The sequence below is a fragment of the Mytilus edulis genome, chromosome 4 (genome assembly GCF_963676685.1).
Source record: "Mytilus edulis chromosome 4, xbMytEdul2.2, whole genome shotgun sequence".
NCBI lineage: Eukaryota > Metazoa > Mollusca > Bivalvia > Mytilida > Mytilidae > Mytilus > Mytilus edulis.
Genome location: NC_092347.1, coordinates 24,472,290 through 24,686,093, shown reverse-complemented (window position 1 = coordinate 24,686,093; position 213,804 = coordinate 24,472,290). Strand labels below are relative to the sequence as shown.

The following is a 213,804-nucleotide window of genomic DNA, read 5'->3' as shown; positions in this document are numbered from 1 at the left end:
CCTGTAATTTTTAGAATACTAACTTTAAATTCAGTGCTACAAAATCGTCAAAGACTGAGAAGAAGAAGAAGAAGAAGAAAATATAACAAAATTGTGTCGAAAACGAATACAAAGAATAGAAAGTTTGGTACGCAAAGGATATGACTTGCAAAAAAAGTAAAATCACAATAATACTGAACTCCGAGGATAATTCAAAACGGAAAGTTTCTAATCAAATGGCAAAATCAAATGATAAAACACATCAAACGAATGGTTGGAGAGTCAGTTGTCTCATTGGCACAAAATCTTCTTATATCCAGTTGTTGATAGCATGCAAGGATTTGTATACGGTCTATATATATAACTATACATGCTATTAATACAAATCATGCCTTGTTGATGGTATTTGGGACTATCATATACTTACTTAATATAATAATCCCAGAAAGTATGACCGAACAGTTTGGACTGTGCAGTCAGTGCAATTAGTTTTGTAACAACATTTTATCATGAATTCAATTGTTTCAATGTATTTTCATGTTTTGTATTTAAATTAATTTAGTATTCTAGACTTTGTCGTAAATTTAGGTCAAAGTGTTTTACACGGATTATGTGTCATAATCTTGGACAAAGGACTTAAATTCAATGACTCTATTTATTAAGTTATTTATTCTCTGTGACAGTTTGGACATAACTTACAAATACGTGTCGGACATTAATTTATTGTTATTTCTAGTTGGCATCTGTTAATCTGCTTAATCCTTTAATTACTTATGCTTATATATATGTATGTGACATTAAATTTAGTTTTGGAGTTTGTTGTTCGGTTTTGCCGGACTGCTAAAAAAAAGTTAAAGGAGGGAAATAATCCTTCTTGATTTCGATATACAAAATGTAGTCGGGAAGCCATTTTACCCGGCTATAATAGGATATTTTCCTATTTTATGTATACACTTAGGCTTGATGGTATAATCGGTAAAGATGCACGTTTGTACAAACTGTCATGTGACTGATTTGGCATATTAAACTCTTATTATGAATGGGTGATATAGGCATATTACACGCAAAATTGAAACTGAACACTGGAAAAACACAATGATTCATCGGCTGTCTTTCTGAATCATATTGTGACACTTCAAGCTACCACAAGTAACTTCAGATTTTTTGTATTTATTATATGTTTTGCTCATGCCTGTTCCTTTGCCAGCAAGAGAAAAGCTTGCCTACACATAATTTTTTCACAAATATTTTTTTTTGTTAAAAAAAATAATAAACAACGTTATATGTAAATGAACTTCAGTGAAGTTGTCACAACTCTAATTATCGAATGTCATGTGTACACTAGTTTCTCGTACTTAGTGAATGAATCATTGGATACAATTGAATGTTTTTATGTGTGTACCTTATATAGAAACTATAAACTAGAACTTTGGTTCAGATCATTTCAATTCTATCAACAAAAACTTGAATGAACCTCAACTTAGATACATGAATTTTTAATTAGTTGTTGTTAGTTTTCAACTAGCTTTCCACTTTGTCTTCACCCGACTTGCAAATGTTGGTCGTCCGTTTGCAGTCGAAAACCCGGTTGAAACAGAACAAAAGAATCGAAGCTCTTTGTTAGAGAAGGCGATAAATGTGTACTGTATTGTTTACTATAGTGACAAAAATTTCAAAAGTTAATAGAAACAAAGAAAATTACAATTTTCTTCTCAATTACGAGGTGTTTTATTTTAAAAACACCATTTGCATAAGTTTTCAATTTATCTAGTACATAGTTAAGCAGAAAAATTAGATTTCAAGTCGACGACATGGGTATCTTTCAAGTTGGATGAAGAAAATGCATAACCTCCGATTTTTTGAAAAAATTACCACGGACCTATAACATATCAATCTATTAGTTCAAAAATTTTCGTGTCTGCCCTTCCATCATGTTACTCAAGAAAAATTCCTAAAAATGGGTAACAATTGTATCGAAAAGAGAAAATCGAGTGCACCTTTTTATGTTAGGGCGTGTTTGAATTGAATATTTTGTCTTGATATCGTACAAAGTAAGATTATTTCATACATCGTCTCGCTTCAGATTCTATTATTTTTATATATCAAAGCTACAGATTGACTTTATAACACAAAAACATAACAGTACTACAAGATGAAATATATGGGTCAAGTGAAATACCTATTTAATGAGTCACAAAAACAGAGAAGGTGTGTTCGAATAGCTATTTCTTAATGAAAGTACTTGACGACAGTCTTTCAAGTTGAATGATGAAAATGCATATCTTTGAAAAAATATAATTTTTTGTGTGTGAAAACTAGGGTTTATAGTCTTTATACACTAAAAAAATCTAGTCTGCCCTTCCACGAAATTTTTTATTAGAATTTTTTTAAATGTTTATGAATTTTCGAAAATTCCACCTGACAACCGATCAGACAATAGTTTTAAGTTGAATCAATGCAGACAAGATCATTAACTGATGCTCATTAGCTAGTTGATACATTTGTCTTTTAAAATACAACTGATATATAAGGATCGTAATGGTGCAATGTGGATACATTTATCGTTTCCATGAGAAAAATTGGTAGCGCGTCATCCCTACAATGGCTTCCATTTCTGCGATTGTAAAAAAAGAACTGGCGTAATGGGGAGATAATTCTGACGAAGTAGGATCCTGACTGTTTGGCTGTGCAGGATGTATAAATACGTAGTCACGTTTAGTCAGAATGGGGACATTTAATCTGTTATGCCTAGTTGTAGAGAGAATGCCACTCTTTGAGGAGTTCGTGTTGGTCTACTAAAAGGCAAAGTTTCTGCTCCTATCCAATAATCCCTCATTTTCCAATACATGGCATTTTCAAATTTCCAGACCTTTGTCCTGTACAACACCTATTACAGAACTAAGTTCCCTGTTGTGTTTATTGTAAATAATCAATTTGGTTTTTTTTGTTCTAAACTTGCATAAATATTTTACACTGGATGTTTAAAAATCAATCTATCAACTAGATTCCAGTAGTTTTGAGTATTCTCAGATCTAAGGGTAATGGCCATAATTATTCAAATTCCTAAGCAGGTAGGGATTTTACAGTAGAGCGGGATATAAAGAAATACGAATTTCTTGAATTTTGTTACGTTAGTATGAACAGAACAAAACTTTTGCATTAGGCATCGACTATGTGTGTATGTGTTTGTGTGGCTAGGGTGAAGCTTTAAGAATCAAAATATTGATGGTTGATGTCTTTCTAGCCAAAAGGATAGTGTTATTATATAATATAATATCAGTGTTTACGTGCACATGCCTTTTTTTAAATGAGGGATCGTCAATATGTACTATACTTTAAGTTAAACGTATATATCGATCATAACATAATAGATTTGAAAATACCAAACAGGGTGTACTGCTTAATTAAAGGGATACGCGGATCTATGATGGGCAGTACATATTGTAAATATTTTTTTTAATATTTGATTTTCCAATTGTACTGCGTTATTTAATTCACCATTCAGATGTTATGGTAAATTATTTATAATTCTTCGAACTTTTCATCATGTATTATTATAATTTTCATGATTAAATGACCAGAAAATTTAATATTTTTGTGCATAAAATTTTGGGGGCATTAAGCGGCCCCAGACCCCCTGCCGATTTGTGCCTACATTTGAATGAATGCCTAGCTACGCCCCTGGATGAAAATCCTTCTGTTTTTCCAATGTGCAGTTTCAATATATCTTGACTTAAATCTACAAGTTATAACATGAATGGTAAATTTTCCTTTCATCTTCTGGTGAGTTAACTCGGTTATTTTTAGTAGAGTGCGTTAACTGAATGATTTTTTTTAGTTGTTTCACTCTCCAATCCCGTCGTAGAGAACTTCTCGTTTGAAAAGCAAATAATGGGAGGAGCTTAAACCAGTGCATTAACTTCCATCTCAAAGTTGTTAATGCACAGTCTAGTCCGCCTCCTTGGGTAGTAATTAGGGAGCAACCATTTTAACTTCAAGGGGGCTATGTTTTTTTTTGTCTCAGTCGGAAATTTGTTTTCGCACCGGCAAAGCGCGATCAATCTTATTTAGTTTGTCAACGCTATGAAGCAAATTTTTTTTCAATATTTAACACTATAAGGTATGGGGAAAATCTGGATTCAGAATTTATTATTTTGTCATCTGCTTGACCAGAATAAAAAAATAAAAAATTTCATCAAATTGCCCAATGGGGATCAGAATATCTTTTTAGAAGAATAGAAAACATACCCCCCACACACATTAAGTTCTATTTTCATGAATTGAACAAGCTTCAAACATTTGTCCCTGGACCACTTACATGAATTCAACACGCAATCAACTAACCGATCTTCCCCAGTTTTGGGGAACGAAAGAAAATTTTGATTTACATTCATAATTGGTTTGTCTTTGTAATTTCATATAAAAATAGGTATATGTAGTATGACTGCAAATGAGACAACTATCCATCAAAGTTAAATTGAAGTGGATGCAAGCATTACCCGGCAACCGTACGGCCTTCAACAATGAACTAAACCCCATACAATATAGTCGGCGCTCATATGTTTAATACATTTCTGAGAATATAGACAGTGCAATTTCCCATAGAAACTCCCTTTACGGCTAAAAGTGTGACACTTTTACTATGAAGTTTCGTAAAAAGTTATATCTCAGATTGGAAAGTTGATATATGAGTTTAAACTTATACTAAAATTCTGAACTACCCCTACCTAAACTTTATGCCTACTTCAGAATTCAAATATCAATATCACCGCAACACTATTTTTATACCGGTAACAGTCCCAAGTTATGTCTCTTTGAGATGGAACATTGAGGTCATATTTAGGAACAAGTTTTTTTTAACAAATCTGTTAAAAGTATCTTTAAATATCATATATCTCCTCAAAATAGGCGTGTTTTGAGAAAAATCTGTATTTACAAAGTGCAACCTTACAAAGTGCATGTATATGCTACTTGACGGATGGTATCCAGGGGGCGAAAATATGTCTTCGAACAGTCTAATTGATCAAAGGGTAGTAAAAATAAGGAGATACCAAGGGGCACAAGTCAGGAATCTGATTTCAGTAGTTGTCGTTTGTTGATGTGGTTCATAAGGGTTTCTCGTTTCTTGTTCTTGATATAGATTAGACCGTTGATTTCCCCGTTTGAATTGCTTTACACTAGTAATTTTGGGGCCCTTTATGATCCTTTATAGCTTGCTGATGTGAGTCAAGGCTCCGTATTGAAGACCGTACTTTGACCAATAATGGTTTACTTAACAAACGTCTATGGTTTATGGATAACATCACGATCAAAATAAGAAAAAGAAACTATAAACAATCCAAACACATAAATAACAAGAATGTGTCCAAAGTACCCGGATGCCCCACTCGCACTATCAATTCCATGTTCAATAGACCGTGAAATTGGGTAAAAAATCTAATTTGGTTTAAAATTAGAAAAATCATACCATAGGGAACATGTGTACTAAGTTTCAAGTTGATCGGACTTCAACTTCATCAAAAACTACCATGACCAAATACTTTAACCTGAAACTCGCACTTTCATTTTCTATGTTCAGTGGACCATGAAATTGGGATCAAAAGTCTAATTTGGTTTAAAATTATAAAGATCATATCATAAGGAACATGTGTACTAAGTTTCAAGTTGATCGGACTTCAACTTCATCAAAAACTACCATGATCAAATACTTTAACCTGAAACTCGCACTTTCATTTTCTATGTTTAGTGGACCATGAAATTGGGGTCAAAAGTCTAATTTGGTTTTGAAATTAGAAAGAACATATCATAAGGTACACGTGTACAAAGTTTCAAGTTGATTGGACTTCAACTTCATCAAAAACTACCTTGACCAAAAACTTTAACCTGAAGCGGGACAGACGGACGGACGAACGAACGAACAGACGAACGGACGCACAGACCAGAAAACGTAATGCCCCTCTACTATCGTAGGTGGGGCATAAAAATTACTAGGAATCAAGCTTGATGAATATCATTGGAAAACTTGAATGAAAGCAGGTTATCCGATAGGGTTTCTGCCCACTTGTGGCACCTACCATGTTACTTATGCGGACACATAACAATATGGTAGAAAACAGCAGAAGGCCACCAACGGGTCTTCAACATATATATCTTTATTCAGATAAATCTTCGTCAATACAACACTATTTACAAATCTAAATTGAATTTGGCCAGGGGAACACACACATGCATCAATATGGCGTATAAGATCTTTATAATTGTAGATAATTTATTAAATATTATTTATGACTGTTATGTCATATTCATAACTTCCTTTAATTTAATTATGTTTGGATAAAATCAATATATTTTTATCAATATACTTTTGTCTTTTTAGTGAATCATTTCAGCAATTTTTATTTTTACTTGAAAAAATCTTTATTTAAGAGGGAAATACTAAAATATTCAAAATATTTAAATTAGGAAAGACCTTGTATGAAATGGCCCTGCCGATGAAACGAATGTTGTAAAATTTGACTTCTTCTATATTTATTGATAAATATTCTTACTTTATATCCCCATTAGTACATTTTTCTTCAATTATCAAATAGAGTTTAATTTACACAAGAGACGAAATTTTCTGTTACCTTCCAGGTTGCAAAAGAAAGGAAAAATCTTTAATACTAGTATACGACAATAGTCTGTACGATCACCAATTGACAGGCAGAGACTAATGCAGTAGCACGCTAGCACATGTTGTGATAAAACTATTTTTTTAAGTACTCATGCAACCTTCCTTTTTTGTGTCTGAGTCACTGGAATAAAAAAAGGTTCAAAATAGAATAACATAACAACATTGAAATGACATTTACGTCATTTGGTATCTGGATTGTCTGATTTGCAATTATACCAGATCTTATTTTTATATAATATTGCTTTATAGTAGTTATACATATTAATATGACTATCAGCTCTGTGAATCTTAGATAGATAATTAATTCAATGACAAATGTAAATGTTTTGTTTTGTAATTATGTTTTTTGGAGATAGTGATCAAAACAGATGATTTTATTGCAGATTACTGGTCAATCAGTATCAGACTAATACTTTGGCATATCAGTAGAAATTCATTCTAGTTCAAGGCTATGTAATCAGGCATGTTTCAATGAATAACATTCTGATGTTTAGCCTCCAGTTGGCCTTTTTTTCGGACATTGATGAGATAAGTTGATGTAGACAGGATAAAGCAGTATTTCAGATTCTGGTGGATTTCAATCACTACCTTACATATTTAAGCTTTTATATAGCGTTAAGAAGTTGTTTCTATCATTGAATACCATTGCAAAACTAATGTAATTGATTGATTGGTGTTAAAATAGCGCACATGTAGGCTGAGAACAAATGAAAAATAAATGTTCTATAGGTATATTTTGCAAAGTTGTTTGATCGGGTTGTAGAAAAAACAATTTGACCTGTCACTAAAAAGCAGAGAACGTGGCATTATCCCATGATCACGAGGCGTTTGATCTAATTCACTTTTACGACCGTTCGTGTCTGCGTATCCATACATCAAGCTCAGCCAACCAACAACAGACGCATCACCGGCGTGGGTTATGCTGTCGAACGGGTGAAGTCCAGGTTACCATATTTCTATAATTTCGAACTAACAATATCTATTAAGGCAGTTTGCAACGTTTTAATGGGCAATTATAACTACAATCAACTCTTATGTCATCTTTAAGATATAATTTTCCATCATAATGTCGATGTATACATAACCTCAAACATTGAAAATGGTAACTCAAAGCAAAAAGACAAATCACCAAAAAAGATCTGCGTTGACTGTGTATCGTGAGCGTTTATCCAAAGTCCTTAGTTAAAAAAAATATCTTTGCTCTTTGTTCCTTTAAATCTTTCATTGTCTTGCTAAAAAAGAAATCGTGTCACTGAAAAAGGTTATTTGTTAAGCCGAAATATTTGTCAACACGATTTAATAAAAACATTTTCATATATTTACATCTTATATCAGTACCGTTGTGCAAATTTTTAGACTGATATATATATACAACTCGTCTAAATATCAGCCTAACAATGTTAGATCTGTAAATTTGCTTTCGCAAATTTTTTGTTCTTCCCTCGCCGGGATTCGAACTCATGCTACTGAGATATCGTGACACCAAATCGCCTGCACTGTATCCGGCGCGCTAGACCACTCGACCACCTTGGCTTCAAAATAGTGCTTTCGGCGGGGGCCGGGTGTTACCTTTCATCGTCAGTTTACATCTAGCGCCGTAATACAGTACATGATATATAAGGCATGAAGATGGTATTCTTACAAATAAACTGAATTATCTATTATAAAGGATCCTTCAAATTAATGCAAGATACAGTCACAGAAACAATTATATTTATAAGTACGTCTGAACTAGTGACAACTCTACAACATATTTATCCACCGGATCACCAGCAGGGATGGTGATACATGGTTGTGTACATTCTGTATATACAACTCGTCTAAACATCAGCCCAACAATGATAGATCTTTAAATTTGCTTTCGCAAATTTTTTGTTCTTCCCTCGCCGGGATTCGAACTCATGCTACTGAGATATCGTGACACCAAATCGCCTACACTGAATCCGGCGCGCTAGACCACTCGATCACCTTGGCCGGGTGTTACCTTTCCTCGTCATTTTTAATCTAGCGTCGTAATACGTACAGTACATGATATATAAGGCATGAAGATGGTATTGTTACAGATCAGCTGAATTATATATTGTAAAGGATCCTTAGACCTACAAATTAATGCAAGATACAGTCACAGAAATAATTATATCTATATATACGATAAAAAGAAAAGAATAGAAAAACAAACTGAATTTCAAAATTATAAAATGTTTATTATTGATACACATACAATCCATAATATTTAATGTAAGAGTGATTTTTTCCGTGAGGTTAAAAAGCATATTTTAAGGTTAGAGTATGAAGACCTGTTATGTTATTATAAAGATACAAAGTGCATTGTTACAGATAACACAGACGAATCTGGACAAAGGATATAATGATTAACTGTCTATATTTGTATAAGACGTGATTTGTCATCTTCTGTGATGTATTTGTTTTATAGAAAAAAATCATCATAGAGAATAAGACATGACTTTGAATAATAGAAATCAAACGTTTTATGCATAACGAATTTGACCATGTGGTTACAAGAAGTACTAACCAAATATATTGTATTTATTCCAATACAATGGAACTTTCATTACAAAAATTGTTCTAATTGTTCAAGAAGTGAAACATCGTTTGACATTCCAAGAAATGAGCAAACGTTTTGCATTTATAAAAAAGGAGAAAATGCGAAAATGAAATATTTTACGAAAATTTTTAACAACCTTTTGATGTGTAAATTTATTATAGCGAATCGCTCTTTGGTTATTAAAATTGTGCTCCCTTCAATTTATATAACAGACATTTTACAGGCGCTGTGACGTAGAAGCAGGTGCTTGGTTCGTCTGAGTTAACGTAAATCACAACAAAGGTAGAACTTGCTTTGTTCTCCAAAAGACTCCCCATAAAAACAACATTGTTAAACGTAGAAACAGTGTGGTGCTTATGGTATGTGCTTCTATAATTAAAGTCAGCTCTAAAATAACATAAAAATGTAGTCAAAAGATAAGATTTATCTAAGTTCGGATTAAGAAAAAAGTACTGTTAAAATGTAAAAGTACACAAAATACATAGAAAAAAGAAGAAAACAATTCAACCAACGTAGGAGATTTTGTATGATTGCCAATAAAACAATTATCATTAGATACAAAATGATAAAGCTCTAGACTATAACTGGTTACCGAACGGTTTCCAAAAACGAGCCAAACACATACTGTAAAATAAGCTAGCCTATAAAACACCAGTATGAAAAAATCTAACTTGTGACAATGTCCACAGAGAAAACATGCCGCCCGATTTATACTTGAAAAAATAACGAAAATCAAATCTACAAAATACAACCGACGACAACCAACTGGATAACAGTTTTCTGGATTGGGATATTGACTGGGTTCAACATGTTTGTGGGCGCTAGACCCTCCTATAACCTAGGGCAGTGGTGTAATAACACAACATGAAAACAAACTGTAACAAATAGTTGAAAAAACCCTCATCAGATCAGTTTTAAAAACTAAGAACAAACAGACAAAAGACACAAGGTACCGATCTAAGAGTACACGGAATTACTGAAATATTGATATGTGTTTGTATTGTCCATAAGAGAGGATTATCAGACTTGCGTAAGAAACATTTTGTCTTTCCAATAAATTAACAACTAGTTCGTTTTTCACAGATGCCCAGTGATGCATCTTTTACATTTAATCAATCATGACCTATGACCGCGATGTCGGTTCACTTCAATCAAGATTACACTCAACGTTAACAAATTCAGCACTGATGCATGGTGAATATTGGTTCGATTCATACGTTTTGATTTTATAAACTCTTCACTTTTTGTAGTAGGTTTTGAATTTTCAAATAGATTTTCCCCAACCATCACCGAAGAAACATAAATTATCGAAAACTTATTCGGTGGACAGCAAAATCTGTACTTTAAATTTGATTCAATATATCATCTATAACAGAAGAACAAATTATGAGTGCACTATCTGCAAGCTATAAATATTTATACGGAAGATTCATCAATCAAATCCAGTCCATAATACCCTAGTAATATAAAAAGATTACCAACTTTTTCTATTGCAAAGACGGCCTGAAGTAATAAGATGTCTCGGTTTGCCTGACACAGTTATTCATTTAAAACAGGGAATAAAACAGATTAGGGTTGAGGTCAACATTATAGTCTGAAAATATTTGTGATTACATGTTAAACACATTAATTTTGTAACGGATCTATTTTGGTAAAGAGTTTGGACTTGTTACCCATGTATTTTTTTTCACTCACCTGGTTAAAAAAACCTCACTTTGGTTTGATTGAGAATTTTCTGGGTATACATTTAGGGGATAAAACGTGTCAAAGTTTGCAGTTTATATCCATCTATTTCTTATTAGATAACGTGTTCTAAAGTACACCAAAACGCTCTTAACACTAAAACCTTTAAATACACATTTGAATCTATGGTATTTATCAATTTTGCACGGAGAAAATTGTAGGACTTTTATAAAATGGCCCTGGTGTAAAACAAATTCAAGAGAAACAAACCCAAACTATAAAAACACGCCTTTTAAATGAAAAAATTGAAAACAAACCGGCCATTCGTGATACTAAAGCTATATTTGTGTATTTCATTCATAGTTTTACTAAAATGATACTTTAACTTTACAAACATATTTGTATACTCAATTTGAATTAGATTACTGAACAAAGCCTATCGTGGATAAAAGCTTGTCAAATTATCAACAAATAACCAAAATTTTAAAACAAAACTATCGAAAATCAAACTATGAAAACGTTTATGATTTTATTTCAATACTTTATTCATTCTGTCCATGCATCGATCTATAAAATAAAAGGTTTAATTCATCGTTATCGAATAAGTGGCTAATAATGAGACGTACAACGTAATTGTTTTGAAGTGACTATTTTCCGTGACGAGCGTATAACTTTATAAACATGCACTATCAATTAATTGTAATTACATGATGACCAAAACATATGGTGAACAAATTGCACTTTGCACATTTGCATTATCAAAAGTAAATTGAAAAAGCAGATGTTTTATTCATGAATTGATCAGATTAAATTTATTTGAAATTAAACTAAAAGCCAAAATAGATTTTGTTCATATCAACGGATTTTTTACTCTAACAGGTAAGTTTCAGAGTAGAATTGAGTTTCTTAGGTAAATTCATACATACATGTATATTGAATTAATACATAATCATAATTAAAAACATATGTATTAGTGTTGATACTAAGAAATTTCAACCCCCCAAATAGATTACCTGAGCTGTATTTTGCAAAAACTTTCGGTATACTTTTTGGTTTTCAATGCTCTTCAACTTCTTACTGCATTTGGCCTTTAAATGTTTTTTTTTATATGAGTGTCACTGGCGATTCCTTTTTTTAAGAAACACGCGTTTGGCGTTCAAAAGTATAAGCCTTGTCTTTAAGATGAGTTTTATTTGAAAGTCTCTGTACTAAATTTATTTAAAACCATTTTGGACCACAGCGATTTTAAGCTTTAAAACAGGGATCTATTGTTGCAGATATAACATATCTGTCCAGTACAAAGAACTTGTATCTATGATGACAGTAAATGCTTTTAATAAGGCTGTTTCTAACTTTTTAGAAACGTCAAAATTCATTTCTAATTAATGATGTAAACCACTATTCGTTTTTTAAAAACTACGAATATGAAACATGATTCTTTTTTAATACATATTTTTTTTCTTGTAATTAATTTTTTAAACGTATGTAATATTCAGCTTATTTTATCAATTAGAGTTTTTTTTATACACAGTTGGAGACTAGCTAATATTTTGGAAATGTATATTTCCTTTTTCATGCTATAGATCTTCAACCTATAAAAATAAGAAGATGTGGCATGATTGCCAATGAGACAATTTTCGACAGAATTTAACAACTATGGGCCACCGTACGCCTCATACAATGAATAATAAGTAAAATAACAAAAGTACTGAACTCCGAGTAAAATTCATTAAGGTAAGTCTAATCCAATGACAAAATCAAAAGCGCATACACATCAAACGAACGGATAACGACTGTAATATTCCTGATTTGGTACAGGCATTTTCTTATGAAGGAAATGGTAGACTGGTTTCATAGCTAGCTAAACCTCTTACTTGTATGCCAGTCGCATCAAATTTCATTATATTGACAACGATGTTTTAACTACACTATATCTTGTTGATATATTTTTTCTGATAATCGCTCACCTTTATCTAATTAAGTTTCCAAAATAACTTTTGAAAAATAATTTTTGGTAAATTTGATGAGAGCATTTTAAGCTTATAGCCTTCAAATGACTTCTAATAGTAATGAAAATTCAGTTTATAGATCTTACTTTGCCTGTTCATGATTTTTACACTGCCAGTATTTATATCCATCTGGTTTAGGTTTTTGAGATATGAACAAAAGCTGCGATTTTATTCTTAAACCTATATATCTATAGCTAAAACTCCAAAGAAAATCCACAGCGGAAAGTCCCTTTATCAAATAGCAAAAGCTCAAACACATAAAAGAATTGAAAACAATGTTCATCTACTAATTTGGTGCATGAATTAACAGCTAAATTCTGATGGTCGAGGAACGAAATATTAGAATATTGTAAATTGACGGGTATGGATTTCATGATTTCAGTTGTCAGACCATCAATTACTCTTTCCAATTTAGAACGTGAAAGAAGGACTACTCGGACAAAAAAAAGTGCGTTTGATGTCATTGTTTACTTAGTTTACTTAAACTAACCAACAAACTGGTAGCAATGAAACTTTTGGTAAAAGTGAAATATATTAAGACCATTTTCGGTGTTGACATGAATATCAATTATGTGGTCAGTTTTATAAATTTTCTGAATATAAAACTTTAAATATTTGTAAAACCTAAGGATTTTCTTATCCCAGGAATAGATTACCTTAGCCGTATTTGGCACAACTTTTTGGAATTTATGATCCTCAATGCTCTTCAACTTCGTACTTGTTTGGCTTTATAATTATTTTGATATGAGCGTCACTGATGAGTCTTATGTAGACGAAACGCGCGTCTGGCGTACTAAATTATAATCCTGGTACCTTTGATAACTAATTGAGCCAAAATTTACTTGTCTATGAGTTTGCATTCAATATTGAGGATTAATGCACTCCATAATATTCTAATTTAAGATTTCCAGAAAAACCAGGGGTTATTTTTAGTGGTACCTCTATACGGGAGACCTCTTTTTTCATATAAGATTTTAAAAGTATGTTGAAAATTGGCATTAAGAAAGCTGATACATGTACAATTCAGGATATACCTGGTTTATATGAAATTAAACTTATAGTAAAATATTAAGAAAGCTGTGAAAATTGGAAAATATGGTTGAACAGATAGGTACTTTTAATTGGGGGTCTGACACCTAAAGTCAACTACGAACAGGTGAGGTTTTCCTGATGACCTATGCAAGTCAATATTTTCAAGATACATTCATATTGCTAACTTTTTAAAGGTAACTAACAAACAGCCATACAAGAATTCAAGAGATATTGTTCTGTATATGGTTGTGAATAAAAATAAAAAAAAACCAAACACATTTTGTACATATAAAGTTTGGTTGAAGTGAAGAAGCTTCATACGATCAAAGAAACTAAGAGTACATTCATACAGAGTTAAATATAAAACAATCTAAAAAGTGTTACTATATGTAGAATTTTTGATTAATTGGATTTACACATGGCATAACTCATCACTGATTTCAAATATTTTTTCCAGAACATTGAATCTTGTGGAAAATTTATACGATTCAAAAGAAAAATGCTTTTGATTTCAACATGATATGGCACACAAATTTAATAATCTACCAAATAGTTTTATCAGAATTTCACAATATTGACATAAATGTGATAAAGTTGAATGTAATTTTTAATGAAGATGTATTGGGCTTTTATATTTATGATACTCGCGTCATTTAAAGACATAAACAGTTATGAAATCTGAAGAAGCTTTAGTCGTAAAATCATTTACGTAGAAGTGTAATCATTTATCAGCAAAACGGTTTTGGTTTTTGCAATACAACTAGAAAAAACACCAAAGTACAGTTATACAAAAGCAGTAATAATGTTTCAATTTGATGACAGAAAAAAAGACGCGTTAAAGATTACATTTAAAAAATCTAAAAAGTATCTTCTGCAAGTGTTACAGCATCAGGAAAATTTGAGACAATGACAATACTCCTGTTTCATCAAAACCAAACCATCTTTATAGAACAAAATACATATTTCTTTATAACCTCTATGTTAATAGTTATCCAACGTACCAGGGTTAAAATTTGATACGCCAGACGCGCGTTTCGTCTACATAAGACTTATCAGTCACGCTCAGATCAAAATAATTTGAATGCCAAACAATACAAAATTAAAGAGCATTGAGGACCCGAAATTCCAAAAATTGTACCCCATACAGCTAAGGTAATCTATGCCTGGGATAAGAAAATCAGTCGTATTTCGAACGATTCATACTTTTGCAAACAGTAAATTTATAAAAATTACCATATAATTGATAATCATGTCAACACCGAAGTGTTGACTACTGGGCTAGTGATACCATCGGGGACGGAAAGCCCATAAGCAGTGGCATTGACCTAGTGGTGTAAATAGTTTTCAAAGATACCAGCTAGGCTTATAATTTGATATGCCAGACGCACATTTTGTCTACATAAGACTCATCAGTGACGCTTAGATCAAAATAACTTGAAAGCCAAACAATACAAAATTGAAGAGCCATGAGGACCCAAAATTCCAAAACGTTGTGCAAAATACATATAAGGTAATCTATGCCTGGGATAAGAAAATCCTAAGTTTTTCGAATAATTAAAAAAAAAGTTTTGTAAACAGGAAATTTATAAAAATGCCCATATAGTTGATATTCATGCCAACACCGAAGTGCTAACTACTGGGCTGGTGATACACTCAGAAACGTGTAAAACAGAAGCAGTCGTCTAATATGTTCGTGGCTGAAGCAACCCTGAAATGAGGATACTACATCTAAAATTTACTGCTAGAATATTAAAATAAGATGCTTTGGTATGGTGACCAACAAAGTCATGTTTTTCTCTGACGGTTAATGACGTCTTTACATTAAATCTATTGGATGTTTGTACTGATTAAAAATAGTTTTATTCTTGATGCATGTTTTTTTTTATAAGTTGATATTTGCTTTGAACTAGCTGTCAGTAACTGTGAGTACTCCCAGATCAGTACTTGGTGTATTTCTATAATGGGGATGTATAAGTACTCTGCCACGTCCATTCTGATTTTGTTAGATGTATTTTTATGTGTTTCCATCTGCTAAGTTAAAACTTTTAAAACTATTTGTATAGGTTATTCTTATGTTGCACTGTTATACCACTGTCAAATTTTAGAGGGTGGATGCTATCATACTAGTTTAACCCCGCCACATTTTGTATGTACCTGTCTTAAGTCAGGAACCTATAATTCAGTGGTTGTCGTTTGTTGCTATGAAACATATTTGTTTTTCGTTCATTATACTGTACATAAATCAGGCCGTTAGTTTTCTTGTTTGAACTATTTAACATTTGTAACTTTGGGGCATATCATAGCTGACTGCGGTATGGATTTTGCTATTTGTTGGATGCTGTTAGGGTTACCTGTAGTTACAAAGTTAATTTCTGTGTCATTTTGTCATCTTCTTATTCTTATAATCAGACAACTATTCAGCAATGACTATATGACTAACTATAGGTAATCTTAGTACCTCAATTCTGAGTTGAAACCCATTCCGTACAGTTTACTATATTAAAGAGGGACGAAAGATACCAGAGGGATAGTCAAATTCATAGATTGAAAATAAACCGACAACGCCATGGCTAAAAATAAAAAGATAAACAGACAAATTATAGTACAGAAGACACAACAAAGAAAACTAAAGACTAAGCAACACGAACCCCACCAAAAACTGATCCTGCTTCACATGTGACACCCATCGTGTTGCTTATGGTATATAAATCCGGTAAATAGTCTAATTCGGTAGGTCAAATTCGTGCAAAGGGATGGGTATTGTTGTTACGACACAAGTAACATATCCGATATCATCTGTGAAACTGTTATTCCATTATGGTCAACCAACTCCCTTAAATTTTACGAAGGGATGATTTCAACTTCACCACTTATGACAGGTCCACATATGACAAAAATTGAAGAAAAATTTCCAATGAGAAAATCAACAACCAAGCCTGATTTGTATAAAGTAATATAATTCTGGCAGAAAGCAAGGACAACCACAAGACATCAAGCTCCTGCCTTGGAATATCCACCTAAAAATATTGACGTGGTGAAACATGCATGTGAGAACGATATCACCAGACTATGTCAGTGGCTTAAACGCTAAATAATCAAAGAAAGTGTTATAGTAAAGGGATTAGACTCATCAGTTCGGTACAAACACAAGGAATACTAGATGCACTTATGTTCATTACAATTTTGTAATGTTTTGTTTACTTGTTTTGCAATGTCTTATCAAACCAACTTGCTTTTATATCGGAAAAAAATAATTAGAAACTGTACAAATTTTATTAATTACTTTACGTAAATTGAATACATTGGTTTTCTTATCTATCATTAGATATTTAGATATCAAAACTTTGATATTCACATAGAAGTGTTATTATTGTAACATTTATCAATTGAATTGTATCATTTTCATATTACACGTTTTGGCAATTAAACCATAAAAATTATTGAATAGCGGTTCATGTACACGATGAAGTCTTCAAACATATGAGTGGCGTCAGCCCCGAATATATTAGTCTTCTTCTTATGGTTTACATAGAAGTAATAGATAATGAGTTTATCTTTTTCACTTGTTCTAAAAAGGGCAATTAGTTTCGACAAAACAGCAAGGGTGTCATTATCTCAAATTCCAGATGCAGTTACACTTTCAAAAGATGTTTTATAGCTATAGATTTGGAATGAAACATCAAATACGTCTATTTGACAGTCATCAACAAAACCACCTTATCACTGCTTTTATACAGAGCTTTTAGATATCAATCGCTACATTAATGTATTGTCTTTTCTTGTGTAATTCTAAAAACCTGAACTTTTTCTTTTTAATAGCCATATCGTATAATGTGACGAGGTACCAGAAACATGTAAACCCTTTCTACATATTTAGCTATAACAATCAATAGTAGTATTTACACGAGGGAAACTTTAGTTTGCGTTACATACGCCAAGATTCTTCGATGTTTACTAACAGAACTATTGAAAATGGATCGGTTGAAACTTTCTATCATTTTCACTAATTGATTTGGATGTATACACGATAATACAGGAGAATTAATGGTCATAATGTTCCATTATGTATCAAATAGTTAGAAAGAAATATTTTTTTTATTAAAGTTATAAATGTGTTTAATGTAATTTAGTTGTCTTAATATAGGAAAAAATTGTATATGATTGTTCATTTATTGCTTTTTATTGATACAAAATACTTTGACAAATGTAATTATTGTCACTTATAAGTATAATGTTTTCAATTCTGTAGTTTTAGCTAATAGTTTATCAATTTCTGCGTTAAAACTAATAACAACGTCTGTTTCATTACACTCAAGATAAAAACAAATTGTGTCCACTTGGAATTAATTGCTTGCAGTTTAAATATTTTCTTGTCACAGACAAAAAATAAATTATTACTTCTTTATTGATCGAATACATTGCCTTGGAGTTCTGTATTTTGTTCTTTACGTGGATCACTAACGGGGCTTGGATACATTACAATGTGACCTACCGAATTAGACTATTTACCGGATTTGTTATCACATAAGCAACACGACGGGTGCTGCATGTAGAGCAGGATCTGCTTACGCTTTCGGAGCACCTGAGATCACCCCTAGTTTTTTTGGTGGGGTTCGTGTTGTTTATTCTTTAGTTTTCTATGTTGTGTCGTGTGTGCTGTTGTTTGTTTGTCTTTTTCATTTTTAGCCATGGCGTTGTCAGTTTGTTTTAGATTTATGAGTTTGACTGTCCCTTTGGTATCTTTCGTCCCTCTTTTACATTAGAGAAACGATTAAACATGTTCCATTAACGTCATTTATTAATATGATAAGTATCATCTTTTTCAAACTTATAATAGATGCATTTATTAAAGTAATAGTCCACAACAAGAGGCGTTTGTATCACAATTTGTAATTAATTGCACTATTGGTGTAGACAGTTTAAAAAAGTTTTGTTTCTCAGAATTATTTGTATTCTGAATTTTCTCTAGAGAATTTTCTTATCTTTGAAACTTAAAATGATGAATTTCGAACCGACTAATGTGCTCTTTTCAATCAAAGTTGATGTATTTATTAACAGAATAACATTATATATTATATCAATCATGATAGTATCGGAAATAATACATTCACTTCAAGAAATAATTTACAAAAATACAAAATTTATGATTTATCTCGTTTATATTGGTTATCTAAAAAAAGCATCAAAAGAACTTGATTATGGAATAAAATAGAAATAAATAGAAAAATAGTTAAAACAAAACAACTTTGTTTTTGGTTTCACACATGTAACTAATTACCACTGAAAATAATTTGGAAACCATTTGAAGTCCTAGGTTCACTAGCTTCCTTGTAAGCAGCAATTCCCTCTATATATACATGGAATAGACTGTCTCTTAAAATATTGGGTATTATATATTTGAATGATTATGGCGAAGAATACCAAATAAACTGATGTCATCACTACCTTTGTTGGAAAGGTTTAGAACTTATGATCGTTTCTCCCTCATGATTTTTAATACCAACTGATAAGTCGAAAATAGATAACATCAGAGACGAAAGCGGTTAAAATGGGTATTTGTAACACCGGTGTGCAAATATAAATTTTACAAGGAATTACATTTTGACAGTGGTAGTGAATATAGTTTCGTCAGTATGTGATGCACAATCAAGGGTTTCTGTATGAATGGAAGTTCATTTATATACATCCATTTCATTCCCAATTTTATCACTGAGAGTAGGTGATGTTAATGCTCCAACAGAGTTAGGAGGAGACAAGATTTAAAATGATACTCCGTAAATTTTAAAGACGCAATCACGATTTGGTTGATCTATACGATGTGTCTTTGTGTAAACTAACTAAAGTCTTAGATTGTGGTTTATGATCGACGTCGAATCGGTATTTATACATCCAACATTCATGTATTTAATTATGATGTCTTGTATTGCTTGTTGGATATTGTGTTATATCTTATCGTTTGTTGTTTGAATTCTATTTTCTTTCCCTATATGTCTGTAAAAGTAAAAATTAGCTTGTTCATATATGATATTTTTAGTTTATAGCATCTTTATGACCAGGACTTATTTGTTTTTACGCAGTTTGATTTAGAAGAAAAACCGACATGGTTAGAAGATACAAATTATTACACCATTCTATATTGATACTTTTAAATGGTTAGAAATACACAAAATAACAGCATTCAAACTGAATCCCAATTTTATGTTCTATTTCTAGAAATTTAACTGTGACGTCACTTTTTGTGCCGTTGATACATTCGTGTGACGCACAGTTCATGGTTCATGGTTCTATTGTACGTACTTGTGTACTGTCGTAAATAAATTTTTGGTGTTTGTTGTTATTCAGTGAAAATATGCGTACGGTCCTCTTGTGCCTAAAAAGTAAAAACTAATATGGTGAACTTACTACGTTGAATAGTATTTGAATAATTAACTAGTAACTACTTGTTTGTTTATGGTGAATCTATGTTATTTGGACACGTCTTTTACCCCGTCGATCCCAGTTTCATGATTGAACAAAACAAAAAAAAAACCCATACATAACAGGTTCAATAACATTCATGTTTTTGCTGCAGTTCAGTGTTACTGTTGTTCCGGTTTTCCTGTTATTTTTAGTGAGTTTCTCTCTGTTTGAGATTGTAACCTGGATTAGTTAATCGATTTATGATGTTTGAACAGCGGTATACTACTGTTGTATTTATTAAATTTGTAACCCGGATTAGTTTTCTTTTTAATGATTCATGACTTTTAAAGGGGCACTAGCTGTCAAATTCATGTTCACCAATTTTAATCAAATTCTCGTATTTTATTTATAACAATGTAAAACATTTATCCAAACTATTAAAAGTCTAAAATAAACAACTAACATGGCACGGGCACGAAAAGACGTAGATTCGTTTCGACTGTAATTTAGTCAAGACGCCATCTCATTATTTATCGAGTTATATAAATATATTTAGCAAACTCGTGCTGTTAGATTATTCTAGGTCAATTTAATTTCATATTATAGATGGAAAATTAATGTTTATCACCGTTATTACCTGTATAAGAATGATATTTTGTGGATCGAATCAGTCAATCAAATGTTTTACCTTTGTTTCACTTTTAATGTTGACATTCTCTTCCTTTAAATAACTTTACACATACAATTCACGTGTTATTTATCTCAAGCTAAGGGGTTAAGTTGAAGTTCACATGAATACGGATTCAATGAGGTCGAATTATTCACTTGCAAGTGAATAATTCATAATCACTGGTTTTTTTTTAGAATATTTTGTCAAAATTGAACCATACTGGCTGCTTAAAGCGAATTATTATTTCACTATTTGCATTTCATTTATGATTTAGCAAAACAAATAATATATTTAACTTTTTATATATCCCGTAGCTAGTGCTACTTTAAATAGCGGTTAACTACTGTTGCCTTACTTCACCACATTATCTACTGAACTAGTAAAAACTGTTATATCCCAATTAATGACGACTAGACAAACACTAAAATTTGCATATGTTACTGTTGAAAAGCAGGGAATGTAATAAAAAATTAACGAGCAATTTCAAGGTTGAAGAAACTACATTTTAATAAAATATTGATATTAATATATAAGATAAAACGTGTAAAGATATCCAGTGTCGGCTTTTGGGGGTAATAAACAGTAGGTTTAGTACGATTGCACTGGAGATTTTTTTGATTTATTAAAACTTGCGATGATTTTTCAAAAGTGATAATCACTTTGACCCTGAAATGCGATTTTCTGATAATTTGTTTCATTTTTGTAGGATTTAAAACAATTGACTGATATGAACAGGGAAATCTCAGTTGTAGGATTCACGTAAGTCACTATTTTTGTTTTATTTCATAGAAAATATATTGTCATATCTGGTTTGTTTTTTATTTCAGATCATTGACCCTTTCATTAACATAATAAATTGTGTGTCCAACTATGTAAATGTACTTTATTGTTAACATTGCTGTTGAAACAGACATACTATCAAAATGATTCCAATCACAGTCAATACACAGATAAGATAAAATATGTTTTATAAAAAATATTAAATTCCAAGCTAAATTTAAATAGGGAGAAGTCCATAAAACCTAACTAAACCAAACATATAAGCCGACGAAAAGGAAAGCTTGACCGAAAACACTGGTAATATAACACTGGTTTTATAGCTATCTGAATATCTGACTTCATTATATTTTATCATTAATCTCTCCTCCAATGCAATTGATGGTGCTCTTTGTTTGTATTTTGAATTTTTCTTTAACTTCGTTCAACTTAGATGTTTTGGTGCATGATTAGCTTATAGTCTTTGTTCATTTGATTTGTATTTTAATATTTCCATTAATAGCGTGAATCCAAGTTTCAGGAAGTTTTTCATTATACACTTAATGTTCTAGTTTTACAGATGTCCTTAATTAAAAGACCGTAATGGAATATCATATGTCCAATAGGCGTATTCCAAATTCTGTCCTTCTTACAAATGTACCTCTTTCGTGATATCATATTGCGATATGCCAATGAATTTTCTTGTCATGAGCAACTTGATGGATGCTGCTTGTGGTACAACAGTTGCTCACTCTTATGCAGCACTTAAGATTATCCCTTATTTGGATTTTTTTTTTCAATTGTTATTTACCATTGTTGAAGCTGCACATAGCGTCTAGATGTATCCTCCACAACATTTCTAATTCAGAAACATAGTAATCATCGGATGTTATGGGTTTAATCGGTTTTTTTTATCAATTTTAAGAGAAAACTGATAAAACATCCTACAATAATGCTTAGGTATGTCAATGTCTAAGAAGAAAATCTCTTACATGTGAAACTTTCATTTGTCCCTATGGGTTGGTTTATAATTAGACAAAGACAAACAGATATGCCAATGCATATATATATATATATATATATCATGAATTGACTTTGATTGGGAATTAAACAGAGTGTGCTGCAAGTGTTTCGAAATCGTGTAGTTATCTTCGCCTTCGGTATTAATCAAATGTTTAAGCGTTATTTAAGATGTTGGAAAATAAGAAATCGTTAATTTGTTTTATTTTAAATGCCTTGTGCTTCAATCTTTGTGTGAGAATAACAATATATCAGTTCAAATAACATTGATAGCTTCTTAGTGGAAAACGTTTGGAAAAATGAGAAAAATCAAAGGTTATTTTGGAAGAGTCCTGGGATAAAAGGCCTTTTAAACTACTTAAGGTGGCTCGTGGGTACAAAAATTTTAGCAAAAAATTAAACCTCTATTTTTTCATTACAAATTTTATTTATTACACTATTAGTTGTTACTTTATGATATGGTACAAAAAACAACCCAAAAAAAATGATTTGGTTTGGCCCCAGATGACTTTAAAAATTGAAAAAGCTCCAAATTATCTCCCTTTGGTGCAAAAATGCCATTTTTTGGCCTTAAATTTGAAATATCTTTTGTTTTCAAATAAGCTGTACATAAACTAAATAATTGTAAAATTTAAGCGATTTCTACGGAAGCCGATAAGGGCCATTCAAAAAAAAAATAATTATGTCGTAATTACGACATAGCATGTCGTAATTTCGACATAACATGTCGTTATTACGACATCGCTATGTCGTAATTTCGACATAACATGTCGTTATAACGACATCGCTATGTCGTTATTTCGACATAACATGTCGTAATAACGACATCACTATGTCGTTTTAACGACATAACATGTCGTAATAACGACATCACTATGTCGTTTTAACGACATAGCTATGTCGTAATAACGACATCACTATATATATTAAAGAATATGTAGTATGATTGCCAAGAGACTAAATGACACAGAAATTAACAACTATATGTTATCATAATGCCCCCAATAATTAGAAAAGCCCCCGCATAGTCAGCTATAAAAGAGGGACGAAAGATACCAGAGGGAGAGACCCCGAAATGCTGTGTGGCAGACAGTTTTAACATTAATTAATTATTAGCTCCCTTGGTAAAACTCCAAATTTCATATTAAAAGTATTTTTAATTTACACGATGCTTAATAAGTATATATTTGTTAATTGCATAGCTTTTGCTATTTGAATTCATTGGTTAAAGATATTTATTCATATTGTAAAGTTTAATATTTGTATCGTTGCAAAATCTTTGGTCACCTTCTTTGGTTACCTTCTGTGAGAAACTTATATGATTTATAGATCCTATTTAAGAAGTTACCGACCGAGGAAGGCATGCAGAGTCAGTCAAGGTTGTATAAACCTTCTACTTGTTCCAACAAATATGTGTGGAATTATATGAGGACTGACATATAGTCCTACCTATAATCAAGTGCTAACTACATGCCTTCGTGTAATAAGAGTGAATTGAAATATTGATTGCTCTCTTTCTACTTTCAAACGTTGGACACGATGTTCCTACAACCTCTAGGATTTAAAACAGAATCTTCGAAATTTCATCCACAAAACAAAATAAAAATGTTAGAAAACACGAACCAATATTAAAACAAATTCAATATATGTTTGAAATTATGTTTTTACAGCTCTTGATCATATACTAAGTAATATCTAGTATATTTGATGATTAGATTAGCAAAGCTATGTGAAAAAAACCGGATGTCCAACGTTACATTTATGAAAAACTGTTTTAAATCTTATGTATAGTGATCCTATTTCTTATTCTCTGATCTTCTTGATACTTGGCAGGAACACCGACAAGTGTCGGTTCTTTGTGGCGTTAAAGCCGTTATTTTTGCCAAATTTTATTTGACTCGGTGGCTTCATATTAAGCGGGAATAAGAAAAATGTCCAACGACGTTTTTCGTTATCTCAACGACTGAAAGTGAATTTTGTAAGTAACAGAAAATGAATAAAAAGAGTAAGACAATAATAATATCTAACAAAAGTACAAATATTTGCCTCATTGTTCGTGAGTTCAAATATTGCTGATTCAATAAAATCTTCTCTACACAGTCGTTTTTCAAACGGTAGCCATTTTGTCCAAGTTGATATTTCATTTTTCAAAGCAGTTAACGCGTATTTTTTATAATTAATCAAAACAAAAGTTAGCTACACAAAGAGTAAAAAATGCCAAGATTCTTTTCTTATTAGCTACATGTTTGGGTCTTAAAGGAATAAAATGCTTCCACACATTACAAAACAGTAGCCAATTTGTCCAAACGTCGAAAGTTCGAAAGACGCTAATTTCCGTCGTTACATGTGCTAAAGTTTCAATTAAATGTTCATGATAATTAAAACAAATCGTGTTATGAAATTTGGGAAAACAGGTTGATGATTGTTGCCGAAAAAAAAAAGAATAACGCATGTTGCTATAGACTCCACCCGTGGACATAGGTTCGACACAGGTTAAATTTTGCAATTTTTATTAATCGTTTATAGCTATTAACGATTTATTTAAAAGAATGGGGAAAAACATCTCATTACATGAACTTCGTCCAACTTTTGCAAAGACAAATTTTAGACACCAAGACAGTCCTCTAAATGTAAAATTCGAATTGAAATTTATATTGTGGAAGTACTCCATAGATCATTTAAAGTCGTCACTTCAGTAAGGTGCAATCACCAATATTACAAGACTTATACCAGTTCACGGAGTGTTTTACTTCGCGATTTGTCCTGCTATTCATGTTATAACTGTCGTGATGAAATTAATTCCTGTACTAGCGAAGCCGGAACTTTTCGTCAATATAAACTTGTGCATGAAATGGAGGTACTAGTAATTGAAAGACAAATCCCAAACAGCGACGAAAAGCGTTTCATCGAATTTTAAAAACCCGGGATTATTTAAGCCGTTTTCGCGGACGATCCAGGAGTAGATTACTATATTTTAAAATGTATATCAGAAATTAAACACTATAGATGACTTGCGGAAATAATTCTCAAGCCAAGGTTCAAGTAATTGAAGGGGTGTATTTCGACAACTTATGTACAAGGGAAAATACAATTCTATTCAAATTTAACCAAGGGTAAAAATGTTCGATTTACTTGCAGAGTGTCAGATATATTTGTATTGGGGTTGAGTTATTATAAGATATAGAAATTTTACAATGACAGATGATATGCACCTTGAAAGTTAAACATCATATGATAAAAGTTCCGTACATCTAAAAAAAATATCTTTTTTATGGAAAACTGTACCACATCTTCCTATATCTACTTCCGTCCCATCTTTCTTTCCCACATTACTTGCGACAGTAATGCATTTTTAGTTGAAATAACTTAAAGGGTAAACATTATTAAATAGATTTCCACAACTTGAGGTAATTTATGATAAAATGACATCACAAAACGAACAGAACCAGAATCAGAAATTTTAAAAATTTTGTAATATAATAATATATATCACCAACATATAAAAAAACGAATAAAACTTGCAAAAATTAATCAAAAACCCTCTTCGACGCCGCTTTTTATGTGTAACGTCGTTTTTTAGGAACATCGTGCCCATCGTTTGACAGTAAGGCAGCAACCATTTGATTTTCTGGGGGGGGGGGGGGCTATGTTTTTTTTTCTGGACAATTTTTCAACTTTTTCAAGTCGAAAACATTTTTTTTCTTTCAATTTTAGCATTAAATATAGTGGCAGCTGAGGGTGAAACAAACAATTTTTTTTTTCTCAGAATCAAAAACAAATTATTTTTTTCTCCAAAAACTGGAAACAAACTTTCTTTTCCAAAAAAAACCATAGTTTCTCACAGAAGGTAACCAAAGAAGGTGACCAAAGATTTTGCGACGATACAAATATTAAACTTTACAATATAAATAAATATCTTTAATCAATGAATTCAAATAGCAAAAGCTATGCAATTAACAGATATATACTTATTCAGCTTCATGCAAATTATTTAACAATGAAATACATTAAATATGAAATTTAGAGTTTTACCAAGGGAGCTAATAATTAATTAATAACACTGTCTGCCACACAGCATTTCGGGGGCTCTCCCTCTGGTATCTTTCGTCCCTCTTTTATAGCTGATTATGCGGGGGCTTTTCTAGTTATTGGGGGCATTATGATATGACCTATAGTTGTTAATTTCTGTGTCATTTAGTGTCTTGGCAATCATAATACATATTCTTTAATATATATAGTGATGTCGTTATTACGACATAGCTATGTCGTTATTACGACATGTTATGTCGAAATTACGACATAGCGATGTCGTTATAACGACATATTATGTCGAAATTACGACATAGCGATGTCGTTATAACGACATGTTATGTCGAAATTACGACATGCTATGTCGTAATTACGACATAACATTTTTTTTTGAATGGCCCTTATCGGCTTCCGTAGATTTCTTATATTAGGTTATTTTTTTATTTCGATATTTCCTCTTTTTCTTCTATTAGTTCAACAGAAAAAAAGGACATTAACAAAAATGTATGCTTCTTCCAGAGGCAGATTTTAGCTTATATGAACGGTGACCCTATTTTTTATTTCATTTTTCTTTTAAGTATATGATAAAGTTCATTCATGAAAAAATATAGCGAAATCCTATATTAGAAAAAAAAAAGATTTATACCCAGGAGCCCCCTTAAAATGAAACGGGAATTCCCCACAAATGTATTTGACACAGAAAAATAAAGACTATGTAAACACATTTATAACATGAAAATGTCTGGTGCACACCTGCATTTCGGAATTTTAAGGGTAAGCAGTTATTTTTTTTTTTATCTGATATCGAATTCAAATATACTTAGGTATATGGAAAATCTCAAAAAATGTCGTACGACTCTAAAAACTTATATTACCAAGTTGAAATCTTCCTATTTTACTTTACATTGTTTGTTATGTATTGAACATTGGGTAAACATCCTTTATTACGCACGTGACATTTGTTTTTTTGCTACTCTAAAATTATTTTTATACATGCATGTATTTTTAGATAAATTTGCGTCATTGTTTTGTTTTGTTTGTGTTTCTTTTTCTGTCTCCTTATCACTATTACACTTTGAAAAAAATCTGTAACTGTTATAGGATATTTTTAAAATATTTGTTCAAATTTAATATGTTTATTTTTCTGTTGTCCAAAAGTTTGATTTCATGAGTAAGTCCAATATTGAGAAAGTTTCTTTGGTATTTGACACTTTCGTTATATATTATTTATAACTAAATCGCTAATATTTTCAATACAAATTAGAGTATGATATACCGAAAGCAAAACGACAAAGTATCGGGTTTCTTACAAACTAATTACTTTCTCTTAACGATAAAGGAATGGTAAAATTCAATGTCCGCATCTATAATAGCCTGCAGCATATCACATAGATTCTCCGTCTCATTCATGTTCTACAATTTAATTAAATAAAAAACATTCCGTCGGAAACCTTATTTGATCTCGTTTGTCACAATCCAAGCCAATGACACGGCATGGTGTTTTGAATATGTTTTTTTCTTGATCCGAAATACAAACTACTGTCATTGACTGACTCCTATCTAAATATTGTATATGTAAATCACCATCTGAACTTCAAGTGATTACAACAAATATTCCTGGGTCTCAATTGACCTTTGTTTTGATATCTGCCAATTTAATCATCCGTTGCTTATAGAGATCAAGTCGTTCATGTGGACTAAAAGTAGAAAGATTTGATTACTCTTGTAAGTGTATTGAAGACAAAAAAATTATATTATCGATAAAATATTGCACATCAATGATAAGAAGAGGAATTTTACTGCAGCAATAAGGTTTGTCTTCATATATTCTTTTCTTAAATCATGTTTTATTTAAATTAGTTTTTTCACATCTCAATATTCTTTATTTGTTTACAGCTGAGATTATTTTTAAACGGTTCATTTATTAAAAAAAATATTTTATTTTCCAACCAATATGTCTAATTGAAATCATTTTATGCTACATATAAATAGAAATGGATAAGAATAATACATCAATGAGTAGCAACCCAAATTTACATTATGTTATTAATATAAGTATTTAAAATAAAAAAAATGTGAGATAAAGAAAAAAACGTGTGCAGAACTGACATAATAAGAACAACAGAATAATATGACAACTAATTAAAATGTTGTAATAACTGATTATGAATTGTATAAAAAAGAAAGCGAATTGAGGACAAAGAAGCAAAAGTGTCAAAATGTCACCGTCTTAAACCAATAATACGAAGTAGTATTTTTGTACTTTGAATTTCATTTTTTTTCTGTTTTGGTCTAAAAATTGGAAATATGAGTTGTGAATTAATATGACAATAGTGTTGAAGAGGGAAATGCGCATGGTTAATCAGAGATTAAATGGAAGTATGGGTGTTTATTCATTGCTATTGATTTGTCTAGAGAGCAACGTTCAAGATAGGCAGCAGTTCTTTCATACATATTCTTTTGCCTATGGATTTTTTGTCATGTGATTTGCGTTTGTATTGAAATGGCCATTGTATACCTATATCAAGATCAGCCTGACTTTAACTTTATTGGGAATAGGATGATTCTGCTCAAGGTAACGTCTAGAAGCCATTGTCAGTTCAAAGTTCAAAATGTAAAATGCATTTCTTGCGCGAATTTGAAACGAGAATTGATCACTGCTAGTTGAGTTTTATTCCCCGAGGGTATCACCAGCCCAGTAATCAGCACTTATGTGTTGACATGGATAATCTTTGATATGGTCATAGTTAGAAATTAATTGTTTAAAAAACTTTGAATTTTTAAAATACCAAGGCTTTTCTACCTCAGGAATAGATAACCTAAGCTGTATTTTGCCAAACTTTGAGGATTTGTTTGGCCCTCTATTGTTCTTCAACTTCGTACTTTATTTGACCTTTTTAACCTTTTTTCAAGTCTTTTGTAAACGAAACGCGCTTTTGGTGTGAATAATTTTGTATTAAGGTGTCTGTTATTCAGTTTGACATCTTCAGACCTACTATTTTTTTAACATTTCAATTTTGATCAAATCACTACTTTACCTAACAGTTCATGCCCAATTTTGTTTTACATGTAATCCCCTTACTAACTAATGTATGCATAAAATGTAAAAAAATAATTTGGAAGTTGTATGATATAAAATAGCAAGCTATACACTGACCACACTAGGGACTATTTAGGTGCTTTATACTACGTTAACTGCATCTTTCAAATTGAGAAAGAAGGTACCAAGGGGCAATGAAAATACATATGTATAATAAAACAAATAACACCAGGGTCAAAAATAAAAGTTAAATGAAAAGATAAGAAAGAATTATTTTGACGATATTTTCGATTTAGAAATTATGTAGTTAAATAGAAAACAATTGTGACTGCTCTACCCTAGTTTTTAACATTTTTACTTATAATGTCTGATCATGTTTTTTAGCTCCCACATTGTTGTCAATATAATGGAGTTCTATGCGATTGTCATACAAATGAGAGCTTTAGCTAGCTTATAAAACAAGGTATAATAAACCACGTTTTACCACATAAGGAAATAGATATTACAGTTGTTTCCCATTCGTCTAATGTGTTTGAGCTTTTTACTTTGCCATTTGGACTTTCCTATTTGAATTTTCTTTGAGTTCCATATTTTTTTAAAACTTTTTTCTTCAGTCGAAGATCCACCAATACTAATATCTCGAGAATTGCTGATGATTATAAAACACTTGCCGTGCGTACTAAAATCTAATAAAAAATATCTCTGAATTAATCAAATTAATAAATAAACTGAAATACACATTTTTAAGGTTACTTCACGACTAATCAACAATTATGGAATATCTGTTTCACAAATGTTGACGGGCATGTTCAAAATTTTGTAAATCACAACCCTGTCATCTCTTACCTCGAATGAGACCTACCGAATCAATGCACCACCGGATTTGTATTAACATGACCAACACGACAGGTGCCACATGGGAAAAGGGGGGGGGGGCAGGTTCAGTTTACCCTTTTTGGGCTTTCGAGACCACCCTTCAGATAAATGCGGGGTTCGTGTTACTCAGTCTTTAGTTTTCCATGTTGTGTTTTGAGTACTGTTGTTTGCTGTATTGTCCTTTTTCGTTTTTTGCCATGACATTGTCAATTCTTTTTGTTTGAATGTCCCTTTGCATCATGTGTATCTCTTTTAAAGTACAAATCCTTTTTTTCTTTTTATTAAAGCAGCTTTTGTTCAATTACAAAGATCAATATTTTATTAATTAAAAAGAGAGGGGTGTTATAGCAGAAATAAATATATAGAAATAATGTGAATGTTTAATATAATTACTGTTTTTAGTATAAGAGATACTAGTAGTCTTGACTTCAACCGATATAAACATCTCAGACATTAAAAAGTATTAACTAAATACAGCTATGAATACAAAAGGAAAAGCATCATTAGCCCCTGTTGATAGTTGGAATGTGTAATTATTACATTTTGTATCTGTACCCAGTCAATCTATTTTGATTATATTTTGTTTTTGAGTCTTATTTTCTGGCAGATTATATTGTTGTTGAGTGCTGTGGTCTGTTGGGTTGTTTAATATTGTTTTTAAGTAATTCCTATTTATTGGGAAATTGTTATATTTGAGTTATCGCCCGTTATAAAGTAAAAATCTCAGCTGAAAAGAACATGTTCTATATTGTATATCAAAAGCACTAAATACAACTTCATATGTCCGTATATTATATATTAGAATGTTTCAGACTAGGTGTGTGAGAGATCAATTCCACTCTTTGTTGAGTGGAAGAACAAAAGATATAGCAAAATGAATTTTAGAGTCTCAGTACATCTATCTTCATAAAATACTGAACTCAAGTATATCGATATTACAATCATGTTAATAAATTTGCACCTGTCCTAAGTCAGGAATCTGATGTACAGTAGTTGTCGTTTGTTTATGTAATATATACGTGTTTCTCGTTTCTCGTTTTGTTTATATAGATTAGACCGTTGGTTTTCCTGTTTGAATGGTTTTACACTAGTAATTTTGGGGCCCTTTATAGCTTGTTGTTCGGTGTGAGCCAAGGCTCCGTGTTGAAGGCCGTACTTTAACCTATAATACTTTTTAAATTGTTATTTGTATGGAGAGTTGTCTCATTGGCACTCACACCACATCTTCCTATATCTATCTAATAAAGATCTGCAGCTTATTGAAGACTTTACTGAAAGGAATTTTCGATAGTCAAAATATCAATATAATAAAAACATTCTGTTTTCATTGAAACGCAAGAAATAATATGGTGTTCGGTAGATTGGATCAGGTCAAATCCATTAACTATGATAAGCTTCTTTATCAATAACAGAATTCAATTAACCTTTCAAAATCAAATACAAATGTTAATCGTCCATTGTTTTATGTATTTAAAATTATCAGGTGCTATATTTATTGTTAGTGAATTCAGGTGTAAATTAGAAATAGATGTGAAATAAATCAAGAAAGCTTTATAAAAGTAATTCATTTGTAGTATTCCTGGCAGGAAAGTATGTTACACACATTAAATCAAATACTACTTAATCTTACGTCTTTGGGCAGAAATGATAAAATATTTAATTAACGTTTTCTTTTCTAAATCTTTTACACAATTACATAGCAAACATTTGTGTCATTATCACGTACTTTTAAAAGCATAGTATGAAATCATCTTAAAAAAGTAATAAATCTCTTAATAAATATATATATATGTTTTTCTGTTTAGTATTAAATTTATATTAAGATCCATTTTGTTACATCTTGTGATCAATTTTATTTGGCAATCGCCAATGACAGTCAGCAGGGTTAAAGAACATCAGTTGTTCGACCTGTTAGTCAAATGCGTTTTGTTTAAATATACTTTTTCACTTTTTTGGTCTTTTGGAAAATGTTGTTTGTGCTGTTTTTAGACCCTTCTACAACGAATTTTTTTATTTCATGCACACGTATAAAAATTGCGGTATTTATCCAACGCAATCATAGGTTTGAACGTAGTTTTCAATTTAGACTCGTGTAATATATTGATTGGTTTGATAAATTGATATATTGATCGAAAGATCGATAGATCAATGTAGAGAGAGGTATTATATGATCCACAATTATAACTTTCGGTGTGCGTATTTCAGAATATGCTGAACTAATGCATTTGAAAATAGCTCGGTGGAAAAATGAAACTATTATATCTTATTGTTGCATTCCCTGAACGGTACAAAGTCTTAATGGATTTTTAACTATTTTTAACTGAAAATTGAAAGATTATATTTTTATATGTTGAATTGCAAAGATAAGTTTTTAACTAAAAACTTGTTTTTCTATTAGTCGAAATTTGGTTCTCAACTAGCTTTAAAAAGAAGTGAATACTCTTAGATCGGTACTTTGTGTCAACTCCTTTTATGTAATTTTTGTCTAAAGTAATATTGAGCCCATTCAAAAAGATTTTAAATCTTTTATTGTGTTGTGTTTTTACATCATTGTCCAAGGTAAGATAACTCTGAAGAAAATTTGATCTTTTTATTTACATCCTTATTTCAAAGTTGTTTTTACATAATCGTATTTTATTTCTCTGTTTAACTAGTAACTGATTTTGGTCTCTTCATATTATAAAAGTCGATTGGAGAGTTTTAAATGTCAAAAATAAACTCCTCTCCAATGTTGCTTTAATATAACTTGGATTTTTGTGTGTCAAAAAAAAAGTAAAATCACAAAAATACTGAACTTAGAGGAAAATCTAATCGGAAAGTCCATAATCACATGGCAAAATCAAATAACAAAACACATCAAAAACGAATGTGACTTGGTACAGGCATTTTCAAATGTAGAAAATGGTGGATTGAACCGGGTTTTATAGCGCTAAACCTCTCAATTGTACGACAGTCGCATCAAATTTAATAATATTGATAATGATGCGTGACCAAAACAAACAGACACAATAGGTAAAAATGTCACAAATAAAGGTACACAGTCTTAATTTGGTAGGTCACATTCGTGAAAAGGGAACGTGATTGAAGGGATATGACAGATGTTATCCAGTTGTTTCTATTTGTTCGGATGTTTTTAAGCTTTTGATTTTCCGGTTTGATAGAAGACGTTCCGTTTTGAGTTTTCCTTGAAGTTTGATATTTTATTAGAATGAAATTCAAAACAGTGTAGCTGTGGCCATTGATTGACACATTAAATTCATCCATTGACTGGGACAATTTACGTGAACGTTTGTCTGTAACGACCACTGTTCACGACGTACCTACGATAGACATTTAAACTGTGGGGTCACCAAAGGTTTCTTAACGTCTTTAATTATAAAATAATTCGAAAAATTAATCAGAAATAACCTTTGTGTTTTGATTTATATAATTGGTATAAATCAAAATATCGTGTTATTTCTGAATATTTTTTCGAATTACTTTATTTAGGTGTTGAGAACCTTTGGTGACCCCATAGTTTAAGTGTCTTTAAAAAGTACATAATGAGCATTGGTCGTTTCATACAAACGTTCACCTAAATTGTCCCAGTCAATGAATGATTTTAATGTGTCAATCAATGGCCACAGCTACACTGTTTTGAATTTCATTCTATTTCGCTTTTACGTTGAGTAAGCGAGTTAAAATTTAATTTAAATCAAATAGACCAATCACAAATCTTTCCTTCCTTGCGTTGTATAATACTAATATATTCGTGAGTCACACATTTTTATCCCTTAATGATTTAAAATATTATGATTGTCTAAGATAGACTTTTCAATTTAAATAACAACATAACAAGTAATTTGAATTTTCAACAATTTTGATTAGATTACGGAATAAGCCACACAATTCGATTGACAGGTCTGTATCGGAATATGTTTGGAAAATTCAACAGTCAGACAAAAAGAAGCTACGGCATTCTTTGTAATAACGTTTGTCTATTGAATATTCCATGTTTTGAATATAACAGCGTAAGCATACTTCTAATTGCTGTCGATTACGTAATGGTTTTGAGAAGAAATATGACAACTGTTTATAAATATCCTTATACTGTACACATATATCACAAAAGTCGGTGAGTCAGAACATAAGAAAACTATCATGACATAACAAAATTTTAGGTTTTCCCTTTTGAGTTTTAGCAAATAATCTGCTTTAGCTGATGACATTGATGTATCGCCATGTACTGTTACAATACAGTTCAGCCTACAGTCTATTAATTACTTATAATGTTGTTTATCAGTTATATTCATGTCGATAAAATGTATTTTTCATATGAAACCTTGTTGGGTACAAGTACACGGCCGACACTCGGCTAACCGAGAGATTGGTCGGTTAATCTATATTGAGTATGCGGCTATATCGGCGGTTGGTCTGTTAATCGGGTTGGCTAAAGTCTGTTAATCAGGTGTTATCGAGAAAATCATTGAAAACTCAGCATGTTTCATTGTATAACCTTTTAAATGTATGTTTATCATAAAAAATATTTATGTCAAACAAAACTATTCAATGTACTGAATCCAGTGGTGTAACTATTATTTTTCTAGCTTTTATGTACGATTTATAAAATGAAAAGGCAAGTTACTCATCAATAAATTTATACACATTTTACACACACAAAATGTACACAAAATGACACATGAGTTGAATTTACTTGCATGCAATATTTTGAACATCGAAAAAAGACAGGCATTATGTGTGTTAACCAAATTGATATCATTGTGTGAAAAATCTACACGAAAATCTGTATTTTGGTGACATAAATCAATCTTTATTTAAAACCTGGTCTGTTATTGGGTCGGATGTATAAAACTCGGTCTGTTAATTGGTCTGTTAAGAGTTATGAATGACAATGAAAGTATAATTTTATTACTTTATAAAGTTTAATTTGGTAGGCCCAAGACGAGCGGCTAAAATATACGGAAACAACACTTGAGCAATGGAACATAAAATATATACGGAAACAAAACATGAGCAATGGAATATAAAATATACGGAAACAAAACACATGAACAATTAACAATTTAGGCAATGGATATCGAAAATTGATAAAAATGGTTTCAAAAAGTGTTAAATCAGTAAAGTAAAATTGATTTTATCCGAGAATGGTCGCACATATCATGTGAATTCTGTTTAATTGTCATGAATGACACCAATTTGTCATCAACATGTACATTGGTAACCAGTATAATATAAATCAGAGATTAACGTCGTAATGTAACTAAACATCAGTAAGTAAAATATATTGGGATGCCTAAATATAAAGCATAGAGAAAGAATAACGAGTAAGATAAATAAAATGTATAGAAAAGTAACATATCAATTTAAAGAATACAGAAATAAACAACACCCCCAATCCGGACCCTCATGGTATACACGAGAATCTGGATGGAGATACGGAATATAAATAAAAGATAAGGACAGTAGAGAGTGATGCATTACTAAAAAAGAGAGAAAAAAAAACAATAATTGTTTACGAATAAAGACATGAAACCCCCCTGAGTGTTGAAACAGTAACGGATTGCGATGTAATCATCTATAATACTAAAATTACGAGGTCAAATTTGTCAGCCGTCATCGGGTAAAAACGACAAATCAAAGAATTCAACTCTATATATAACTAATATAGAACAATAGTGTAGATTAAAAATTACACCACTCCAGACCCTTTTGTTTTCCACATAATTAATATTGCCAATAATTAACAAGTTCCGGGTCGAATCCGATACCGATACCAATAGTATATTCACCTGTTAGCTATTACCTTATCTGTACGTTCCGCATTTGACAGGCGCACCACCAAACGGTGTATTTAGGATTTTGCTATATACACAGGTCATAATCAAAGGGCTGACACTACTAAATTCAATCATTGTCAAATTGTTCCCTATTGTAGTTTTATTCAGCAATCAGCAAGACTTTCTAAGATAACTAATATAGGACAATGCTGTTGATTAAAAAATACTCCATTCCTGGATAGCCAGGACCTTTTGTTTTCCAAATAATTAATGTTACCAATAATTGATAAGTTCCAGGTCGACGGGTTCAAACATAAAGATTTGAAAGCAGAGAAAACTTTATATCTTATAATCGACATGACTTTATCAGATGACAATACTAATTACTAAAATAAGGCTTAGGCATAGTTATATACTTTAAATTCAGTCACGGACCCGCGATATCACGGGTGTGTACTTGTATTGGTGACAAATGCTTGAAGTTTACATGTGGACAACTGCAGTTCTCCTTCTACACATATGTAGAAAAGGAAATAAACGGAATAAAATGAATTAAAACTTAATACAACCAAATGTAGCTGCATTTGCTCCTTTCCATTTACTTCTTTAGAATGATTTGTAAACAACAGATGATTAAGTAATAAAAGAAAAGAACAAATTGGATGATGCTGACGAATTAAGGTTAAACGTCCAGTGACAAATATCATGTGTATATGAGAACGACAACACGTTATATGTACCCTGTGTTGTATTAGAAAGACACGTTTAGTCGGATTTGAGAACATGCTACTTTGAGCAGAGACAAAATTAAGATTGATTGAAATCGTTAATAATAAATTCATGCATATTCCAGCGGCCAACCCAGAGCACGCTATATTGAAGTGACACACTCTTCAATACAATGCAAAGAAAGTTAAAATGAAAATGCTTTTACTGGAAGGATAGTGTTGCACCGTATTATCTTTTTTTTTTACTCAAGAACATCTCATTCTTTACTTTTTCAATGGGAAAATATAAAGGTAGCAAAACTATTTTCGTGGCTAAATAACTCTTAACTGACGCAATTTCAATTGTCCAACCCATTAACAGACTTTATTCCCATAATTTTCACTAAAACGTGGTATTACTCATGTTATATTATAATTATGAAATATTTACTAATGTCAATTTATATTTAAGAACCAAAGTAGTATTTTGTGTCTTTTAAATGATATCTAAAATTGTTTGTTTCGCCTTTTATTAAAAAAATTGCTATGCGTGTAATCATAAATACTACATACTTGCGCGACGCCTTTTACTTTTACTGAAAACTGCGCAGACTATGAAATGTTTTTAAAGGTGGAAATTGTTCTATGATAGATATCATTTTGTCAAACACTTTTCTTTTTTTGATTTGATTCTTATAATATACCAAAAATCTGTATATTTGATAGAGTTTAACATTAAATTGCGCGTTTTACTCTTAACAGACGTATAGCCAACCCGATTAACAGACCAATCGCCCATATAGCCGCATACTCAATATAGATTAACCGACCAATCTCTCGGTTAGCCGAGTGTCGGCCGTGAAGTATGGAACACTGAATTTTAAAGTGTTATGTACTAGTATTAACGCTCCAGTTTGTAACATAGAAGAACATCCGAAAGGTATTTTCTCTTGTTTATACATGGTGCATGCCTGACAAAGGAGTAGCGAACAACAAAAGAATTAAGAATTGTAATGAGAAATGTGTCAAAGCGACAACAACCCGACCAAAGAGTAGAAAACTGCTAAAGGCAACCAATAGGTCTTTAACACAGCGAGAAAATCCCGCACCCGGAGCGTGCTTCATCTGGCTCCTAAACAAAAATCAACTGTACTAGTTCAGTGAAAATAAACGTCATCACACACTCCAAAACATAAAATGAACTCAAATTAAAAATCATACAAGGCTAACAAAGGCCAAAGTCTCATGGACAGACCAAAAAATAGGACGGGATCAATCTTGTTTAGTGAGATCTCAAACCACCCATATACCTCTAGCCAATTGAGAAAAATCAAACAGCAATAAGCACAGTAAAACTCAGTTTAAAAGAAGTCCAAGTCGATGTCAGAATAGGTAACAAAAGAAATTAAGTAAAACGATAATAATACATAAATCAACAAAAGACTACCAGCAGTTACTGACATGCAATCTCCAGACCTCGATTAAACTAATTGAAAGATTATCTCTTCAGTACATATGTATAAATGTATATTTTCGATGATCGAACGTATCAAAGACACAATTGAAGTTTGTAGTACGCTACACTAAAACCACTTAAGGTTTATGATTAAAACAAATGATCGATTTTACTCATCCCCCTTAAAAAAATCATAGCGACTTCTTTAAATGGGAACGAAGTACCCAATGGTACATGTTGTGTGCATGAAAACTTATTGATTTTCCAACCATTTGTCTTCAATAATAGACAGGTCTTCCGGTCAAAATATTGAAGCAACAATCCCACCATTTTTCTCATATTTGACATCACCATACGAAACTCGTCACCAAATGTGAACAAACCTGAGTAACTCGACGCCAGATATGGAAAGGAGCACCTGTTGGGTTGTGTGGTGTTCAGTCGTTAGTTTTCTATAAAGTGCTTTGTAGGTAGTTTTTATGGCACATAATGAGTTTTCCTTACGAATTTCACGTCAATCATACATTATAAATTTTACTTATATTTTAATTGTCTAACTAACAGTAAATTTTGACTGAGGTCTTAAATTCGTCAAAGTTTAATGTTCAGGGATCCTGTTTCATAATTTCGAATTTTTAATGATATAATTTATGTATTTACATTCAATTTAACTTGTTTTGAGACGTGACAACACATAAAAATAGACTTGCAGCAATTACTCATTACTTTCTTTTACATGGATAGTTAATAGATCATACAAGGCTTCATTGGCAATTATCCTACGTTCATATACCATAATACCAATTTTCTGTAAAATTCATCGTTTTGATTCAAAGTTGAAACATCTCCTTTTCTTATAATTGACTGGAAAAAACATCTGTCTTCGAAAGTAACGATGATATAAACTATTTTTAGTATTGCCAAATATATTTTCATATCTAACAATTTCATCAATTTAAACCAATAGTCAGGGAATCTAAATGTCAAAAAGGACAGTTTCAGTCAATTTAGATAATTCCACAAAATGCTCACATCATTATTTTTTAAAATATCAGTTTTATTGTATTAGTATCAGATAACTTTTGAAATTAGTTTACAAAATAGTATTTATACCTTGAATAAATGGAAGCAATAAAATAAACAAAATGTTATGTCTATTTTTCATCAATTAAAGTGGGTTGTATCTATTTGTCATATCATAATTCAGTTACACGTTGGTTTTTTCCCTATATTTGCAGTTATCCACAAAAAAAAAGATCAAAGATATGGAAAACTATTTCTGACAACACAGTTGCAAGATATTGTGTAGAATTGATATTCAGTTTTACCTTTAAGTGATCGTTTAGGTAAATATTTAGTAAATGACAGATTTCCTTGCAGCTGCTTTCAGTGAGGTGAAGAAAGTCCAATCACAAAAAATACTGAACTCCGAGGAAAATTCAAAACGGAAAGTTCCCAATTGAATGGCAAAATAAAAAGCTCAAACACATCAAACGAATGGATAACAATGGTCATATTTCTGACATGGTACATGCATTTTCTTATGTAGAAAATACAGGTTTAAAACTTGTTTGAAAGCTAGCTAAACCTCTCACTTATATGACAGTCGTATCAAATTCGTAAGGGACGTTTTTAATGCCACTCTTCACTGCATTTTAAAGAACCCTTGCAACAATAATTTATGGGTTCGATTTGAGTTGTTGCAAGGAAAAGGTTCCTCTTAACCCATATAACATTATCTTAATCTAAAATAGGGGATAATGAATTTAATTCGTGATCATCTTTCACAAAAACCAGTAATAACAAATTCCTTTGATTTTATATCACCTTATTAAAATCTGGACAGGCACATTACCAATTTTGGTATTGAAGACAGACCTTTGAGTGTATCTATTTGTTCAATTGATTTCACTTGTTTTTTTACTCGAGGGCGATAAAGAGCAGAACTTGTTGTGTAGACACATGTTCATTAATGAAGACTTTATATTATATTGACAATAGATGTTTTCTGTTGTCATTTGTGTCGTTGTGACCACATCTTCTTTTATTCATATGAAGTTTATATTTATTAAACTGTCATCAAATAACGTCCGTTACTTGATACAAATCAATTAAAGGATCATAAATATCTTTTATCCGCAGTTTCAAGTGAATATTGAAGTTGTTGAAATACGTTTGTTCTGTAGCTTATATTGTTGATCTTGTTATGTTTGAAATGCCATCAGTGTATCATATCAGTTTAAACTAATGATCAAACCGAATGTTTTATCGCGAAAGCAGTTTATAATATTGTGATGGAAAAATGATAAATAAACATGATATTTACATTGCGTTTGGTGTGAAGGTTAATTGATCCCACTAATATTTGAAGATAAGAAATATAAAAAAAATAGTTGAAATTTTTATCTGATTTGTTAGAGCAAACACTTTTGTCTTATCTAACGATTTTGAGAGGTTGAATAAACTCGTATAATTTCGAATTAATCTAATCTGGAACAAAATCTCAATTTGAGAAATTATAGAAGGAATGTTACAACATCATTCAAATATTACACGTCCTGATACTTACGTCTGATTTCAATCTTGTACAAAGATCTGGACCAGTATCTGTTTTCCTTTTTAGAATAAGGAATAGTTACAGTTTTGACTGCTGAATTGAATGTCCACAAATATGTATTTAAACGATATTACGATTTGTATGAAAAAGGGGATTTCAAGGAGGTCCCAGGACGCACTTTTTCTTTCTTTCTTTCTTGCTTACTTGTCTTTTCGATGAATACCGGCATCCACAAAACTTATTATTATTTTTTTTACATATTTCTATAAAAAAAAACCTTTTCGATCTTACGTTGGATTTCAGTTATGCCCACACATATCTTCCAGCATGTAGACAACATACCATGATACCCATTGTGATACTATGTATATTCCACCAGACCAATCATTATTATTTTCCTATCGAAAAGTAAAATCACAAAAATACTGAACTTAGAGGAAGATCAATTGGGAAAGTCCATAATCACATGGCAAAATCAAATAACAAAACGCATCAACAACGAATGGACAAGAACTGTCATACTGCTTCAAGTGTTCACACGCACAAGGTATCCCAAAATTACCTGTTTGCACCATATTAAGCAGCTTCCCATAACTAAGATACCGATAATACTTTCTACTACCGCGCAATAAACCCGTAACAATTCGTTTAAGAAAACACTTTTTCCAGTTGTATTAGGAAATTGTAGGAAATTGACCAAAAACATCGGCTGCATCAACAATTTCAAAAGCAAGAAATCAAATGTTCAGTAGTTGTCGTTGATTGATGTGTTTCATAAGTGTTTCTCGTTTCTCTTTTATAAATTGATCGTTGGTTTTCCCGTTTGAATGGTTATACACTAGTCATTTTGGAGCCCTTTATAGCTTGCTGTTCGGTTTAAGCCAAGGCTCCGTGTTAAACCGTACTTTGGCCTATAAATGGTTTACTTTTACAAATTGGTACTTTGATGGAGAGTTGTCTCATTGGCACTCATACCACATCTTCTTTTATCTATAAATCAATAATTAAAATTTTGGTACTTTTCCTTCACATAACAGAAATATCTAAACCAAAGGGTTTTGTTGAACACAAGTTATCCCCTTGTTGTCCAACTTAGACTGTTCCTTCCATATTGGAGTATATATGATCTTTATATATTTTATTATACGCAATTTAATTTCCGGTAATGTTACAAGCAGAAGTACACCGAGCAGTAATCATGATAAGATCAACATAAACAAAGAAATAACCAGAATTGTATGAATTTATAAAAAGAGAAGATGTTGTGTGATTGCCAATGAGACAACTCTCAACAAAATGAGACCAAATGACACAAAAGTTGACAATGAAAGGACATCGTACGATTATCAGGGAAACTAGAATGCCCTTTATTCCAGCCATTATTGTCGTATTTTAGAAAGAAGTTTAGTAAGGATTCAAAAATCTCTTCAAAGAAGCCAAAAATGTAACGATAGTTTAATACCACAACATAGAATAGATATAATTTTTTTAAATTGTTATAATGTTTTACTTTATCAATAATAAGTTTAGTATATTTATTCATACATACAAAAAAGTCATGTTTATGTCAAAAATTTTGTTAACAGGTTAATTGAAGAATATGCATTACAATACGTTTTACAAGGGTAATAATAATATTCAAATTGTATCGTCTTGCTCTTATTTTATCCCCTTCTAAATTATTAAATGTATTAACAATACTATTTCGGTGTGAATTATATTCGTTCTTTCAAACAAACACCCATCATTGGTGTACGTCATATATTAGTTTGAAACCAGTTATAAGTCTTTGATAAAAGTATTATGCAGTTTTATCTTACTTGTCGACTTCTATAACAACATTATTACGTCAACTGCTTTTATGAATAGATTTCTTATATGCTATCTGATTATATTAATTTGATCTAAATAAAAATAGCTTAACCCGCTGTAAACTAAGAAACTTTTTTTTTATATTTTGTTTTATTATTTGAGAAATCAATTGCTAATGATAAAAATTATCTGGATTTAGAATAAAAATCGGTTTTAAATTAAGGACTATTGATATATGGAACAGACATTTTTCTTTTGATTACTTCAATTACAGGTAAGTTTTCGTGTTGTTCCTTTCATTTAACTTAAAACCTATTGCGTTTTCACCAGTATATCAGTATAAAAGATGCTTTCGAGTTCACTTGTTCTTGAAATGTTGAAATGCAATCATGAGTTGGTTAAGGTTGTACCTAACACCTTGACTAACATTAATTTGGCTCGTTTAATTTTCTAAAAATTTTGATAAAATATTTACTTTGACCCTTTGACAAAAATGTAAAAATTTCATAAAACTTGTACCAATCACTTTCTCAGAAACATTTGATTCTATATCGAGCAGTTTGAAAAACACTAATTTTGATCATCGAGAAGCTTAATATTTCCTTAACTATACCACGTAAATAAAACGTTAAGCTGATTTTACTCCCTGTATTGTTAGGTACCACCTTAATGGTGAGGTCGTATGGATGCTGTCGTCCATATGACCCGTCAAAAACGAAAAGGATATAAAAAAGAATTACAAAAAGATAGAATTAAAAGAAAACGATTACGTACAATCATCTTGAACAAGAATAATGTGCAGTAATAAATCACCAATACTAACATATAAAAAGTAAACTATAATAGCTCACAAAAGGCTGAATCGCTCAACTGGTATAGAAATATGCTATTTGATATTCATTTTTTACTTTTATTGCAAACACTTATATACAAATAAGAAAATGTAGTAGGGATGCAAATGAGAAAACTGTCTACAAGAATCCGAACGACACAGTAACTAGTTTTATAGGTCACCGGATCGCCTTCAATAATGAGCAAAGCTCATACCGCATAGACAGCTATAAAAGGCCCCAATATGTTTGATTGTTTGTATATCTGATTAAGAGCTAGTATTGTAGGTCTTGAACTGACGATTTACAGTATTATAATACAAAAACAAAGGAAACTTTACATTAACGTATTGAGATCAAAAGTTTTAAAATTCACAAAACACTGACATTTTAGGCCAGGTGAGTCTGAGAAGCAAAAAAGAGCAAAAACATAGGAAAAGAGCATATGCTCTAATTTATACAATTAATCATTTAACGATACTTTTCTCTTAAAATCTGTAAGTATTTCTTCTTTATGTCATTTCTAAAAAAGTTAATCATATATAAATTGTCGGAAAGAATGATTTCGAACGTAGTCTCAAATTAATAAAAACTATTCATCAATTTAACTATAATTAACCTACAAGGAATCTAACGTAATAAATATAAGTACCTCTAGTCGATAAACGCGCAGTTGTTTAATGATTTTAATACTAAAGCACATAGACAGTTTACTTCATCGAGTATTAAAAAAAATTATAAAAGAAAAAATGTTTAATTTTCGTGAAAACTTGACTATAATGTTTGTTTTCTCTGATGAGGAGTATAAAATACTAATAAGGTCTTTAAATAACATATTGAAGATTGTCTAATCACTTGTTTATGCGTTTTCTTTGAAATTTTATGATATTTCATAACAAGCTTTACAACAAAGTTCACAGGGCTTTAAGAACATGATTACAATTTGATGGAATAACAACTTCTTAGTAATTACAGCCTCTCTGAAAGACACTTGACATGACAATTGCAGAGAGCTGAATTAAAGTTAAGATCTATGTGTGAGTGCCTCTACCTCTGATTAATCTACCACACACTTTTTTAAGACATGAATTCTTCTGCTTTAATATCTATATGCTGTTCAGTCAAATGTTTATACTTTTGCCTTTATGAAAGAAGAAATGTACAATGAACAGTTAAAATGATGATCACACAAGAACAGGGGAAACGAATGAATTACATATATACTGCGTTTTGCCTTAGTCAAATTACACTCAAACTCGTGCAAGTGTTAACCAGTGTTCTTTTAGTCAGTTTCAGAATTATGTCGATACTTGGTAATGTATCAGAAGCATTCACTTTTATATTGTTGTCCTTGTCACTGTGCTTTTGTTGTATATCATACAGGTATTATAAAACTAAGTGACATATCTGAACTGATTTTTATTATATGTTTTTTTTTATGAGTCATTGGAGTTCTGTTAAGTAAGATAAACGTAAATTATAAAAGATGAACTGAATTAACTTTGACACATGTCCTGTCCGTAGTCAGGCAACTTATTTATGGTTGTTGCTTTGCTGTCTAATTGATAATATATCTCTTATAAAAAGCGTGAAATGTTTTACCCTTTGGAGTACAATGAAATTACCTACGGTCCTTAATATTCTGAAAAGACCAATTTGTATTGAATATACGCATTTTTAACATTTGATTCTGTATTTTAACAGGTTTAACAGCTAGCTTAGGATGACTTAACAATTAATGTACCCTAATTACATATATATATACCTTCCTTTAAAAACGGCTTTATATTCTAATTTAATACAATTTACCCTCTCAAGAAAACTAGTGAATAGTCAAACGAATTCCGTTATAAACATCATCATTAGATTTTTTAATTACATTTTGTAAGCTAAGGTCATAGTCTTATTGTAACAAGTCAATGTTCTTACAGAACCCAATACTGTTTTTCCAATAAAATAGTTAAATTCTAAATAATAGATTTAATACAATTGTGTCTTGGCGACTTACTGGTATTACAAATATATTACATTAGTGCAAAGGGACTTCTGTTGCTGATCTTCAAAGACAAGAATTGTTTAGACTAGTTCCCTCAAACCAATAATTGTTTCTGTTTGTTATCACAATGACAAAGTCTTCAATTTGTAAGCTAATACAAGATGTAAATTAAACTATAGGACTGTATAGCCCAATTCTTATTTTTAAATGTTTCGAGAAGCAACTCTTTATATGGAATATTGATTTGCATATATGATAATTGCTAGTGCAAAAAAGTTAAAAAGGCTATTTGTTAGATCTACAACAACTATTGTAACATCGATAGTCGTAAAGTAAATGCTATTAGATAAAGACGGTACTATATACGCATATTAGTGAAAAATAAGGAAATATAACCAGAAGGGGTTTGAAAACGCTTTAATAAACGATTCTTGCAATTGAGATATTGGGATTTTTGATCCGCCTAGCCTTTTGTCTTACACTTAGAGTATTTCAGAAGAAAAGGTCAAAATCGAAATGAAATCAGAAATAAAAAAAACCATTTACATACTAACAGAATGCAAATTTGTACTTTTATATTTCAGACACTTTAACACACATGCATAACCAAAGTATTAACCAATAAACACGAAAACAAAAAAGCTGCAATGAAACCTAGAATCAGAAAACTTGAAGTTAAATATAATAACAATGAAACTATACCATTAATCTAGATTTAAAACTGGCCACCTAGAGAATTATCTAAAAGTTACTTCTCCAAGACAGCTTAATATTAAAAAAACATACCAGAACCTGATGATGGAAATAAACACTAAAATTAAAAGGTAAAAAATATAAAACACACCAAGTCATAGCCAGCAGATATAAAACCTGACAGTGTTTATCAAGGGATATGTTGACAAATAGAATAAAATAAAAGCATTGTGACAAAATGTTTGGGGAAAGGCATCAATGATACCAAATATGTTAAAAACACACTGCGATAAAAAGGAAAACGAATTTGCTCGAAAATCATTTGAAATAGATAAACCAGGTATAAAATACAAGTTGGACAATTAAAATCATTATTCAAAGAGATAACAGTAATAATGGCAAAACAATAACACGAAGAGAAAAAAACTTAAGAAAAAAACAAAAATAAAACAAAAAATAAGATTGAAATACACAAACCCTCTTAAACTGATTTTTGGGGTGTGGTAACTTAAGGACCCCGGAACTGAGAGAGAAAAAGTTCATGTTCCATCAGCAGGAACCGCCGTCCTTGTTGCTCTTGAGAATTAGATAATATCTGTTGATTTGATTGCGTAGGTTAGTAAGACAAGTTTAACATATCAATTATCATCTGTGACAAAATATTATACCAAAACGTTAAATCGCGTCCGTATAACTAAGACAGACGAATTCACTTTTACCGTTAAGACTCTTATAATAATAATAATAATAATAATAATAATAATAATAATAATAATAATAATAATAATAATAATAATAATAATAATAATAATAATAATAATAATAATAATAATAATAATAATAATAATAATAATAATAATAATAATAATAATAATAATAATAATTAAAAACCAATTCTTCAGAGAACAATTGAAGGTCTTTCCACCTCGATAATAAGAATGAAATTTAAAAAACGATGTTAGAAAATGTCACTCCTTGTTGATGTTATTTGGTTCTTCAAATTGATATACAAAAATAAGACTAATAGGTATATGCAGAAGACTTGAAATTATTTTTAGCAAAGGTCAAAATCTAGAATGTCAAATTGACCTTTGACCTTGACCTCAATTTCAAGGTCATAGGTCAGGGATCTCAAATCAAAAGACCCCAGGTCAATCATTTGTATGGTTGTGGAGAAATACTGATTTCAAATACATAAGGGAAGAAAACTCCTATAAGGGTTAACCAAAACACTTCGACTGAATAGATTGAAGTTGCGCCTTTTTGTAAACAGCAATTTGGCAAACAAATCATATCATTTACTGTAACAGTTTCTTTTGAATAACGATAACAAGCAAAATTCAAAATTTATAACATGACCTTAACCTTTGACCTTGATCTCAATTTCAAGGTCATAGGTCAGTGAACACAAAACGGAAGACCGGAGGTCAATCACTTGTATGGTTGTGGAGAAAAACTGATTTGAAATACATAAGGGGAGAAAACTCCTATAAGGGTTAACCAAAACACTTTGACTGAAATAGGTTGAAGTTGCGCCTTATTGTAAACAGTTATTTAGCAAACACATCATATCATTTACTGTCACAGTTTCTGTGGTATAACGATAACAAGCAAAATTCAAAATTTAGAACATGACCTTGACCTTTGACCTTGACCTCAATTTCCTTCAAATGGACCAAGGACTTCATATCAAAAGACTGTAGGCCTCTACGACTTATAACGTATGAATTGATCCAACAAATCGCCTATCTTAAATTTTCAAAGGGAAATAACTCCCATAAGATGTCTTCCGATCACTAAAGTCAAAATAAACCAAATCATTCTCAAGAGTAGACGAACAATTTGGTGAAAACAGTTTGCTAAAATCTTTTACGGTTTTAGAGATATAGCGATAACAAGAAAAAGGGGACACGGGGAGATAACTCCTATAAGAATAAGTGTTCGGTCACACAGGGTGAGTTTCGAAACCCCCATTACTGTACAACATCATTGGCCAAAAAATCCATTCGATATGTTGTAAGACAAAAAAGCATCTCACACGGCAGAAGAAAAAAAAAAAAAAAAAAAAAATAATCAGAAGAAAAACAAAAGGTCTTTCCACGAAAAGTGGAAAGACCTAATAATATAATTAATTCTTTATTTAAAGAGTGTAAATCAATTAGAACTAGTCTAATTTTCATTGAGGCCCTCAAACAAAATACATGCATACCTCTTCGATCACATTGTGTCCTGCTCCTTTATGAAATTAATTTTAAAGGTAGTAGACAGACAACTCTTAAATGTTGTTCCATATAAAGTGTTCTCAAATTGATGGTACATGAAAATGAAAAGTTGAAGATAGACAAATTCAAGTCTTTTCGATAGTTCTGGTATCAAATTCTAGACGTGAGTCAAGACGTGAAGCAATGCCTTTTTTTCGATGCATATTGTGATCAACATTCATCGTAAGTTATTATGGAACGTTCATAATTTTAGAATATTTTTACTCCTGAGATTTTTTTTTGTTACTAATCTACATTATATCTGTGACATCCTTTATTTTAAGTTCATTTTGATGCGTCCCACTAATCTTTTTGTGTATTAAATTCAATTAAGAAATATATGTATACTTGTCATTAAATAAAGTTAAAATCTATCATGCAGAACTAATTTTATTGGATATTTAAATTTTTCAAATTCACTACAACATGCATGAGCTACATACTGCCTTGATTAACCAAATCTATCTTGCCGGAAAAAAATGTTTTAACACCAATGTATTATACAATGAATCATTGGACCTCAAATGCATTGTGATAATTCATTAAAGAAAGCAGGCTTATTAGTTGTCCAAATTAACCTATTATGTCTGTTTGGGTTCTTTAACATTTTTTTTGTCAATATAACGGAACTGTAAAAATATTTCACACAAGTTGGAGGTTACACTAGCTATAAAATCAGTTATCCTCATTGTTTCTTCGAAAAATACCTGTACTATCGCAAGATTATTGCAGTTGTTTTCCACTTGTTGACAGCGTTTTATTTTTGATTTTGTTTTTTTAATTTTCCAGGGAGTTCAGTATTTTTGTAATGCCCGCGTCACACTGTCCCGATTTTTACGCCGATGGCAACACGATTATGAAAATTTTCAAAATCGGGACTGATCGTATCCAGATCGGGCTATTCGTAGTGCCATCTTTAACCATCGTAGAACCATCGGCCACTTTTTCTAGCCTTCGGGGACAACTTCGGGAAGGGTTCTAAATTTTTTAACATGTTAAAAAATCCCCGAAGGTGCGTCCGATGTTGAGGGTTCGTATTGAGTTCGTATCACCATCCTCACCATCGTAATATCACCGGGAATGCATCTTTGAACATCGTATTGCATTCGTGTTTCCATCGTTTCCATCGGGCAGTTTTGACATTACGATGTCTACACGAATGAATCACGAAGTTACCCGAAGGTCTTACGATGACAACACGAATTCGTGAAGACCTCGTAATCCTGTCGTGTTGCCATCGAATAAAAGTACGAAGGCGACAAGATGGAACTACGACGGCAATAAATCCAGGTAAATGTAAGTTAATTTTCGCGCTAAAATACATTTAAAGTGTCATGCGCGATATGCACTGGTCAGTCTAATACGACAGTTACTTTAAACATATTTTATTTCAAAAAATCATGTACATGACATACACATATAAATACAGTGATACAATGTTACTAAAGGATTTGGAAACAAGGTTTCCCTTATATTAATCCGTCTCCCTGTAGAAAAAAAGATAAAGGGAAATAACTGCAAATAAAGAAATTGATTTTTTTTTTTGGTCAAATCTTTCCTATATATATATATGTACCGGCGGCGGAGTGTGTTTACAGGCTAGGACTTTGTCAAGACTGTCTCACCCAATTACGATCCTAATCATGCATGAAGGACGCCATATATCAAAACGCTTTGAATCTACCAAAAATTGTTGCACTTGTTTAAACACGAGTAGATTTTCCTCTTGATTGAGGTTATTGCAGCCAAATAGGAGTGTTTCTATATTGTATGGGAACGGATTTTTTTCTATCGTACGTTTTCGGACAAGGGAGTAATTATTACACTCGAGAAGAAAATGCTTACTGCTCTCGATTCTACCACAGGTACAGTTTTTACTTTCTACAAGATTTCTCTTAAATAAATGTTCGTTCAGATTACTACAATCCATCCGAAGTCTGGCATGAAGTATTTGTCCTTTCCTGTTTCCATAAAAATAATAATTTGGTATTTTACTTACATTTTGATTAAGGTAACGTTTAAGTGTAAACTTAGATGGACTTAGTCTGATATCGTCCGGAATAGCATTCCAGGATCGAATAACTGAGGGAAGAAAAAGATTTCTGGTAAAATGCAGTTCTACACTTTATATGTTGCGTGTCATTCGTTCGTCTTGTGTCATAATTATGAATATTAAACAATTGTTGAGGGATAATATCGCTTAAATAATACGACAGTTAAGAAAGACGTTCACAAAACATGGAGCTCATATCATATGATTCTATGAGAACAAGAAAGGCGACAGCGTTGTTTCTATTAATTCAAATGGAACAAGAAGAGCAGCTATTACAGGCTCAGGATTTACTTTTACAAGTAAAATATTATTTTTTGTCAATTTTTCATATCAAGTAACATAATGAAAATCATAAACGCGCCTCGTACACCAACACTGCAGGTACACGTATATAGGGAAACCAACTTTTTCTTCATTATTTTGATTTTTTATGTATCGTCTGAGTTTAGACATCGTATGGCCATCGCGCCATCATCGTAATCCATCGTAAGCCTTCGTAATCCATCGTGTAGCGTTCGTGATCCATCGTGTAGGCTTCGGCTGAGAGATGAAGCTTAAATACCCGTCTTCGGTTAACCTTCGTATGTCCATCTTTTGCTATCGTATATAATTTCGGAACCATCGTATAGACTTCGTTAATCATCGTACTTGCTTCGGTCACTTTTTGGTATTTTAACGAGATCGGGATCAACTTCGTACGAACTTACAATTTTCGCATTCGGGTGTCCACCGTATATAAAAATCGGGACAGTGTGACGCGGGCATTATACTTTGTACACCAGACGTTGAGTCTGCATTATACTCATCATTAAATATTTGTATAGCTTTCATTAAATAAAGTAAAAGTCTATCATGCAAAATATTTTTTTATTCTTGAAATTTTTCAGAAGCACCACAATTTGCATGAGCTATATACTGCCTTTCTTAACCTAATATACCTTGCAGGGTAAAAGATGTTCTAAAACCAATGTATTATACAATGGACCATTGGATCTCAAATGCTTGTGAAATTTTATCAAAGATAGCAAGCTTCTAAACTGGCCATATTAAACTATTATATCTGTTTGGGTTACCCAAATTTGTTAATATAACGGAACCATAAACAACTTTCACATAAGTGGGAGTTTAAACTAGCTATGCAACCAGTTTAAACCCATCATTTCTTTGGAAAATACCTGTACCACCTCAGGATTATGACAGTTGTTTTCAAATTGTTCTGTTGATTTACAGCGTTTAAATTTTGATTTTGTTTTTAATTTGCTTGAGAGTTCAGTTTGTTTGTTATACTTTTTTGTAGACACACGAGTGTATTCTACATTAGACTCATCATGACACATTTGTGAACACTGCCTGTCTTATTCACTCAAGTTTATATTATTATAGTTGTTCTGTTTGGTCTGTTTTTCGATTAAAAAAAGCAAAAGAAGACACTACAAAAAGGAATGTGTCAATTTGTGTTGTCTACTTTTTATTTTCCACCCCTTCACCGCATAGATGCGTATTATCAGGTGGTGTAAAGATAACCAATTTCTATGCTTATTCCCTGGGAGACAAACGGATTTTGTGATAATTGGAAAATTATCAATAAGGAAGTATGCTTAATAATCTTGAACATAGCTATAATATCAATTGAATATCATCCTATTTATTGACTTGTCAGCACAATTTATCTGCTTTTATTAACGTTATTAAAGAGGATATGGTTTAATGGCTTTATCAATTCTCTGTCGAATAAAATGCACCGAAGGTTACATAATAGAACAACGGAAAGCCTTGAAACCCTATCTATTTTTGACTTTTTATTGATATGGATAAAGCTTTACGAATAATTGAAGATAACTAAGAAGCTAACAAGGATGTAATATAAGATGAATACTTCAGGAGTCACAAGAAAAGATACAATAATGATCTACTGAAAAAAAGACCCCAAAAAAAATAATAACAATTAATATTAAAAAAAGGATTAAGCAAGATTTAAGTGGTAGGCAAATGTTTAAAATAAAGCAACAACAGTTACTTAAGGTAAGTAATGCATTTATGGAGTAAACCAATGAACCAAAAGAAACAAAAAAAAAAACTCTGTACGGCCATATTATTTTATTTGAACGATTTCGGACAATCTGTTTTACAGTTGTGACAAAAAAGAGAAAGCAATCAAAAGCAATGTGTTAACGATGATAGTTATCAAAGTTACCAGGATTATAATTTAATACGCTATACGCGCGGTTTGTCTGCATTAGACTCATCAGAGACACTCAGATCTAAATTGTTATTAAGTCAAACAAGTACAAAATTGAAGAGCATTGAGTACCCACAAGTCCTAAAAGTTGTGCCAGAAAATCCTAGTATAACATAACCCTGATAAAAAAAATCACATAAAAAGGAAGATTGGTCAACAGTAATCTAACCAAAAAGACAAGATTTGACTCGTCTGCTCAGGAAGAGACAGCAGTTTTTGCTCCACTTTTTACAATCTTTAGTTTATACAATCTTGTATATTAATTCAGCGAGCTACAATACAGTAATATAATCAGCACAGAATTATGAAAATAAGGCTTGTTTGATATACTGCTTTCATTAGGTCTTCATAGTTTTGGTGATTACCTGTTCTATATTTACAATTTTTTTTTGGTGTTTTAATACCACACACGTCAATCAAAGGTTTATTGCTAACCTTTGAAAGAAAAGGTTATATGTTCAAATTAATAAATGAAGCACTGATTCATTACAAGATTTCATCATGTAAAATAATATGGTGCAAAAATCTTAGGACAATATCCAGTGCTCGGTAATGCAATTCTTGGAGAAAAATCATGGAACAAAGTAACACATTTTTTTTGCCTTTTTTCCTTAATTTTATTTTATTATTTTCTGCATCTTTAGTTGCGTAATGTCTTTTTGTACTTCAACCAGATTTAAAGACGGTTTGCCTTTGGTGCTCAATCAGGGTTTCCCCTGGGTCAATTATTTGTTTCGCCACCTCTTTCGCCAAAACATTATATTTTTCGCCACTTTATAATTTTTTTCGCCAAGTAACATAAAAATATTTTTCGTTTAAAAGTTGTTTTTTTTTCTACCCCCCCCCCCCCCACCCCCCCCCCCCCCCCCTTTGCTTCCCTTAAATAAGATGAAGTTCGCCCTTTTGTACTAAGAAGTGGTTTTTACAACAAACAAAAGCCTTTATCACAAGAAATTGATCCCTCATTTCATGTGTAGTCATTACATTGAAGGGTTACTCTCATTCGACATGTTCGAGGGGTTGTTCCAACCTTTTGAATATCACGGTGGGTATGGTTGTCCTGCGAGAGAACGTACTGTGCTGGTGATTTGGTCCTGACGGGTGCTGGTGGGTCCTGATTCTGTGCTGGTGGGTTTGTTTACATTGTATCAGAACGGCAATAAAACGACTGTTTTGTTGCTTAATTTTTCTCTGATGTGTCATAAGTACCATGCAAAGTATATTACAACAATATTATATTGCAAAAGTCGTGCAAGTTCGTTAAACGGAATTGTCCTGACGCTGTGCTGGTGATAAGAAAAAACGGTCCTGGTTCTGTGCTCCTATGTCCTGGTTCTGTGCTTTTATATTTTAGTTAAAAGTGGCATATATTCAAGATCATTGATGCTGTACTGTTATTGACTTATTAGCTGTTGTCTGCTTTCTTGAAATTGACATTGTTGTGAATGTGTTTACTGTTATTATGAGAGAAAAAATACCCCTATTTTTTTATTTTTTTTTTAAAACTAACTGTAATCTTATTTATTGGCCTGTTAAAGGAACCCTTCTTGCCTCTTTTAAGATAAGAAAATATGTTTACGATTTTCGGGATTACGATCATTTTGCAAGATCACCAAAATACGTTGTAATTTATACAATACTTATATAAAGTAGATGATGTGGTATGTTGTTGTCAATGGACAAATTTCCATAAGAAACCAAAGGAAGTATGTGTTAACAACCATACGTCATCGTACGACCTTCAACAATAACCCATAAAATAAAAATGTAAAAGGTTTTGCATAAAAATGGAGAGCAAAAATATAGAACAAAGGACTTTCTGAGCGTTTGAAACATGTCTTTAGCAGCTTAAAACACATTTGTTTGTGAACAATTGAGTGCTGACTATAAGAATGACAATAGTATTGCGGGTTTGTTTGTTTGGTGTGTTATTTTTTTTTGGGGGGGGGGGGGGTAGGGATGGGGATAAGTTAGAGCGAGGTTACAGTGAAAGCATGGAATAGTTTCCCGTAAGATTTAAATGTTGTATTGTAAAAGAAAAATGTATCTTATAGCTATTAAGAATCACTTGCTGTAAGATTTTTCCAACAATTTTTTTTTGTCTAAACGGTTATCAGGTATTTTTTTTTCGAAAGTTCGATAGAACACTAAAAAAATCACTATTTTATGAAAAGGCAGGCTAGAATATGTCAGATAATTAAGACGAGATAACCTAGAACACTAATAAAATTAAGATTTCTTAGCTTTTTTATTTGAAAATAAATATTTTTGATAAAGAATTACGGGGGAGGAAGTGAACAATGTGTCCTTCTTTTCTATATATAAATATTTTTCATGAATAAAAATAAAATGTGCCTTGATTATAATTGAAAATGAGTAAATGGAAAAAATAACCAACTAAAATACACTTTTATTTTAATATTGGAAATATCACTAAGCTTTTAAGTTTTGTGTGTCAAACACACCATCTCTGTAGTAATGACTCCTTATTCAAGATATTTCACTTCATTCATTTTTTTTTCTGCATTTTTTTATATTGTGAATTCATAGAATTATTATATTAAAATGTAGCCTTAATTTATATTTAAACACAACCGAATCTAAAGCCAGATATATCAAACATTTTTGGTTCCATCTATCCGTTTTCAGGACTTTAACAATCAACAATAACACGCCTGGAAAGTAAAATGCGTACTCGGCTGTCTGTAATCGACCATTTTTAGACACCCCAGGCTCCTAAAAAAACAAGCCGGGGTGGGGGTTCAAAGATGCAAATAAGTACTTATATCAATATTTTATCTTTTCGTGTACGGTTTATGACCCCTCCTGTGGCCTGTCAATTCCGAAATGTGCAAACTGCAATAGTATCAAAACAGCACAGACAATGAATAATAGAGATATAATTTTGTACATATATCAAGGGGGAACTTCTTGCAAAGCATTATTATTTATAGTTTATTATTGTATTTAGTAGAAAAAGAGAATTTAGTGAAAATAAAATCACTATTTTTGTAGAAAATTCACAGACCTTTGTACAGAGATTTTTGTTATGTTTAGCATGGGATCAACACAATGGTTCATTACCGAGTAAAAAAAATCAAAATGTCTATCTATCTTGCACATTTCAGAAAATTTAAGATCAGATAACGAAACTGGTTCCAGCAACATTTATAAGCAATTGAAGATTGTGACCCTCACAGTTTCCATTCACCACAAATATTCTCGTTACAATTACAACGAATCATTTTAAATACAAAAACAAAAATACGTGTTGAATGCAGTCTTTTGTTTATCTATTAATATATGTATACGGATACAGTTATGAAAGGCAGCAGGGTCATCAGGGTGAGGAGTCCATGTCATCTGAAATAAATGCTAAGCATAGATCTAGAAAGCGACATATAATCATGACATTACAAAAAGTCTCTTCTTTTCGACTTTTTTCGAACAAATTGACACATAAAATGAATTATACAGTATTGTGGAATTTTTAACTTATTTTAGTTACTATATATTGTTATCTGATATTGGACGAAAGATGTTGCCCTTTTATGTTATTATGTAACACAAGTTCAGATCATTTGAAAACACATATTAAACAGCCAAATGGATGCACAAGAGCTAACATAGGAGTCATAGATCCTGTTGGCAACAATTATCTGGCTAATTTTATTGATTTTGTAACATTTGTTTCAAATATGACCAACTTCTTATCCAAAATCACCAGCACCGTATCAGGACCCACCAGCACAATGACAGGACCCACCAGCACAGTATCAGGACATGAATAAATTGAGAAAATGCTAAATTTTAATAAATTGCAATGTTTTTTCACAAAATTGTTTTGTTGTGTGGATTGCGGTATAGAAAGCGGACTCTATGAGCATTTTTGTTTTATTTTTTCAGTTCGAGATTTTCTGAAAATGAGCATTTTTGTGTTACGCTTACTGAAACAGTTTAGAGGGTCATTTTTTTAATGGTTTATATAAGAACCCATAAGAAACGAAATTGAAAAATCTCAACTGTTTTCTTCCATTTTTTATGAGTGAAAACGTCAAAAATCATCATTTTCGTCTTTGTTTACATTTTTTCATTGATCACCAGCACCCGTCAGGACCGAATCACCAGCACAGTACGTTCTCTCGCAGGACAACCATACCCACCGTGAATATATTTCTTCATAACGACAGTTTTCTTTTCTTGACCGTCATAAATGAAAAAGTTGAGACGTAAAACTTTGCTTGAAACCGTGACGTGTGTCACTCAAACGACTTTAAAGTAGTCTCCCTAATCAATTACCTATATTAAGTAAATGGATAATTAAAGTTTTAAATCGGAGATTTTTCTTGGTTTTGAACAATTTTCGTCACAACAACAGCTTTCTTTTCTAAACTATCTTTAAAAGTAGAGGAGACGTCAAAAGTTTGCTTCAAACACGTGCGTCACAAAGTGGTAAATAAATTCTGTATGTGACATTTAGTGGAAGCCATTTAACCATATCATTTTGTCAAACAATTTAATCAACACCTTTATTAATTAGTCTTTTGTTGTCGATAGCTATGAAATGCAATCAGCTGATTATTGATTTTCTGTTCAAATCTTAATGAGGTCAAGGTAAATTCCGAGTATTGTCTGATCCGGAAAAGTTCGAGAAACTCGAAACTAGAGGCTCTAAAGAGCCTGTGTCGCTCACCTTGGTCTATGTGCATATTTAACAAAGGACACAAATGGATTCATGACAAAATTGTATTTTGGTGATGGTGATGTGTTTGAAGTTCTTACTTTACTGAACATTCTTGCTTCTTACAATTATATCTATAATGAACTTTGCCCATTAGTAACAGAGAAAAATATTTGGTAAAAATTTACATAAATTTACCAAATTAATGAAAATTGTTAAAAATTGACTATAAAGGGCATTAACTCCTTAAGGGGTCAATTGACCATTTAGGTCATGTGGACTTATTTGTAGATCTTACTTTGATGAACATTATCGCTGTTTACAGTTTATCGCTATCTATAATAGTATTCAAGATAATAACCAAAAACAGCAAAATTTCTTTAAAAATTACCAATTGGAGGGCAGCAACCCAACAACAGGTTGTCCAATTCATTTGAATATTTCAGGGCAGATATATATTGACTTGATTAACAATTAAACTCCTTGTCAGATTTCCTCTAAATGATTTGGTTTCAGAGTTGTAAGCAAAAAACTACATTTTACCCCTGTTCTATTTTTAGCCGTGGTGGCCATCTTGGTTGGTTGGCCAGGTCATCGGACACATTTTTCAAACAAGGTACCTCAAAGATGATTGTGGCCAAGTTTGAATTAATTTGGCCCAGTAGTTTCAGAGGAGAAGATTTTTGTAAAAGATAACTAAGATTTACGAAAAATGGTTAAAAATTGACTATAAAGGGCAATAACTCCTAAAGGGGTCAACTGACCATTTCCGTCATGTTGACTTATTTGTAAATCTTACTTTGCTGAACATTATTGCTGTTTACAGTTTATCTCTATCTATAATAATATTCAAGATAATAACCAAAAACGGCAAAATTTCCTCAAAATTACCAATTCAGGGGCAGCAACCCAACAACAGGTTGACCGATTCATCTGAAAATTTCAGGGCAGATAGATCTTGACCTGATAAACATTTTTACCCCACATCAGATTTGCTCTAAATGCTTTGGTTTTTGAGTTATAAGCCAAAAACTGCATTTTACCCCTATGTTCTATTTTTAGCCGTGGCGGCCATCTTGGTTGGTTGACCGGGTCACGCCACACATTTTTTAAACTAGATACCCCAAAGATGATTGTGGCGAAGTTTGAATTAATTTGGCCCAGTAGTTTCAGAGGAGAAGATTTTTGTAAAAGATTACTTAGATTTATGAAAAATGGTTAAAAATTGACTATAAAGGGCAATAACTCCTAAAGGGGTCAACTGACCATTTGGGTCAGGTTGACTTATTTGTAAATCTTACTTTGCTGAACATTATTGCTGTTTACAGTTTATCTCTATCTATAATAATATTCAAGATAATAACCAAAAACAGTAAAATTTCCTTAAAATTACCAATTCAGGGGCAGCAACCCAACAACGGGTTGTCCGATTCATCTGAAAATTTCAGGGCAGATAGATCTTGACCTGATGAACAATTTTACCCCATGTCAGATTTGCTCTAAATGCTTTGGTTTTTGAGTTATAAGCCAAAAACTGCATTTTACCCCTATGTTCTATTTTTAGCCATGGCGGCCATCTTGGTTGGTTGACCGGGTCACCAGACACATTTTTTAAACTAGATACCCCAATGATGATTGTGGCCAAGTTTGGTTAAATTTGGCCCAGTAGTTTCAGAGGAGAAGATTTTTGTAAAAGTTAACGACGCCAGACGACGGACGACAGACGACGGACGACGGACGCCGGACGCCAAGTGCTGAGAAAAGCTCACTTGGCCCTTTGGGCCAGGTGAGCTAAAAAAGTAAATAAACAGGAGAAAAATAAATCGTTATATATATATTTCTTTCTCCAAATTCCTTCGCAAATGACGAATTTTTATCGCCACAATTATTATTTTTTCGCAAATTGCGAAAATGGCGACCGACAGCGGAAACCCTGCTCAATACAATGAGAGTCAATCATGAAAACACTGCTACATCCAAGAGAAATCTTACAATGAAAATGTCAAATGTTTATAGGAATGCTTTAATTGAAATAAATACCCAACCTCCTCGAAAAATACAGTCGAAATGAAAGTGACAACGTCATAGCAAAAAAAAAAACAGAGAAGAAGACAAACAACAGCTACACAACCATATATAGAAAAACAGAACAATAAAGACTGAGCACACACAAACATAACAAAGAAACCGGATGTGATTTCAATTACTTCAAAATTTATATGTAGATCCTGTTAAACATGTGACACCTGTCGTGTTGCTCGTAGTGAGTACACATTTGAATATGCCCAAAATCGAGGAAAATAACATGGAACTGTGTTTTTGACAATTCGAACATATCGTGGTTATGACCATCGGAATATATATTGTGGTTTCGACATTTGGACAATATCCGTGGTCATATGGGAAACAGTTATTCATTATCAATCAACTAATTCGCGAAACACTTCCGAAGGGATGATTTCAATTTTATCTCTTGGAGCCTTAAACACAGCATCAACAATTAAAAAACACAGTTGTTGTTTTGAACTGTATTAGGACAGACACAACTGTTGTGCAGGAATTAAAGTACTTTAAAGGGTCCAAATATATAGTATTGCTCATGATACAAATTAAAACATGTTAAACGTTAACCTGGTTTTGTAATAGATTGAGTCAATATTTAGGTTTAAATCATAGACATATTTCTACGACGTTCAAATAAATTATTTTAGGTCTGATGTTTCCACTATTTAAATTGAATATATGTCAAAATATTTTCAAAGTAGAAAAACAAGAAATGAATGAAAACGTCCGTTCAAATCATTAACATGTGTTCCAAATTACCATGTCAATACACACTTCTATAATTATTACATGAGATTTACAAGATAAAATACTCACTATTAAACATTCTATAATTTGTATTCAGGTTTTTTTCCAGAATATTACAACTATGACTGAAACACTCGCTCTCGTTTTTTTCTTACAGTAAATCATGAATAAGAAGATATGGGAAACGGAGAGTTATTTTGGATTTTGATAATTATATTCGTTAGAGAAGGTAAGCATATGTTTCAACAAAATTTCAGTTTTCATATTTCTTTATGATATATATGTATGCCTCTGTCACCAAGAATACGGATCAAAAAGCGATTTCCATCGGTTGTCCAGTTAAAGATATAAGAAGATGTGGTATGAGTGCAAATGATACAACTCTAGTCACAATTTTTAAAAGTAACTATTATAGGTCAAAGTACGGTCTTCAACATAATAGTTATCAAAGGTACCAGGATTCTAATTTAGTACGCCAGACGAGCGTTTCGTCTACATAAGACTCATCAGTGACGCTCATATCAAAATATTTATCAAGCCAAACAAGAACAAAGTTGAAGAGCATTGAGGATCCAAAATTCCAAAAAGTTGTGCTAAATATGGCTAAGGTAATCTATACCTGGGATAAGAAAATCCTTAGTTTTTCGAAAATTTTTAAAGTTTTGTAAACAGGAAATTTATAAAAATGGCCACCTTATTGATATTCATGTCAACACCGAAGTGTTGACTACTGCGCTGGTGATACCCTCGGGAACGAAACGTCCACCAGCAGTGGCACCGACCCAGTGGTGTAAATAGTTATCAAAGGTACCGTTTCGTCTACATAAGACTCATCAGTGTATCATATTTATCAAGCCAAACAAGTACAAAGTTGAAGCTTTGGACCACACCAAACAGCAAGCTATAAAGGGCCCAAACAATGACCAGTGTAAAACCATTCAAACAGGAAAACCAACAAATCTATATAAAAAAACCCATGAGGAACAAGAAACACTTATGAACCACAACAACAAACGACAACCACCGAAGATCCGCCGAACATCATCATTCATGTCCAGTGAAGGATGTTTATTCAATATTGTCGACATCGCGATATCTACAATGTTAACACAATATAGTGTCAACATTGTTTACATTGTTTGAACCCTTATATAATGTATACATCGTTGACATCGCTATGTATACAATGTTAAAACGATGTTGTGTTAACATCGTTTACATTGTTTGAACCCTTATATATTGTTTACATCGTTGACATCGTTAACATTGCGATGTATACAATGTAAACACGATGTCGTGTCAACAACGTTGACATTGTTTGAACTCTTATATATTGTTTACATCGTTGACATCGTTAACATCGCGATGTTTACAATGTAACCACGATGTCGTGTCAACATCGTTTACATTGTTTGATCCCTTATATAGTTTATATCGTTGACATCGTTAACATTGCGATGTATACAATGTAAACACGATGTCGTGTCAACATTGTTGACATTGTTTGAACTTTTATATATTGTTTACATCGTTGACATCGTTAACATCGTGATGTTTACAAGGTTAAAACGATGTCGTGTGAACATCGTTGACATTTTTAAACTCTTATATATTGTTTACATCGTTGACATCGTTAACATCGCGATGTACACAATATTAAACCGATATCTAGTCAACTTTGTTAACATTGTTTGAACTCTTATATACTGTTAACATCGTTGACATCGTTAACATAGCGATGTATACATATAAGAAGATGTGGTATGAGTTCAAATGAGACAACTTTTTATTTAAGTTACATCTTTTATAAGTATACCCCTATATGTTTGACATAAATACGGAGTTTTTGGTTTTTATCGAGTAGCAAGCTATGAAAGGCACAAAAAAACACTAGTGTAAAACTATTTGAACAGGAAAAATAAAGGTCTAATGTAAAACAAGAATGTGTCCCCAGTACACGAATGCCCCACTCGCACTATCATTTTCTATGTTCAGTGGACCGTGAAATTGGGGTACAACCTCTAATTTGGCATTAAAATTTAAAAGATCATATCATAGGGAACATGTATACTAAGTTTAAAGTCGATTGGACTTCAACTTCATCAAAAACTACCTCGACCAAAAACTTTAACCTGAAGCGGGACAGACGGACGAACGAACGAACGGACGAACGAACGGACAAACGAACAAACGGACGAACGGACGCACAGACCAGAAAACGTAATGCCCCTCTACTATCGAAGGTGGGGCATAAAAACATGAAACCAGAAACACGTATGAACAATTCAACAAACGACAACTACTGAACGACAGATTCCTGACTAAGGACAGGTGCAAACAAATGCAGTTAGTTTAACGTTTATATACGTACCATAGACTCAATATAAAATATAAACACGATTTTGACACAATATTGTTAGCATTGTTATGTGAACAATTTAAACAGAAAGGTATTTATTAAAAAATAAGTGGTATGATTGCAAAAAAGTAAAATTTCCATTACATACATACTAACTGGCACATCTATACATAACCGTATGGCCTTTAACATTGAGAAAAGTTTATATGGTATAGTTTACAATAAAAGACGCCGACATGAAAAATGGAAAACAATTTTAACTATATAACTAACTGCTTAACCATGTTAACTTATTTTTAAAAAAATAACGAAAAAAAATGTATATACAACAACAACAAGATGTTGACACTAATTTGTAAACATTACGATGTATACGATGTGAACGATGTAAACAGAAAGGTATAGACTCTATATATACACGATGTTGACACAATATTGTAAACATCGCGATGTATACGATGTGAACGATGTAAACAGAAAGGTATAGACCTTATATATATAAATACAATATAAACACGATGTTGACACGATATTGTCAACATCGCGATGTATACGATGTGAACGATGTAAACAGAAAGGTATATACTTTATATATACACGATGTTGACACAATATTGTAAACATCGCGATGTATACGATGTGAACGATGTAAACAGAAAGGTATAGACTTTATATATATAAATACAATATAAATACGATGTTGACACGATATTGTCAACATCGCGATGTAAACGATGTGAACGATGTAAACAGAAAGGTATAGACTTTATATCTATAAATACAATATAAACACGATGTTGACACAATATTGTCAACATCGCGATGTATACGATGTGAACGATGTAAACAGAAAGGTATAGACTCTATATATACACGATGTTGACACAATATTGTAAACATCTCGATGTATACTATGTGAACGATGTAAACAGAAAGGTATAGACTTTATATATATAAATACAATATAAACACGATGTTTTCACGATATTGTCAACATCGCGATGTATACGATGTGAACGATGTAAACAGAAAGGTATAGACTCTATATATACAATATAAACACGATGTTGACACAATATTGTCAACATCGCGATGTATACGATGTGAACGATGTAAACAGAAAGGTATAGACTTTATATATATAAATACAATATAAACACGATGTTGACACAATATTGTCAACATCGCAATGTATACGATGTGAACGATGTAAACAGAAAGGTATAGACTCTATATATACACGATGTTGACACAATATTGTCAACATCGCGATGTATACGATGTGAACGATGTAAACAGAAAGGTATAGACTCTATATATATACAATATAAACACGATGTTTTCACGATATTGTCAACATTGCGATGTATACGATGTGAACGATGTAAACAGAAAGGTATAGAACATATTGATAAGATACAATGTAAACACAATAACGACACTATAAAGTTGACATTGCGATGTTGACAATATCGACAAAACATCGTGCACTGGACATAGTTCAACATCATACGGTATGTCTGTATGTATTGAACTGTTAATCTATTCAATAGTATATGAAGTGTTTTACAGATTGGTTGTGTTTCGGTCGTGATCGAATGACTTACTCGAGAAATAACGCACTTGGGACATGAAAAAATGTTCTTATTATTTCTCATTATTCTCGTAGATTTTGATCTGATTTTTTAGTTCTTCAATGAATATTGGTGCCTTTTATAATCGAGTTCACGTTACCTTCCTTGATGACTCACATGTTTGTATTTTTCATAGGATTACACCCTAATCATACGTGTCGTTCGTATACACCTCGTTTTGACTTATTTTTTCAAGACTTACACATGTGATATTGTATTTAAACTTTCCATGGACACTCCACCAACTCGAAAGAGAGATAAAGTTTTTCATCTACATCGTACCATTGAAAGACAAAACATGATATCATTCACTATATTGTTGCGGCAGGGCTAATTCTGGATTCAGTACCATTTTGCAGAAATCTCTTTCACTAACCTTCGACAACATCATATTCCAACTTTACGATTAAGGACAAATAAAGACTTCGCTTTTATCACAGTGACTGCGCTACAACCAAATCAAATCAATGGTGTTTATAGTTCATAAATAAACTCATCATAGATACCAGGACTAAATTTGTATATACGCCAGACGCGCGTTTCGTCTACAAAGACGCTCGAATCCAAAAAAGTTTAAAAGGGCCAAATAAAGTACGAAGTTGAAGACGAGAGAACCATATATGCTAATAAATAAAAAAAAAAGTTCGACCACAAAGAAGGTCTTTTTTAGTCTGATATTGAAGCACTATGATTTAGTTCCGACCTTATTACTTTTAAGCATCTCCTATGTTCATAAATTGGATATATCTGTCGATAATTGTGATTTATGTGCTGTTTCAACAGCAGTCCGAATTAATGGGTTATAAAATAACTATCATATTATCTTAGTATAAATGATGAGTTTATTTGCCCCTCTGAAGTGTTTTCTTGTTATACATATGCTATTTTTAAGATCATAACTATAATTTATATCATGGAATAAGATAATCATTGAAATAATACCAAATCATCAACAGAGGATTTGCTGGTTTTATTTTAAAGATTTTTAACTATCTATATATATATACTTACTACCAGTGTACATATGTGAAACTCTACTTTAAAAAAGACTTAGATTTTTCAGGTTGCTTTTTAACATATTTTTCTGATAAAGCTTGTATATTTTTCTTTGTCTTGTGAGTAACGTAGAAATGTAACAACGATGTAGTTTTGAAAAATCATTGAAACAAATCCAATAGCCATGGTATGATACAAAAGAACTTTTTCCTTATTTGACGTTTGACTGAATACCAGTCTTTTACTCTGTTTTAATGTCGTCTGCCGCCTTTGTATTGTCTGGAATGGGAGCGCTTTAATACGACATCTTCCCATTAACTGATTAGTTTTGAATGATAATTCATCCTTTTTTTGCAATAAATGTTCCGACAGTTTGACCGAAACATTATAAACAAGCTGTAAATCTTTATGTTTATATACATCATTAACTAAGGTTTTCTTATCGACGTACTAGTCAGTATTTGTCTTTGGATGTATCTGGAAAGAGTATTCCTTAATTAACACACCCTCAATGGTGTTACATGTATGATATGCTAGTTAATTGAACTGGATGACGTTAAATCTGGTCGTCATAGTTTCTACTTTTCTTTCGAATTTGGAAGAGGGTCTTTTTACCCTTTCGGAGAACCTAGGATCACTCCCTGTTTTTGGTGAGGTTCGTTTTACTAAGTATAGTTTCTATGTTGTGTTTAGTGGCATTATCAATTTGTTTGTGTTCGACTTATATGTTTAAATGGTACTTTTCACTTATTGCACTATAAATAAATATGTTTAAACTAAAAAACTAACTTATCGCAAAGGTTCTAATTTCCATAGTATTCTTTAAAACCCTACAAGAAACCGTAAAACCCTACAAGAAACCGAAAACCTATGTATTTGTTTAATGAATTAGATTGAACTATCGAACAATTAAAAAGAAAAGATGCATGGTTTATATTGAATACATGTACAACATGTCGGTCTAACAAATCCTTTGAAAAGACTTATTAAGAAAGGATATAGTTACGATACTGTTGTCAGGTCATTAAGGATTGCATATTTTGGCGTTAATATTGATTCACTTATAGGGTCTTTGCATCGGAACTAAACATATTTATTCAAAAACCAGTTGTTGGCATGACACGGGTTATGTTCTTCTCATATATGTTATGATGGTATGATACTAAACCCCTAACGGGAAGGATTGTGCCTGATGTTCATATGATGAAATCATAATCTATCAGTCAGTTTAATTGAAGTCTGGAGCTGGCATGTCGGTTAACTGCTAGAAGTCTGTTGTTATTTATGTATTATTGTCATTTTGTTTATTTTCTTTGGTTACATCTTCTGACATCAGACTCGGACTTCTCTTGAACTGAATTTTAATGTGCGTATTGTTATGCGTTTACTTTTCTACATTGGCTAGAGGTATAGGGGGAGGGTTGAGATCTCACAAACATGTTTAACCCCGCCGCATTTTTGCGCCTGTCCCAAGTCAGGAGCCTCTGGCCTTTGTTAGTCTTGTATTATTTTAATTTTAGTTTCTTGTGTACAATTTGGAAATTAGTATGGCGTTCATTATCACTGAACTAGTATATATTTGTTTAGGGGCCAGCTGAAGGACGACTCCGGGTGCGGGAATTTCTCGCTACATTGAAGACCTGTTAGTGACCTTCTGCTGTTGTTTTTTTTCTATGGTCGGGTTGTTGTCTCTTTGGCACATTCCCCCATTTCCATCATCAATTTTATTTTGTTTTTCACTGACCGTGAAGAGTACAATTTATAAACTAACGTTAAGGTTTCACATGTTTTCATCAGTAGCTTGTAATCGAATTAAAAGCCTATCAATTTAATTATACCCCCGCTTTAAAAAAGGGGGGGTATACTGTTTTACCTCTGTCTGTCCGTCAGTCCGTCCGTCAGTCCGTCCATCAGTCCGTCAGTCCGTCCGTCAGTCCGTCCGTCAGTCAGTCCGTCCCATGAAACTTTCGTCACATTTTTCTCAGGAACTACACATCCACCCTTTCTGTAATTTGGTATCAACATTTATATATGTCAGCCATACCGTGTGATGCGTTTTCAGATTCATCACTTGACAACTTCCTGTTTACCGAACACTTGTCTGATTTTACACATTATAGCCAAGTTGAAAATTTTCGTCACATTTTTCTCAGGAACTACAATACAAGGATTTCTGAAATTTGGTTTCAGGATTTATATAAGTCAGCTATACCGTGTGATGCGTTTTCAGATTCATCACTCGACAACTTCCTGTTTACCGAACACTTGTATGATTTTACACATGATAGCCAAGTTGAAAATTTTCGTCACATTTTTCTCAGGAACTACAATACAAGGATTTCTGAAATTTGGTTTCAGGATTTATATAAGTCAGCTATGCCGTGTGATGCGTTTTCAGATTCATCACTCGACAACTTCCTGTTTACCGAACACTTGCATATTTTTACACTATTAATATTATCCACTTGCGGCGGGGGTATCATCAGTGAGCAGTAGCTCGCAGTTTCACTTGTTACACCTTAATCAATCGTGCAATGACTGTATAATTAGAACAAGAAAAACAACACTGGGTTGTTGTATGAACTCTGTATTTTGAGAACAGAAACGAGGCAACGTCATATTTTATAAACCATTTTAATTTTAAGTTAGTGTATTATGCTTTGGATCTGATATTCAAATATTACCCACACATTGTGTCATAATGACAAAATTATTTTTATATTTCTTCCTATGTGACGTTTATATTTTCTGACGTCATATACGCGAAACAATGAATGTGGTTTTTAAATTTGGTAGATGCTTTTTGTGCTTTTTTGTTAAATATTTGTTTGATTTGAGATTGTGACATAATATTGACTACTATACCCATATTGTGACTATTCCACCTATTATGTCTGTTTTGTTCACACATCGTTGTAAATATAATGGAATGTGATGCGACTGTCATACAAGTGAGAGGTTTAGCGCTTTAAAACCAGGTTCAATCCACTATTTTTTACATTTGAAAATGCCTGTACCAAATCAGGAATATGACATTTGTTGTCCATTCGTTTGATGTGTTTTATCATTTGATTTTGCCATTTGATTAGGGACTTTCCGTTTTAAATTTTCCTCGGAGTTCAGAAGTATTGTGATTTTATTTTGTACCATGTAGACTGAAGCATCTATTTATACTAGTACATGCTATTGTGAATTAGTTTTTTAATCAAACTAAAAACTGTATAACATACATTTGTCACTACAGTCCCAAATTCATTGATGTTTTATCTGATTTTATTTAAAATTACCAATAGCCTCATATATTTTCAAAAGACTTTTAGAAAGGTTTCTTTGTTTAACTAGACAATTTCCGGCGTTCCTTATATTTCAAACTAGTGAATACAATCTAAATATGTAAAAGTAAAATAAAAAAATACTGAATTCTGAGGAAAATTCAAAAATGAAAGTCCCTTATCAAATGGCAAAACAAAAAACTCCAACACACCAAAATAATGGATATCAACTGTCATATTCCTGACTTGGTACAGGCATTCGTGTGCAAAAATAAGTCTAGTGGGTTTCCTAACTGTGAATGGTATTTCACAACGGTAAAATGATTTGAGTAATGATCAAACCATTTAAATTCCTGTTACCAAAAATATCAAAGTATACTATACATACTGTAGAACAAGCATGGGGGTACGCGTACTACAGATAATTACACAAGTTGTATGAGTCAAGAAGTTCCTGTATTTATACCGTTCAACCTTTCAGCTGTTCAGTATTTCTCCAAACATTTCATTGTTTAATTTTACAATGTATCTATAAAAATCAATAATTGTATATATTCTGGCGACGACACCAAAAAAGAGACAATCAAAAACTATTAGGAAAAAAGGTTTTTTTATTGAAAACGTTCAAGATAAATCACGTGTACCCGTTTAAAATAAAATTCATCAATAAACTCAAGATCTGTTTACTTTCGTTTAAAGGGAGATATCGGATATGTTCCTTACGTCGTAACTACAATCCCCTTCCCTTTCCTGAATGTGACCTACCGAATTAGGCTTTTTACCGGATTTGTTATCACATAAGCAACACGACGGGTGCCGCATGTGGAGCAGGATCTGCTTACCCTTCCGGAGCACCTGAGATCACCCCTAGTTTTTTGGTGGGGTTCGTGTTGTTTATTCTTTAGTTTTCTATGTTGTGTCGTGTGTGCTGTTGTTTGTTTGTCTTTTTCATTTTTAGCCATGGCGTTGTCAGTTTGTTTTAGATTTATGAGTTTGACTGTCCCTTTGATATCTTTCGTCCCTCTTTTAATCATAAGTATGGGTTACGGTACCCCTGAAATTAATTTAATCAATTTTACACCAGCTATTATTATTAACTGAAACTAAGCTCTGCTCTAAAAGAAAGTTTGGACCTTTTTTCTCCCAAATTTCTGCTTGTTGGAAAGCAAGTTTAAAAAAATTAATTGCGTTTCATACATTGGCATTAGTTGCAAAGGAGATTAAATGCTGAGAATTAAAGTACAACAGATAAGGTAATTTTTGCATAAAGATAAATTGATATGCAATTTTAAACAGATAGAATTTTAAAATATTTTGAAAATACGCATACAGTATAGATTTCATTAGTATTTATGATGATTCGATCTAAAACTTTGCAAGCTACAATTAATTAAATGTTGACATAATGTAAATCATCACAGGTTTTGGTCTAAAATCAGTTTGTATGAGTAGCCTATTCGACTTTTCAGAAATAATTATCAGCGTGTTATGATTATGAATTAACTTCGGCATGAGATGATGGTGGCGTTACGTACAGATAAACTATAGATTATAGTAACGCCACGGTTTATAGGAATTATCACTTAATCGACAATTATGTAGTCCAAAATCACATAAAGGGTTGACCAGGGTTTATAAATATGGTCACCTGCACTTTCCCATCCGACAGTAAAAAGAAGTAAAGAATAGTTTCCGTTTGACTACGCATGATGCATATATATGCCCCTCTGCTAGGATTTGGGACATTTAGTTAGATGTTTCATAATGAAATAGTGCCACAATCTCCCTGTGTATGTAAATACACTCTAGCACCATCTCTTTTTGGTCTGCATATAACTTGTGAATTTGAAAACAAAAGTGAGCCAATTCTTCTAAGAAACCGATCGTGCTTTTTAAAAGAAATTTTACAAATGAGGCTGTTATATATAAAAAAGAAGATGTGGTATGAATGCCAATGAGACAACTCTCCACAAGAGACCAAAATGACACAGAAATTAACAACTATAGGTCACCGTACGGCCTTCAACAATGAGCAAAACCCATACCGCATAGTCAGCTATAAAAATCCCCGAAATGACATTGCAAAACAATTCAAACGAGAAAAATTAACGAAAAACAAATATGTAACACATAAACAAACGACAATCACTGAATTACAGGCTCCTGACTTGGGACAGGCACATACATTCATAATGTGGCGGGGTTAAACATGTTAGAGGAACCCCGATCCTCCCCCTAACCTGGGATAGTGGTATAACAGTACAACATAAGGATCCATAAGAAAGAACTATATAAATAGGTTGAAAAAGGCTTAACTCAGCAGATGGAAAATGGAAAAAATACAAGTGGACGTGGCCGGGTACTTGCACATCCCAATAACAAAAAGATACTAGAAACAGATCTGAGAGTACTCGTAGTTAACTGACAGTTAGTTCAAAGCCATTAACAACTAATAAAAAAATCATGCATCTAAGACTAAATTATCAATCCGCACATACCCAACATCCAATGGATTTAGTGTAATGACGTCATAAACAGTCAGAGAAAAACATGACCTTGTGCAATGCCAAGATACAGGTCCCGACAGATTGTAGATCGATGAATGTGTATATGTATATAGCATACTAGTAATATTTAGTTTGCTTTTAATTTACTGATAACAAAATCAATATTTATACCAATAAAAACAATATTCAATGATCTTATTACAGTGTTGAATTGGTAACCTTTTAAAATAAGTTTATTTAAAGGAGCGATAAGTTTACAAGGATCATTTTAAAATTTTTCAGGCAGGGAAATGTTAAACAACATTATTTCCGTAAAAATGAGGATGTGCTATCCCGTTTGAAATAAGTTTTCTACAGGTAGAACCAAACTTCAAAACCAAATCTTTATATCTTAGAAAAATTTAGTAAAGGTTTTAATTGGTAACGATATCCCTGGTTTAATAATTTACCAGTAATACATAGATTACGTTCGTTAAAATCAAAAACGACACAACAGACACGGACATAGCGAACGAGCTGTGAAATATAAACTCCCTAAGATGGTGTCAAAGGAACATCACCATCTAAAAATGGAAAATTAAAAATAGAAAACGAAAAATCGTCTATATTGTCGTAAATTTTAGTGTGGAATTTCCCGTTTAAAACCGAAATATCTAAATCAAGGAAAGGACAGTTATTATCGTTTAAATTTGATTTATTTAAAGTAAGTTCCTTGGGGTAAGTTTATGCAGTATATTGAGAAAATTCTTGATTATTTAACGAAAAAATATCAACAAGATAACGGTAAGTGTTGTTAAATTTATCAATTAAATGCAATTTCGACGGGTCTCTAACTGAGTTTAGTCATAAACTGTGATTCGTAACAGTACAAATACAAGTCTGATATTAAAGGGGCGCAATTAGTGCCCATAGGGATACCTACAACCTATCGATAAACTTTGTTGCCGAAACGTACATAAAAATTATCAAGGAGAAAATTAACAGCTTCGATCATCTCATCACACCTCCATTTAGTATATCTAACATATTTACCTTTCTCATTAGAGAAGAAGGCTTTAAATGAGTCGCAGCAAATATATTTGCATTCAGATTTACCAAACGACCATTTAATTAAATAGGAAAATTTTTTGTTTAATAAGATAGTGTGGAAGTGTAGTGTAATGAGTCGAAAAATCAAAACTGTCAACAGAATAAAAAGGACCATCAAAAGCACCTAATTTATCTAAAACATCCAAAGATTTTTTTACATTCCAAAAATAGTTTATTGCACTATGTTCATATATTTTATTACAATAGTTTATGATAAGCTCTTTAATAGAAGTTAATGAACTCGTTAAAAGCACTGAAAGATTAGTTGTAGAACACTTACTAGAGGCCAAGATGAAACGATATTTAAATAACTTGATGTAATCTGTTTCAATATGGAGAAAACACATACCATCAGTATGATACCGCTGAATATATATACATTTTCCAATAAATCAAAGCTATACCTACACATATATAGAAAACATATTTGTGTTGACTTTATACTGAGGTTTGCTTACAATTTGCAAACAAATATGTCTGCCGCTTCTGAATGTGGTTTCTGTATTCTTAAGCAATTTATAGAACAGTTTTTAAGATGGGTGTTAACTTGGATTCGCTCTGTGTTAAAATTACAAAGTGGACGATCAAAATAAAGGTAAAAAAGTCCACCAGATTAAAAAAGCACCACAGTAAAAAACCTGTTGAAGAACATCTGTTCTTGTTGCACTAGTGAGATCCGTGTGTTAATGATAATAAAAAATAAAATGATATTTATATCCTTTATAAAGTAATAATCGGGAAAACGATGACAGAAGTGCAAAACCTGGGATCTCATTTCAGCTAGGTGACATATATTGTTGTTACCTAGAAATAAAAAGTCATCTCTTCTGTTGTAAAGTTAAGATTTTGACCTATATTCACTGTCCATTTCAATAAATAAGTCAAGACATGAGTTACACATAGCTGTAGCTGTGATATCCTTTGTGAATCTAATTAAAATTTCTCATGTAAGTTTAGGAATTTCCCATAGTTATGCAAATAAAAGCCCAAAAACGCTATTATTTATTGCTGATCATTTTATGCCATTATAGGATGAACACAAAAAAAAAAAAGAAAAGAAAAGCTCACACGTTCCACGGTTAAATTATTTTTGTGAGTACTAAAACCTCAAAATTATCTCAGACTGTCGGATAACATAAGCTACAAAGATGAAACAGAATAAAATCACAGTCAAACAATCATGTTTAATACATATTCATGTGCAGGAGACGAAGCACTCACTGTACACGTAAAACTAGTGCTGGACAATACAGTATAATAATTTACATATAGATACTAAAAACTTGTTTTCAAGTATTTATTGCTGGCAGAATAATTACCCATTCGTTGATACTAATAGACGCGTTTTATTTTATTTTTGTAACCTACATTGTATATCTGAGGTTTATCCTGCTTGTTTTGTTTGAAGCATTTATAATTTATATAAATGAACGTTTTTTACTGGTTTATCATATAGCACACACGCATACAGGACTGAGGTTTATGTTCTTTTTCACAAACATGTTCTTTTCTTTATCGTGAATTTTATCAGAATTGAATCGTTTAACCTGTCTTTTACGATATTCAATATTTATACAAAACAACATATTTTATCGATTCCAAGTAAACGAAAAACAATGATAACGACAACATTTGTCATTAATTCAGATCTATATACCAGTCATGACAAGATCACATCATACTTTTGGTACGCGCATTCATTGCTTAACTCTGCTTTTGACAGTTTTAATGCATTCATTTTCGATTGCGGTATTTTTACTCTTCATTATTTATTCTACATTTTTTTCGAACATTTTTGATTGTTTTGATCAAGATGTCATTGTTCTGTTGTGCAATAAAATTCTGATTACATCCCTTAGACCATTAGTCAGTAACATCATATGCGAACAGTAATTTCTACAATTTTCCGTAATAAATCTTTCCCGACCACTTCATTAAGGGCAAACATTATGTTGTTCAATAATATGCAAATGGTAGCCTTCATATGCAGAAGAAGTTGCATCTTTACTGAAAGGATAAGAAAGACTTATTACAATAATATAAATTACAATTAATGACTAACGTACTAGTAAATACACACAAAGGTATCCCCAAAACGCAGTTAACTTTGGTATTTGTACTGAGATTGACAACGATGAAAAGGGAACATTGGACGTAGCTGTGTATTTACACATCATCAAAAACATTAGAACAAACTCTCTTTTATTTAGCAAGAATTGGAAAAGATTGTTTATTTATTTGTTTTATTGGAAAAAGAAGTCATTTGATGTGGTTTAAAAATGTAACACACCAAATTACCCTATACAACTTGACAAAGAATCAGTAAAAAGAGGTACGACCATTTTCCCTTGATTTTTTCCTTAATACCAGGACAATTTTCAATGAGTTTTAGAATATTCACTTAAATTAATAGAATCAAAGTCTTTAATGCCTGTGTAGTCTGTGAGTTGTTTTCTTCAATTTTTACAAAATCATAATTTGACCAAGTTATCAATGTCGAAAGAGACATCAAAACCGCAAAATTTAGTTTTGGAATATTACATCCTTCAATGCAAAATATTATAAAAGACATGTAAAATAAGCAAATGGTAAAGAAGAAAACACCGAACTTCTAGAAAAATTCAAAACATAAAGTCCATAATTCAAAGGCAAAATCAAAAGCTAGATTACTTCAAACGAATGAATAACAACTGATATATTCCTGACCTGGTACTGCGGGGATTTTCTTATGTAGAAAATGGTGGATTAAAGATGGTTTTATAGCTAACTAAACCGAGAACTTGTATGACTATCTCATACATTGCCAGTATATTGACAACGATGTATGAACAAAACAAAAAGATCCATGTGAACAATTTTGTAACCAACCATAGCAACATGTAGAGCTGAACTACGCTTTGATTTTATTGAAGTATGTAAAAATGCTTGTACATTGTGATATATAAAATCTTTGCAAAAGTGTTTGATAACTTTTACATTTTGACCAGAAATTTGAACTTAGTCTTTGATCTGACTTTGTTTGTATTATGCTGCTTTGAAATTTTGTTTTGTGACTAATTTGTGATGTTTTTCTTTTTGTACAATGGTTATATTATTTCTCTTCGGTTATCTTTCTTTAACGGCAATTGTTTCAAAAAATTATAGGTCATCTAGTTCTAAATCTCAATGTTTTATAACAATCTTACGAGGATTTATTTGACATCGTTGAATTTCGTCCACTACTCCGCTGTATATCCATCCTATTAAGATTGTAATACGTAGGATTACGTTCAATAACAAGAAAAGGAACTCATATCTGATCAGTACAGTTCATCTACACTATCTGATGTAGTTTTTATGTATAGACGGTTTTATTACTGGGAACACAGCTTGGCAGCTTAGAAATGGAGACTAGTTTAAGTACAGAGTTTGTTCACTTTGATTATAAATTTATTGGTATTGGTCAGATTTAAGGAAAAAGTTAAATGTTTAATGAAATATTCTAAACATTTATAACACAAATATAGCAACATGAATTGTGTATCTTGTCGATGCCCATTCTGTTGAAGTTCATATGGTCTGTTTGATCCTGGTCTTCAGAATTGAGTTCCAATGACTCCAGTTGTTTATGGTCTTCCGAACGGGCATACTCACATAATTGTCAACCTGTTGGTTATATAAAGAAAAGATATCGATATCAAAAGGATATCCAAACTTATAAGTCGAAAATATGCCGGCTTAAAAAAGAAGACCAAAGACTAATAATACACAAAACTAAACACTGAGCAACACAAACCCCATCAAAACTGGTGGTGGTCTCAGATGCTGCTGAAGGGTATGTATATCCTGCATCACTAGGGGCAACCGTCGTGCCGCTCATATAAGTATAAACCGTATGACAAGTTTTATTCGGTAGGTCACATCCGGGGACTAGAGGACGCGATATCCCTCGTCATCTGACTACTAGCGTCCGTAATGGGTTTAATTGATTTTATCGCTATTTTGTGCATTTTCCTTTGATCTTTTTTTGTGATAGTTTTCATATCATGCTTCTTGCTTGAGATGGAAAAAATATCGCTAGAAACTAAGGAGGCCACGTGGCGTTGCTAACGAAATTGACATGAAATTGACAACGTCGTCATAGGTAAAATAGCGATAAACAGATTATCATTGGTCATCTCAACTCGATTGCTTTTCTCACTTTCGCTGTACCAGCTCAAGCGAGAAAATCAATCTCGTTGAGATGATCAACGATAATCTATAAATATCAAGGAAATCATTATGAGAAATACAAGCACCGGAACATATCATTATACTGCTGGAATTTTGTTACACAGAAATGGAAAGTAGCTGGAATCATCTCTTTTGTCGTAAAAAAATGTTTTCATCCGAACCCCATTACAAATTTCAAGATGTGTCAAGATATGAACACAATAACTGTATTTGTTGTATCTTCTATCCAAGTTCGATAAGATTGATGCTTTCAGCATAGTTTACCAAACTTTATATCATTTAGTTATTCTAAGAAGCTGCTGTATGAAGTCAGGCTTATGTGAATAAAGGAACAAGTCGGTAAGAAGAGGGGCATATTTGGTTCTTATTGTTTGTTAAAAAAAGGCGTGCTCCAAAACGTAACAGATATGTTGCCAATCAAGAATTCAATGATCTTGAAAATATCAGTTTTATAGAATTTAACTAAAATATAAATTACGGGTTCAGTAAGTTGGCGTACGAAGCTCGCTTACACAAAAAAAGTCTTGTCTACCAAAATGATATTGTATCACGAGAAAAATAAAACGTGTAAAACATTGAATAGCATTAAATAAAAAGAGCCTATTAATATAAACAGGACAGCCGTGGTTTTATCACAGTTACATGATTTGATTTACGATAAATTTATAGACAATAAATTACATGCATAATGTCAACAACGAAGCGCTATCGTTTGAGCCGGGTTGTAAGTTTAGAAACTGAGATACTTTAACAATAAACCAGGGGCCTGTTTCACGAAGCTATCCTAAGACCTAAGATATTTTGAATTCAATTTGTCCCTGTATCGGTTATAATAACGAATTTCATTGTTGACCGCCAACCTATAATTTTGTTATGAGAAGGAAAAGGAGAACAGATAAATAGATAATAATTGTACAAGCTTTATTACAACTTGAAATGTAGACAACTATGAAACAAATAAAAAACCAACCATATTTTTTTACCTGGACAATGGATTATTCGTTATTGTTTGTCTTTGTTATTGGGTCTGTAGGGAAAGACGGGTATATATTATACTGTCCAGTGCTTTAAAGTTACACCTCGTTTCCTTTGTATGCATTATTTCCCAGAAATTGGGTCTCAAGAATATCTGATAAGGGTTATTCCAAAACAAGAGTCATGCGCACGGAAATCCATTCATTTTGGTTTTTGTTGATAAAGACTTGTTAACGCTCTTATTTATTCCATCATTCAATATTGCAAAAGGACTTTAATATATTGGTTTTATCATATTTTCTGTCTAACAAATGGCTGTAACGTTAGAATTACATAACAACATAACATTATTAGCTTGTTAGTGTACTAGATTCATGCGATATTAACTATTAGTACCATTTTTGTCAGATATTCAATTTGTGATAGTTTATCTGACCTTTGAATACTACAATGATAGTGTCTTATGGGCATCAATCAAGATGTTACCGGGTAAAACATACTTCGAATATATATATATGACACTATTATAATATTCATTGTAGTATTCATTATGTATATAAACGTGTTCGATGGATGGAAGAATACGTATGTATATACACTGAAACAGCATGCACAAAAATATAGATACATGCAGAAAAATGTGGAGCTCTTGAAAAAGGTTTCTATTAATAAGGGTTGTACATGTAGTTGAAAGTCTTGACATAGATTCACTTATCTGAAGCTTTGAACACAACTTGTATAATTTATTGTTATACCCCCGCTTTGCAAAAAGTGGGAGTATACTGTTTTACCTCTGTCTGACTGTCTGTCTGTCCCTCCGTCAGCCCGTTAGTCCGTCCGTCCGTTCCATGTTTATTTTTTGTCGCATCTTTTATAGGAACTATATACAAGGATTTCTTAAATTCGGTTTCAGTGTTTATTATATGAGTCAGCATTACCGTGCGGTGGGTTTTCAGATTCACCACTCAACAACTTCCTGTTTACATTATACTTTTAGCGGGCGGGGGTATCATTAGTGAGCAGAAGATCAAAGATTCATCTTTCCTGTATTGCGATTCTCTATAATTCACATGACTGACATAGCATGGACTTCGTGTTCCACTTATTACCATTCGTCACGTAACTGGGAATCTATAAGGATGTACAACAGTACTTAATAAAGACGGCAAGATTTATATATCAGCTGATTAAGTGCTATGAGCTTGTTTTCAGTAATTTGGAGTATTCTGTGATTTTCTCTAGCATTGTTTTACGGAAGCTATGTTTTTAGTATAATTTAGGATTTATCCCTGTCTTTTTCCGACGTAGTCGTTATAGTTTCGGTTTGTGCCCTTTGAACTTAAGGACGCTTAACTATGGCAACAGAATACGCATGCTCGAAAATCCTTTCTGTGATTGGACAAAATGCTGTCATGGTGGGTAATTTGGTTGTGTTTGAAAAAACTTCTCGTTATCTATATCGTGATGGAAAGCAAGTGAAAAACTATAAATATTTGAACTAGATCTAACAAAGATTTATATTTTTATTAAAATAATTGTTTCTCAATAGCTCTTTGCATTCGTGACAGCTGTTTATTCGGGACAATTATATAATTTTTAATGTAAACTTTGTTGTACGAACGTACATGACTTTTAGAACGCACCTACGCATGTGAGATTTCAGCGGGGTTTTGGTGAATGTAAACAGAAAGATACGAGGACCGAGAATACTGAACACAAACAGAGAAAACGTTATTTAAATGGTATCTTTGTGCTTCTAAAGGTTATCGAAATGATAGTTTTAAACATATACTCATTGACAAATTTAAATACGTCGTATATCTTTTTTAAAGATAGTTCCTGTTTTATTTTTTCATTGAGAGAGAATACAAGATTGTAAAAGCTGTGGTTCTCTTAAATTGAATCATAAAACAGTATAACTGTACATGAACGAATTTTGTGTTCAATACAGGTATTCGTAGTCGTTTAAGAAACAGCAGATATAGCTCCGTTTTATCAATACAAATTATAAATATAAGCAGAAGTGCATTACTAAGGACTAGTCATATGGATGATAACACTTAACTGGCTTATTGGTTTTATGAATTTGAAAATTTATTTTGACCATTATTTTGTGACATGATCTCCATCGAGATAGAATAAAAAAAAAGTCACAAAGGTCTTTAAAGTGTTTCATGATCTGTCTCTGAACATATGGAACAATACAATTAAACATTGGTATACATCAGATTTGGTTGACCCATCGAGTGATTTCATTTTGATCGAATCATTGGTTTAATTATGTGAGAATATGAAAAAAAATTAGACAAAGTTAGAAGTTCTTAGAATATAAAAACGTTCAACCGAGCAAAGAGTGTAATTGTCTTCTATCAAAAGTCTGAGAACTGACCTTGTACAGGGAGATATTAAAAGGCATACTGTTGCTTTTCATTTGAAGGTTAAAGTCCCTGTATTCCGGAAAAAAAATCTGAAAATTTTCCAAATCAAAAGGGAGTTTGCAATAACTTATAATACAAACCTTAAGAGTTTGAAGTTAATTTGATACAAGCATACTAGAGTTAGAGCGTGATATATGAAAACTTGCCTGTAATCTTACGGTAAAGTTTCCATTAATCTTGATTGACAAATCTTGAAACTTTCAAACATACATTTGTACTAACGAAAATGTAAAGTTAAATGTAAATTGATCCAAGCTTTCCTGAGTTATTGCGCGGTATGAGAACAATGGTCTTAAATCTAACGGTTAATGGTTCCTATAACCATGGAACGTGAAACCGATTGTTTTGTTTAATCAAATCGAAAACGGGCTTAAATATTTCATAAAAGTTGCATACTTGATCAAAGCATTCTATGGCTTTTGTAAGCAATGTGCCAGGGAAACGGACGAACGGAAGTGACGGTCTATGGTTTACCAAAATACGTACCGTCCCGTTATACCATTATATGTATGTCCCGTTCTTTCTGTGAATCTGATGCAGTATAACATCATAAATACAGATACTGATATATAACATATGTGAGTAATAAGCTTTCGCATGAGTATTCATCAGGAAACGTAAATTAATTAACCCAACGGTCAGCAGGATCTACTTTTAATTAACTCCAGTGATATTTAATTCTGTCTGCCAACATTCAAATGCTCTCATTCTATAAAGTGTGTTTATCAGATTGAACTTAACAACTAAAAAGAAACATGCTTTCTTATTTTCTTAAACAATTGTAAGATCGATACGTTTGTGAAAAGTGTTAATTTTAATGTATTATCACCTGTCTGTGATGTATAACTTAGACATGTAATGGACAGCTATTAAGTAGCATGTTTAGAGAATAAGTCTTTGAAATATATTACAAAATGTGTTAGTTTAAACGAAAACTGACGTTATCGGTCCTTATGTACTAAATATCAAAACTTTAGTTCAAATTATATGCTGACGGCATGTCGGATACCTCTTTACGATAAAAGATGCTGTTACCTTTTTTCTGATGTGATTGAGCTATTTAGATTAATTATTCGTGTTTTATCATGTTCTAACTGTGAAAAGTAGCTTTGATTGGGTGATTCGTTTTACTATACATTGAACAGTTGGACACGTCAAATAGTGCAAGGAATTTAATGGAAATTCATCGTTGTCGTCAACTAATGGATATTTTTCAATTAAAAGTATATTAAATCAATATATGATATACGAATTATAAAAGACAACCGATCCTCTAATGATGTATACTTTATTGTGGAAAGTTGAAAATTAATTCATATTTTTAATAGCATTGCATTTTCTACACTGAATCAAGGAACTCGGGGAAAATGTCACTTACTATTTGCCTGTATTGAACCAGGAATGAGTTATTACCTTAAAAATTTAAGAAATGCCAGCGTTGGCTATTCTAATGTCATCTTTTTTCATCATTTGTTTTGGACGAATCCCAGATGAGCAAAATTTACTGGAAGTTTTGTTAAAAGACTACAACCCAGGCGCAAGACCCGTATTCAACGCTTCTCATATATTATTGGCTAAATTTGGATTAACACTCATTCAGATCTCAGACATGGTGAGTAAAATATTTTTTATTTCTATTTTTCAGTTTTGGGTTTACACCGTTCACAGCAACTGCCAGATGAACAGCGTTTATTGGAGTATATATTAGACCGTTATAATACTGCGTCCAGGCCGGTTTATGATGCCTCCAAAAATGTCACTATCAGTTTCGGAATGACACTGATACAAATTGCTGATATGGTAGGAATATAAAATGGTTTTTAATTCAATGCACGGCAAATGAAAGCCCCAATTATACAATACACTTAAAAGAATTACAATCGCAGTATTTACTCTTTCACAACGAGACACAATGAATACTTATTTATTTGTTTGAATGTTTTTTTAATTTACCAGTTTACTGTTGCTTTTTTTATTGAAAAAAAACCAAATTATGATTTATTTAAATTATATGTTCTGCAACCATTAAAAACAATATGAGAACAGGAATCTATTAGATCACCTTTCTTCCCTTTCAATTTCTTCAGATAATAACCTAACTTCTGCACATGAAAGAAAATAAAATGTATTGAATAAAGATGATTTTCATGTCTATTGAAAGCGTAAGCATATTAACTTCTGATGTTTAACATCTTAGCAGAACGTTTCCATTATTTGTCTAAGCATTGATGTTAAATATTATTTGGACGCAGAATGAAAAAGATTTGCTCAAACTGACTAAATATGATACAAACTATAGGGAAATTAATAGTTTGATATGTTGTGTGGAATTGATATTGATGAAGACTGTGTGCTGCACTATAGATGTCCTTTATGGTTATTTTTTTGTCGTTAGGTTGCTTTATATTTGATGTATAAGTTGCATCTCCTTTGTTAACAAGGAGCACGTATTTTGACCGTCCATTGAAGATCGAAGTAGATACTTTTAAATCTCATGTACCTTGCATTTATTTTTCTTTACAACAAAAGGTAGAAGAATTGAACATTCAATGTAGTTGACTAAAGAAAGCTCGCAATTTTCAAATTATAACAAGTTCAGTTGTGAAATGGTGTAGAAATTAAGATCCAAGACAACATTTCCAAAAAATTTTCCACACAATATTTAGGTTATAATTGATAATGGTTTAAACCACGAATGCAATCATACTTTTTCAAGGAATGATTGTCGGTGTTCTACGCCCAAGCAGCATAAAAGGCCACTAAAGTATCTCGAGTAGATAAAAACGAAACGGTCAATATAGAATAAACATTGATAGTTCTTTTATGTACCTTTTGTGACTTCACTGATTTGTGAATAAAACAGGGTAGTTTGGTAAGAAAGGAACTTTTAAAACTTGCAAAGCATTATTTCTTTGGTTTTAGAATAAAACATCTAGTACTTTGGTAGGAACGGAACATAAAACAAGATAGTTTGGTAGGAACGGAACATAAAACAGGGTAGTTCGGTAGGACGGAACATAAAACAGGGTAGTTCGGTAGGACGGAACATAAAACAGGGTAGTTCGGTAGGACGGAACATAAAACAGGGTAGTTCGGTAGGAACGGAACATAAAACAGGATAGTTTGGTTGGAATGGAACTTTAAACAGGATAGTTTGGTAGAATAAATACATTTTATTATTACTAGTACAGCTAATGAGACATCTACAATGTATCTCCAATCTCTAAAGTCTAAATAATAAGGATGTGAACAGTTTCATGCAACTTAACAGCTTTCATTAATACACAAAACCTATACCGAACAGATTAAGCTATCGAATTCCCGGGTATGGAAAAGTTGCAACAATCCAAACCAGAAAACTAATGTCCTGATTTATGCTTAAGCTTTTAGCAAAAACAATTATGACAGAAAAAAATACTTGATTACAAGTTACTGGTTTGAGATAGGTGCATACAAATGTGATTGGGTTAAACATTTTTGAAAACTCTCAACCATCTCCCTTACCTGGGACCAGGTGTATTATGCTACAATAGAACAAGCATTAAACTTTCAAAGCTTTGCGCCTATAATGGTCGTCAGCGGTATAGCTTTTAGCAGCATGATAGTGCCACCCACTCCCCGTTTGGGACAAAGACATCGCCTGAAACAGTCACAACATATAGTGTAATTTACTTCTGCTTACCCTTCCGGAGCACCTGAGACCACCCTTAGTTTTTTCCGGGGTTCGTGTTGCTAAGTCTTAGTGGTTGTCGTTTGTTTATGTGTTACATATTTGTTTTTCGTTCATTTTTTGTACATAAATGAGGCCGTTAGTTTTATCGTTTGAATTGTTTTACATTGTCATTTCGGGGCCTTTTATAGCTGACCATGCGATATTGGCCTTGCTCATTGTTGAAGGCCGTACAGTGACATATAGTTGTTAATTTCTGTGTCATTTTGGTCTCTTGTGGAGAGTTGTCTCATTGGCAATCATACCTCATCTTCTTTTTTATATTTAGTTTTCCATGTTGTGTCTTCTGTACTATTATTTGTCTCTTTGTCTTTTTATTTTTAGCCATGGCGTTGTCAGTTTATTTTCAATCTATGAGTTTAACTGTCCCTCTGGTATCGTTCGTCCCTCTTTTACATAAATATACATCGAGACATATTTTTTTTTATATGGGTATAGCTACCTTTTACATACCTTTAAAGATGACATTTTTCTGCTACATAGAAGTTTTAATGGACAACAAAAGTTGTATCGATTCTTACTTGTCAAATTGAAAATACTTGCCTAAACCCTTCTCCAATTAATGATAGGAATACAAACATGTATTAAGGAATGGAGTTTAATTATTGGAATAGACAGCATATAATTAAAACTTATAAATAGAATTAACTGTTCAGTTATGTCTGCCCCTCTTATTTAAGATCGCTTCTCTAAATGATATGAATGACATATATTCAGGAAGACCAAACTTTTAACAATTCAACAGCTCAGAAACTGTATATTCAGTTGGACATGCCCTTTATTTACAATCTTGGTATTTCTAAATTTACAAACATGACTAAATCATCTTAACGCTTCTCTCGGAAAATGATTTCAGATGAACTTATATTCTTGTTATCAATTCGTTTGATTTGTTTGAGCTTTTGATTTGACATTTGATAACGGACTTTCCGTTTTGAATTTTCCTCGGAGTTCGTTATTTTGTTTGTTTTACTTTCTTCTTTTACAACGGATTTTGGCTGCTCTGTTAGGTCATTGTGTTAATAAAAGAATCAACATTTTGTTTGTGCATAATCTCCTCAATCGATTCAAATTAATTTTCAAAACACAATTGATATTTATATCCATATCATTATGTATGTGTATGTATAAATGACATCGTGTTATAATGATACATGTTATGTAATATTTTTCATTTTGTTCTGCGTATGCTGTGTAATAGCTATAGAAAAGTTTATTATATAGCCAGCATTGACACAACAATTTTTGTAAATAGTTATCAAAGGTACCAGGCTTTTCTACATTGGTTAGAGGTATAGGGGGAGGGTTGAGATCTCACAAACATGTTTAACCCCGCCGCATTTTGCGCCTGTCCCAAGTCAGGAGCCTCTGGCCTTTGTTAGTCTTGTATTATTTTAATTTTAGTTTCTTGTGTAAAATTTGGAAATTAGTATGGCGTTCATTATCACTGGACTAGTATATATTTGTTTAGGGGCCAACTAAAGGACGCCTCCGGCTGCGGGAATTTCTCGCAGCATTGAAGGCCTGTTGGTGACCCTCTGCTGTTGTTTTTTATTTGGTCGGGTTGTTGTCTCTTTGACACATTCCCCATTTCCATTCTCAATTTTATAATAAATTAAAATGCCAGACGCGCGATTCGTCTACATAACACTTATCATCGACGCTCAGATAAAAACAAGTTCAAAAGCGTCCATAAACCTATTCTAAACGTTCATATAACAATCTATGTCAAAGAAAAAAAGATTTGATTTTTTTTTTTTTCTATAAACATTTCAAGTTTTCAAAAGAATAACATTTGATTACTATCATATGAAAGTACTGATTTTGTATTATTTATACATTCAGTTTATAAGATATTGTTCATCTTCAAGACTATAGGTCATACCAGTGTATTTATTGGTAGATATGGAAATACACTCAACCATAAATGAAAGGATTGCTTATCAATATTTCTTTAGGAATAATACATAAAATCAATATGAACAATTTGATAACATTTTATCAAAATTATTCAGAATCATCAACTCACGCCATGATCCACTTACATCATACGCTTTGTACTGTAACTCACCTTAACCAGAGGTTTCGAGCGTTAACTTCAAAGTATATTATACACTAAAGTACTGGGTGATTATTAGAATCATAATCCGTACATATTATCTGGTTTTCTACGAACGAGCTCAAATGCTTCATATTGTGTCGATCATCGGAAAAAGTAAAATACCAAAACTACCGAACTCCAAGGAATATTCAAAATGGATAGTCCGTGATCAAATGGCAAATCAAAAGCTCAAACACATCGAACAAATGGATAACAACTGTCATATTCCCGACTTGGTACAGACATTTTCTTATATAGAAAATGGTGGATTAAACCTGGTGTTGTAGCTAACTAAACCTCTCATTTGAATGAAAGTAGCATACAATTCCATTATATTGACAACGATGTGTGGAAAAAAAATCCCAGACAATATAGGGGAACAGCAGTCCACATTATGTTACAATCTTAATCACTATAAAAACAAACAAATATGTAACAAACGTTGTGTTCTTGTATGACCGAAACAATAGTTTACACGACGACTTGTTTTGGATAAACATCATGACGTCCGAAGTAAGTCCGGGTCAAAGTTATTAAGATCAGGTCAAGACACATGACGTTATAATTCCGCGAAAATTTGTTAACACGGACAGATGAGCAAATTGATACAGGCACGGGAAAGACTGATACATTTTGATATAGCGTAAGGGGTCGACTTGATTTTAAATTAGATTAAGCTTCAAATCCACGTCTCCTTCTGAATTCGAGATGAAGGACGCCAATATGAGTGATGTTGTTATGCTTTGATTTTTCCATTGCGTTTATGATTTCCCGCCATGATTAAATTGTCTTTACTTTCTTTTTCATTTATAAATGTGGTTTTATTATATTTACTGCGACTGATGTTTTCATTAGATATCTAACTACAAAGTTCATGATTATTATTTATATTGTTGTCAATGGTACCTTAATTCAGAAGATCATAGTTATTGCCACAAATAGTACAATTTCCATTTTGACAAAACGGAAACATCCTAAAATGACTTATAATAGCCTGTATGCTCGTTTGATTAATTTGTCATTGGGTTTACAATAGATGCTGAAGAAGTTGTAATTATGAGAACGCATGTTTTATCTGCTACTTGAATGTATTTCATGAGTTGAATGAACTCCAATAATTGACGTTTGGCATTGGTTGCTCGAGACAATAGAAAAAAGCCTTCTGATAATTCAGATTGACGATTTTTTGGTGACTGAATTGATCTCGTAATAAAAGAGAACTTTAGGAGGCACCAAGAATTAAAGCTTTGATAATTAAATTGTATAAAATAAAAAGGATGAAAAATAACCATTAAAGGCTCTATTAAAAAGTATATGTTGATAAAGACAGACAACTTTTGATAAAAAGGCGAACAAACAGTCCTCAAAACCTTAAACAGAAAGTTAAAGATTGAGCCTCACGAACCTCAACAAGAACTAAGAATGAACTATATGTATGGATTACAATCCATCATCAGATAAAGTTATATATGACAACGCTTTCCAGTATAACTTATGCTTCTTTTAATCTACGGAACCAAAGACAGCCGCTATTTCATTTCTGATCTTTATCGTCATCTCTTTGTAATTGTTGAAGCTTTTAAAATAATTTGCAAAGGATTAATATCAATATAAATGGACATATCCGGGCAAATCCTTATCTTAATATAATCTACAAATGTAGTTAAGCTTAATTAAGTAATGCTTACAACCACGTCATTTGGACACTGTTGGATAATTGTCTCATTGGCAATCATACCACATTTGGTCTTTGTTGGATAATTGTCTCATTGGCAATCATACCACATTTGGTCTTTGTTGGATAGTTGTCTCATTGGCAATCATACCACATTTGGTCTTTGTTGGATAATTGTCTCATTGGCAATCATACCACATTTGGTCTTTGTTGGATAATTGTCTCATTGGCAATCATACAACATTTGGTCTTTGTTGGATAATTGTCTCATTGGCAATCATACAACATTTGGTCTTTGTTGGATAATTGTCTCATTGGCAATCATACAACATTTGGTCTTTGTTGGATAATTGTCTCATTGGCAATCATACCACATTTGGTCTTTGTTGGCTAGTTGTCTCATTGGCAATCATACCATATTTGGTCTTTGTTGGATAATTGTCTCATTGGCAATCATACAACATTTGGTCTTTGTTGGATAATTGTCTCATTGGCAATCATACCACATTTGGTCTTTGTTGGCTAGTTGTCTCATTGGCAATCATACCATATTTGGTCTTTGTTGGATAATTGTCTCATTGGCAATCATACAACATTTGGTCTTTGTTGGATAATTGTCTCATTGGCAATCATACCACATTTGGTCTTTGTTGGATAGTTGTCTCATTGGCAATCATACCACATTTGGTCTTTGTTGGATAATTGTCTCATTGGCAATCATACCACATTTGGTCTTTGTTGAATAATTGTCTCATTGGCAATCATACCAAATTTGGTCTTTGTTGGATAATTGTCTCATTGGCAATCATACCACATTTGGTCTTTGTTGGATAATTGTCTCATTGGCAATCACACCACATTTGGTCTTTGTTGGCTAGTTGTCTCATTGGCAATCATACCACATTTGGTCTTTGTTGGCTAGTTGTCTCATTGGCAATCATACCACATTTGGTCTTTGTTGGATAATTGTCTCATTGGCAATCATACCACATTTGGTCTTTGTTGGATAATTGTCTCATTGGCAATCATACCACATTTGGTCTTTGTTGGATAATTGTCTCATTGGCAATCATACCACATTTGGTCTTTGTTGGATAATTGTCTCATTGGCAATAATACCACATTTGGTCTTTGTTGGCTAGTTGTCTCATTGGCAATCATACCACATTTGGTCTTTGTTGGATAATTGTCTCATTGGCAATCATACCACATTTGGTCTTTGTTGGATAATTGTCTCATTCGCAATCATACCACATTTGGTCTTTGTTGGCTAGTTGTCTCATTGGCAATCATACCACATTTGAGCGTAGTTGGGTAGTTGTCTCATCGGTAATCATACCGTTTTTGAACTATGTTGGATAGTTTTGATTGACAATCAAACCACTTGTGGACTCTATTGGATAGTTGTTTCATTTGCGACCAATCTATATTTTCATAATGGACTTAATTGGTAAAGATTATCCTTTCCTTTTCGTTGTTTTCATCGTAGATATAATATTTGAACTTTGAGCTTGAAGAAGAACGATTCATGCAAATGATTTAGACAAGGTTTCTGTAGATAATATATGAAGAACAACAACTCGTTTCATTAAAAATAACGTAAGGGTCTAAATGCAGTTTGAATTGCATCAACATAATTCCATAAACATTGAAGATCATTCTGTGATTTTTAGATTTAAACAGCAACAAAAGCGTCTTTCCTTTTGTTTAGTTTTTCAAAAATATGTGCATGGATTTTGTGTCATGAATAAATACAGAAAATCTCAGACAGGAGATTTTCTATTTGAATTCATAATTTGTTTTCTTAGAGTCGATAAGAATAAATAAATTATTTCTAATTTATATAAATGACATTTTCAAATCTGAGCCTGATGATTCAGTCAATTAATAAATGCAAATTTAGCTTAAACTCACGCAGAGGTGCGAAAACCTTTATAGCACTGACAAGTTATGCATTGATTAAAACTTATGGCTTGTATATATTTTTTTTTAATTATTTGAGAAAAAAACATATACTTTGGCTTTCTTAACAAAGTGTTTCATCTGAAGTCCAAAAGGAGGATAGGATATATGAAACGAAATGCTTTGCTTCAAACTATTTCGGGTTTGTTTGAATACCATTGAAACATCAGTGTTCAAAGCAGCCTAAGCTTCTTTTTAAGATTTACATGATTTTGATCAAATGAAATACTTTTAAAGCAGTTCTGAATATGATTTTGAACTTTTGAAATACTAAGGCTTTTCTACCTCAGGAATAGATTAACTAAGCTGTATTTGTTCAGACTTTTTATTTTTTTTTATTCGATCGTCACTGATAAGTATTTTGTAGATGAGTCGCGCGTCTGGTGCAAATACAAAATTCCAATCCTTGTATCTATGATGAGTGTATTTAAAACCACAAAGTCGATGCCACTGCTGGTGCAATTTTTATTCACCGAGGGTATCAACAGCCCAGTACGTAGTCAACACTTCTGTGTTGACATGCATTATCATTGATATGATCGTTATAATAAATTAACTGTTTACAAAACTTTGAAACTTGGAAATATTAAGGCATTTCTACATCAGGAATAGATTACCCTAGCTGTAATAGGCAAAACGTTTAGGAATTTTTGGTCATCAATTCTCTTTAACTCGGTGCTTTGTTTAGCCTCTTTGACTTTATTGATTCGAGCGCCACTGATGAGTGTTTTGAAGACGAGACGCGCGTCTGGCGCAAATACGAAAATCCTGGTATATATGATGAGTTTATTTAGATACAAATGCCTACTTATATAGCAAGAAATTGGTTCTGATATCTATTTATTATTATGGTATATGTTATATGTCTGGCAAACTAAATTATAAACCTGGTACCTTTGATAACTATTTACACCACTGGGTCGATGCCACTGCTGGTGGACGTTTCGTCCCCGAGGGTATCACCAGCCCAGTAGTCAACATTTCGGTGTTGACATGAATATCAATAATGTGGTCATTTTTATAAATTTCCTGTTTACAAAACCTTGAATTTTACGAAAAACTTAGGATTTTCTTATCCCAAGCATAGATTGATTACCTTAGCCGTATTTGGCACCACTTTTTGGAATTTTGGATCCTCAATGCTCTTCAAATTTCTTCTTGTTTGGCTTAATAAATATTTTGATATGTGTGTCACTGATGAGTCTGATGTAGACGAAACGCGCGTCTGGCGTACTAAATTATAATCCTGGTACCTATAAACTATTTTATAACTTCAACTAACATAAATATTTGTTTAGAAATATTTGGAACTAGATTGTAATTTTTTTCTCGTCATTTGAAATAATTAAGTATTATTATATATAAAATGCGCACTATGTACATTATCACAAAGGAAGAAGAGTTTGCATTATGGAATCGCTTCATATTTGTTAATTTAGATAAGACTTTAAATATATTGAGATAACACATCAAATTAAAACTCATCTTATCATCAAATTAATCTTTTATTGCAAATATCATACTTTGAGGATGATAACTATCTATTGCGTTTATTTGAAAACAATAAAAACGGAAATAAATATTTATTTCATATATATTGTACTGTATGTTAATTATAAGATAATTTTACTGATATTGCATGAGCATATGGTTCTGAAGTATTTACATCTTTATATTGAATTTATATAAAAAAAGACAATTTCACAAATGAATCATAGAAGTAGCAGCAGAGGAATGGAAACATATTTTAAAATCGGTTGATTGCGATCAATAAGTGATGACAGTATTACGCGCAAAATGTTCATACCGGTACACACGATGTTCATAATTTGGAAGGTCCAATACAGAACAAAATAATACCAACATTAAGCTCACATAAAACAGTTTTAACCATGTGAAGGTAATGTGGTGAACCGATGTTATGTTTATAAGAAGCGTGTAAATTTACCAAAAAAAGGGTTTTCAACTACTGACCGTTAAGTGAACTATTATGCGTCATACATTTCATTATAGTAAGAGATAGATTTGTAAAATCAACTTTGCTTGTTTCTGTTGAATCTTAGACATTTATTGCATATGTATTATATTCTTCTGTGATGATGTATCTGAATAAATATTGTTAAAACTAACATTTCATCAAAATTAAGAAAATAAGCAATGGAAACTAACGAGAGAAAAATCTTTAAACGGTATCATTTCATTTGTGAGACGCTTAATAGAAATTTCTACCAAAGAACCACATGAAGCGAAACTGATTTGATTAACGCTATGTGCCAAACATCAACTTGCACTACAAGTTACTGCTGTCATGTAAAATAAAATACATTGCACTTTCGTTTCGATCTATGAGTTTGAATGTATCTGGTATCTTTCGTCCCTCTTTTATGTAGATCTTTTAGCTTTTTATTAGTATCACTTTCCTTTCATTTGACCAATGGATTGTTATACGATTAGAATTATCATTAAACTACCTTATTTTTGTTTTAATTGTAGTTTTTGCGACAAAAATATTCACTTTAATAATCAATAAAGGTTTTGATTTGGCTTAGAATATTTAATCTTTTCATACAAATAACCATATTTATCCATTACCGTTTGCATTTGACTACAAACACTATTGTCCAATTCTAATTCACAAGTTCAGTAGATCTTTACCGTTTGTCAGAGTTAACAAGACAGAACCTTGATCTGTACTTACCATTATAAGTCAATGCAATGGGAAATTTACCATGGTGCGCTCAATTATCATTTCTTGCTGTAAGGTATAACAGACAAATTATATAGTAAATTGCATTAATAGCGCTCTCACGCCTCATTTCTTGTCGTTTTTTAATTTTCATTTTGACAACTAAATATTAGTCTTAATTGAATGATTTTTTTTTATTAGTTGTTAGGGACTATAAACTAGCTGTTAATAACTCCGATTACTCTCAGATCTGTACTTAGTGTTTTCTTGTTATTGGTATGTACATTTACCCGGCAACGTCCACTCTGTGTAGGATTTGTATTTGTATCCATCTGATGAGATAAACATTTTTCAACTGATTTTTATAGTTTGTTCTTATGTTGTACTGTTACACAACTGTCCCAGGTTAGGGGAGGGTTGGGGTCCCGCTAACATGTTTAACCCCGCCACATGCTCACGGTATGTTTGTGTCTGTCCCAAGTCAAGAGGCTGTCCTTTGTTTCTGTATTACATATTTGTTTTTCGTTCATTATTTTGTATATAAATTAGGCCGCTAGTTTTCTCGTTTGAATTGTTTTACATTGTCATTTTCTGACATTTAGCGGATTATACGGCATGGGTTTGCTAATTGTTGAAGGCAGTACGATGACCTATAGTTGTTAATTTATATATCATTTCGTTTCTTTTGGAGAGTTGTCTCATTGGAAATCATACCACATCTGCTTTTTTATATACAGCGACAAGGGCTTTGGGTCGCTATTTTTTTTATTTTATCAAATATATATAAATTTTAGAGACACTTTTCGTTAAAATGCCAAAAACGATCGTTTAATCTGCAAAATCGATTGTGTCCTGTTTCCTTTCGTGCCATTTTTAATTTTGTCTGAATGACAGGTGATGCCTCTAATCTGCGAACGAATGCGATCTCGCTCCGTTTTGAGGTCAAGCGATTTTCTCGTTTTTTTTATTATCTTGATTTGTATTTAGAAACAAGTTTTCGGTTTGGTGCTCTTATTTTACTTGCTGATAACGACAATACATTTAGACAGATTCAAATGCAATCAGATTGAACAAAATAAAACGAAAACAAAAAAACTCCAACCAAAGATAACACACAAAATAACGATTGGTTCGAATCTATTAAATGGAGGTATAATTGAATATTTCATCGAATAAATTAGGAGTGGAATTTTCTGATGCAAACATGACATTTACATCAGCTAAATGAAGTTTACGGAATCTAAAGAACACAGTAGCTATTGAGTCGTTAAATTTGAAATGAACAACCAATTTAACCAACTCATTAATGCATGGTTAACTAGATATTTTTCACGTGACTAGTTTCTGAAGATTATCGGTTTTGATATTTCAATTGAAAGTCCTTTAACATGTATTTTGAATGTCAGATACAGAAAAAAAACAATCAATTTTAATTATAGTATCATTTAAAAGTGCTGTTTTCGGATTCCAATAATTTTCCCAATGATTAGTTTTTAAAAAGGCAAAATAACTGAATGTTATCATAAATAGTGAAGCAGTAAGGAGGGATTATGATATGAACATTTCATTGGACTAGTTACCACATATCTTCATTTTTCATTTGGTTGTGATAAACCAAATTTTTAAGGAGAATATAAAGCTCCATCTTCTATTTTTTTAAACACCAAGGGTGCTTTCGTACTGATGTTATCATTTGGCTGTCGTCTGGTTATTGGTATCGTTGTGTTGTTTACTACTTCACGTATCATACAAATCTTAAATATTTAACTATATACTAAAATATATTCAAAACCAAAAACTGCTAACTATTGCATTTAAATATCATGCCCAATTTACCAGGAATTTGACTAACACATATTTTAAAATTCACCAATAGTAACAATGATCTGAAAATTTGATCAGTTAGTGCCAATTATAGAGTGCTACCCATTAAAATCATCATTAAACATTAGTTTTCATAAAGTTTCAATGGACGACAAGATGCAAGTTATTCAGCGAGCCACTGGGTAGATATCAAATCCACAAAAAAATATGCACTATGCAATGAGCTACTGGGTAGAAATCACATCTATTCTTTGCGACTGTCATACAAGTGAAAGGTTTAGCTAGCTATAAAACAAGGTTACTCCATCATTTTCTACACACGAAAATGCTTGTTCCAAGTCAGGAATATGACAGTTGCTTTCCATTCAATTTATGTGGTTGAGCTTTTGATTCTCCATCTGACTACGGACTTTCCGTTTTGAATTTTCCTCGCAATTTGGTAGTTTTGTATTTTTACTTTCTCCACATCTACACACTGACCGAGAGGGTCTGTTGACAACTAGAACAAAGTCTCAACATTCCAATCTGGAACGTGCAAATGAAGAATATATATATATACTAGAACACACGCGCGAAATATTTCGCGGACATTCAGAGCGTAGTTTAAAGTATGTAAAGTGTTGTTGGAAGAATTTTGTAAAATACAGAATGACTGAAGAATTTCAGCAAAAGTATCATAAGTCATAGGATATTGGGGACAGGAAAATGTTTTTTTTTACCCTCCACCTTTATTTCCAAAGTTCCCATTTTTTGGTTTTCTATCAATTTCAATATGAACATACATCTAGTATGTCATGAACATTTAAGTAATGTTTCAGTGGTTGTCGTTTGCTTATGTGTTTTTCGTTCATTTTTTGTACATAAATAAGGCCGCTAGTTTCTCGTTTGCATTGCTTTACATTGTCATTTCGGGGCCTTTTGAAGCTGCGTTTGCGGTATGGGCTTTGCTCTTTGTTGAAGGCCGTACGGTGACCTATAGTTGTTAATTTCTGTGTCATTTTGGTCTCTTGTGGAGAGTTGTCTCAACATGGCAATCATCATACCACATCTTCTTTTTTTTGTAATCAATGAATTTGGTAAAAGATTTAATGACTGGAGAATTTCAGAAAAGGTATCAAAATAAAATTAAGGAATGGAAATGGGGAATGTGTCAAAGAGACAACAACCCGACCAAATAAAAAACAACAGCAGAGGGTCACCAACAGGTCTTCAATGTAGCGAGAAATTCCCGCACCCGGAGGCGTCCTTCAGCTGGCCCCTAAACAAATATATACTAGTCCAGTGATAATGAACGCCATACTAATTTCCAAATTGTACACAAGAATCTAAAATTAAAATAATACAAGACTAACAAAGGCCAGAGGCTCCTGACTTGGGACAGGCGCAAAAATGCGGCGGGGTTAAACATGTTTGTGAGATCTCAACCCTCCCCCTATACCTCTAACCTCTAAAGTTCACATGAATAGTTTTAGCGCTTATCTGTATATTATGAACATTTATTACTATATAAATAAAGAGTATTTACTTTCAATTCTAAGTTTACTAATCGATCCATGGTGATCATTGATATAGTATACAGACCCTCTCTATTTAATAAACCCTGTGACCGCCGTGGATAGTAAACTTGAAAATGATAGCAGATAAAATTCTGAAAATACACTTTATTCGTAGTATATGTATGTTCAAAAGTATACTGAAAAACGCAAATTGGAAGTCTAATCTGACTTAAAATTTCGTCCAATGACGGGACAATATCAGGATGCCTTTTTTTTTCTCGTTTTTCTCCTAAAATAACTCAATCTGAATAATCATATGAATGGATGACAAATGCGACTATGCACTGTACCTATAGGACACAGAGGCGTGTTGATTAATTTATTGTGGAAAGAAGAGAAGCGACACACAAAATGAGGTCTTCTCGTTTAATAGTATAGATATGATATGATATAACTGTTCTAGCGTTTCTTATAATGGGTTTCTTGAAAGCATGTTGATGCTTGCACTTTTAAAAGCTATTGTTTTTCGTTTGCGTAGTGGTGAAGTTCAAGTCATCTCTGCGTTAAATTTCATGGACGTTATTTTGATGGTTATGTAAAGGAATATCCGTAACACAGATGACCATTAATATATCCCTCTTGTGACAATTTATTTTATGTATCCTCGTATTTTGCATCACTGGTTGCGACGCAAATCGACCTTACTTGTAAAGTTTTCAATAATGAAACAGGAGCAGGTTATTTTTCCACAAGGCCTGCGTTTCATCAAGTTATTGATTGGATGAGGTTCGCGTTCTTATGACAGTTGTTGTCCATTCGTTTGATGTGTTTTATCATTAAATTTTGACATTTGATTAGGGACTTTCCGTTTTGTATTTTTGTGATTTTACTTTTTATCCTTATTTGCTTAGTAGTAATTGGGGAATTTTCGATTGTCAGATATTAATTTCAAGACTGTTTATCTCATCCTTGCTTCATCCTGACTGCTTTAATGAAACTGAAAAAATATTTCAAACAGATTCCCAATTAATTCGGAATACAAAAGTAATATTTATTTTTTCTAATAAATACACTTGAAATTACTCTTGCAAAACAAACTTTTTTGAGATTGAATTATACCAATTTGTCCTTATTTACGAAAATTGATCCTGAATTGAAAACGAGTGTAGAAAGAAGACAAATTCGATTTTGCAACAATGATAAATGATACTTATATATCAAATAACGATTAATTAGGTTTCTTTGATTGTATGTACAGAATGTAGTGTCATGTTATAGCGATCCAGACAATTCGTTTATCTTAATACGGACACATTAATATCTACTTATTTGTCTTGCAGTAAAATAGATTATCACACTCTTTTTTCCAGGATCAATGGAAATCAAACTAACTTACACTTTCGTGGTACTTGTATATTTGTAATACAGTGTAACGTTTCTAATTTGGTGTTGTTCTCTTTTACGTTAAGAAGAATATGAGTTGCGGAGTTTCCTTATTTGTTCCTTATTTTGATATAAAAGATAGGAGATATAACGTTTGACTTTTTCAGCTTTTATAGACATCTTTGATATTTTAATTTCCCTTTTTGAATTTACATTGGAGTTCGATAATTTTGTTATACGTTTTTTGTTATAAAAAATAATGACGAAACTTTGATTATGCAATATAATGATGTCTTGAAAGGCGAAGCATGTTTTCATACAATTCACTTCTATTGTGCAATTACTTTTAAGACGACAATATTTACATAGTGTTTCCACTTTCTAAGCACACAAACATGTTCAGTTTTCTATTTAGAATATTTGAAGGAACGACACGAGAGTATTACTGCATTTATTAATGTAAATTCCCAGACGTGATTTGCTTTGTTAAAAAGTTCTATTTCAGATTTCAAATTTGTAAAATTCAACAGATTACGTAAAAAAGATCAATAATTTTTTTTTATTTTAACTGACAAAGAAGGTAATTACTCAATGTTATTATATTACTACCAAATATATTTTGAGTTCATTATAATCTGACGTTTACACGTTCAAATCACTCTGTTAAACATAATGTATCGTGTTCTTTATGATTTTGAATTTTCTTCTTATATATTTAAAATGATCGGATCTTAACCATCAATATCACCCACATCCGGAGAAAACAAAACCTAGGATTGGGACTGAATGATGTCGTGTTTCTATCACCACCAGAGAAATGTTCTAAAACTATTTCAGTTCTTATACATCCCTGGGTTTTCAAATATTAGACCTTGAACGTTCTTGATGAAGGTTAATCCATAAAAGTACTTCGGACGCACACAATTTATGAAATGTTGTTTTCCTTTCAATCTAGTTTTTTGAAACATTGCTACCTTTGATATGGTATTGATTAATATAAATATGAAGATATGGTATAAGTGTCAATGAGACATCTCACAATGTTTAGAAGACAGTTAAACAATTATAGGACATACTAATGCCTTCAACACGGTTCCTAGGCTCACACATAACAGCTAGATATAAAGGGACCTAAAATGACGAATGAAAATCAACAGAAACAGTACAAGCCTTTTTTCCATGTTTATTTTAACAAGTTGATACATTACTGAATAATGAATTTAGTTATTTTTGTCTCATGAACATACACTCCTTATTATTTCTTTACCTACAATGAACTTATAATCCTGATACCTGTGAGAACGATTTACAACACTGGGTCGATGCCACTGCTGGTAGACGTGTCGTCCCCGAGGGTATCACCAGCCCTGTAGTATGCACTTCGGTGTTGACATGGATAGCAGTTATGTGTTCATTTTTATAAATTTCCTGTCTACGAAACTTTGAATTTTTCGAAAAACGTAGGATTTTCTCATCCCATGAATAGATTACCTTAGCCGTATTTGGCACAACTTTTTGGAATTGTGGGTCCTCAATGCTCTTCAAGTTTGAGCTTGTTTGACTTTATAACTATTTTGATCTGAGCCTCACTGGCGAATCTTATGTAGACGAAACGCGTGTCTGGTGTATCAAATTATAATCCTGGTACCTTTGATAACTATTTACCCCAATTAATGAGTTTAAAAAGAGGATAATAAAGCTGGAAAGTATTTGGATATCAAATTAAAAATAAGAATAAGGACTATTTTCATATAAACTCCTAAAAATATCTATTTTATAAAAGCTAAATAATTTTATAATTCATTTCAAATAGGAAAAACGTAGCAGAATTAAAACGGTTTAAAAAGGAGTGAAAAGATAAAACTGTAATTTTATATGCATATGGGATTCGGTCATAAAAAGTATAAGGATTTCAGTTAATAAGGAGTTTATTCATTGTCTGTGATTTGCTCTTTTGATAGTTTTACAGACCTCAAAGATAAATAAATGTGTTCAGGAAGAATTAAAGACCAGTAGCCCTTTTCACAAAAAAATTTAAGTGTAAAAATTATCGTAGGTCTAAAATATTCCTTAACAATTCAACTAAATATTTGTATCGTAAAATTAATTTTACACTTTAAGAATTTTTGTGAAAAGGGCTACATATTTTTACATTCAGATTTCTTTCCTTTTACGGAGGAGGGTTTTGTTCCTTATTACTTGTTTGTGTCATTGGTATGTATATACATATTAACAAAACTCGCATTAGTACTTTAAATGTTTTGAAGACACTTTATTTTTTCTATCTTAATTTCCACGTTAAGGCTTCCTTGTTTGTAGAATGACAATTGTATATATCTTTGATGTTGCATATCTTTCTATCTGATATACATGAAGATATAGTCTCTGATGTATTGGCAATAAATTATGATATTTCTATTTGAAGATGGCTATTGATTTTTTATTGTTTAAAATCATGGTCGATTTCTTTTGAAATATTTCGAAATTTATAGTATTTTTGCTAAAACAGCATATTTTATGTAATTAAATCATCATGCAGATCAACACCGATATACGCTATGCAACTTGTGTGTCTTTTCTGTGTATCTGGATAAGTCTGATGATAGTGATTAGTGTGGTCGTATTTTGAATATTCCTGCCATTTATTTTTATGCATTGCTCTAGGTATTGCGAATAAAGGCACCAGTAGAAAAATACTGAACTATGAGCAAATTCAAAACGGAAAGTCCCTAATAAAATGGCAAAATCAAAAGCACAAACACTAACTTGGTACAGCTAGCATTTTCTTGCATTTTCGAAAATGGTGTTTAAGTATACCGCTGTTCAATAGTCAAAATGTTGGTAAAAATCTAAAACCGAAGGAAATACATTAACTATATGAGGAAAACCATTTTAAGAAAAAATGGTAAGTTGAACCCTTTTTTATGGCTAGCTAAACCTGTCGTGCATATGGCAATGTTGAAATACAATGGTAGATTTGGATGAATCATTGCATTTTTCAACAATGATGATGATACTTTCCTTTGTAAACGTTTATTCATATTATGGTTTGCAGAAATAAATTAATAGCTTAATTCTTTTAACGTGTTAATATAACCACGGCACCGACGACCCCGTTGCTGGACATTTCGCCACTGATTGTATCTCAATTCCTGAAATGGGTAGTCATTCATGCTAACATGGAATCTCGTTAATGCTGTCATTTTCCATAGATGTTGCAATTATCTGAAACAGTAAAGGTTTCTCCCTCATGTATAGATGACTTTTGTTTCAACTTTTTAAGTTAATGCTGTTCGTTATTGCTTTAGTTTTCAAACGATTTTGGCTTGCACTCCTAAGATAAAGATAAAGGTTTACTAGACGCAACGCATGTCTTGCGAATCAAATTATAAATCTAGATTCTTTTTGAGCGAATATATTGTTTGAGTTATTTCATTCCAAAGCGTTGGTTTTGTTGATAAAACTTGATATTCTTTAAATTCTGACCCAATTACATACTTTTAACGATTCAAGCATTTACATGTGAAACCCTGTTTGCTTTGAATTGTTTAAATGCCTACTCATGACAAGTAACACTGGTTGTAGGAACTTCTTACCCTTCCGGATATCTTAAGCTCACCCATGTCTTTTCGGTTGTCAAAGTTTAATTTTCTGTTTAGCTTTGTATGGTCTGTTCTGTTGCCTTTTTGTCTTTTCTACAGTTGATGTCAGTGTTTTATCGTTTGATAGTTTTTGTTTACATTACATGATGTTATCATACGTTTTGAACAAGTACAATTAACTTCGTTGAATATCATTCCAGGTTCTATTTTGGAAGCTTTTTTCTGATTTCATTATTTTTATAAATTTTAAATTCATGAACGTTTACCTTCTTTGTTTTGTTATACGTATATGCAAATATTTCTATTTTGATTCTCTTTGAAGCAATAGCGTATTCTCTTCTAAACTACCATTATTAAATAGATGTGGATACTCCACCGCCTTTCATATTATTTATACAAAAAAATCACGTTAGTATAGCGAATTGAAAAAGTATTAAATCATAAAGCAAAAACGGGAATAATGAAACTATGAAATAAGCAGGACAGTAGGATAAACTACCATCCAATGAAATGAATTGATTTATTTGCTGCATTTCTATTTTGTAAAAACGAAGAATTTAATCAATAAATACCTGATCTTCAATTGTACGCATGCTTCCTGTAAAAAGAATACGATATCATTGAAGAAACGATATAGGTATTATCGACAACAATTACATGAAATGGTAGCTTAAAGATTAAACAATGCTTGGATATGTAGGGAACCATGATGTGGGGTAAACGTCAATGAGATAGCAACGCAACGATAGAAATAACCGAAGGACATCTATATTTGGTTGCTTCTTATCTTAAATGCAACACTTTAAATCAATAGTTCTACAAGAACCTGGTGTCAGTCAACATTCTTGATCGAATATCCTCTTTCTGACGGTACTGGCTTTAGTGCATGCATAGATATATATGTAATATCTACTTTAAATACAATGGTAAGACATTACTGATAACAAACGATGTATTAGGCAAAGAAATTCTTTGTATGCATTATGGCAGAATCATTTAATCTATTCGTTTGATGTGTTTGATCTTTTGATTTTGCGATTTGATAAGATACTTTCCTCTTTGAATTTTCCTCGGAGTTCAGTATTTTTGTGATTTTACTTTTTATTACTGGTTATCGATTTATTTCGCAAAACAACCTAAAACTTGTCTTACATTAAAACTGAATATGTATAGGGTACATCTGTTGTTCATTGACGTAAATAAACCTTGTAAAACAAGACTATATACTATGCAAATATTTTGAAAGGATAAAAGTTATCGGAAAGAGATAATGACTGATATTCAGTAGTATGCTTAAGGTGAAAGAAATTTCAGGCATGTAATTAATTTCCTTGATATACCTACCAAGAAGGAAGCTGTTACTGACATGTGTGTTTCATCTATCATCCAAACGATTGCCATCGATAATCATTCAATCAGATGGACAAAGGAAACTTGTTCCTCAAATTTGAAAATCTAAGAACTATTAGACAAATAGGCGTCAATGGTTTGTGTAGACTACTTGTAGTCAATGGAGTACAGATTTCGCTTTAATTTTTAGAATTAAATGTATTGTCGAATTATACTTTTTAAAAGACACTAAAATAATACTGATAATTATAATCATCATATGTTGTCAATGATTTTTCTCTTATAAAAGTTGAGGAGATTACCACTTCATATTTAAAGGGGCACTAGCTGCCAAATTCTTGTTCACCGATTTGACTCCAATTCTCACATTTTATTATTCCAAACAATCAAAAGTATAAAATAAACAGTTACAGGACATGGTCTCAATAGGATGAAGCTTCGTTCCGTGTGAATTTAAGCCAAGACGCCATCTAATTAACTATCGAGTTGACCTTCTATGACCATATAAGCGATGTGAACATAAACATAGATATAAATAGATTAAGCAACTCGTGCAAATGTATTTTTATAGGTCTGTTAACTTTATTATAGAATAAAATTTATGTTTATTGTCGTTTTTACCTTTATAAGAATGATTTTTTTTGTGAATCGAAGCAGTCAATCAAATTATTTACCTTTGTTTCACTTTTAATGTTTACATTCTTTTCCTTTAAACAGCCGTAAATGGACAATGCATGCGTTATTCTATCTCTTTCTACGGGGTTAAATTGGAGTTCACATGAATACTAATTTAATGAGGTCGAATTATTCACTTGCAAGTGATTAATTCATTATCAATGTTTATTAGCTTTATTTGACAAAATTGAACCATTTTAGCTGATAAAAGCAAATTATTATTTCACTTTTTCACTTTCATTAATGATTGAACAAAACAAAATCATACTTTAGATTTTTTATATATCTCGTAGCTAGTGCCCCTTTAATGACAACGACTAGTTTTTACTTTAAAAAATACTTTCCTCGGAGTTCTGTAATTTTGTTATTTTACTTTTTCTTGCGTTGATGAAACCATTTTGTTAAGGATTCCGACAGATAAAAAGTATGTAAACAACTATGATATGTGAAGACATTTTTTATATGACAAACATGGGTGTATTTACACATTTACCTTTTCCGATTGCTCTTATCGGTGTGGTTTTTTTTTCAAAAAGAAGAACAAGGTTTAATTTATATGTCATCACAAATTACTAAATTGCAATGAATAATTTTCATAATTCACCACCCCCCCTCCCCCACCCCAACTTTTGAATCATATTCAACTGATGAACGCGGACTTGTGTTTTACTGAGAGTTATGCAAACATTTTTTGTTTTACTTGCAAATTTTCTATAATAATTGAGGTTAATATTCGTTATGTTTGATTCCATTTTTCTATCATCAAACCATAACAATGGTCAATACTTTTGCCAATATATTGGAAATTCTTTTTTGAAAGCTGTATTAATAAAATTTACTGCAGAAAGATAAAAGTTGCAACATACGACCAAAAGACTGATTGAAATAAGATATTACATAAGTTTGATTACAATACTACATTCCACATTAATACAATGAAACACACTATTTTTAGTATTCCGTGCATTCGGTCATTACTTTCATCAAATTGTTTTATTATTTTAGATGTTCAGTGAATCCTTAATAATCAAATCTGTACAGGAAACATTAGAACATAATAAACATCGGTATCATGATAACATCTATATTACCATTGCACAAAATTGCCACTACCCTTTTCGACTAGAAACTTACGTCATATGAAGATAAGGATATTAATGACAGTTACCCAAATTATAATTTAATGATTTATTGCTTTTCAGACATTCTTATATTAGTTTACTTTGATTTTATTAATAATAGCGGAGTAGGTAACATTGTCGGCAATATGTTTATCCCTTGTATTTTTTGTATAGAAATGTAATACTTTTGTTTTGCTGGAGGTTACTAATATTATTCAGATTAAAATGTTCTTCTGCTATTGTTTGTTTTCAGAGGAAGACATATATCGCTACGTGTAACTCAAACTAGCTTATTGACGAAAAGATATACTTGTTGTCTCTTTGACACATTTCCCGTTTCCATTCCCAATTTAAGTCAACAAAAAATGTCAATGAGGAAAACAACCTAAAAAATAACCACTTTTAGAGGTTTTACAAAGTAAGTGTTTTTGTTATAATTTTTTGTCTTGTTTTCGTCACCATCATCATTTTAACATATAATGATACCTGTCTCAAATGGATAATCAATTTATGTGATTCAATATAATTTAAGTCTAATAAAGCTCAGATCATCCAGAAGTGCTGAGAAATAACCACTTTTACACTCTATGTTAGTCTTTTTCTGTAGTAAATACTAATCTGATATTGCACTGCAGTAGTTTATAAATTTGCTTTGCCATTAAAATATTTTTATAAGAATTCATAAAGAAAAAACTTTATTTATTTTCAATCACAGCATTACTTTGTCCAAAGTTAAAAGCGTAAGTGCAAAGCTACAACTTTACACAAATGAGATTCAGATAATGCTTTTAATTGTTTGTTTTGCAATAAGATCCCCTCTGCCAAAACCCTGACTGAAAGCTCAAAGTTCAACACTAGGACACGTTATCTTTTGTTACTAGAATTAACAAAAGTTATTAGGATATTACTGAATCAACTTAGTAAATATATATAATCTTTACACAATATATCTGGATATGATCAATACTATAACGTAATTTGCATTATCAAAATTTACCTGAATGCACGGATTATTACAGGGACACGATATTAAAAAAGAAAGTCAACGCTCTGCTACTTGCTTGAGAGTTAATATTTTACGGCACTCCACGAGGCATGAACTATCAATGATAATAATCTTAGACAAATCCAGTCACTTACTTGTATTTTGTCTTTAAAATCCATTACAGTCGATTAAAATTTTTGATAAAAACAAACGAAAGTCGATTTAATTTCCAACCATAGATTTTAAAATTGATTAAATTTACGGATCAATATAAAGTTCGCACGAATAAACTCAAAAAAGAAATTTAAGCAGGCAAAAATTTGTAAACACAAATAAAGGGAACTTTATAAAGTCTTTATGTGCATCTGTATTAATATACCTCGAATTCCTTTATCTTGCAATACAAAAGACAAATTGATGTGCTTGTATAATGCATTGAAGATATATTTATCTTTCAATCAGAATAAAACTTATTAAATACATTAAATTGATAATGGTATGAAAGCTATTATTGATATCGCACATTGCTATCTATAAGTTGCTGAAAAAAAATCAAATCTCTGAGTGAATAACAAATAAAATTGAGAATGGAAATGGGGAATGTGTAAAAGAGACAACAACCCGACCAAATAAAAAACAACAGCAGAGGGTCACCAACAGGTCTTCAATGTAGCGAGAAATTCTCGCACCCGGAGGCGTCCTTCAGCTCAGCATGTATTAACAATTTGATGAATTCAAAGAAAATTTTACTATTGTCAACATAATGCGATCGTAGGTTTGAACAGTCTGAAACATTCTACATATGAAAATGCCTGTACCAAGTCAGGAATATGACAATTGTTGTCCATTTGTTTGATATTTTTGAGCTTTTGATTTTGCCATCTGAGTAGGGACTTTACTTTTTGAATTTTCCTCGGAGTTCAGTATTTTTATGATTTGACTTTTCCCGGGCCTCTCTGATATTTTCCTTTTAAAATGATATTGTAAAATATCAATCTACTATAACTCAAAGATATTTAAGCAGATTAATATACTTACTACCAAAAAGTAAAATAACAAAACACCGAACTCCGAGGAAATTCAAAACGATAATGGAATCGCCTGATGGGTGATGTATAAAAAGCAGAAGATGTTTAACAGTGTGAGAGAGATGTGGTATGATTGCGAATGAGACAATTATCTACCAGAGTTCAAATGAAGTTGATGCGAGTAATTATAGGTAATAGTACGGGTTTCAACGATAAGGAAATCCCATGAAAAAGTGTGGACTAATTCAGACTAGAAAAATAAAGCCATAATTTATAACAAAATAATTTACGTAGTTGTTTACAATGGACATCTTCGTCATTTGCTCTCTAGGGGATACATTTTTTTTTGTAGTTGTGTCATTGGTAATCTTATCACATCTCATCCTTTTTCATATGTAAAACTTAAGTGGGAAATATAAGACGTGTTGTTACTATTAAGTCGAACTTACATATAAACAAATAAATACGCTAATTCAAAAAGTAAATCTGGACGTTCTGATTTGCATTCAATGTGCCAATTTTCTCAGAAATATGTCATTAAAAACATAGCAATGTTATCTCAAGAAAATTACACTCAATAGGATTGTTTACGGTAGATAAATATGTAATTATATCTACCAATTGATGAAAGCACAACACATCTGGTGTTGTTTTAGACCTGCTGTTAGTATTTACACTTATTAGATTAATACAGGTGGAAAATATTTTCTAATAAGAAAAAAATCTACGTTGAATGATGCCTCACAGTTTAAAGATTACAATAAATAATTAGACAATTCCTATAAATGCGCTATTCATCATTTTGCATTCTCCTGATAACTTTGATTATGAATAAAAATTCTACAAAATATTTAATGCTGACACAGAACAACCGTTATAGACACTTAATTAATTTGTTTTATGTTGTTTTTGAAGTAATACTGAAAATAAACATACTTTATGAGTCTAAAAACTCTTTTATAGATTGATAAAAAACCAATAGAGCGCGTCATTTCTCATTCGAGTCGAAAAATATCTCAACAACGTTTATTTGCAATTAAGGAATTTATTGCTGCTATTCTTCGTGATATCGTTTAAATTTATCTTCTATTAAACACAATAAGAAACCATATGTATATGTTAGTGGCAATAAGTGAAATTAGGTATTAAGCTTAAATCCTAGGCAATAAATTAACGCCTAGGCAGTAAGTCTATTGCCTAAATGATGTTAGGCATTAGTCTTAAATCCTAGGATTTAAGCTTTAATCCTGAAAAATGTGTGCAGGCATTAAGCTTAATGCCTAAAATATAAATGCGAGTAAATAAAAGACATTCATTTATTTAAATAAAAAATATATTTGTTACATAATAACATTATGAGAACTGGTGCCTGTTTATCGAAACTATCCTTAGGTCGGTTCTACAAGATATTCTTAGGACAGAAATTAGAATATAGTTGGGACCGACTTACGACATTTCTCAGCATGCACATCGAAGCTATCTGATGAACAATTAGTAGAATGTCCTAACCGCTGTCCTAAGTTATGACGTAAAAGAAAATAGCAAATGAAAAATTGAAATACTGTATCCAATTTAGCCAACAACTATAATTCAAAAACCGATTCATTATTAGAAAATAATTATAAGTTTTAAATTTAATATGAAAACTTGATAGAAATTGTGTTCAAATCCTTTTGTTATCACAAGTTTTGGAACTTTCTATCTTTTTTTTACTTATCCAAAATGGTGTGAGCAAAAAAAACATATCTTAATTTTGTCTACTTTTGACCAGTTCAAACCAGCTCGACTAGTGAAGTGTACACATTTTCAAATAAATATTATAATTATTCTATCCCGTTTTATTTTTTGGTAAAACCTCAATAATATGAGAAAAGTATGAGTTAATTCTGTTTTTAAACTTTTAAAATTACTAAATAAACTTACTTTTGAAGATCTGTCAAATGAATGTATATTTATACATGCATTATTAAAATATACATGCATTATTAGATATATAATTAAGAAACGACTTTAAATCAAGAATACATAAGGGTTAGCTGATTGCCTAGGATTTAAGCTTAATGCCTAATTACGTCGTAACTGCAATCCCCTATCCTTACATGAATGTGACCTACCGAATTAGACTATTTACCGGATTTGTAATCACATAAGCAACACGACGGGTGCCACATGTGGAGCAGGATCTGCTTACCCTTCCGGAGCACCTGAGATCACCCCTAGTTTTTGATGGGGTTCGTGTTGTTTATTCTTTAGTTTTCTATGTTGTGTCATGTGTACTATTGTTTTTCTGTTTGTCTTTTTCATTTTTAGCCATGGCGTTGTCAGTTTGTTTTAGATTTATGAGTTTGACTGTCCCTTTGGTATCTTTCGTCCCTCTTTCACTTATTGCCGCTAACATATACATACACATTTATGTACACGTTTCATCTAGATGAAGATGTCATGTTTCTTTCTTAGGTTGCTGATCCCTTGTTTTTTTGTTCTTTATAATTTCTGAATTTACAATGCTGTTCTACTCACTGAATGTTATACAATATTAAAAGAATCAGTTTCACCCAAAATGCTTCATTTTACACTACAAATCATGCGCCACTTGTTTGCATTATACCTGGTATCATTTGCAGCAAAAACAGAACTCTTCATTGCAATTTAACAACACCTCACAAATGAACTTTGATGTTCTCTTGGATAGCATTGGTGATTTCTTTATAACATGCCATTCGAAGGAATTTGTGCTTAAACGTCCATGTGCCGGTTTAATGAAGATATGATAGAAATAATTTTATCATACGAATAAACTGGCTGTTTGTATATATGACGGCAGTACATTCTGGTGATTTACTGTTTAACTTCACCTCGATTTCTTTCCATAATTTGTACGACAATAGTCCTGGGTATTCTATATTTTACTGCATTTAAGGTATAGTAATTCATATAAAAGAATGTGGTTTATGGTATACACAATTAATTGACTACAGTCCTTGTGCGACAGTTGTCATATATCATATATATCAGGTACTCCAAATAACCGATATGCATATTTATCAAATATCTACTTGGGTACTTTATAGATTAGTTAATATTCTAGCAAATTATGGAACATTAAAACAAGTACTTAATGAAATAAATGGGAATACTGTTGAATACAGCAGACTTGGAATTATAAGGTTATACACGCGTTTTTATACTACAATTAGCTATTTTACTATACAGATAAAGCTATACGTATAAACGTACGCTTTATACGTCAATGACCTCGACTGACGTATAGGCTACGCCTACTTACCGGAACTACTTTTTAACAATGTCACGTCACTTCCTTGGGAATTGTGTCAACAATCGTTAAACTGTCGATAAACTGTCGGTGTTAAATAATAGAAATAATAAAAAAAATAATAATAGATTCGATAGTTTTGTTTTCTTACACCAATTATATGTTTGTTTTTATAATTTTTGACAATTTCAATGCATTCTTGAAAAGCCAACATATTCCAATGCCATAAACCCTCCCCCCAAACTTCGTCTGCTAAATTTCCAGAAAATGTCGGACGAAGTCGCAAATTTCAATCTCCTGTGGTCTCCTATGAATTTATTACAAGATGAACAAGATGTTAATCCAGATATTGATGAAGATCTGGAAAATGTCCTGATCCAAATAGATATGTTGGCTGATCAAGGAAGTACTGAAGTATGCCCTAAATACTCTCTTGAAACAAACACCACTGAAACTACAAATACATGTATTGCAACGGTTCCAACTGTTCCAGACACAACACATGAAAACATGGAACTTGAAGATAAACAGTTTGATGAAGAGTTTTTACATCTTGATGACAATGGTGTACAAAACTTTCTAGACAAACAGCAAAACAAAAACACTGCAAAGAAATCCTTTTATGATCTAGCATTGGTTACCAGGTTTCTTAAAAAGAAAAAGGAAACAAGAGAAATACAAACTATACCAGTCGTTGAGCTTGACTCGCTTCTGTCTAACTTTGTTTTAACTGTAAGAAAAAAAGATGGTCAAGAGTATGAACCGTCCACTATCCGTGGCTTCATAAGTAGTGTAGAAAGAAAACTGAGGCGCCACAAATATGGCCACTCTATCATGGGAGATGATAATGATGAGAGTTTCCATCTTACCAGAGAAACATTGAAGGCAAAGCAAAAACTATTGAAACAAAAAGGCAAGGGCAACAAACCTAAAAGGGCCCAGCCATTAACAGATGAGGAGATTGCCATGTTGTTTGACAAGAATGTTCTTGGTGACAATTCTCCAAAAGCCCTCCTCAACACAGTATGGCTGAACAATTGTGTTCAATTTGGACTGAGAGGTGTCTCAGAACATTACTCACTTCGGTATGTTTTATATGAAATAAAATTTAAAGTTATTGTTAACACACACCTTTATCTCCTAAATCTTGTCCAGTTGTTTCATAAGCAATCATATCACATCACATTGTTTCTTTTTTTTTAAACATGCAGAAAAAAAATCAAAGGAATAAATCACATTTTATTTCTATAAAATATTTGGAAACCACAAGGATAATTTTTACTGCACATTTTCTCTAGTACAAACTACATGAATCATTTTTACTGCTCATTTGCTCTAGAAACCACAAGGATAATTTTTACTGCACATTTTCTCTAGTAGAAACTACATGGATCATTTTTACTGCACATTTGCTCTAAAAACCTCAAGGATAAATTTTACTGCACATTTTCTCAAGTAGAAACCACATGGATCATTTTACTGCACATTTGCTCCAGTAGCAACCACAATGATAATTTTTAATGCACATTTGCTCTAGAATGTAATCCAATTTTCATCAGTTGATTGATTGATTGAACGCCACTTTCCGCCCGCACAGTTATACATGTTTTGTGGTAAACAGTTACGTGTAACATATTTAGTGTACAAACTGCATCTGGTTGTCGCTTTTAATACACTGAATAATACATTTGTACATGCATAATAAATCCACTCGATGAATAAACTTAATACCAACTCATTCTTTACTATTATTATCTTCATGTATGTTTGTATCACATCTTCATCTGTTATAAACTACTGCCAGTGAAATTTTGCATCATACATTTAGTATAAAAAGTTTCTGTCACAGCTTGGAGTTTTTAATTCTATAAGTAATTCTAGCAGAATACTTGAGATCACTTGCAAATATCTATCAAATTCAGACGAATACATGTTACAACTCCTTAGTTAGTGAATGGTACATTTGTAGTGTTCAACTTCTTGCAGCTAGCTATATAGCAGAACAGAATCTGAAAATATAAATAAATACAAAATTTAAATGAGACTAGCCACTTAATTAAGGTGATTGAAGTATAATTCATAATAATAAAATTAAAATACACAACAAACATGACATAAAGTGTACGATTAAATAAGACATTTTGTTTTCTTGTTAAAATAGAACATTTTGGCCCTTTATATATTTTCTATACATTGTAGAAGGCTCAAATATCAGATACATTTTTGTCAATCTACAAACAAAATTAGTCCAAATAATTATGAGACGTTGGACGGCTATATAATTTTTTTGCTTTGACGTCTTCCGCCTTTCTATAGATGTATGGCGTCAAAGAAAAATATATTATAGCCTTTCAAGATGTCATAATTATTTGGACTACAGCAAAGTAAAAACTAATTGTCTAATATCATGACATTGTTAACTGTGATTGACATAGTCCACTTGTGTAACTGTTCATAAATAAACTTTTAAATTTTCAAATTGTAAAAAATATGATAACACTGTTGTTTTTTTTCAGTTGGGGAGATGTTACTTTAAACACAGCATCTGATGGCACAAAATACCTAGAATTGAATGAAAGACAAACCAAAAACTCGTACAGGGGCAAATGTCGCAGATGTTAGAGAAGTGTCCCCAAAAATATATGGAACAAATGGGGATCATGATCCAATTAAGTATTATGAAATATATAAATCCAAGAGGCCACAAAATTTCTGTGATGCAGAGGACCCATTTTACTTGGCACCGCGCACCATTTCATTGGCCGACACACGCTCCGAAATATGGTTTCTTCGCCAGAAAATAGGAGAGAGAAAAATGGGTGCAATAGTGAAATCCATGAAGATTGAAGGCGGGCTAGATGAGAACAAGCGGTTAACAAACCACAGTGCCCGAAAGTATCTCGTTCAGAAACTTAGATCAAATGAAATTCCTGACACGGACATTATGCAAATTTTGGGTCACAAGAATGTGAATTCCATAAACAGTTATAGTTCAATTTCAGAAAACAAACAGAGAAAAATTTCACATTTGTTAAGTAATACAAGCAGCGAGGAATCTTTAACTTGTCACACTTCCACCGGGCCAAACTTACCGTGCACATCAGCTTCAACAGTCCTCCCATCTTTGTCTCAGCCTGTCAGTCAACATAACAACCTTGATATGATGGCACCTTCTATTAGCTCTCAAACCAACATGTCGAGCCGTATTAATTCCATGTTTTATGGCGCTACTCTCCATATCAACTCCCTCAATGTTTACATGGACAAACCGCCTAAACAGTAATGGCCGCGCGCCAAATACCGTTGGATCACAACGTGTAGTAACATTTGTCAAACTTTTGTAAATTTAAACTTTTTATGTCTTCAAACTGTTAATTTACATATTATATCTATTAAATGTCACTCTGTAATTAATCTTGTTCATTTTCTATTTCAATTTCCTAAAAATAACAATGTCTTATCGCCTGGACTTTTTAAATTACTACGCTATAAAGGGAAATACCCATAAATTGTACTCCAAAAGGGAAATTCTGAACACTTTTTCTTTTTTTTAACAATAAATATGTTACGATATTTATTTTTTATATTTTTTTTATCGATTTCAGTATAAAAACAATTTACGTATAGTGTCTTGAAATATGAAATTTATTTGTATTCGGCACGAAACTGGGGGAAATGCTCGGTAGAACCTCGCATTTCCCCCAGTTTCTTAGCCTCATACAAATAAATTTCATATTTCAAGACACTATACGTATATTGTCTAAATTCATGTAAGCAGTGCATTCCTGTTTTGATCGGATATCTATCATCTCTACATAATATTACCCAAGACGTTATAACTATTTAAAAATATAAATGGTCTTAAAAAGAAAGGTAACATATATGATACCCGAGGCAGTCAGGATCTTACTTCGTCAAAATTATCTCCCCATTACGCCCATTTTCACAATCGTAGAAATGGAAGCCATTGTAGGGATGACGCGCTGCCAATTTTGCTCTTGAAAACCTATAAATTTATCCTCATAGCACCATTACGATCCTTATATGTCAGTTGTATTTTAAAAGACAACTGTATCTAATAGCTAATGAGCATCAGTTAATGATCTTTTCTGCATTGATTCAACTTAGAATTATTGTCTAATCGGTTGTCAGGTGGAATTTTTGAAAATTCATAAATATTTAAAAAAAAATCTAATTAAATATTTCGTGGAAGGTTTTTTTAGATTCTTTTAGTGGTGGAAGACTATAAACCTTAGTTATCACACACAAAAAATATTAATTTTCGAAGATATGCATTTTCATCATCCAACTGTCGTCAAGTGCTTTTAGTAAAAAAAATTAGCTATTTGAACACACCTACTCTGTTTTTATGATTCATTAGATAGGTATTTCACTTGACCCTTATATTTCATCTTTTATTACCGTGATTTTTTAGTTTATAAATTCAACCTGCAGCTTTGATATATAAAAATGATATAATCTGAAGCGAGATGATGTATCAAATATTCTTGCTTTGTACGTTTTTAAGACGAAATATTCAACTCAAACACGCCCTAACATAAAAAGGTGCAGTCGATTTTCTCTTTTCGATACAATTGTTACCCATTTTTTAGAATTTCTTTCTTGAGTCACATAATGGAAGGGCAGACACGAAATTTACTGAACTTGTAGATTGATATGTTCTCCGTCCGTGGTATTTAAAAAATAAAATTGGAGGTTATACATTTTCTACATCCAACTTGATAGATACCCATGTCGTCGACTTGATATCTAATTGTTCTGCTTAACTATGTAATAGCTAAATTGAAAACTTATGCAAATGGCGTTTTTAAAATAGAACACTTCGTAATTGAGAAGAAAATTGTCATTTTATTTGTTTCTATTAACTTTTATTTTTTTTGTTACTATAGTAAACATAACAGTAAGCATTTATCGCCTTCTCTAACAAAGAGCTTCGATTCTTTTGTTCTATTTCAACCGGATTTCCGCCTTCGAGGGATACTACGAGACCATTGTTCAGAGTTGTTCAAAATTGATTAAGTGCAGCCTGAAAAGACTGATTCAATATGTGGTTGACAAGTAATGTACAGAGAGGAAGAAAATTATATTTAGGTCAGACCAAAAAAACTAAAAAGAATTTAAAAAAAGTACAAGAAGATGTGGTATTGGCGAATAACAATTACGATTTTTATTGTATTTTTAAAATAATGTTCAACGTATTGTCACATAAGAAATATGTCAATAATAGCATTGGCACAAAAGGACTGCAGCCAATTAGTTTTTTTATATGATATATCAGAAACCACATACAACATATTTTAGGGCAAAAATTTTAACTTGAAAAATATCTTTTGTTTTGGAACAACATAGTAACAATTATCGGTGAACGAAAAGCATGACACTCAAGAGACACAATATAAGTGAAGGAATGGTCTTTGTAATGATGTCTTTGTTTATTTAAAGAGAGTAACTCATTTGGATTAAACCAATTTTCAATAAGGCTCTCTACATACAATATTAACAATATGAATAAAACATAATTAATCTACTATTACACACTTGTAAATAATAGACGTATATAAGGTAATATAACAACAACAACAAAAACACCTATGGTATACATTGTGGCTTAACTTATAAATTTAACTCTTTTAAAAATAAGATGACTTGTAAGAGTTTTTGAATGCAGATATACGTTTTGATTTTTTAATTTCACTGGACAGTGAATTCCACACTTTTGGACATATTGTTGCATACAGCAGAATTTGGATTATAAGGTGGTGTTGTTCAACAAAATACCTTACTGCTTGATATATAGCGTTTATTCATGTCAGCAGTGCATTCTTGTTTTGATTGGATATCTGTCACCTCTACGCAATATTAACCAACAAGAGTAAAAACATTAACAGTACCATTTTTTCTGCATCAGATGAGCATTTCGACAATACATGTCTCTTCAGTGATGCTCGTGGCAAACGATAAAAGATATTTAAAAATATTTCGAATGGTCTGAATAAGAAAGGCAACATAAATGCTACGTGAGAGACCCCGCGTGACCATTGTTCGGAGTTGTTCAAAATTGAATCAGAGTAGCTTGAAAAGACTGGTTCAAAATGTCTGACAATTAATGTACGGAGATGAAAAACTTATATCTAGGTCAGACACAAAAAACTAAAAAGAATTCCATAAAAGTACAAAGAGTTGAGATGTTGACGAATACCGATGTCGACAGTACTAGTATTTAAAGATATACAATGTAGGCTATACTTTTTGACACAAATAAAATATGTCAATTATAGCATTTCCACAAAAGGACTGTATATAATGATATATCAAAAACCACATTCAACATTTTGAGGGCAAGAATTTTAACTTGAATTGAAAGATAACGTTTGTCTTTTTTTTTCGGAACAACAGAGTAACAATGATCATTGAATGAATTTGCATGAATGTTGTCTTTGTTGAATAACATTTAATTAAATGAATAACATATAATTGTCTGCTCAGTTTATTTCATGTTTGGTTGTGATGCTAATACACACATTTTCTGCCTGCAATTTCTCCATTAACAAATAACGTAATTAAAATTCTCTCAGAAAAAAATAACAGCATTTGTTTTAGCTTTTTTGTTTATCTTTCAGATATTTGTACCATCTAAAGCTCCCTTAAGTTTTGATATCTTGCGTATTCGCATTGAAATTGATATTTATGTTCATTTCAGTAGTCTTAACGAATTGTCTTTTATTGTTTCATAAGGTATACAAATGTGTTTACAAACAAAAGATATACATATAATGTTTGATGTCTCATTTTTATGATGATTGTTATATAATATTATGCTTCCAAAGCCTTTTATTCGGTTTCTGGACTTTTATCTGAAATTTCTTTTTAAAAACCATTCCCTACATTAAATTCTATTTTTGATTTTTCTTTACATACCGAATCCTTCGTTTCATATATGAATACGTTTTTCCTTAATAAAGTATCTATTAAATGCAACTGACATTTCTACAACATCCTTTTAGAAATAAATATCAGAACCATTATATCAATACTATTGTAAACACTTTTTTGGCATTAAATTTGTAGTTTATTTTGTGTTTTCGTTATCTATAATACCATTATTTTAGAGTAAATTGCTTTTCCTGTAGTATTTTTGTTTTGATTGATCTTTCATTTCCGCCGTGTTTATCCGCTGATCACGATTACAAAGGAGGGAAATCAAAAATAAATTATATTCAGCAAAATTTGCATGAACATTTGCCTAAATAGTGATCAAAGGTACCAGGCTTATAATTTGATACACAAGACGCGCGTTTCGTCTACCTAAGACTCGTCAGTGACGCTCAGATAAAAACAGTTAAAGCGTCAGAGAAGTATAAAGTTGAAGAGCATTGAGGACCCAAAATTCCCAAAAGTTGTGTCAAATACGTCTAAGGTAATCTATGTCTGGGGGTAAGAAAATCCTTAGTATTTCGAATGATTCAAACTTTTATAAAAAATAACATATAATTGATATTCACGTCAACAACAAAGTGCTGACCACTGGGCTGGTACCCTCGGGAACGAAACGTCCACCAGCAGTAGCATCGACCCATTGGTGAAAATAGTTATCAAAGGTACCAGGCTTATAATTTGATACGCCAGACGCGCGTTTCGTCTATATAAGACTCAGCAGTGACGCTCAGATCAAAATATTTCAACCAGATCTATCACCGTCATACAGGCACATTTAATTTTATTCCTGATTGCATAAAGAACAGCGGTAGTTAGTGTCAGCTGATTATGCAAATATTAGTCTAAGGCAGGTGATATTTTCATATAATAATTGGTATTTTCATACTCTTTTGAAAGAAAAATTGAATATTTTCTTTAATGAGATACATCACATTTAAGTTTAACAAATTATCTTAAATGTAGACATAAATCTGGGATGTGTTTTAGTTGATTTTAGTCTCAGATGCATGATTTTTATTTTTAATTGTTTTGGCTATTAACTAGCTGTCAGTAACTGCGAGTACTCTCAAATCGTACTTTCGTGTTATTTTTACCTGTTGATAAAATTTGTAATGTTAATATTTACTTATTAAGTGTTATATTTCGTCTCTCCTTTTATGACTATATACCAGTTTTGATGAGTGTTTGGTATGACTATACATTTTCATTTCTGTTCTCCTTTTATACTGTAATAACAACTTAATAATTTTTATTTACCTGTGAACATTATTCTATTTGGCGGTACTATGTTCAAGATTATGGTTTCCTTTCTGTTTAACATATCACCCTTTGTTTTATTTATTTTGTATTTACATTGTGTCATAGATCAAATTTCTGCGTTCAGTGTATGTTCACTTGTGCACTCAGTGAGGACTGCTGTAACCATATTTTTCCCGATTTTGTTCACGCATCGTTGTAAAAATAACGGAATTTGATGCGACTGTCATAAAAGTGAGAGGTTTAGTGCTATAAAACCAGGTTCAATCCACCATTTTCTACATTTAAAAATGCTTGTAGCAAGTCAGTTGTTGTCCATTCGTTTGATGTGTTTTATCCATTGCTTTTGCCATTTGATTAGGGACTTTCCGTTTTGAATTTCCTCGGAGTTCAGTATTTTTGTGATTTTACTTTGTAATAGCATGTCTTCTGAATGAATTGAGCCATTTCAAGCTGTTTTTTTATAATGTGTCTTTCTATGTTAGGATCTTACACTCTTATTTCCGATAAGGATGAAGGGCGGTACCTATTGAAACCTTTATACCCGCTCCATTTGTTTGCACTAGTCTTAAGTCAGGAACCTGATGTTCAGTGGTTGTTGTTTGTTGATATGCTTCATACGTATTTTACATTTCTCATTTTATATAGATTAGACCGTTGGTTTTCATGTTTTAATGGTTTGACACTAGTCACTTTTAGAGCCCTCTATAGCTTAATGTTCGGTGTGAGCAAAGGTTCCGTGTTAAAGACCGTATTTTGACCTATAATGGGTTACTTTTACAAATTGTGACTTGAATGGAGAGTTGTATCATTGGCACTCATACCATATCTTTTTATATCTATAATAAATCTGTGAGGGAAAGATTAAAAAGCCATGCCGTAATTAGCCTTGAACTATTATACAATATGGTTAGGATGTTAATCTAAAAACAACTTCTCTGTGGGAGCTATCTATATTATAGCACTATGATATTTGATTATAGAGCCTACGTTTATTCCCCTGTAAAAACAGACAAACGGATATTCACAAACAAAAAAGATGCAATAATTCCTACCATTTTACTGTCAATATTGTAACATTAAATATACTTTCTGATTTATAATTTCAAGGACTTGATTTTATTTTCTGATTTATACGAAATAGTTCTGATAAACTAAGGTACAAAAGTATACCTTCATACATAGTCATGGCAACCAAAACCTAATACACTAATACACTATGTGTCACTTTACATACGTTCAATTACAGGCATGACTGTATTTGAAATGATTATAAAAGACTTATAAAATCAGCTTGACTAGTAATCCAATATTATCTACCGATAAATTCATGTTTTTACATTAACTCTTTGAAATTCAAGTAAATGTTGAATTCTAATTGTCATGTTGTCAAAGGAAACCTACTTGATCACAATGACTTTGATATCGATTATCTGTTAAATTAAATCTTCAGGAAAAAAGGTGTAACTCAGGTGCGTTCCTGTTTGATGCTACATTTGAATACAATCTAAAGCCCTAAGAGCGTTTGTAATGTTTTGTGCATAAATTATCAACACAAGAACCTGAAACCTGTATAAAACATTTACATCAAATGAACAAATGTGTATACATTACCTCTTCAGATCTATAAAAAAACCCGATAGCTTATATTTTTTTTCATTTTTTTCCCTTTTATTATCAACATTATACACTATTGGAAGCAATAGCATTTTACTACACTGAAAATGTCTATTATTTCAACGTTTCTAGTCAACAGAATGCAAAGCCTGTCAAAATATAAAACGTTTTTAAAACATAACAAATCTAAACAGATAATGATGAAAACTTCCGAGGTAAAAATATTATAACGAAGACTTTTTAACATTCAAAAAAAATTAACGAAGATCAGCGAACTTGTAATGCATAACGTACTGATATTGAATTAATCGCCTAGTCATTTCTGGAGCACCTGAGATCACCCCTAGTTTTTGGTGGGGTTCGTCTTGTTTTATTCTTTAGTTTTCTATGTTGTGTCATGTGTACTATTGTTTTTCTGTTTGTCTTTTGCATTTTTAGCCATGGCGTTGTCAGTTTGTTTTAGATTTATGAGTTTGACTGTCTCTTTGGTATCTTTCGTCCCTCTTTTGTAACTGTATTTTCTGCATTTATTTTTACAGGATGAAGTAAACCAGGTACTGACCACCAACGTTTGGCTAGAACAGGTATTTATATATTATTTGATTATTTGCTTCTAGTATCGATTGCTTAAAACATGAATAACTGATATCATATTGTTTGAAAAATATGTTTTCCTTATTTGTTTTGTAAATTTTTAAGATACAGTGTAAGGTTGGAATAAAATTAAAAAAATAACTACATGAAAAAAATAGTAAGATAAAAATGCAAATACAAAAATCGATAAGATTATACTTTGACAAAATGTGTAATATTTACTCTGCCTGTATCGATGGTGGATAACAACAACGACCTTTGTTTTATCAGTGAGTTATTTCTGGTTTATTTATCCGTAGGAATGGATTGATGAAAGGCTAGTGTGGGACCCCGCTGATTACAATGGCCTAGAAATACTAAGGATGCCATGTGAAAAAATATGGCTGCCAGATATAGTACTGTATAACAGGTGAGAGGCATAAATTGATCATTAACTGATTGTTGGGAGTCTAACGAATTGTGATCAGTATTTCATGTAATGAGGACACTGTGTCTAAACCACACCGGCAAAATTTGTTCGGACTCGATGGTATCTAACATCCCGGCACAATGACGGAACATTAATAGACAGAAGAAAGCTAGGTTTCTCCTTATTTTCTTATTTTGTTTATGATATCGAAGAATATATATACATGTACAACTATTTTCTATTGTGATATGCAATATTTTCTACAACCGTTCTATATTAACGGAGAAATAAGTAAAAATGCACGCCAAAATGACGAATTGAGTGAACCTTGCCTCGAAATTGTTTAATTTCTCGTTAAATTGTTCACATTGTACGGATAGAAAGGTACGGGAAGGTATATACTGACACGGAGATTGCAAAACTAGTCATTATGAACATCTCAATACTTGTATTTCTGAGTATGGAACGAAAGGAATGGGTCGTGTCAAAATGGAACTGGCCGGTTTCGTCAATGTGTACCACCCGGTTTGGTCATAGATTTCACAATGCATAACCCGGTTTGGTCAAATAAAAAAAATCATAATCGCATTGCATTATAATTGATAATTTAACTTCAGTGTTAAAAAAGTAGTTTTGTGACCGGGTCGTTGGAAAACAAGTTCTTTAACAGGACAACGGCTTATAATTTATATGATTAGTCTCAGATTCAAATAAATACTAGGCAAACACTAGAATTCCTACTCTTATAGAACACAAATAATTTTAATTTTACTTTGCATTCAAAAATTTTTAACAGCAGAATAGATAGAAATGAAGGTTATAACGCAAATTGATGTTAAAGCTCTCAAATATACCTTTTCAATACGAATTTTGGAAAATATGTTTAAACTAGAAATTAGAGTTAAACTTTGCGGTCTTAAAAAATTGAAACACACAATTGATAGGTGATTTTCTCGTACAATAGGATTGACACCTTTATAAGTAATCTGACCATTCTTTGTATGTAATCTTTCTATAATCGTGAAAAAAAATCTTCTTAAAGATAAACGTTGATGATAAGACAAATGTATATATGCATGCATAATCGACATCGAAAATAAATGTTTATAGGAAGAAAAGGATTACAACTACCATGCATCAAAGGTGGGGTCGAGGGGTGGGGGGGGGGGGGGGCGTTGCAATCTTTACGTCTTCTAGATTCGCTACTTATCTTATAAAGTGTATATCGAATTCAAATATTGTAAAAAAATTAAAAAAACAGGGACACTCGCGAAATCGGATTATGTGAGTTTGATTATGTTTATTATAAAAATTATCATTGATATTTTTAAACAAGCGACACTAAGTGATTCGAATTCATAGCGTTTTGAACCATTTGTATAAAGCTGCATATGTCAAAAGTTAGAAGGTTTGACTGTAACATTTACAAGTATGGAACACAGATCAACGATTTTTCCCCCTTTTTGTCATATGTCCATTGCCCTTGCGCTTGACCTCATTTCTATATTATTTTTACTTCGGCCACAGACCTTTATCATAAATGGAATTGCGACCATTTCAGCATTTGTGACATGTCAGTGCGTACACTTAAGTATAATTAATATGTCTTATTTTTTTATTGAAAAAAAAACGCCAGTGAAGTTGTTTGCCGGTCCGATCCGGTTCGTGAAATTTGAAATTTTCAGTTGTTTCACATTTTGTTTTTAAATTTAAGAATTTTGTTTGGAGTTCTTGATTGTTTTTAGCTCACTTGACCCAACAGTAAAAGTTTTTTTTTTTTCATCACTTGGCACCGGTAGACCGTCGTTCATTATCTTTCAATACAATTTTTTACATAAATGTTCACATCTAAAATTACTAGGCTGCATTTAACAAACCATATTTAAAATCATATTTCTTTTTTAATTATAATTAGAATACTAGTATCTAGTTTTAAAAAGTTTACTTTGACCCCGCTTGTCAACCAGGATGACCTTCATGGCTAAGAAACAAACAAAGGGGACATGCAAGTGGATGATCTCAATTACCTAAAAACAGCCGTAGACATAGACAACTCTAAAGGGCCATGAGATTATCTTCAAAATGTTGAGTTTTACCATTTGTCCATTTACTATAAAATTCTCACATAAGATCTTAAAGGAGTTATTGCATTGCCCTTACATGACGAATTTGAAGTTCTTTTTATCAATTTCTATCAATTATTTTCAAACATATATATAAAAGTCATATAGCAAAAATGACTGAGGAAGTCAAGAAGATATACAAATAAATCGACTTGGCCGATATTCTAACTTATTGACCTTTAATTAAGAGTTTTTTTTGTTATTTCATTGCGTTTTTACACGCCCTTCACAATTTTGACAGGATGTATTATTGTATACATACGTCCGTCTGTCCGTCCGTCTGTCCTTCCTTCCATCCGTCCGTTCCTCCATCTATCAGTCATTCTGTCCGTCCGTCTATATATCCGTCTATCCTTCTGTACAGCGTAAACATGTCGCACTGTAACTTGAGAACAGCTTATCTAGTTTTCATGAAACTTAACAAAGTTATTTCTTGAAATGGTCAAACGATCTGAAAACCTTTTAGTGAAAATCATATTAAATCTTTTTGAGTTACAGAACTTTGTAAGTAAAACAGAAGTGTGTTTTTTTTAACATGTCGCGCCATATCTCAAAACGATTTATCATTATTGCATCAAACTTTACACACTTCTTAATAATATAAATTTTAACTTCTGCATACTTTTTGGGGATATTTAAAAAAAAAATATTAAGCGTTATTTAGGTTTTTTTGTTAAGAAAAAGGGGGGTCACATATTGCGATGCATCTCTAAACCTATATAAAAAAATATCATAATGATAATGTTAAAAAAATTAATTAGATATCAGTGTTTGCTATTGAGTATTTATGTTCCATTTAAAATTAGTTTGAAGTTCAATGAAATAACGGATACGCCTTTCATTAGGAAAATATGTAGTACTATAAATACCATGTTAATAAATGTAAACAGCCAAGTACACTTTATAATAAATGTATATTTAAATTCTTTCGAAAGACAATGTTCAGATCCGTGTTAACGTTGCTTTTCATAAATTGTTGGTTTTAAAAAAATATAAAAAACCGGGTGATATACATAGACGAAACCGGGTGATTGTGTAGAAACAACAATGACGAAACCGGTGTATTTAAATTTGACATGACCCATTTCTTTCGTTCCATACACAGAAATACAAGTGTTGAGATGATCATAATGACAAGTTTTGCAATCTCCGTGTCAGTATCTATCTTCCCGTACCTTTCTTTCCGTACAATGTGAACAATTTAACGAGAAATTAAACAATTTCGAGGCAAGGTTCACTCAATTCGTCATTTTGGCGTGCATTTTTACTTATTTCTCCGTTAATATAGAACGGTTGTAGAAAATATTGCATATCACAATAGAAAATAGTTGTACATGTATATATATTCTTCGATATCATAAACAAAATAAGAAAATAAGGAGAAACCTAGCTTTCTTTCTGTCTATTAATGTTCCGTCATTGTGCCGGGATGTTAGATACCATCGAGTCCGAACAAATTTTGCCGGTGTGGTTTAGACACAGTGGAGGAGTTTGATAAGTGATCGACGAATACACGTCATTTTTTAGCACTGATCATATACGATCGATTGGTTGAGTTTCATGTCAAAATGCCAGTTTCTTTTTGGTTGATAGGAGGAAGACATTTTTATTAATCCCATGAAAACACTCGATTACCTTGAGGTGCGATGTCTTGTACCGAGTTAGGAATATGGCAATTGTTCTCACATAGTACGTTGTTATGTAAGTTGGCATTTTCTTTTTGGGGCAGTTCAGTGTTTCTGTTGTTTCTTTGTGTTTACCTTTAAAAGTTGATGTGGTTTCCTAAGTTTTAATTTGTGACTTGGATTTGATTCAGTAAAATCGATTTATGACTATTGAATAGCGGTACCGTTGTTTTATTTGCTTTGCAAAACGCTCCTTACAAATCCATCAAATAGATGTAAAAAGTAAACTCACAAAAATATTCAACTCCGAAGAAAATTCAAAACGGAAAGTCCCTAATCAAATGGCAAAATCAAAAGCTCAAATACAACAAACGAATGGTTAACAACTGTCATATTCTTGACTTGGTACAGGTATTTTCTTATGTAAAGTGGTGTAATAAAGAATTATTTTGCTTACACATGTATTTCTATTCCAACTGGACGTGGCTTCATAATTTCAAATCATGCAGAGGTTTTATATACCTTTGACTGAACATTGACTTTGAAAATGAAATAAATCTATCATATGGATTAAAAAGGGTCGGGTCAGAATAGTCGGTAAATTGAGACTACCATGGTTATAAAAGAGTATATTGGATATGGAAAGAATTGTTGACTTCTTAACGAGTTATTTGAAGTGTTCAAACGTACTGATAGCGTAGGATTCTCCCTTTACAAGACACTAAATGTATGATCCCTGTCTTTACCTGACTTGGCAATTCATATTTATACAACTCACACAGACGCACTGAAATATGATTATTTCGGCTGCAAAAGTAAATCAAAGTATAGGCAAAAGGTTTAATGATGAGTAAATTGAATTTATAGGCAAAAACTCATACAAGGATTTTCTAAACGGTATATTATCAAAATACTAGCATTTAACCACTATGCTGTATTTTGAGAAATATTGGCCATATTGACACTTTTTATAACTTAATTCTTTGATGTTAACTTTGCCAAAGTTGGTTGTTTTTTGCTATGTAATTTCAGAGGAAATTATTAGATTTTAAGTTCAAGGTTGACAAACGACCGTCGGTAAGTGATAACAATATCTCAAATTGGCCCTGTGGGTCAAGTAATCTAAAATATATACACAGAATAACAGAGTAATGCCTGTTAAATCAGAAAAACATACGTTTAAAGATAAATCGCTTAATTCTAAAATGACTAGATGTCTTTGGAACTGTCAGTGTTTCTGATTACGCAAACGTGAATTTCTAGCTTTTACATTGTAGCTGTATAATTTGTCATTTTTGTTTAGTCCAAACGCTTCTTCCAATACCCTTATGCAATAAATTACCCTCTTTATTTGTACAGAATGACATTATGTAAGGTTTGATAAAAATGTGTTTTCATCGGGCAATGATTAATTTTACACGCAAACTTAAAATGAATCAATATTGATTTATACAGCTAAAACCTGCAGATGTTTTGTTAGCATACAAATTTGTACATGTAGTAATTAATTGTGCAATCCATACTTTGAATGTCATACAACTAACAAAACTGTTCCGCTCGTTCGATGAATCTTCTTAATCTTAATTATATTATTTTGATTCAACTGACGTTAAGAAATGTAAGACAACACCTTATTGAATGTCAATTAGAAATATTCGACAAAACTATTTTACAGATCTAAACTCTTGTACGGGTGTTAAAATTGTGGGTTTCTTAAACTTTGAGGTACTAAATAAAGTATATTTTCGATTTTGTAAGTTTATACTATTTATGAAATATGCGACTTCAAACATCATATGGAGTGAACTGGAAGATACCCAATTTCAATTCATGTCAAAGTTCGTATGGTAACCTTTTCATGTCGTCTTTTACATTGTAAAAAATACTATCTCTCCTTATAAGTTTATTGTTTATTTCTTCGAATAATTATAGATTTGAGTGTTAATGGCTATGTTTCTATATTTAAAAAACACATATTAGACAATTGTTGGATTTCAATTATTTGGAATCAGTAAGGTTATTTTTCTGCTTTGTTGATTTGTATATGTGAAGAACTGAAAGACCAGTTTATACAGGAATTGACGGAACATTTTATACCTATACAAACATATGTTATAGAATATTAAAAAGAAATCTTAAATTTGAGTAATATTTACCTATTTTCCATTTAAATTTTAGATGTTAAAGTCATTATTTACTAGTTGAGACACGGATATGTCATAATTGTGTCGTTTCTTATGGCTAGGGTGAAATAAAGAAATTGGTGACGAGTATCATTATATTTTGTCGTGTAAATCATCAGATAGTAAAAGAAAATATTTGTTAGAATTTCGAAGAAAAAATTGACACACCTTAAAATTATGTAAAGTGTTTCCCTCAAGTAATAAAATAGCATTAGAACACTTCGTCGATACATTGAAACTGTTAATGTGAATGTCTGTGCGTCTGATTAATGTATATATGTTCACACATGCACTGTAACTTATAAATACTTATTGTCTCTATAACCATATTATTAGTTCTTCGTAATAAAACTTCTTTCATACATTCGATTTTCTACGATAAAGAGGAACACAGTCTTTTTCTTTTCTGAGTTAAGTTTAGTTGTTTGTTCTATTTATTACTAATGATACTCCACTTAATTACGCAACTTTATTTGAAAGACAAATAAATCCGTCGGATCTGATACGTATCACCATCACCATTCTAACAATTTCAATCATCATAATACCGATTTTTTTTCTCTTCGTCATGACTTTCATTTATTTGGATTGAGCAAAATATAATACTTTATATACATATAAGAAGATGGGTTATGATAGCTAATGAGACAACTATAGGCGAGTGATATGACAGCCAAATTTACATTTTTAATGCACCTACCTAACACACGGCTAAATCATATATCAATGGAAAGCTAAGAATGTGTACTTTCTAAATATCCCGGTCGTCAAAAGAAATTATGGTGCATTTTTTTTTAAATCGAGGTCAAAGGTCATGGGTGCAATTTCAATTCACGGATACTTCCAGTTGAAAAATCGAGTCAAAACAAATGCAAAAACGAAATATTTTTATAGGAATGCTGTATTACTGTTGGGAAAATATATTTCTATCATGGTATTAATTAATTTTGGTTGATTTTAACGGTAACGCATGTTACGTAACGTTTTCTCTCGGAGTCTTTGAAAATCAACCATTAAGTCATACAAATGTATCTGTAGTCGCCCTTGCATTATCTAAATCTTATAATACCTCCATATCATTTAATTGCACGTATTTACAAACATATATCTACAAATTTGATATAAATAATCAGAAACAATATATTTGAAGCAAGGGGAAAATATAACATATGACGTATTTTTAATTGTTCAGAAAAGTCCCATGATGAGCTGTACATTAAAATTGAGGAAGCGTATGGTCTCCTGTTAGTTTGAAAGCCTGCCAACCGCTTCAAGATCAGACAACCATAGGGCAGATTTTCTTTTTATTATTGTTATGCAATATGTTGAGTCTGGATCATTTCATTTACATCACTAAATCAGATATGATAAGAGTACTAACTAACATTACTAAAATGAGTAAAGCGCTACTAGTATATTTATATCAACAAATTGACAATTTTAATATAAAACATCACAAGGAAAATATGATCACTCATTGTACGTCAGTCTGTGTTTGATTTTATTTTAGTCGGCCGCCGTGTTTCTTGGGATATCTAATTAATCAAACAACACTTGACAAAGTAGTTTGTATTTTTTTTTAATTACGCTAGTGATGACGTTCGGCTACTTTGTCACTAAGTATTACTTTTTTATATCTTGTTTCACGGCTTCAAACGGAGGAGAAGGTTATCCTTATATTGAACCTTTTATTTGACTTTCTTATGTTAAAATCCCGTTAGCGTATAACCTAAATGACCAAAACTTCGGACCAATGGGAAGTTGGACCATTTAGGTGTCGGAATATTGCGATATCGGAATATTATAGCTTCATTTTAACTTGTAATCTCATCATTCTTATCGGTCAACATATCCATACAAAGACAACTTCCTTGGCATGGGAATATATCAGTACAGCAGAGGTTTTGCTCAAAGCGGACACAAGATCTACTATATACAGATTGAATTAATTTTTAGGAATGTACATGAGGGATTTGTCAAAGAGACACCAACCCGTTCAAAAAGCAGGCAACAACTGAAGACCACCAATGGGTCATCAATGCAGCAAGAAACTCCAAAACCCGGAGGCGTTCTTCAGCTGGCCCCTAAACAAAAATGTACTAGTTTGAAATGATAATGGACATCATACTAAGCTTCGAAATATACTCAAGAAATTAAAATAAAAAAATCATACAAAACTAAGAAAGGCCAGATGCTCCTGACTTGGGACAGGCGCAAAATTGAGGCGGGTTTAACATTTTTTGGAAATCTCAACCCTCCCCCTATACCTAAACCAATGCGTAAACAGATCAAATCATGTAGAAAGTTGGATGACATCATACCGGACCGATGTTGCCTTTTAGCCAACCAAAGTCATACGGAGAACTTTTATTGTTTCTGTAGTTACATGTAGGTCGACATTGTCTTGGATAAAATTTTGACCCCCAGAAGAAAAATAATGCCATGTAGAATGTATGCCCCATTTTCAATTTTTCTAATCTCCTGATCAGTGAAACTTGTTAATAGTTATCAAAGGTGTGTACATAAATACGGTGCATTTGTAATGATAAACCTAAATGAAAAAAAATTTAAAAAAAATATTTATAGATTATATACATTCTACTAAAGCCATACATCTAAGAACTTTGTCAATAGGAATATCGTACGCTTTATTCACTACCGCAGATGCGCCATCATCCAAAAGACAATACAGAAATGTTTTTAAAGCAGGAGGCATAATTGCAATTGAATATCCAGTGAATTTTTTTTTAGATAATGGATATTCATCTGATTGGATTACAACTTTAGGTGTCATACCACCAATTACTCCCTCAAATTTAGAACGTGAAAGTAGGCCTACTCGGACAAAAAATAGTGCATTTGATGTCATTGTTCACCAAAACTAACCAACAAATTTGCAGAAATGAAAGTTTTGTTGAAAGAGAAATATATTAAGACCATTTTGAGTCAAAATTTACCTGTCTATGAGTTTGCATTAAAAATTGAGGATTAATGCGCTCCAGAATATACTAATTTAAGATTTCCAGAAAACCAGGGGTTATTTTTAGTGGTACCTCCTTTCGGAAGCTCTCTGCTTTCTTATATGATTTTGAATGTATGTTGAAAATTGGCATGTAGAAAGGTGACACCTGTACAATTCAGGATATACCTAGTTTCTATGAAGTTAAACTTAAGGTAAAATATTTAGAAAGCTGTGAAAATTGCAAAATTTGGTTGAACAGATAGGGACTTTTAATTGGTGGTATGACACCCCCTAAATTTGCTTCCGTAAAATACTAGTAGCTGCATAAAGTGCTTGCAACCAGTTTCGCAGTCACTGCTCAGATCTTTAAATTTGACAGACTGAATATCACAGTCATTTTAAACAGGTAATTTTCCGTCATAACGGCATAAGACAAAATTATAGAGCTACTGTATACAATATTGGATGTACCTTGGCCTTGTTGAGGCTGTATACATGTAACTATAAATTGACCATATATTTTTAGTTTTGTGTTCAAGCTGATAAAATGTTGTGTAGTTTTCTCGGCGGATCCTCGGGCAGAAATCAAGCCCGGTTAACTGATCAAGTAATTAAAGTTGTTAACCAGAACTTCCTTGTGTACAGGCACGTCATCTTTAATCGTCGAAATGTTAGTAAAAGCTGTTTCATGTTCAGAATTACATAGCTCTTTACTTTCTAATTTCAAATTTTTAGCAAATATTTAGCGATGCAAGCTCGATGGTATAAAGATTTAATATAAAATTATCATGAGTTATTTTGTAAAACAGATCATTGTAGGAGATATATGTAGTAACACTCAATACAGCTTGAGTTTGCTCCTTAGAGGATACCTTATGAAGTTGTGTAACTTGCTTATAGGCTTTATACATTTGCAAAATAAACAAACCGAGACAAATCAGAATGAGTTGTAAATCTACTGCCCTCGTTGATATATGAGAAGAGACTGGTCGGTAGAATTGGTACATGTAGTACAAAATCTTTGTACAGACAAAACAGAAGATGATAGGTTGTGCTTACTTTTGAAATATTTAAAGCAACTCTTATGATATTTGTATTTTCAAATGGGATGTTTTCATTTTTTTCATATTCATCGACCAGTCTTCTGTAGGCTCTCTGTGAACTTCATCTTTTCGTTTTCCCACTGCGGCAATACAACTGTATCTTCACTTAAGTGTTTTTAGTTTCTATGTAGTAAATACATGACAGACTATGCATTTCAATCAATGGATAGTTTTTGATTAGTTTTTACTTTTTAGCTTAGATAGGGTTACATCGTGAACTGGACTGTGAAAATTTGACACGACTCGGAAGATTTTCTACAATTTTCCGATACGATTCCTTATTTAGAAAGGGGTATTTTCACAGAACTCAAAAACTATGTTTTACTTTGGTTTGATCTTAAATTCGGACGATATTATATCTATTTAAGCTACACTGAAGTTAAAGATAGAAATATAACCGTTTAAATATGATTTATCGTACTCGAATAGCACTATTAGGTACACGGAAATCGACTAATATATTCAGTAAAAAAACGATAACGAAATGGATAAGGGATTCCGGAAACTATAGTGATTTTACCCAACATCATAAAATAACAGAAATTCGTGATTTTAAGAAATGTTGAGATAAAATCTTGATCGTGAATGAAAAATCGATAACTGATGAGTAATTTGGTGTGTTCTAAAACGGATAGAGTGCAAAAGCATTTAATAAAAATCTAATTGTAGATCCGAAAAGGTCAGGATTATGAAAATTTTCGTACAAAATGTCAAATATTTAGAAGGAATGCAAAAGCATGCGGACTTACAGTTGTAAATATTGTTTTTCATTTTTTTAAGAATCTAATTCACTTAATTATTCTATCTAAAAGAAGAGATACGACTAATTTCCTCTGCTTGAAAAATATGTCGTAATTTTATATTTTTCAACTAATTTCAGAAATAAACGTCAATTTTACAAAAACTGCACCGTACGATTTTGTGACGACCGGGCAAAAATCAAAGTTAAATCATTATTCTTTCATTTAAAAAAAGAAATTAGCCGTGTGTTAGGTGGGTGCATTAAAGTCCTTAACTAGACGTCTTTTTCAAATATTACACTCGCCTACTAGCCTACTATCCAGATATGGACCGAAATGAACCAAAAGATAGATAAAACGAGGGCTGATTTAGAAAATTCAATGAAATGATCTATCTATCACAAACATATTAAGCCTTTGAAATTTTAATCGAGAAACAAAAATTAAACAATTGAATAAAGATTTTTCAATTTTTCATTTATTTCTTCATTCCAAAACTCCCCCAACCTGGTCACATTGTTAACGTTCCAGAGATTCATCAATAGTACCCGTAATCAGACCTGATCAGCTCTAAATTTTATTATACTTTCAAGCAATTACGTCATAACATAGGATGCCATTTTGAAAATGATACAGAAATAAACATAAAAGACTTATTTGGATTGTTGCATTGTTCAAATACTTTTACAAACCATGCTGGTTGCAGGAGAAGCTTCAGTTTATCAAGTCTAGAAAATTCTGAATGAATCTCAAAAACCAGAATAGAGTTGATGAGGGCTGGTGTGGCTTTATATTAAAACAAAATTATCCCAAACATCAGTCAGTAATTTGACTCGGGAAAAACCGATTGTTTTGTTTTAACAAATATGTGATAAAAACATATAATATGTTACTCATATCAGGATGACACGAATATGATTTCCTACACATGGAAAAATCGTTCTTTAAATGTCGATGAGATACAAGTATGGACAAGATTATTGATACATAAATATAATATATATATTACATTCATTGGCCTCTATTTGGTTTGTGGGTCGACCGAGTCAACACATTTTTTTAAATATTTTTCTTACAATAGTGTTTTTGAGTTGCTGTCTTACCCATTACCAATTTCCTTTTTACATTTCAGTGCTGACGACTTCACCTCAGGTTACATGCAGAGTAAAGCTATGGTATCGTGTAATGGAACAGTTTTCTGGCCACCGCCTGCAAAATTTAGAAGTTCATGTAAAATTGATATAACATTTTTCCCTTTTGACGATCAAACATGTGTAATGAAATTTGGATCGTGGACTTATGATGGATTTCAGGTTGATTTAACAAACCGTTCAACCTTTGTAGATTTATCTAACTATGTGTACAGTGGAGAATGGGAACTTCTTGATATACGAGTTGTCCGAAATGAAGTATACTACGCATGTTGTCCGGTACCGTATCCGGACGTTACATTTACTATAATTATACGTCGAAAAACATTATACTATTTATTCAATATAATATTTCCTTGTTTGTGGCTGTCTATACTGAGTTTGTTAGGTTTTTGGTTGCCACCAGATTCAGGAGAGAAAATAACGCTTGGAATAACCGTTCTTTTGGCGTTTTCTGTATTCATGTTACTAATTGCAGAAAATATGCCAGCAACATCGGAGTTTGTTCCATTAATTGGTAAGTTTAAAAAAAAACAAGAGTACAGATTTTGTTAAGTATAATTAATTCGGGTTATTTTAACTTTTTATTACAAATTTACTATTGACGAGAGTGCTTTATTTGAGCTGCATAATAAAAATCACAATAACAGGGAAAATTACGATTTTACTTCTAACAAATAAAGGTTTCAAAATTCGACTTTTAGAACGGTTTTACATAACTATTTACAGTTTTCTTTAGATACATACACCAAAGCAAATAAACAAACAATACATATTTATACATACCTTGAATAAACGAATAATGTGGTTTCATAATATAAAAAAATAATTACGATTTAGGAATAAGAGGAGCCCCCAACAATGTAAATCAATGGTTTCATCCAAGTGCATTTAAGGGAAACTGAGAAATATTGGCATAAAGCTTAAATTGAAGCTACACATCTAATGGACTGATTCATCAGTTATTACATGTTTATCAGGACGTGGATATGCTAATATACCAGTAATAAAATTAACGGTACCAATTTTCTTGCACCAGATGCGCATTTCGACAATACATGTCAGTAACATGATCCCCTGTGTTGTACTAGTCCGACATGAAGACTTCGAGTTTTAATGTCATAGTTCACAAAACAACCACGCCAGCTAGTCTATCCGGACCCATCATTCAAACTCTGAGACGACCACGCTTTGCTCTCGCTCATTAATTCCTAGCACTTATCAAATGAGCAGAAAATATCATTTTTAAGACTCATTTGAATCAATCTGAGGTCGAACCTACATCCATGTTACCGCGAGACCTTTATGGTTTTATCTATAATACTATCCTCTTTTTATAGATAACGTACATCTAGCCTGTATATATCAACAAAATACAACTAACTAAAATTTGCCAAACCGAGATATATGTACTTTTTCCTCGAGAGTAAGGACATTTTGAACATAATTCCATGTATAAAAAACGATTTCCATTTCAGAATACTTCTGTGCGTAATTTTAACAGTTCAAATTAAATGTAAAGTTTAAGGCTATTTGTATCTTAATGAATGCAAACTTTTAAGGTTGAGAATGATCATTCAATTTTGCTTTGAACGTCACAAGGTGGTTGATCATTAAAAAGAACAATTTAATTACATTTAATCTCTATTTAAAAAAAAATTAAAAATATCTGTTTAGGTTTTAATGTTTCGAAATAAATGAAAATTCCAAGGACATTTATCAAATAAAGTGTTGTGTTTACCTAAGAAGTTGATCAATCTATTAGTTTAATTAATATATTAACATCGCCATTAAGCTGGTTGACGCAAAATGTCTATGATATGACCTGAATCATGTTCCTAGTTCTTATTGTTTTTATTTGTTTGTCACCTTTTCTTCATCATACAAAATTTAGAATGGTTTCCTTATTGTAAAAGTTGTTAAACAGTAATATCCTTAAGTGATCAGTGATGTATATTTCTTGTTCATTTCATCTTAACGCCGTTTTAGAACGTAGACGCCTAATATCAGAGAGAATTGTATTATCATTCATTGATAAATAGAGAACTATTATAAACTTAAAAGTATTGTTATAATTTTCATGATTTGAATTGCTTTTTAAATTTGATAAACGCGATAATGATTAATTTGCTATGTTTTCTAAGATGTTCTCCTCCTGGTTCTTGATTTTATAATTAACCTTTGCATTTATTTTAATTTAAAATGTACATAAAATCTATTTAGCAAGTGATATCGTAATTTGTTTTCCAATTTCATATTAACTTGCACCAGTATTCATTATACAATTTGTTCAGTAAAACATAATGATTGTTAGATAAGTCATAAATGCTAAGGACGAAATCAACGGAAACAAGTCTTAATTTTACATAGACCACCCTTGTGCTTTTTAATCGTTTAGGGCTCCCTTCGTTACTTTTCACATGTCTGGGTCGTATCTAAAATTATTTTATTCGAGTTTTCTTGATCGTATTAGAATATTTTGTTGTTATCTTTTTCACTTTTATGCTTAATATTTTGTTTTCTTCATTTCACCTTATTGAAGATTGATTGGCCTTTTTAGTTTTTAATAGTATACGCTAGTTAGCACTGGCATTATAGCACACAGAACTGTAGTCAATACATTTTCAATATATTTTCAATTCAAATTATATCTGATATGGTCTATGTTATATTTTCTTCAAATTTGATTGCTTCATTTCAATATTGTTTTAAACATATTTTAGGAATATATTTGACCTGCACAATGGGAATGACATCCATGTCTATCATTCTTACAGTGTTCGTTCTTCAGTTACACCATGTTGGACCCCATCAAAGACCAGTTCCAAAATGGCTTCGAATAATCTGCTTCAATTTTCTTGGAAAGATTATGTGTTTGCGACCTCCGAGACCGTTGAATGGGCTTCATTGTCACTATCCTCAAAATGATATTTATCTAGCGCAGTTTTACGAGGACATTACAGGCAATAATTGCAATGGAAGTATTCCTAACTTTCGTAACAATGGTAACTACAGCACCGAGAAGGACGCCAATCATGTTCACGAAAAAATAGCATCGGAAGTAGAAGTTGACAATACACAGGAGCGCATTACAAATCATTTAAAACTTTTAATTGATAAACAGGATTATGAAGATAGACATCAGTGTATAGTGAACGATTGGAGATTTGTTGCTTTAACTATGGATCGAATATTATTTTGGTTATTTTTATCAGCAACAACATTATCATCTATTGCCATTTTAATCATCCAGCCAATGATGAAACCAAAAGTTTAAAGCAACTTACTAATGTCATATTGCCTTTCAGTTCTTCTTTCATATTAATGTTTAGTTGAATATCATTATGATGAGTAACATATTTTCAATATTTCTAACCTTCTAATTATTTCGTATATCTGTGATATAAATAGTAGAAATTGTAATGAGACAACCATTAAACAGGGTTTTTCTTTTGCGTTTGATAGATAATAGGTCAAATTAAGTGTTGATGTTAGATATATAAATGTCTCTACTGAATTAATTCACAACCGTTCCCATTTAATTTTATTGATTCTATTAATTGTTCTTTAAAACGACTGGACTAATTCTATATGACAGAATAAAAAACATTGACATTAGCATTTTAACCAGTGACAATTGCTGTATAATTATGCATAAATATCAGACTTTTCTGATTTCTGCTGGTTTTTTTTTTTTACAGTTAAGAGCCTTATGGTTTAATCATTTCTGTTAGAATAAAACTTCGTGCCTCTTTCGACATCTACCATCAGGTCTGCAAGATTTATTTATAATCAGAACGTATCTTTTAAAGCTATTGAGAAAGTTTAAGTCACAGTTTTTCAGAACCATTCTACGAAAAAATATGGTTTCCAATTCAAATTCCTTAAAACCGGTAATTAATCATCAAGGTCATATTATTGTAGAAAAGACAACATTTTCTGCACACAGTTGTATGATATATTGGCTTAATTGGAGGGAAATTGGAGTAAGATAATTCATTTGGCTAATTTAAACCTGTCTGGGTAAAAAAAAGGTTTAAAGCTGTTCTTTTTCAAACGACTACGGCAAATGACCCAGCTCATCAAATACCGACGCCACCGAGGAATTAAGACATAAAGATTTTACATAACGTTGATTATATTCTTCTTACCAACAATTTAGATTTAATTCCGTGAGGAAGACAGGTTGAATATACTATCGGAGTACATTTACTGCAAACACAAAACTGAGAAATGTTTTTCTCTTATCTGTCTACAATAACATTTATGAGTCTGAATATGAATGAAGAGCTATTGTTTTTGTGTATACTGACTGCAATGTTTTGAATGAATACGGAATATGCATCTTGGGTAAACACATCATTAAATATATTGTTATAAAAGTAGACTCAACACTTTATTTCATTAATAAAGCCAACAGTAGTAGACCTCTGTTCAAAAGTAATAAATCGATTGAGAAAAACACGTCCGGGTTACCAACTAAAATCGTGGAAAACAACCGAAGAACAGATACACTTAAGAAAAAAACACCAATGCAACATACACAGTATCTTTAAGATAACAATTGCCATATTCCTTACTTGGTATAGGACATTTAACACATTAACTGATATGATGACGCTTGATAACCGTTTAATGTTCAGTTGCTAGTAAATTGCATATTATTGGCAATAACATGGTATAAAGGGGCCGGCGGAAAGACATTAAATGGATATTCAATGATATTAAGGATATAAATATAAAACTTTGTTTTCTTAATCGACATTCTGAACATATTTGTAACTAGCAAGTTCATGAAGTAACAGTCCACATGGAAACATTTGGTAACTATACATAGTAAAACACCAACCTTGTTCTCACTATAGATATTATAAACACGGACTTACCGTTCCGACTGGCATATTATGTTGCAATGACACCTACGTCTGTAGTTAAAGAATGAAAGGAGCGATTTGAAACCAACATTACAGCAGTTAAAGAACACTCTTACAGCTTTGCGATACAGTCTACTTTATGAAACAGCTATCGTTTATCCAATCATATTCATAGTCAAACTAAAGTTTATACAATTACATAGATGTATCTTTTTATCTTCCTTTAAATGACCATTTATACTAAGATTTTTTCAGTATTGAATGATCGTACTTAGTGTGTCTCATTCTTACTAAAGATGATGATCATTGACGCGTATCACTTGTCATTTTACGGTGCAAAACGACCTTCAGCTACAGCATGATTTTCTTTTTATAAAATCTCGTTGACAAACATTTATATAAGTATTGTTAGATCTGCTTTATCAGAGGGGAATCATAAACCTTACACCAAATAAAAACTGATAACGCCGAAGCCAAAAGAAAGAAGATGGAAAGACAACAAATTGTAAATAAAACTTAAAATTTAGCAACAAGCCTTACTCCCCCTAAAAATTAGGGTTAAATGACAAGAATTGTTCCCAGAAGTCTCACAGCTACTGGTCCACTCATGCCCCTTCTTGGTGCTTCTAACAGTAAAAAACCCGAAGATGATTATTTGTATTTGTCCATTATGTAAAAAGTTTATTAAAATATGACGACCGGGATTTAATTAAATGAAATATTATTTAATTTTAAGAAAGGTCATACAATGAGTTAACGTGGCTTCACTGTCAAGTTAGTTTTGCAAGAACAGTTTAATTCTGCTAACAATGTACCTTCAATGGTAATAATTATTAGTTTGTTTTGATGATAAGTTCAAATAAGTGCATTAGACATAAACGTTATTCAGATGCATATCATTTTCTTTTTTATTTGGCGTTTAACATACTCATAATGACAAACTAAATATCTTGGGATATAGATAATCAAATTGTAAGATTTTCATCTTGACGTAATGATTGAACTCATACCAGCTATATTTTATACAGGTTTTGTCATTAATCAAACAGAAACATAAAAAATCAATTAGATATCTATTTGTAATTCAGAAATATCAACATTTCAATTATGTATCAAAATAAAGATGGTTATCCAACAATTAAGAAAATTTTCTAAATGATAAGTTCTAGCTTGATGCGTAAAGAATGTTGCTTGTGAATGATCATAGAAAAGAAATTATACGACCTATAGGCTTTATATTAACGAAAATTTTGAAGGAAAACGTTTTGTGGATACACATTAAAGAAACGTCACAAGATATATTTTGTCAATCATCGGTATCTTTGCTCTTCGTCTCGTTAAAGCCACTGTGCTCTCTTGTTAGTTTTCGTGTTGTCAGAACCACTTCGATTCTATGTTGGTTTTTAATCTTGTCTAAGGTACCACGCTCCTATTGTTTTCAATCCTCTTGTCAAGTAAGCACTACATTTTACCGTTTGACTTTGTCTTGTTGTAAATTATGCCGTTTTTTTCTCCTCGTTTGAATTGTTACAAATTAATCATGTCGAGGCCTTTCATGCTGACTGTACAGATTTGGGCCTATAACAGTTTTGCTGGTGTAACATCTTAACTTTCATTTTTGCAAAGAATTCAGCGGAAGCTTGTGGTTGAGACCGACTTTTAACTCGCAGTAAAGTGGGAGTATTTTGTTTTTTTTGCTTCATTTGGAAATTCACACTGTGACTTTGAGATGTAGAACAACAATAAAGTGCTGTTCTTTTGCATTTAGTTTAATTTTCTGTGTATGACGGCTACCCAATTTCTTTTTCTATTACATATATTCGTCATATGAGCTATATTCATACTTGAATCATATGTTCAGTCTTTATAAATCATTCTAATATGACGTGCTTCTTTCGCTTTGTGAATAAACCTATGCTCTAAATCCAATAAAATTTGTTTGCACATGCGTATATTGACTACTGCAGAATTTTTTTTTTAAATTGGCATATATTTAATAAACTTAAAACACTTTCAAACTCTAAAATTGATGTTACTAATACATTTATTATGACTGGAATATGTTGCAATTCTAAATTTATAAACAAAAGGAGGTTCATGGAAGAGCCTACACAAACGCTTTACTCTTATACACATAAGACATACAAATTACCTTAATTGTCCTAATCAGAATCAAAATAATTGATGCAAGCTATACTTTATTGTAGTAATATGGGTAGGTATTATATTCGTATTATTTTAGCCCTCACTACCGCTCGGGCAAAAATAATCACGAATTTAATGCCTACCTATGTTAAAACTACAATAAAGTATAGCTTGCATCAATTATTTCTTAAATCTTTATTTCATTTTAAACTTTCAATTATATTGTGAAAAACACAACCATGCAATAAGATGAATAGACACAAAATTAATAGTAAACAACGTTGGTACTGAAAATAAGATACGAACATATCTGTTGGTATATATATGTTGTGTACAAGTTATCATTTTGTACAAATTATAATTTGTACAAAAATATTGTACAAATTATAATTTGTATTTTGACTTTGTTCAAATTAAAATTTGTACAAAATGTGCCTGTACAAATTACAATTTGTACAAAATTTGATCAAAATTCACTTATAACTTGTACAACAGTTTTAAATATTGATTTTGTTGAAAAATTAATTGATTCACGTAATTAACAGATCACACAATAAACCTTATGACAAAATACACTGTTTTACACAACTACAAAAGGCACATTGATCTTCGAAATTTTTGAGAGAAAAAAAAAGGAAAGAAGTCTGATTTTTTTTTTTAAATTTTCATTCATAAACTACTTTTTCTTAAAAAATATCATTCAATAGTACTGCTTGATTAGCTCTTATCGTTATTTGGAAGATTTTTTTTTATTCAGAAACTTTGCAAAATCGGTAATATTTGTAAAAATTTGATATTTTGAATTGTGAAAGATCATGTAGAGCATTTTGATGATCGTGAAAATGATCTAGAAAGATTTGTTACCACTTATTCGTTATTTCAAAAAATCTATGAAAACAATCAAAACATGTCGTCATCGATTTCTTTCATGTTAAAGCAAAACTTGGTACAGCACTTCTAAATTTAGAAGTGAGAGTCAAAAGATGTTGTTCAATACCTAATTCCATAAATCACTAGATCACCTGCTGAAACGAATGATAAAGAACAAATTTTGAATTTTGTAACTTAGGTGTACTGTGTGGTCATTTAATAGCAATTCAATAATGTGTATCAATGCTTTTTTTTTTACCATATGATAAATTATTGTACAAGTTATAAGTGAATTTTTGTCCATTTTTGTACAAATTACAATTTGTACAAAATGATAACTTGTACACAACATATACACATAAATAAACAAATTTAAAACAAACTAAGGCCACACAAATTTAATTTCTTGTTCTACGGATTTTTGGACTCCAAAATTTGGGGCGAGCGAGCGATTTGAAATTTTAATAAAAAAATATTTAATTTGCAAATTTTTGAGGCGAAGCTTGAAAAGTAAAGGTGAGCGATTATAATTTTTTTTTGTAAACATAAAATAGTAGGTTTTGACAATATTAAAACTTGAGTTATCACTTGTACTTTGACATTTTTTTTTAATTTCTGAAGTATTGTTTCCCTGTCCACCAAGAAATAATAAAATCTGGTCTATGTATGTGCGACTGATAATGAGACACTTCTCCATCTAAGTCATAATCAGTTTGGGGGCAACCCCTTGATGTAATACATATCCCTTTTACATGTTTTATGAGGGATCAATATAAGTTATCATATGTTTGTTTGTACAAAAGGGCTCATATTTTCTCAAAGAACTATATATCTATCTGGTATTAAATGGTCAAAACATGTTCAAGAATTTTGTAATATTCCTGGACTTTAACCATGTTAAATTAACACATTTACTTTAACAGTTTAATATGATTCAAAATAAATGGACCCCTCTTTTATAATAAGTTGTTTAAAATATGATGTAACTCTCCTCTTTTTGGGTACAAAATTCTAAGTTTTCAAAGGTTTTGTATAGAAGAACTATACATCTCCTTGGTATTTCTATTTTCTTTTCTACATCAGTAAAATGACCCCTTGTCTTAACCTGATAATAACAAACACAGGTCAAAGTACGGCCTTTTACACGGGGTTTCGATACAGACCAAACAGCAAGCTATAAAGGACCCCAAAATTATTAGCGTACACAATTTGAACAGGAAAACCAACGATCTAATGTATATATCCAAACGGGAAAATACCAATGAACAACATCAACAAACGATAACTGCTGAACGACAGGCCCCTGAATCAATCAGGACAGGTGCATAAACATGCAGCGGCTATGGATAGTTTTGTTTCGTCAGCATACAATATAATTGCAGTTGAAGGCAAATCCAGGGACTTCCTTCAGAAGTTCTTTGTACTTTATTCTAACAACGAACATTTTTTGATAGGGAATCTAAGTAAGGGGGAAAGAAACCAATGTTTTGTTCTTTACAGGTATTTCCGCTGTTATAAATTTATATCGGAGCACTCCCTCTTTGGATAAATAGGTGTCATGCTGAAACAAATATTCTCACAGATATTTACAGTGTGGTGGGGTGTTTTTATGTTTAAAATCGTTATATACAGGTAAGACTGTGATTTTAAAAAACAAATGTTGATATCTTTTTATAATATTTACACAAAAAAAAACGGTGCGAGAAATGGACAGGATTACATATCAGGATGCGGGAAGCGGGATATAAAAAAAAAATAGGTGCGGGCGGGTCCGTCGAACAAGGAATCAAATTGGTGTGGCCTAAAAAAAAATTATATCAAAATATCCTTAAAAAATTTAGATATTAACTACATGTAGTAAGTTTCAACAAAATCTTATATTTCATGAAAATGATTATATTGATAATTAGGTATAATATATGACGAGTTCTGAACAAATCCTATATTTGTTATGTAGTAGGTATATATTTTGTTAACAATTATTCTAAAAAACGAGGACTCCTTTACGAGACACAATTTTTCAGTTTACGTATAAGATGCAAAAAACTTAAAATAGTATGTTATTGAAAGTAAAGATTAGAAGTTGATGTCACTTTGAAAGAGTATGTTATATAAAAAAAAATAACCTTATAATGTTAAAAAAAAAGTATGCTTAGCGACAGGAGTAAAGTGGAAGAAATGGACGATTTCTCTTTCTTGATTGTATTTCACATATTTTATGACACTTTTGGGATATTCTCTGTCAGTATCCATGATACAAGGATATTTATAACCGTCTTGAATTCAAGTAATTAGAAATTCCCTCTATTCCAAGGAGGTTATGTAGGAATTATTGCACGTAATATAAATAAGGGTTCTCCCATTAAAAACAGATAACAGATGAAATAACGCAAAGTACTTCAATTTCTTGGTAAAGTCTCGTAAATAAAGGCAACAGTAGTATACCGCTGTTCAAAACTCGTAAATCTATGAACAAAAAACAAAATTGGGGTAACAAACTAAAACTGAGGGAAACGCATTAGATATAAGAGGAAAACAACGACACAACATGAAAATGTAACATACACAGAAACGGACTAAGCATTAGACAAAATACGATGAGAATAACAAATATAACATCAAAACCAAATACATGAATTTCGATAAGAAAATCAAAAAAATTGAAAGTTTTGTAAACAAGAAATTTATAATGTATGACCACATTATTGATATTCGTTTCAACACTGAAGTGTTGACTACTGGACTGATGATACCCTTAGGGACGCAACGTTCACCAGCAGTGGCATCGACCCATCGTAAATGGTTTTCAAAAAAGGATCATATAATAGTAAACTTATTTGATTTAGTTTGTCATAAAGTGGGAAACTACTGTATCTAGTAAACAGATACTTCACCTTTTAGTTTGACAGTATTTTGCTTTTTGGTCGGGTTGTTGTATCTTTGACAAATGCCCAATTTCCATTCTCAATCTCATTAAACCGTAAATCATATGAATTGTTATAACACCTAGTGATCAGACTTTATTTTATACCGTACTTCCTGTTCCAGGTCACATAGTCCGCATTAAAAATACATGTATTTGAATCAATTGATAAATTGCAAGGATTATTGATGTAAAGCTAGATGTTTTGTTTGTCCCCATACCTACGTTAAATCGAGTTGAAATCATCGGTGAACATGACATGATCATATCACATTAACACAGCTTGACAAACAAATCAAATTCCAATACAAAAATGTCAGTGCATTACCGTGCAGGAATTCAACTACTAGTATATGATGGATGCATACAAGTCTGTTCTCACGATGAATGAAATTTACTATTTACACCACTGGGTCGATGCCACTGCTGGTGAACGTTTCGTTCCCGAGGGTATCATCAGTCCAGTAGTCAACACTTCAGTGTTGAAACGAATATCAATAATGTGGTCATTTTTATAAATTTCTTGCTTACAAAACTTTGAATTTTTCAAAAAAACTAAGGATTTTCTTATCCCAGGCATAGCTTACCTTAGACGTTTTTGGCACATCTTTTTGGAATTTGGATCCCTAGCTTTCAAAAGGTTCAGTTTGAGCATTCCTGATGAAGGTCAATCTAGGAAAGCGCTTGGACGCATGTTTTTTTTAAAGTGTTTTTTGGACGAAGAAAAAACGTACTGTAACAATGTATGTCGCTATGATGGTTATTAAAAAAAAAAATTGGTAAAGGAATATTTATCATGCATAGAAAACTTAAATTCCGCTGAATACATGTATGCTTTTCGTGATAGAGTATGATAATTGTAGGACATGCATTTACATAAATGTCACAATAATGTATCCCATGGGACAACAAATATCCCATGGGACTACAATTATCCCATGGGACCAAAAAAAATACCATAGGATTTAACCAAAATCCCATGGGATAATGGTGAATCCCATGGGATTTTGCCCTGTCCCATGGGATATTGAAAATCCCATGTTTTTATAAATCAAATAACAAAATAAATATAATAGTAACAGTAGAAAACTAATGAAATTATTGAATCCCATGTAACTCCGCACATTTTGGTTATATACATGACACTGTAGCTCTTATTTGAGGCGGCGGCGGATTTGCAAATGAGTGTTTTGCAAATTTAAAGTGTCCAGTGTTTATGTTTTATTACACGTATGAAATCTTGATATATTTATCCTGCCTTATTATCTAACTTTGCATTGCATTTCGTATCGTCAAACCTTAAATTTCTATAATTGCAGTTGTCTACAATAGTATTGATTCTAATATTTAAGAACAAAGAAGCAGAATTATTTCAATTTTATGTAGATTTTTGACCAATATAAATACCCATGAAGATTATTAAAGGTGCATCTCAAAACATATTTTCTCTTCATTGACGTTAACATTGTAAGCTGTTTGGTTAGTTTTTTTGATTGTGCAAACACTTGACTTTACAATTTAATTTATTTACGACAATTTACATATGCTACATTTACTTGTAGACATTATTGCGTCACATTTTCCTTTACATGAATTGCTTTATTACGTTTAAATGAGTAAACAGTATGAGATGTTTAGGGTATAGTCAAATCAATAGAATAAAAAACAAACCTTACTGACTGGGCTCTAAATTGTCTGTATAACAGAAGGGAATCAGGGCAGTTTTATTTTGTATTGTTTATCTAAATAAAGAGAGAGTTGTATGGCGAATTATATGTTTAAAAAAAACCCAAAACTGAACATATGGGTAAACGTATAGCTATCAAACAAAACGCTAATTTTTCAGAGATATCAGTTTCATAAATTTGAACGCTAGACGCAAGTTTCGTCTACAAAACACTTATCAGTGATGATCGAATCAAGAAAGTTGAAACTGAATAAATTTCGAAAGAATTCAAATTCAATGAATAATGTTAAAACATCAAAACACGCAGAGGAAAGCCATGCACGAGGCCCTTATTTGAGATGAATATATCTACATGATTAAAAATGGTTTTATATAAGTGTCTGAAAGAGGAACGAAAGATACCAGAGGGGCAGTCAAACTCATAAATCGTAAATAAACTGACAACGCCATGGCTCAAAACGAAAAAGAAAAACAGACAAACAGTAGTACACATGACACAACGTAGAAAACTAAAGAATAAGCAACAAGAACTCTCCAACAGAAACTAGGGGTGATCTCAGGTGCTCCGGAAGGGTAAGCAGATCCTGCTCCATATGTGGCACTCGTCGTGTTGCTTATGGGATAACAAATCCGGTAAATAGTCTAACCTTTCTATCTCCCAAGGATTTAACAATCAGTCGTTTTCTCTGTGCACGGTGTGTACAATGTTTTGAGAAATTTCGTAACGATAGAAATTTAACATAGACTATAAGAAAATATCTCTTATAATGCACTTTCAGATCGTTGATTAAAAAAAAATCAAATATTTAGTCTTCTTTAAAATTGTTGTTATAACAGTTTGAACAGATAATTTCTTAATTTACACGAAAGAATTATATTCCACACTCAGAAACCCTTTAACGATTTAGACGATATCAGATAAATATTTTTATTAGAAAACGAAGGAGCTTCTTGACTAAGCAATATTCACCAAATTTGCTTATGTATCTGCTATAATGTATATATATATATAAAGTATAAACAAAAATGCAGACCTTCAGTGTAAATATAAAAAGAAGGACTGTAAAACATAATTAATAGATGTCAAATATTGCCTCACGCACAAATCAATATTTAGTGAAAAGCCAAATCGTAGTAAAATCTTAATTTTGCGTTTTTCAATATTGAAGTCAGCTATAAATTCATGACGCTTTGTCTTAACTAAAATATATTTTCCCATGAGAGCACGAATAATGTTTTGCTATTCGCATTTTTCTGTATCCTGTGTGTTAATATACATTGTAAGCTATATGTCCATATTTTACTTCACACTAGATGTGCATTTCGATAATATATGTCTCCTCAGTGACATCATAACTTAAATAAATATAAAAATCTAATATTTATAACAAAATTTGTATAATAAAAAACAAAACGGACAAAAAGGTATAGCCGAACCTGGACAAAGATTAAGAGCTATCAATGAGGGAGATACATGCCTCCAAATATACAAATATACACATGGAAAAAAGTATTGCAACACCAAATTGAAATTGAAATTAAAAAAACACTTTTTATTTTTTTGTGATATAATTTGGTAAAATAGAACTACTTAAACATTATTTAAGTATCACCTGAGCTTAATCAATAAATATCGACTCGGTAAGTTTTTATCTGCACATGCAGCTACTGTACCCGTAAACAGCAAAACAGGTGTTTTCATCCTCATTGTTTTCAACACTTTAAATAACCAAAATTTTAAAGTTATGTGATTGACACCTTGTAATGGGTCATCGACAACTCTTAACTGCAGCAAGATGACAGATTATCAGCATGAGTGAAGCAGGATGTCGCTGTAATAACTGCACGTATTGTTGGTCATCACCATTCCACTAGAAGTCGTTTTGAGAATTAAAAATGGCACTAAACGATGTTAAAGACCTTCCGAAATAAAGAAGACCCTCTATACCATTTGCTAGGGAAAATCAAGCATAAAAAAGGTTGGTCAGAAGGAAACCCCTTGCATACAATACAATCCAAAAAAGAGAGTGTTTGGCATACAGGGACCTTTTAACAAGAACTGTTCGAGATTGACTCATCGCTACTGGTTATCGTGCGATAAGACCATTTCGGAGACCTTTGTTCACGAACAGACACACAGTTTTCCGTATCCAATGTAGTGCAGAGCTCGCTAAAATTGAAAATTAGCATCATGGAGGAAGATTCATTGTTCCAATGGAATTGGGGTCATCTTCCGTGGACGGATCGTAGCCCAGATTTGAACCATATCGAGCATATATGGGACACTATTGGGCGGGAAGTGCGCGAAAGGACACCCCAGTTCAAACACATCATGAAATAAACAATGCCCTTCATCAGAAATGGTTGCTGCTACCTTAGCAACAAATTAGTCGATTTTTGGCAGGAATCAGAAGACGTTAAGATGCGGTTATCCGTTTGAATGGAGGCTGCACACAAAGTACTAATTCTTTGGCGTATAACGATCAACCATGATGTGATTAGTCATCTGAAGATTAATTTTGAATTGTCTGACATTGTAAAGTTCGACTACAGTCAAAGTTGTAAAATGCATTTTTTTGTACAAAAAACGCTTCATTTTGTTATTAAAATTGTGGTTATATAAATCATTTTTTTAAAAACATTTTTTGTTCGTTTCAATGCCAATGTTATCATAAACTATGTTTCAATAATATTATACAAATATCTTATTATATATCATCCAAAAAAAGAGGCTGATTTTTCAATTTTTGAAAAATCAAGGTGTTGCAATACTTTTTTCCATGTGTATAGTTCGATTCCTTGCAACCTGTGAAACAAAATGTATCGGAAACTGAACAAATGAACTTCCAACAACTACGTATAATGTATACATATTAATTAACACACATGTTTGAGCTTTTAAACATCTTGCATCACTTTGCAACTGTTTGGAAAAACAAAATTTTGATTTTAAATGAATGCATATGATAAACTTAAAGTAAATTTCTAAGTTTAACAAAACAATTGTTATAAATGTGTTTCTGCGGCTGTAATCGTTCTTATCTGATTTATTTCGAACCGTATAGCACATTATCGATCACTGTCGACATCTAGCAAATACTTTTACTCAAACCGTAACATCCCTTGCTTAATCCATATTAAAAAAAACAAGGCTGTTATATAATATCTTGATTATCACCTGTTCATGGGAAATTTATTAAAATACCCCCCTCCCCCCCCCCCCCCCCCCAAAAAAAAAAAAGAAAAAGAAACAATCAGAAAATCAAAACGTTCAGAGTTGGTTTGTTAATTTTGTTCTCTGATTTCTGTGCTAATTTTCTATACAACTGTTATTTATGTATTAATGCCACGAGGAGTATCGATAATATGTTTATCAACAAAAAGTACAAACCAAGTTCTCGAATAACACAATGTGTCTTCATATAGGAAAGTGTCACTTACAAAAAATACACATACACACATCGTGCATGTTATTTATGGTAAGTACAAATTGAGTGACCAGTCTTATTCTGTGATATCAAAATCAGAGGGCAAAAGGAGATTTCGGTTACGACAATTGGAACTTACCTGTGGTCATCTCTCATAACGTTCAACCAACTCATGAAGATGTCAGTATTTTGTTTAGTGATGACTTCACGACTATAAATTGTTAGTTCGGTAGCGCTAACCCTATATGAATGATATCATAAACAAGAATTTCGTATAGCAACCAGGAGATATTATTAGTTACATAGTGTGCTAGTGACCTAATACGGTATATTTATGGGGTCAGTAAATTCCATAAATTCCACTATGTAACGAATTTATCTTACCGACTATTTTAACGTGTGAAATTTCGACTAGTGACCTATCAAAATGAGCAAGTCTTCAATACTGTTAGCATAAGAAACTACTTCCATTGATCCTTCAAAAACAGGTGCCAACAACAACAGCTTGTTAGGTTTAAATGTGTTTTATGAATTTATTTCCATCTAAGTCATCAATTTCCTCATCTGTTGAAACCTTTCAGATTTTTTCTCAGTACCGTTTTGTTTTCATAAAAAGGACGTAACACCACTACTTATCGTGTATGAAATAAGCCCCGCCCCCTTCTTACCTAATATGGAATATAAAGGGAAGTAACAACACTTCTAACCGTTTATGAAATAAGCCCCGCCTCCCTATTAACCTAATATGAAATTTACACGGTCTCCACGCAGATGCTTTTAACCAATCATATTCCTAAAAATATATAGGAGGTAAGATAAATATCCATATGCAGACGCCTAGAGAAAATTGATCAATAAAAATGGAAAGCTAATAATTGAGAAGCTGATTTTTATATTTAGTGGAAAAGTCTTGTTCTCAACAAAAACCTCTTCATCAGTTTTTAGCTAGATGCTGACTTAACTGTATCAATCGTATTCTTTATTTCATGTTCGATAGGATAGGTGCGTTCAGTATTTTCACCAGACTATCTAACTATTTAGAGAGAAGATAATATCATCTTTATATGATGAAACGTAAAGATGAAGTATAACACTAGATTCCTTTTATTCTTCATTAAACAAAAATCGTTCATGGAGGTAGCTTCATATGAATGGTCGGGAAAGTTGGCAAAGAAAGGAGCTCTGTTTTTGTTGTAAACACAACCTTCAAACGTAACAAATACGTTGTCAACTAAAGCATAAAGCATCTTAGGAATGTTTGTTTTAGAAAGCAAATTTTGTTGTCTGAATCTGATTTATTCAAATAATGTTTAATATTTATTATATTTAGCTAAGTTAAGATAATATGGAATTAGAAATAAATGACATACGAGGGGAGATTTCAATCGACAATTATTATTTCAATTGTGATTTTACCAAGCGGAAGCATACATATTGTCGTCAATTTGATGCAATACTGCAATGTATCCTCATATTGACGTATTCTTCATACAATGATGTATGGGTCTTCATTTCTTAAACTTCCTAATAGGAATGGAAAATTACTACTATTGACTTTGTTATCATACACAAAATAGTGAACAGCAATTTTTGTAGAACATTAATGTTTATAACGAAATTGTACAATTATAAAATTTTTCGAAAGAAATCCGATACAATAACATAACCAGAGTTGAAAACAAACTGCTAAATAATTGCAATACTGTATGTTACATAAAAATGAAAACGAATATTTCCAATCTGTGTCTATTAATTTTGCTATTCTGTAAATATCGATGTGCAACATCAATGCAATAATAGTTTGAAATATTAATAATGGCATTTGCAAACATATTTTTATTAACCATTTAAGTCTAAATAACTTTTCCCCGCTAAATTCTCAAAATGAATAATGACAAAAAATTAACAACATATACATGGTAGACAATTTTTATGGTGGTTAGATCTATTTTATTATTCCACTTTTTTTGGATTTGTTTAGTGTTACCACTGGTGCCCTTGCTTTGAATAAAAAGCACACTTGTTGAAAATCTTATACGAAGAAAACTATATGTGAATTATATGTCTTGCTAATTGAAAAAAAAGTCACTATCGATATAATATTGACACAAAACAGATACATTGCATTAAAAAGATGCACATACGGAGGAGGGTTGGATAATCGTACCAGCTTCACTTCGGCAGAATCATAAAATCAATTAACGGTAAATTCGAATTACGAAATTGCTATCATTTATACCATTGAAAAAGTTAATAGCGTGTTTGATTGAAATTTTAAGACCGGAAACGTAATTTCAAATCAAATTAAACAACCTATGAAATACTTTGTAAAATAATGGGGAACAAGTAATCATAGTGCATTCATTTCTTCAAGTATTTTCACATCTTCAAGAAACGGTATGAGAAAAAAAATGAAAAAAGTAAAATATCCGAAACCCAAGGAAATTGAAAAACGAAAAGTTCCTTAACAACTGCAACATCAAAAGCTCAATCACATCAGACAAATGGAAATAACTGTCATATATATTTGACTTTTCCTTCTGTTTCTATGTTTGTTGGACTTTGTTTTTGGTGCATTTAAGTGTCTCGGCTGTTCCGTTGTTATCCTCTTATAGTTGATGTCTTTCCCTCGGTTTTAATTTGTAAATCGGATTTGTTTCCTCTCAATCGATTTATGACTTTTTAACAGCGGTATACTACTGTTGCTTTATTTGGTACAGATATATCCTTATGTAAAAAATAAAAATGGGAGATTAAACCTGTGGTTTTATAGCTAGCAAAACCTCTCACTTGTATGACAGTCGCGTAAAATTCCTTTAAATAGACAATGATGATTGAGATGAAAATTGATAATGTGATATAATTATAAACCCTGCTGTATTAGACCGAATCGCTCAGTTGGATCTTTAAGCTACTCCACAAGTTTAAAGTCAATAAAAAGACATTTCCCGGACACATTAAACTCAAGACAGGTACTTGCTCATACCCCTAAATGCTGTGTGCTGATCGAAGAGGTAGTAAATATCAATTACAGGTATTTGGTTGGACCCAATCGGGGATTTGATCTGACACATCCCGCACTCGAGGCGATCAAGCTTCCACAAGACCACCAAGGCGGTCCTCGTTTAGGTGTTGAAGTAACGAACTCTTTCAACAACACTGTGAGGTCCGATATTGGCCTGTTGCAAGTAAAATATATTACATTATCCATATTACCCTTTTTCCCAATTGCTGTTTAAATTTTCAGATCTTCGTCCTTGTCCTTGCCAAAAAAAAATTCTCGTACTCAATATGATTGAAATAATTGCTACTGGACGTCAAGAAACCGAAATCAAATAATACATTAGTTTTTGGTATTTTTAAAAGGGTCTTCTCTTTATATTTAATAAATAAATTAAACGCAATATCCAAAGTATTAATGAACACTTTACTTATTTAAAGTAAAAAATATGAAACTTTTGACCATCGTTGAAAAAAAGATCGATTGTATTGTGAGTAATTTCGCAAAAATTTCAAGAACTACAGTCATAATAATTGCTGTGAAAAGCCAAATTTCCAAGTATCCTACAAAAAAAACATCCTGAAACTCGATACACTGTTTTTGTAACGTTTTATGTACATGTAACTATATATATATGACTTTGTAACATATTGCTGTAGTTGTCACTGCAGTAGTGTGACAGTCAACGTAAGTAGCGTGAGTAGATACAGGTGTTTTTTTATTCTTTCTTTTAAAACATACTTATTGATTTGTATTTCCGTATCGATAACTATTTAATTAACACTCAGACCGAACTCCTGTTAAAATCAAGTTAATAAATGAACTTTTCTATATGGTAACTTGTGTCTCCTTACTTTTCCACTAATAAATCAATATTTATTACTCAATTTATTTCACTTGACTGGGCGGAGTTTAACCGATTCGCTCACAATAAACCAGTCCATCTATAGATAGGTGTTTTAGGATAAACTCATCAATGAAGTGTCCAGTCACTGTTTAGAAATCAGTAATAATTATAACGGCTATCATCCTTATCACACACATCTTCAAATAGACTGTCCTCATGCAAGATAAAACGTAAGCTCCGCCCGATCAGTTGAAATGACATTGGTAATACAATGATAATTATATTAAGTTCTGTTAGATGGTACACACAAAGCTAACCATAACACTCCCCTTACAAAAAAGTAAAATAACAAAAAGACCGCTCTTAGAACAAAATTCTAAAAGTCCTTACTCCCTAGTCAAATAGAAAAATCAAAAGCTCAGACACATCAATAGGATTTGTTTAAAAAAAAAAAGCAACACCTTCAATTTATTCTAATTCATTGTTCTATTGTTTAGCATACAAGTTAAAACAGCCCATCACAATGAGGATGTTAATGGGAACCATACTATTCATGTTATTGCATGTCATCACAGTCGAAGCTAGAAAAGATAGTAAGTAAAATATAAAACCTTTTATTCTGCAACTATAGTTGTGATTATTTCCTAAATTAGAAACACAGCTATATTGTTTGCAATGTTAATTTTATCATGGATTGCCTTTTCTACTATCAAAGGTTCATTAGGGATGACAATAAGTATAACATTTGAATAGATATCAATGTATTAATGTAAGTTGCAGTATAAAAACAATATTAGGTCAATGTCAGAAAAATATAAACTTGTTTGTAATTAGCACAAAACTGAGGAAGAACCTCGCCCTTCTGCAGTTTCTCAGCCTCATACAGAAAAGTTTATATTTTTCTGACATTGACCATATATTGTATAATTCTCAATTGCCATATTCTTATTTTATCCGAGAGCTATAAAAATTGAGAATATATTTAACATGAGACTTTCAAACCATGCCACCGACAATGAATTTCCTTAAAGACAAACATATAAAAAATATTCTATTTTAAAATTCGTTCATCGTCAAAATGAAGGTCATCCTCCATTTTTTTTTATCAAATTTTGAAAAGGGAGTTTTTTTCAAATAAAAATAATGTCAGATATTTAATTTGGAATCCAATATTTCAATGTAATATATAGTAGTATATGGCATTTACATTAACCGAACATTTCATCTTATTTATTAGAATTGTACAATTTGAAAACTTTCTTTTCAGGATGTGAAGGAAAACGAGACATTGTTTTTCTCTTAGATATGTCGGGAAGTGTTGGCAGGAACAATTTTCAAATAATGTTGAATACTGTTGCAAGCATTGCAGATAATTTTTACATTGGACCTTACAACACTCAAATTGGAGTAGATGTGTTTTCAACTTCTGTCAAAACCTCAATAAAGTTGAAGGACTATAACAACAGATACTACCTTGAACGTGCCATAAAAAGAATTAAGTATCAAGGAGGTTTGACAAATACTTACCGTGGACTGAATCATGTTCACTATAACAGCTTCTCATATAGATATGGTATGTTGTAAAATATTTATACATACATGTATCTGTTAAAATAAATAAAAGATATGTATACATAATGAATATTGTGTGTCAAATACTTTGCATGTCGCGAAACATATTTTACTTACACGTACTTTTCTATTAAGATATATATTACAGATTCAATAAACCTTTGTCTTTCTTCCGTCGCAAATAAAAAAAATGGTAAAAAATGAGATGGTAAACATGATTTTCATGACTTATTATAACTGGTACTTTACCAATTATCTGTTGAACTACTAATTCCGAGAATACTTTAAACCAAGTAGTCAGTACTTTTGCAAACAATATAATTTGTTTTTAAATTTTAAAGTCATATACGTAATTGTGTAAAAACTAAAGTTATAAATTGTCGAAATCAAAGTTGACTTCAAACGATTTAAACTGTTAATTAAGACAGTTTGGTTTTTGTGCTCTCAACCATTTCCAAATTTTTGACCTGCTCCACGCTTCTCCAGACACGCGTGTCAAGCACACTTTATAATCAACTTGGTTAAATACAGAAAAATAATAACATACAATCAAAAATAATCGTTTATCACACTTGTTAATTTGCAAAGGGTATGCATCTCAAAAAATTAGAATGTAAACTTTGTAATTACTGTTATTTTATTGCTTTGCACAATTTCCCACAAAAATAGATGCTTTGGATGACAAAGTCTTAATTATTGCCTGCAGGACATAGATATAACGTACCACGAATTGCCATTGTCCTTACTGACGGAAAATCTCAGCATAAAAGTAAAACTTTGAACGCAGCTAGGAGCTTAAAGAATGCTGGCGTCAAAATATTTGCTGTGGGGATAGGCAGTGGTGTTGACTGGAGTGAAGTTAACGGTATGGCATCTACTCGTCGGAAAAGAGCTGTTAAGAGAGGATGGTCCGCAAGGGTGCGAAATTTCCGAAAATTATCCAAACCTTCCTTCAGACATCAAATTACGGAAGTTGCTTGTAGTGGTATGTTTTTATATGATTTCGGAATATTCTAAAATAATCAGAAGAAACTATTTTTTTAATTATCATCTATCAATCAATATAATGAACAGACACAGCGTACAAAAGCACCAATGATTTGATTTGAAATTAAGACGAATATGTTTTCTTAATCGGTCAACAACACATTATTTAATCATACATTTAATGAAGTTTAATTTTATTATTTAATCTTAAATTCTAATACGTAAACTCAAACGAACATAAATTATTTATCAAATAACCCCAAACTCTTACATGGGAGACGCCACTTGCAGAGACAAGCGCACAATTTATTATAAATATGAGTATAGTTTGTTGTGATGTTATGCTATTGTTTCAGAAAAAGGGAGAAGGTTTGGATCCATTAAAACGTTTAATCCCGCTGCAAATGTTTGCACCTGTCCTAAGTCAGGAATCTGATGTACAGTAGTTGTCGTTTGTTTATGTAATATATACGTGTTTCTCGTTTCTCGTTTTGTTTATATAGATTAGACCGTTGGTTTTCCCGTTTGAATGGTTTAACACTAGTAATTTTGGGGCCCTTTATAATTTGTTGTTCGGTGTGAGCCAAGGCTCCGTGTTGAAGGCCGTACTTTAACCTATAATGGTTTACTTTTTAAATTGTTATTTGTATGGAGAGTTGTCTCATTGGCACTCACACCACATCTTCCTATATCTATAGTATTGTGGAAAGTTCATATATATATACATGTACTGGTTTCCCCATACTAGTGGTCTATAAATCTGAAAATAAATAACATAATTAATAATATTATTTATTTGGCAAAATGCTACTGTACATCTTGACTGCAATGGCTAGAATGACTTTCAACCACGTGAGTTCACTTGTGCATGAACTCAATATCCCAATCGAACCGACCTTACTATAATTAACCAAACAACTTTGATAAATACATAAAGTGACGTTTCATAATTCAAACGTAGTTTTTACTCAGGCAATTCCGACGATACAACAGATTATAAGTTACATCATATGTATTAACTTGAAAGACAATAAATTCGTCCAATTGTACATCAAAATGTATGAAAACAATATTGAGGGTATGTTTTGTCTAAAACATGATCAAATCAAAGTTATGGTAAATGAAGCTTAATATTAAACTATTATCTCTATTTAAAGATTTACGGATTTATTTAACTACTCATGTATGTATTTTTTTTAGTTGGTTCTGTGATCAAGCAACATGATAGATTTGATGGACTCAGGGTAAATTAAATAAAAAAAGGTGAATGACTTTTAAAAATAATGTTTTGCTAAAGCTTCCTTTAAATCATCTACTTGCAAATTGTCAATCATATCATATTTATATTTTTATCAGCAAGCTACTATCAGATATGTTAAAGGAGAATACTATAACATTAATTTTATTGGTTTTATCTTATGACTTTTGTCTTTGATTTTGCAACATATTGAAAAAGTGATATTTGTTAAAAAAAATTTATTATAACAAATTATTTATAATTTCTGTAAATCAATTAACCTTTCTATTTGGAAAATTCCGTAACACAATCTTGTCATTGTTTATTCCATGTATATTATAAATAGTTATCAAAGGTACCAGGATTATCCATGTATATTATAAAGTTATGCCTTATTTTTCAGATCACATGTACCAGCTTCTGTATGAGATACAAAACTGTGTTTCTGATATCAAATAAAATTTGCAACCTTTTACAGACTTGTGATTCTTAATTAAAAAGCTTTGAAAATGGGCTTTCCCCTGTTACAGATTCAGATTCAATATTTTATTAAAGTCTCACCACTTGTATAACATTATACATTCCAATAAACATATAAAACATTGCGTAAAACATGAAAAATTGGATAACATTTATAAAACATATTGTATATTAAAATTAACAGCAAAATATCATTAGCTTAAATACTAAAACACATACAAGTGCCATTCTATTAAGAATTATGAGAGACTACAGTAGTAACTGTTAGAACCTATCGAATTATTTCATTTTAAAACCAAAACCACGGTTTCTGTTCAAATCTTTCAACAGCAATTGTCATTTATGAAAGAAAAGGTATACATTAAAATCATAATATTTTGTAAAATAGTTAATTATGGCTTATACTGTTTATTAAAAAATAAAAAAAGGAGACACTTATCCACAAGTGACCAACGCGTGATGATGTATATGACACTTTGGCTTTCAAAAATACGCAAAATAGTCAACTAAAATTGACTCCGGCATCACGAAAATAAAATAATTGAAGAGTTCAGGGATTAATTCAGATTAAGTTGTCAAATATCAAGCTAATTAACTTCAGTTAAATATCCACACAACCTAACAAGTTAGTTTTCATAAATATTCAATTTCAAAATATTAATAGTAGAACACATAGAAAAGTTCTAACAAAACATGTCATTAGATATGATAGGAGTGCTAATGACACAACTCTCCATCCAAGTCACAATTTGTAAAAGTAAACCATTATATGTCAAAGTGCGATCTTCAACACAGAACATTGGGTCACACTGAACAGCAAGCTATAAAGGATCTAAAAAAATACTAGTCAAACAGGAAAACCAACGGTCTAATCTATTTAAAAAAAAAAGAAACACTTTAAACCACATCAACAAACGACAACCACTTAACATCAGGTTCCTGACTTCAGACAGGTGCAAACAAATGCAGCGGGTTTTAACGTTTTAATAGACACCAACCTTCACCCTTACCTGAAAAAATAGTGTAACATCACGACAGAGAAAGACACACTATTGAATATCAGTTGAAATGGCTTAACAGTATACACTGAATGAATTAGTTTCATCTATGACACAATGTAAATACAAAATCAATAAAATAAGGGTGAAATGTTAAACGATATCAGAAAGACAACCATAACCTTAAGTTTGGACAACATGATTTGGATGAATTATCTCATTGAAATTATCCTGTAAATCTATTGTGTTCTATTTTATTTTTAATTCTTTGTTTTAACCTGTTCAGTGTTTATTTCCTCTGTTATGAAAAGTTTTTGTCAATTAGGTAATCCATCAAAACTAAATTCAACACAGATTGGTACAAAGTCCAAAAAGATGGACTTCACTTGCACGTGGATGTAAAAAGTATCAAAGCACCATATCATTATTTAAGCACTGAGTTAGCAATAAAAAAAATATCCCTGAGGAAAAATTATCAATTACAGTATGTTTAGATATGAGCATTTGTCCATAAATGTCTGTATGGGTTGCTCAGACAATTTTGTCATTATAACGAAATTATAAACAACTGTCATATAAGTGGGAGGTTAAGCTATAAAACCAGGTTTAGTCATCATTTTCTTCGGGAATTGCCCTGTACCATATCAAGAATATGACAGCTGTTTTTCACTCGTTTCGTTGGTTTATTATGTCTGTTTGTGCAGATATTTTTAATTCCCCTTTTTGAATTTACATTCAGTTGAAGATTTTATTACTTTGCTTTACTTATATACCTAGGGGTATATACGCTTTACCCCACCACATTCTTTATATGCCTGTTCCAAGTCAGGGGCTTGCAGTACCAGTGGTTGTCGTTGGTTCATGTCAAATACTTTTTTCGTAAATTGTTTTATATATACATTATTCAGACTGATTTGTTGATGTCCTTGATGTTAATAAAGACGATTATACTTGATTCATTTGAAGGATATGTTAGATATACTTAGACAAGACAGCAATACAATTCGATTTGTCGCGAATTTATTTTCATCGCTTATCTAAATTTGAACTTATATATACAATTTTGTTATAAAACAATGAACATTGTAAGTGAAATGTCTAAGAAACAATGTATACGCTCTGAACCAGTAGTAAAAGGTAAAATTTCTAAAGGCATATGTAAACTGATAAGTCGAAATAAAACTGACAACGTCTTAGAAAACGATGATAAGCTAAACAGTATCCAAAAACAACACACAAAACTAAAGATTGAGTAACTTACCCCAGCAAAAACCGATGGTGATCGCGGGTACTTCGACAGAGTATGCATATCCTGCTCAACACGTGGAACTCTCCATGCTCTTCATGTAAGTAAGCAGCCGTTGAAAAATCTTATTCGTAGGTGTTTGTATATCCGATTCTAATTCCATTAGGGAAAAGTTGACATCAATAAGTCTTTTGAGTTATAAATTACAAAAGCGTTTTACGTGTTTGTTTTCCAAAATGTGTTGTTTTCGTCGTACCTGGCAAAATAAAAAAAGACGTATGCTTCATGCATACTTAAAATATATTAGGCAAAAACGAAACGTTGCATTAGTTTTTAACTTGAAAAAAATCACATATACAGATTTTAAATATTTTCAAAGTTAAAACTAGTAACCTGAATGATTTATTTATCAAATTTACTCATTAGTAAACATATTGGAAATGACGTAACGTCATTTTCTGATTTCAAACAAATAACCATTATTCTAAAATTTACCTGTATAGAGATGGAATTGAGTTGTCCTCTTTGTCATTATTTGTGTCGAACACGATTGTTAACAAAAGGTTGCATTAACAAATTGAAAAAAAATACACGTAAGGCAATGCCATGTCTACGCCAAAATGATTTAGAACGAGCTATTGGGATGTTTGCAGCAGGAATGACTCAAGTGCAGGTTGCAAATCATTTTATTGTTTCTAGAATTACCATTGCAAGACTTAAACAGTTAGGAAATAATATTAAAATTTGCCCTCATAAATTTTACCATCCCCTTTTCATTGCTTTCTTGCAATACTAAGCTCACTGTTTGTGTCATATATGTGCATATGTATGTAATCAAAATCTTCCATAGATTTTATATCCAGTATATAAAATGGTAAAATATAATTTCTTTTGGGTGTATCCATGGCAACAATCTGCACTTATTTGCTATAAAATATTGCAAAAAGGGGGGAAAAGATGTCACATATTTCCCCAAAATTTGGCTAAAAGTAGAATTTCAATCGCTTGAAGTAATACCTTTTCTGAAACTGTGTACATATATCATTCAGTAGATCTAATGAAAATCATATGTCTTTCGTCTCATTTTTTTGTAAAATTGCGTCAAAAACTTCGTGTAGAAAAAAAGTGTTTGTAAACATTACATTAATTTCTGGACCGATGGCCGATCAAGCTATGAAAATACGGATTCAATTGTCAAACAGAAAATAGCCCATAAAACATGCAATCAACAATCTTGATGCTCTTATAAACTATCTTTAAAGGCTAAATTAGTACTCAGCTGTCTAAAAATGAATTTTATTACACAATAACTTTCCTATTTGAAAAATCCACAGGGGCCAAAATGCGAACCTAAACTCCTAACTGTGTATTGCTACCTAATAGATATAGGAAGATGTGGTGTGAGTGCCAATGAGACAACTCTCCATACAAATAACAATTTAAAAAGTAAACCATTATAGGTTAAAGTACGGCCTTCAACACGGAGCCTTGGCTCACACCGAACAACAAGCTATAAAGGGCCCCAAAATTACTAGTGTAAAACCATTCAAACGGGAAGACCAACGGTCTAATCTATATAAACAACTCCTAACTGTGTATTGCTACCTAAGACTCGTCTAAGAGATACTAACACGACAAATGATCGCACCCCGTAGTGGCAGGCAACGTGAAACGACGTTACGTCAAGACATGCACATATAATTCATGAATATGTTGTAAGCATATTCTGCATCATACAGATATTAGATGGATCTATGATTTGACAATGTTTCCCAACATTAAATATACCTTTAAAATTTATCTCGGTTGGTTTATTAATAACTTACACTTTATATTTGCAAAACACCAATTGCAAACCAGACGCAGCATTTCCTGAAGATACTGGATTATGTACATAATCGAAATAAGCGCAAAAGTATAGCATAATATTAAAGACAGAAATTTTAAGCTCACAACTGTAACGTTTTTTTTTTAGTAAATTCGATTTCAAATAAATACTTGAGATTATTATAATTTGCAAGCTTTTAAGCAAAAAAAGAGAAGAAGCAATATATATTTGAGTTTGCACATTTTATATTACACAAGTTGATATCTAATTGGTCGAAACAAAGGTGAAATAAATTGAGCCAGTATTTTATTATTGTAATGTCATTTAGTAAACATACGAATCAGCGAGACAACTTAATTTAATTTAATAACTCGAATTTATCAACTATCATTCATATGTATCTACTTATTAAACCAATAGTGAAATGATATCGCGTGAGTATCGTTTTTAATTTTTGTATGATTAAATATGATATATATCCTTGTCTTTATTTGTTTATATTTTGTTCGATTTGTTTCTTTATGATTTGGTTGCTGGATGTAATGAAGCAGAAATCCGTTAAAGAATTCAGTGAAATAAAATACTTTGACAGAAGTTGCATGTCGTTAATGACAAGGAAGATGAACCTGACATCACAATGCTAACTGAGAACAAATATTATACATTTATTCTACGACGGTTTCTCATTTGGTTTTATGTACGGATAAGGAAGGTCTGTAAACACAGTATGGCATCCTAGTTTCAAGATAACCAATTCGATTTTATTGGTAATAAGTCGTTACAATCTTCAATTGTTTATCTTTCGTACATAGCACCAAACTATTTTTTTTTATCAACCACAAAAATTGTTTTCCCATTGTCGTCATAGAACTATTTGCTATGGTTCATCATGTAAATAGTAATGATATTCACAGTTTGAAAGGACAAAGTAAATAAAAAGTTGAAAAGTGATGTGCAGTTTCAGTGGAGTACTTAGTCTAATTACACTACAGGTAGCATTATAACTCAAAAACCTATAATTGAACATTATTTAATCTATGAAAAGGAACCAAAATGGTCATTATCAACAATGACAGTAAAATCAACAATAGGAAGGGAAAATCGTCCCATTCATAATATTGTTTCGTATTAAGAGTCCTAATTCAAGGTCACTCCAAAGATTATTACAAACTGCGGTAGGTGCAGATTGTTAAAAAGACATACCATAATAGATGTTTCATTATTCTTTAAAGTTCTTGAAATTATGCCGTACATTGACATTATGTAATTCTGTGATAATTCTATTGTAATCATTTTTGCGTCTCATACAGATGACAACGCTATCACTACATGGAACATGGAAATCCTTCTATGCATATACCAGAGTTTGTAAGATGTAAAGAGGGATCGTTAATGACGACATTAAAAGATTGAATATAAAACAAGCGATTTTGTAGTCATTGGTTCGAGATAGGGGTAATTGATTCGCAATACGGCAAGTTATTTTTACGACAATTTTATTCATTACTTTTCGATTCTCTATCTAGACCAGAATGACAAATCGTTGAAAGCCAGAGGTTAATTTAAAGTCAGCATATTGTTCATCATTGGAATAATTAGGGGATTAATTGAAATGTATGAATGATTCTAGTATTGTAGGACCAATACAACCAAAATATGTGTGTGATCAACAGCATAATTTGTACAAAGAAGAAGCATAACCTGTTTTAGTCATCTGGTATTTTTACTTATTTTGATGTTAGTCATCGTGTGCATAGATGTATGAAAGGAGTAGGTCCGGTAAGGACCGATTTTGGCCTCAAATTTCAGTTTCATCTGACGAAAGATTTTAACCATTTTTTAAACACTTAAGTGTCTATTTCATTTGATTCAATTAATTTATGTGAGAGATTTTTTACTAATTTAGTCATTAAAAACGCTCCGATTCAAGCTCAAATATGAAAAATCTACCAAATATGCCAAAAAATGTCACTTTTCAGATGGTTTTTGTCAAAAATGAAAGTGGCCGCATCCGTGTTCATCCTCAACCTTTATATATGTTATGTATTATCATCAAATACAACTTACATTTCAATATTTTGGATGAACACGAATGCGGCCACTTTCGTTTTACACGGAAACCGTCTTAAATTTAACAAAAATGCTAGAATTGTGAAGATTTCAGTAATTTAGCATGACGTAACGGTGCTAGTACCCGATATATATGCATTGTATTGTCAAAAACAGCCCATATTTATGTAGCAGAATCATTCTACTATCCAATAAATAACTAAAAGATAACATTTGAACAATTTTGTAAAACTGCTATATTTTGGGGCCAAAAGGGGGTCTTACTGGACCTACTCCTATGTAGAAAGAATATCAGGTTACGTAGTTTACAAAATAAGTGTTCCTGAAATCTAAGCTGCCGTTTTACCTTTCTAACAAATACAGGTATGTAAAACCGATCTGACAGCCATTGAATTTGTATGTGTCAAGATTGAAGTCATATTGTACACAGATATTTGTAACGGATAACAGCATATACATTGTATTTCTGACACTAAGATACATTTAACAAAATCCCTTATTAAATGATGAATTTTAAATTAGAACATTGTTTGGTTTTGCCATTTGATAGGGATTTGAATATCGTTGAATAGAAGTCATCGTCCTGTAACCAGTGTGATAGTTTTCTTTACAAATTTCAAACCCTTTCTTAATCCTCCCTCTTTCGATCTATTATGCATACGTTTTACAGAAAACTAGACTTGTCGATACTACACAAATACTAACAAATGTAATACTTTTTTTTATTTATAAAAATTAACACGTGATAGTGTCATGGTGATACGTTAGACTTCAACTGAAATTACTTTAATGTTGGTGTTAGATTTTAACAAGATTTGAAAAAAATAAAGATGTTTGAAAATGATTTAATTAAACAGCTTGTGATTCCAGGTATTTATTTTAATGGAGTTAACGAAGTCGATCTGTATTTAGATATTTAGATATGCACAAAGTTAGTAACAAAACATTAATGCATGATCAATATTCATATCTAATGCATATTTATAACAAAAAACCAAACAAACAGGAACTTAATTGAATTTCATTTCCTTTATTAAGTAAAATTAATATTATGTTTGACGGCTGTCATTTGTTGGTTAATTAGCATACTGCTATCTTGATGTGATGACAGGTACAATATTCGTCAACAGTTGTAAAACGTTAACGTCAACTTAATTTGTATCTTTAGAAAGTATCAAATGCCAAATAATTAACCACCAAAAAAGTAAAAAAAAACAAAACAAACAATAAAATGATAACTGTTGTCTTACAAGAAAAGTACAAAATAAAGCAGCATACAACATTTAACTTTGCATGATATCTAATCTGTTAAAGTAAATTGGTGAATTTCTTTGAAAATCAAGAACGTCGAATACAGTAAAGCCACGGTCACACCTTAACGGATAGCTCGAACGGATGCCTAACGGATAATTTTTTTTCAATTTGTTCATGTCCGTTAGACGTCCGTTCTTATCCGTTAGACGTCCGTCCATATCCGTTGCATGTCCGTTTAGCATACGTTTTATCCGTCGACGTCCGTTATGTCCAGCAAAACTTTGAACGGACGTCCAACGGACGAAATGTCCGTTGAACGTCCGGTAGGCGTCCGTTTTGTACGGTACTCGTCTGTTTCGTTTCCGTTTTGTATCCGTTACGTGTCCGTTATACATCCGTTGGAGGTCTGGAAGATAAATTCACCAACAGACTTCTACCGGACGTTTAACGGATAAAACGGATGTTGAACGAAATAGAAACGGACTTCTACCGGACGTATAACGGATAAAACGGATGATGAAACGGAGGATCTGAAACGGATAAATGCCAATTGAAAATTTCGCGTCAAAAATGCCAATTATTGGTATGTCAGATTTCTTAAATTTCATGAATTCTTATTATTCACAATAAGGTCACGTCTCCACAATCAAGCAGCTCTTATTAAAGCCAGACACTGACTTTTGGTAGCATTTTGAAGAACAAACCAAAACCAGTTACACAGAAACATTTTGAATAATTATGCGATTTACATGTATTATTATTGTCGCCTTTAATTTTTCCGTATATCTTGTTCATCCGTTTTATCCGGTACACTTTCGTTAGGTGTCCGTTTTATGCGGTACTCGTCCGTTGGATGTTCCTTCGACATCCGTTCTGTCCGGTATGTTTCCGTTTCTCGTACGTTGCATATCCGGTGTGTGTCCGTTATGCACTCGTTACACGTCCGTTTTATTCGGTCAGTACATCAACGGACTCCCAACGAATATCAATGTTGTCAACGGACAAATTTTATTTTCATCCGTTAGGCGTCCGTTCGTGCTATCCGGTAAGGTGTGACCGAGGCTTCAAAAATTTAACTCATAGCTTGGTTTGGCTTTATGACATACAAAATGTAGCACGTGCATGGTTTTTTCTTTGAACATAACATTTTAAGTGCATAATCATTAGCCTATAAAACACATTACAGTAAACTAAAGGTAAACCATCAGATTGCTGTGCATATAATGACAGCTTTTGTTAGATTGTTTTGTTTATTGTAGTCTGCAATTTATTTATTTAATTCTGCAGCTGCGTTCCTCAATGCATCTTTTGATTTACTATTGTCAGCATCTAGCAAAGTATCCAATCAAATCGTGGCCAGGGCCGTTATTGGTTTTTCTCCGTGTTTCCTTGCTAAGTTTAGATGTCTATAGCAATTGAAAAAGAAATGAAACAGTCCATCATTTCCGTTCGTTTTTCTCGAACGATTGAACAGCACTTTCCCTGCTTCAAATTTACACATCCTGGTCATAGAGAGACCACAATAACAAAGGGATACTCACATCCGGGTCATAGAGAGGCCACAATAACAAAGGGATAATCAAACTCCAAGTCAAAACGATCTGAAAATGCCTTGGCATAAACGCAATATGCGTTTGATGTGTTTGAGCGTTTGATTTTGCCATTTGATTAGCCTTTGCAAAAACAACAGAACGTTGAAGAAAAATCTTAAACTTTTCAACCAAAGAACAGGTTAAGAAATTGATTATTAATAAACAACCGAAAATAAATGTAGAAAACACATTAAAGCTAAAAAGAGGATATCGTGTTGGTATTTGTTTTTGTAAAGAACAATGAAAGTAGGTTCTTCATATTGAAAACTTGATCGATTTAATATATCACTAAACTAAATGCCGCACGTTAAGGTAGTCGATGAGATAAATTCGTTACACACTATGTAACTGATAATATAGTTTTGAAAACCAGTATGGTATTGCCAATATAGCATAAAAAAAAGCATCAGTGTGATTTAGAGCTTGACACAAGATACATCACACATGTCCATCGGCGATCACTGCACGTTTTCCTCTCATTTATATGTCTTTTGGTTATGTTTGTCATGGGTTTGTTAACCATGTATCTCCTTGTAAAGTAAAAAAATAGGAATACGTTCTTTTGTAGTCTTCAGGACTTGACACAGTTTTGGAAATAGACAAAGAATTCTATTTTCAAATGTCAATTTGTATATAGACAATGAAAACCTATATACTAATTGTCACGTTATTGTTGGTAAGTTGTACGGTTTCCACTCACAATTATTCAAACCCATTCAAGTGACCATTATCAAATAATACATTGATGTATAATATCATGTGAAATAAGCATTATACTTCGATATTACTGACTCAGGGTTGGTTCAAGCAGCGGGATATTAGTCCCCGATTGTTTTGGTATTACCATGGTTTTTTTTAGAGATTTTTATTGTAGGATTTCAGTTTATTAATGATGTTATTGTAACTAAAATAAAGGTTGCAACTCTAATTTCAACGCTCATGTTCTATTAAGGTAGCACAATACAAAGATTTTTCATCCCCAATCAGACATCTTTAAACTGATGTAATTCCACTCATCTTTCTTTAAATTTTATAAATGAGGTACCAAAAGAAAGAAGAAGGACCAATCTTTCAAATTGTGACAGTTTTGGAGGTCAAGCTGTGTTGTACAAGAATATATAAAATATTTTGGGATGCTATAAAGAACAAAGAAGCTAAATTCATTCAAGTGTGGACATCACAATATAGCAACTAATTACATAATAATTAATTATGTAATAATTATGTCATAATGAAATTATCACAATTTGAAAGATTAATCTTTCTTCTTTCTTTTGGTACCTTATTTATAAAATATTAAGAAGGATGAAATGAATTACATCAGTTTAAAGTTGTCTGATTGGGAGTAACAAAATCTTTGTATTGTGCTACCTTAAGGTCGTTTATGGTTAACATTTACAAGCTAACAAACGTCTCTGGCTTCCCAAATGTTAAGTCGAAACTACATACAGAAAGTTTAAAAAAAACCATACGCATGCTCGTTTATATCGTTATTTATAATATTGCCCATTTGTAACTAACAAATGTAAGAAAATAAAGTTATAAAGTAAGAATATCATGTCTAAACGAAAAATTCAAAACGACTTAAAAAGTCCACAAGTTACTATACCCGAAATTGAAAGATTGATCAAAGGAAACCCACATAAAACATATGTGAAAATCAGGTCGTCTCAAAGTGGAGGAATGGGGTGAAATAAACATATTCTCCTCTTCCTTTTGTGTATTAATAGATGAGTCATCCTATATTCAATTTTTAGATAAATTTTGGGTCTTATTGACGAATGTGTCTGAGATCACATTTCACTAAATTTATTAATTGTCTTCCATCTTTATTTACATATCTAGCAAATGTATAATGAAAATATCTTGTGTTCAATAGAATAATTGTGTATGTATAAACGCTATGGTAGTAATTTTTTTTTATACATAAATGTCGAATTACAGGTTAAAGAAACATCTAGCCCAGTAAAAAAAAGAGTGCAATACCAATTCTGATATAACAACATTCATATCCAAAAGATACACAATACTTAATAAATCACAGTGATGTGTGCCTATGGAAGCAAAATCAATCCTGAAATACTCGTGAAACTTGTGACATTGCAGCACCACGGTGTGTGTACTTTAATTGTTGAGGTTATTCTATTAACAAGTACCTGATTAGGATGGTCTTGTTTTAAAAGTATGTACAATATTTTATCTAAAATTTCAAGTCTTGTACCAAGTCTTTAGATCTATTACATACTTGGTGGTATATATAAGTAAATTGGATGTGTAATTCAATCAATGGCAATCGTGATATATTAGCCATCAGAGACGATATCGATATTCATCACGATTGTTAAAGGTTTTAATTAGCCCGCTGATATCGATGACCTTACGTCATCGATATCAGTCACGTTTGAAAATGCGTAACAAGCCCTACATTAATCTGTCACGTTAGGACTAAAAAATATTAACTTGAGGCATATAATAACGTGTTTGTGATATTGGTTTACCCATCCAACTGTTTTGATTCGAGCGTAGCTTTGCGAAGGTCATGCTGTAATAATGCTCTATTACGGCATACTTCATCACATTATATCAAGGCAATAAATAAAAAAGTAGACCTATGTCTCTTTTAAGCGTTATTAGCACATAAGACATGTATCATACATATTGTATAGGAAGGACATTATTATCGTAGTAATATAACAAAGAAGGAGATTACTTTACATTTGGCGGAAAAATTATGATACAGTTAAGTGGGCCTCAGATCTTGACTTATATCTAGAAATTGACAATGAGGATCAGTTGAAGACAAAACTTGGCGACAAAAGAGATGATTTCAGCTTTCAAAGTGTGAACTTTCCATTCCTAAGTAGCAACATTCCAGCAGCACCTGCATACGGGGTATATATCTCCCAATTGATACGCTATTCCCGTGCTTGCATTTCCTATCATGATTTTCTTGATAGAGGGTTGCTGCTCACAATGAAGCTATTAAACCAAGAGTTCCAAATGGTGAAGTTAAAATCACCCCTTCGTAAGTTATACGGACGCCATCGCGAGTTGGTTGACCGTTATGGAATAACTGTTTCACAAATGATATCGGATATGTTCCTCACGTCGTAACTACAATCCACTTCCCTTTCATGAATGTGACCTCCCGAATGAGACTATTTACCGGATTTGTTATCACATAGGCAAGACGACGGGTGTCACATGTGGAGCAGGATCTGCTTACCCTTCTGGCGCACCTGCGATCACCCCTAGTTTTTGGTGGGGTTCGTGTTGCTTATTCTTTAGTTTTCTATGTTGTGTCATGTGTACTATTGTTTGTTTGTTTGTCTTTTTCATTATTAGCCATGGCGTTGTCAGTTTATTTTCGATTAATGAGTTTGACTATCCATCTGGTATCTTTCGTCCCTCTTTTATGGTTTGTTAATGTTTGAAGACAAATTTTCTGCACAGACAAGGGATTGTATTTTTTTGGGCCTGACAGTTCAGTCAAAAGAATGTCTTTTTACTCTTGTGGTAGGTCTATTATGAGAAAAGTTCTCATTTTAATGTCTTAATAAAAACAGTTTTGTTAATTTTAAACCACTTATCTATGTGACGTCACGTCATCAATATCAGTCGCGGTTGCAAAGGCTTATCAAACCAATCATCATCTGCATAACGAACTATGAAGACTCAGAAATCGTATATTTTAGGTATACAATAAGTGTTATATTGAGTATTGATTTGGCCGTCTAATTGGTTTGATTCGAGTGCACCAAAGATTTATATATAAACAGAACCCGTATCTGGAGTACTTAGTTATAAACCTTGGAGCTTCGATGAACTTTTCCTCTAACAATTCTCTATTTACAACCGTAAAAGGCGTATTTCATCACATCGTGTTATTGCAAGATATAAACAACGCGATATAAATGTCTCTGTAAGTATTCTGAACAATTAAGAGGTATAGGAGGAGGATATTTAAGTCGTTATAAACGTACTAATATAACAAAAAATGAGACAACTTTACATTTGGCGGGTAAATTATGGTGTGTTAATGTTTTTAGACGATTTATTGCATAGACAAAGAATTATAGGTTATTTGGACTAATAGTTCAGTTAAAAGTATGTCTTTTTTATTGTCACGGTATGCCTGGTATGAATACAGTTCTTATTTTCATTGGGTATATTTAACAAAAAGACAAAACAAATTCAAAATTAGGTAAAAAATATATCTGTGAAAAAGCTTTTACGGTGCAAAATATTTGTTTTATTATCTTTAGATCGAGGTATTACGAAAAATGGCTATTTCAAATATTTTGAAAAAAAAAAATGCTTAATATAAAATAAATCGTCGAAAAACGTTATTCACTTCGATGGTATATATCCTTTACACTGTAACATTGTATTTTCCAAATTTGTAGCTCTAAAAATAGACATGTTAGGAAAATAAAAAGGTAAAAAAGTATTCTCGACTTGTTCAGTACCACATTTCATAAAAGCGAAGTGATATTGCAATTCCTACAAGAAATCAAGCTTTCTATAAGATGCCGAAGACTTTATACTAGGACTCTCGTTATGATTTATGATGTTTTTAAATGAATGACGTAAGATGAAGGTTATTTTCTTTTAATTGCATTATCTGTAACCATGATCATTCCTTGAGATATTTCAGCTCGTCTGGTATATTGAATAAGCATTTCATATCACAAAACTTGTGTAGTACCCCGTTCATGTGGACAGTTGTCATATTTGTATACCCCGATTATCAGTATAATAAGTTAATGGAGGAAATTGTTCCTACAATTAAATTGATTAGCCTCAAAACTAGAAAAATAAGAACATGTAGTAGATTTTATGTTTAAAATAAACTCATCATAGATACCAGGATTAAATATATAACACTGGACACTTTTAATTTGCAAAACACTCATTTGCAAATCCGCCGCCGCCTCAAACAAGAGCTACAATATCATGTATATAACCAAAATGTGCAGAATTACATGGGATTCAATAATTTCATTGGTTTTCTACAGTTACTTTCATATTTATTTTGCAATTTGAATTATAAAAACATGGGATTTTCAATATCCCATGGGACAGGGCAAAATCCCATGGGATTTACCATTATCCCATGGGATTTTGGTTAAATCCCATGGGATTTTTTTTGTCCCATGGGATTATTGTAGTCCCATGGGATATTTGTTGTCCCATGGGACAAAAAAAATCCCATGGGATTTTTATTATCCCATGGGATTTTTAATATCCCATGGGACAAATTAAAATCCTATGGGATTCTAATTGTAAATATATAGATATAAATAAACAGTAATGTGTATGTTACAATGTATTCTATTTGGTAGTAAATTATTATAAGATGAATCTTTTTAATTGAATATCTTTTTTTCTTGGGAAATGTTAATTTAGCATATTGTTCTTTAACTGCTCAAAACTAAACTTTTAAACAACAAAGCAGATAATGTAAGTATCAATATATGTTTATTCATGAATTATAGAATACTTTCTTGAAACACAATTATTTGCCATTTGAAATCAATAAAAACTCTATTGTTAGGCTTAACATACTAGTAGCTATTTAAGTAAATCTATTTTTTTCACAATATCCCTCAACACAAAACATTAATAGTTTCTTATCATCCAGCATTGTTTGATGGTATAGTCCACTTTTTGGACATTCAGCACAGAACTTTGATATTATTGTGGTTTCAATATTTTTTTGAATTTAAAACAACTTCAAATCATTGACTGAGTGATGAAAATAATAACTGATCCAACTTTTTTCTTTGAATTTATTCTGGTCTTGTTTCTATGTTTTCTCCATTTATTTTAGGTGGTGAATTTCAATCCTTCTGAAAAAGAACCAATAAAATCTAAAGTAATGGATTATACAAAATTGTTTTCATACATGTAGCAATAATATGATTTTCAATAAAAATAGCTATGCGGTATGGATTTTACTGATTGTTAAAGGTTGTCCAGTGTCATTAGTTGCTAACGGCCTACATCCTTTGGTCTCTGATGGAGGGTTGTCAAATTAGCAATATACCACATCTTCCTATTATAATACCATATAACAATCAATTAATTTATTCTTCTTTATAAAATTTGGGTATTTTCCCAAGTTATATACATAATATATATATATACTGTAAATTCGGAATTAATGCAAGTTTTTTTTTATTGCGAAAAATGCAACGGAGTTGTAAACGCAATAATTTAAACTCGTATTATGAAATATTTTATATGGATTAAACAGGATTTTTCAAAATCGTAAAATTTAAAATCGCATTTAAGTCTAAAATGACAGAATCGCAATAATAAATGCACGCAATAATTTATGAATTTTACAGTATAAAGATCAATGTTAAAAGTTAAAACTTTAGACAACTATAATAACATTCCATTATTCACAAGAATTTGCAATATATTATACAAAATGCAGACAACAGAAACAATATTTCTTTAAGCTTTTGAAGTTCAGACAGATTTCAATTTGTGTTTTATTTCAATGAAAAAATACCTTGAACATATTGGAAATTATAACATTGATACAAACAAAATATGTATGTTTTATCCTTTTTTTTGTGTTGTTGGCTTGCTGTCTCATTTAAATATACATTTAAACATACATCAATAATCTTCTTCTTTATTAAAAGTAAAAATGGGATATTTTTGATTTTGATATCCCAACACATTATAGTTCTATCACATAACTTATTACCAAGTTCAAAAACATCAATGTGTTTGATATTAATTTTAAGACATGTATAAATGTTCCAGACCATATCAGTATTCGGATCTTACTTTTATGGTCCAGAACTTACAGTCCCACCATATGTGTACAGTCAGACCATTTAAGTATACTTGTACTGTCTGGTACCAGCTCAACCAAACCTGTGTTTTTATTTTAACTGCAATTAAACTTTTTGTATTAATCTATTAAAGATTTCAGTTATGTTGATCTGTACTGTACATTTGTTTGTAATAAACTTGACCAACTTCTTAAAATTGGGCAGACTGTATGCGTACAGTCCAAATACTTGTTTGTTCTGGAACATAAACATGATTAACAAGCATTTGGCAGGATGTCATGCTAAAATCCCATTAATATTAGTACTAAATTTTGAGTATATACATGTAAATCCACAAGTTACTTACTGAAATTCATGGTGAACACTCACCAAAAACTTACAATTTAGAGGAAAGACTGGAAAGATGAATGCACTAACACTATCAAAACCGAGCATAAAACTTACCGAAAAACAAGATGTTTTACATTTATCCAGGAGCAGGATAATTGAAAAGTTGTTTTTTTCTTTCTCTGCTGTCCATCATATAACCTTTGAATTCATTCATGCAAAATATGAAAATCTGCAAAGGTAAGACCTAGAACCTCAACTTATCCACATTTTGAATTTTGAACTGCATACTTGTCCTTTTCATCTTGCTGACAACCTAAACATAAAAAAATGATAAAAACATAATTCTAGATTGAATTTGTGTTTTTATTTTTGTTGGTACATGTACAAACAATTTTCCCAACTTTAAAACGAAAACATCATCACCAAAGAGGAGGTCATACTAACCTCCGAAATATTTAAACAAACCGAAATTATTACTTGATTAAGATCTTGTCGTAAATTAATGGCATAGATACTCTTATTTTTGAAAACTTGATGTCTATTGCATACTTATATTCCTTTTTACGAGAGTATGCATATTAAGATGGACTCCATGGACTTTAATGTAAGCATGATTAATTTTACAGTCACTGACAGTTTTTCAGCTCTATGTGTACATTTTGAGAGAATCTTGCAATACTGTATATTCTGATATTCAGAACTTATTGTGAGGTTTTTATTAATACAACTGAAAGCTGTATCTCGTTTTCATTTCTGATACATATTTATGAGCTGAAGACCAGTGCCGAATTTTTCTCACTGCATTGAAGACCCATAGGTGACCTTCGGCCGTTGTCTGCTCTTTGATTGGGTTGTTGTCTCTTTGTCAAATTCCCAGTTTCCACTTCCCATTTTATATCATGTATGCTGATTTTTCTTAAATTACAATATTCAATCATGCAATTTTGTCTATTATTGAAAATACGATAAGCAAAAATAAATGCACAAAAAATTTAACATTGTTATATGTAAAAGACTTTTTTTTAAATTCAAAACAGTTGCCTACACTGTTAATTTCCTTGTTTGATTTCATATTTTTAAAGCCTTTATAGCTAGCTAGATGGTATGCCGGGGCGGATCCAGCCATTTTAAAAAGGGGGGTTCCCAACCCAAGACAAAGGGGATGATCCTATATTCATTTGATTTGTTTTATTGTCTCATACAAGAATATATATGGTTTGACGGTGGGGATCAGGAATCCTGAAATTTTTTCACCTAACCACTGGATGACAGGGGATCTCAACCATTTAAAAGTTTCTCAAACATGTGGGGGTGGGGGTGAACCCCATGGACTCTCCCTATATTTCCTTTGATTTGTTTTATTGTTCTATACAAGAATATATAAATATGGTTTAGGGGTGGGGATCTTGACCGTTTACAAGTTTTCAAACTAGAGGGGGTGGGACTTCACTTTTATTTTATTTCATTATTAATTTTATTGTCCCCGACAAGAATATATATGGTTTAGGGGTGGGGATCTGGATCGTTCACAAGATAATAGCACATTCTCAAATTGAACAGAGTGGGGTAACCCCCAAAGACCTCCTTTTAATTTCATTTGATTTGTTTTATCGTCCCATTCAAGAATATATATGGTTTAGGGATGGGGATCTGGACCGTTTACAAGATAATAGCATATTCTCAAATTGAAAGGGGTGGGGATTACCTCCCATGGACTCACCCTCCCTTCTTTCTTCCCCCCGAAATACCTTTTAATAAGCCCCAATGCACAGATAGTTCACAGTATTTTCCCTTGATTTACACTAAAGAATATACACTATACAGGTGTAATTTTTTTTTTAAAAGATAATACAACTGAAGACCACCATGACCACAGTGGTGGATCCAGAATTTTTCATAAGTGGGGCCCACCGACTGCCTAAGAGGGGCCTGCTCCTGCCATGACTCAGTGATTCCATATATAATCAACCAATTCTTTTCCCACACAGGGGGCCCTGAACTCCTGATTCCCCCTTTTTTTTCCTCATTTCAATCACCCTGATATAAATTTAGTTTTATCACTTACAATAGGAATGGTTTGAATTCCCCAATAATTCTTATATACCATTAATATCAACATATTTCATTTTTGATAAATGAAAGGCAAAAGTTTTCTATGGGTAGAAATGGATAGTGGGAAGCTTTCAGATTCACACCATGCCGGTGGCTGTGTTCAAAGTGCTGGGTTTTTATGACCCTCGTTGTTTGCGGACTAACTATTTAGGCCAGTGGTGGATAATAGTGTGCGTGCATTAATCTTCTATACCTTCTTAATCAATATATTCAAATACTGACGGCAAGTGTTGTAATGATGTATCAATGTCTTTTTGAAATCACCGTGCTATTTACATGTGGGATCGAGAATGCAGGGGAAGGAAACTTGTCAATTATGTTTATTTCTAAGCCAAAATAAAATGAGCCGCCGTAAAATTAACCTTGGGTAATAACAGTGCATGTAAGGCTCGTCTCGGAGGGGTGTCTTTTTTTCTGTCTTCTTTTTATGCCCCACCTACGATAGCAAAGGGGCATTATGTTTTCTGGTCTGTGCCTCCGTTCGTTCGTCCGTTCGTTCGTCCTGTTTCAGGTTAAAGTTTTTGGTCGAGTTAGTTTTTGATGAAGTTGAAGTCCAATCAACCTGAAACTTAGTATATATGTTCCTTATGGTATGATCTTTCTAATTTTAATGTCAAATTAGAGTTCTTACCCCAATTTCACGGTCCACTGAACATAGAAAATGATAGTGCGAGTGGGGCATCCGTGTACTGGGAACACATTCTTGTTTTAGTTATATTTTTAATAACTTACACTTTTTTCCATTATTCTCTTTCTTTCACTATTCTTTATTCCTTTTTTTCTTTGTCCTTTGTTCTCTATTCTGTTAATTCACATCCATACCTAGATCCATACCCTCTTATGTGTATGTGGACTTACTGTAGTTTATTTTTTAGTTCTGGCAGAGATATTAGATACAATATATATGTCTCTGGTTCTGGTATTATGCGATAAGTCAATTTCTTTTTCATGCAGTGTCATGAAATATAATGGTTCTATGCATATCAGCCAAGATTGTGCGCAACATTTTAATAAACAATTCAACACTATATACACGTTATGTGAATTTTATTAAAATCGATGAAGAACATGAATTTGGCAGCTAGTGCCCCTTAAACAGGTAAAGTTCAATTAACAAATTCTGATCTACTGGCATTCAACACCAAATTACTTACTTGCTGTATATTGATAAATGTGATTGATAAATGTGATTGTATATTGTCAATACCTCAACATCGAGAATACGTCATGTGAGGTGTTGGTCGCTACGTTTGATACGGGATCAAAGGTTGCGGCTTCGAGACAGAGAAAAACATCCAGCTAGGTAAAAAGTGTAGAATTTTGTTTTTGAAAATTTGAGTTGTAAATTTTCCTAAAAAGTACTTAATTCCGTTCATCTAATTGTAAATTTTCCTAAAAAAAGTACTTATTTCCGTTCATCTATTATGGGTATAAACTAAACTGAACAAGAAAGTATTAGTAAACAGACAGAAAGTCCGACGTTGAATTAATTATTTTACAATTGATTGTTTAAATATATGAGAGAATGTTTTAGGCGAATTTTCTTTAATTACAGATATATGTATTTTAGGTTCAGGAAATGATTTATTCTTCGGGTACGTCTAAACAACCGCTCAGGACCTCCTGAGTGCACTCAGGACATACAAAGTGCACTCAGGACCCATTACCGTAATCATATCTGCACACATGATGGATGTTTATATTCGTTATACGCTTCTTATTTTAGAGTTAAATTTTGGTAGAAGTTGAAATCGCAGGGGCGGATCCAGCCATTTTAAAAAGGGGGGGTCCTAACCCAGGGCAAAAAAAGGGGGGGGGGGGGTTCAACTACATGTCCCCATTCAAATGCATTGATCGGCCTAAAAAAAGGGGGGTTCCACCCCCCCCCCCCCCCGGAACCCCCCTCCCCCCTCTGGATCCGCGCCTGAATCGAACTTAGATAGATATGTTAATTCTTATAAAATAATGAGGGCACGTGTCACTGATTACACAACTACTGAGCCATAAATTATCCAATCAACAAAATTGATTGGATTATCTTTATTGTTTTTTAGGAATTGTATTGTTTAGTTCAGTTTTACCTTTAACATGAATTTGCATATAGAAAAAATAAAACATATATCTCATTCGATGTGCTTTTTCAGTTTATTTTTCATGATGACGGGTAAATTAATTTGTTGTGTTTTGCAGTTCACGAATAAAGAAAATTATTTTATAGTTGCGTTTTTTTTTCTGTAACAAGTTCGATTTTTGTTTTTCAGTGTGATTCTTTTCTCTATCTCTCTCTCTAAATCAAGTTTTTAAACAAACACAATGTTGACTGAATATCAAATTTTATTACATTTGTATATCTTTATTCTCAACAAACCATTATACAAGAGAAGACAATTATGTACAATATTCAGTTTAACCTTAACGGAAATCTGTGCACGAAGACTTAGTCGTGGTTTGAACGGATTTCGTGTCAATAAACTGTCTTCGAAATAGTCTTTCTTTGTTAATGTTTGTGTCATTTTGGTCTTTTGTGGATAGTTGTCTTATTAGCAATCATACCACATCTTCTTTTTTAAAATTTCTCGATACTACAATCTAACTTACATATTTTTTAGAAATAATTATACCCAAAATATCATAATTTTCAAAAAACGACGAAAACGGAGACAAGTTCATTTTCAGAATTTATTTTCGCATTGAAATTCGTTTCAGGCTTGTGAAACTGGACAAAACGACTTTAATTAGAAAAAAAAAACTTAATAAAAACGGATTTCTTAAAATATTCGTATAACTCAAAAATAAAATTCCTGGACAAGTTCGATAAAAATGAGAAATAACATCTAACTACATGTATATGAGTTTGATTGTTTGAAAAGTACGGCTTTTACCGTTTAGAACGGATTCCATATACAAAACTTTAATTAATATAAATTCTTTTAAAGTATGAACATTTATAATTATTTCCCTTTTCAAACTCGTGCAAAGAATTAATTACTGGTCCAGGACATGATAATAAAATTAAGAATAAAACTTAAAAATTTATGGAACGAAATTTTAATAAAAGACGAAAATATTAAAACATCGTAGACGTACCGTTATTCTTCTGGAAGCTTCAATTTTTTCTTATCAATAACTTTTACACAAGGAGACATTTTTTTTTTGACAGCATGAACCCCAGTTAATGAGCAAACACAAATTAAGAACGAAAATCGTTTACAATTAAATTTTATAGAAGGAAAAAAAGGGGGGGGGGGGTAATAAACAAATTTTATTTACGCTCACATACTTTTAAACAGATTTGCATATGTAAGCTCTCTATAGTTAATGTTAAATTATTTCAGGAGTTTTGAAAAAAAGAATATTATATACAGTTTAATTTCGACTAAAATAGTGATTCTTTTTATAGATTTGGTACCTCAGTTTCGACTCAACATTTCATTTTGAATTGTTAGATGGCAAACTCTTTAGGCGAATATTGTATCTGTTCTTTATTTAATTATGGTGATATTGGCGATAATATTCATTATAACAAGGCCTTGTACAAATCCTTGATTATAGAATGTTTGGTAATATAAAAAGACGAAAGTAGACAAACCCTAATTATGCAGGGTTTCACAAGTTGATCTCCAAGCGGCCCACATTTAACATATAATAAGATCTATATTTTTCAACGTTTTCAAAATGAAATAACTTGAATTGAAAATTTCCCAACTGTGAAAATTTGTTATTTCTAAACGTCTTTAATTATTATTTCGGAAAAAAAAATTATTTAGCATATTCATATATTTTCATAATTTTTTCCGAGGAAACCTTTTTTTTTGCAAAGTTTACTTCTATATGTTTTTAACCATCACCAGCGACTTATTCTCTGCCATCACCAATTAGTCCTAATTATTAAAGATCAATTGCCCAAATTCAAATGATGATTGGTATATCGTATTGAATATGACCATCGGTCATCCGTGACGTATCCCAAATAACGACGCATGCCGATAGATAGATCATAATTTATTAATTAGCGTCTCGCAATTTAAATTTCATCAAGGGGACTTAATTAAACCAGTTACTATACAAATCTTGAAAAAACGATGTACATGTACTTTTTAATATTTTTAAAACAAATTACGAAAACGTTTAGTGTAAAAATCACCGAATATAAATGTTTCTTTCTTGCAGGTTTTGGCATTTGTAAATAACATTAACGTTTTGGAATTCTAATGCAAAAGACAGTCGATTCAAACTGAAATAACTTCTTTAAAGATGGTTTGATTTTTTCAGAGACACATGTATTATATATGTCTCAATACATGTATTATATGTCTCTGATTTTATCAAAACAAAAATTACAAAATTATAAAATATGTTAGTTATCGAATGTATACCCTGAACTCTTACTATTATATATACATGTCCTAAGTTACTTAATGTCCTGTGTGCAACCAGGAGATCCTGAACGGTTTTTAAACGTACCATTATTTTATATGCATATATTCAAACCTGTTCTTAATTATATGCATACTAGGTATCAGTGGCGGATCCAGGGGGAGGATTTCGGGGGTTGGAACCACCCCTTTTTTTGAACGATCAATGTATTTGAATGGGGACATATGGTTGGAACCACCCCCTCCCCCTTTTGTCCTGGGTTGAGACCCCCTTCTTTTCAAATGGCTGGCTCCGCCGCAGAGGTATATTTATATATATATGTGTGTACCAGCCCCCTCCTAAATCTTGGGAAACAAATGGTAGATTATATAGGGAATCACGGAAGCATGACTGGACGTGACCCCTCTAATAGTGTGAAATAATGCCAATAGGTCTTTTAAAACACATCTTTATTCATACATGTATATATACGTTTTCTCACGGATTTGTTCATGCAATATTGGAATTATGTTTACTCAATGCGCAATTACTGAAGTTTATATTTGCTACTTTTCTTCTTAATTTCATATAATTTTTTTTTTGATTTTTTTTCTTCGAAAAATTAGTGGTGTTGAAATAGGGAATGGACACAGATACCTTATCACATTTAACCAAAGAAATGTTGTATAATGTCATCAATCTGTATTACACGTAGACAGGATGTTCTCTAGAAAACTATACGTTATACACACCCGAGAATACACGCACTGTCGTAATGGAAAATTACTGTATGTTATAGTTACCTGTAATCAGCTTTGCAACACCATGTCATGACAGTTCAAAAAGATTTTCTTCAAATCAAATTGGAATATTCATTTTTTCTGTAAAATTTAAAACTTTAAAAAGTAGACTTTGACAAAATTATGAAATAGAAAGAATTGAACAATTTAAAATCGTATTTTAACAAAGATTTAGATATAATTTTACAACGATCCTTAAAAAATAACCAAACAAACGTTGAATCAAACGATATGAACCTACGCAGTTTTATATTAAAATACTGACACACACCAGTTTGCCATCTCAGTATGCAAGGCAAGGGCTCGGGCAAGGGTGCTTGGTGAGGTGCTGGAACTTGATGTACATGTATCATTAAGTTAATACAGTTCCGTTAGTATTGACTGCCTTTTTACAGAGACTTTCTATTCTTACTGTTATCAGTTAGTATAGACGGTTCCTGGCTTAGAATGATTCTCTGCTCAGCAAATGGTGCGTAATTAGCATTTGAATCAAATTTCTTGTAGAAGTAAAAAACACAAATTAATGTATTTGACAACTTTATTCAGGAGCACAGTCTATATTATCCGGCGTAAATAACTTCGAGATTTATGTGGAAGTTTACTCTGCTGCTCGATCTATGCTAATCGATGTTCCAGTATATTTCATATTTATATTTATTCGTGAGGCCTCGTCATCGTTTATTTTCACTAAAAGCACAGTCGCCTAAATATTTTATATGGCGAAAAAATTGCGAAAATTGGGGGAAATAATATATTTTTAGTAGCATTATTATTTTAGAATCTTAAGAGGTTGCTTGCAAATTTAACTCTAAAATGAGAAGTGTATGACGATCAATAACGAATATATACATCAATCATGTGTGCAAGATACGACGGCGACTATATAGGGTCTGCCATGAGTGCACTTTGTATGACCTGCATGTGTGCACCCAGGAGGTCCTCCTGAGCGGTGTTTAGACGTACCGGGAAAATCTTAACTGATTCAGGATCAATTCATCGGTGACACTCCCCTGTCACCAGTGATTCTTTTTTGCTGACATTCTGAAAAAGTATTGTGTAGTCCCTGTGTAAGTGTTGACTCTCAACTTGCACATGTGATTTTTTAACACTCCCTGGACTTCTGCAAAAACAGAAAGTCACAGGACAAAAAGTCAAACACATGTCAAACTCAGGCATAAAGTAACAAAGTTAATAGGACAAAAAGTCACAAACAATTTGTTGACAATTGATTGAATATAAATGAAAAAAGATTTTGAAATATCTTCTTTTTATTACATATATTCATTTTTAATTTTAGGAAATTGTTCATAATATAAAAAAGAAGATGTGGTATGATTGCCAATGAGACAACTGTCCACAAGAGACCAAAATGACACAGACATTAACAACTAGAGGTCTTTACGGCCTTCAACCATAAGCCAATATAAAGAAGGTATGGTATGATTGCCAATGAGACAACTGTCCACAAGAGACCAAAATGACACAGACATTAACAACCATAGGTCACCAAACAGCCTTCAACAATGAGCAAAGCCCGAGGTAAAGCCCATACCGCATAGTCAGCTGTAAAAGGCAATCATACTATATCTTTTTTTTTATATTTACATGTTAAAAAATGCGTGCAAATGTAATCAAAAGCTGCACACAAACGTAATGATTTTTGTGCGCAAATGTAATGGTAATGTGCGCAAACCTAATGCACTGATTTATTTGTTTTTAATAAATTTTAATTTAAAGTTGCTATATCATGTTCATGTATAAAACTTCAAGAAAAATACAAAAAGAGTGTTTTCTTGTTCAAAGAAAAATAATCTCAAAACTAAATTGTGACTTTTTGTCCTGTGACAGTGTGTGACTTTTTGACTGTGACTTTCTGTCCTGCATTCAGATTGAATAGGGGAGTTTGGTTGACCCCGCCTCCCTCTATCTGAGACTACTATCTCAGTGATGAGCTTTATGTTTCATGTACAAATGTATTGTGCTTGTCATATATATGTATGTCGGATAAAAGCTCTACAGACCTTTAATATGTTGTATTGTTATATGTATAACCGACAATAAATAAATAGCCCCTAACAAGTAAGAATTAGGTTACTTCTTTTTGTTTTGACATCTTGCATGGGTTTTTATAGCCCCGTATTAAAATTATGCCCCCACTTTAAAAAAGGGGGGGGGGTATACTGTTTTACCCCTGTCTGTCCATCCATCCTTGCGTCAGTCAGTCCGTCCGATGAATATTTTTCGTCCCATTTTCCTTAGGAACTACAATAGAAGGATTTCTGAAATTTGGTTTCAGGGTTAAATAAGTCAGCTATACTGTGTGATGCATTTTCAGATTCATCACTCGACAACTTCCTGTTTTCCCAACACTTGTATGATTTTACACATGATAGCCAAGTTGAAAGTTGAAAACTAACAACCTAATTTATGTACAAAAAAATTGAAAAACAGATATGTTACACATAAACAAACGACAATCACTGAATTATCGGATCCTGACTTGGAACAGGCACAACCATAACAAATTGGCCGGGTATAAGGAACTTTGAAAATATTTAGTTTTTGTGGTTTGGTAAATTTTCCGGATACTGTAAGCAATAAGGCCCCTTTATTTAGTGAATGAAATAATTGTAAGATGCACTTAGCTGTCTGTCATATTTTATATGAACTTGACCTCATTTTCATGCATGGTTCATTGGTCAATGAAACACTGCATTGTTTTGTCAGTTTATCATATGTTTAAAGTTACAGGTAGATTATATTTGGTAGATATGAAACAATTGTAAGGTGTGCATGTCTAAATGGCAGATTCATATATAAACCATGACCGCATTTTATTGTACTTTGGTCAATGAGAAGTTTTCTTGGTTTTGTCATTTTATCAGGCCACATTTAAAAGAATGTCTGTTTCCCCTCCCCGGGTCTACCCTTTGTAAACAGACCAGTAAGGCAGGTTTTTTTTAGCTCACCTGACCTGAAAGGTCAAGTGAGCTTTTCTCATCACTTGGCGTTCGTTGTCTGTCGTCCTGCGTCCGTCGTCTGTAAACTTTTACAAAAATCTTCTCCTCTGAAACTACTTGGCCAAATTCTACCAAACTTGACCACAATCATCCTTGGGGTATCTAGTTTAAAAAATGTGTGGCGTGACCTGTCAAACCAACCAAGATGGCCGCCATGGCTAAAAATAGAACATAGGGGTAAAATGCAGTTTTTGGCTTATAACTCAAAAACCAAAGCATTTAGAGCAAATCTGACATGGGGTAAAATTGTTGATCAGGTCAAGATCTATCTGCCCTGAAATTTTCAGACGAATCGGACAACCTGTTGATGGGTTGCTGCCTGTGAAATGGTTATTTTAAGGAAATTTTGCAGTTTTTGGTTATTATCTTGAATACTATTATAGATAGAGATAAACTGTAAAAGCAATAATGTTCAGCAAAGTAAGACCTACAAATAAGTCAACATGATCAAAATTGTCAGTCGACCCCTTAAGGAGTTATTGCCCTTTATAGTCAATTTTTAACAACTTTTCATAATTTTTTGTAACTTTTTTAAAAATCTTCTTCTCTGAAACTACTTTGCCAAATTTAACCAAACTTGGCCACAATTATCATTGTGGTTTGTAGTTTAAAAAATGTGTCCGATGACTCAGCCTACCAAACAAAATGGCCGACATGGCTAAAATTAGAACATAGTGGTAAAATGCAGGTTTTGCTTTATATCTTTGAAACTAAGACATTTAGGGCAAATCTTTCAAGATTTAAATGTCCATCAGAATAAGATATATCCCCTCACAAATTTTCAGTTGAATTGGACAACCTGTTGTTGGGTTGCTGCCCTAAAATTGGTGATTTTAAGGTAATTTTGCAGTTTTTGGTTATTATCTTGAATACTATTATAGATAGAGATAAACTGTAGACAGCAATAATGTTCAGCAAAGTAAGATCTACAAATAAGTCAGCATGATCAAAATTGTTAGAGGACCCCTTAAGGTGTTATTGCCCTTTATAGTCAATATTGAACAACTTTTCGTCATTTTTGTAACTTGTATAAAAATCATTTCTAAAACTACTTGGCCAAATTTAACCAAACTTGGCCACAATCATAATACTAGGGTATCTATTAAAAAAAAAAGTGTCTAATGACCCCGCCTACCAACAAAGATGGCCGACATCAGTAAACACATTAACAGTAAGCGACACAGGCTCTTGAGAGCCTCTAGTTTTTTTTAACTGGATGTGATTGTCATAGCATGGTCACATGAATGGTTTGACTTGTCCAGTCCAGGCCACTTATCAGTTGTTTGTGCTCAATTTGAGTGTATTTATTTAGATTATCAATCCTTCTGCTTTCAAACACTTTCCAAAAATGGAAACAAATTATTTTCAGGAAAAAAATAATTTCGATTTTTTTGTGGAAAATAATTTTTTGACCCGGGCGCTTATTTTTGACCCGTGTGGGGGGAGGGGAAACAAACATATTTTTAATTTTGGCCTTAGATTTTTTAAGCATAGGTCTACTTGTTGTATGGAATGACTACAAGGTATCATATAAAAAAAGATGTCTGCCTGCCAAGGTTAATTTTACTGTGACCTCATATTCATAGAATAATGATAATATTCATGATATTGAACAGCAAGAATGATGAGTAAGTTGATGTTATATACACCCACAAATAAGACAAAATTTTCAGTTGCCTACTAATATGTAATACATGTAGTAGTTATTTTTGTCATTAAATGATGTTTACCCTTTTATGTGTAGGGCAAGAACATGAAAGATAAAGGGGAAACTATAAACAGAAGAAATTATCAACAAAATAAGATTTACAGAGGTCAACAAAGCCTAAATGGTAAGTCCACTGTTATAAAAAATTTTGTCCTTGAATAATAATTAAATATTTATTAAAATAAGATGTGGTATGATGAAAGAGAAAACTATCCATCAGAGTTCAATTTAGTGGATGTAAGCATTGTAATTACTTATTAGAGGCCATTGATGACCTGTAAGTAATGAGAAAACCCATACCCTATACATGTTATAGTAATCTATAAAAGTCAACACTAACCAAATTTGAAACAGAGCATCAATTCAAACGTCAAATATACCAGACTAATTTATAAAAACAAAAAATTATGAAAAATAAAAATGACGGGTATGAACCAACATCAACCACTGAACTATGTACAAGCACCTGATATTAGACAGGTATAATATGGCTGGGTTGATATAAAAATAAGAAACACTTAGCAGTCTGATTTCCAATGAGACATTTCTCCAATAGAGATCAAATGACATTTAAGGAGGCTCTAGGGTATAACAATTTCAGAAAAATGTTTTAATATTTTTTTTTCATAACTCAATTTATTTATATCTTTATCATATGGTACACCAAATCATTCAAAACAATCAATTCTGTTTGGCCCCAGATGACTTTTAAAATGCATATATCATTGAAAAAGCTCCAAATTATCTCCCTTTGGTGCAAAAAAGCCATTTTTTGGCATTAAAAATGTAATATCTTATTTAACTCATCGGTGGCCTATATTTTTTATTATAATTTTAAATAAGCTGTACTTTAACTAAACTATTATAAAATTTAAGCGATTTCTGTAATTTAGTACTTGAATATTTAAATGAAAGTTTATCATATTAATCATAAACATGATAAAATAGCCATTTTATTGATCTCTTCACTGATAATTTTTGAGTTTGTGTATTTGTAGGTCAGAAATCTGGATTTTCATGGTCATCATTCACAGATCAATACTGAACGGAAAACTTAAAGCTGATATTTTTCTCCATAGTGCGACTTTTTTATTAATTTGAAATGGAACATGTTTTTTCCTACATTTATTTGAAAGAGGAAATTTCAACATGATGACTATAAACGAAAAGGAGTCATATCATCACGATCATTGATGCACAAGAACTTGATCATATAAATACAACAATGTAATTATCAATTGAAAGATGGAACGAATGAACAAGATATTAGAATGTTGTTGTCCAAATAAACTTGCTTTGTCTTCTCATTTGAATCTCTCCATTCAATAAAGATGTACAGAGGAAGATCTTTGAAGAACAGATTGAAAAAATGTTTTGTCTAAGAATTGCAGGAATATTCTAGTGAATGAAATTATTTATTGACTTCACTCTTATATAGTGGACTGAATAATTGTACATAGCAAGCTGTGAATAAAGAAAGCAAAAACTTTAACAAAAAGTGTTTATATTATAAATTTGCAATTATAAGCATACTATTATGTACACCACAAAGTTATATATAATTCAAATTGTTTGCCTATACAAGTATTGCAATGAACCTATAACAAAGAAAATCTTACCTCATGAAAAGAGTGAACTATTCAGTCAGAATATGAAATATTTTTTCAGTTCTATTTTTCATAATAGAATAAACAAGACAAAGATTTCAAAACAATATTTTTTCATTTATTTAGAAATTTCATCATTTTGTTTCAGTGAAAGGACTTTATTCTTTGACTGTAAAATATTATTATTATACATTCCAAAATAAGAATAATATTTATTGTCATATAAACAAATAAAAAACATGTTTGTGACAAAATTTAAAAAAATTATATATATGTATATATAAAAAATAAAAAAAAACTCGTATACATTTAAAACATTTTACTACCAAACAGCATTCATTGTAACATACACATAACTTTATATTTATATATATATATTTATAATTTTAATCCCATAGGATTTTATTTTGTCCCATGGGATATTAAAAATCCCATGGGATAATTATAGTCCCATGGGATTTTTTTTTGTCCCATGGGACAACAAATATCCCATGGGACTACAATAATCCCATGGGACCAAAAAAAATCCCATGGGATTTAACCAAAATCCCATGGGATAATGGTAAATCCCATGGGATTTTGCCCTGTCCCATGGGATATTGAAAATCCCATGTTTTTATAATTCAAATTGCAAAATAAATATGAAAGTAACAGTATAAAACCAATGAAATTATTGAATCCCATGTAATTCCGCACATTTTGGTTATATACATGATATTGTAGCTCTTGTTTGAGGCGGCGGCGGATTTGCAAATGAGTGTTTTGCAAATTAAAAGTGTCCAGTGTTATATATCACTACCAACAATTTGACTAGCGTTTACATGTACATTAAATGCCGCTATAAAAACAGTACTTTTAGGAAACATTACTAAACAGTACATTAAATGCCGCTATATAAACAGTACTATTAGGAAACATCACTAAACAGTACATTAAATGCCGCTATATAAACAGTACTTTTAGGAAACATTACTAAACAGTACATCAAATGCCGCTATATAAACAGTACTTTTAGGAAACATCACTATTCAGTACATAAATTTTTATATCATTTTCAGTAATGTTGAGAAAAAGTTGTTTACAGTACTGAAAATTTAGTCATTTTTCAGTACTGAAAATTTCAGTCATTTTTCAGTACTGAAAATTTCAGTCATTTTTCAGTACTGAAAATTCCAGTCATTTTTCAGTACTAAAAATTTTTGTCATCTTTAAGTACTTCTACACATACAATATAAGGTCAATGTCAGAAAAATATAAAATGTTTTTATACTGCAACTAGTTGTGTTTATTTTATATAAAATATTGTAACAAAGCTCTATTGTGTACGATGTCAATTTCATCATGGCACACTTTCTCCACAATCAGGGGTCCATGAAGGGATGCAAATAAGTCTTTCGTTTGTGTTACGATTTGAATAGCTATCAATTTATTAATTTATGTTGCAGTATAAAAGCAATATTAGGTCAATGACAGAAAAATATAAACTTTTTTTGTGCTTTGCGCAAAACTGGGGAAGGGCTCGGTAGAACCTCGTCCTTCCCCAGTTTCTTAGCCTCATACAAAAAATATGTATGAGACTGCGAAACTGGGATAGGGCAAGATTTAAACGCGCCCTTCCTTTCCCCAGTTTTATTCAGGATACTAAAAAGTTTATATCTTTATGACATTGACCTAATATTGTTTTTTTCTTACTGCAACCTAAATTCAAATTGATTTTTAAATCGTAACTGTTATATATTATTAGCATGAATATCAAACTGTGTGTATCCCTTAATGAACCCCTGATTGCGGAGAAAGTATTGCATGATGAAATTGACATTGCATAAAATATAGAAATCAACGACAACGGAAGCCCACAATGAACGGTGTTTTAATCTTTTGCTGACGACAACTTCCAAATCTACATAGGACCAGGATTTTTTAAGGTAAAAAGTTACGAAATATATCAATGTAGTTCACATTTCATTTGGTTAGTTTGGTGATCACGAAATCAAATAACGTGTTCAAACTTGGGGCATTTTAGTTAGTTGCAGAACATGTCCGTCCTGGGACAACTCGGACCGTCTAAAAAAGACAGCTAGGACCATCTATAATGACAACTCAGACAAAGACAAAAGGAACATGTTTACTAAATTTCAAGTTGATTGGACTTCAACTTCATTAAAAACTACCTCGATCACAAACGTTTATCTGAAGTGGGACAGACAGATGGAGGAGTGCACGCACAGACCAGAAAACATAATGCCCATAATTGAGGCATAAAAAATTGTAAAGTAACAACTTTAGAAAATTATGTATCAAGTATATTGCAGCAAAATAGGCTAGAAAGGGCTAAAGAGAAAAACAGTATCAGCGAATACACTGGTTGACAGAAAATTAGACTTTGAAATAAATAAATAAATAAAAGATTTAAGGAAAAATAACGAGTCTGATGAGAAATATCTAAATTGATACTTCTTTTTTATTCCAATTTTGAGTATATATAAAATTATAACGTAAGCATAAAATTTGCCTCAATGTAATTACTGCCCTGTAATAAAAGTGAGGTATGTGTATCTAACACAATAGCTCAAGTTAAATGAAACCTTTTTTCAGACATTTCAAGTATATTTTAAATAATATTAATAATTTTATTATATGAACTTTTCGGAAGTGTTTCACGACTTTTTTGGGGAAAAAATGAATTTTATGAAGAATCTGTTGCCATCTAATTCTTTCGAATAGACCTGCAGAGTTTATTTTCAATGCATTGTAAGTCAGGTTATGTATTTTGAAACTACCACAGAACAAACCATTTATTTTTGTGATTATCAAGCCCCCCCCCCCCCCCCGAATATTAAACAGTTGCCTCCTTAGAAGGACACTATATGGACAACAAGCTGGATAAATAATAAAACACACGGACAATAACAGTAAGGGTACGACCTTTTGTTATTCTAAGGATGGGAATGGGGCAGCACGATTTTTTGCGGATTTTTTTAATTATTTTTAAAGTCTTAACTTGTCGCTAAGCATGCCTATTGATTCCAGCTCTTACCAGGCCACCATATTTACATTCAAAGACCTCCTGGCACCTCCCCCTTTTAACTCCAAAAATTAATTGATTTTCTACTTATTAAACACGAGTTTAAATTGATTGATTGTTAGTTGTTTGCTTTTAATGTCAAGCGACTAATATTTCATATATAGTTAAGACAGGATGCGAAATTTAAAGTCATGTACGAAAAATGTATACAATATCATAACAAGTAAGGAGATGTGGTATGACTGCCAATTTGGCAACTATCAACTGGAGATCAATGAAGTAGTATTATCAATTATAACCAACCGTGCGGCCTTTGACAAAAAATGACAAATACCCATACTGTATATCAGTTATAAAAGGCCACGACAAAAAAAAATGTGAACAAATTAAGACGAAATAAACTAACGGCCTAAGGGACGACATCAAAAGTTCAATGAAGTATAACTAGAGGCTCTTAAGAGCCTGTGTTGCGCACCTTGGTTTATGAGTGTATTAAACAAAGGAAAACGATGGATTCATGACAAAATTGTTTTTTGGTGATTGTGATCTGTTCGTAGATCATACTTTACTCATCATTCTTGCTACTTACAATTTTCTCTATCTGTAAGGAACTTGGCCCTTTAGTTACAGAGGAACACATTTTGTAAAAACTTACCCAAATTTACAAAATTAATGAAAATTGTTAAAAAATGACTATAAAGGGCAATAACTCCTAAAGGGGTCAATTGACCATTTCGGTCATGTTGAATTATATGTAGATCTTAATTTGCTGAACATTAATGCTATTTGCAGTTTATCTCTATATATAATAGCATTCAAGGAAATAACCAAAAACGGCTAAATTTCTTTAAAAATTACCAATTGGGGGACAGCAACCAACCAACCAGTTGTACAATTCATATGAATTTTTTTAGAGCAGATATATAAAAATATACTTTAATAATGAGTTTGGCTCAGTTTGGTTGAATTTGGTCCAGTAGTTTCAGAGGAGAAGATTTTTGTAAAAAAATTTACGAAAAATTGGTAAAAAAATGACTATTAAGTGCAATATCTCCTTAAGGGATCAACTTACCATTTCAATCATGTTGATTTTTTTGTAGATCTTACTTTAGTGAACATAATGGCTGTTTACAGTTGATCTCTATCTATAATAATTTTCAAGATAATAACAGAAAACGGACAAAATTTCCTTAAAATTACCAATTCAGGGACAGTAACCCAACAACCCATTGTCCGATTCATCTGAAAATTTCAGGGCAGATAGATCTTGACCTAGTTAACAATTTTACCCCTTGTCAGATTTGTTCAATGCTTTGGTTTCAGAGTGATAAGCAAAAATATACATTTAACCCCTATGTTCTATTTTTAACCATGGAGGCCATCTTGGTTAGTTTGGTTAGTTTGGCGGGTCACCGGACACAATTTTTAAACTAGATACCCCAATGATGGTTGTGGCTAAGTTTGGTAAAATTTGGCCCAGTAGTTTCAGAGGAGAAAATTTGTTTATAAGTTAACGACGACGGACGCTCAAAATTCGGATTTGTGGACATATTTTTCCTGTCGACAGGAATACATAACTTTTTTGTATTAAAAGATAAACAGATAAACATTATCTGTTTTATGTTAAATTATTTGTAAATTCTGTTTTATATATAAAATGTTCTTTAAATGTGTGCAATTTGTTGGTTTTTTTTCTTCAAATAATCCATATTTTTTTAACGAAAGTTTACTTTTGAACACTATTTTTATTTGTTTTTTTAAACTGAAAAAAGTTTTAAATGTCTGAATATCTATATTATTTCTTTTTATTAAACATAATTTGGCTAATTTATAAACTCTGCACTTTCCCTCTTTTTTGCCAAATTGAGTCCTGTTACCAGGAAATGGTAAACATAAGGGGCTAAGGGAAGTAATATTTTTTTGTTAAGCTCTTGTGGCTCTATTCAACTAATAAAGTTTTATTCTGCGGTCACACTAGGCAACGATCGCACTACGATCTGTGAAAAAATGCAAATGTTGACGATCGTAGCGCGATCTTGAAGATCACAGTGAGGTCGTATCACGGTCGTGGCGAGGTCTTCAAGTTCGTGATGAGCGTATACAACTTTGAACATGTTCAAAGCAATCGTGGTGGAATCAGGTATTAGTGAGTTCGCACTAAGGTCGTGGTAAGATCGCAAAGGTCGCTGTATCATTATAGCGAGATCGTAGTGAAAGCGTGATTCTATTCGAAGGGACCAGTACCATAGTGTGGAAACGGAACTGTACGGTTTTCTTATAATTTGGTCATTCGGGAGACTGTCAAAAGGGGCCCCGACATTTGCAAAATAACAAGTTGCTTGAAGAAAATTGGATGAACTCTTATGTTACTATATATAGCTATGTAACGTTTCTGCTTCAGGTTTTGGTAGCTTAAATATTCTCATAAAGAACCAATAAAATAATAAGAAAGCTATGTGCATCCAAACGTTTTCCTTAGAATGATGGAGCTCCATGATGTGTGAAACGATCAAATTTGCCACACAACAGGGATCAAAAATGTATAAAAAAAAAACGACGAAAAATGTCTAAAAAAACATCGAAAAATCAATGTTTGCTACCTGAATTTCCACATGTACCTTTTCTGATAGATAGTCGTACCTGTCTGAAAGTTTTGAAGTCATTGTTCCAGTAGAAATCCAAATATATTCATTTTCTCCATGTCGGATATTTTTATTGACTACAATCGCTTGCAAGTTTACTGTACAATCACTCTGAGCCTTCCTGGACAATATCAATGAGAAGAACATAAACCGTGTACTATCTCTTCTGCCACATTCATGATTAGTTTATGTTTTCCATGATACTTCTGTCATATAAATATTTATTAAAACTACTGTAATCCAATGCTGCAACACATGTCTGGAATGATTTTCTCTCCTTTTTCTGTTACAATTTAATATCAGTTATTTATTTTGTATTGTTATCAATTTTTTATACCTAAATTACACACTCAAAAGTTGAGTCTGACTGAGCGGATCCGGCATGAGGGGAGAGGGAGTGTTGGTGATTGAAACCCCATTCAAGTTTTTCGATTTTATTTTTATTTTGTGGAATTTAAGGGTGTTCCGTGGTTTGGATCCCGCACCTGATCTGATATCGTCATTGATAGTATTGAATGATGATCCGATCATTCAACTGATTTTTTTTATAGTTTGGTCTTGTGTTGTGATAGGGTTGGGTTTTTTTTAGAAATTGAGCGCACACAGACATTTTTAACCCCGCCAAATTCTGTATGTCAAAAGCCCGTAGTTCAGTGTTTGTCGTTTTTTCGTGTATGTCATATATGTTTTTCGTAAATTGTTTTATTATGAATTAGGCCGTCAGTTTGTGTATTAATTCTTATTTTTCATGTCGGAACCTGTTATTGCCGACTATAATTGCTTAAATCCATTTATTTTTTTAACTTTGAAAATCCTATCACATCTCCTTCTTTTTATATTGAAGAAATAAATAATTATGGTTTGATAAAATGTTGTTCTCACTAAAAAAAAACTTTTTCGTTAATTTGTCGGATTCTATAGTTGGGAATATTGAAAAGTTCCCGATATAAAAAAAATCATGTTGTTTTCTCTGTCTTTCAGATAACAAGGCCTCTCCAATCCTTGATAACATTTAATTTTACTTGAGCTTTTTCTTCCAGTAGTTATAGCTTGTAGTAAACAGAAATCTCATTGGAAATTATACCACATCTTCTTATTTTAATATCGTGTTTATTGACATATAATACGTGTCTTTTCTTGGATCCGTGGTTAGCTACCATCATTTCACATTCGAATTCCTTTATCAAGTTGCAATATCCCGATCCTATGATGAAAAATTCTTTTTTTTTATTGTTCAAATATGTATTTATTTATTTTTAAATTGCTGGTCAAGAACATATTAAGTAAAATTCGAAATATGCTAATTACCCTTGCAGAGCATCTAGTCACCTTTTTTTTTATATATAAATATTTATTTTGTACGAGGATAATTTCATTTTTATTTTAGATTAGATTCTTAACATATTTTGTACTGTCCTTTTCTTTTCGTCTTGTTTTTGTGTTCAATTTGTTTTTCGTTCATTTTTTGTACATGAGTTAGCCGTTAGTTTTCTCGTTTTACATTGTTATTTCGGGGCCTTTAAAGTTTTATAGCTGACTATGCGGTATGGACTTTGCTCATAGTTGACGGCCGTGCGATGACCTATTGTTGGTAATTTCTGTCATTTTGGTCTCTTGTGGAGAGTTGTCTATTTGGCAATCATACCACATCTTCTTTTTTTATATCTATTGTATACATTTTGTTTTTGTCTCTGATATAGTCACCTTAAAAGGGTTCCTTGATAGGATCTTAATTGTTAAAATGACTGGTTTTGTGCTTATTTTCATTTCAAATACCATATATGAATATAATAGGACAGACAAGGAATATGGAACGCCATAGCTGTGTCACAGTGGAAAAATGGACAAAAATTTATTTTGATACTTTTTGGACATTTTGTTAAAGATTTTGTAAAACCAGTGATTTTGTTATATTTGCAATATTTCACTATGGATTTTGATATTTTTATTGTGCAAGATTTAGGTCAAGTTTAGAAGATTAAGCTAATATAATTTCATGTTTTAATTTGTTTTTTTTTAAATGGCGACATTTTACTTCAAAATGATCTATTATTCCTGAGACTACTATAACACGTGTTATAGTAGTCTCAGATTATTCGTATTTGACAAGCCAAGGCTTTAATCCCATAAATAAGTCTGTATGTTCTATAATTGTTAATTATTATCTACATGTATGTGTTAATTTTTCTGTTATCCCTTATTTGAATTTTCTCACTCATTTAGAGAAATATTTGTCAAGTACAAGTAGTTTTGGTTTGTTATATAAACTATGTTGTTATTTTGATGTGGCAAAATGGATTTAGTATTACACTGAGCAGTCCCAACTCTACTTCCATGCTGAACTTATTAAATTATACATTGCGCTAACCAGAGTCGTCTTTTGTTAAAAGAGCTAGTCCCAGAGTCAGAGTCCGTACTGTTTATTGTGTGTGTGGTTCCAGACCAACACATTTCCCAGTCACAGATACACCCAGAATCTATTTGTGATAGCTGTGTTTCGTTGTTCATATTTAGTATATGCTGTGAAAGTTTAATTATTTTAAGCGTTTTTTCTCGATTATGAGTGCCCTTTTTATTATGTTCTAATCACATGGTTCAGTAGTATAACAATTATGTTGAGCAATAACATCATAATGATCAGTAGAATAATCATTATATTGTCACGGTGGGTATGGTTGTCCTGCGAGAGAACGTACTGTGCTGGTGATTTGGTCCTGACGAGTGCTGGTGGGTCCTGATTCTGTGCTGGTGGGTTTGTTTACATTGTATCAGAACGGCAATAAAACGACTGTTTTGTTGCTTAATTTTTCGCTGATGTGTCATAAGTACCATGCAAAGTATATTACAACAATATTATATTGCAAAAGTCGTGCAAGTTCGTTAAACGGAATTGTCCTGACGCTGTGCTGGTGATAAGAAAAACGGTCCTGGTTCTGTGCTTCTATGTCCTGGTTCTGTGCTTTTATATTTTAGTTAAAACTGGCATATATTCAAGATCATTGATGCTGTACTGTTATTGACTAATTAGCTGTTGTCGGCTTTCTTGAAATTGACATTGTTGTGAATCTGTTTACTGTTATTATGAGAGAAAAAATACCCCTATTTTAAAAAAAAAAAATTAAAATTAACTGTAATCTTATTTATTTGCATGTGAATGGAACCCTTCTTGCCCCCATTTAAGATAAGAAAATATGTTTACGATTTTCGGGATTACGATCATTTTGCAAGATCACCAAAATACGTTGTAGTTTATACAATACTTATATAAAGTAGATGATGTGGTATGTTTGTTGTCAATGGACAAATTTCCATAAGAAACCAAAGGAAGTATGTATTATCAACCATACGTCATCGTACGACCTTTAACAATAACCCATAAAATAAAAATGTAAAAGGTTTTACATAAAAATGGAGAGCAAAAATATAGAACAAAGGACTTTCTGAGCGTTTGAATCATGTCTTTAGCAGCTTAAAACACATTTGTTTGTCAACAATTGAGTGCTGACTATAAGAATGACAATAGTATTGCGGGTTTGTTTGTTTGGTTTTTTTTGGGGTGGGATGGGATGGAGATAAGTTAGAACGAGGTTACAGTGAAAGCTTGGAATAGTTTCCCGTAAGATTTAAAAGTTGTATTGTAAAAGAAAAATGTATCTTATAGCTGTTAAGACTCACTTGCTGTTAGATTTTTCCAACATATTTTTTTTGTCTAAACGGTTTGTTTTAGATTTACGAGTTTGACTGTCCCTTTGGTATCTTTGGTCCCTCTTTTATCAGGTATATATTTTTTCGAAAGTTCGATAGAACACTAAAACAAATCACTATTTTATGAAAGGGCAGGCTAGAATATGTCAGAAAATGAAGACGAGATAACCTAGAGAACACTAACAAAATTACGATTTCTTAGTTTTTTTCATTTCAAAATAAATATTTTTGATAAAGAATTACAGGGGAGGAAGTGAACAATGTGTCCTTCTTTTCTATATTTAAATATTTTTCATGAATAAAAATAAAATGTGCCTTGATTATAATTGAAAATGAGTAAATGGAAAAAATACCCAACTAAAATACACTTTTATTTTAATATTGGAAATATCACTAAGCTTTTAAGTTTTGTGTGTCAAACACACCATCTCTGTAGTAATGACTCCTTACTAAGATATTTCACTTCATTCATTTTTTTTACTGCATTTTTTTATATTGTGAATTCATAGAATTAATATATTATAATGTAGCCTTAATTTATATTTAAAAAAACTGAATCTAAAGCCAGATATATCAAACATTTTTGTTTCCATCTATCCGTTTTCAGGACTTTAACAATCAACAATAACACGCCTAGAAAATGCGTACTCGGCTGTCTGTAATCGACCATTTTTAGACACCACAGGCTCCTAAAAAAACAAGCCGGGGTGGGGGTTCAAAGATGCAAATTAAGTACTTATATCAATATTTTATCTTTTCGTGTACGGTTTATGACCCCTCCTGTGGCCTGTCAATTCCGAAATGTGCAAACTGCAATAGTATCAAAACAGCACAGACAATGAATAATAGAGATATAAGTTTGTACATTTGTACATATATCAAGGGGAAACTTCTTGCAAAGCATTATTATTTATAGTTCATTATTTATTGTATTTAGTAGATAAAGAGAATTTAGTGAAAATAAAATCACTATTTTTGTAGAGAATTCACAGACCTTTGTACAGAGATTTTTGTTATGTTTAGCATGGGATCAACACAATGGTTCATTACCGAGTAAACAAAAATCAAAATGTCTATCTACCTTGCACATTTTAGAAAATTCAGATCAGATAACGAAACCGTGGTCCACAAACATTTATAAGCAATTTAAGATTGTGACCCTCACAGTTTCCATTCACCACAAATATTCTCGTTACAACGAATCATTTTAAATACAAAAATACGTGTTGCAGCCTTTTGTTTATCTATTAATATATGTATACGGATAAAGTTATGAAAGGCAGGAGGGTCATCAGGGTGAGGAGTCCATGTCATCTGAAATAAATGCTAAGCATAGATCTAGAAAGCGTTAGATAATCATGACATTAATAAAAGTCTCTTCTTTTCTACTTTTTTCGAACAAATCGACACATAAAATGAATTATATAGTATTGTGGAATTTTTAACTTATTTTAGATACTATATATTGTTATCTGATATTGGACGAAAGATGTTGCCCTTTTATGTTATTATGTAATACAAGTTCAGATCATTTGAAAACACATGTTAAAAGCCAAATGGATGCACAAGAGCTAAAATAGGAGTTATAGATCCTGTTGGCAACAATTATCTGGCTAACTGTATTGATTTTGTAACATTTATTTCAAATATGACCAACTTCTTATCTAAAATCACCAGCACCGTATCAGGACCCACCAGCACAATGACAGGACCCACCAGCACAGTATCAGGACATGAATAAATTGAGAAAATGCTAAATTTTAATAAATTGCAATGTTTTTTCACAAAATTGTTTTGTCGTGTGGATTGCGGTATAGAAAGCGGACTCAATGAGCATTTTTGTTTTATTTTTTCAGTTCGAGATTTTCTGAAAATGAGCATTTTTGTGTTACGCTTACTGAAACAGTTTAGAGGGTCAATTTTTTAATGGTTTATATATGGACCCATAAGAAACGAAATTGAAAAATCTCAACTGTTTTATTCCATTTTTTATGAGTGAAAACGTCAAAAATCATCATTTTCGTCTTTGTTTACATTTTTTCATTGATCACCAGCACCCGTCAGGACCGAATCACCAGCACAGTACGTTCTCTCGCAGGACAACCATACCCACCGTGATTGTGCAGATCTGATATTATATTCAGCACTTTAATCAATATACTTTTGTCTTTATATTCAGTACTTTTGAAAATATCTTCTGTCAACATATTATTATATTATGTAGATTTCTCATTATGTTGATTACAGAAACCGAAATATTCAGTGGTCAAACACACTTTTTATACACACTTCGGACAATAACTCAAAAACGCTTTCACCAATTTCCATGAAACTTAAGTGAATTGTTTATATCTATTGACGTAAGCTCCCTTTCGTTTTTTTTAATTTCAAATTTTAAGTTTTGGATTTATGGGGCTTTATTTATAAAAAAGGGGATCCGTTGTCCACACTTCGGACAATAACTCAAAAACGCTTTCACCAATGTCCATGAAACTTTGGTGAATTGTTTATATCTATTGATGTAAGCAAGCTCCCTTTCAATTTTTATAAATTTTAGATTTTAAGTTTTGGATTTATGGGGCTTTATTCATAAAAAAGGGGGATTTTTAACACTTCGGACAATAACTCAAAAAGGCTTTCACCAATGTCCATGAGACTTTGGTGAATTGTTTATATATATTGATGTAAGCTCCCTTTCAATTTTTATAAATTTAAGATTTTACATTTCCGTGTTATGAATTTTTATTCTTAAAAATGGGGGGATTTTCCAATTTTTGGACAATAACTAACACTTTTAAAAACAAGTTAAAAGAGCAACGAGCGTATCATGCGCTAAAGCGCAGCACTTTATTATCAGTACTGTTATCATTATGTTGAGTGAAATAAATATTATGTTCTGTAGACTGATCATTATGTTCAGTAAAATAAATATTATGTTCAGTTCAAACAACTTTATGATCAGTGGTCAAAATGTTTTATGTTTGGTTCAAAAAATATTATACTAGGTGGTTAATCAATTACTTTCAGTGCTTTTTTTCATTATGTGGTGGTGGTAGACTTCCGAAAATAACCGAAAACATGTATATTTTTTTCGGGTTTATTTTCATACTGGCAACATGTCGTCTGCTATACAACGTGCTCTTGTAGAACTTAATCTACAAATCTTTCAAATTAAAATTTTTAAAGATGATAGGATATCGATAGAAGATGACTCTTTTCAGCACCTTACTGATCAAGACTTGATCAGACTAGGTGTTGAAACTATTGGTGATAGAATAAAGATTGACGGAAGCAATGAGGATGACTGTGACTATGACACAAACATTAGCAACTATAGGTCATCATAATGCCCCCAATAATTAGAAAAAGCCCCCGCATAGTCAGCTATAAAAGAGGGGGAATGATACCAGAGGGAGTGTCCCCGAAATGCTGTGTGATAGACAGTGTTATTAATTAATTATTAGCGCCCTTGGTAAAACTTCAAATTTCATAATTAATGTATTTCATTGTTAAATAATGTACATGAAGCATATAAGTATATATTTGTTAATTGCATAGCTTTTGCTATTTGAATTCGTTGGTTAAAGATATTTATTTATATTGTAAAGTTTAATATTTGCATCGTCGCAAAATCTTTGGACACCCTCTTTGTATATGTTCCGGACCATATGAGTATTTGGACCATACGCGTCATGGGTCATGACCATATGCGTATACTCATATGGTCCGACCATACGCGTATGGTCCGACCGTACGCGTATGGTCGGACCATATGAGTATAATACTCGTTTGGTTATTAACGGGCCGGACCATATGAGTATTTGGACCATATAGGTATATTTATTTTTCCAAATTAAATTATAAACGTTTCAATAATACAAGAACTTTATCTAAAAAAAAACAGTGATGGTTTAAAACATGACAATTTTTTAATTTTATAATAAAAAAAAACTACGTAAAAATTTAATATTGATGCCATAGTTAGTTTTCATCGCTAGTTACATTAGTGCATGTAGGCTTGGATGACATTCACTTCCACACGGTATCATAGCTTTTTTGCATTTGCAAGTTTTGTGCACGATCTTTTTCATTTACACATTTTGTTTGCGAGTGAAAAACAAGCCTTTTTTGCAGCTGCGTACAGTGATACCGAGGTCTTTGGCAATTCTGATGTCTACAGTGTTTTTAAGAAGCTCTAGATCTCAAATATCGTAAAATGGTTGACTGCAATACACCATCTTCACAACACAACTTAAATAAACTAATAGTATGCTACTTTCCAGTGACTTCTTATGTAACAGTTCATTAAGAAATTTTTGGAATTTAATTTTTTAGTCGACATATTGCCATTTACTCGTAATAACAAATCGGTTATGACCATCGGTAATGCCCATCGGTATAAAATGTGTTTACTTTAAATTTGACAATTAAGTAAAATTAACAATGTGAAACTTCTTATTTTTATTTAGCTTATCTTTTTATTATAATATAACGATAAAATTACCTATATGATAGCGTCTTTTGAATGAACGGTCATACCATATGAAGAGTTTAGAAGTATTACAAGTAAACTGTAACAGAGTGTTAATTACCCCGACCATACGCGTATGGTCGGACCATATGAGTATATACCCATATGGTCATGACCATACGCGTATGGTCCAAATACTCATATGGTCCGGAACATATACATTCAGTGAGAAAGTTATATATTTTATAGATCATACAGACACCAAAATAGGAAATTGATAATTCTTGTCTATCCTTTTATTGATGCGTTTTGTTATTTGATTTAGCCACGTGATTATGGATGTTCCGAATTGAGTTTTCTCTTATACCCTAGTCCCACTAAGCCACGATCGCACTACGATCTGTGGAAAAAATGCAAATTTTGATGATCGTGTAGGTCGCAGTAAGGTCGTACCACGGTTGTGGTGAAATCTTCAAGATCGTGAAGAGCGTGGCCATCTTTAAACATGTTCAAAACAATCGTGGTGCGGTCGTGGCGAAATTAGGTCGTGGTAGAAGCGTAGTGGAAGCGCATTAAGATCGTATAAGATCGCAAAGGTCGCTGAACAATCGTTGCGAGAGCGTAGCGAAAGCGTGTTTCTATTCGGAGAGATTGCGCTACGATCTCACAGCGACGTTATCACGACCTTAAGTTCAGTATTTTTGTGATTTTACTCTCTACTCTGTTACCGGCCACAAAAGAGCTCATCAACCAGAGATTTAAGTTAATAAACACAAAGCTGTAATAAATTCCAGTAATTTTAAGTTTTGGAAGCTCTTTGGTATTGTATTAGGTACTTTAAATGAGAAGAAAAGTTACAAGTAACATGTCAAATTAATATTAGTTTAAACGAGTAAACACTGGGGACTATATTCGTGAACAACGAAGCGAAGAAGAACAGACAATTGTGGTCTCGGTCGTATATTGGTATGACGTTGCCGTCGTCGTCGTCGTCGTCGTCGTCCGAAAACATTTGGTGTTTTCGCACTTTAACTTAAGTATAAGTAAATAGAAACATGTGAAATTTAAACAAAAGGTTTATGACCATAAAAGCAAGGTTGGGATTGATTTTGGGAGTTCTGGCCTTAAAGGCATAAAACTTTGCTCAGTGCTCGGAGCACAAAAATCATGCTCGAAACATGAAATCCAGCAATTTGATTGGTTGATTTTCGAGTCCAAGTACAAAAATCATGCTCGAAAGTTTTATGACCGTGAGGCCAGGTCCCAACAGTTTAGGAATTAGGGACAAAAAGGGCCCAAAATAGAATTTTACTTGGTTTTCGCACAAGAACTTTCAGTAAACAGAATTCTATTAAAGGAGTAGGTACGCTAAGACTCCTTTTTGGCCCCAAAATATAGCAGTTTTACAAAATTGTGATAATGTAATCGTTAAGCCATTTTTTGGAAAGTAGAATGATTCTGGTACATAAATATGGGCTGTGTTTGACAATAAAATGCACATATATCGGGTACTAGCATCATAAAGTCACGCTAAATTACTGAAATCTTCACAATTTCAGCATTTTAGACAAATTTTAGACGGTTTCTGTCTAAAATCATCTTCGCTAGCCAAGGGTTACGATAGAGCGGGAGTGGTTCGTAACCCTTGGCTAGCGAAGATGGTCTAAAATGAAAGTGGCCGCATTCGTGTTCATCCATAATATTGAAATGTAAGTTGTATTTGATGATAATACATACTATATATAAAGGTTGAGGATGAACACGGATGCGGCCACTTTCATTTTTGACCAAAACCATCTGAAAAGTGACGATTTTTGGCGAATTTGATAGATTTTTCATGTTTAAGCTTGAATCAGAGCGTTTTTAATGACTTAATCAGTTGAAATCTTTCACAAAAACTAATTGAATCAATTGAAATAGACACTTAAGTGTTTAAAAAGTGTCTAAAATATTTCGTCAGATGAACTTGAAAATTGAGGCCAAAATCGGCCCTTACCGGACCTACGTCTTTTAACATAAGGTTTATGACCACAAAAAGAAGGTTGGGATTAATTTGAGAGTTTTGGTCCCAACGGTTTAGGAATTAGGGGCCAAAAACGGTCCAAAACAAACATTTTTCTTAGTTTTTGCACAATATCTTTAGTATAAGAAAATAGAAATCTATGAAATTTTCACACAAGGTTTATGACGACAAAAGGAAGGTTGGGATTGATTTTGGGAGTTTTTGTTTTCGTATAAAGCTGCGCCCTGCGGAGCATCTGGTTATTTTAGTGGCACAAAAGCGTGGAATTCATTATCCAGTGAAATAAAAAAATTATACTAGTATACTAGGTGTTTTTTATACGACCTCAAACATTTTTTTGGATTGTATAATGGTATGATGTCGTTGTCGTCTGCGTCGTCCGAAGCCCAATTGGTTTCCGGACAGTTTCTTTAGTTTAACAAAATAGATCTTAATGATTTTTTTTTCTAAAGGGTCAATACCACAAAAGGAAGGTTGGAATCGATTTTGGGGATGGTTGTCCAACCGTTTTGGAATAAGAAGCCCAAAACAAGGATTTTTCTAGTAAGGATAATAACTTGTGTATAAGTATTTCATTTGCTCTGAAATTGTACCACAATGTTTAAACCCACAAGTAGAAGGTTTGGATTCGTTTACGGGGTTATGGGTCAAAATTTTAGGAATAAAGGGCCAAAAAGGGACCAAAAGCCAGCATTTTTCTAGTTTCAAGACAATAAATTGTGTGTAATTGTATTGACTTCTCTAAAATTGTACCACAATGTTTCACATAACAAAGGGGAGGCTAGGATTAAGTTTTGGAATAATTGTCCAAAATATGTAGGAATTAGTGGGGCCAAAAAAGGGCAAAAAAGAAGCATGTTTCTAGTTTCCAAACAAAAATTGTTTAGGTGAATGAATCTCTCTGAAATCGTAATACAAGGTTCCATACTACAAGGGAAATGATGGGATTGAGTTGAAGGGTTATTGCTTAAAAAGGGGGTTTCAATAAGTTTTTTTTAGGGGGGGGTTAAATTTTTTAAGGGATTCCTTTTTTTCAAAAAATTTCGAAATTCGAATTTTGAAAAGTTTCAAGAAGAAGCCTTCAATTGCACAGTATTGTATAGTAGATTTGTTAGATCTCTGGCCACATTTATTTTGTGACAAAAACCTTAATTATGACAAAAATTCGATCACAATCCAAATTCAGACAGTATGAAGCTTCAATATTGTGACCAAATTTTCTCCAACCGTTCAGGGTTGCACCACTGCGGTCGTATACAGATGTGCCCTGCGGAGCACCTGGTTGTTGTTGTAATTATAGTTTGTTTATTTAGATCTATTGTTTTCATTTGTATATAAGTAAATTATTCATTTATGTAGTTGATATTTTATGTAGAGCGCCTTATTGAAATTTGGTTTAATCCTAATGAGTTTTATTATATTATTATTATAACTCGGGGTGAGGGTCCAGCCTCCCTTTTTGGGAAAAAAATCCTGCTTCCTTTTAAAGGGAATCACCGAAGCTTGACTGGAGCGAGGCCCCTCTTAGGCAGTCAGCGGGGCCCCACTCATGAAAATTACTGAATCCGCCACTGGATGTTGCCATCAAAACTGTGTCACTTAAAATAATTTGTCTCCGGGTATATTGTTATGCAATCTGTAACTTTACTACAATGGTTCTTTTATGGTTGCCATGGTAATGGTTTTGTTTTAAGGGGACAATAATTTGATGGGTTTTTTTCGGGGGGGGGGAGTTGACGAATAGATCTAATCATTTTGATCTGTTGCTACGCAAGTTTATATTTTACTACAGCAAAGCTTCATTTTTAGGCACTCTCACGGGATTTGTATGCTACCCAATAAATGCTGAAATACGTGCCATTGTTATAATTTAGCTGGCTACTATATTATTTGTAACTTATTGGACAGTTTTTTTATACTTTTCATTCTGAATTACAAAAAATATGACCAGAAAAACCTTAAATGATCGTCGATTTTCCCAAAAGTTTTGAAGTTGCACATAGGAAGTAGAGCACATTTTGAGGTGTGCCTTGATTGGCAGAAACTTGTTTACAGATTACAGATTGCAGATTAGGAATCCTTATGTAGTTTATTATCCTCTGAGCTTTTGGCTAAGATGTCAAAGAACAAATGTATGAAATATCTAATCGCCGAAAATCTCTAAAGACAAGTAGTTAAGATTTCCCAAATTGCAAAAGTCGTAGGAATATTGTTTGTCGACAATACGTAGTCAACTACGTATATAAGTTCAACTGTTGGCGGCAATTTTGAATTTAAAAGAAGACGAAATTTTCGTATCTTTTCAATTTGGACGCAGGGTTTTAAATTAGCGGTGGTCCAAGGTCTGTGACCTTCCACTTTTGCAGTCGGACTTTCTACTTTGTTACTAGCTACGCACGACATGCCCGACGGACCTTGAAATAATATAAAAAAATAACTTTGCAAACATTTTTACCAAAGTTTCCTAATAAACGATCTCAAACTTATATTCATCATTACTATTCATGACAGCCATGTTCAATTTGTTCTACTGCTAGCTTTATACATTAAATCGCCGATAAATAATGTGTAAATCCGAGTAAAATCGTATCTCACTATCTGTCAAAAACAACATTGAAACCAAAATGGCTGCCACGAGATTACAATATCGGATCCGATTCCGGAAGCGGATGAGGGTAATCCCGGATTTGGCTACTAAAAAAATCCAGACAGGTTACAAAATACATCTATGCATCTATGCATGTTAATAAATATAAACACTAGAATTAAAAACCAAAAGACTTAAATGAAAAAGAAAGAAAAAGCAGAAAATATTTTGTACACCAATTTTAATGTGAAAATCCAATACATTGTGACAGCTGGGAACAGTTTATCTAACAATATATATGTTCCTGGTAACAGTATAATTTTTTTTCATCAGTGATAAATGTTGGTAATGCATGTTAAATGTTTTTCAAGTTGAACATATTACTGCAATTTCAAGGGGTATTTTTTCCTTCTCAATTTTGATAGGTCAGTTAAAATAGCTGGAAGTTTCTTATATAAAAAAAAGATGTGGTATGATTGCCAATGAGACAACTATCCACAAGAGACAAAAATGACCAAAACTTGGTAAAGGACAAGATCCCCACCCCTAAACCATATATATATATATTCATGTATGGGACAATATAACAAATCATATGAAATATAGGTGGAGTTCGTGGGGCCACTCTGTTTGAGAATATATAATGGTCGAGATCCACAATCTTAAACAATAGATATATTTATGTATGGGACAATATTACAAATCAAATGAATTATAAGGGGGTCCCTATGGTCACTGTACCCCCTCCTGTTTGAGAACTTCGAAACATTCGAGATCATCACCCCTTTACCATATATACTCATGTATAAGACTATATAACAAATCAAATGAAATATAGGGGAAGTCCCTGTTGTCACCCTACCCCTCATGTTGAAGAACTTTGAAACAGTTGGGATCCCCAACTCTAAATTAAATGAAATATAGGGGGAGTCCCTGCAGTCACCTGATTGAGAAATTGGAAAGAGTCGAGATCCCAACCTTTAAATTAAACCATATATACTCATGTATGAGCACTAATCAAATGAAATATAGGGAGGGTCCTTAAGGTCACCCTACCCACTCCTGTTTGATAACTTAGAAACATTCATTCATTCATATCTTTATTTCTTTTATCCCCACCCCTCAACCATATATATTCATGTATTGGACAATTTAACAAATCGAATGAAATATAGGGGAAGTCACTGGGGTCCCCCACCCCTCCTGTTGGAAAACTTGATAACGGCCGAGATCCCCACCCATAAACCATATAATTATATTCATATATGGGACAATATAAAAAATCAAATGAAAAATAGGGGTAGTCCCTAGGGTCACCCCACACCCTCTTGTGTGTGTTTTTAAAACTTGCAAAAGATTGAGATACCAACGCCTAAACCATATTCATTCCTGTTTGTCATTTCAGAAAAGATTGAATGACATACAAGGTCAATCTCATATGTGACACATATGCATATCACTTTGCTAGACCCTAACACCTGTCATTTTATTCCAAAAATAGACATCGTTGATTTGGAGTGAAGGTGGGAGTCGTTTACATTTACTATGGACAGGTCAGTCAGACCTCACCATTGATCCCTGTAGTAGTAAACATTTGTCTGATTTGTGTCTCATAACTTTTGTACTGTACAACACAAACTTAGTTTGCTTTCCAGGGAAGCAAGTCCATTCATACTTTTACAAGCTCGTACTAAAGTCATCTTGAACTACTAACAGTCAACTAATACGAACAATTACGATCAACTAGAAGAACTGCAATCATTGCAAATTTGTACCACTGCTGACTCATGAAAGACTCATGACCACGAATGGTCATGTGCGTTGCTATTGAAAACCTTAATAAAATATGAATTATTTGCCTTAATAATTAATTCATTAAATGAACATAAATGTACAATTATATATGAATGTTTAATGTTTGTTCTTTTAAATCTTTAAAAAATGTTGAAGCAACATTGCCACAGTTTTCGTAATTATGTTTGCCTTGGTTTTTGGTTAACTGCCTACAGTGCTTACAGCGCTTTGATTACTTTTTTATACGCCCGTCAAAATTTTGACGGGACGTAATATGTTATACAAATGTCCGGTGTCCGTCCGTCTGTCCGTCTGTCCGGCGTAAACATGTCGCGCCGTAACTTGAGAACGACTTATCCAAATTTCACGAAACTTATTGTAGTTGTTTCTTATGATAGTCAAATGATCTGTATACTTTTCGGTCAAAATAAGATTAAAACTTTTTGAGTTGCGGCACTTTGTAACTAAAACAGGGGGGTGTTTTTTTCACATGTCGCACTGTATATCAAAAACAATTTTTGATTATTGCTTAAAACTTTACACACTTCTTAGTTATATTAATTTTAAGATCTGTATACTTTTTGGTGATGATTCAAAATTTCATTTTTGAGTTATTTAGTATTTTGTAAAAAAGGGGAGGGGATTTTTACATGTCGCGACGTATCTCAAAAACGATTTATGATTATTGCTTAAAACTTTACACACTTTTTTTTGTTATATTAATCTTAAGATCTGTATACTTTTTGGTGATGATTTAAAATATTGTTTTTCAGTTATTTAGTATTTTGTAAAAAAGGGGGAGGGTATTTTTACATGTCACGCCGTATCTCAAAATCAATTTATGATTGTTGCTTAAAACTTTACACACTTCTTTGTTATATTGATCTCAAGATCTGTATACTTTTTGGTGATGATTTAAAATTTCATTTTTCAGTTATTTAGTATTTTGTAAAAAAGGGGGAGGGTATTTTTACATGCATGTCACGCCGTATCTCAAAATCAATTTATGATTATTGCTTAAACTTTACATACTTCTTTGTAACATTAATCTTAGATCTGTATACTTTTTGGTTTTAATTCAAAATTTTATTTTATATTATTTCATATTTGTTTTAGCCCACTTTGCTATATTCATAAATTTTTATCCGTTATCATTGTCCGTTAACTTATCTAGAATTGTAAAAACTGGTTTCCTCTGCATACTAATGAGCTTAATTATTTTACCAAACTAGGGAACAAGAAATCTTCATAGGGATACATAGATTGAACATTTTCTAAATGAATCCACAGAACTCTGTGTCTCACCTGCAGTTGCTGCTGTTAGTGTAAAAGTGTGATGTTGACTATAAAAGTGAGTATATTTATCAGTAAAATACAGAATTTAAAAAATTATGTATGTGCATGCATCATACTCCATCCATGAACTATGGATAATAAAAACAATGTTATAGCAATGACTAAAAAATATTCATAGATCTAATTTTAAGGGTTAACTTATTATAGCTCTTCATCTTTTATATACGCTTTGGATTTTAAATATTTTGGCCACGAGCATCACTGAAGAGACAAGTGTTGTCGAAATGCGCATCTGGTGCAGAAAAATTGATACCGTTAATGTCATTATTAAATTTTTGTCGAGCCTGCAACCTTTGTTGCAGAAAGCTCGACATAGGGATAGTGATCCGGCGGCGGCGGCTACGGCGGCGGCGTTAGCTAACTTCTTAAAAGCTTTAAATTTTAGAAGGTAGAAGACCTGGATGCTTCACAAATTGTATATAGATGCCTCATGTTACGAACTTTTGGTCAGTAACATGTCCAATGTCCTTGACCTCATTTTCATGGTTCAGTGACCACTTGAAAAAAAAGTTAATATTTTTTGTAATGTTAAATTCTCTCTTATTATAACTAATTGGATAACTATATTTGGTATGTGCATACCTTGCAAGTTCTTCATGCCCGTCAGACAGTTTTCACCTGACCTCGACCTCATTTCATGGATCAGTGAACAAGGTTAAGTTTTGGTGGTCAAGTCCATATCTCAGATACTATAATCAATAGGGCTAGTATATTCGGTGTATGGAAGGACTGCAAGGTGTACATGTCCAACTGGCCGATGTCATCTGACCTTGACCTCATTTTCATGGTTCAGTGGTTATAGTTAGATTTTTGTGTTTTGGTCTGTTTTTCTCATAATTTATGCAATAGATCTTCTATATTTGTTGTATGGAATGATTGTAAGGTGTACATGTCTAGCGAGCAGATGTCATCTGACCTTGACCTCATTTTCATGGTTCAGTGGTCAAAGTTAAGTTTTTGAGTTTTGGCCTTTTTATCTAATACTATATGCCATAGGTCAACTATATTTAGTGTATGGAAATATTTTATGATCTATATGTCAGTCGTGCAGGTTTAATTTGACCTTGAACTCATTTTCATGGTTCATTGCTCAGTGTTAAGTTTTTTGTGTTTTGGTCTGTTTTTCTTAAACTATAAGTTATAGGTCAACTATATTTGTTGTATGGAAGCATAGCTGTACATGTCTGCCTGGCATGGTTCATCTGACCTTGACCTCATTTTCATGGTTCATTGGTCTTTTTTTTAGTTATCTTGGTTAATGTTAAGTTTATGTGACAGTCTTTAATAAAGCTTTATACTTAGGACTATCAACATAATATCAATGATAAGTAAAGAAGGCGAGATATTTCAGCGTGTGCACTCTCGTTTATCTTGTTCTAGTTTATCATGGAGACTGCAATGATAAATTATAAATCACAAAAAATCCTTAATCTCACCATTGCACGTGTCAGAAATGCTGAATGTATGGACTCATCTTAAAATTCCTTAATAATAACCCTGATTGGTAAGGTTACCGTAGTATTTGATGATTATTTAAGAAAATTGTACCCTGAATTTTATTTTTAGATTTCAGCAACAGAATGAAGAATTCCAAGAGTCTAATACGGTTTATTAAACAGGATTTTATCATTGAATCAACATCCTACAAGAATATAACATACAAATAAGTAATTATGTGCAGGGAAGAACATTTAAACAAAACTGTAAGAGACATACAGTGGTGGTGTATTTTTAAAGAGACCGAAAGAACCTATAATAACTTGCCATGAGTGTATATTTTCAAAACCAGAAGCTCGTTCATAATAATATACAATTTAAATTAAAATTATTGTATGAACATTACAGATAAAGTCCCAAAAGAGAAAATTTAGTTTTAAATGAAACATTTAAGTACAAAACATTGAAATAGGCCTTTCCATGTTGTGTGACATGTAGAAATTTTATGCTTTCACCATTCATGTAGCTCCATATAGAGGAATGGGTCCCTGTCCCCCTCCCCCCAAAAAAAAAACGCATTCGTATCCGACAGCAATCAATCGATAAAAAACACCAAACAAAAATCAAAAGGGAAGCATACCATCGACACTTGATACATGTAGCATGCTCTGCATTGTGAATGAAAACTAAATCAATGTTTTTTTGGACATGAGACAAGCAATGAGAAGGTCCCTTGGTACAGGCGTTTGAATAAATTATTTTTAGAATATTAAGTTGATAAATGGATTAGAAAAAAAAGTTTCGTTCTGTCTTTTGCAAGTAAGACCGTTTTCCCTGAGTAATTTGTTTCAAAGTTGATCAACAAATACAACTAAAATCCAGGATGCGAGTCATCGATGTACATGACTTTGCTTGTCTTCTTGCTTTATTGTCATGCCTGTGACATGCGAAAGATACAGATAACAATCCTACGGCGTTAGCTATTTGTATTGAGCTTGATATTTTATATGGTAATTGACTTTAACTGGAGGCTTCATACCTTGTGGCTTATACATGTATAACGAAAGTCTGTATTGTGTCTGTTGGCCTTGACCTCATTTTCATTGTCAAGCAACTGCTTGAAAACAAATTTCTATTTTTATTATGTTATTTTCCCACTTACCTATTAATGAACTACCGAATTGGACTATTTAACGGATTTGTAATAACATGAGCAACAGGATGGGTGCTACATTTATATGTGGAACAGGATCAGCATACCCTTCAGGAGCACCCGAGATCAAACCCATGGTGGGATTCGTGTTGCTTAGTCATTAGTTTTCTATGTGTCTTGTGAACTATTATTTGTCTAATTTGAACAGGTCATTAGTCAATGTTAAATTTAGTTTTTTTGTCTATTTCTTTTAGCAATACTAGTATATAAAACTAGATATAGTGTATGAAATGATTTTATGATTTAAATGTCTTGTCTAGCAGGGGTCATCTGACGAGTCACCTTGACTTTATTTTTTCATGGTTCATTGGTCAATATGTAATTTTCATTGTTTTGGCTGTTTCTTGTATGAGATAAGCAATAGAAAAACTATATTACGCGTGTATAAGCTATACATGTCTTTCTGACTTAAATTGGTTTATCTCACATTGACTTCATTTTCATGGATCTTTGACAATGTGTGATGTATGTGACACCTGTACTAAAACTCTAACCTTAGTCTATCAGCATAAAATAATTCGTGAATATAAAAGCAAGCGAAACGTTTCAGCTTGAGCATTCTCGTTGCATCTTATAAGTTGTATTTGTCTGAGACATTATTGGTTAGAGCTTACAGGACTGACTTTAATTGTTGAGGACCAAGAAATTTGATCAACAAGAAAGAAATAAAGATAGGTTGTATAAAACATGCTCACGACCCAAAAAAGTCATATTTACTTTCTATAATATTATCTACAATATGTTCAGTTACTGTTAAATTCGTGTGAAGACTCGATTCGTGTTCATTTCCAATTAAAAAAAATCATGTGATAGATCGATTCACTTTGGGTTCATAGGTAGAAAATTTGTCTGTAGTTTAGATCTTTTACACTAACCGTGATTTTGAAAGTGCTTTAGGTCAAGGACAAAAAAAAATCATTTTTTTGCACTTGAACACTCCTTTACTTGTAACGTAAAAGATGAAGAAAATCTAATAAGACTCCAATTAGTAATAGACTGAAATATCTTTTGTAGAAGTGTTACTGTTTTGTGGAGATTTAACTAACATTTCTTTTCATATTTAGAATTATGTATTTTAATTGGATTCTGCCTTACTACCCTAAAAATTAGTCCAGCTTTTCATTCAAAATCTACTGCTGTCAAAATTCTTATGCTATATTAAAACCACACAAAGAACAATACGAAGCAAAGTTCTATTTTCTTGCCGTTGAATAGAAAATATCAGTGTTGGTAAAAATAAGGAATGTTGTTATAATTTTCAATGATACAACTATAATAATTCACCAAAGTTTTAGGTAGATATACGCAATTGTAGTCGACTGTACGACCTTCATAGAGTGAGTAAAAGTCGCTATAAATCGTTTAAACATGTGAAATATGAATATGAAACAATTCATATCAGAATATTAACTGCCTAATGTACATGTATAACAAAACAATTTACAAACAACAAATATTACCGAAATGAACCAACCACAACCACTAGACTACAGGTTCCTGACTTGATCCAAGGTTAATGTTATAAAAATATCTTGAAACGTGTGCTTATTCTTTTGAATTACTTTTAAATTATTACTGATAACAAACTGTCATGGTATCAACAGAATCTTTTCTATCTATAAGAGAAACGTGAACTATATTAAAGACGTCATTGCATTTCAAGTGCTACAAGAAAGTATGAAAGAGCAACAGTTTTAATATAGACGACTGCATATATATAATCTACATATTTAGTTCTATTAATAAAACAAGGAGATGTGGTATGCCTCCCAACGAACAACAACAGAACAAGGATACTATATAAATAACCATAATGTTCAACGTCAGACGTCGACAAAATCGGTTTAACCCACCATATTTATATGCACCTCTGTCCCAAGTCGGACGAAGTCATGTTATAGATATGTCTTTGTGTAGTTATACATTTAGTTTGATGAACGATATTCTGACATTGTGCTTTACATCTAGATGACATCTATTTTTTTTCTCTCGGACCTATTCAGAACTTCTTGTATGGTGCTGACTGCTTAATATTGAAAAACTGTATTGGTGACCCCTGTCTGATAGTTTTGTATTTGTTGCTAATGTGATTGAATTTGACTGTTTTTATGACAGCTCCTTTTCCGCCTTTCACATAAATCATCAATGAAAACATCATTGCGCATGGAAAGCTGTAAAAGTCATCTTGATAACTAGCGAAACTAATCGTCAGGAAAAAAAACCCGCACTGGTTTACGCCAAAAACATTGAATAACACCAGTTATGACATACAACAAATAACAACAATCAAAAATGAGAAGTCGTGGCTTGAAACAGGCACATAACGAATGTGGTCATAAAGTTCATCAAAAGAATCCTCTTTAATGTATTAATGTGTTGAAATGAAAGATTAAATATAGCCATGGAGTTTTAAAATAAAATTCTTGTTTTTATCCCAAACCAACTTATGATATTTGTTGATGATTAATTTTTATTGATTGTTGATTGCTTTATGTCCAGTGGCAAATATTTCACGATGGTTCTGGACGAGAACAAGTTAACAATAAATACAACAGGTACTAGTAGGTCTTTTAATAATAGAGGCCCATCCCGATGATGATCAGGGGGAATTTCGACTTCTACTGGAAAATAAAGGTATATAAGTAAGGGACAAAATTTTGCCATGCAACAAGAAGAGTTGTTGCAAGAGTTCTTAACAGAGATCTTGTCACTCTATTTACTCGAGGCATTGGATTAAACCTCGATATATGCATTCTGACAGGACGTAGCTGCAAATTTGATACATCTTTCACAGCCAGACGGACGCCCCACTTTAACAAGCTTTTTACTGCCGATCGGAACAGGACCAAGTGAGCATATTTCTATTCCCAACTCACCCTTGGGGCTTATGATATTTGTGATAGGGCCCCTTGTGATAGCATAACCGAGTTTTTTTATTAGGTCTTGAATTTGACTACAACTTTCTGTACTTAAAAATGATTGAATTTTCAGTCCTGTAAAATAATTAAATTTTCAGTACTGAAAAATGACTGAAATTTTCAGTACTGAAAAATGACTGAAATTTTCAGTACTGAAAAATGACTGAAATTTTCAGTACTGAAAATGACTGAAATTTTCAGTACTGAAAAATGACTGAAATTTTCAGTACTGAAAAATGACTTAAATTTTCAGTACTGAAAAATGACTGAAATTTTCAGTACTGAAAAATGGCTGAAATTTTCAGTACTGAAAAATGGCTGAAATTTTCAGTACTAAAAAATGGCTGAAATTTTCAGTACTGAAAAATGGCTGAAATTTTCAGTACTGAAAAATGGCTGAAATTTTCAGTACTGAAAAATGACTGTTTATATAGCGGCATTTAATGTACTGTTTAGTAATGTTTACTAAACTTACTGTTTATATAGCGGCATTTAATGTACTGATTAGTAATGTTTCCTAAAAGTACTGTTTTTATAGCGGCATTTAATGTACATGTAAACGCTAGTCAAATTGTTGGTAGTATACTGGGCTGGGGAATTAATCTCTACCAGCATTGGCATCGATCCAGTGGTTGTAAATAAACTCATCATAGATACCAGGATTAAATTTTGTATTCACGCCAGACGCGCGTTTTGTTTACAAAAATTGCATCAGTGACGCTCGAATCCACTGCGTCACAAAGATAGTGATTGTTCAGTTCCATGTTAGATTGTCATATTATGAAAAAAAAAAATAGGTATATGATAAAACTTTTTATTTTACCACCACTGTTAATATATCATATGTCTTAACTATTAACTGTTAATATACAATGAGTTTGTGCCAATATTAAATATACTTGTATTTCCTTTTATTCATATATAATGTTTAGTAAAAAAACGGACTACGGTATAACAGTGTCGTACATATAATAGTGCACAATTCTGTCAATTTCGAAATTAAAAGCTATTCAGAATGATTGCGAAGGAAGAGCTCTTAAATACGGGAAGTTTTCTCTATTACAAAACCTCAATTTATTTGTCTGTATCGTCAATGATTAAGAGAAACGAAAAAGACATACGAGAGTCGTTATGACCCTAAAACGT

General features: G+C 32.0%; 2 protein-coding genes and 4 long non-coding RNA genes across 7 annotated transcripts; 4 read left to right on the top strand and 2 right to left on the bottom strand.

Moving 5' to 3' along the window:
- The first annotated feature begins 21,702 nt into the window (after positions 1–21,702).
- Positions 21,703–136,087, top strand: LOC139521757 (neuronal acetylcholine receptor subunit alpha-10-like). Of its 2 annotated transcripts, XM_071315339.1 has the most exons (7): positions 21,703–21,770; positions 60,763–60,834; positions 81,733–81,887; positions 119,350–119,394; positions 119,704–119,813; positions 131,682–132,217; positions 134,424–135,983. In XM_071315339.1, the coding sequence occupies exons 2-7, from the start codon at positions 60,783–60,785 to the stop codon at positions 134,975–134,977; spliced, it is 1,452 nt and encodes a 483-aa protein (XP_071171440.1). In that variant the 5' UTR covers positions 21,703–21,770; positions 60,763–60,782; the 3' UTR covers positions 134,978–135,983. The 2 variants fall into 2 exon arrangements, with proteins under 2 accessions (XP_071171440.1, XP_071171441.1); XM_071315340.1 differs by lacking the exons at positions 21,703–21,770; positions 60,763–60,834; positions 81,733–81,887 and adding an exon at positions 80,912–81,699 and having other exon boundaries at positions 134,424–136,087.
- On the bottom strand, positions 110,201–112,271 carry LOC139519282 (uncharacterized). The gene is made up of 2 exons (XR_011663553.1): positions 112,072–112,271; positions 110,201–110,988 (listed from the first exon to the last, which is right to left on the bottom strand). It is a non-coding gene; the product is annotated as an uncharacterized lncRNA (long non-coding RNA).
- A 15,855-nt stretch (positions 136,088–151,942) lies between the features above and the next one.
- Positions 151,943–155,361, top strand: LOC139519280 (cartilage matrix protein-like). Its single transcript, XM_071311248.1, has 4 exons — positions 151,943–152,068; positions 152,743–153,048; positions 153,754–154,032; positions 155,235–155,361. The coding sequence occupies exons 1-4, from the start codon at positions 151,999–152,001 to the stop codon at positions 155,285–155,287; spliced, it is 708 nt and encodes a 235-aa protein (XP_071167349.1). The 5' UTR covers positions 151,943–151,998; the 3' UTR covers positions 155,288–155,361.
- A 14,840-nt stretch (positions 155,362–170,201) lies between these two features.
- On the bottom strand, positions 170,202–174,458 carry LOC139521756 (uncharacterized). Its single transcript, XR_011664060.1, has 3 exons — positions 174,190–174,458; positions 171,999–172,197; positions 170,202–170,591 (listed from the first exon to the last, which is right to left on the bottom strand). It is a non-coding gene; the product is annotated as an uncharacterized lncRNA (long non-coding RNA).
- A 5,689-nt stretch (positions 174,459–180,147) lies between these two features.
- Positions 180,148–185,594, top strand: LOC139519279 (uncharacterized). The gene is made up of 3 exons (XR_011663552.1): positions 180,148–180,219; positions 183,917–184,004; positions 184,879–185,594. It is a non-coding gene; the product is annotated as an uncharacterized lncRNA (long non-coding RNA).
- Positions 185,595–187,232: 1,638 nt separating this feature from the next.
- On the top strand, positions 187,233–208,956 carry LOC139519278 (uncharacterized). The gene is made up of 3 exons (XR_011663551.1): positions 187,233–187,412; positions 206,967–207,085; positions 208,657–208,956. It is a non-coding gene; the product is annotated as an uncharacterized lncRNA (long non-coding RNA).
- Positions 208,957–213,804: the final 4,848 nt, after the last annotated feature.

Coding starts and splice junctions, on each gene's coding strand:
- LOC139521757 (XM_071315339.1), top strand. CDS start 60,783: ATGGGAAACGGAGAGTTATTTTGGATTTTGATAATTATATTCGTTAGA. Junction 119,395..119,703: donor CCAACGTTTGGCTAGAACAG/GTATTTATATAT, acceptor ATTTATCCGTAG/GAATGGATTGATGAAAGGCT. Junction 119,814..131,681: donor GATATAGTACTGTATAACAG/GTGAGAGGCATA, acceptor TTTACATTTCAG/TGCTGACGACTTCACCTCAG.
- LOC139519280 (XM_071311248.1), top strand. CDS start 151,999: ATGAGGATGTTAATGGGAACCATACTATTCATGTTATTGCATGTCATC. Junction 152,069..152,742: donor AGTCGAAGCTAGAAAAGATA/GTAAGTAAAATA, acceptor CTTTCTTTTCAG/GATGTGAAGGAAAACGAGAC. Junction 154,033..155,234: donor TACGGAAGTTGCTTGTAGTG/GTATGTTTTTAT, acceptor TATTTTTTTTAG/TTGGTTCTGTGATCAAGCAA.